The 288358-nt window shown below is 46.3% G+C and overlaps 8 protein-coding genes and 1 pseudogene across 10 annotated transcripts; 7 read left to right on the top strand and 2 right to left on the bottom strand.

Annotated features, from left to right (window-relative positions):
* The first annotated feature begins 29684 nt into the window (after positions 1-29684).
* LOC119385226 (gonadotropin-releasing hormone II receptor-like) lies at positions 29685-32899 on the top strand (annotated as a pseudogene).
* A 60839-nt stretch (positions 32900-93738) lies between these two features.
* Positions 93739-140832, top strand: LOC119388093 (photoreceptor-specific nuclear receptor). Of its 2 annotated transcripts, XR_007415498.1 has the most exons (10): positions 93739-93893; positions 123540-123691; positions 124943-125151; positions 126915-127018; positions 129499-129768; positions 133834-134117; positions 136804-137101; positions 137878-137983; positions 138626-138809; positions 139458-140832. XR_007415498.1 is itself a non-coding variant. In XM_049413821.1 (9 exons), exons 1-9 carry the CDS (start codon positions 93749-93751, stop codon positions 138756-138758), a joined length of 1701 nt encoding a protein of 566 aa, XP_049269778.1. In that variant the 5' UTR covers positions 93739-93748; the 3' UTR covers positions 138759-138811. The 2 variants fall into 2 exon arrangements, 1 of the variants encoding a protein (XP_049269778.1); XM_049413821.1 differs by lacking the exon at positions 139458-140832 and having other exon boundaries at positions 138626-138811.
* A 24854-nt stretch (positions 140833-165686) lies between these two features.
* On the top strand, positions 165687-170894 carry LOC119388089 (zinc transporter ZIP1). Its single transcript, XM_037655717.2, has 4 exons — positions 165687-166081; positions 166397-166602; positions 167446-167647; positions 168122-170894. Exons 2-4 carry the CDS (start codon positions 166481-166483, stop codon positions 168785-168787), a joined length of 990 nt encoding a protein of 329 aa, XP_037511645.1. The 5' UTR covers positions 165687-166081; positions 166397-166480; the 3' UTR covers positions 168788-170894.
* A 4207-nt stretch (positions 170895-175101) lies between these two features.
* LOC119388090 (zinc finger CCHC domain-containing protein 9) lies at positions 175102-190208 on the bottom strand. The gene is made up of 6 exons (XM_037655718.2): positions 190093-190208; positions 181100-181463; positions 178743-179623; positions 177450-177600; positions 176888-176977; positions 175102-175363 (listed from the first exon to the last, which is right to left on the bottom strand). Exons 3-6 carry the CDS (start codon positions 179043-179045, stop codon positions 175164-175166), a joined length of 744 nt encoding a protein of 247 aa, XP_037511646.1. The 5' UTR covers positions 179046-179623; positions 181100-181463; positions 190093-190208; the 3' UTR covers positions 175102-175163.
* Positions 184719-189549, bottom strand: LOC119388088 (myotubularin-related protein 10). Its single transcript, XM_037655716.2, has one exon. The coding sequence runs from the start codon at positions 189283-189285 to the stop codon at positions 187114-187116; it is 2172 nt and encodes a 723-aa protein (XP_037511644.1). The 5' UTR covers positions 189286-189549; the 3' UTR covers positions 184719-187113.
* Positions 190209-190618: 410 nt separating the features above from the next.
* LOC119388087 (integrator complex subunit 3) lies at positions 190619-225561 on the top strand. Its single transcript, XM_037655715.2, has 29 exons — positions 190619-190788; positions 191572-191655; positions 191750-191833; positions 194173-194286; positions 195268-195352; positions 196831-196897; positions 197332-197473; positions 198562-198691; positions 199161-199306; positions 200352-200583; positions 202011-202090; positions 202414-202505; positions 202601-202695; positions 203181-203303; positions 204295-204430; positions 204948-205005; positions 206263-206366; positions 206496-206540; positions 206636-206855; positions 207727-207786; positions 208006-208074; positions 208746-208821; positions 209249-209362; positions 209840-209888; positions 212538-212702; positions 220257-220348; positions 220837-220909; positions 221310-221505; positions 225056-225561. The coding sequence occupies exons 1-29, from the start codon at positions 190714-190716 to the stop codon at positions 225128-225130; spliced, it is 3081 nt and encodes a 1026-aa protein (XP_037511643.1). The 5' UTR covers positions 190619-190713; the 3' UTR covers positions 225131-225561.
* An 875-nt stretch (positions 225562-226436) lies between these two features.
* Positions 226437-245723, top strand: LOC119388086 (sorting nexin-2). Of its 2 annotated transcripts, none has more exons than XM_037655712.2 (9): positions 226437-226578; positions 227263-227284; positions 228525-228733; positions 234714-234960; positions 236093-236367; positions 240119-240212; positions 240767-240996; positions 244218-244490; positions 245200-245723. In XM_037655712.2, the coding sequence occupies exons 1-9, from the start codon at positions 226489-226491 to the stop codon at positions 245248-245250; spliced, it is 1491 nt and encodes a 496-aa protein (XP_037511640.1). In that variant the 5' UTR covers positions 226437-226488; the 3' UTR covers positions 245251-245723. The 2 variants fall into 2 exon arrangements, with proteins under 2 accessions (XP_037511640.1, XP_037511639.1); XM_037655711.2 differs by having other exon boundaries at positions 234711-234960.
* Positions 245724-249705: 3982 nt separating this feature from the next.
* On the top strand, positions 249706-257940 carry LOC119388085 (protein fem-1 homolog B). The gene is made up of 4 exons (XM_037655710.1): positions 249706-250913; positions 253591-253711; positions 255179-255405; positions 256134-257940. The coding sequence occupies exons 1-4, from the start codon at positions 249850-249852 to the stop codon at positions 256621-256623; spliced, it is 1902 nt and encodes a 633-aa protein (XP_037511638.1). The 5' UTR covers positions 249706-249849; the 3' UTR covers positions 256624-257940.
* A 2733-nt stretch (positions 257941-260673) lies between these two features.
* On the top strand, positions 260674-282673 carry LOC119388084 (ubiquitin-conjugating enzyme E2 Q2). The gene is made up of 8 exons (XM_037655709.2): positions 260674-261035; positions 262180-262284; positions 264782-264874; positions 266447-266562; positions 267385-267535; positions 267880-268263; positions 274895-274961; positions 282153-282673. Exons 1-8 carry the CDS (start codon positions 260874-260876, stop codon positions 282182-282184), a joined length of 1110 nt encoding a protein of 369 aa, XP_037511637.1. The 5' UTR covers positions 260674-260873; the 3' UTR covers positions 282185-282673.
* The last annotated feature ends 5685 nt before the right edge of the window (positions 282674-288358 follow it).

The following is a 288358-nucleotide window of genomic DNA, read 5'->3' as shown; positions in this document are numbered from 1 at the left end:
AAGATGCCAGAAAAAAACGCATTAATAAATGTGAAACATTACTTCTTCAGCCAGCACGAAGGATTGCTGATGAGTGGATCATCCCGCTTCCGGTGTGTCGCCACACACACACGAGCACACGTTTTGATGGCGTATGTAATCTGTCTTTGCGTAGTCCTTATGTTCCGATACATGGCGCAGTAGAAGCATAAAAACGTCGCAGAGTACGATATGGACCATAGAAGCAATAGCCTAAAGCCAAAAGCGACAAAGCAATCAGATTTTTCTAAGTTAAAAGATTTATAAAAAAACAAAATGACAAAGCGATAGGGAGAGCGTACTTTCGGAAAGGACTTGTGCCTACAGATGAACACAAGCGGGTGCCCGCAGCGCTTACAGGTACATTGGGCGCTGTGCAAACGATGTCGCGGTTCAGTGGATAGTTTGCGTGCCCCTCTGAAACGAGAGCACAAATAACACCCGCGACAAGCAAGACCATATACAAATGCAGCTTTTCAAAGCCGGCATTTATAGTGCCTATTTGAATTAGAACAATGCCAATTATCAAACGTTCCACTAGCAGGGATAAATATGACTTGCCGATGCGTGTATAAAAAATGTCTTACTGAGGATTAATGCGAACAAAAAAAAGTTACCACATGATGTTCGCAATTCGATGCAAAGAGCGAGTGAAATTTTGCAACTGTGAACATTTTTCTTTCATTCGTTCATGTGTCAAAGCGCTCCTGCGGATCTCAAATATTCGTGTTGCAATTATCGTCGAAGGAAGGTTTTATCATGATTTCTCATTGGCTGGAGCATCGCGTTTTCTTTCCTTACTTTTTTTTACATAACCCAGCCTCTCTCCTCGCTTCTAACTTGTCAGAATAAATGACGTGTACAAACTTCCCATAAAATAGCGTACTACTTCGCAAATTGTTTTGACTTCTCTCTTTGACTTATTGAGGTGCCACTAGCAATGTCTATATGCTTGTTCATGTGTTAAACCATGGAGGCCTTTCAGATTTTTTTAAATCCTTGTTCCCACTTTATTTTTTTGCCTAGATAGGAAAGTTTATCTTCAGTAAGTGTGAATAAAAAGTTATTTGGTTTTCACATATGTGTGATACTCATGTCGCCGCTTTTTGTCACACCTCTTTCCTTAATTTTTTTTTATTCCCATGGGCTATCTGTTTCACGCTGTCAGAGTGATTTAAATATTTTCGACAATTATATTTACCTTAATAATTTATTGTCTTATATGAATGGAGAGGGCTGAAACTAACAATGCGTGCCACATTGTGAGAAATAGTTTGCGCGCAGTACGCTCACAATTGCTCCTTGAGGATGAATAATGGTGACGTCAAGAGCAAAACGTTTTCAATGGATGAAAGATTTACTTTTTCACATTGTTTCTACGGCCGAGAAATTTTCGCGCATTGTTTTTCGAGGACGCAGTTAAGAGAGATTTCACTTAAATGTCGGTATCTGTTTGTCATTGGGCGAACAAAGCAATCGAGTGGCACTTGCAGAACTTGGCAGCTTGTCATTCAAGAAGCGTCATTTTTTTTCTCTCTTTAAGTAAGAAGCCGAAGTGTGGGATGCTTTAAGAACCCAACCTTCACGCACTTAATTGCATACCATTCATAAGCTGACAAAAAGACAATGGAAAACGTTGAGTCTATATTCAGCATTTTTTAAAGGCGTTGTTCTCGTTGCCCGACATTTTTTCCCCAGACTGCACTTCGAGATGAAAAATGCATTCTTTTGTTCTGAGTTTATATTCTCGCCACAAGTGAATTTCTGTTTTGCAGGCTCAGACTTTTATGGCCACCATCTATCCTCCACTGCTTTTAAAATTGCGCATGACTTCACTAATGTGTGTTGTTGTCGTCGTCGTCGTTGTCTAGCGTGCAAATATTTTCGAGTCGGGGTACATAAACTTTTTCACAGGCCTACCAGGTCTAGTGATTGATCGATTGATTGATTGACAGCATGCTAGGACGCTTTTGGTTACCTCACTACCTGCTTTAGCAACGACAAAAAAAAACCCTTTGTTAACTATCCTTGCCTAATTAGCGTTAAAAAACATTATTTCACTATAGCAGTTTGTATAGCTGACGCCAACCGACAGCGATGTTGGGCAAATCAAACCGAAGACAACCAATCAACGTCAGCGATTGGTACGTGCGGTCTTTTCAAGCATTTCGGGGCAATTCGTCTGTGCAGAATAGCTCTAGCACCGAGAAGTCCATATTGTCCGAACGCTCAATTTCGACAATTACTGCTTCTCAAACTGAACGACTTCATCTGTAGAACATCTGTCTCTCGAAATTTACTGCTGCCAACGAGCCACGCGCGATCGAACATGCCCGTTCCTCCTTCCTCTTTGGGAGTCCAATAATCCAATGACTTCATGCAAACGAGCGTTCCTGCGTTAGCCCCCGTCCGGGCACGTCCGCGTCGTCATTGCTCACTGCGTCCGTTTTTTTCTACTGACGTCAATCAGAGGGTGTCTGCATAAAAGAAAAAAAAAGACGCCGACTTACCAGGTCGGGTTTCCATGACCACGAAACGAGCATGGCTTCCTGCCTTCGTTAATTTGGCTTTCTGCGAGACGGAAAGAGGACGCAGAACAGTTTAACATAGGATGAGCTGAGATAGGACTATATGTATGTTAAACGATCCGTGACGACGCTTTAAAGGAAGTTATGGTTAAGCTGGATTGCATAACTGACTCTCAGAACAACAACAACAATAATAATAATTGTTGAGGTTTTATGTCCCGAGAGAGAAAAAGACAAAGGAAAGGCAGGCATGTTAACCAGGTTGTACCCGGTTTGTTACCCTACGCGGGGGGAGGGGGAGAAAAGGATATAGAAAGGAAGAAGTGGAGGGCCCCAGAAATATCGACCACCTGGGGTTCTTTAATGTACACCTTAATCTAAGCACGCGGGCCTCTAGCATTTTGCCTCCATCTAAGATATAAAGCAGCATCTTATCTTATCCAGGAAACCTTAGAATAGATGCAGGGCTGGCAGTTTTCATATTTATCGTGTAAACAGCTTTGAAATTGACTTCTCGCAGGCAATCCTTGAACCTGTAGAGCTTAGCGGATAGCACAAAGTCCCAGCACTCGTTTCCGAGGTTTTCAAGCAAGTCGTGGGCCCCGCATTCAATTCACTTAGAGCACGCGAATATTACGGATGGAGTGGAAAGAAACTTACAAGGAGGTGAAGGAAATGCACGACTAAACAAATTCTTCTCAGAGGTCACGCCGAGGAGCTTATAGGCTTTGCATAATTTCGTGCAACTTGCACGGGCGGCGTTTTTTTTTAATATTTATATATTAGAAACGTCTTTCTTGAAGCTTTTTCTAGCGTTTCTACACGTATTTCGAATAAAAAAAACCTATTCCTACGAATACTAAAATATATGTAAATTCTCTCTCAAACTACGTCGAAGGTTTGTTGTAGTTGCATAGCGCAGATTTTTGTTGCTGTACCGGCCCCATTCCTTCAGAAGCGACGGGGCAGGGTATGAACGCCCTAAAGCGGCACGTTTTGACATCGCAATAATATGGCTGACAAATTGAGCTGTGAAGCTTAAACTTGTTGCCTGACGTTTATTAATATAGATAGAAATCGAGCAAAAGATACTTCTTGATGTCTTTCTCTCACTGTAGCGAAGGACGGATAAAGAAAGAATTTCATGGTGAGACTTGTGGCGCACAAAAAACACGGACAAAGAAAGTGACGACTGGACGATGCGCTTTCTGCCGCCTTGTCCAGTCGTTGTCCGTGTTTTTTGTGCGCCACAAGTTTCCCCATGTATCACCACCAACAAGCCCATTCTTACGTCCTTTCAAGGATTTCATCATAGCACGAACGCCACAAACTAGCGCAAATCTGTCACGATTTCGTGCTACTTTCAGTGTTGCTTGCTCGCTTCGAAACCATGCGAATATGATCGATGACGACTCTCGGAAATGCGGAATGCATAAAGGCAATGCTCTGAATTCATTAAGTGCCAGCCAGATATGCCGAAGCATATCTGGTTGATCTCATTTTTGTAATTTTCTTTGCCGCTTCGAGTTATTGCACTTAGCGGCAGCGTTGACTGTGCGTGGTATAATATGCGTTGAATGATCTAGAACCAAGCACACAACCCTAAAGCCTGAATATTAACGAATTTTTGCTAATGAAATGCTAATGATGTCTGAGGTGATTCTTATGCGGAAGCGTTACGGTTTTAAAACGAAAGCTCTGCGACGTGTTACGGCGATTTATAACTAGATTTTTGGCATATACAAGTCTTTTACAGACTGCCAACCACTATCAGCTGATAGCAAACAAGAAAAATAGACAATGACAGCATTCGTAACGTGCATTTACGGTTAACCCGCAAGTTTTGCAAAGGATATGTTTGCATTTACTATAGGCAGGAACCTGAACTCATGCTAACCGCGCTGGCGGGTTCATATTATAATGAACAATTAAGTGGAGCTCGGTTATGAGTGCTACGCACAAGGACGGTCGCGCATGCGTTGAGTCTTTCTCAGCATGGAAAGAGACAAACCAGACATCGCTGACGACGCCATAATTAAATGAGGCGAACTTATGATGCAACATTCGCATATCGCGTCAGTTCATTGCTGAGAGCAAAGTAAGGTTTCACGAGGAATAGATCCATGCAAGCCACCACCGGAAAACGCACTCCCTTACAGGAAGTGACAGCGGCCCCCGCTTATCTTCTTTGGATTTAACTTAGAGCTTGAGCGTTTTTCTTCCATTTATCGGCAAGTAATAGCAAATAGGCCGTCTGAAGGTTTCCTGATGATATTGCGGCACCAGACGCCAAGTGCAGCACAACGACAAGAAGCCGAACAAGGACAATCGATCTATCATCCAGTTGAGGAAGCATACGGATTCTGCTTAGATTTGGCGTTTCCATGACGGTGAGTTCCATTTCACCATGCGCCGCTGTTTCCTACGGTGAACACTCTCGTAGCTTCTAACATACAATAGTTTCATTATATAGACGCCTGGCCAGAAAACACGAGTGGGGGAAGAAACTTGTTTAAAAAAAAAAATAAGGGCCCGCTGTTCTCAAAAGCCACTGGGAGTGCTAAAGCGCTCGTCTGCTTTCGAGGGAGAAAACGTTAAAATGTTCAAGAAAAGGGTAAAAACATTATGGCATAATAACTGGAAGAAAAACAAAAACAGCGAGGCGGAAGTGCAATTTGGTTGCTAGGAGAGAGGAGACATACAGAAGCAAAAATATGCGATGCGATGAAGGTCAAGAAACAAATCATATACCAAAAAGAAAGAAACAAATTATAGGTAGTGATTCCGCAGAAAAATGATGTAGCGGGATATAAAAAGGCTGTTGGAATGAGAAGTAGGTTCGCCAAGCCGTGACGTATACAATGGGAACGTGAAGATAAGTTGTACGCATTGGCTTCTAAAGCATAAAGGCTAACATTATTTCTCCTGTATAATCGGGTGCCGAAATAGCAAACGTATTCAATACTATAGCTATATTACTCTGAATATCGTATATTAGGTGGCTGCTGTGATCAGCCAGCAAACGTGGTACGGCCGTGCTTTTTTTTTTATCAGCGTTCTCACGCAGGCATCATCAGCGCATTCGAAGTTGGGTCAATTGTCGAAAATTTACACTCACCCTACCCCACCCACGTAAAATCAGACTTAAAGACGTTTTAAGTACGTGTTAATTTATTAGAGGATTTCGACACACGTTACGCACTTGTCTTTTGTCTCTTACGTATCGTGCTTGCTTGACCCATAAAGTTCCAAAAATGATATTACTTGTTTGTCCCTATGACCGATTACAGCTTTCACCTTAAAGGTGAGTAAGCAATGTGACAAATGAAATACCCTCTACACACCCGTAATAGGGCTCGTATACTCAATAAATAATTTGACTTTTCCGCTTGCTGGCTTCATCTACAGTAATCACATATCCAACAACACAAATGTATGGCATCTTCTCTTACACGAGCAATGCTAGCATGAAAACTAGCATACAGAAATAAAGTTATTTAATTAAACATGAATATATGCTGTTATTCGTCGTTAGTCAAAATTGAATGTCGTTCCTTTTCTTTTTCTTTTTTCTTTTTTTGCAACACAGAGCAGAGAATATTTTCGGTGCTCCCAGTACAAAACATGGCGCATTGCATACAAACGGAATTTTATTCAGCATGCGAGACCAAACGCTGACTCCAACTGTTTACGGACGCGCAATAAAGCGTCCACATAAACACCTCTTTACGAGCTCTATAAACTTTAAATAACAACCGCCTACGCGGTTCCCTAGATAGAGCGGTAAATGTTCTAATAAAATGCGTGCTCTGACCTCCGCGATGCTCTACGCTTCTGCAGGCATCGAATGCCACGATAAAAGATTACTTCGCTGCTGCTCATAACAGCGGCGTAGAGGCTAAACAAATAGCTCGAGGCAGTAGTGCAAACAAGGGTTGCGGACGATGAATAAAGTACGATGACGTCTTGATAGAATCCAGATTCGTAATGCGTTCTATACGCCGTACTTCAACGGCCTCTGAATGAACTAAATAACTGCAGTGTAGTACGTGTTCTAACAAGCGACATGACCTCCGATGCTTTGTTGTGGCCGTTAGTTTTGTTTAACATTACTCAGGCTGCATAAATACTTCGATCGCGACCTCCAAGCGCACTTGCAAACGCTTGCTGAGTAGAAAAGCGCAAAGACAACCGTTGTGAGCTGTGCATATATTGACGTACTCGCTATAAAACACGCTTCGCACTTGTATCTAGTGCGTGTGCACATATGATGCGACCAATTCAATGCTTTTAGCGAACGAACACTGCACATTTAAATTTGATTGCGCCAGTCAAGATGTCCATCTGTCTTTATAGTGCTTTTTCTTTAATTTTAAGCGAAGCTCTGCCAATACAATCGAATTTTGGGCGCTTTTAGCTGGAAATCCAAAATTGGGTGCTTTTAGCTCATGCCAAGCTTATAATAAACCGACTGTGTACTTCGTAACCTAGTCTAAACGAAGACCTCATTATATATATCAGAAAGAAAGCGATTTTATGACGTTTCGCTCGAAGTCCGGACTTCATCAGAATGATGAAGGCCTGAGCCCGGCTGAAACATCATTAAATCGCTTCATACGCGCGTCTATAATAATGAATAATTGTTGGGGTTTAACGCCCCAAAACCAGGATATCATTATGAAGGTCGCCGTAGCGGAGGGCTCCCGTAATTTGGACCACCTGGAGTTTTTTAACGTGCACCCAAATCTAAGCGTTTTGGCTTCCGTCATTTCGCCTATATATATATATATGCGCGTAGTACAGTGTGACATGTATGCCATGTTTTTTTTTTTAATCTCTTCACAGCTTCCATAAAGCCATGCGCTTCAAAGGACACAATAGCTGCTCTAGTGACACTTTATCCCGAATTCCAGTGATCCTCGAGTAATTGCATTATTATATGCCGGCTTCATTCTTTTCCTTGTGAAAGTTGTTTTTTCTTGTGTAGGAAAATACGTTCACTCAAAAAGTTTCAGATCGCTGCCGGCTGAGAAATAGCGCGAACGCACCCGAAAGAAAAGAAAGACGGCCTAGGCATGCGCGTTGTTTGACCCTTGCGCTCTTCACGCCATCATGGCCGTTAAAGTTGTCCCCAGGAGTCTCATCTCACGGTCGGCCGGTCAGGGAAACGTTATCGGGAGCGAGCAGTTTAAGCTACGCTGCAAGCTCGAAATGAATCCCTGCGGGCTTATGGACAAACGTGCGGATAGTCGGGCTTGTTGGTTGCACATGCCTCAAGGAACGACAAGACATACAGAAGCTGCGCACGTGCGTCTTATTCTATGACTGTTTCTTACGCTGCTCTTTGACTTATGGACGAGTCTCGCTTCGCTGGGCCTTTCGTTCGGGTATCAAGATCGGCCAAGAAGCAACGGGGTGAGCGGCACTTGGCCTGATAACTGGCTGCATAAGACGCCGACTCGTCTCAACGGTAAAAAAATATAAAGTGTTAGGTTCCCCTCCCTGTTTTCTCTGTGGTCCCATAAGTACGGCAGCTGCTGCGAAATATGCGTAGCTTTTTTGTTTTGTTTTTTGCCCGATTGCCTCTAAACGAACCTTCCGCGTTGCGGTTTTCGGTGGTTGCCATCGTTATAGCGAACGAACACTCATATGTCCCCTTCCTGTGGCAACCTCGCCTTCTTATTATGTGTTGGTTTGTGCTACTTCCACTGATTTCCGTACTGCATCACTACCACCACGTTTACACTTGAGCTGCTGCTACTACTACATTTATGAGTCTTCCTCTATTTTCTATTCATCTACTACTACTGCTGCTGTAGCTAACTATGTTTAGTGGAGCCAGACTTTTTGATCCTTTTGTCGATTAAGCCTATTATGCTCTCAACTTGCTTTACTCTTCATTAGGACCCACTCTTTCGCTTCGCCGATGGTGGTTTTACCCATTTGCATTAAAGAAAGCTAGGAATGTGAATGTACTAGTATTCAGGTACCACTAGTATTGTATGCACTGGACAGCTTACTTAAGTTCACTTTTCGGTGTTAATAACAACTAGGTGCCAGCATACGGCGTTAGACCCTTAAAAGCCTCTATTCATTCGTTCACATTCACCTATACTCGATCAACCACCAGTTCTTGCTCTCTGGGAGACGCTGTCATCCTTTTGTAACTTATGCTTACGCTTGTCATTTTTCTCTGCATTGCTGTTTTCACATTCTTTAATTCCTATACAGTTTCTAATCTTTCTTGTTTGTAGAGATACTGGTAATAAACTAAGAAGGTCTAGATTTCGCCTTCTTTACGTGGATAGGTGTTGGATAGTTGTGCGGTTCCACGTATGAGTTCATGGTTAGATCGAATGAAGGGTACTTGTTGTGCCGTGCGGATATATCAGCGTTGAGTGCAGGTAATACGTACTTGTGGAGACGCCAGAGAGGTCAGGCACAAGTCCCTTGACGTTCGACATGGCTGGTCTTTGCGTTTTCTTATTACGGTATGCGATAAGTGCCTGCAAATGTGGGGAAACAACTGCGCGCAATTATTGAGGTACGTAGGTTGTCTTCTCCACACAAACACCGTTATTGCCACAGTGCACGCTTTACAGGAGAATAATTTTGTATATGTTTTCGCAGAGCAGTAACTAAGCAAGCTTATCAAATAAGATACGCTACCGCCTATACAAGGCATGGAGGAAAAAAAAAGATTTACGAGCGCGTCTAGCGTCCACAAACTAACCTCCTCCGAAAGCGCTCCCTCCTCGAGCTTGATGCTCGCAGTAGAATTCCCAGCATGCTCCTGTCTCGTTTCGCTTGGCCTTTCGTTTGTTTTGTTTTGTTTTTCTTAGGCGAAAGCCTTAGATGCTTTATCAAACGCGAAAATTGACGATCGGCGTCGGCGTCCCGCGGCGTCGGTGCCAACACGAGTGATGCAAAAAAGCATCATCACGCGATCATGTCACCATGTAACGTCATGACGTATATATATATATATATATATATATATATATATATATATATATATATATATATATATATATATATATATATATATATATATATATATATATATATATATATATATATATATATATATAGGGTCACGAATGCAAGACAGCGTCAGCACAGAAACAGACCGAGCGCGCAACACACGAACGTCATCGTCTTCACTCTCCCGGGGAGTAATGGGCACTAGACGCAGCAGCGTCATGGCGTGATTTCTGGCGACACTGGTCTTGCACAGTAAATGAACGAGCCAGTTGACGGCATTCTTCTGCGTAAGCAGCAGCTTCAGAAATGGGTTTGGCTTCAGGAATGTCCGGTTGGTAGGGCAGAATGGCGTCCATGGAGCATGAAGGTTCACGTCCATACAGGAGAAAGAAGGGAGAGAAGCCGGTGGTAGTTTGGGCTGCAGAGTTATAAGCATATGTGACGAAAGGGAGTACTCGATCCCAGTTGGTATGATCGTCCGAGGCGTACATCGGAAGCATATCGGCAAGGGTACGATTGAAGCGTTCCGTCATGCCGTTAGTTTGAGGATGGTATGCGGAAGCGGTGCGGTGTACAATGTGGCATTCTTTTAGAAGGACCTCGATTGCGTTTGAGAGGAAGACGCGGCCACGGTCGCTTAGCAATTCACGTGGTGCACCATGTCGCAGAATGAGGTGACGAAGAACGAACCAGGCGACATCTTTCGCTGTGGCAGCTGGTAGCGCAGATGTTTCTGCGTACTGTGTGAGTTGGTCTATGGCAACTATGATCCAGCAGTTGCCGTCAGGAGTGTTCGGGAGTGGGCCGAAAAGATCGATTCCGACGTGGTCAAATGGTCGGGCAGGACAGGGTAATGGTTGTATCGTCGCAATTGCCTAACCGATGGCCGCAGGTGGCTCCTCGTTATTCCTCGTGATTTGCGTACGGACATTTGTAGTGCCTTCCACGACGACCCCCAATGCGGTCATGCTGGCACATTCAAGACGTACTCCCGTCTGCGCCTGAGGTACTACTGGCGAGGCATGTATCGATACTTTCGCCGGTATGTTCAGTCATGCCCTGCGTGTCAAGGCCGTAAGCTACCTACCCAGCACCTCCACCAAATGCAACAGGCGAGTTCTTCTGAAGAGGCACGGCACGGCGCCTGGCACAAGGGTCACGAATGCAAGACAGCGTCAGCACAGAAACGGACCGAGCGCGTAACACACGAACGTCATCGTCTTCACTCGGTACTATATATATATATATATATATATATATATATATATATATATATATATATATATATATATATATATATATATATATATATATACGATAGATGGGTAAAAAGAAGGACTCACGTTTGAAATGTGGTTTTATTAACGTTTCGGCTGGTTAATAGAACTACATTTCGTACGTGAGTCCTTCTTTTCATCTACATATATATATATATATATATATATATATATATATATATATACACACTGATGATAGTCATACTAATCTCTTGGAGCGGTGGAAGTCAGTAATTATTTTTGCAGTTGTTTAGCACGGATAATGTTTACTAATTATGTCGTGCTATGATTATCCACGGAGAATTACGACAGGTCCAATATTGAAAAAGGGAATGACTTCCTTTCCAAAAGTTCCGGTTCAAGCCTCAGCGTCATCGAGCGTGGAAGAATCAGGGACTCTAGATGCCTCGATTGATAATGTGGAAGATAGATATACGTCTCAGCCCTTGATCAGTTGCGGTGCTTAGAAGGCGAGAACAGTATCTCATCTAAAAGCATCAAGTGGATCTGCGAGTTTCCGGAAGTATCGTAGAAGTTCCTGAAATATTATAGATGATCCGCTGAATACCTTTTTTTTCACTTTTAAGAATGTTTGAGCACTCCTTTCCAATCTTAAATCTTTATAACCCTCAGGGATATGAGAGATGACAGCCGACAGTCCGGATATTGCTTCCAGTCCCTTCGACAGCTTCTCCGTGCAATCTAGTTCCGGAAACTGAACAACAGCTGTATAAAAAACAATGGAGTTCTGAATAATCGAGTTTACGAGAAAAGAGGAAGCATTTTGTGAAAATTCTTAGACCGGCTTTACCGGAACCGAGTTTAGTATTTGGTATGAAACGCGGCTCCATGTTTCATGAACTCGCACATCGCACAGATGTTTCCAGTTCAGCAGATAGCTGAGGTTGAACTGCGGTCGTGTGTAATGCGTCGTTTCCCTTAGTTTTCGAAGTGCCTGCCGTGCAATTCGCTGTAGGAAACGCCAGAGGCGTGAAGCAAGCAGTCGTACGGGATGCAGTCATCCAAAAATGAGTGTCGCTAGTAATAATAATAATATCTGGGGTTTAACGTCCCAAAACCACGATATGATTATGAGAGACGCCGTAGTGGAGGGCTCCGGAAATTTCGACCACCTGGGGTTCTTTAACGTGCACCTAAATCTAAGTACACGGGCCTCAAACATTTTCGCCTCCATCGAAAATGCAGCCGCCGCGGCCGGGATTCGATCCCGCGACCTTCGGGTCAGTAGTCGAGCGCCATAACCACTAGACCACCGTGGCGGGGCAAATGAGTGTCGCTAGATAAATGCACAATATTTTGTCATTGCTCTGACAAATCAGGCTAGCAATAAGTTGTTACAGTACTACTAGAAGGATTAATATTGCTCTTTGGGCTTGCTGGCCAACAAGGAAACATACCGTAGTGAAACTTTTCGTATGCCATTCCAGTTATTAACGCGACAGCGTTAAAGAGCTCGTTTCGCAGAAATTCCGGCGTCGGTGTCATCGCTGGATTCGGCGTCGTTGGTTGTGAGCGAAAAATCATCATGTCCGTGACCGAAAAATCGAGAAAGTTGCAAATAAAATAAATAATAGAAAACTTCAGTTCGAGTGAGAACCGAACCCCGGCCGTCTGCGTGGCAAGCAGGTGTTCTATCACAGAGTCATGCTATCGCTCGAAACTACTTTGGAAAAAAAAACACTATATGAATGTCATGTAGTGGAAGGAGTCTCCTCAACGCATGTAATATTGCGTGACAGAAGCGTAGAATCGTGCCAGGCGTCAAAACATGTGAATTGCGCGCCGAGTGGGTGTTTTAAAAGTCCACCCGCAACAAAGCGCTCAGACATACTTAAACATCATCAGCTGCAAAAGCATCACCAAAGTGAGCAACTGCGTAGGTTCGCGTGTTGCCTTGCGGGCGCGTAGTGGGCCCTTCGCTGATCGCAAAAGGAAGAATTATAGCGTAGTGGGCACTTAACAACTGTACTTGCAGTAGACATTCTAGGATAGTTTGAAACGGTCACTGTTACGCACATAGTCGTTCGTTTCTTTACGGCACGGCTGAGGCTAGCAATCGAGAAGGCGATGCGCACGGGGCCCGATTACGCTATCGCGTTCTACTCTTGAATGCGATGCTCAAGCGTCCTCCAAGTTTTCCACGTAGTTCACCTTACTTCTTACAAAATACAAACCGACTTTATTTTTTTATGTTTTTGTTCTATATTTTCGTTAGTACTCTACGGAAACATATAGAGCTGGTCAGCAGCGTACAGAACGTCTCAGTAGGCTAGCAGTTTTACCACTTTTATTTAAAAAATACTATAAGAACGCAGAAAGTTATGAGCGTGGGGTTGTCTTATTTTTTAAATGTCTGCATACCACCATCAGCAAAAAATATATATATGTTATTTAATTGCCTGACTTTTACACGTCAGAACCACGATATGACTATGAGGCATGCTGCAGTGGGGGACTGTGGATAGTTCGAAATCACCTGGGATACTAAAGAATGCACCTAAATCTAAGCACACGGATGTTCTTTGGATTTCGCCCCCATGCAAATGCAACCGCCTTGGCCGGAAATCGAACCCGTAACTTCGAACTTAACGACGCGACACCTTACGTGGAAAGAAAATGTGTGTTTCGGCTGTAATGCAAGATATCTGACTACCGCAGCGAACGTTATTCCGATGATCGTCTGGTGGAAGGGGAAGAACCCGGAAGGTGTTGGTGATAAGGAATAAATCAAACACATTGATAAAATGTCCTCGTAAAGACTCACAGGGTACTTTATGCATTCGCACAGGGTCCTTTATGCACTCGAAGGCGAAAGACATCTTCTTCTCAGTCGATGTGTTGATCCTTCCCCCCCCCCCCCCCCCCCCTCCGAAAGCTTTCTGCACCTAACGCGATTTTGCGCTGCCTCCGTGATCGCCCCACCTTTGACCGAGCGACGATGTCGTGCGATCTCGTCATCAGGAGTCGTCATGGTGACGTCTCAAATTTTTGCGATCTGTGATGTCATGACGACGTCAAATGGTGACGCCATCACGTGGTGACGATTTTTTGCATCACATGTGTTGACGCCGACGACGCGGCTGGTAAATTTTCGCGTTTGATGAGGCATCTAAGGATTTCGCCTTAAAAGATTTCGGAGGCTCTAGGCGCTCGACTTCGTGCGAAGAAGTTCCACGAATAGTTCGCGTGCCACGAAGCGGCGCTCATTTCTGGGCATTTATTGAGCCAGTATTGGAACTAAAGAGAGGAAGCGTAAAGCGGCGTAAATTTATTCCTTTCATTTCTGTTTTTGTGTTGGGAAAAAGTGCAGGTGTTCGATTCGGAGATATTCCTGCGCACGTACCGGTGCCCCCTTTCGTAAGCCTTTCCTAAGGCTCCCGCTCCTAAGGTTTGCATTCCCCGCGCTGAGACCTCGAGAAAAACTGTTCCGGGGTTCGCTTTACTTAATAATCTCGGCTTCAATTACGTTGATCTGAACAAGGCATGCGTAACTTGTTAGAATGAAGTAAAAAATATGGGAGGTAGGCCTTGAGCATGTCGTTGCCTTATATCTGGTATAATTAGGGCCACAATTGTGGAAAAAATAACCTAAAATAAAAAAATTGTGTGTGCAGGTTGTTTACGTGTATCCGAAGCCAGCACGCTGGCGATTGTGGCTCGCATTCTCGGAGCGCTAAATTAAAATTATTTTCATTTTTGCAGGTAGGCTGAGAGCTCCTACCAATATATCGGCTTTTTTTTATTGAAAGAAGCTTGATTAATGTGCATGCTTAAAATAAGCACAACTTACTTTGTGGAATAGTTAGCGACAAAATTTTTAGGGCTTTGCGGAATTATCCATTGATCTTCAGGCCGACGATACAATAGAAATAATGCATATATATTCAGAAATATTAGGGAGGTAACTCCGGTGGGTCAGAAGATGGTGTAGAGTTGTGCATACCTCCCAGAAAAAATTGCTAACCTTTGTCACTTCTGTTCGTTTTTTCAGAAATAACAAGGGATCAGACTAACAATCGTGCGCGGTTCAAAATATTTGACTTCAGATGGGTCTCCCGCATGTAGTATTCTTCCATTGTCTATAAAAAAAGCAGTTCCCAAGATAACAAAAAGAAAAACAAACGGAAAAGTCGTGTGAGCTTTGTAAACAAGTCGGCAGAATACTTCTGAGACTAGCAGTAATAAAACATTTTAGCACTCATGAATGAAAAAAGAAAAGAAAAAGCAGGCAACGCGTCAGGTATTAGGTTATTTTCGAGAATAACAACAAATCGCAGAGAATAAAGCGTCAAAGCAGGCCGCCTTGAATGCACAGGTGATTTCGGCGTCTGCAGTTTAGAGCAATCTATTTACTCGTCTTCACCGTGAGAGCTGGAGAAATTGTTCCTTTCGACTGAACAGGAGCAAACAAGGCGACACCGAGCGCATTGTAATTAAAATTTCCAGCCGCTCCGCCGATTCATCGCGCACGTTTTACGCGGCAAACGCAAAAGAAAATGTATCTCTGGCAAGCACCTCACTGCACACTGCAAAGAGGAATGTAATCAAGGACAAAATGTGTCTTCGCTTTCTCCCACCTATCCCAAACCACTTTCAGCTCCAGCTACGCGTTTGCCAGACGCAAACCACTCGGGACACGAACGGAAAGACGTATTTTACCGGATCTGTCACGTCAATGAAGTCCGAAGGAATGCTCTCGTTACAGTCCGCCTAGCTATGCCAATGCTAGCAATGCAACGAACATTTTGAGGACCGAGCACCTCCACCAGAAGCAAATGACCGAGAAAAAGTTCCGCACAGGAACGAGAAACGCCCAATAAAGAAGAAAAAGGAAAGCGCAAAAAAAATCATTCCGGCCGTGTTTGCAGAGTGCACCTAACTTTCAGCACCGAGTATGCGGTCGCAGCAGATTGTGGTCGAAACACTTCCCTACAAAAGGCAGAACGATGATCGTCAATAAAAGACCAAAGCGGGGAACTTGCGCGGCAGTCGTTGTGATTGTGTTCGAGGCCGTCAGCAGAGGCCGAGCACGGTATTGGCGTAACCGCGTTTTGCACCGGAGTTACCAGACTCCATACACATACATCTACATTCCAAGGAGCCAGAAAGAGAGACAGAGGGAACAGAAGCTGGTATTTTCAGTATTTTCATGGCCTGCTACTTCAGATGAGGTGCTTGAGATGTCGTGAAAAGAAAACAAGCAGAAGAGAAGATCCCCCCAAAAAAGATAAATAACAAGAACACTGCCTCGCGAGTCGTAGCCTGCGGTGACGTGGTCTCTTCTTCGGGAGGCATGATGTCGGGTTAGATGTAACAACCGCTGCGGAGCTGCGTGGCAAAGTGCGGGGATCGCTAACATCACCAGTATGTTACGTGTTGTGGAACACTGGCAAGGGAGGCCATCTGCGGGATGTATTTACAACAGCGTTACTGACATTGAAGAAGATGGAGACCAGCTACTACTCGACGCTCGGACCTCCTTTTCGCGTTCTTGTGCCCCGATCTCTTGCTCGGTATGTCTTTGGTATAATGCTGTAGGGCAACAATATCAAGCACATACGAACAAAAATATTAAAGAATGTCCATCACACATGACTGGTGTAAGTACAGCAGTAGCAGCTTCGGGGACCATTTTGCTTTTTACTTGTATCCGAGGACCATAGAACATGTCTAATCTTTATTTGTGCAAACAACTAACGGCACATTCGGCTGGGCGCCACCGCACTCTGACTCAGATTGCAACAATGCGGAGCCCGCTCTTGATCCGAGCTAGAGAACGCGCGTCCGAGCCGAACGTGCAGCCGCTGGCTAGACCAATCGGAGGCCGGAATAGGAAACACGTCACCGCGTCTTCTGTTGCAAATAGACGAGGTGTGGGAGTCCAGTGATCAGACCTCGGTCGCGCTCCGAGGTCAAAGCGAGAGCGCCTCAGAGCGTTCTGAGTTGGAGCGTATTGCTCTGAAAGAACCGGCCGAACGTACTCCGAGCACTCGATTTCGACCAGTCGAAGGTGACGCGCGTCGCCACAGCGCCCTGGAGCCAGTCGAATGTACCATAAGTAAGTTAGTGCCATTACCGCTCTAGGAAAGTGGCAGCTAGCATACATGGAACGCTAAAATAAGAAATATTTGCGCTTTTTTTTAATTCGGGAAATAATGAACGATTGCAGGCCTCGCATGCGTTAGTTTTCTGCTACTCTTGTCTCATTTTACTATACTGTATGACGCCTGAAATGTAGAAAGATGTCGGTGACGACGCCCCACTACTGTACATAGCAGGTGCGAGTGTCAAACGAAAACGAACACGTGAAACAGAAAGAGATCTAAAAAGAAAGGTAGAAAATAGAGAGAAATAAAGGACATAAAGACAAAAAAGACAGATAGAGAGAAAGAAAGAGATAAATAAAGAGAAACAAAGAAAGAGAGAAAGAAGCAGAGAGAGAGATACAAATAAAGATAGAGAGAGAGAGAAACATACAAAAAGAAACAGACGTGATAAAGCTATAGAAAAAAACAGAGAGCAAGACAGAAAGAGAAAGAAAGAAAGAAAGAAAGAAAGAAAGAGAGAAAGAAAGAAAGAAAGAAAGGGAAGAAAGAGAAATAAAGACAGAAAGAGCAAGAAAGAGAAAGAAATAGATAGATAGAGAAGGAAAATAATTGATAGAAACAGTCAGAAAGAAACAGGCACAAAACGAGATAACAGAAACACAGAGATAGAGAAAGAAAAAGGAAAGAAGGAAGGCCAACCCCAGCTGCGCGCTCTTCCTTCAGTCTTGGCAACACTAGTGCGAAGCTGGCATAATTTTTGTTTTCGTTTTTCTTCGCTATGCTAAGCGACAACGAGTAACTAACACCTGAAAGGCACCAACCACTCCTCTAGTTCATTACGTCAATTAAAAAAAACTCACAGGGTCCCTTAGGCATTCGCATAAGACGACTCGAAGATAAAAACCATCTTCTTCTCAGTCGATGTATTGATTCTCCTCCGTCCACCTCCGAAATCTTTCTGCACCTCACCTGGTTTTGCATAGCCTCCGTGATCGGGCCACCTTTAAAAGGGCCTGGAACACTTTTCCAAGTAACCATCGATTGGCTTTACTAAAGGAGTCTATTGCCTCACGAATCGACCGCCGCAAAAATTCTTAACACGAAAGTGTTTTATGCCGGGGTCCACGAAGACTTCACTGACATATTTCCGTCACGGATATGACGTTGTAAAACGTACACTAACAGATGATAAAGAAAAAACTAGAAGAAAAAGTTCCTTCGCTGGGAATCGCACCCCCGACTCCTCCCTTCAAAGCGCGCGGCGCTAAGGGACTCGACCACAGAGCGTGCGTTCTTCAGCACACTAACTGCGAGCTATTTATATACACCATTTAGCGCTGGCGGTACTCAGAGCTCGGTGACACTTCAGCGTGTTCTCGTTATCACCAGCTAGATGGCGCGAAGAGCGCGCTTTAAAGGTCGTCGCCCCGTTCGTTGCGATGCGCGCGCGCCTCCTCTAGTACTTTGCCCTACAGGGCGCGGTCGCCCATGTGCGCGCGCTTACCTCGTGATGGGGGCGGTTTGTACGACTTGTGCGTTCTCCGCAAATATTGCGTTGAAGTTGCAGAGCGCACGAAGGTCACTTCGCTCGCTGCAGCGGCCGCGCTTGCGAAAGTAGCGCGCTGCTTAAACACAAAAAAGTAACAACTGTGACAGTTGTTAGTTCGCACTCGTCCTGAGTATACTTGGGCGCTCGTTTCGTGCGTCCTTCTTTGTTGTTTGACGGTGCTATAGCTGCCAAACACCAATAGGCGTTGTACAAGCTCTCATATATCAATGCACAATAAACGCTCAACTACCTCTGTGAAGACACGTTTCACTTTCGTGTTATACTGATTCCTATGACGGAGGGTGAGAATTAATTGTAAGTTCCAGGCGGTGTGCTGCGCTATAATTTTCGGCTCACGTGTTCCTAGGAGCCCCGTCTACCAATCGACAGCGTTTTCTGACCATGCTGAAAAAGCTTTGCAGGGCCCCTTTAACCAAACGACGATGCCACGCGACGACGTCATCATGCGACGTTGTAGGGACGTCATGGTGAGGTCATAAATTTTGCCTTCTCTGACGTCATGTGGTGACATCATACCGTGATAAGGATTTTTTGTATCCCTCGTATTGACGCCGACGGTCAATTTTCGCGTTCGACGAGGCATCTATAGGATTTCGCCGGAAAATACACGTAAGGCGACGCACATGGATAAAGGTAATTAAGCCAATGTCGAGCACGCTCGCACAAGCGCGAGGACGTGTCTTACACCGGTAAACACGGCACATAACAAGGAAGCGGATGTTCTTCTCTGCGTAATCTTCAGCGATGGACTTCCTCATTGCGGTCTCACTGGTATTGTCACTGGGCCCCGGCAACACGGCAATCGTGCGTCGGAACGTCCAAGGACAACCGATGCGGCGCGAGCTATTGTGCCGTCCGTAATGAATGGAAGAAGAAATCGCGACCTCCGATGACGCTCGCTGACATCGAATGCGACGCGGCTCATCCCGACTTCGTGGCGTAGCCTTCCATTCCGTATCGATCATCACAACCACCCACGCGAAATCCATTGCGAATGAAGAGCCCTGTTCGTGCGCGTGGTCTAGTAATCGCAATCAGTCGAGCTGCCTGAATGTCGCTGAACATTTTCAGCCACTACGTGTGTAAGCATTTATGAAGGCTTTATATGTATCATGCGAACGTGACCTTGAACGAAAATCCAGCGTGAGCTGAATGACGCAAATAATGAAGACGAAGTGACCACGGAAGCTGCCGTTCACTTCGTCTTTGCGGCGTTCGCATGACATAAAAATATCAAAAAAGCAGCATTCGCGTGTTATAAAGTGCACTGTAAAATAGCCATACGAAATGGCTGATTCACCTTCGTGTCGGCTTAGGCGAATGAATAAAGGACTCTGCGAGTTGTGAGTTGGCTTTTTTTTTTGTACGTGTTTTACTTACAGTAGTCAAGATACATTTAGCTATAAAAATTATTGTCACTCGCTCTCAGGTGATCTATTTCGAAGCAGCGTAGTCCCAGGAAATCAGCTTGGCGCAGTTTACTTGTGGCGCAGAAAACGTGATCGGTATCGCGCGCGATCCGATTCACAAGACAATGCATATGCCCCCAGTCTCATAAACTGCATTATCTTACACGAAATTGTGCAGGTTCGAATCGAATGCAACTGCCACTCAGAGACTCTCTCTTGTCGGTATGTGTCTAATCATCGCAGCAATTTTTTAAACAATGCAAGCATAAAATTTGAGGAGTGTACAATAGTCAACTTGGAAGAAAGCTCTTGTTGTACGTGCTCGTCGTTGTGGCTGTTGATATTTTAATGCGAAAGCCTCAGATGCCTTTTAAGGCGAAAGCCTTGGAGGGCGACGAGGGGGGATCAATATACTGACTGAGAAGAAGATGGCCTTCGCCTTCGAGTCGTCTTAAGCGAATGCATGAGACCCTGTGAGTTTTTGTATTTGTAATCGTTGTCATTATTGCTGTTGCTTTCGTCGCCGTCATCGTTCGTGTCTTTGCCATAGCCGAAAGCAAACAAACGGCGCTGACAAGCGCTCGAATAACGACAGACAGTGCATGCATAGCTACTTATACTCTGCCATTCGAGACATCAGTCAAGGTCGCTCGTCTCGAAAGCTCGCGGCGTGTTTCCGAAACATATCGAATGCAACCACTGGCTTTGGGAGTGGTTCTTCATGGGTATCCTCGTGTGCTGAACACAAGAGAACGTCCAAGAAAAAGTACTGGTGCGGTAAAGAACGTCCAGACAACTACACAGGAAAAGAATCGACAAAAGAAGAGAAAAAAATGTAAATTCCTTAAGGGTACTAACGGTAACGCACCATATTTTTTCGTTATTTTTGAAGAAGTCGTATCAATTTTTTTTATGCTTCAATTCCGTGACGCTTTACATTTGACTTGCTCTTGGCCCCTTTAGACTTTTTGTTGTGCGCAACATTAATTAATTACTCCCAGGATTTTCAATGTTAGTCCGCTATTAGTTTCATGAGCCTAATATAGCCATCTCTAATGCCACGACATCACCGTTTCTTCACTCACAAATAAATGTAAATCAGCCCTCCTACGTATCAGCATCATTATTATTATTATTATTATTATTATTATTATTATTATTATTATTATTATTATTATTATTATTATTATTATTATTATTATTATTATTATTATTATTGACGTTTTTCATAGTCCACAATCATTGTTTTTATCCGAGTTTTGCACTGTCTTGACATAGTATGACACAATGTAAAAAGTCTTCCCTTCTCCGTCTTTCCGCATAGTTGTATATATGCAATCTAATTTTTTATTCCCCTTCAATATTTCTCGTGTTGTCTTATTTTACTCCTCCCCTTTTGTGTTCATTTCTCTTTGTCTACGTGTTTTTGCTCTTTTTATTTCTGAAGACTGTCTGTATTGTACTGTTTATTTTTATTGTTTTTTTTTGCGTGCGCCTGCACAAAGACCTTACGGTTGTTCCTGGGCACGTTAAATAATTGATTGATTGATTGATTGATTGATTGATTGATTGATTGATTGATTGATTGATTGATTGATTGATTGATTGATTGATTGATTGATTGATTGATTGATTGATTGATTGATTGATTGATTGATTGTTACACCGAAGCGTGCACATCTGGGCCGAGCGGCACCTCGGGGGACTTTTTTTCTTTGTTTGGATGAGGAAACACGGGTAGGTTGCGTTAGATCGGGAAATCGATATCGAATGAGCAAACAAACAAGAAAAAAATTGGCCGCGTATCTGCGTGCTTCGCTGCAAATGTCGTCTAAAGACGATAGAAGAGGCGCTGCGTGAGATATGGACGCCATCTGACAATACGTCGGGAAACATGAGTGCTGTGTTGCGGGCTGGTAGTCCCGGCGCAGCGGCAGGCGAAGACCGGCGGTGACCAACGCGACCGGTGGGGACGCCGGCCAGCCCGAACACGCTGTTTGGCGCGATGCGCCGAAGGAGAAGAAACGTCCGCACTCAACGAGTACTCTCCACAAACTCTCTTGTTTTCACGTCGCCTGGGTAAAACAGGAATGCCAGAGCGGCGCCCCCTGTCATTCGTACAATGCAATACTGAACCGAAACCGAAACACAACATGAGCTTGTGCAGAGGGCACGGAGGAAGACAAGTTTCAGCGCAGTCGCATTTTCAGCGCAGCTTAAGAAACTAGGGTCTTTAAAATTGCGTATCTATGTATTTTCTATTAAAGGAACACACCACCTAATACTTACCTAATGATGTTGCGCCTCAGATATGCGTAATATTTACTTTTTGATCGACAACGTTCACAAGTATGAACAGCCGTACCAGTTCAAGATAGGTGGGCGGTAAGCAAGTCGTTCAACTTTGGCCGGGTGGCTGAATCGGGTGACGTGCCGACAAACAGAAAGACAGACAGACAGAAAGACAGACCAAAATTTCTGCGTTTAAGTTCCCCAAGAAGTCTTTAAAAAAAGATAATCAAACGCACTATGCACATATGCCATCGCCAGCATCCAAGGGACATCTACGGCACTGCGACGCCGATATTGGTGCCACGTGTTACGAAGAGCGTACCAACGGCTCCACAAAAGCGTAGCTATTCACCAGTCTGCGGTGGAAGTGAACTAATAAAAAAAATTAGAAAAACGGAACGAGTAAGGCGGGAGCACTAGAGGGGCAACAAAATAAAACACGTTGGAAGCCGAATGCTCTTCCATACCGTACACAGGGCACGCGAGCACACAAACGACACACGGACGCCGGTGCGCTAATGCAGGTTCCGCGCTGTAATACTACACTAGATGCTCTCTGGATGGCCCATTGATGGTGGGTAATGGATTTCGTGAAAAGCGCATCGCGTCGCCATAACGCGGAATTGAGAGCACGCTCTTGGCGATGTTGACACGCTTGGACGTAGATGTATAGAGCCTATAGACGTTAGTGCGACACGAAGAGATGTCCGCGGGGCTGTTGCTGCCTCTGGCATCTCTGTAAGACCGGCCGCGCGAGTCAAACTGATATCCAGGAAGCATCGGGACGTAAAATACGCCGTGGGAACATAGATGCGCAGCTAACGGGGATGCTTCGGCGAGTTGGTACCGACATACTTGAAATAAAAACAACGCAAAAGACGGAGTGCCAGTACGAGAAGGACGCAGTCAACAGCGCTGAACAGGTAAAGCGCGCATGGCAGAGATAAACACGAGGACGGTGGGGATTGATTCAAGACGGTGGCAAAATAAATCTACTGTGAATGTTTAGCTAATTTTCGTTTTAGTGCGAGATGAGACCTGTAACTACCCAAGTTTAAATAGGAAAAACTTAAACACACATCTTCTCCGTCATAAAAGTATACACCTCAGAAGCGTAAAAAACTAAGGCTGCAATCGGTGAACTGAAACTGCAGTACGTGCCAGAAAAAAATATTTTGAACGTTTATGTAAGTGAGAATGTCTTAAGTATTTACATAATAATTTTTATTTGTTTTGCAAATAACGCCCCTCTGGTAGTAATCTACATCATTCGAGTGATGCTACGTGCCACTACAAATGTAAAAGCAAAGAAATACATTGTTAACGCTTTTATTATTGCATGCGATAGCTTTATAGACGGTGCTCATACGCATTGTACACTCTAAGAAAAAAAAGAGTATGCGTGACTCTTTTCGGAGAGTTCTGACTTGCCACGTATAGGACTCTCTTTAAATAGTCACGGTGACTCTCTTGGTGGGTCAGGGTCGGCGCGCTCTAGGAAAGTTCCCTGACCCTCTAGCCAGAGTGGCAGGACTCTTATACGAAGGATCACATTACCACTTATAGGGAGTCAGACTACTCTTGCCGGTAACACTCCCACGGGAGTCAAGTGACCCACACCGAAGCGTCAAGCGACTCCACAACTATTTTAAGCTACTCATTTGATCCTTGCTCTACTTTTGCGCGACTACTGTTGAAAATAGTGGAGTATTCATTTTAAGCAAGTCCAATAATACTTGCCGTTCTGCCCAGCGACTGTAAAAAAAGAATAGTTCAGTTTTAGCATTATTTTAATAAAACTCGTCAAAACAACACATATTTTCCAGCAAAGTTATATAGAAAGCGCGAAAAGATGGTCTGTGATTTCCAATTAAGAAGTTTGGGTATTCCTCATTTACATGCTTCTATGAGTATAGCCAACTAAAATGTGTGACTGTGATGTGCACAGTGTCATATGGTGCTAAATAAACAGCAGAAATCGCCATCATGTTTCCATATTTATTCCTTGTGATTAAGAATAAATCAAAAAGTGGTGACGGCTTGAGGCATCAGATTTGTGGCTTGCTAGGTTGTCGCTCCTGTCCAGCGTGAGCACCATGAAAAACGGTATCTGAAAAGCAGAACGTGATATTATGATGAGAAAATGAAATTGCAGTAAAGGTTTGCAAAACCTACACAATAAGTGGTTCACACAGACATAATAAAGGCTAACAACAAAACAACAAAGCACATCCTCCGGCAGCCAGGGGCATGCCGTGAGCGGTTAGTGATCGCATGTTTTACAAACGTAACCCATCCTTAAATACTCAGATAAACAGATGCGAGTACTAGGGCCCGAACAACACCCAGCGCGTGCGTACGCCGTCTACGTCGAGATCAGACATGTCATATGCTAGAATTAGCGCACATAACTCCCACAATCACGTACACTCACTCGATTCTGTTATAGCGCCCAACGACATCGCAGTGTATGCAAACCACGAAAACAGCAAACAGAAACGAAGGAAAAAAGTGCACGGCGGCGGCCGCAACAACGGGCGCCGTCGAAAGTCTCTAGCTTTTTCGCCTTACCGGCGAGGCGTGTCCGACTTGAATGACTACCGCGTACGTCCTGGAAGCCACCGTACTATATTTGCACCTCAAACTACCGTCTTTAAGCCAACAAAAAACCATTATATATAGTGCGTCTGAGCGTTATGTACACAGGCTTTTTTTTTTTTCACGTTCCCACGCGCGGAAGCACGCTGCACACTCAAGGTCGATGGAACTGTTATTATGAAGTAGACTAAAGTGCCTCTCAAAACGACATCTTGCACCTTCAGTAGTGCAGACACAACGTGCGATCGCAAGAAATGACCCTCGATAATTGTTTGCATCGCTCACTTTATGGGAGCTTGTACAGCAACGCGCATAACGGTGGTAACTCGTTAACTGACAGCTTTAGTTGGGCATCCGCAACAGCCCCGCGGACGCAGGCTGCTGTTGGAAATGGCTGGCGGATAACTTCAGCAAGGCTGCTGCGGACGCCCAGCTAAAGCTCTATAATTAGTACCTACGAAAGCAGTACACTCACCGTTAACTGGCGCCCGTTGTCGGTGTCCGCAGCTCCATGAATATTCCGCCCTCCAAGCGTCACTTCGTGCACGGAGCTGGCGTCAACACCATCAACACCACCGAAGACGCGCAACCAACACAACCACGCAACGCATTCCAGTAGACCAGGAGACTGACACTGACTGAGACGACTGAGAGAGGAGAGCGGCGCACCACCCCGGCGCCAACCCCCTCTGCGTGGCCGAGCAAGGCGCCACAACGGCGCCAAAGGGCAAGCGCGCGATATGTATGGCGTATACGGCGGCTCTTCCGTATACCGAAGCCAATCGAAACGCGCTTCAGGAGGGTCCAGTGACTCCTTCCCAAATGCGAACTTTTTTTCTCAGCCTGTACCTTCCAAAAGGGGTCAGATGGACACCCGAAGGGAGTCACGGTTCCATGACCCTCTTTTGACTCTCTTTTTTCTTAGAGTGTAGGTATCATCAGCACTGTGTGTGTGATGTGACATGTGTCTATCCTTCTCTCTCTCTCTCTCTCTTTTACTCCTCTATTTCCCCTCCCAATGTGTAGGGTAGCAAACTGGACGCATAGTCTAGTTAACCTCCCCGCCTTTCCTACATTCCTTCTCTCTCTCTCTCGTGACGAAACGCATCGGAAAGCGTACTTGTCTTGGAGCACTGAAACGGCAACACTCGCAAAAAAAGATCATATTATTCGCCCTTTGTCGCAACAAAGGGTTCTCTGACACTGGCCGAGTCCGTCGTCAGCACAGAAGGCTTTGAAAGCGCTATTGCATTTCTTGCGGACAACTGGCCTTAAAGACAGACTTCAAACAGTGTCGTATTCTCCTTTGCTTTGTTTTCCCGTTCTTGCTCTTTTTTTTTGTAACATCTCTCTTCTATCATCTATTATCCCCATTACCCCTTGGCCCAGCACAGGGTAGCCAGCCGGTCTAAGAACTGGCTACCTCCCTGTCTTTCCGCTTGTTTCGTCCTTCCTCCTTCTTGTGACCAAAAATATGGGCCGTTAGAGAAGGCAGCGCAGTCCTAACACATCGTCTCAATTTAATATTTGTTGAGAGGGAATAATGCGACAAGCTGCCTGAACAAGTGATGAAACGATAAAATGAAAGATATAAACAAATACAGGCGTCGTATTTATGAACGTCGCTTCGCGCGCATCGGACACTCAGCAATGTAATGAAATAATTATACTGTCGTAACAACGCCCATCGGTTAGCTGCTCGTGCCTTCTTTTATCGAAATACTGATATATGATCCGCCAAAAAAAACAACAACTTACTACTGCTATCACAAGCTCAAATTTCCGAAGCCCTTCACTACGGCGTCTCTCATAATCATATCATGGTTTCGGGACGTTAAACCCCAGATATTATTAGTTAGGCATCCAAAACTAGTCCAGGTATCTCCACTACGGTCCGTTACCATTACAGCTTCCGCGCAGCTCCATGGCGTCAAAGCACGTAGGTGAATCATCAAGTTAGGGAAGAACATCGAGAAGGCTCAAACAACGCGCCGCTCTCCAATGTGTTGCGGTCGGGGCGCCTCTGAGTAGGAGACGCGTACCCCCGCTGACGAGCGGAACGCTCTCAGCGACTTCTGAAGGAAAAAAATTGTAGCGCAAAGCAACACACGGACAAACAGAGAGGACGGGACTGGCGCCAGTCCCGTCCTCTCTGTTTGTCCGTGTGTTGCTTTGCGCTACAATTTTTTTCCTTCAGAAGTCATGAACCAACTAGCCCAACAAAACGTATTGCTCTCAGCGACTCGACGTCCGGAGGCACCGAAGGCCATCTCAGTGCACGATTTCACCGATCACGCTCTTCCGATAGCTTCTCTCGCCGTTTCCGCTGATGGCGATGAGATGACGGTGCCCAGCGAACTGAAAACCTTATCAGCACAGTTCTATGCAGCGTGGTAATAGGCGCGAGATGAAGGGCGCTTATACCGATGTACTGAAATTATGCTTCCTGAAATAGCCTCATGTACCATCCTATTGAAAAGAGTGTCTCATGTTTTTCTTTCTTTCTTTCTTTCTTTCTTTCTGTGGCGCACGCGCGCGCGCGCGCGCGTGTGTGTGTGTGTGTGTGTGTGTGTGTGTGTGTGTGTGTGTGTGTGTGTGTGTGTGTGTGTGTGTGTGTGTGTGTGTGTGTGTGTGTGTGTGTGTGTGTGTGTGTGTGTGTGTGTACTGCTGATGTAAGGGAAATGTAAAGATGGACCATTTCTCGTGTCCATAGTAATACATGTGTTCAAAATTATTCAAGAACCGACCCCCCTCCCCCATCTTTTAATGTCTCCTCAGTTTCTGATATTCCCAGCCCTAAACGTTGAACTGTTTCAATAAAAGAGTGACAGGCGGATACCGTTGGTGAGGCAGTAGCGACAACGCAAATGAGCAACAACGCAAGACACAAAGATTGAACACTAATGACGATTTCAAGGATCGGATGCCAAAGGAGTGAAGTTAGCAGGCTGCATTACCACCCTCATGCTCCGGCGGCGACTGCACCGTGGTCTCTAGTGCAGAAAACACATTATTTTAATGCTGTCATTTGGAAGGCATCTCACGGCGATGCGGGCGAGATTAATGATAATTTCGCTCCCCCGTCTGCTAAGCTCCCACGCGAACCCTCAACACAAATCTTGATGTGACTTTCTTGCTTAGAGAAAAAGAAAGACGCTAGAGCGTTGCAAGGAACATGCTCTGATGAGGGAAGGCAGTGTTAAAGGCATGCACGAATGAGCGACTGTAAGTAGACGCTGTGCGCCGGCAACTTCAGTCTTGAACTGCCGAGCAAGGGGACACTTGGCACGGTCATTAGGATCGGGACCTAATGGCTCCTTTCATTACGCGGCTTAATTTTTCCCGCCAGAAGTTCTCAACTTGAGCGTGACGAGCGTACGAGGTGTTTTTCTTACTCTTTTTATGAGCTGGATGCAGAAAGAGGTTTTTAGCGATGTACATACAAAAAATCGCACTCACAACACACTATCTTTATGAGCGGAGATACAAATTGGTCATTAATTGGGCAAATAATTAAGAGAGGAACATTGCCTCCTACGATGTGTTTACTATTCGTAAAGGAGCCGAAATAACCGTGCATGCTTATTTTAATTATTCGCCTCCGGACACCTTGCGCGCAAGAGTTTTTTTTTCTTTTTATCACGGCGGAGCTGTTTAAGCCGGTCGTAATTGGTCGGCTGAATCCAAGAACTATCATCATCATGAACCGGCACACGCTCTGTTCGTCCTCTTCTTCATCTTGGTCCTCTTTTTCAACTTCTGCTTCGCTCCCAGAACACGTAAGCCTATTTGTCCGGCGTGATGATAGAAGGCGAGAGAACGACTACAGAGATAGAAAGAGAGAAAGAAAGGGAAGAGAGAAACGTATAGAAGGTGAGAAGTCGAGTGCAGAGAGAAAGAGAAAAGGAAAAACAAATAAAAAGATAAAAAGACAGAGAAAGAAATAAAGAGAGAGAGAAACAGATACAAAGAAACGTACACAAAAAAATTTAGAAAGAAGAGAGAAAACAAGCATAGCCATGTACAGTACAGTATAGCAAGGTGGTGGGAAAGGAAAGTGAGGGTGAGGAGGAGGGAAAGGGGGAGGGCACCAGCTCCGCCGCTTCCTCGGTCTTCGATACACCAGTGCGTAGCTGCCCCAGCTTTTTATTTTTCTTTTTATTAGAGTGTATTTGTGTCGTGGTAACCGATTGTCCTCTCAGTGTACACCACGAGTCCGTTCATACAAGACTGAAGGTGCCGTCCCAAGCCCCCAACTCTGCGGGTTTCAGCACGAGGAACTCCCTGATGAACGAATGCTTTTTAATTATTATTATTATTCCGACTAGGATGTCTTGGAGTTGAATTGGACAACTATAGGTTTTAAGAGTAGCACACTGTCACACCTGTTGCTCAAATGTCGTCCACAAACCGGAGGGGAAAGCGTGTGACGGCAAAGTAATGGTCTCAGGGCTGTAGCCAGAGAATGGCACACTGGACGTGTGCAACCTTTATCGTGAGACTAGGTCAGCAAAAAAAGTGGAGCTCCCTCGGGCTCACTCAAAAATATATTTTGTGTTTAGAGCTCACTCGGACTCAGACTCACCAAAATTTTTCTCAACCGAACTCACTCGGACTCAGACTCGGTAAACTTTTTCTCAACCGGACTCCCTCGGACTCAAGCTCACCGAAATATTACTCACCCGGACCCACCCAGACTCAGACTCACGGCTCGATCTAAGTCAGAGTGAGCCGATTCATGAGTGAGTTTGCCGACCTATGCTCGTGAGCCTACATAAGCAATAACATCATCCTCTACATATCGTATTTCTGAGGCACGCAAGCACCGCCAACTTCGTTTATTCAAGCGATGCTTTCTTTGTCTACCTATATCGATCGCAAATATGGCAGTGTGTTCACCAGCACATTCTTAAGCTTCCCTTTTTTCTCCCGCTCTTTTTCAGAAAGTTCGCTCTCCTCATGCGGTGAAGCCACGAATAAAGCTGAGGAGATTGTCGGCATGAGGCTCACTGCCGCACGAAACAACTAAGGGCAATGCCGAATAGCAATCCGAACGCTCCAAGCTACGCCGACTCACTGGAAAATGCCTCGACCAACTTCTCCCTCCAACTCACCGGTCGTGTCGGCGGCGGCAATGAAGACTCGATCACGGTCTTTGGGCCCCAGTATCACGGTCAGGTGCGCATCACAAAATCCTCATCATGATCGCCTTCTCGGTCACGGGAAACAGCGTCGTCTGCTGGCGGCTACTACGGAATCATCGGCGTCGTCGCTACCAGAAGGCGCACGTCCTGTTCCTGAACTTGGCCGTGGCCGACCTTCTGGTCACCACGGTCACGATGACCTCGCAGACGGTCTGGGAGATCATGGGTCGCGCCTGGATCGCCGGCGACGCCTTCTGTCGCGTCTTCAAGGTGCTGCAGACGTTCGCGCTCGCCTCGTCCACCTACGTGATCGTGGCCATCGCCCTGGACAGACACTTCGCCATCGTGCACCCGCTCGCCAGCTGCCCGACGCCTTCTAGCCTCGCCGCGGCCGCCTGGGTCGCGTCGCTGCTGCCATCGCTGCCCAACCTGTACGTGTTCCGGCTAGTTGATGCGGGCTCCGGGATCAGCTACTGCGCGTCTCTCTTCTATACTCACAAGACGGTCTCGCCGCTTGCTCGCCAGCTGTACATGACCTCGGTGTTCTTGGCTGTGTTCGTGCTACCACTCATCCTGCTCGTTGCCCTGTACGGCCGAATACTTGCCGAGATTTGGCACCAGAGCTCGGCCCTCAAGAACGGCCACCAGACCACCTCGTCTCTTCCGAAGGCTAAGGTGCTGTAGCTATGTTGCTCGCTCGTCCATCGCACATTTTTTCTCATCTATATATATTTTTCTGGTTGCTTAAAGAGAGAACCTAGTACAAGATATCTTGCTCAATTGGTGAGTAAGGTCATCAAATGTTAAACAATCTAATATAAAAGACTAATAATCTGCCCCGCCACGGTGGTCTAGTGGTTATGGCACTCGACTGCTGACCCGACCGAGGTCGCGGGATCGAATCCCGGCCGCAGCGGCTGCATTTTCGGTGGAGGTGAAAATGTTTGAGGCCCGTGTACTTAGATTTAGGTGCACGTTAAAGAACCCCAGGTGGTCGAAATTTCCGCAGCCTTCCACTACGGCGTCTCTCATAATCATATCGTGATTTTGGGACGTTAAACCTCAGATATTATTATTAAAAGACTAATAATCTAGTACGATGTGAGTTGGTATGTACGTACCTCAACTTTGCAGCAACCGTCACCAAGTCTGCGCTACATGCATGTTTGACAACCTGTACTCAAATGCCACTGGCGTAGACTCGGCGTCAGTGGCACGATAAGGCTACAAAAGTGGTCTGCGCATGATTGGATTGTAACAACTTTATTTACGTCCTGCAGGACGATTAGAGGAAATTACCAGCAAGCCGGCCCTTCTTTTTTCACACAGTGGTAGCAGCAAAACATTTACGTAACGTTGTTTGCTGGACGAGTAGGAGCACGATGAGAGTATGATGATTCCGGCAGTGTAAAGAAAAGAGAGCACTAGTAAAAGGTGTGTGTGTAGGACAAACACTATGCTTTAACGCTGTCAACCGTTATACGATTTTGCACGCTGTGCCATAGTCCGCAATTCCAGAAGCATAGATTATGTCCGCATGTGCGATTCCTTCCACTGTTCGTCTGTTTTTGTCCATTGTTTTTTAGGTCAAGACTGTAAAGCTGACGGCAGCCATCTTCGCGGCCTTCCTGGTGACCAACGTGCCGTACATGATTCAGGAGCTGGCCCTGGCCTTTGCCGGTTCCAGCGTGTCCCTGGATCGAAACGTGGTGGCCCTGTTCGGCGTCATCTCGGCATCCAACAGCGCCATCAACCCGTTCATCTTCCTCTTCTTTCAAAAGAAGAGCAGCAGCTCAAAGAGGAGGAGGCGCTTCATCATGCCTTTCCGCAAGGACACCGTCGCCGAGGGCAAGAACGGGGCAAGCTGTTCCAGTTGTAGGAACAGCGGCGGCGGTCCCGATCGCTACACCAGCTCGACAAAGAGCCAATCGACCGTCTACACCTTATCTTCAAGGGACGCAAACCGGAGGTCGCCCTCCTCGGAACAGCGTGCCGATCCGAACACGTAGCCGGCGCTCGAGTGACTGTCGTGAAGTCACCTGATGCGTTCACAAACTAAAGGCTCGTTCTCACCTGCGACTAGACCAGTCCAGCAACCAAGTTAGCCGCAAAGCGACTGGTCGCAAACGGTCGCAAATGGCCGCTTTGGTCGCAAAGCCACTGCTTTGGCTCTGTCGCTCCTTGGTCGTTTCTTCAGTCGCGCAACTGCAGTAGCAAACCTCTGAACCAGTTGGATGCACAGAAAGACAACGTCAGCTTATTTTAATGGCAATACCAACAGACGTGGAATATGCGAGGCGACGGGTATAAATCGCACGCAGGTGTGAACGCCGGTCGCCTTGAATCACCTTTGGGTCGCCAGTCGCAAATAACCGCTCGACCGGTGCATGTCGCAGGTGTAAATTAGCCTTAAGCATCTCAAGCATTAAGCCACAGTTGTTAGTGGTAGGTTTTTCTCCCAGACATTTACGGGCACCACGAAGCAACCAAAAAAAAAAAAAAAGAGAGAGAGAGAAAGATATCTACCGGCTTTTCATGACGCACTGTAACTATTCTGTGAGAAGCCCTCGTACTCACTTGCTCACTAGCGGTGCGGGAAATACAGCAGCCCTAATGTATGAGATCAGAAAGAAAGGAAAAAAAGAAAAAAAAAACGCAAGATATCGAAAACTGCAGTGTGCCAAACTTTTCACACTGAGCGCCCGCAGCTCACTGCTCGTACCTGAATTATCGCGCGTTATCGCCAACAAGTATGGTGCGCTGCAGTACATTTCATACATGGAATGCTGCGAATGCTACAATGAAGTACCTTACCGATCCCACTTGCGGCCTAAAAATAGCACGTCGGGCGTGAAATCGTCAGGCGTGACTAAAGCGTAGTACGCCGCACGCTGAAAGCCCAAAGCGGAACAGTGTTCAGGCGTAATCTTGCGTCCTCCGATTAGCTGTAATACATGAAGCAATTTTTCCGTATAAAATAACTGCACTGCGAAATACCTAAAGTAAGTAATGACCGCGCTTCTTGAGTAGCCTTCGCAGCATTGCCTGCTACGTGCGAAACGGAGTGCATCGGTAGTATTCTGCAACGATCCGTTAGGTGCACAGTTATTGCAGCGCACACTGATTGAGTACAGCTGGACTGTCAGCGGTAATGAGTGGGGCAGGTTCGCCAGCTCTCGAGATCTTATAAAATCAGCGCGCACTGAAACGAACAGCCAACTTAACACTTCCAGAACGCCAATACAGGTCTCGCTGGATTCTTTCAAGTCTAAAGCGCAGATAATTTTTAATGGGATCATTGTTACCGCAATGTTGACAACGTCTACACATACTATACAGATTATATATGACACGTATGCTTGCGCGTCATTTTAGACTAACGTCGGAGAAGAGCTGACCAATTTCGTCCTACACGAGCTTCGCCTCTTGCCTTCGGAATGTTGCTGCCCGAACCACTATACACGTGTCAGTGACATGTTTGTTCTTTCCTGTATTAAGAATGGGATGTGCGAATCCATTCTCACCGTTTCAAGTGCGACGCCCGCATATCAGACATCAGAACATATAACTATTGTGCCGTGTTTGAGTGCTGCCTGCGAACAGCAGCGAATGGTTGTTTGTTGGAAAAATCAAATAAAGACCTCCTTGTTGATATTGTGTCATTGAAGAGCCTAAATTCATTCTTGCTTTTTTTTTCTGTTGTGAAATGACTTTTTGATGCATAATTTAAATATAACCAAACAACAATTCTCACACATACTGTGTCGTCATAGATAAATGGTGAGGGAATAACCACATGGCGATGTGACCAGTTTGAAACTTGTACTTAGCAATATGAACAGTTCAAGGGCCTCCACAAACGCTAGAAATGACTTATGTAAAGCTCCATTGAAATTTTGTGCATGTTGTGCATGTTGTGTATAGTTAATTCTGCCTAACTTACTGCACGCATATTCTACGCTTTTTAACAGCGAAGCTGTTTAGCAAATCGTTCCTTGTGAGTCGATCGCAGAAAACTATCATCATCTTAACTGGTATGTGCCACTGTGAGGCTACCTGAAAACGAGTACAGAGAGAGAGAGAGAGAAAGAAAGAAAGAAAGAAAGAAAGAAAGAAAGAAGAAAGAAGAAAGAAAGAAAGAAGAAAGAAGAAAGAAAGAGAAAGAAAGGAAGAAAGAAAGAAAGAAAGAAAGAAAGAAAGAAAGAAGAAAGAAAGAAAAGAAAAGAAAGAGAGAAAGAAAGAAAGAGAAAGAAAGAAAGAGAAAGAAAGAAAGAAGAAAAGAAAGAAAGAAAGAAAGAAAGAAAGAAAGAAAGAAGAAAGAAAGAGAAAGAAAGAAAGAGAGAAAGAAAGAAAGAGAAAGAAAGAAAGAAAGAAAGAAAGAAAGAAAGAAAGAAAGAAAGAAAGAAAGAAAGAAAGAAAGAAAGAAGAAAGAAGAGGAAGCAAGCATTGCGTCGTCTAGCGACCAGATACCGCATTACCTGGCTAAGCCGCGCATGCGCAGTAGCTAAGCCACGCCCACCGACGGAGACATCACGCGCGACCTCCGCTCTATAGTGCATAGCCTGGCTGCGTACTCCCGAGGGGGAAGCCGCGCATCTCGAAGATATAGACGTGTCGGTCGACGGGGAGAATGGGCGGTGACGGGTCCGTGCTTCGTTGTGCCAAGCTTTGCGCGACTTAGCGCAAACTGCGCGCAATTTATATCCTTTTTTTTCATAGAGCAGCGAAATGCGTTCATTTGACGTGTTTAAGCCATTGTGAGGATTGTCTTGCTTTCTTTTTTTTTTTCGCCTACATATACATCTTTGCCAGTATTCACAAAAACGTGTTATACGTCTGAGCTGCTCATAGCAGAAAATTTCACCCAATTATGATTATGAACATATCATAAGCAAAGGTTGGCGGCTAGTGGAAAAGGTCACTTTCGAACCTAAACATTTGTGAAGCGGGCTCCTTAATGCCATAAAGTGATGACAAAGAAGGTAGAAGCAGCGCGGGCTTGCGCATGAACTCGTGCATGCGCTCTTCCTCGTGCTAGCGGCATCGGTCGATCGAGGCACAAGTGGACCCGAAACTGTGCGGCTGACCTGAACAGCGACTTCTCTCCATTCCACACTGCTCGAAGGCACTGAAAGGTACGTTCTTCTTCGTCCCCTCCACTACTACTTTCGGTTCGATTACATCATGTAGAGGTGAAAAAGGCGTTCCGCTACATCTTCAAACACCGTCAAGGTTATTCGCTGCTTCCGGTCAATATCTAAAGGCTTTAATTCCTAACTCTCTATTGTTACCCGCCGCGGTGGTCTAGTGGTTATGGGGCTCAATTACTAGCCCGAAGGTCGCGGAATCGAATCCCGGCTGCGGCGGCCGCATTTCGATGGCCGCGAAGTACTAGAAGCTCGTGTACTATGCGATTTTAGTGCACGTTGGAGAAACCCAGGTGGTCGATATTTCCAGAGCCCGCCACTACGGCGTATCTATAATAATGTGGTGGTTTTGGGACGTAAAACCACTGCAATTATCACTAACTCTTTATTGTCGCCTTGTAAATACCAAACAATATAGCTGCAGGGTTCACGCAATGCACTTCGCTGAAGAAAGTTTTTTTTTTTGTCGCGTCTTAAACTCTCGTCATATTTCTGCAGCCGGCTAATTCGGTAAATTTCAGTCGCAATGCCTGAAGCTAGATTCACAAGACGGTATATAGAAAGCAGCTGATTCAGGCAACAAACAAGCCTGACACGGCTGAGTGCCGCAGATTCACGCCGAACACGAAGACGTCGCCGACGAGCTGTCTCTACGACTTGGCATACCGCCCGGCGGTGCCTTCAACTAGGGAGCGCTGGCGTACATGAAGTCTAAGGCCGTCCCGACCCGTCACTTGTAGCAATACTTCACGAGACTAGAGCCAGACACGTTCGCCGTCAACGGGCCGCATCGGTCTGGCACTATGCCAACGGTGCTAAGAAAACGCGCCAGAAAGCGTCTTCCTTATTTGAAAACGGCGCGTCCGTACTCTGACGTAAAATATCGCCAGTGAAAGTATTGCCGAATGTCATCGCCCGAGAATGCCACTTCTAGTCGATTAAGTAGAGACGTACACTGCCAAGGCTCTGCCCCGTCGCGATTGTGTGCATGCCGATTAGGCGATTAGTTCCGTGATGTGGATACAGTGTACATACAACGCGCGTCTTTTCTTACACCCGTTAACATATCGGTGTTTTACCAAAGCGCTGCCACACTATCTTCACCAGCCGCCAAACGCCGAACAGCGCTAGATAAAGCGGGTGAACTGGCGGCCCGTAATCTTCAAGCGATAAGTCAACGCAGCGATGATGCAATGGACGGCAAAAGAGATGGCCTTCCGTTCAGTATACTCTCTCCACCACATTTGCACCACATCGATAACATGATATTCTGCGATACGTGCTACAGCCAATGTCACGCCTCCGACCGAAATTTACGGCGACCGGAGTTGCCTTATAAAGCTGCGCTGTAAACTTTTAGCATGGCTCATAAATATTTCCATTTATCTGTGCCGACAATAAATCTGAGATCTTCCGTTACGGCATGTTCCACGGTCCAAATGCAGTCTTGTGACGCTTTAACCATGCACACTAATTGGTCGATCGGTTGGCCTGCCGGCCTATGAATTAAACAGATTGAGGTGTTACATCCGAATACTTCCGCGCAATGTGGCCGTTCGGCATTGCGAAAGCTGTATGCTATCAGTTGATAAGATCGGTGCGTACGGCCACTATGCTGACTGCCTGCGCCCCTATTCACGTGTCCATGATGTAGCGCCTGTGCGCCGGCTATACAAAGCCGGCAACTATCTGTATCGTGGTCTGATGCTTTGTGCCTTGTATTGAGACGCCGCTGATGCGTCCAATAAAGCAGTAAGCCTGGTTTCCGTCCTTTGTCAAGTTACAACATGCGGTTTCAAAGACGAGACAGTGGTCTCTTCCACGCTTTCACGACCCTTCCTACATGCGCTATCTCCTTCCCGCCACTTATTTCATGAAACATGTGGACAATAGCGCTTTTCAGCTGCACGTTGTTATCTCCTATTGCACAGTCGAAAACGCACAGAACGAAGTGAAATCAGTTGATCGCGGACGATAGTCACGCGAGATAAGGCGGTCGTGCGACTGAATGGCAATGCAGTGTAGGAGACCATTCACAGCTGATTTTCCTCGTATATGGACCAATCGAGAGCTTATTTCCCCATGACGTCACGTGAATAGACTGCTGGCGTCACAAATTGTGCCGAAAAGACGGGAAACCCAATGAGAGAATAACGCTCTTTTTTATGCATTTTCAGGCGTTGTTTAGAAGACCTGTAATGCACAAACTCCACGCCGCGTGACTTTATGCGATGCAAGGTAGAGGACTGGGGAAATGGAGCTTTTTTTTCGTTCCTCGCGATAAAGGCGCGACTCCAGCCGAAAGCATCGAATGTGCCATTAAACGCCCTTGACTTTACAATAAAACATTTGTGCAGCGAGGCCTCAATCTGGCATCGTTATCAATCATGTTTTCGCAGAGATACCTCGACCAAGCGCAACGATAAGTGGCGTCACGACTGACCAGAAGGGGACGATTCGTTTTGTCGCCGGAAGACGGCAGGACTCGGTTCGCTCAGTGATGTCCAATCAGCCGGAAAAAACCGCTCTTACCGGCGTTACAGAGGATAAAGCGGCGCTGGATTACGGGCGGCAGTCGCTGCCGTCAGTCGACCACTTGCCTCCCAACCATGGCCTGCCCGCGTTGAAAAATCCTGATAATCCGCCTGCACTCGAAGGCCAGCTCCCCAAAGGGGAGCAACAGGACAAAGCATCGCCGTCCATTTCAAGCAGCGCCAAGCATTCAGTCGAGAAGGCCAGTACACCGAAGAGAGAGGGAGGCACTCCACGTTCGACGAGAAGTAGCAAGGACACGCAAGGCTCCGCGAAAGGTGGCTCCGCGAAGGGTGGCTCCGCGAAGGGCAGCGCCGTGGGCCCATCGGGCTCCACGATGGGCAGCAAGGGCGGACAAGGTAAGGAGCACGGTAGAATGATGCCGTTGTCCCTACGTGAGTACAATATTCCTTTATTTCGCGCTCAAAAATTCTCATAATCCGCCTGCAGTCGAAGGCCATCTCTCCCAAGGGGTGCAACAGGACAAAGCATCGCCGTCCATTTCAAGCAGCGCCAAGCATTCCGGCGAGAAGCCCACGACACCGAAGAGAAACGAAGGCACCCCCCGTTCGACGAGAAGCAGCAAGGACACACAAGGCTCCGCGAAGGGTAGCGCCGCGGGCACATCAGGCTCCACGATGGGCAGCAAGGGCGGACAAGGTAAGGAGCACGGTAGAATGATGTCGTTGTCCCTACGTGAGTACAATATTTCTTTATTTTGCGCTCAAAAATCCTCATAATCCGCCTGCAGTAGAAGGCCATCTCCCCCAAGGGGTGCAACAGGACAAAGCATCGCCGTCTATTTCAAGCAGCGCCAAGCATTCCGGCGAGAAGCTCACGACACCGAAGAGAAACGAAGGCACCCCCCGTTCGACGAGAAGCAGCAAGGACACACAAGGGGGCTCCGCGAAGGCTAGCGCCGCATCCGGCTCCACGATGGGCAGCAAGGGCGGGCACGGTAATGAGCACGGTAGCATGATGTCGTTGTCCCCACGTGACTACAATATTTTTTTTTATTTCGTAACAATAACATTCTGCAACTTCCCATAAACACGCCACAGTGGTCTAGGACAGGGGTCTCAAACCTTTGGCTAGCGGCACGCGGCTTCACACAGAATAAAGTTTTGTGAATTTGCTAAATGGTATTCGTAGTATTTTCTCGCCTATTGCGATTAATACTAACGTTTTGTTCAGGTAAGCTACAGCGATGAGACTGGCCGCAACCATTTTTTTTTCTTCAGGCACCTCATGCGGTCACTACGAGTTGAAACATGACCGTGGAACGAAAACTATATATCTCAGAATCGGCATCCAGATTTTAGTCATTATGGAGATCAGTGTGGATATGTTTTTTTTTTCGAAACCTGACGTCATTTACCCTTCAGATTGAATGAGATATGGGAAAGGAGTTCCTACAAATGGAAATGTTAGATGACATTTTGTTCAAGCTTCCCCCCCCCCTCCCCCTCGCTCCATTCATCTTCACTGCAACGACCCGACACTCATGGGAATGATGATGAGAGATTCTTTTATTAAGCAAAGGGAGGACTGAAGGCCACTGATGACTCGTGGGAATAAACTTCGTGACTGCGGCCCGCTGGCTTAGCTGCGTCTGAAAACCCTGGTCCAGTGGTTATGGTGCTCGACTGCTGACCCGAAGGTCGCGTGATCGAATCCAGGCCGTGGCGGCCGCATTTCCATGGAGGCGAAATGCTTGAGGCCCGTGTATTTAGGTGCACGTTAAAGAACACCAGATGGTCCAAATTTCTGGAGCCCCCCACTATGGCGTCCCTCATAATCGTGTCGCGGTTTTGGGACTTGGAACCCCAACAATTATTATGCTTCCCACTTTTCTAAATCGTCGAGCTCTCAATACATAATCGCAATAGCAGGCACGTATTAAACCATGAAATTTCAGTCTCTCTAGATGGCACAGCGTGCACAACGATGGGACATACAATTCGTCTGCACGAAAACGTCAAATAAAAAAGGACCAGTCGAAATAAGCCACTAAAAGTTCTTATTGTGCAGATTACACTAATTTGATTAACAGTATGGAATATCAACATTTTGCTTTGTCTTTTCTTAATCTTGCTTTTAAATGAATAAGCAGTTGTGTATAGCTGAAACTGAAGGTAAGTTATCACTAAAAATTTGTGAACGTGCTTTGTGAACGTGTGTGCGTGTGCGTGTGTGTGTGTGTGTGTGTGTGTGTGTGTGTGTGTGTGTGTGTGTGTGTGTGTGTGTGTGTGTGTGTGTGTGTGTGTGTGAGTGAGTGAGTGAGTGAGTGAGTGAGTGAGTGAGTGAGTGAGTGAGTGAGTGAGTGAGTGAGTGAGTGAGTGAGTGAGTGAGTGAGTGAGTGAGTGAGTGAGTGAGTGAGTGAGTGAGTGAGTGAGTGAGTGAGTGAGTGAGTGAGTGAGTGAGTGAGTGAGTGAGTGAGTGAGTGAGTGAGTGAGTGAGTGAGTGAGTGAGTGAGTGAGTGAGTGAGTGAGTGCGCGCGTCATTTTCTCTGGACTGACCACTAGCAGCCTCGGCTATCAGTCTAATAATCCTGCATTTTCCTTTATTATAGGCTCCCTAAAGGGCGGCAAGATCGCGACAGGATCTACGAGGGGCAGCAAAGGTGCAATGGACTCCATAAAAGGCACCAAGGGCACCAAGTCCGAGACTGACTCGAGAAACGCCGTTGAAAGCGATAAGGACAAGTCGCGCTCGGACAGCAAGGAGACTCGGGAGGCGCCCTTGAAATCCCCGATGGCTGTAACTTTCGATGAGGTCCCTTTGGACAAGCACGAGCCGGCGCCGACGCCTCCGCCCCCCGCCAAGCCCGATCGTAGCAACCTGGTCATCACCGGGGTGGCCGTGGTGTTCGTGGCGATCGTTTTCCTTCTCATCCTCATTATGCTCACGAGAGGAGGCCTAGAGAGAAAAAGCAGCGTCACCACGGCGACTTGCACGTCTGAGCATTGCGTGAGAGTCGCCAAGCTGCTGCTCGAGAGTATCGCGCCGGACGTGAATCCCTGCGAAAACTTCTACCTGCACATCTGTGGAGGCTGGAAGTATGCAGTAAGTGATTTCCTCGGTTTCTCGAAAATTCTTGGCACGAGACGTGCCAGCATGCTATGCTACTCGCATTGTTCAAAAAGCACAACAAAAAATATTTGCAGAGGTATGCTTATTCCAGCATTTGAAACACCAGAGACAATGAAAAAAAAAATCTCCCATGCATTCGCTTAAGACAACTCGAAGGCGAAAGCCATCTTCTTTTCCTTTTTCTTCTCAGTTGATGTGAAATTTTGGTCATCTGTGACGCCATGATGATGTCATGTTGTGATATCATCGCATTATGATGATTTTTTGCATCACTCGTGTTGACGCCGCCAAGACACGCCTACGCGGACGGCCAGTTTTCGCGTTTATTGAGGCGTCTAAGGCTTTCGCCTTAATATTGGCATCGCTGTCTACAGAGGTATGTACCCCTCCATCATAGAACCCGTAAAATGCAGCGTCAGAAATTAAATTACGGATTACAGTTAAAACATACGCAATGAAGTTACCCATTCTAAAGAGGCATTTTAAAACACTTGATAAATATTTTCGGGACTCCCACCCAGATGGCATTGCTGGATGATGTTTCACTGTGATTTTGTAAATGTCCCACCGTCACAAGTCAGCCTTCGCTGATTCTTTCAACCGATGGCTTTAGCCGCAGCAAAACCTTTCTGGCACTTCGCCGTAAATCTTTTTGTCCAATATTCATGACCCCTTTATTTTGCAAGCCACGGATCGTTCGTTTTTTTTTGTTTTTTTTTTGAAATCGCAAATCAAAACTTTTCATACTTTTAAATGTAAGCAATCGTGTATCTCGTTGGCGCCGTGTATGTCTTTTTTTGTAATTTATTTTGCTCGTGTCTTGCGTTACGTTGAATATCCTAATCAAATGGCCCAACCTGTCTCTTTGCTGCTTGGGCCTATAAAGTGTTCACTAAACAATGAGCTTATCTTGAGCAAGTGGATGCGCTGAGTCGTCTGGAATAAAGGAGGGAAAATAGTACCGAAACACCAATTCGACGGTGCCCTTTTCTGGTACTCCGCGTTGTAATGGCTATTTCATGATAGTTTTCGCAATTCAAGCTCCTGAAATTTGGACAATAGAAACTTTAGAGAGTAGTTCAACAAATCTGTTCACCTGACACAGGGTAAAAGTGCCGAACACGAGGACAGAATAATAATTTCTGAGGTTTGACGTCCCAAAACCACGATATGATTATGAGGGACGCCGTAGTGGAGGGCTCCGGCAATTTCGACCACCTGGGCTTCTTTAACGTGCACCTAAATCTAAGTACACGGGCCTCAAACATTTTCGGCTCCGTCGAAAGTGCAGCCGCCGCGGCCGAAATTCGATCCCGCGACCTTCGGGTCCTGCATTCGAGCACCATAACCACTAGACCACCGTGGCAGGGCACGTGGACTGAGAAGAGGAGGCCTTATACACACAAGCGCTGTGTGCAGCGCTCGTGTGTGTAAAGCCTCTTCTCTGGCCTCGTCTTCCGCGCTTTTAACCTGTGTCATGTCGCACCACCAAGCCGAGACTGTAACCTTAGCATTTTCTCTAAAATGAGCATGCTCAAGGGTTCAAAAAAAGCCAACAGCGATCTATGTACTTGCAGGGGAGCCTAGGCGAAGTCCTGTTCCAAAAGCTTGTCGACGATGTCACCTTTCTGATCCGGACCGTGAACGTGCCCGCCACAGGACAGTCGCCTTCCGAAAAAGCCGCGTTGGCCTACAAGGCGTGCGAGGACATCGTCGCCAAGAACAACACCAACCTCACCACACTCTTGCAGATCCTCGAGGAAGCCGGCCTTTACTCGCCACCCGGCTGGACGGGGTCGGTCGACGCTCTGAACGCGACCTTCTACCTGCACTTCACGTGGCGCATCGCCGCGCCAATGAAATTCACGTACGTTCGCCAGACGGACCAGGGAATCACCCTGCGCATGGCTCCCAGCGAGTCGCTGAAGGCGTACGCCCGCAGGAGGAAGAAACCTGGCTACTACGACGACCTAAGAAAGGATTACGAGATGTTCCAGACAACGTTCGAGCAAAACAAGCTTCCCAACTTGACGTACGACGACTGGAAGAAAATTGACGAGACCGTCATCGCGGATTCCGAGGATGCATTGCAAGAGGCAAACTCAATTATTAATTTCGCTGGTTGGAACGAAAGCACCATCCAGAACGCGATTCGAGGGGTCTCGAGGCAACAGTGGGCGAGCATCCTGGACACGTACCTGAACCGCAGTGATGCACTAAGGTTTTACGTGGACTCCCTGTTCCTGTTTAAGAAATTCATGGAAATGCCGCATGATGTAGGTAACGCGGTGGCGCAAGCGTATTATAGGTGGTACATGGCGGAAGTCCTGACGAGAAGAGTGTACGCGCCCTGGATCGTCAAAGATTTCCCATCCTTCGACGACGCGCTGAAATACCACAGAGGCTACTGCTTCGCCATCGTAGAGCAGAGTGCCAGCTTCGCCCTTCTGGCGCCCTACGTTCAGCATGCCTTCCACAAAGCCGTCAAGGACGACATCAAACGACTGCTGCAAATGGTGCGCGGAGCTTACAACGACGTCTTCGCCGAGGGCGTCGAAATGCGCTCGGGGGTCGACATGCTGCCCACGTACACCAACGGTACCGGACACCTTTTCGACCGCCTGACGCTTTCGGACGAAAAGTATCTGAAGGAGAGCTACGCTGACTACGAAGACATGACCTCGGATCCGCTCCAGAACTGGAGACGCCTCATGATTGGCCGCAGTAGGACCCTCTGGACTCGCGTCTCGATGGGAGTAGCCGGCGTGCTTCCGGCGGAAATGCTGTATTACGAAATCGACGGCGTCTCCAACGACATCATCCTTCGGCCGGACGTGGCCGTTGTGCCGGCCTACGACAGTGGCGCGCCCCTGTTGCTCAAGCTCGCCAGCCTGGGCTCACTCATGGCGTCCGCCATGGCCAAGGTGCTGTACGGTACGCAGGAAACAACGGCGCGTTGGCACGCCACCGCCCATTGCATCTTCAGAAAGCAGGAGCCCGGCAATGCCACAGGAGGCAAGATAGTCGTTCTGCAGCGCGTTATAGCCCTAGCGGTCACCGTCTTAGCGGCCATGAAAGCAACCAAAGACGACGAACCGTTGACCCTCCCTGGCATTCCCGACATCTCAGGCATGCAGCTCCTATTCGCTCTTTGGTGTTACCAGCAGTGTGGTGAGAAAGAAGGCGAACGCCTGTGCAACGAACCTCTCAAGGAAATCGGTGTGTTCGCGAACGTATTTCAATGCGGAGCTAATACTATGATGAGAAGGGACCACGCTTGCTCGGTGGCCTGGTTTAAACCGCTGAAGCTAGCTAACGCGACGTCGGCAGGAACCACTGTGTCGGATACGCAACCTGACAATAGCACGAACACGGGAGATTCCACGCTGCCGAGAGACACCCCGTTATTGCTAAGAGTACGTTAACAGCAGTGCTAACTTATATTGTGCGCGCACGAAGTCGTTTTATTGCACTTTTATACTGTAATTAGACCGTTAACTATAGAAACGAAAAGCTTTTTTCGTTCAGTTACCAAAAATTCTGACGTACCATTTTTTTTTTCTTGTAGACGTTATATGTACAGAAGTATTTCGCTTTCGCAAGTCTTTAATCGTTAGCACTGTTGCTTTCTGTAGCACCAGCCTGGAAGACTGTCATGGCATAATGTTTGCGTACGTAAAACAGGCTGTTTGAAGCATTACGACCGTTTTGACATCGGTTACTTTCCCATTTATGAATTTCATACAGACCAAACCAACGCGCGCCCTGTACTAGTAAGACTTTCTGAAGGCGTTGCTACAATATACAGGTGTACCACTACGCTTGAAACGTATACGTGTAACATGGTGACTTGCGTCCGCAACTTGGTGGAACGTTATGCGAAAAATTGTGCATCCGTATGCCGCTCCTCCTCCTGGCACGTGTTCACACGAAGGCTTCGAACCACCACGTAACGCTTCGTTCAAAGCGAAAAATACGGCATAAATTGCTACTGGCCGATTGCTTCGCATGAAATTGATTTCTACAATGCATGGAATTTGTCTTATTTAGCATTTGAATCAGCGCAAGTGTGGCGACTTGAGCGCTCTTTTAAAACATTGCTTGCGATACTTGAGCGACTGTAATGCATCAACAATAGCGGTTCCATGGCACTCGATTGGTGAATGGTGAGTGAATAAACAAATATTGCACACATTACCCGTCCCAAGAGCTTAGAACCTAAAGTGTAGCGCTTCTAGGTTCGAGGACGCCGGTTCGATTCCCGGTCACGGCGTCCCCATTTCGATGGGGCTAATGGAGAAACGCCCGCATGAGCACTTGGTTAAGGACGAACCTCAGGTGGTTTAAAATTATCGCGGCGTCCTTACATTACGACGTGCCTCATTATCGTATCGCGATATTGGCACGTAAAAGCCAGAACATGCATTGCGTAAAAAAATTCGGCAGATACCACGCGTTGTGGGAATCGGTTTCATGCGAAGCAGTCAGTGAGTACTTCTATGCTGTATTTTATGGCTTTGGGCCAAGCGTTACGAGGTGGATCGACGTGTTTTTGTAAGTGTAGTAGCTGTGTGCACATCGTGGGCTTACCAGGCACGTCGACAACACTGGCGTTTAAAGGGTAACGTATGGTGTGACGTCACGTCAGCCCTCACGTTAGAGTACATACGTCAGTATTATCGAAACTACGTGCCCTTTATGGTGCAGTCATGTGAATATCATACGTAACTTTCATTAATGTATTCCTCCGGGGTCAAGCAATGATTCAATATAGCTTGGTAAATCGTAGGCATACAAATGTAATGTTTATTAGACTGCTATAAAAGCGGAGCAAACACTGGAACCACAGACGTCAATCTGATATGACGCCGTATCGTAGGAGCACATATGTAATGTTTATTGCTCTCGTGTAAAATTAGATAGCTAACACCACAACCACAATTGACGTTGCACCGACATTGCGGCTGCATAGGCTGTTTTTCCAAACTGGTTTATAGACCTGGCGTGGCTCTGTGGTAGAATACCTGATTGCCCCACAGAATGCTTGGGTTCAATTCCTGCTGGGATCCTACTTTTTATTCTTTCCGTTCGTTGGGTCAACGCTGCCGATGTCGGTTTTTCTTAACGCCCTCGCATTTAAATTACCAATGTCTGTTCACGCCGTTCCTTGGTAGATATAAAGTGTCACTCACCTGTGGCGCATACCCGTACACCGCGGCCCTTGGTAAACGGGTATGCGCCCCACGTGTCTGGAGGAAAGGGTTTCACGACGTACGCGACAGGATTTTCATGTTACTCAGGTCATGACCCGACAGTCATATTCGTCAAATCCTCTTTCCCTCCCATGCCAATTTTGGTCTACCCCAAGTTAAGGAGGTGATCATGAGAGCACCCAGACGTAGGCAGATAGATAGATAGATAGATAGATAGATAGATAGATAGATAGATAGATAGAAACGCTCAAAGTACCAAAGGTTCGCTAAGAAATGCTTCGCATTTAACAACCGGCAATTCCCATGTAAACAAGCGGCCATCCCGTTCTCTCCGCGTCTCACACCAGCTGTCGGATACAAGTGGGAGTCACGGGGCGGCATGCCGATTTAATTTTGGCGGTCACACCCTCGCCTTATGATGATGATGATGATGACTTTGTGGCCAACCCTTCGCAACGGGTGGACGTGGAAACCACGCCCTAGCCAAACATGAAGCTCTACTTATTACCTGTTTTTCAGTAAAACGGTAGGGGAAAAAAAAGAGGAAAAAAAAGAGAGAAAAAAAAAAGGAAAAAAAAGGGGGGGGGGGGGAAGGGGCAGAAACAGGAGCCGCCGAGGGATGGCGCTCTGACGCGCCATCCCTCGGCGAACGAGCGAACTCTGCCTGCGTCACTCGCAGCATAAAATCTAGGTGGCGTGTGCCGTCTGGAATCGGTGGTTCCAGACGGCACACGCCACCCTTGCCTTGGGATATATTGAAGGAAGTGGGCATAGGTGATGACTGTGTACAGCTTTTGAGAGAAATATACCGAGAAAATACAGTTTGTATAGAATGGGAAGGAATAAGTAGCAAGGACAGCGTTGAAATTAGCAAGGGGCTGAGACAGGGATGCCCTTTGTCCCCGCTGTTATTCATGCTGTACATGGCGAGGATGGAAAAAGCGCTAGAAGGTAGCAACATTGGATTTAATTTGTCACACAAACAGGTCGGAGTGATGGTTGAGCAGAAGCTTCCAGGTCTATTTTATGCTGATGATATTGTCTTATTTGCGGACAGTCAAGATGATATACAGCGACTGGCAGATATATGCGGAAGGGAGTGTGAGGCTCTAGGACTAGGATTTAGTGCAACAAAATGTGGATTGATGATATTCAATGATCACGGAGACCATACGGTCTTAATACAGGGCCAAAAAATACCGAGGGTAAGCGAGTACAAGTACCTCGGAGTATGGGTAAATGAGGGGGATAGATATATGGAGGTACAAGAGAAAGCATCGGTAGCAAAGGGAAAGAGGAATGCTGCAATTATGAAGCACAGAGCTTTATGGGGATACAATAGGTACGAGGTGCTTCGAGGGCTGTGGAAGGGTGTGATGGTTCCGGGGCTTACATTTGGGAACTCAGTGGTGTGCATGAAATCAGAGGTACAATCAGGAATGGATGTAAATCAAAGGACGGTGGGCCGCCTCGCCTTGGGCGCTCACGGGAAGACGACAAATGAGGCTGTAAAGGGTGATATGGGATGGACAGGCTTTGAAGTGAGGGAAGCTCAGAGCAAAATGAGATTCGAAGAGAGGCTGAGGAAAATGAAGAACAGTAGATGGGCAGAGAAGGTTTTCAGGTATTTGTATAGAAAAAGCGTTGACACGCAGTGGAGAAAAAGAACTAGGAGGCTCACCAGTAAATATACGGCTAGCAGTGCGGGCGATATGGCAACAAGAAGCATTAAGCGGAAGGTCAGAGAGGCGGAGAGGACTTATTGGATGGCAGCGATGGAAAAGAAGCCGGCTCTGAGTAACTACCGAAAGGGAAAAAACGAAATAAGGAGGGAAAGGTTTTATGATAATTCAAGGGGAAGCGCTTTACTGTTTGAAGCAAGGTCGGGCTGCCTTAGAACGCGTAGTTATAAAGCGAGATTCAGTAACGAAGAAGAACAATGTACATGCTGCGGGGGAACTAAGGAAACGATGGAACATGTACTGATTGAATGTGGCGATATTCACCCAGGTATACGTGTGGGCACGAGTCTACATGAAGCCTTGGGTTTTGAGGACAACAATGGAAAGCTGCACACGTCCGCGATAGAAATAAGTAAGAGACGGTTAGAGTATTGGTGGCAGAAAAGTAGAGATAAAGAACAAAAATAAATAATGGGGGAAAAATAAGGTCATTCTGCCTTAAGAGGCAGAGAGATGGACCGTGAATTTATATTGTTTTGGTATAATAGCATAGATTTAATCAATGTAGATAAGGTATTAGGCCAACATGAAACAAGGAAGTTTTTTTTTTCTTTTTTTTTTTCTTCGAGCCTGGTGGCAGACATGTCACCGCCCCGTTTTAAAGGGGACGCTCATAGCATCCATCCATCGGTGGTGGCGCGTTATTCCACCTTCCGAATACGCACATCCAAGAGCAATGCATTGAATCGCGGGCACACCACTGTGTATGGCAGCCTATTTGACATAGCTGTGTCCTGCTACAGAAGCGCGAAATCTCAAGTTGTCGATCTCAATCAATCTCAATCTCGATTTCTGAGTTGAGTTCTCAATCTCAGTTGAGTAATGTCAATCTCAGGGCGCGCGATATCCAAGTCTTGAGGTGCGTGCATTGTATATATAATGCATTCCCCTTGACAGCGCGTTCGAATCGAAAGTTTCAGAAATCGCAGTAACGTAAGAAAGGCTGAAGTATGACAGAGAGGTGTGGCCCGAAGAAATACTTTGCAACCGTCTGCGTGTACTGTACATGACATCAGTAACAGACGGATATGCGTGGAGGTTTCGAAAAAATTCTGGCGTGGAACCTTTCACATGGTCTTAGCAGCAGAGATGTAGCCAGCATTTGCCTAGAATTTACCTCAAAAACATGGCCTTCTCGCGTGATACCCGATCAGCGATAAGGTGCTTTTGTTTTGTTGACCCTAAAAGCTCACATAAATACAAAATAAGAAAGATATTCCCGACAAAAGTAATATATCTGGATGAGTATTGGTAACTTGATCTCTGCTAAAATTTGCCGATACTTTGAAGCGTCTTAAGGAAGCCAGTAACAATAAGACACCTGTTGAGCAGTATCTGTCCGGGAAAATTACCGACATTAAATTCTACGGCATGTGAGGCAAACGGTGCTTTTTCTTCGCTGTACGCTCATGTTTTATTGTGCCTGGAGGTCTGGCTTCTTTTTCCAGACGCAGTTTCCACTCCAGCAAAAACTTTTCTGCGCTGTTCCCAACTTTGTTAAAGCTTCCTTCGTATTGATCGAGCGGCTGTCGCCACCCCTCGCCAAACCGGAGAACTTCATGCGTATTCCTTCTACGCCTGCTTCATAGATGGATAAACAATCAGGCACTGTGGTTGCCATGGTTAGAGTGACCTAGAATAGGGGGAGTGTCCAAAGCGCCGCGCGAATACATGGGAGGAGCGAGGGCCTTTTGCGGTGAACTTCCGCGCCGCGGCGCTGCCGTGCCAGACCCGTGGGCTTTCTCCGCGGCGGAAGCCGCGTCAAAGCGGCGAGCGTCTGCTACGCGCGTGATATTTTGGCCGCTATTAGCTAAAATTGCGGAGATTTGGGCAATTGCGGAGATTTGGGCAATTGCGTCACTGCAACATAATACTGCAGCGACTCATCACGCAGAGAACGCGTTTGTTAGTTTGTGTGTTGTGAAACGGGGTTTTTGTATGTATCCTTTCAGCTGGTTTGTCACCGCATTGGTCCACACTTCCGCGGCTGTTTGAGGAACGCATCCTGCGCGCACTTCATCGTGAGAAAAGGCGCTTAAATTACTTTCGTGTGGAATGACGAACGTAAACTTGCTGCAGGAGAGAATAAACTGGAGATAACCAGGAGAACGTAGCACATATACACGTAGTAACTAGCTCATGCATGCTAACGCGTTTGCACCCTTCATATCCTATCTTTTATTTCGTGCATTCGATTGGTTTTACAAGGCTGCCTCCGGCGCTCTGCTGTTTCAAGCCATTTCATGCGAAGCCGAATGTGTCAGTCGGCGTGGCCGCGGTACCAAAAGTAAAAAATTACTCGCGTCTCGTTCACGTGGTATACACGAAAATTGGCACGGAGGGGCACGAATGTACGTATGCCCAACACGACCGATAGGTCATGGCATCACTAACCTGACATGCTTGCCGTTTGCGTAACGACTAACAATAATAATATGGTGTGCGGCGCGCAAACCCGCTTTCTGTAGCCAGAAATAATTCTGACGATGTGTGGTCTGACAATTTGTTTCCCGTCAGGCTATAAAAAACGTGGTGGTCACCGATATCGATGTCAACATGTAAGACTTACCCATACATTTTGAAAAACTGACCGCATAGGTAAAATGTATGCGAAAAAATTACATAAAAAAAAACATGGTCCCTTATGCATTCGCCTGAGATGACTCGAAAACGAAAGCCATCTTTTTCGTCAGTCGATGCATTGAACCTCCCTCGCCCATTTCCTCCGTGATCGCCCCCCGATCACGGAGGCAATGCAAAGCGACCATGTCACGTGGTGGCGTCATGATATAACGTCACGTTGAATGACGTCACACTGCGTCACAAGTTCTGTCGACGTCATCGCGTGATGATTTTGTGCATCACTCGTGTTGGCTACGCGGGATGCCGACGGTCAATTTTCGTGTTTGATGAGGCTTTAGCCTTTAAAAAAGACAAACCAAAGAAAATGAGACGATAACAGTGCAACATCGTGTATGCCTCACCTCATGTTACGAGCGATCGCCCGAAAACAAACGTGATTCTCAGTTCAGAGCAGCTGATTGCACGCGTCTGGGAGACAAAAGAGGCTTGCTTTACCCGTTTGGTCATCTCTTTATATTTATTAAAGAGATGACAAGACTCGCTATTTAAGTACACCGGAGCTTCAGCACGAATTGTCGTGGACGCTATATTGAGGTCATCAGGAAAAAGCGGGAAATTGCGGTCGGGTGCCCTGTTGGCGCGCACTCAACTGCCGCGGAAACAATTGTATTTTATGTAACTACGCGTCCACATCTTTTGTAAAGTCTCTGAACCGGGCGAACGCTGACCTCCGAGAACCGTGAAAACATCTGATGTTGAGAATGAGTTGTTTGAAACTGTTTTCATTTCGTATGGTGAAGGCTTGAAGCAATGCATGCATCTCGCGCGAACGTTCCATACTAACGTTCAGCGATATATATATATATATATATATATATATATATATATATATATATATATATATATATATATATATATATATATATATATATATATATATATATATATTATCGCGTGTTGCATTTTTTCCGGCGAGGTACATAAGGGATCTCTGCATTTGAACAATTTTCTGAAGTGATTGAGATACTACACGTCTATTTATCAATTTCTTACCGTAATTTTGGTTCAGGCAGCTTATACAGCAAGAATGGGGGCATTTGTAACTTTGTTTCATGATATCTGGATATTTGTAAAGCATTTTCTATATTACGCCTTTTATGCAAAAACTTGTGGAATAAGGTTAGTTTACCTGGCATTGCTTTCCTTTCAAATGTTTGCGCACGGTGAGCCTTGTTGTACGCTACCTCAGAAGAAAAAACAAGCCAACAGCATTGCGGTTGTATGGCCATCTCTACTCTTTTTTTTTCTTTTTTTGTTTCCCTTGCGTATTCCCGGTGTGCTCCGTCCATAATAAAGAGGTAGTGGAGGCTAATAAATTGTCGAATAAAGCGGTGTCCATATGGCTAGCAAACCAGTGGCGACCACGAGTAAAAAGCTCGTAGTGTGAAGCGGTCACTGCGCGCAAGTATTTCAGCTGACTGCGCGTGCAATTTAATCTTTTTATTACTCCTAATTCGTGCATGCGTGATGCTATTGCCCGATTACTCGTGCGAATAAGGTTTTTTTTTCGTTCTTTGCTTGTGCGTGTCCGTTTTGCACGTTTTTACACACGCACCAACGTTCTCGAACTTTGTGACCGGAACAGACCACGCTGATGCCACTTGACACGTGATTTTTTGCATTCTGTTGTTGCCCCAGCACCAACACAACGGTTAAAGATGGATAAGCTCCATTCCGCACAGCATTATAAAAGTTAAGTAGACTTCAAGTGCCCTGTGTGGAACCGCGGCGCAAAAAACTACAGCGCGTAGCAGACGCCCCTCGCTTTCCGCGCGCTTCCCGAGCGCGCAAAGCCCACGGGTCCGGCGCAGCAGCGGCGCGGCGCGGGAGTTCACGCCAAAAGGCCCACGCGGGAGCCGGCGCTTTGGACACTCCCCCTATTCTAGGTCACTCTAGCCATGGTATTCGGGCGCTATTTAGTGCGGCAAGTGGCGCGATATTTAAAACTGCAGATAAACACCCGCTATACACCACCGACTGCGAATATGTAGCAACCATCTGCAGCGAAGATGTGTGCAAATAGAAGCACCGGAAAGTGTCATATGTGTGTTTTCCCAGTGCGGTGGAAGGGCGAGATCATTCACAAAATTTATATTTGGTGGGACAGTGCGGCATGTTAAGAGCGCTGTGCTGTACATGGATATCCTTAAACGCGTGGATTAAGCAGAGGGCTGAAGAATATTGCTAGATTCCCGCTTCTTTTTCAAACTTATTTTGCCTGTTTCGGAAAATTTCGTAAAACGCTTATTAATTTTCCTTGGTAGAGCAACGTTGCGTGTGATGTACGACATCCTATTTTTGTGCGGGGTAAATGCACCCTTCTAAAAACGCTTAGAGTGCACTTTCGAAGGATTAGAAGCGTGGAACAAACAACGGAATAAAATGATGCTTCATGTCCTGAGAAAGCTAAACATGCCACACACTTGACCTTTGCTACACAAGTGCCGTATGACTATGCCATATGACTAGGCCACACAAATGGCCATAGTCATATGTTCAACAAGACAGTACGAATTGACCAGCCCAACAGCAACACTCGCCGTCATTGCTACGAGCGACGCTGGCTAACACTCCCGGGATCACACAAACACAAATGCCCAATAAAGTCGATGGGAAAGCGACCGCCGCTGTAGCTCAATTGGCGGAGCATCAGACGCGCGATCCGAAGGTTGTAGGTTCGGTGCCTACCTGCGGAACGTTGATTTTTCTTCTACTTTAGTACTTTTCTATTTATGTCACAATTACTACAATACAGTTAAAACAAGTAATGTCTCCTGTACCTTCTCTAGCTTCATTGCCTGCTGGTTTTATTAGATTGTGTCGAACAAAAAGAAACGAGCCCTCGATCAATCCCACTCTTTTTTTAGCCCAACAAGTACTTCTGAGTTAAAATAGTGAAATGAACGCGCACGCACGCGCGCACACACGCACACACGCACGCACACACACACGCACGCGCACAGAAGCGCGCACGTGTAGCTTCGGCCACGGAGCGCTATAAAGCGCGGCCGCGATTCAGCGTTAGGCATACACCGGGAAAACATAAGTAACAACGTGAAAAATGTTCGGAAAGTTGGATTTGAACTCTGGCCCTCTAGTACCGAAGTTCGATGCTCTATACCATGGAAGAAGAAAAAATTCTCTAAACACTCAGGGCGCGTGCCTCGTTGGTCGAAATGAAGCAAGCGCTTGGATCGTTTCCGCAACGCTGACGGGGTCACAAAAGTGGGCGAAGATGAGCATTTTAAGAGGCACTTCATCGTCGATAACACTATACGCATTGACTCGGACGAAAAAATTACATTGATCATTTCCGAATTTTTTTTCAAGAACCTCATCATAATCGAAATCACTATGCAACAGCATTAACTCAACCAGAGCCAGAAATCCGGAAAAATCGACGTTCAAAAATAATATAATCGTTCGGGTTCTACGTCCCAAACCAACTATATGATTATGAAAGACGCCGTAGCGGAGGGTTCCGGAAACTTCGTCCATCTGGGGTTCTTTAACGTGAACTTAAATCTAAGCACACGGGCTATAGCATTTTGCCTCCATCGAAATGCGGCCACCGCTGCCGGCATTCGATCTCGCGACCTTCGGGTCTGCAGTCGAGCACCATAACCACTAGACCAACACGGCCAGTCACATTCAAGAATTACACCTGCAACAATGTAACACAGTTGCATACCACTCTTCTCTATAACGCCACAATGGTGCTGAGAGTACTTCATATAAATAAATAAATAAATAAATAAATAAATAAATAAATAAATAAATAAATAAATAAATAAATAAATAAATAAATAAATAAATAAATCGAAACACTTACATGTGCGACCTAAATATTGTCTTTATTTACGCGCACATAAAACGCATTGTTCTACTATTTTTCTGTTCCTTCTTGTACAATCTAAATATTATATTTTATTAGAAAGTATATTGGTGAGTTTGAATGTTTGTGAGAATTGCATAAAACCATGACATAAAATAATGCAGTCGGCTCAGGTGAATGGTCACTTCAGTTCATTCATTCATTCATTCATTCATTCATTCATTCATTCATTCATTCATTCATTCATATTTAAACCTTGACCGCGTCAGCAGTACTGCGAGAAATACTGTTCAATTTAAGATCTATTATGGACACAACATTATCTTTACACGCCAATGGCACACATATCGGGAGCTGTCAATTTATGGTTAAGTAAAGAAATAAACTAGCCAAACTAATCGTCGCTACAACTGCATGCAGTACGCACTCGCGGAGTAAGAGAGAATTTCGGCACGTGGGCTGACCCGAGTTCATTTGCGAGCAGTATATACGTACCGGTCTGTGCTACGGCGCCGTAATGACGTTGGGGACACAAAAACGAGACACCGGGCAAGGTCTCACACAGAAGAAAGGTCACTCGGAAATAACGAGTTCGCTTCCCGCATAAAGTGGGGCCCGCTGTAAACCAATTGCTGAACCCAGCACCCGACAAGAGCACTGCGCGAAACAGGGCTGCGAAAATACGCGAGACGTAATGATCTTCAGAGGCTGGAACCATCCGGGCCACTGTGAGGGGTAGACGGAGAAGGAACGAAGGGACGACTCCCGTTAAGAAAGAACAGTCGTAAATGAGAAAATTTCAGGGAAAAAAAGTGCAGTGAAGCAAAGAAAAGTGTGTTTCAAAGAAATAATGAACTGTTGGAAGAAAGACTCACGGGGTCCCTAATGCATTCGCCTAAGAGGAATCGAAGGCGAAAGCCATCTGGTGCGCCATAATTCATCGTCATTTTGCAAAGTAGCGAAGTACCCACTGCGCGTCTGTAAAGCCATTGCCTTACAGACGCGTGCGTCCACGTAGCTGCACACTGCGTTGATGTTGCGGCTGATGATGATGTTGATTGTGATGATGATGAATAATGACTGAAACCCTGTGTAATGGGTTGGCAACCTTGACGACCCACTCTTATGCAATTCACATTGTGTGACGCCCATTGATTTCATATGCTCGATAAAAATTACGCAGAAGCGTATTTACCACGGCTGACACGGAACTATGGCAGCAGTGGTATGTGTTGTCGTCACCTCTCTTTGTCCTTGTCTGTGCGCGCTCAAGTATCGGTTATGGCAGCAGTTACACATCGACACTACAAGTACAGGTACTACGGCCACAGTCCTCATCGCTCCACCACCAGAAGCGCTAACACTGCTCTCTCAGAGGGGTGACGCGAGAGTGCGCCGGCCGTTAGAGCGTGCAGCGTATAGTCGCGACAATGCGAATCTTCTGCTGCCCTTAGAGGAGGTGCACCGCACACAATCGAATGAAAAGCGCAGCGCAGAAGAGAGAAAGAGATGGCCTCGTGTTGGATGTGTTCATTAGCAATCGCGCGCCGGCCGAAAGGTGGAAGAACGTGGCGGGTCTGGGCGGTAGCCGAATCTCTGACAGCCAGTGCCGTCAACTGCAGGGCAGACCTAACCAACTGGAAGCGGCGGCAATTACTCCTAACGAAGTTGGCACTCCTCCCGCAAACGTACTGCACGTATAGTACACGGTGCGCGCCGCGGCTGCAGGCTTCTCCCGTCGTGGAGCAGTTGTCGCCGGTGCTCGGGTCAGGCCGGGAGAGGAGCTGCACGCCGCACTACAGTAGCGGGACGGCGCTGGGGAAACGGCAGCGGCGGTGGCCATTAGCGCATTAGGCGGGTCCCGCCGTACGCTGCTCGGCTCTCTTTTATTGAATGTGTCACGTATCGAGAGACCGGCCAGTCGGCCGCTTTTGCGTTGCAGGCGCTGCGTGCGTGCGTCGCACCTCCGACAGTCCCAGATGGAGAACAGCAAGAGAAGGAAAAAAAAAGAGAGAGGGGGAAGGATGGTGTTGGTCGTGCAACCAAAGAGGTCGCACGACGAAAGCACGCCGCGACGGGACTGTCACGTGTCGCCTAGCTGCTCTCGCTCCCGTGGCGAAGTTTTGGAAGAGGTCGCGTGCGCTCGTTTTGGCGCACGCGCTTCTGCGTTTACAACACCCCCCTCCACTTCCCCCCCCCCTCTTATTCCTCATACGCGAAAGCATATTCTGATTTCCCACTTCGTATTTTTTTAGATGCGAAGTATCTTAAGGCGGAGCTCAATCCGGTGGTGGTGGTGGTGGTGGTGGTGGTGGTGGTGGTGTGCGGCGTGACCACCCTTACTGCGCATGCTCATACCCTATCCACACACCTCCTCTCCACTCACCCTCTCCCCTTCCCCTCTCCACGCTCCCTCTCCACTTTCCCTCTCCCCTCCCCCTTTCCACTGTTCCTCTGAAACGCGGGCTAGACATGACGAAATTCTCTCCAGCGCAACGCCGCGATGAGCTCGAGCGCATGCGCGTCCCCTCCCCTTCTCTCTCCTCTCCTGCGCTGCCCCCCTCTCGCCCGCCTGTCGACCGCGTTCCCCGCTCGCCCTGTGAGAATTAACGGCCAGGCTAGATGGAAGATACGACGCGCGTAGCGTCCCTCTTCGCGTTCCACGACGCGAGGTCGGTAGCATGCCCAACGAACGCCAACGGAACGCGATCGTGCAAGTGCTCCGGCTTCGCATCGCCTCATGGTCCCCTTTAGCGGGAGATGGTGTAATTTTCTTTTTTTTTTCTCTTCAAGTTCACTCTCTCGCCGTTCTGCGCAGCCGTAGTTCATACGTTCGCGTACCTTCGTAGTTGCATGACCTTCGTTTAACCATCCCAATATTGACCCCTCTTCTTTTTTGACTCCTTACTTGGTATCGACTCCTATGTTGACGCGGTATTTGAAAGACGTACCAAGCAGGAGAGAAGCTGGAGGAGCGAAAGAGTATACGTCAAACAGCGGCGGCACTATTGCAGCTGTACTATTAGTATAAGAAAAGTAGATAGCAGTAACAAGCCCTAGTAGTGGGTAGTGTAAGAGTAGTAGTAGTAGTAGTAGTAGTAGTAGTAGTAGTACTAGTAGTAGTAGTAATAATAATAATAATAATAATAATAATAATAATAATAATAATAATAATAATAATAATAATAATAATAATAATAGTAGTAGTAGTAATAGTAGTACGTAATAGTAGCGAGAGTAACAAATAGGATTTTTGTGGTTTACCAGGCCGTCGCGGTTATAACGAGTAAGGGACAGTTCAGTTATCGTTTATGAATATCTATTATCCCCGTAATGTAACTGAAAATTTCTATTTCGACGTTACATGTTTCGCTCAGAATTGGCGCAGCAAGCATGTCTTTCCTTGCATGTGTGACTGGGAGAAAGTGTGTCCGTAAAAATGCAGCAGCTGCGGTGGTACGGGATAGAATACAACTGTATGTCATTCTCGCAACCATATTTTAAAACGTTCGTTCTTATGTTTTACATTTCGTGAAGCAAATCGATAGGCACCTCATCCATCGTTGACCTGGTGCGTACAGGGCCCGTTATTTGTCTAAGGAGCGGAAATATTGTATTACTTGATGTTCCAAGCTGCCGATAGATGCTACAGCTATAGCGTGAAGGCGACCGTTATGCGGCTGCAGTTCATTACATATAAACGTGATTTGGGAACCCGGAAGGTCAGGGCCCGCATCCCTCCTGAGCAATATGGTGACACGTACAGAATGCGGGATGTTTCAGGACAGTCTGGAGAGACATCGCAAGACGCCGGTCTCGGGTGATTTGACGGTTCTGACACCCGCCTCTTTCGAATTTCCCTTTGTTTCGCGGCCTCTCCCTCGCCAACAAAAGGGACCTTTCCCCGCAGGAGCTCGTCGCTAACAGCGAAGCCCTTGCGTTCCAACGCAACACCGCCATCCGGCAGGACAACTGCGGCATGAGAACGCGTTTCCCTGAGAAAGCGAATCACGTGCGCAGTCCTCTTTGGCTACCGATTGCGGAATTGATTCTCCTACGGAGCGCTGATACGCCGGCGAAACACAGAGCCACCACTCGGTCCGGCAGCAGCGTTCGGCAGTGCCGCCCAAACTATTCTGTAGATACCTCCCAGATTGAGTCCGCGTTTGTTTCTCTTTCCTCCGATGCGGGATTTGCACTGCCTGCCGTCTTTATGCGTTCATAGTAATACGCGCGCATACACACCGGCTTCCCCAGTCTTCTATACTGCTTATTTATGTGTACTTGGATTGCAGCTCGCAGGCTGGGCACGAACGACGGCAACTGCCGGTGGGGAGGCAGGCATTCGTATACTTGCAACTCTCGAAACAGCTGTTTTGCTCGATTTCTCCGAGGAGGAATCTCAGCCCACGAACGTCCCGTGAAAGGAAGTTGCAATGCGGCGGAAGAAGTAGAGAAAAAGGAAGGAGCGAGATGGGAACCAAATATACAGGACGTGTTTCGCTTCAATTAGGTACAATGGCTTTCTGCCCGGACGGCGCTAAGGGATTTAGCTGAAACAACGACCGCTTGGAAGCGGGCGTGCGTCGCAGTTTGCCCCCGAAGGAGGCTTGCACGCGGGTCGTAAAATGTCGAGCGGGCCAGATTGGTGCCCCCGAGGGGTCTTCTCGGACTTGAGCACTGGATGCCCGTCCGGTCCTGCAGGGTCGCTCTGTTTTTTGGAGCTGGAGCAACTCTGCCAGGTTTTTATGGGGCCGCGCGCGCGCGCTTCGTACAATTTCTGTCAGAGCTCCTGGAGCGTCTCACAGACCCTGGCCCAGAAATATCGCGTGTGCCAGCATGTAACCCGTAGGTGCGCACCTACGGCCTTTTGTCTACGATTCACCACTTCGACTAGCAAACATCCGAGCAGGCCTTCCCAGCGTTGATTAAGGAGCCGTCCTTCCTCTCTTCGGGAACGTCGAAATGCTGTGAGCGCAAAAGAAGAATCGTGCCCGCAGCCTGCTCTCTTGAGAAGAAAGCTTCCTTACATGTATACATCATGCTTGATAATGTCGATATGAAACTGTCTGCCTCAATTACATTGCTTTTGAACTGGACCTTTATAGCTGTAGATGATATGTCTTCGTTTCACGTATACCGCTTTAGAATGGCTACAGCGACTCGTTAGGTGTATGCAAACTTGACACCATAGGCCCAAGCAGGCTGATAAGGCTGTCAGCAGTGATATCGCATCCTGAAGCATGTTAGCTGCTCCAAATTAATTAGGAGTCATCCCAATTGAGTTCATTAAGGTCGAATCGGTGTTTATGCGCCAACTTGAAATAATCACTGAATTCGCCAGCCAGCCAACAAATAGCAGACCACCTGTTGACACTGAAGGTAGATCATTGTAAGGAAAGAATTACAAAAGGGCAATGACGGCGAAGACAGCGGATTAATACAGCTAATGTTAAGCAGGCTTTGACGGCAGTGTTGCGTAAGCTTCTGCGCGATATTTTTATTTTATCCAAAATATCGCGCTGAAGCTTACGCAATATGTTTGCAGTGTTTTTGTGTCTATGTAGCATTTGTTTCTTGGAAAATGACAGTTTTGCTGAGAGTGCGGAAGCTAGGAAACAATTTGCAAGTGTCCAGCGTCTCCTGAGTGTTCATCTTGATGAACTTTCTCGGTGAGCATCTTGGTGAACATAAGCACCAACCTGTCCTCATATACATTTACCTTTTTTTAAAAAGCTTCTGTGCTTTCTCACCATACTTTTTTTTTTCAACACTATAAAGGCGCATTGGCACCAACATATGCTGAACTGTTTTCATCGCTGATATGCCGCTCACCATGCGATGTCACGATTTTCCAAGTTTCAATTTCGAAACGTGCGCTAAGAAAAATTACCTGGCAGTGATGTGGCGGTTTCGGAGCGACATCAACAGGTTTACTTTCGAGAGGACAAAATGATTACAAACTGTCGTTCCTGTATTTAAAAAAAGCAAGAAATAAATTTACTTGAGGTGCACACATTCTCGACTGCCGTGAGTGGGATCTATATGTCACATTACTCAGCCACGTCACAAAGAGTTTCACGCTCGTATTAAGCCGGAATGCGATACGAATGATGTGGCACTTCTCATCCGTTTACGCCTTGGAGGAGGAGCCCGCAATCGGCGATCAGGCCGGAAGCGCTGACTCTTTATTTGTCGAACATACAGGGAGCTTGTGTTGGATATTTGCGTCTAAGATGTGTTTTAAACTTACGGGTTCTCCGCGGTGATTGTAACATTCTCCCGAATCCAGCCTTAGGTCTAAGTTGGCCGCGTGAGACGTTGAAAGGGCAGATTGTGCGAGATCTGCAAGTTACAGCGTCTAATGCACCTCAAGAAAGCAAGATGTGGGCAGGATCAGCATAGAGGGACACTAAAGTGAAACAGTTAATCAATTTATACTTATAAATTATACTCTGAAAATTCTACTGTTCTTAATTTCACCGTGATAGGTTGATTAATAGGGGAGAAAATCAAGGTCAAAGTTTCATGTTTTCATTTCACGCCGAAATCTCCACACGTGACGTCACGAATTTCAAAGCGGTTTTTTTTTTCGTATTTTGGCCACGTTGGCTACATGAAATTTCCTGAAACTTGGTGCGTTAAGCGTCTGGGCCCATCAGAGGCCAATGAAATCTATGAAGTCACAGCGACTGATGCGGGAAATTGAAGGTGTGGTCGCCACTCGCACTTTGTTTTTGCACGCTTTCTCGCTTACCTGCTCAATAAAGTTTTTCCTACTCCTCACGGCAAGCGTAGTGATTTTGGGATTGCGAAAGAGTGATTTACTAATACGAGAAAAATAGTTATTTCCTTAGCGTCCCTGATAGTATGCCTTACAATACACAGAACCTCCACCAATTCATAGTATGCGTTTAACGGTGTGGGTGGGGTAAGCATTTATGGAATCAAGAGCGCAACGGCTAAACAGTCAGCAACAAAGCGGAGCTAGCCCCAGAAACAACCACAACAACCGCCTTCTCCATTTCTCTACTGGTACCCGTATTTGTCACTACAACCCTCTTAAAAAAAAAAAAAGAACTGCGAAGAATATTTGAGGTGAAGCCCTCTCTTCAAAATATACTTAGTCGTTCTTCACACTACCGCCTGCTAAGGAGCAAGCACGGTAGTGATTGTGAGTAAGGAGACTAGTTGAAGCGCTAAGTGCGCCGCCAGCGAGCTTTTATGTTCGTCGTTAGTCGCCGTTCCACTCTGGCAAGAAATCCCTGGCAGAAAAACCCAGCCTATCGTTTCCAACTCTCAGCGACAGTTTAGCCAATGGTGAGAGGAATTACACGACCCTGGAGTACTTCCATAAAACCGGGCTGGTCCGCAATTGGTCGAGGTTGCTGCTGTAGTCTCGATGGCCTCAAATGGCGATCTGCGCAGTTGTGTGGCTTATGGTTTCGCGAACGCGTCATGTTCCTTTCTATTACTTGCTCGAAAAATGCATTGGACATTGAGCAGGGCGAAAACATATAGTACTCGCAGTTAAAGTAGCAATAAACTTCATGACGAATGAAAGTACCGGTAAGGCGGTATTCGGGAAATTGAACAATGCCTTTTAATGACAGTGAGGCTAACGTCATGAAAGCTCTCTTGCGGCTGTTACGCGTCGTTTTTTACTCCAGAAGCAACAGAGAAAGCGCTCGTGAAAGGACATAATAATAATAATAATAATAATAATTGTTGGGGTTTTACGTCCCAAAACTACAATATGATTATGAGGGACGCTGTAGTAGAAGGTTGCGGAAATTTAGATTATCTGGTGTTCTTTAACGGGCACCCAAATCTAAGTACACGGGCCTCCAGCATTTCGCCTTCACCGAAATGCGGCCGCCGCGGCCGGGATTCGATCCCGCGACCTTCGGGTCAGCAGTCGAGCGCCATAAGCACTAGACCACCATGGAGGGTATGGTACAAAGACGTTTGGCCAACCGTGCATTAAACTATTTTTTCATTGACGCGTAAAAGGAACTTATAGCCTATATAGAGAAGATTCAGAAGATCAGAAGATTGCTCTCGAAGCTTGCCAGCAATAATCCCGAAATCTCATAAGCTTTAAAAATAAGTAAACTTGTGTAGTTTTCAAGCTTTCAGCGCTTGCTTTTAGCAGCGTTCAAAAGGGAACGGGTCGCAATCTGTGAAACGTTGAAAGGAATTCATTTTTGCATCTATCGGTGCACGAACATAGCGCGCGTTGCTGTTATTAGAAATTTGTGACAGAAAGCGACGAAGTTGAAGTTGAAGCGCTGCTGGAGTTTCTACGAGAAGCGTGCCACCCCCCTTCGTGGGTTGTCTGATCGGGGTTCTCCAGGACCAAATAAAGTTCATTTCATCATCAAGCGTGCCTTGTTGAACGACTATGACTCTCCCGTGTGTATGTGTGTGTTTCTACCTATCCCCCTCTCTCCCTCCCTTCCTACCTCTCATTCTTTTCTTTCATACTTTTCAAGGCTCCCCTTACCCCTTGCCTAGTGAAGGGTAGCAAACCTGATATTTATCTTCCTGTTAACACCCTTGCCTTTCCGCATTACATTTATCTATATGACACATCGTACATCAATAACCTTTTAAACGAATATCAGACTTTTATCATCTATTCCCCTCACTACCACCTCTTAGTTTCTCCATCTTGAGCCGCGTTCTGTAAACGGAAGTAATATTTTATTACAGACGCTACGACGCTTACAACGAAGAAAACGTCGCCGAAGCTTCAAATGCCAGTGACAAATGACAAGCAAAAGCGCGAACTAAAGGCTTGCCGCGTTGTCAATGACGTGGCTTCAGTATTATATATACACGCATGGTGCACACACGCACCCACACACACACACACACACACAAAAAGAAAGAATAAAAGTGGGAAGGCGGGGCCGAAGAGTGAGAGCGTATAAGACACGCGAAATGTGGAAACGGGCTAGGCCTTTTTATTATAACGTTTTTGCCCTCCTGCGATATCTCCTCGCGCGGGACGCGCCATGACAGATGAGGGTTGCAGGGATGGCCGCCGCGAGCATTGGCGAGTGATTACATCTCGGTTGAAGCGGTGGCGGCAAGGAGCGGCCGAGAAGGATGCTCCTAGGAAGGAGCCGCCTCCATCCGCTATAGCCTCGCGGGCACGTCAAGGATTCCGAGACGTCGGAGCCGGGAAATTAATCGAGCCGTCGGCCGCCCTGATGGATGGGCCACAGCGCAAGACCCCGCTGCGGGGCAAACGTGGACGTCGCACGACGCGCCTTGGCGTCTTCGGCGGGGCTAAGACGTGCCCCCCCCCCCCTAGTGAAGTTTATACCCTAGAAGCGTTCATCAAACTGAAAGACAACGAAACTCAGCGTCTCTTTTGAGCAAATGTGAAGGTAAACGGGGATTACGAATTTGTTTATTCATCTGGTCTCGTATATTGTTCTTGTTTAGAGAGAGAGAGAGAGAGAGAACTATAGAAAGGAAAGCCAGTAGCTTGACCAAATGCGACTTTAGGGGTTAGAAATAGAAAAGAGAGATTTCAAAAAATTGGTGGACAACTCTGCGATTGGATTGAGATTTAATGAAGACAAGCGTGGCGTTATAATGGCAGACAGCCAGTATTAGCCGTCATCCAGTCGACATTGGTTATATATAATTCAGCCAACATTAGGTAGTGCTAAAGATTGCTGGTAGTATGCAACAAATAAGCTAGTTGAAGTCACGGGACTTGGTGATATCACGACAGCACCGGCGTTCATGTCGCTCACGCTCCTGAAGTGTGCGTATCACTGCTATTGCGATAAAAAATCAGGCAGTACGAACTCGGGTTTGTTGCCTGCATGTATACTGATGGGCTCCGGCACATATTACGACGCACATAGTTTTTTTTCTCTTGATGTCTTTATTCGGCATGCACCTCATTTGCCACTCCCGTGATGTCAAGAATCTGGCAATGAATGGCGGACACGTGCATGAAAGAGTGCGACAGCGCATAAAATTAAATGAGTAAACAACTCAATCATTTGACTGAAATTGAGGGAATGACAGTGCTGCTGGTTTCAGCCTGCATGGTTACGTCGCCTTTTCTGTCGAGTTGACTTACTTATGGCCAGCCTGTGGTTACATATGTGGCATTAGCCAACACTCGCCACAAGTTAGCCGCCACATATCATTATTCGGCCAACATATGGCAACACTAACCGGCATTGGCATAAGGTAAGCCAACACTACCCAACACTGGGCGACATTACGCATGTGTTAACCAGTAATCATAAAATTCGAGTAAATACAGTAGGCCAGGGTGGTGGTGGTGGCGGTGATGATGCTGCCACAAGTGGGGTTAGCCTTGCATACCTGGCCGGCAATTGCTCCGGCTGAGCGACACTTTCCATGTAGTATGTCTCACCATACACCACTTAAACCTGTCTCTCGTAGAAAACGTATAGCAGCCACTTCCTTGCGAATCACCCGCACACCTGCCTGAAATACAATGTCTTCGCAGCAACCGTGGGGAAACCCTCTTTTCTTCGTGGTGTCCATTAGTGTCTCCCTTTCGGAGCAAAAGCGCTTACAGGACCAGGTGTATTGGTGTGTATCCCCAGGTTCATTGCACTCAGTGCACCACGTGGAAGGAGCGCCCCTTACTTCAAACAACCATGCAGGAGCGTAGGCCGATCGTGTTCTTACTCTATACAGCAGCGTTGACTCGGCGCGACTAAGTCCTCTTGTGACACAGGGCTGATGGGGCGAATTTCACAAAGAGCGAAAATGGCATCGAATTGCCTCTTTTGGTATAGTTGCCGATTCCTAGGAGCTCTGACAGTCGGTTGTCTTGACACAACCACTCAACATTAACAAAGCGCGGAAGTGTGCGCTATGATCTCTGATATAAACTATGGCCATTGGCGTCGCGAAGTTAACGCTGCAAGAACGAAGAACATGTAACCAAGTTGAATAAACGAAGGGGCCTCCCTAAGCGACAGAACGCGCGGAGTACACGGGAGTGAGGCTTGCGGAGGAGCAATTGTGACATGACCACCGCCACAAAGGACGTTGCGCACGATTACGCCATTTGTATACCGCCGCCTGGGAACCTAATCAAAAGCCGCAGAGACTGGACACGCCGTTATGCGCTCACTCCAGCATCAAGCAGCAAACGCAACGGCAGCGCGCATAACGGAGCGCGGCAGCGATGCAGTTCTGCAACGACGCGTGTTGCGCGAGCGTGAAGGATCACGTAACCCGCTTGCCGCCACGCAACAAACAGCACCACATCTGTAACCGCAGGCAGGCCATAGTAAGTCAACTCGACAAAAATGGTGACGTAATCATGCAGGCCGAAACCAGCTTGATCTAAACCTATACATCACAGCTACACTTCGTAAGATGGGCGATCGAGCCAACGATCATCATACGATCAAGCCAACGAAAATCGGATCAGAGCGATTCATATATGCTTGGCACAAGGTTCTCCCTTGGGGGGGGAGCCAAGTTTCACACGTACGTCGAGTCCGATCGAAGCTTCGCAATGGATGCAAAAATAAAAATAAAGCGATTACGTGCTACTCACGACGGCCTGCCTTTGGTCGCCGGCTTTACTGCAATAAAGGTGGGAAGCAGACAATTCTGGAAATGCAACATGAGGATCGAGTCCGCGGCCGCCATTATCCCCAAGAACTGCAAAAACAGGCCCGTTAAAATCCCTGTATTTTAACAGGTCCGACTAAATAAAGGTGTGGGGCCGACTTGGCGCCCCCCTTAGGTGACCAAGAGGGGGGGAGGGGGGCGACCCCCTGTGCGCACGCCTACGTTTACAGACAGTCATCCATCCCACTTGGCAGCTTTCTACTCCGATTGACGGTGAACTGCCGCAAATATTTCGTTTGTGCTATTGAAACACGACACGTACTACGAGTGCGAGTACAGCAGTGTCTGAAAGGGACATACATGCAAACGTCTTCGACAGAAATCTGTCTTGTCGGGAGGAATATTATCGAGGATAAAGTGGCACGTACCAGCGGAGCCTTAAGGTACTGTGTACATTTCGAGACCGATCTGGTCTCTTCCTCACGTGCAGTGGCACGTGCTCTAGCTGCAGCACTGAGTGCTATTAGCACGGATTCAAACACGCTCGATAAGTCCTAGCTTTCGGTTACACTTCAATGAATGCCGAATATGCCCGCATGAAAGGTACACGCCGCCGCATGCACGCTATTGTTCGATTTAGACGACGATCCGATATATGTAGTACAGCTGGCGACAACGGGTACAGCTTGAACGGGTATAGCAGGCGCCAACGTGCGCGCTTTCGCACGTTTCACGTATTCACCGCATTCAAGGTACAAGCGTATACGAGGACTCCTATTCAAGTAAACGGTCGCCTGCAGTTAGTGCATAGTGAACGAGGCGGAACAGGCGCGAACAATTAGCGCTCGCGGAACCACGAAATGACGCAATTGCTCGGCCGAGGCAAGAAAGACGATGCCCGTTATTCGTCACCTACACCAGGATGCATTACGTCCCGTTTCACTTTTACTTGCTTTTGTGACGAAGGGAGGATCGCGCGTGCGTGACATAACGGCCTTCCTATTGATGAACGAAACCGTTTTACGCAACTCCTCTTGACGACTCGCAGAGTGCAGATGACGGACGTTTTGAGGAGCGTCACCGTATGCCGAACGAAACGAATAAAAGCTCCAAGTTCGGTTCCTTGTGTTCGCTGAGGCAAGTCCTGAAAGTGGAGTTGTTGAACCGTCAGCAGTATAACGTTGATCTGTCCGTTCAAGATTTCCTGACGGTCTTTTTTCTTACTTCTACACTCATTGCGTTGGAGCCTTTTAGAATGACCCGTAATCGCTCGCTTTTCTTGCGATGCGAAAAAATGGCAAGATGCTCGCGGCAGGGGGTGACATAAAGGTCTTACGCAAACGACATCGCCGGTGGGTGACCGGTACGAGAATGTCTGTCGCAAGCTGTACTTACGTGATAGTATGTGGACACGCGTTGCACAGTTTAGCTTTTAAAGTGAACTTCGACACAAGAAGTATCAACATTGAACGTGATTTCAATATGGCTGACTGGGCTAGTTGGTGATTCATTCTGCTTTTCAAGCAAGCAGAGTGATTTCAATGTTGACGTTGCGCTGAAAAAAAAAATGTTCGAAGTAAAATATTAATTTGGAGGCGGAATATCGGCAACAAAAATACATCCGAAGAACGGATGAAAAACCCTGATGAATAATATGACGCAATAGTTCATCCTCAGTTAACCGTCACGACGTCTTTGTATCCCAGTAACACGGTGCACTTTCGAGCGCGAGCGAGCATGAAGAAGATCGAATTTATTGATCGCATTTAATTCCTCTGTGCAACATTCGGAAGAGAAAAAAAATAGTCCCGTCTTCGGTAGAAGACTTCCAGAAACGCACCGTGCGTTCAGCTGCAACAGTGACTCAGCAATATAGAGCCACACCATCACGCTTCGCTTAACGTAGTGGAATTCCTGTTGAGCAGCTGTATGCGTAGCGAGCGTAAACCGTCCTTATCTAAAGCCGTTCATCGTTCCAAAGAATCACTGTCTTTACCTGCTTCGGTTAAAAGGAAACAAAAATTAATAAAACACTAAAATCTAGCTGGCTTCCCTCTCTGCTACAGACTCGAAGTACGGAATTTTAATTTACTTACAACGCAGTGGGAATAGATGGTGTGTCCAACACCTCAGTTCAGTTGTCACAGTTTACTTATCACCACGGCAGTAGCGAATTTTGGCAGCCGACAGAAAATGAGCGGACTATATGCTGCTGTCTAAAGAACCAGGTTACGCGCAACATGTACGCAGATAAACCAAGCCTTCATCCCGAATTAGACCTATTATGCGCTCTAGAAAGTTTCTCCATATGTGAGCGTAAACTGTACATTATGCAACGAGAAACACACTCGATGGTATTCTTATCGTGGTGCTTTGATTGCCTGCTTTCAGACGTTTTATCTAAAGAGCGACGGATAAAAACATGGCAGTAGCGCAAAACTTAAACATTTATTCTAGAAGCGCGCAAGAGTATCTAGAAAACAAGAATATCCTCGCACGTATAACAACATGTATGACCGTTGATCTTGTTTTCGGCATCGCAGTGCTCGCTTCTATGCTGCATCATCAAGGTCGGTGAAAATATTGAAAAAAGTAGCAATATCCGTTCGCTCGATTATTGCATCATCACAAAACATTCGCTGTCGTCACCGCAGATTATCGCAATCACGAGCTATCATCACGCCAGAAAATGCAAGTCAGCGCTACCTGTCAGTGGTTGTTTCTTTACTGAATATTTTATACTCTCCTATAGTGCCACATATTATACGTTCTATTCGCACGTTCGTTCAAATTCGATATATTGACCGATTCCTCCAACTGCGTCATAAACTCTGCAAGCCTATTCATGTGTGTCACATTCGGTCACCGTCGAAAGCCATCCTCTACTCGTAACATCAGTTGTTCACGCGTTCTGCTGCCTAGTCACAGCGTTGTAATGCACAGTGACGCGAATTATGCGAGTTACCACACCTAGCAGTTATCCGTCCTTCTTCTTCCGCAAGCTCTACGTCATAACGCGAACACTCGCTGCTGGCGATTATCTCACCCGCAGGTTGTAAAATGAGTGCCACAATTTTATGTCATCTATCTTTCACGTAGTACTTGTGTAATTTTCCGACCTCGGGAGACCGCCAGCGCGATCGTCATACTACATACGTCAGAGGTGCCACTCCTATGAAGGCGTGTATACGTGCACGTCACCGTCCCAATGTCAACAAGTACTTCGTCATAGGCTCGGTCGACGGCATACGTGACGCAGGTGGAGCTGGCTGACGTACGAAAGCGTGTTTGAAAGAGGTGACGTCGTTTGCATAATTTGGTTGGCGAACGACGGCTCTCCCGTGTTCCCAGGCGCGCACCCTGCTTCTCCCTTTCATCGCCCCAGCTTTGCCCGGCCGCCACTTGTGTAACCAGCGCGAGTAGCGGTGGGCCTCGTGTGGCGCGTGGAAAACATGTTCGTAACACCTCGTGCGCGTCCCCGTGGATTCAAAGAGCGCGTTCGCACACCCTGCCCGCCTTATTTCTTTGTTGAAGGCATACGCGCGGTATATGACAAGCGCTGCAATTATGGCGCGCTTTAGATACGTTCGGTAATGTAGGAGTCACCAGCGCGGCAGCGACGGGGAAAGAAATCTTCCGGTATAAGGAAAGCCTGTCGGCATGACTGCCACGCTGAATCGCTTTTTCGGATGATACAGCATATACCTCGATGCTGTCTCTTTTATTGACTAAAAATGCACAACTCTCCCATGCGTGACATAAGGGTGTGTCAAAAGAGACCTGTGACGAGGTCCCGTCGCTCCACTTTCTCAAGTTTCACTACACAATCTCTCCTGTGGTGCTCAAAAATTTTAAGCGTCTCTAGTTTTCGCTCGTTAATTGTCCCCAGGCCATCTACACATATCACCTGGGCTTGTGCTATGATGTACGGCTTGGTTCTCAGAGCCGTATTTACCAACTTCTGTGCTTTCCTTATTGAAATTGCCGACAACCGCACGTGCGACATTTGCCACTGTTACGAGATACTCGTACGCATAATTAATGTCGAACCCCGCTACAGCACAGACAAACAAATAACGTGAACAGTGCTGGATCAACGAAACAAGGCTCCACTAGTTATATACGAACAGAGTTCTAGAGTAATGATTAAAAAAACAACCTGTTGGCTATGCTGGCAATATTCGCATGTCTTCGTGGTACACATTAAAAGCACCGCGTATATTTCAAGAAGTTACGATGTGCCTCTTTACCTTACACCCTTCCCTCGTTTAGGGTAGCCAACCACAACTATACCTCTGGTTAACCTGCATGCCTTTCTAAGCACAATTTCTCACTTCCCGCCGCAGGTCCGAATGTTGCCGCAGCATGGCGGGCCGTCAGCCTCTCTCTCTCTCTCTCTCTGGCATGGCCCTTCAATCCCGTCCTTTGCGTGCCTGCAGGGCTCAGCTGCCGGCAGGACGCGAAGCCACCCTCCGACAGACGCACGCATCAAAATGCGTCCCCGAGCGATTGATTCTGGTCACGCGGGGCCGATTAAAAGGCCAAACTCTGCAATCCGGTAATCCCGATCGAGTTAGAATTCCCCTCCCTCTATCCTTCTTTCCCATCATCTCTCAGCCGCATCGCGCCTCAGCTATCCCCTTGTCGTCCCTTCTTCCACCCCGCACAAGTGGCGCTCCCGACCACCACCAGAAAGAACAGCACTTGCCCGCCCCTCCTGCCACTCCACGCCGGTGCGGTGGTAGCTCTGATGCTGTAACTCGCTGTGCCAACGCGGAAGCCATGCGACGAAGCCGAAGCGCGGGCTGCGGGAAGCCAGCGAAGCTCTTCGTCGGGGACAGAGAAGGGGGGATGCGGCCAAGCGAGTCCAGCGTCCTCACTCTGGTGTCTTGACACTGGAATAGCACCACATTTATTTTCACTTTCAGGGCTTTTTTCCTGCTCACCTCGGAAGCCTGAAGTTTTTTTTCTAGTGGTCTACTCTGCCGTATCGGAGGAGGGAACACGGAATGCTTGCATGCCGGTCTGGCTATACGAGACAGTCGCTGCGTGTTTGAAGTCAAGAGCAGCCATAATGTCGTGCTTGTCAAAATGTGAAATGTGTTGTTCTAAGCAGCATTATCACTGCCAGAGAGTAACATCGTCATTGTGTTTATAAATTAACATTTTTCTTTATGTACACCTAATAAATATCGTATGACTCAAGAAAAGAGAACTATATAATAATAGGACTAAAATTTGTAGCTCTCTGCTAAAGCATTTTCAGTTAGAGAAACGTTTTCGACGCACCTGTCAGGAACGCGACCTGTGTGCCATTGTGCGTCTGTGTATATAAAAACCTAAACGTACCGTGTATCAAGCGACTCTCGCTCGTTTAGAGCACGTCACATCCTCGCACACGTCACTAGACTTTTTTTCGATGTACGACTCTCCAGAGGCATATCTTTATTTTGACGTCGTGAACGCCGGTACCTTAATCTAAAAAAGCACCGCGCTAGCACTTTCCATCGCAACCACATCGGCTCGCACTGACGGGTGCCGCAGACACCAAAGAACTCACATCGTCCACTCCGTGTACGCGTGCGCCGTCAGGAACGCGAAGGAAAGCTAGCCAGGGGATGGAGGGTGGTCTGGAAGAACAAGGGGTCAATCAATTAGCGTGGTAGCGCCCACGCCGGTTTCAGTCGCCCCGGTCCTACCGCTGGAGACAGCGGGGCATAGCAGACCGTGCATGGGGAAAATGAAAACGAGGGGGTGTTACGGGAATGGTGGTAGTCGGTGGCGACCTCTGGGGGCTTTTTGAATGGGATGCAAATAGCGCGGATTAGGCAGGGTTCAGGGCGCGCGCGCGCCGAGGATTATGTGTCCTCCGGGCGAGTATCCCTTCCGTTCAAAGGCGCGCTCGCGGTCCGAACCGGGGGTCTCATCGGCGAGAGTGCCCGCGTGAGCCGCGCTTTGCCGTGCGCGAGAGACGAGCTCTGCGGGAGTCTGCGAGTGCGACGGCGAGAGGCGTTTTGGCTTCGCTTCTGCAGGGAAGCATCCCCGTTGTATAGCGTGCTCGCTCAGCTTTCGACGCTCTGGTCCAGCCGTCCTGTCGCGTCGCGCTGTGATGTGAGAGGTTGGAAGAGAGAGGAAGTAGAGAGGGAGAGAGAGCGATGGGGTGGAGGGGGACAGGCCGCGTCGGTGTTAACTTCTCTCGAGATGAGGCCGGTTCGGCGCACGCTCTGAGCCGGCAGGCTTAAATCGAGAATTTGCGCCGCCGCGTGGCCATCTGCGACGCGGTGCCGTCTCTGTACACGCATGCGCGGTGCGAATGTCAAGTTCTATATGGAGAGTGCAGTCGGCACGTGCATGGTACCGGCGACCGCTCCAGAACGTCTCATCCTCTTTTTTTTTTTTTCTTCATCCTCCACCACAAGATTTTTTAAAACTTCGTTCTCAATACATCCCGTTCCGTTTTCCTCTTATCAAGCATCTCGACGATCGTCTCTTTATTTTCTTCCTCAACCATCTGGTGTTCTTTTTTATTCTATTCCCTCTTCGTTCGTGACAAGAGTGCCAAGAAATAAGACCCTGTAGCTTTTGCCCCAGACGGATTTCAACCGCGTTAAGGGGCTCTCCACTTCTTTTAGCGAAAGTGGTTGATTTTCGTTTTGTTTTTACTCTAAAGCGCGATACATCTTTCAAGATGAAATGAAAATGTACTGACTTCCCAACTCGAAGGGTCGTTTTATCTCCCGCGCCTTAATTTTAATTCTTTTTTTAACCTTATTGGACATTTCCGAAATCCGTGATTAGCTGTAATGCTTCTAGTTGGATAACAAAGCGCAAAATCTGGTAAACTATAAAACAAGCTGTTGAAAGCGGCAGCGTGATGGAAGAAAGCGCAGTCAAAAGAAAATATTTTGGCGAACGTAATCCAAAAGGGTCAGTCGCTGCTAATTACGCAACAGTTGCTCCAACCCGCTGGAAAGCTTCCTTGAAGCGCTGATTCGTTGAAACTATTGACTTTCTTGTTTTAACATGTCGCACATACTACACCCTCTGATATATCCTGTGTCTTGTGACACTTGGTGAAGGTATAACATTTCTTCGCAGACAAAGTGTACATGTGGCGTTTATTTTTCGTTTTTTGGGGGGAAGGGGGAGGGGAGGGGAGGCTCTAAAAGAACCAAATACAGAAACCGAAACTGGGCTAAATTTCACGGGAATGCAAAGCGCGCCTAAGCATATTTCACATTTAAAGCAATGGTAATCAAAATGAGGCAATTCCTCATTGTAACGTATACTCAAAAAGGCAGTTTCGAATAAAAAATGAGCCTAATCCTGCACCTGTTTGAATCAAACTAAGCCAGATCCATTAAACAAGCGCTGCGCCAAAAATCGTGACTAAAACAACCAACGTGGCCGCATTCAATCTGTTTCATTTGTGTCCTAGTTGCTTTCCTATCGTGCTTTCGTTCCACAATTATAGTTTGCAGGTCCGACCGTATTGTCAGTAGCCAAAAACTGCGTTTTCCTCAGTTTCCGTTACAGTGGACTTGGCTCTTTTATAAAAATAAAAAAACGCCACTTATGAATTATATTATCTCTACAGAGAAATTGGAAACGAAAAAAAGCTGTGAACTATGCATGCGACTGACGTTAAACGCGTGTAAATTTGGGTATCGTGTTTCATGTGAACACGGCAATATTTAGACTAAAAGATACAATCCGGAGGAAAATGTTGTATTTGACCTATAGCTTACGCCATATTATTAATTCCACATAACTTTTAATTAGCGCATTGTTTGCCACGACGTGTTAATTACCACCCATGTATTCCCTATTTTCCTCAACAATAAAAAGCTGCCAATAGTTGCACACAGCGGTCTACACATGTCTGCACGTACACTGTCACAGCTATAAGAGGGCACTGAAATGCGATAGTAGTGTCACTTTTTTTTATTAATTACACTTTTGTATTTAGAAGTTGGAAGCCTCACGTATATATCAAAGTTGTACGTAACGCTTTACAAGTAATCGATTACTCGTAATCAATTACATTTTCATGGAAATTTGTAATATAATCGATTACATTTTCGAAACTGTAAGGTTCTGGGTAATTCCATTACATTTCCTTGGAATTGTTTACCGGTAATCAATTACTTTTTTTTTTTCGAAATCAAGTTGTAACCAGTTTTCTACGGTATAGTTCTCGTTCCGAAAAATATGCGACCGCTCTGTAGGCACTCCCCCACCCCCATCCTATCAGGTGGGAGGCCCTTACAGTGCCTATTTTTTCACCTTTTCCTTGGCCTTATCTGCAACACCTTACCCGAGGACCAGCAAGAGCGAAGCGCGACGTTTCATATAGGACATGGACACTAACACTGAAGCACTGCGCAACTACGAGCTGGTGCGCAAGGTGTTTCTACGTTGTAATACCACCCTTCCCTCCAACACTTGCATTGAGACAGCGTTCCTCTTAACGAGGAAACGTGGAAGAATCACCGATGACAAGTTTGAAAAACAACTCCCGTTGAATGTTAACAACCTGTAACACTATATCACAGAAGCCACAGTAAGCCTTCCAGCCTTCACGCAACGCTCCAGCCTTCTCTCTACCATGCAAGCCACAGTAGTTCGTTGTAGTTTGAGTAAACTTGCATTGTTGTGTCACGGCAATAAAATTTAAACGAAAGTAACGCAAAAGTAACCGATTACATTTGTGCAACTGCTCAGTTACTTTTCAGGCCCTGTAATTGACCATTGTAATCAATTAAGCTTTAAAGGAAGTAACTGTAATTGTAATCGGTTACTTATTTTCTGTAACGTGCACAAGTCTGGTAGGTATAGAAAGCGATAGAATACAAAAAAAAGCATAACACAGGTGACGAGCCGCATTGAAGTTCCCGCCACCAACTTGCATGTACTACTTTATATACGAGCATCGGCTCGGGACGGGTTAATTGTTACTTCATAAAGTAGGACGACGTTTCTCTTCTGTTCTGTTTTTAACTGGCTCATTTTCTGGAAACAAAACGGACCAACATAACAAGTTTCAAGAAATTACCTCCAGCAAGACAGCACAAGTACGAGAAGTCACATTGAAATCAGCGACTTCGCAATGAGGAGTGTTCTAACTCGAAATTCAACAAAGCTTGGTCTTTACTTTTTCCCCTATATAATCTGTATTAAGCGAAAACAAAGTATTGAAATGAAGCTTAATCACCTTCACCATATTGAGTCTGTGGCAGTTTTGTGCTTTCATCGCTTCTTCACATTTATATTCCAATTACTACAAATAACACTCCCTATACTTTCCTTGGCATTATTGTCTGTTAGTTCTCATTAATATTGTGGCTAACAAACAAAAACCAGCCCTTAAAAGTCACCTTCTTTCCTTCATGTATAGTGTAACCGACACATACGGGTCAAGCACATTTATCGCCCATTTCATTTTTCCATTTCCTTCACTCTCTCTCTCTCTCATCCTTCTGTTCCCCTTTCCTATTCACCCAGCGTAGGGTAGCCAAGTGGACATGTTTCTGATTAACCCTCCTCCAGTCGAAGGTAGCAGGTGCAACATGGTTGTCCTCGCTTGTACTTTCTCCCCCCCCCCCCCTTTAGCGTGTAAGCAACTGTCTGTAAAGCTTTCCTTAACACGTGACGTGGCATACTCCTTGGTCTCGCAGCTGCGCTACCAGTCGTTGCGTCACAGCTCCGACGCTTTGACGAATTGGCTGTCCTGCAGTAACAAGCAGCGGCGGCGTCTCCGGCCGGGCCATGCGAGAGGTCCTGCGCACTATGTTGGGATCCGGTGGTCGCTGCAGATTCGAATTAGTAGGCAGTTCTCGGCGCGCGCACAATAGCCTCCTTCGGCGGAAAAACAATGGCCGCCAACGGCGTCCGCGTCAAGCAGCCAGCGGCCGCTGACGGATGGGGCGACGGGTGACGTCGACGCAGCTGGTGACCTTGCGTTTGTCTTTGCTCGAAGAGTCCGTTTGTTTCGAAGGGCTTTTGTTACCCGTGAAAGCCTGATCGGCCATGCGCGGTCTTTTGAAATGACGGAGGAGATGGTATGAGCTGTGTCGTCCGCCGCCGCGCCAGACTGCCGCCGCTTTTTTCACGTGTCTGCGGAGTTGTCCGTCTGCGCGAGCCTTTTGAAGTGACGCTCGAAATAAGGACGGCGCGTATTGTTGACAGCGCTGGAGACTCCCAGTCGCGAGCGGCGAGGTTTGAATGGCAGCATCTGCAGGAAGATCTGTCGCCGAGCGCTTGCCTCTATACATTATTCCGTTTGTTGCCGAGTAGAAAAATTACATCCGCTTTTTTTTTTCGTTCTTTTTTTTTTCTCTCGGTGTTTACGGCGAAGCACGTGGAACAAGAGATGAAAGCATTGTTCAGATGCATAGCGCCATAACATGCAGAGGTGTGCGCAGGCGCTTAAAAATAACCGACCTTTCGAAAGTTATTTTGTTCTCTTTTTTTTAGATCTCAGCGAGATGCAGATGTGCGTAATATATCGGGAAGAGCGAAATAAAACGATCATTTAAGGAGGCAAGTGAAATTTTTAGTTTTGCGCGCGAAATATAGGATACGATAATGAGGCACGCCGTACTGAATCGAATGAACTTTCACGACCCGCGGTACATTAACGTGCACCTAATGCTCAGGCCGCCGTGGCCGGTAATCAAACCGGCGCCCTCTAGCTAAGCACCGCAACAACACGCTAGCCGTTGAGCTACCACAGCGGGCGTCGTCATTTTTTGCGCGATTATGCAGACCGTGGGTTGTATTCAACGTATTAAGGCGAAAGTCTCACATGCCTCATCAAACGCGAAAATTGACCGTCGGCGTCCCGCGGCGTGGGGCACAGCGCGAGTGATGCAAAAAATCGTCAAAACGTGAATATGTCACCGTACAACGTCATCATGACGTCACAGATCGCTAAAATTTGTTACGTCATCGTGACGTAATTAAATTTGTTACGTCACATGATGCCGCCATCACATGACGCCGCAGCTTGGTGAAAGGTGGGCCGATCACGGAGGCAGTACAAAACCAGGTGACGTGCCTCCGATCCTGGAGGCAGTGCAAAACCACGCTAGTTGGACAAAGCTTCGGAAGGTGACGGGGCAGAATCAACACATCTGATTTTAAACACATCAAGGGTGCCTCGAAGCGCGCTTTCTTTCTTGATGCGCGCATCGAGGCACGCTAAAAACATCGACTGAGAGGAAAAAGAAGATGGCTTCCGCCTTCGAGTCGTGTTAGGTGAATGCACAAGGGACCCTGTGAGTTTTATTATTGAAGGACTTGTGGCAGTGCATTCTGATTTAATACACACGAAGCGGCAGTGACGTTGCATGATGTCTCGTGGTTTTAGGCGAAGTAACACTGACAAATATACAAAACACATACAGCACGACTTGTAAAAGAAAAGCTGCGTGTACTTCTACAATTCTCTAGATCAGTTTTCTTCATCAGATGCGAAGTTTGGCCGCCCGAAGAAGCTGTTATATCTCGAAAGATTGATTAGCCCCCTTTTTCTTCGCCTCTTTCCTACAAAAAAAATAATAATTAATAAATACATAAAGGTAACAAAACGACCACTTATACATAGTTTTGCCAAGTCGTTTGTTTTCTAGTGTTTTAGCTGATCTTGAAGACACCATGCGCCAACAAGCATAACGCAGAAAAACTCATCCGAAGTTATTTTCTTACCACTGCTATAGAAGCTATACTGAAGTTAGAACTAGATGGAAGGAAGTGTTTGTTCGCAGGTGTTGAACTTTTTGCCGATGCAATTGTGTGATTCGATATAGTTTACGAAGCCACTAACTTCCACACGCGAATGAAGTGCACAGTCATATAACCTTACCAAAGAAACATTGAATGAACCCTAGTTTGGCCCAGATTTGTAAATCGATCTTTGATACATAAAGCAGAAACCTGTCAGCCCGCATATGTAATGCGGCGATATATGTTTGCTTTTACTCTCGCAAAACCTGTCCCAATGCTCCGTGGACGCCAACAGCGTGCTCACACGCAGGCAACACGTACGCACAAACGGCGTTGATATTTTGGCCCCCCACCAGCCTGCGGTGACTTTCGTATTAATATCAGCTCCCCTCGGCTTGACTTGCGGGCTCAAGCCACCGTCAGCATTAGAGCGCTGCGCTGCGGGATGCTGGTGGATTATGCCTAATCTCACTGACGCGCGGCTTAATACGAGCCGGCTCATCCGCCGCTAAATGCCGCCGAAACACCCACCGCAGACGACACCAAACGACGGGGGAGCGCCAGATGGCGCTTCGACGCTACCGGTGAGTAATTTGCATAATGCCGGTGTAGCACGGCCTTGGCTTCGTGATTGCTATACCATGGCTAAATTATATCTGTGGCAGGGTACCAGCTACTCTAAGCAACAACACGATGCGTGATAGTGGAAGTTCGAAGCGAATTGCTTCGTAGAAAGCGTATGGATGAAACAGAGGGACATTAACCAAGGTAAAGAGTAAATACAAAAACTTCTTAACAGCGAAGCTGTTTAGGGCAACCGTAATCTGTGTGGCCTATCAGGTATGTGCCAAAGGAAGTGGGTAAATCCCACTACTCACCACTGATGCACTAAAAATGAAGAAGGCAACAGTTAGCCCAACAATAGGGAACGGGAAAGGACGGATCGGGCGGCTGCGAGAAGAGCCCGAAGCAATGGAAGGCCAATGCCAACGACGACGTGCCCGTAGATCCATGAGAGGTGCGAACGCTTGGTTTCAGCGCGAGTTTCTGTCACTGGAGTTTGGACATCTGTGTCGTGTCTGTGACTGTGTGGGGTTTAATTCGAACCTCTCTGCGCTGACGATCAACGTAGAAACAACCTAGCATCACCTAGCTAAAGCTTAGCAAAGACCTAGAGGCAACCTACAAACAACCTAGAAACAACCTAGCTGAAGCTTAGCAACGACCTAGAAGCAACCTATAAACAACCCTCATCACCTAGCTGAGGTCTACAAACAACCTAGAGGCAACCAGATTACTCTCCAGTATCGTCTAGTTTCGCTGTTTCAAGGCTTGCGCGGCTTAGTGCAAGCTTCGCCCCCCCCCCCTTTTTTTTTACTTTACGAAAACGAAAAACCCGACGTTTCGGTTCCCACTCGGACCCTACTTCAGGGATTACTGGAGGGGCGCCAGAATTCAGGGTTTATATAGCCTTCTTTTTTTCAGGCCGTGGGGTCACGTCTGTTCCCCGTGATGTGCCGAACTCCGTTAAAGTAGACGCTCGGTAGCGCATCGAACTTCGGCAAATCATTGAGAACAGGCGTAACACCACGGCCTGAAGAAAAGAAGGCTATATAAACACTGATTTCTGGTGCCCCCCAGTCACACCTGAAGTAGGATCCGAGTGGGAACCGAAACGTCGGGGGTTTTCTTTTTTTTTTTCGTTTCGTAAAGTAAAAAGTTTTTACTCTTTATCTTGGTTGGTGTCCTTCTGTTTCAACCATAAGTTCCTTCCCAACCAGACCGAATTATATCAAATTTTCACCTTTAAATCCTAGAAAGCCGTACGGCAGGGAGAAGATTTATAAAAGCAAGGCTTAGTGTCTACCTGGATCTGCAGAACAAAAGTATGATAAGCAAGATGTTGCCTTGTAGATCCTTTCCATTTATATACCACGCTTCACGTTCATGATTTATCGTCCATATTTTGATGGAAGTATGCGTGCACCATTCGTTCGTTCAATGTTCCATTTGTGAATCTCCAATTTCACGGGCGCTTTGCAAGGCATCTGGATAAAAGAGGAGAAAGAAAGGAGCGACCTTATTGAAGTGGAAAAAATTGTTATAATTAGCCATCTTCGCGCTTTCTTTTATTTTCTTTTTGACGTTGCTCTATAACAAAAAAAAAAATAAATACACTTTTGGCAAAGCCAAGCGCAAATGTAAAGTTGTGTAAATATTAGGCAGTGATATCGCGCTTCGTTTCTTTTACGCTCTGCAACCAAACTGTAAGATCGCAACATATTCGGCACGACTTTGTGCAGCAATTTAGACATATGACAAGCCACGAGCGCTGCCATCCAATGAAAATAATTAATTACGCTGGCAGTCTTGTTTAGAACATGTTCTCCGCGTTATGCGGATGCAACTGGCTACAACAGCGAAGAGTTACCGGCATTGCTCTGGCATATCGATTTGCTCGCATGATAAACCAAAACTGCCAAGTACTGATTAATGCCGACTCGTGCTGGCTAATTATGGCTGAATGATGACTAATGTCGGATAATGGTGACTGGCGTTTTCTTAAAATGACTAATTGATTGCTAAATGACTACATGATTGCTAAGAGATCAGAGTGCGTCAGGGGACAAACGGGGTTAAGGACATCTTAATCAAAATTTAGAGCTTAAGGTATGGGCATGGGCAGGGCATGTAGCACGTAGGCAAGATAACCGCTGGTCATTAAGAGTGACCGACTGGATTCCAAGAGAAGGCAAGCGCGCGATGGGGAGCTAGAAGGTTAGGTGGGCAGAGGAGATCAAGAGGAGATTGCACCCGTCCGTGTCTGTTTCGTCCGTTGTCTAAGAAAATTTGCGCAAGATGTGTTGATCATATAGATTAAGAAGTTTGCGGAGATAACGTGGTCGCAGCAAGCACAGAACCGGGGTAATTGGAGAAACATGGGAGAGGGTTTTTCCGTGCAGTAAGCGTAGTCAGGCTGACAATGATGATGATTATGCTAATGTTGGATAAGAGATGGTTACCTCAGCTAATGTTCGCCAATATTAGCTATTTTCTGTTACACCAGCAACACTGCATAAACGCATCACAAGCAAATATTTTGTATGGTATATTACGTGTCGGTGTCCGCAAGAACTCGCATTTACACATAGAATAGAACCTAAGCTGGCTCTGTCTGACGTCTATCTTTCTTAACACACGCTCCGGTTTATGCTTAAAGTATTGGCTCGGATTTTGTCAGTTTTTTACGAGAATGTACTAGTGCTTTATTATTACTTCACTACTATTCCACTTCTAGAAATGAATCTTTAAAAAATGTTGTCATTTTCTTTCACTCTGGCCTATCATACTCTCAAAACCATCAGGAGTTCAATATATTTGTACAGCGCACCACCTTTTAACTTTTTGCCCATTACGACGTTACTGGACCTACTAAGGCCTACTAAGGTGCACCAGCGGCAGAATTTATAATCGGCAAACTCTGAGAGCAACAGCACTGCTGAATAGTCATAGGCGTGTGCAAGGGGGAGGGAGGATCATCTGAGAGGGGAGGGGGCGAAGTCTGGGAGGGGGGGGCGCTGCAATGAACCTTCGCTCCCCCCCTACCCCCTGATGAGGAATCCTGCGCACGCCTATGTGAATAGTGTATAGCGCACGTGTTTGGGGGCCCTTAAAACATTAAAATGTGAAAGCTGAAGGAATGAGCAGCCTCATCCTAATACTACGATATAGATTCAGGGTCTTCTTTCAGCATGAACCGGCTTGTTCGTTAGGGAAATAGTTCGATAAGGGGGAAGAAAAGGAAATCTGTGAAATTGGAAATGTCGACGGGTATATATATGAGCAGAAGATAGGGACGTCAGCGCCAAGTCCTCGAAGCCGAAGATATGAAGAACACCATCGCAGCTGTGAATCGACAGTAACGTGGCGGCTCCCGATTCAGAAATAAAGAAGTAATAGCACCCCCATATTCCACGTGCCCTCAATGTAAGAAGAACGCTTGCCATCTGGGTAAAAGAGCACAGCGAGAAAGATGCAGAAAAGGGGGAAAAAAAGTGCCTCAGAACAGGCGAAGAAGAAACGGCATGCATAAACTGCGCGTTCGAATTAATTTCTCCTCAGCGAAGCGTAAAGTGGAGTGGCTGTTGAGGGGTGGTGGTGCAGGGGAGGACTTGGAGGAGCGTTCGGAAATATAGGGAAAGGAGAAAGGGGGGAAGGGGAACGGTACGCTATACGGAACTGATGATGGGAGGGGTGACAGAAAGGGTGAGACGTAAATTTGCGGGAGAGAGAAAAAAGCAACTGTAAGAATGCAAGAATGGTGGAGCGTGAGGAAGGACGGCAGGCACTTCCAGCGAAGAAGGAATGCCCCGCACAACCCAGTTTCCCTTTCTCCCCACCGCGAACGCGCATACATCCCACGGGAGCCATCATGGCCGCCACGCTGTGGCGCATGCGCGCTCCAGCACGCCTGTGCAGGGTCGGTGGGCGGCGGGAAGGCTCTTGGCCCCGGCGCCCTTTCGAAGCTCAGGTGGCAGAGCGCGGCTCGGATTAACGGTACGGATCAAGCGCCTCATCGGAAGCTGAACCGACCCGCCGCTCCCGGCGCTGGTGCCTTGTGCGCGCGCCGATTGCCGGAGCCACGCGTAACACCAGCCCCTTCCCTCTCTCACACTGATATGCAAATTGCATCGCTCGCACGAGCAGCGGTGGAGTGGCGGCGGCGGCAGAAGAAGAAAAAGCAGCGACTTCGACGGCTGTCGTGACGGTTGCAGCAGCAAGACCGTGGCGTTTTCGAAGGCTGCTCCACGCGCTTTTCTTCCTCTTCGAGGGCATCAAGCCTTCTCGCTCTTTTCCTATCAATAACTCTCCGGCAGCCCTCGTTTCCAGAGCAATAGTTTTTAATGACTGTTAATCATCGTCATCATAATCACCAATTTTATTCATGAAGGATGCCCGAGGCGCTATAAACCGTGACACTGCACTGTCATCATTTCATTGCAGTGCTGCTGCTGCTGCTGCTGACGATCATCCTCTGCTTGATGGCGCTCACGCACTAAGGGGGATGGTCCAAGAACTGGACGGCAGGATGTTTAAGATAAGGACCCATGAAGCTGAGGGAAACTGCAAGTTCAGATTAAAAATAAAACGTAGGAGTGAAAATGCTAAGCGAGCAAGTGATCAGACTTTACCACATGCAATTTATGAAAGAGATAACAGGTCACGTGGTGGTAAGCATCTGGATAAGAAGTTTATATAAGATAGCGTCGACACGTTGAAATATGGCCGTCGTCGTTATCGTTTCCTTCGTGTTCCTTGTCATTGCCGTCGGGCCACACAGCTGCCTTCGACCCGAAGTGTTCTTTCGAGCGAACGTATGCATTCTTCGGAGATCTGTATCCGTTAATTCATCAACCACAGTCGCTGTTGCGCTTTTGTGCCTTCTACATGTTGTGCAGAAGCCAAATCGCGCCGTCATACAAGTTCTGATGGACCGCGGCGTTTCCGCGGGGAATGGGCGGCGGACAAAAACTGTCTTCAATTCTTCGCTCGCACGCTTGGGGTGAAATATTGACTCTACAGGTTGACATACACGCGCTGACGACTCTGGTTACACCGGACCAACTCTGCCATCAAAGAAGCGCAAGAACAAGCAGCCATACGCCACTTTTTTTATAGAAAAAAAAAAGTAAGAATAACCGCTTGTATCGGCCAGTCTTAGTGAGCGCGTAGCGTTTTACGATCAAAACATTCTGAATGCACCTGCCATGGTGATTGGTTGAGCATGCGCACAGAGAGGCACCGGTTGTAGATTGAGCCCACGTGCCATGTTCGTTCTTTCACGGACAATTCTTCCCTCTTTGCTCACCTACTGTAATTTTTCTTTTCCTTTCTTTAGCAGTATTTACGCGTGCATAAACAACGAGAATATGACAGCGAGATCAGTGAGAAAAAAGGACACAGGCATAAGTTTTGCTACGTGGACTGGCGTGCCTATAGCCTTGTATTTTTGTTTAAGGCACAAAATGCTGTGCTGACTCAGCTGCAAGAAAGCGCGTGGTTCTTTTCTTTCCATTGACAAGGTTTGGCACGTGATTTCTTTACGGCTTCTTCTATAGTCGATATTCACAGGTATACGTATTCGGAAGCCGTATCTTGAGGGTGCCTTCATATAGTTTTGACTTGAGAAAGAAATGACACCAGCTGTATATACCTACAAAAACTTCAAATTTATAGAGCACATAGGCTAAGAAAACGAACTAAAATAAGGAATAAATATCAAGGAAATGTCACTCGCATTCGAACAATGACCGGGAAACTGTAACGAGGCAACTGATGTTCACGTTCACCGTAGGAGATGTTCGCAATGAAGAATATTTCGCACATAAGAAATAAGCTACAACATCTTGAGGGGCTAGTCGGTGCATTCTAGCAAACGATTGTGAACTGCGCGAAATTAGAAATAGGACAACACGAAAGAAGACGCACAAGGAAAAGGAGATATCGCTCTATATATTTTTGTGTGTTTTCTTTCGTGTTGTCCTTTTCCTATAATTTCGCACAGTTCACAATCGTTTACTGGCAATAAGTTAGACTGAGCTCTTTTTCATTCGCATCATTTTTCTTGAGTTTTTTTCATTTAGATATCTCAGCGGTCTCGTTGAAGCGATGGCTGCTGAGAAAGCACGCAGTAACTTCTGTATCCACGCATTAATTACAAAACAAAATTATTTAATACTAATTAGGCGTTTCGTGGCGAACTAGTCAGTGTGTATGAAATCTTAGTTCATACGTTACATTTATAACTGTCACTGGCTCGTGGCGCGTTATTCAATCGATTTCCTCCGGAATGGTACCAGAGTATATCCGGAGTTGAAGTGGAACTTACAAACTGAATTATTGAAATAGTATGATTTTAACTTATATAGCTAGTTCGAAGAATGCTAACGTTCAAACAGCACGACCTGCGACACGATGTCATTTATAAACTGCGCAAGATGCCGGCATTTAAAACGAAGTATTATTTGCCTATACCCTTGATCTTTTATAGAAAAACGTAAATAAACTCCTTACGAAATAGAACACTTCTACAGCACTGAATGCTGAGCGACGAAGCAGTGCCAACGAGTGCTCCTCTGTCCTGCGGAGTCAAACAATAAGTCACAAAAGAAACCTGTACGTAATGTACAGGGGTGATCAAACGTTCCCAGGTCGCTTTCCCATGAAATCCTATGGCAACGCGGCTTCGGAACTTTTGACCACCGCTGAACGTGTAAAGCTGGCTGAAATGAAGTTTCATGATAAGAAGTGATATGAAGGTATGAAGTTAAAATGTATACTTTCTTACGGAATAGAGAACTATAATTGCAAAGACTTGTTTGATTTTCATGTATTGTCTTTTAATTCTTGGTCAAACTCTATAACGGGCATGTGTTACCATGCCGCTCGGAGCATAGATGTCCTAGCGTTAATTTTCGTTATTGTTCGCGCGCACCGCTCTCATGGCCATTGTTTCTTCAAAAAGCATCATGCATCGCCTTCGCATGAATAGAATCTTTCACAAACAGCTCCTAGGAAATATGCCAGAGCGATCTAAACTTTTGTAGCGTAAAAGGACGCACCGCGGCTGCATTATCAATGGTACCATCCGGCCCTTCGTAGAAGTGAACTGCAGGGATCGATAATATATCATGGCCCAGTATTTATCGATGTTTAGCTACGGTTGCTGAACGCATAGTCATCTCATAGTCATAGCTGAATCATCAAATTATAGTGGCGTTACGCGTGCACTGTGTAACAGACAACCAATGTTGTGATACGTCCGCTGCTGATTGAGCGTCTCTCATTACGTCGAATATAGCTCACAGTAAACATCACCCCTCCCCCCGCTTTGTTACTGCAGACTGAATAACAATCAACGCGTATATACTATACATTTGTTCCACCCGCTCTCCCATTTTCCATTCTCGCCGCCTAACCAACTCCCCCCACACACACACTCTCACATTGAGCTGTCACAGAAAAGAAAACAAGAAAACACTCCCACGACAAAGTACTCATGCAGTGTTGCGTCGTCGTTTTCAGCGTTGGAGTACCGCAGCAAGCTGTCGCTCATTTGAATTGCGATCCATGTCATCTGCATCACATCTGCTATCCTCTAATTCGTGTCCTGCTGTGCATACATGTATGTATGTATGTATGTATGTATGTATGTATGTATGTATGTATGTATGTATGTATGTATGTATGTATGTATGTATGTATGTATGTATGTATGTATGTATGTATGTATGTATGTATGTATGTATGTACGCACGCACGCACGCACGCACGCACGCTTGCGTGCATGCCTGGGCACTCAGCCATGATCGGCGCGGGAGCAACCAAGTCGCGCGACTGCTGTTACCTGTCGACACGCGTCTCTCGACGCGCTGCAGCGTTGCGTCGCACCTAGCTCGACGCGTGCCGGAGCGGAAATTGAACGCGTTTCGGTGACGGCGCCCCGCGGTGCGCTCGTGGGACGACTTCGGAAAAGCCCGTCGGCGTCACGCTGCGGCTCCCACAGCGCGACGTCACTGACACCCGCCTCTGCGAAGCATCGGTCTTCTGCGCTGAAGCGCGAGCTCGCAGTCCTGTGGGGGTCAGCCCGGCACGCGGCCAGACACTACGGGAACATCGTTGGGACGCTCACGCTGTTAAGCGTTTCGGAAAGTGATTGGGAAATGATCGCTACAGGCAGGACAGCGACAGAAAGCGAAGCGCGAGGTAAAAACGGTGCACTACCGGTGCGAATTTTAAGAAGCGCCGTAAAAAGGAGTAGTCACAAACGCGTGTATTTCGTGTATATGTGTTAAAGGAATTTGTGCCGGACAAAGGTTTGGGGCCCCTTGGGCGCTTTCGCAATCTCTTTATAGACGAATTTACGTAAGGCACATGGGTGCCGTCACCTTGGGCTATTGAAGGAATGTTTTCTTATTTTTGTGTATCACGACGTGGATTAATGAGGTCATGAAACGTCGAATGCACCAACACAACCGTTTTTATGCGTACGCGTATACAGTAGCATTGTTGGTTTAGTTGTTGAAGATACAAAACAGCAATGTTACAGCCTCATATGGGGCACCTAAACCCGTCCGTAAAATGGTCTATATCCTTGCGAGGCGCATAACTGCCTACTTACATTTATTATCAATTATTCAATTGTAACTTTACTACATACATTACTTCTCTTTTTATGTTCTGCCCACCGAAAGAGCAGCCCTCTCAGCCGCATTAGGTCAGTTGGACAACCAGCCTCTGATAGAAAACAAAATTCTATGGTACATACCTACCCGGATTTCAACGCGAGCCTCTATGAGGGCGTTGCTGAGGCTTCTTAGGAAAACCTGACTGAACGACGCGTTGTGACAGTTCAGTGACTATGTTGGTGTGTTGCTTTTAGGCAGTACTATTGTCACGATTTTGAAGTGTCGTTGCGGACTCTCATCTCATCTTTCATTTTTTCATCTTTCCATTTTGCGTACCTAATGAAATCTGCGCAAGCTGTTAATTGACATGCTAAGAAATCTATGCGCATGCCCTTCCTTTAGCGATCCCTGATGAGATCGACAGTATAAATTAATTATTTGTTATTTAAATAACCCTCGCTCGACATACTCCTAGCTCACCGCATTGCAAACGACGAAAAGTCGAGTGAGTGATTAATCAATCAATCAATCAATCAATCAATCAACTCAGTCGTGCCTCGGGCGAATGAGCCGTGAACATGAACCGTCAGCTTATCGCTTATCAGAGACGGCGGTGCTTCCTTGCCGCGTGCCGCCCTCAAGAATGCTGACTCACTGGGAAACCGATGCCGCGGACGTTCATTTAGCCACGGTCCGCGCACCGGTTGTATCGCTCGAAGCATGGTTGAGAGCGCTGCGATACGGTAGCACATGAGCTAAATCACGTGTTTTTATTTCATATTTCGCGGGCTTTCATTAAACGCCGTAAAAAATCACCACGCAGCCTGTACGTTCGAGAAGTTCGATTGCTCGTTTTGGAATGCCCACTACAACGTAACAACGAGCACATCGCCCTAAAGTGAATATTAAAAGTTTTGCATAATTGATTTGAGCTAATTAACTCGTTACACGCAACATAAAAACACCCTAAAAGCGCCAGATGACGGCAATCCGTATGTCATTGGTTTCATCCAGTTTCGAATAAGCCCTTTTATTTTTAAATCATTGGCTCTTATATGAAGCACCCTGTATACTAAGAAAACGTAAACACGCTCAATAATAATGTAATAATTTGCTAAGGTTTCACGTACCAAAACCGCGATATGATATGAGGGACGCCGTATAGTGGAGGGCTCCGGAAATTACGACCCCATGGGGTTCTCTAACGTGCACCTAAATCTAAGTACACGGGCCTCAAGCATTTTGGCCTCCATCGAAAATGCGGCCGTCGCAACCGGGATTTGATCCCGCGGCCTTTGGGTCAGTAGTCGAGTACCATTCGAGTACCATAACCACAAGACCACCGTGGCAGGTCAGTCATAAAAATGCTTGCGTAGAAGAATATATCCGAATCTGTTACGCGGTTTCCTCGAGGAATATGAGCTTAATAATAATTGTTGTGGTTTTACGTCCCAAAAGCACGATATGATTACGAGGTAAACAGTCGTGAAGGGCTGCGGAAATTTTGACCATCCGGTGTTCTTTAACGTGCACCTAAATCTAAGCACACGGGCCTCAAGCAGGATATTAACTTAGTGAATGTGATCGATGCGAGATAATATGAAAGGACAGGCTGTATCAAGCGAGATTTCAGGAGGCGATTGTGATGGCACATTTTTTCTAAATTTAAGAGGAACAGGAGAGAATTTTTCTGCGCATAGCAAGGTAAGGCAGATTAAGGCGAGCGATTCTGAATGGCTTCGATCTTTTCGACAGGTATTACCTTGCGGGAGTCTCATACTGACGAAGCGTACCTTAACTGCAGGGCGAACTTAAATAACAGTTTCTTTAATGACAATGGTGCAAAAAAAAAAAAGGTTTCATTTTACGTAACCGAGCATGCGATTGGATTTGGACATTCACCCGCCAAGTAGGTATAGTGGTTATGGCGCTCGACTGCTGTCCCGAAGGTCGCGGGATCGATTCCCGGGCGCGGCGGCTGCACTTCCATGAAGGCGAAATGATATAGGCCCGTGTACTCAGAGCCGTGCACGTTAAAGAACCCCTGGTGGTCGAAATTTCCGGAGCCCTCCGCCACGTCGTCCCTCATAATCATATGGTGGTTTTGGAACGTAAAACCCCAACAATTATTATATTATTTGTACATTACGTAATCTATGTTACCAGACCATGACCAAGAATTAGTAATGTGTGACCAAGATGCACACGGGGTCGTACAGCTTCTAGCATTCTAAGAATATGAGTAGTTAACGTTAGTCAGTGCTACAGGAAACATTCAGCATTTGACATTAAAAAATGTTCAATTACCGTTATTAATGCTTTTATTCGACGTCGGTATCAGCAGTAATTTCGCAGCAGGTTGCGCAGTCTTCAGCAAAAAGACAAACTGCCGAACATGTATTATCAAATAAATAATTTTATATAGATTAAGAAAAGTACTGGGCCTGGAAAAAGGCCCCGAGCTATACACGAACACGTCATACATCAGGAGAATTGTTTCTTTGGTTGAGACAAACTGTACGCAGTTAGAAATCAAGCATCATTATTAATTACATTCTCAGCTGCAGCGTAATTCGCATTACTGCACCTCAATTGATTTACTGCACTGTACACACTATTTTTCTTTGCGAATTTACCTCGCGCTTCCTTTAATGTTAACGGTTCAATTTCGCAATTTTATTCTGAGTTTTAATGCGTGTTTTTTTTTTCTTGCTCTTAAGATTTCCTGCATGTAAGGTTATCAAGCTCGTGTGATGCTGAGCCATTTTTTTGCTCGCTGAATTTAAAAGTGAGTTCGCGTTTGAATTTGCTTAGCATAACGTACCGTGAAGAAACATTCGGCAGATCCTACGCCTTGTGGGAATCGGTTTCATGCGGAGCAATGAGCGTGAAGTTGTCTATGCTGCATTTTTGTCTTTGAGCCAAGCGTTACGAGGTGGATCGACGTGTTTTTGTAAGCGTAGTAGTTGTGTGCACATCGTGGCTTTACCAGGCCCGTCGACTACACTGGCGTTAAAGGGTAACTTTTGGTCCTACGTAACGTCAGCACTCACTTTACAGTACAGACGTTGGTATTATCGAAACGAAGTGCACTTTACGGTGCGATGACTTGAATATAACACGCAACTTTCGTTAACTGTATTCCACCGGGGTCGAGCAACGCTTGAATATAGCTTGCTGAATCATAGGAATACAAACGTAATATTTATTATTAGACTTCCATAAAAGTGGAGCCAACACTGGAACCACAATTGACGTTAACCCGGCATAACGCCTGTATCATAGGAGTACATATGCAATGTTTACTTGTTTTGTTATAAAATTAGATAGCCGGCACCACAACCACAAATGACGTTGCACCGACATTACGCCTGCATAGGGTCATTTTCCAAGGCAGTTTCAAGACGTGGAGGTGGCTCTTTGGTAGAGTACCAGACTGCCACGAAGAATGCTTGGGTTCGATTCCTGCTGGGATCCTGATTTTCCTTATTTGCATTCGTCGGGTCAATGCTGCCGATGTCGGTCTTTTCTTTAAGCTTTTGCATTTAAATTACTAATATCTGTTCTCGGTGTTCCTGGTAAGATATAAAATGCCAATCAGCTGTGGCGGGTTGTCCGTTGTTCAGGTTGTTGTGCCACACGCCACTGCGCCACTGTATGTGCCACACATGTCTAGAGGAAAGGGTTTGACGACGTACGCGACAGGATTTTCACGTTATTCATGTCATGACCAGACAGTCATATTCGTCAAACCCTCTTACCCTCCCATGCCAATTTTGTTCTATACCAAGCTAAGGAGGCGATCACGAGAGCACCCAGATAGATAGATAGATAGATAGATAGATAGATAGATAGATAGATAGATAGATAGATAGATAGATAGATAGATAGATAGATAGATAGATAGATAGATAGATAGATAGATAGATAGATAGATAGATAGATAGATAGATAGATAGATAGATAGATAGATAGATAGATAGATAGATAGATAGATAGATAGATAGATAGATAGATAGATAGATAGATAGATAGATAGATAGATAGATAGATAGAAACGCTCAAAGTGTCTTGGATTTTCTAAGAAATGCTTCGCATTTAATAGCACACGCGTTTGTTCGAGCACTCGCGCCACTATATAGGTTCCGAACAGAGCGAAAGCATAACTGGCCAAACCGCGTGACGCATCAGGATTGGGATGAAAAAAAGAAAGAAGCGTGAAGAAGTACAGCGTGAGACGCCCGACTTCTGTTTACGTACACGCATAGTTACAATCCCCAACTCATAACGTTGCGGATTGCGTCGAGCTGCTCCCGCGAGTCGGGCTTTGCCTCTGCAAGACTGGGCTTGCAGGGAAGGCGACAGATTGTGGCAAGGGGTAGGCCAACAAGAAAAGAAGGGAATGGCGGTGCGTGGAAAGAGCGGGAGGGTGCGGCAGCCAGGCGAACAGAGTCACAACAAGGTTTGGCGGCGGGAGTAGTTTGGTGTCGTGCCAACGTTTTTCGCGACGCGGCAGGCTCTTGGCAGAAGGAGAAAAAGGCGCGCCCGGACGTCGTGCCAGCATTGATCGATCGTGCCGCGAGAAGCCACTTTGGGCGGGACCTCAACTAAGCCCCGCCTCCGTCTCCTCTCACTCTCTCCCTCTTTTTATTCCAGTTTGCTTGCTTCCTTTAACTTCTTTTCCTTCAATTGGCCACGCCTCTGATGCAGACGCCCTCTTGTTCTGTGTTCTTTTAAAAGTCGAGGGAGAGGGTGAGACCCCGTTGGGAGGCTTTCTGACCACTTGACTCAGAAAGTGCGTTTTCTTGACTCTGACTGCTCGGCAGGGTCATGCGTTTTCTCTCTCAACCTACGCTTCTTTTTGCAAGTCATTCCTTCTGCCTCCTTCGCTTTTTCGTTTGTGTTCACAGTTCGCGTTAACGCCGTTACGCGACCCCTTCGGGAATTCTGTTCACCCGCTCGCGGGTTTCCAGGCAAGCAGGCATGGCGTTCTTCGCTCGCTTCGGGTTGTCCGTTGTGCAAGCCCGCAGCACTCTCTGAAACATTCGCGGTGGCTTTTACGCCATCGGCTGGAATTTAACGCGCGCCAGGCGGAATTCTGGGAAGGGCCCGTCGCATTAGGTTAGGCTTCGCCAAATGCGAAATGGAGTGGTAAAGCGAAGCGGCTGTTTCAAGATTGCGATGCGGGAGTCGCTGCGTGCATGCACGTGCAGGAAACACAATGGACGCTTATTAACGTAGAATCGGCTACGAGTTTTGTTGCGGTGGTGACCTTTTATTTGGATCCTTAGAATGCAGGCATGATGTAATTGGACAACAAAAGCCTGTCCCCTCCTTTGCTTTTGCGTATACGTGTGTGTGCATGTGTGCAGAATTATGCAGTTATTGTCGTTAAGATAAATGAGCGCTGTGCAGTATTCCGTGCTTATAATTAGTTGAGCTTACGCGTTGATAACGTCCAAACAGCAGAAAGATGAATAATGGGATAGTTTGATACTTCGATGTTTGTATGATATTTCTATATACGTGTTGTATATGCGACTTTTTTTCTTTACTGAGCGGCGTCTTTTCTTTTTGGTTTTTTTACAAAGATTATTTTCGTCCAGCATAATACTGCTTTCCTTTTTTTTTTTTTTTAGAATGATGCGAAACCTTCTATGTTGCCAGGCTAGGTCACACATCATGAGAAATTATAAAATAAAAACAAAATAGGAAAAACGATTCATGACAAAGTTCGAAAATGTAGGTATATTCCCTCCCGTAAAAGAGTTATTACAAACACTTTTGAGAGCAGCTTGGCGTCCTGAACTATACACATGATCGAAGAAAGTCACACAACTGGATTGAGCTAAACATCACATATGATGCCACCAAAAAAATTCAATTGCGAGCGCAATAAACGAATTAGACACATATATTTGCGCAATTATCTCTTGCCACCGCGGGCTTGGATTTACCCTCATTGTTCTGTTTCATTCCTTCTTAGAATATAGCAATAAAATAATATGCAGTGAACTCCAAATAAGAACCACTATAAGGAACGGCTACAGTGAAAAAGACCATATATAGCGCTATAGAAGACGAACGCAGAAGCTCAATTTAGGTGAGCCGGGTAAAAGAAATTTGTCCCCTAGAATCCGTATGGGTCCCATGTGTCACGTGTCCCAGAATACGTCAGCATGCTTGGCCTGCTTAGCTTAATTGCTGCATGCTCGTTTTGTCGCGCTGTACTTAGATTATTGTGACCACACCGTCCTTCAGCATATAGGTATAGTCGTTATCACCACACTAATATATATACATATACACGACGCGCAGCTTTCTCGCTATATATACTATATATGAAAGTCGCGCAACAATAGCCAGTTTTAGAATAGGGTACGCAGAGATAGCGTTCGTTGGGTACGATGCGCTATTTCCATCCCTTAACGAGGGTACCTAAGAGGATAGCGTACAACGCATGCGCAGTGGCGACAAACGTTAACGCAAAGCTTTGCGTACCCTATTTTACAACTCTCTAATCGCGCGTATCTTGTGAAGTGAAACCAAAGACGTGCAAAAACCCAAGATACACTCCGAACCTTCGCTCAGAATAAGCGAGAACATAACGGGAGAAGAGTGCGCGACAAGATGAAACAAGTGAAGGACAACTTGGAGAAGCGAAGGATTCGGAAACGACTAAAATCGGGAGAGAAAAGAAAGAGTTTCGGCGAGCAAGTAGAGACGAGAGTCGCAAACGTCGGTACAATCAGATACACGCGGCTCGCCCAGCGGGGGACAAACAATGGCGAAGGCGTAACACGCGACAGCGCCGGAATCGCGCCGCCGCCGCACATCTGGGCGACAGTGATTGGGAGAGAGCGTGGTGGGGGTTTGGAGAGCGAAGAGCTGCCGCCACATCGGGAGAGCACGGACGGGCGAGGGCGAGATGCCTCTCGGCTGACACGCGAGGAAGGAGAGCAGGCTCGGAGTCCCAACCGGAGTTTAGAGAGGGAAGGAGAAGAGCCCAGGGCTGAAGGCGAGAGTGACGGTGGAAAGAGGTCTGTCGCGGCGGCATGGGAGAAGGAAAAGTCGCGTTTGCCGGAGGGAAGACGGCGTGTTTTGGGAGGTGGTGGAGGAGGGCAAGGAGGGTGGGGGTGAGCGAGGTGATGGGGAGGCTGAGGCAGCAAACGCGTGGCTTTTGGCGAGGCGCACGGCGCAGGAAATCAGCGTCTCGGCTCTCGATGGATGCGGCCGCGACCAGGACCCACAGCCCGCCGTCGCGGAGCAGCCTCGCGTCGTCCGACGAGCACGGTCAGTGGGCACGCGATGCCGCGCAATCGCACTCTTTCCCGCATGCGACCACTGCAGTCCTTATTGAAGGATGTCCATCACTTAGCGACAAGTTATGACTATATCAAAACGAATTCCTAATGTAATCCTTAATGCTGCTCATTCATCCAAGGTGCATGGCTATAGCGGTTCCGCGCATGGCTACCGCCACCTGTCGCAATGGTCTGCAATGGTTTAATTTTTTAGTTCACAGGCTCAAACAAATGAACTACAGCTCTATGAAGTTTAATTTATCGGATTCCTTTTTTATTAGTATCATTAATATCAGCGATGATGCATCATTAGTATGCCGAAATCGCAACTAAAACAATGCACGACAAGTCTTCAAGCGCTGCTATAATTCTGCTGAGGTTGCCTACAGCGCCGCATTAGTTTTCAAAGCACTCGTCCTAAATGCATGCATACTGGACAGCTATCGCCCTTATACGTCGGTGCTGTCCGGACTTCTCGCCAAAACTTGCTCGTTTTTCGCGCGTACTTCATAAGCATTACAAACCTTTAGTTGCTTCAGGTGGGACGACTTCCTTGTAGGTATACATGCAACCACTGTGAGTTCCACTGCATATCTTGATTACACATGATCTATATAATCTTATGTTTCAGTTGCTTGTTTTCTCGTGTAATGACGCAACCCATTTCGCGGGACTCACTGAACGGGAAGAAATACTTTTATTGACCCACCTTTAAGGGGTGGCAGCCTGCCAGGCCATGCCTGTCAGGAATAGTGTTAACAAAGCACACACGTGGCCCTCTTATAACATATTCTGGGAGGTTTTCGGTGCATCCATTCTCTTGGACGTTCATCGGCGTGCTGATGAACATCATGCGGAAGCGAGAGAATGCCGCTTCACGAGAAAGGTTGTTCACATCATCTGAGGCATGCGCTACAGGCTGTGCGACAAAAGTGAAACCACTGAACGCCGCTTTATTCTTGCCTCGTGATGCATTTCACTTCTTGAAGGAGTAGGAAGAAAAACAACTTACTCGTGTAATAGAATTCGTTCATCATCATAAGCCACTGCGAGAAGAAGGCTTCTCCCAGCGGTCTCCGATTTGCCCTGTCTCGCGCGAGCTGTTTAAATTTCATGCCTGCGAACTTCTTTTCATCACCCCACCTATAACCTTCTGCAGCCCTCGGCTGTGTTTCCCATCTCTTGGTATCCATTCCGTCGCCCTCAATGACCAACAGTTATTTTTCATACACGCCTTACGTGACCCGTCCGGGTACACTTTTTTTTTCTCTTAATCCCAACAGGGATTTCAGCTACCCTTCTTCACTCTTTGATCCAATCATCTCTCTTAATGTTACGCCAACCATTTCTCTGGGCTCATCACTGACAAAGCGCGAGCCGTTATGTCTTGTTCATATCACTCGGCATTTCAATTGCTGCACAAAGCGAGTACATGAATATGCCCTACAGAAGCACCGAGCCACCACATTCTACATTCTTATTCTCAGAGAAAACTGTTATGAGTGTTAGCTGTGACTTCTCAGCCGTTGCCCCGATGGACGTCGCCATTGAACTTGTACATCTCTTGGTCGGAGTAATCTGTTGTCGCTGTTTTGTTGTTGTTGTTATTTATTTCCTCCTTAAGCCTGTACGAAACTTTCTCAGTAAGTCAATGGCCTAATTGTCAAGTCCTCTGGCAATTTAGCTATGCAGATACGTTGACACAACAGAATAAAGAAAGGACCTGTGCCGCAGAGAATGGAGTATGCAAATATATATGAATTTGTGCATTGTGAATTCGCGTTCAAGTTGAAGCAAATGTACAGGTTTTTCTACGCGTAGCTTTGTAAATATATGCATAGATATATAGAGTAGGTCTACAAATTCCGTGTGAAAGCAGACAACCCATTCGGACCCACCTTGAACCCAATAAAACACGGTCAGTGTAAACACGGTCAGTAAAAGAAGCACGGAGTACAAGTAAGAAGGAAGGAGAAGATTAGTGAATGGAATATTAATAAGACAGTAAACAAATATTTAAGTGTATATGATCTTTAAACCCACTGTAGTAACAGCGCAGACACCATGGACGTCGATCGCCATGTAACGCGTATCTTGGTCAGTTCCCGTTCAAAGAGGTCCCGCTGAATTTTTCTTTTGTTTTTGTTTTTACTGTCCATAGCTCACCGTATTGCTTGACGACTAACGACAGACAGCGCTTGCCACTACCCTACGCAAATGTAATAAAGCACAACTGTGGATTTGACGAGCATATCATTCTTAAAGAAGAAAAATAATGTTTATAGGAGACATCCTGTAGTGACCAAAAATAAGTTCACGTCTTTTTGTACAGCCACCAAAAGGTGTGCTCACCTACCTCCATAAAACGTAGAAGCCTTGCCTTCGTGCAGCGGATTACGCGAAATCCTTATGTCAGCCATTTCAATGCAACGCGCATTTTCATGGTGCATTGATGCGCACCGGGGCTCGTATTCACAAAACTTCGCAAGATCTTTCGTAACAATTGTTCCTCATTGGCTCATTCGCCCATCTGCCACTTATGACAGGCATATCAGCAGAATAATGAACTAGACAATCACTGCGACGAAGGTCAATAACAGCAGTTGTGCTTACGGGCAGCTTATTGCATATATAGCGGCCTCGAATCTGGCAGCCTTTAAGCAATGATGTAGAACAGGATGATTTATTGGCGAGTTGCCTAACGTAATCGATTGCGCTCTAAGCGTAGTCTGCCGCTCAGTCAAGGCATATTCCAATAGCGACCGCGGTGGCCCAGTGGTTACGGTGCTAGGCTGCCGACCCGAAATACGCGGGTTCGATCTCGTCCGTGGCAGTCGTATTTCGCGGAGTTTAAATGCTATAGGCCCGTGCACTTTGCGATTTCAGTGCACGTTAAAGAACCACAGGTGGTCGAAATTATCCGGAGCCCTCCACTACGGCGTCTCTCATAGCCCGAGTCGCGTCGGGACGTTAAATCCCATAAAAGCCAACCAACCAAAAAGAAGGCATACTCCACAACCACCTCCATGACGGTGAATCAGGATTCTTAACACGCGCTCCAAGTGCTATACGTCTAGCATACGAATACACAAGAGGTGTGGACGGTGTGACAAATATCGTCGTGTATCTCAATCGGTAGTACATCGAAAACGTAATGACGTGGATTCGGCTGCCCCCGGCTCAAAGTCGACTTTTCGTCTACTTTTATAAATCCCTTTCATTGTCACTTCCGCAATTCAATTCAACTAGTATGCATCAATAACACTGCCTCTAACCCTGTTCCCGAATCCCTGGAGTCCCCCAGGACTCTGTATTGGGCCCCCTATTGTTTCTGGTGTACATAAATGATCTGCCATTAGAAATTTCTTGTTCAATTCGTATGTTCGCTGTCGATTGCGTTATTTACCAAGCATGTAACAAACACTAACGACCAGGCTGCGCTGCAGAGCAGTGTGAATAATATATTCTAACCTGGCGCGATCGTTGGCTAATGGTTCTAAATCAAACTAAATAGAAAGCAGTGCCATTCATTCGTACTTTTAACCCCCTCCTTTTTCCGCGCAAGATTGCTAACACTGGCACTGAGAATGTCAATACCTTTAAATATCTCGGCGTTACTATTTCTCAAGATCCCAGCTGGCTTCCGCATCTGTTCAACATCATCTCACTTTGTAACGAAACCCCAGGCTTCCTCAGACGTTATCTATGAAACTCCCCTCCTCATGTTAAACGCATTTCCTACACGTCTACAATAACGCCCGAAACTGGACTACCCGTCCACAGTCTGGAACTCTAATCAAATTTGTCTTAGAAATGCACTAGAGATGGTGCAGGATGGCGCCACTAGGTTCATTTACTCACAGTATTCATACAATATAAGCGTACTTTCATTAAAGGCAGAAACAGGTCTGCCCCCGCCTCACCCCCGTTCCTATCGCCGTCGCATTGCTAGCCTATTCCTATTTCACAAAGCATATCATAGTTATCTCAATCAGACACGTTACATCTTACCACCAGCCCGTTTCGTACAGGACATTCCCTATGTGTTGCTCGCCCCCAAACGCGTACGCTCACCTTTTCCTCTTCTTTTTTCCCGCGCACCATTGTAGACTGGAAAGGCCTTTCCTGCGTCATCGTCGCCATCACCAACCCACATGCCTTCACTGACGCTGTAAGAGCTCACTACTCATCCTGAACGGTCAACGCGTCATCTTTTAACAGCGAAGCGGTTCTTGGTCGAGCCTTTCGTGTCCGGGATCCGTGGTAACGCTTGTGGGCATCATAAACGGGTACGCGCCACAGACATTTGGTAAACCCCACTACTGGTTCCTAAAAATGAAGGCAACGGTTAGCCCAACAAACGGGTGTGTGCCAGAGAAAACTGTGCGGCCTATCAGAAAACTATCATCAACACAAACGCGCATGTGCCACCGAAATTGGGTAAATCCTACTACACACAACCAGGCCCGTAGCACACCATGTGTCATCAAAATATCGGAGGGGGGGGGGGTGCTCCCCCCCCCCCCCCCCTGGATACGGTCCTGCACACAACTTCCGCTAAAAAGGAAGGAGGCAACAGTTAGCCCAACAAATGGTGTGCGCGTGACCACAGTCACACCACTGTCACGTGATACTTTGTGGTTATAAAAGGTGGTGGCTACAATGCCACCTCAAAGCTTAACAAAGAGTGTTTAATAAAGAGCATTGATACCACATACCGGAGTATCTTGAGCGAAGGCTTCTCTGTAAACCTGTGTATAAGAGTGGTATGGTCAAGATGCAATAGAACTATACTACCACTTCAAAGCTTAACAAAGAGTGTTAAATAAAGAGCAGTGATAGAACGTATCTGAAACACTTGCAAAACACAGCAATGCCTGACGAAGGCAACGCCACCAGCGTCTCTGTTTCATCGGTGTCCGCGAAGCGGATCTGGCTTTTTGTACACCCAGCCCTTATGTAGTACCCCCCTCCCCCTCTCCCATTCCCAGTAGGGTCCTTAAGGTAATAAAATGAAATTAGTGAAATGAAATTTAAAGGAGCAGTCAAATGCGTCTTTTCTTTGCTGGGCTTCTTAGCATATTGGCTTGATACCATAAAAGAACGAGCCCCTTTGTTCCCCTTATTCCTTGTTTTGTGAATGCAAGCCAGTTTAGTCTTCCCTGTTTCTAATCTCATCTTAGCCCCAGTTCACTTTTCTGCACTTATTCGTGGCTGTGTTTGCCTAAGCAAACTTACTGGTGCAATCCCCACCAGGCAGTTCTGTGTTTATTACGCCTTTTGGGGTGCGTGCCCACGTGCTGACACTTCCTGCAATGGTTTTACTCTACGCAAAATGCGACAGGCTGTGCAATAACAATGACCTCATGGTACCGTAACCGTCCCCGTCTTTTCTATGGGTATTTATTATTGATCTTATTTTATACTCAATTCCCGAGTATATGAATTAGGTCGTGTCGATGTAAGCTGAAATTCAATCGGAGTTTCGCCACACGTTCATATACCGTGCAGCTTACGTCATGGCCGCGCTGCAACGCGCACGCATCAGACGTTTCATAATGATCAAGTGGCGGCTGTCATGCTGCCACAGATCACATAGCAAAAGAAAAACAACATACACACGAAAGCCACCGTTCTGCTTTGATTTCTAACCGAGGTTTCGCAACGAGTGAGTCACATGCCGTAAGCGTTCTTACGGAAGCGTCCTTCCACGAGTCCATCTGTCAGATGGCAAGATGCATCGGGTAATTCCGTAATGCTGCACCGTTTATGTAAATACACACCTTTCGCCCGGTTTTCCTTTCGCGCCCTATTATACTTGATTATGTAGCGTCTCACGAGAACGCTTAGGAGACACCTTCGTAGCTGCGGGACTCTCCCGGATGAAGTGCATGTCAACGTGAAGCGCAGAATCGCACTAAACAGCGTAGGTAATTACTGAAACAACTGTAGAATGAAATGTGTTGTCTTAATATAACGGGGCACTGAAATTCTTGGGAGTGATGATTGCTGAACTCTGAGTTAAGACCGCGGAGTTGTCAAGAAAATAATTAATGACAGCGAATTGCAATAACATCATGGCAGACCGTTATGGCAATTGAAAGGAGCATATACAATTCAATTAATCAAGTAAACGTACCGCTCGCACTCACCCCAAATCCAAATGAGTTCTCAAACCAAGTAACTGCATCACTGTTCTCAGATCAGCGGTTTTTATGTATGTTATAAATGTTCAATAATAATAATAATAATAATAATAATAATAATAATAATAATAATAATAATAATAATAATAATAATAATAATAATAATAATAATAATAATAATAATAATAATAATAATGTAACATGCAGAATGATGCAACGAAAAAAAATCACATCTGACGAACAAATTTGTTTCGCAACAAATTGACCTATGGTCTAGAAATAGCTCTAATTTCGACCGATCCTGTAAAACGAGGCATTGAATCTGAAGGCAGTCTGATTTAATGTGATGGCCATAGAGCAGAATGAGTGACGTGTGTATCTCAATGTCCGGCGCAGCATTCCGATTGCGCTTCACGATGTCGAATTGCTTTCAGTAAGCTTCACCTCAACATAGATGTGCAATGCAGTAAACCATATTGGCAAAAAAAAAAAAAGAAAGCGCTGTGCAGGGAAGTGTATCTGCGGCACAAAGAGTTTGTCGCCATGTTGCATCAAGCTCGCAGTAAGCCACCTGGCACTCGATATTTCACCGAGTGGTTCGAGCACGAGGTGTCGCAGTGGAGGTCCGCATGCGTAGCCAAGGAGTGGCATACCAAGAATGTGACAACCTCCCGAAATTTCTGTTTGCCATAACATGCCGAGAATAAATTGAGATTCCATGACACCTGCCATGGCAATCCACTTAAAGGGCCTCTGAACAACCCCTGAAAATACGAAGAACGAACGCATGCTTCTCCCCTCGTGTTTCCCACCATTTTGGCGCAATTCGTGACGCCAGCAGTCTGTTCACGTGACATCATGAGAAAATAAGCTCTCGATTGGTCCCTATACGAGGGATATCAGTTGTGAATAATCTCCTGCCCTGCCTTGCCATGCATTCACACGCCCGTTCTGCCTTGTCTCGCACGACTATCGTGCGCGATGAACTGATTTCACTTCGTTTTGTGCGTTTATTTCGACTGCGAAAGCGGGATAACAGCGTGTAGAAGAAAATCGCGAAATTCTGATAGGCTCAACGCTTATAGCGCTGACATTGTGCACGTGTTTTATGAAGGAATAAGTGGTGAAGAGGAGATAGCGCTTGTATAGGAATAGTAGATGAAGGCGAGAAAGAAACCACTCTCTCGACTTTGAACTCGGAGTGATTTACGAGTTCTTTAAATAGAAACTTTTATTTATCAATGCTTGGTAATGCTTTGTAAACGGGCGCTTTGTAATTATCAAAGCACCCGTCCAGGAATAATAAATCATGAATAGATTTCGCTGCGCCTGCCGTTCGTGTAGTTTCCTTAACTATTTGTGTTAAGTCATGGGTAAAGGAATATGAGTGCGTCAGTTTCCGGGAGATCTTGTAAACCTATACGAAAAAATAATCCCAGTCGATATGTGGTATAATGAAATTCCTCAAAAGAACAATACGACCATTTCGCGTTGCTTGTTCATCTAAACAACTCACGATATCTTTTAGGTATACCAAGCTTAACACGCTCTGTAAATTGCCCTCAAAAGGACTAAAGCATTGTCAGTCCTAACGCTGTGGTCTTGGATATCTTTCAAACGTACACATTCAACATCCTCTTTGACAACTATATATCAAAACCACCTCTTCAGGATTCACAGCCATTCCGCATTATCTTATAACCAGGCGGTATTAGCTCATCGTCAGGACATAGCCACTTCTCAGTAACTGTGTGAAAACGTGTGGGTCATATAGTAGTATAGAATGTATGCGGATCGTCCATTTTTGTTTACCAGGCTACTAGCGTTTGAATTGACGAGCCGGAACCTGCCTTTCCTGTTTTGTGAACACCTTCATTGATGGCTTCTTCGCGCTGGTGGATGCGGACCGCGCTTAAGCTTCACTCGGTGGCTTTTTTGGTTAGTCCCAAAAAAAAGCATCTTCATTAAAAAATAACTTGTCACAGTCAGCATGCGCGCGCTGTCCCTTTTGCCTTTCCTTCATAGCAGAGTGCGAAGGAAATTTACGTTTTCCCCAATGTATTCTTTTGAAAAGGTATCCGAAACTGGAATGCCAGTTTCTTAAATATTCTTATAACCTTTGTAAATCTGTGCCATTTTGCTGTAATCGTATAATCTAAAAGAAACAGGGTGAGGCCTCGCGGTCTGCTTTTTGTTTTCAATTCTACGTGAGCGCTTGACAGTGCTTAGAATGATGTGCAGCTTCTTTTCCAACACATATTTTAGTAATTTATGGCGTAAGTCTTCTGGTGTTCTCCTCTGGTATTCTAAGTACCATTAAGTTGTTCCGCCGGCTCCTATCTTCGAAGCTAACGAGCCTTTGTATAGCTCCGTCCCATTCCTTTACTGTTTTTGCCAGCAAGATAGCTTTTTTTTTTTTTCGGGCTCTTCGAGGATTTGTAAAGGCTGTCTTCGACCTGTTTAAGCCGCGTACACATCCCCTGTAGAATTTTCTTAACTATCTTCTAGCTGTCGCATAATTCTTTCAGAAGTTCTTGTGTTGTTTTTGGCCCTGGGTTTTACCCAACGTGTCCGGAAAGCATAAGACACAAACTTGCAAAACAACAAATATAGCACCTTTGGGCGAGGCATCAATAAAGCTGTTGCCGCTCTTAGAACCGTACAGAAGGAGAACAGCTGACCTGTTCAACGTGTACCCAAATCTAAGCACACGGGTCTCTATAGCATTTCACCTCCATCGAAATGCGAACGCCGTGGCCGAGATCGAACCCGCGTCGTATGGGTCAGTAGCCGAGCACACAGCTGTACCCCCGCGGCGGCTGCTATAGTAAGCAAGTTATAAAGCACAGCGGCCCTCAGCGCCTCTATTAGGCTCACGTCGAAGCAGTCGTTTCATCCGTGCCGAACACGTGTAACCCGCCGCAGCAGCCTGTTCGTGCACGATCGACAAGTGGGCGATCACGGCACTCAACAAACACATGCATACAGTAACGAGAAAGAAAAATGTCAACAAGAAAGAAAAACGGGTACAGAAATGCGACACGAAATAAAAGCGGCACGTAAGGGATGCTCCGACACAGCCGTCCTTCTCCCAAGCAGTTGTGTAACGCACGTTCCCACATAAGCACTCGCGCACGAACGCATGCACAGCGTGCATGCGGACGCCGCCACGAGCGCGCTGCATTAACGCCTTTCCATTTGACGCGCCTATTGTTGCAACAAAGCCAGCTTCCAAGGGAGAGGGAACAGAAAATTAAGTGCAGCGCTGTATAAGTTACACTACATATCAGCGGGATAAACGAATAACACTATCTCTGTAGATATATACGAATCGTTCCAAGTTGGGGCTGCGTTAGTCGTCACGTTAACTTTAGCGATTAGCGAGCGCCGGTGTATGGCATATAGATATATATTTTTTTTCTTTTTAAAGGAGGGAGCTAATAGGAAGGGGGGGGGGGGGCAAAGGGAAGGGAAGGGTGGATGCACTTGACAATCGAGGTGGGGTGGCGTCGCGCGGCATGCGGGTGGTGTCGCACGTGTTTGAATACCGTGGGTATACGAGTACACACATTCTTGATTGTCATATATTTTATGGTGATGAGAAAGGGAGGAAGGGGGGTGCTCATCTTTGGGCAGCCGCCTTCACCGTTGTTGCCTTTTGATGAGCAGCTACAGCGTTTGGAACTTAATTCTTTCCCGACAGCAGCGCCGTAAAACACAATCTATATATATAACGAGTGACGGAAGTATTTTCCAGTTGCACGTGCAGCGATTTCGGCATCGGTGCGTCGTTTATCTTGTACACGTGTCTCGCAGCTATACTGCAAGCACTGAGATCGTGCTAGTTGGTACCGTTCCGCAGCTTCTGTAAGCGCGGAAGAGACGTGACACGGAGGACAAGCGCCTGTCCTGTGTTCTTCGTCCGTGTCACGTGTGTTTCGCGCTTACAGAAGCTATCGCTGCAATAGGCAGGCACTGATGTGTAAGAACACAGGAACTCACGCGATGCTTGCACCGCGCATTGCCATACCGGGGCTAAACAAAAGGTTGATGATGCCATGCGTCTGCCGTTATTCTCAAGCTTTCGTGGCTCCTCCTGGCCGGCACTGCACCACTTCTCACAATACCTAATGGTTCATCGTATCAAGTGACTCGTTGACCGAGCATAGTACTGTATAGATTCACAGTACTGTAGATGCCAGTTGAAGCTTTCACATACCCTGCCGGATAACAGACTCGGGCACTGCGGACGCACTCCGCTATAATATAATTGTACCGGCACTGCCCCCCCCCCCTGTGTTACTCAGCTGTCCTCATCATATTACTGAGCATATGGAAATAATAGCGGTTTCGTATGTGCCTCAGGACGCGTCAAATTGTCAACGGTACACACATCGCCTATGTATACAGGAACTGCTGTATACATGCCTATGCAGCATTTAAGGGGGGGGGGCAGAATTCGCGCCCCCCCTTGAGTGATCTGGGGGGGGGGGGGTGCGCTGAGTTTGCCTCATACTTTTACTTAGTCGGACCTGTCCCGTCATTGTTTAAGGAACACGGTTACGGCAACGCAGGTTTTTGACGATAATGGACTTTGAGCCCCCTTAGGTGATTAGGGGGGGGGGTCACCCCCACTGCCTCCTCTCCCTTCCCGTGCGCGCGCCTGTCGTGTTTACAACGGACACCCCGAGCACACCACACAGGTCTGATTTCGCTGCTAATGCTGCACGTTATTGGCACCGCGCTTTCTTACGCATTCACCCGCATCAACTGCAGCTTGTCGCTGTCGCGTGGCGACGCGTGTAGGCGCCCTTGTGAGCGGCAGCAGCGAGCAGGCGTCGCGTGTCTGCCCGTCTCAATGGGCGACTAACGAGCGAGCGTCGCGCCACGATTCAGGGCGCCTCTGCCGCGTCAAAGGCCCCGCCGATGCGTCGTGCGCCCGCGCTAAAGGTGCGAGCAGGGGCCGACTGAACAACGCGGTGACGCCCGGGGAGCGATGTCATTTGGCTCGACTCGGCCTTGTTAGCGGCCTTTTCGTTTGGGACAACTTTACAGTGATTCCGGCGTTGAGAAGCCGACGCTTTCGTGTCACGCGTGGCGTCGTTAAGTGGCTGCCCCCTTTTTAAAAGGGGATGCACTCGTATCCTCTTCCACGCTCGTCTATTCTTTACTATTTAGAAACGATGAACTGTGTTGAACGCGAATTAAGGCACGTGCAAGGAAGCGAGGCGAAAAATTGACGTTGACATTTCTTAGAGGTGTTGCATGCGCGGCGCCATGCCAGCCTTACAAAGTAAGTCGACAAGTTTAGCTGTTCGCGATTGATGTATTTCACTGAGCGGCCATAAATTTTGGACAGCATGCCACTCGTGTTATCAATGCGCCCATCACCATTCATATGGCATTCATCATTCAATAACTATTACTAGGTGCTTACAATTGAACGTTACATCGCATCAATGAGTGAAGCATAAAAATAGCGCATGCGATAATAACCCATAGAATTGACCACGTTTTCGGAGGGAAAAAAAATTGAAGCTGGGAATCCCCACCAAGGTATTGTCAGGTAGCGAGCAAGCATTTTTAATTACATCAATTAACCAACATATGACAACGCTCGTCTTCATCAGCCAACACTAGCCGATGATATCAGCCATATAGTAGAGATAATGTAAGCCAGCACTATCGGCGCAATCCGTCGTCTAGCCACAATTATCCACAATTGCCGCTATTATGCATCATTTATGCAACGCTAGCTGTCATTAACCATTAACCATTAATCATTGTGGTAGTGCATAGGAATAAATGCGGCAGGCCACGCGCTGGTAGACATTAGAATAACTGCGCTAGATGGGATGCTTGCAATATGCCAGTAATTACGGTATATACCAGACGTCAGCCATTCACCGCTCTGCATTATCCCCAGGATTGGCACACTTAAATAGTCCAACACGTAACATATTATCTTATAATAGACGAACAGGTGCATATATGAACGTAAGGAGGAACTCGTAGTAGACCAGCTAATGCATGCCCTCCTCGCTCAGCTAAAGCTACCATATATCACATCACGTGGGCATGTCAGGCCTTTACTGCGTTACCCCTCATACAACATCCTACAGTGGGGCGATGGGAAGAGCTGCTGGACAGCGAGAACCTGGAAGATCAGCTGAGTCTGACTGACCGGGCCCGCAGAACCCTAAACTGAGACCCCCCGCCCACCGCAAGCCAAGTATAGCCGGAGTATAGCCAAGCCAAGCCAAGTATAGCCAAGTATACTGTAAATGAGGTTTCAACACCACTTCCACCTACACATTAAAAGTATATAATGTAGCTTTGATATAAGTGAATGGGACGAATAAATAAAGTATAGCGGTGATCATAGAGTTTCATAATAGTGCACTAGAGGCATATCTTGCGCTAGTGCCTACGGGAGCTGCAACGCATGACGCTTCAGACAGCATGGAAATGATGGGTATAGTAGATGGATTTGCCTATGCTTCGTTCTTTCGACTCCGTGCGGCCTGCAGCCACTTCGTCGCAAGACGAAGCTCAGCAAAAGTTAAGCAGTCCTAATTCACCAGCTTGAACCCTTTAAGGCTCAAAAATTCATATCAGCTCACGAGGTTCACAACGAGGCATTCTTTTATACGAAACAAAAGCCAAAGCACAACAATAAACAAAGACACAAGTGGGTTCAAAGTCGCAAGCACGGAGACATAGGCAAATCCATGCACCTACTATACCCATCATTCCCATGGTGGCTGGACGATCGCAGCGCCAGAGTTCCCTCTAGCAAATATTGTGGGAAACTCTATGGATGTGATAAGTGAATAGGAGGCAAAGGGTCATGGCATATACGTGTGCTTGGCACTATTTGTTGTAAGTTCACAGCGAACAGCCACCTGATAAGGATTGACAGGGCATGCTTGGGCACGCATTCAAATGCACTCAAACAGCGCGCAATGCTTCTGCTGCAATCCTGTTGCTGATTTAGGGGCCTTTTTTACACGAGGTTGCGTCACAGGCGGCTCAAAGCACCGAGACGTGAAAGGCAGCTCGCGAAATAGCAACGACCACAACGATATACGTGTATCGAGTTCCATAGTTACAGCCTAATTATTAATTATTACAAATTATTAATTTACTTTGAGAATTCCTGCTCATGAAAGAGCTTACCACGCATGGCTTTCACGTCCGCTATAATAATAATAAATCTCGGCGAGGGAAAGTTATCAGCTTGCGTAAGATCCGTTATAATTAATAGTTCGAGACAATAAGTGAACGAAGTGGTTGGAATACACGTAAGACGCGCAACTTGCTTGGCGAGCCGCGCATATATATACGCCGTTTCTTCCGTGTTTCATCGGTATATATACGCAGCCGCCAAGCTTGGCATCAACACAAACACAGCGTGTCGCGCTGTCGCGCCTTTATTCGGGACCCCCTGCAGAGTCGCGCTCGTCGCGTCGCCTTGAGGTCAGACCCACAATAGAGCCATTAACGGAGAAAGCACTCATGCAGCCCAGCGGACTTCAGCCGCAGTCCGCGCCAGGGTTTCGTGGTTGATTGTTTGCTTTGCCCCCTCCATCATCTCGATTCTGATTTTTAGCCCAAGTATTCCTTGGTGAGGCGTCACATTAATATGGGTGCAAGCATTCGCTTGCTCAACGCCTGTGTGTCGCAGTTTACCACGTTTTTACGATCACTGCGTGCGTACAAATATCTATGCTGTAGCGAAGCCTTGGAACTTAGTAATGGAACATATTTAATATAGGTTTGCGTCAACCACCCCCACACAATTAATAAATAGCCTACATAGCGTTGGTCTTCCGGGGACGTTTATAGGGGCCCCGACATGATTGTATTGCTTTGACGGAATAATAACTTAACAAATATAAAAAAGCAACAAGTAGACGCACCTTGCGCCACGCATGCGTCCACTTTCTGTTCTTTTATGTTCGTTCATTAGTTCTTGCGTACGAGTAATACTAAGCGCAAAACAATCATGAACGGCCACCAACTAGCCCCGTGCATTACTTCATATATATACACCTGCCTACACAGCGGAACCGTCGCCGCTCCTCCTATCCCGTGCTTCCCTATACGTCACATGACTGCTGTTCGTCCTTATGCTCTCTCCATCACATTCATGCCGCTCCTGTTACCACCAATACACGATGGAAATCTTTGGCGAGTTGGTGCACTATGCACCCCTGAGTAATAGAATACATACAGAGCTAAACGTCCGGATAGAAAGCAGGGGAATTGGAGGACTATACCCTTTCTTCCTGTGGTGATCAGCAATACATGCTCCCCCCTCCCCGGTCCCCCTCCCCGGTCCCCTCTCCCCCGATCCCCCCTCCCCCCGTTCCTCCGCGTTTCGAACAGATATGCACAAGCAGCCCATGAGAGCTGAGTGGAGGAGGAAGGTTGGGGGAGGGGGGGGGGGGTATACGTTGAGCAAGATTAATTGTTTACACTATTGAATATGATACGCGTATCTCTCTCTCTATATATATATATATATATTGTTCTCTTTTCCGTTGTTAAGTGCTGTTATAGTCAAGCTCTACGTTTCCTTTCATCTAGTTCCACAGCACACGCGCCGTGTTATCAACAAGTAAATTATATTTCCATCTCTCATTCGAATCAAACACCTTCCACATTTTCTAATTAACACCTCAGTAAAGAACAAGCGCCACGGTATACACGCCTCATTTCCGCGTCATTGAACAAGCGCTTCACAATTCAACGTGAATTACAGCGTGTGTATCGTTATATAGCTCACGTATTTATAAACTATATAACCTCGCGACGCGTCGCGATGCGTGCACGCAGGTAGGTCTGTGTACGCACTATACAATCTAGAGAACGCCGTATATCAAGCTCTATAAATGGCGCACACATACACATGACCGCGCGGTAAATAACCCGCAACGATTGCTGTATATATAGAACCACGAGAGGTTTCGCGCGAATTCTTCACAGAGGTAACTCGCACGCGTGTTCGGTGCGGCTGTCTGCGAGTTGCGCGGAGGCCAGTGTTGGTGATCGACAATTGGCACCGTTCTTTTTTTTCTTTTTCGGCTGCATCTCTTTCGTTTCTACGCGTCCTTTGGCGCCGTCGTTGCTGCTGCGCGCGTCACGTGGCAGCGTATACTTCTAAGGTATAATTTACTTCCGCGCGATTTCATTTTAACAGCGGTCTGCGACAAAGGTCGCTACGTCTCGCGAACCTTCGGGAGCGAGCCCGAAATCACCGAACCGTGAAGAGGAACAAACGTTTGAACCCTCTCCATTCAGGCAAACGCCAAGCCAGTTCAAGTGTGGATTCCCAGAACAAGAGTCGTATACATAAATGTTTTTACACGAAAACGTTTCGATTCTGCGAGCCCGTGAGTAGAAAATAATAACAATAAAGAAGCGAGCGAGAGAGAGAGCACGCAATTATAAGGGGGTGGGCCGTATACAGCAGCAGTATCTGGCGCTCTTGCCCAACAAAAAAAGTCTCGGCGTCTCGCGCTCCACAGGTATACATAAATTAGGAACGAACTTGAAGGGTATGCGTTTTATTGACGAAGTTGAAAAACGTTCCACCGCTGGCGTGTTTCTCGATTTCGGACAACCAAGGACTGATGCCTTCGGAAAAAGAGGAAAATATACGATACGTAACCGTAAGAGTGTCGAGAAAGAAAAGGTAGAGGAGGGGGGAATGACGACAAGAAAAGATGTTGTAATACTGTCACAGATGCATGCTGTTCGCGTGTTCTGTCGCGTGCTGCGTCGATCCGATGCCTGCGAGGCAGCGTGTTTCAGACCACCGAAACCGCGGGCAAGTGCGCGCTGCGGAGATGCGGAGAATAATGCAGCCGAAACGGGCGCTTTTGAAACGCGAAAGATTGATCGCTCCTTTCTTCCGCGACATGCTACACGTCGTTGCGGCGTCACAATGCAAGCTGCCGAAGAAGCGGTCTCTCGCGTGATGCCGAAGCGGCGACAAACGAAGGCATAGCTCCGCGCATGCACTGAGCTGCTATAACTTCGCGTGTATCTGAGCGGGAAAAAAGGACTGCTGAGAAAAGAAACGTAGGCATGGGTGCACCTGCCATGCGCGCATTGTCTGCTTGCCGCCAGAAGCGTTTACGTTTCCCACCGCATTGAGTGGCGTACATCGAATAAATCATTGCTGTAACATCAAAACTTGGAAATCTGTTTACGCAATCTTGGGGGGGGGGGGGCGTGAAGCGTCGTTCCTGTGGTCAGGTTCGAAGGGGGCGTTTGTCCCTCCCCCCCCCCCCCTGCCCTTCCGGAATTAACCCCTCTGCTCGCCGCCATACATCACATATTGATGGCAGCCATCAGCTAATCAACAATATAACACAAAGAACAGAACAAGCGCAGTCTTCATATACTTTTGCAGGGCCGGCAACGCATATGCCGCCGAAGCTTCCATGCTATAATCGGTTGTTAGATTGAATGGATCAGAGACGCCATTGTGAACAGTTTCGCGATAATTTGGCCACGTGGCCTTCATTAACGTGCATGCAGGACATGCACGTGGGTACGTCCCCGGTGGAGCAACCGCTTAATGAAACAGAGCGAAGATGACGCGCAGCGAACAAGAAAAAAGCGGGACGAGCACTGGCAAGTGCATCAGCAGTCTTAGATAACATCATCGTTCGAGAAACTTGCGTTGCCTGACACAGCTCGCTACAGTTAGGTGAGTTGAGGGAAGCACGTGTTCTTGCCTGTACTTCTTCATCAGTTTGTGTGTATGTATATGAACCTGTTTTCTGCGTATATATTTAGCTTAGCGTCAGCGCTCGTTCCGTTTCCCTTTTTTGATCCGTGTGTGCCGTCAGATCGCGCAGTTACGTTTTACTATCGTATGTGATTACTACATAAACGGAACTACGATATGCAGTCGTTGAAGTATAAATAATATTTATTTATTCATATCGGGGATCTTACGTAGCAAAACCCACGATATGATTATGAGGCACGCCGTGGTGGAGTGCTCCGGCAATTTCGACCATCTGGTATTCTTTAATGTCCATTGGCATCGCACAGTACACGGGCCTCCATTTCGCCTTCATCGAAATGCGACCGCCGCGGCCGAGATCGGACCCGGGACCTTCGGGTCAGCAGCCGAGCACCTTAACCGACTTTACCATCGCGGTGGACAGAACATTCAAATATATCTAATATCATGGATTAGTATAGACTTCGCCTGGGTTAACTTCGTACGTTTAACTCCTTTATTGGATTTTACTTAGTGTGCGCACGTGTCCCCGAGTGCTAGCTTGCACGCACGTCCAGTCGGTTCACACGAAAGCGCGCAGCTAAAAGGCATTTGAAGCAGCCAAGAGAGAGAGCGCCGCCTTCGGTGCCATAAGTCCATCTCCCCACATTGTGCGTCCGTCGAGAACGGCACGCGTCGCAGAACACGGACAGATGGCATATACGTACAGGCAGGCACGTTTGGAGGGGCACGCACGCACTTGGCCTCCGAGAGAGGATAATGCTGCTCGTCACTTATCCTCCTTGTATATCAATGCCCCGACCGCTTGTCACGCATACGATACGGCGCAGAGTCACGGGCCGGGGGGTCCACGAGGCGTAGGCGAAACTCAAAGAGGAAGAGACCGCCTCGACGCAACGACATCTTTGTGTCGGCGTTTCCTTTGGCGGCCGCTATTGCTCCTCACATCGACTCTTTGCGACCGCGGCAAGCCAGTTATACAAGTCAGTCAAGTACATGCACCTCGCGGCAAGGAAATATATAGGCTACGTCTGATTCCTGAACGACAGCCCGACGCGCTTCTTCGGTGTATAAAGGAAAGCGCGTGTGCTTTGGGTCCGACGTTCGTCTCATGCGCCGCACGCTCGAGTTAGGAATGAATTACAAGAAGGAGATAAAGAGAATGCAACTTTGGGCTGTAAAGCTAGGGAGAGATGACGGGAAAAGCTAAAGGACTTGTGCTGCGCAGTATGGGATATATATATATGTGCCTCGAGTCGATGCCGTCTTTGTAATGGGATGAAGAGGACCATCTCGCCATTCAATTATCGCCTTCCACTCACGGTGTCGGATAAGCCGATCTCGTACTTCACATGACACCGCGCAGCTGTGATGCGCGCAGTCCGTGTCAACTTTCCAGATTTGCGAGGGATTTAGCGTAATCTCTCATGCTTTAAAGGCTGAATAACATGGCTGAGGAGAGGCTGTACAGCAAAGCTGCATGTCTGAACACATACATACATACATACATACATACATACATACATACATACATACATACATACATACATACATACATACATACATACATACATACATACATACATACATACATACATACATACATACATACATACATACATACATACATACATACATACATACGACGCAAATATGGCAGCAGGTGGTGGTGGTGGTGATCACAATGGTAATGATGAACTGATGACCATTTTTTTATATATTATATAGCCTCAGTTTAGATGCTGAGGTGCGGAACGGGTCACATGCACGCCGCTGTGGGGCGCTCGTGCGCCCCAGCCATGAATCAAAATCTTCTTCTCTGAATAAGGAATAAGCTAAGTTCAGAGAAGATATATCTGACAGATTTAAATGGCAAGCATTAAATAACGAGCTTGGTGACATGTGCCAACGCCCCGTTTCATATATGGAATGCTCAATTCATCAGCGGCATTGTCATATATCTAAATTGATATAGTGGTGGTGATCTTTCACAAATATGTATGCATATAACCTTACAATTCAGTTAGAAGTTGTCCGACCTTCGCGAGTAGCGGACATACCATGCTGTTTCTTGAAAGACAGCGCTTTTGAGAAAAAAAAAAAAAAGAGCATTTTAGATGGTAATATTGAACGAGGTACACCGGCGCATACGTCCGATGTGCTATTCAGTCGCGTGTAAACGACCTCATGCGCAAGATAAATTTTGTGGGTAGAGGAAAAGACATTGGCTGGCAGCCTTTTTTTCTTTGGAGCATTCACATGCGGAATTTTAAGAAATGTGTACATAATGTGTACGCGCACCACGTGTAGGTCTATATGCACGCAGGTTGCGTACGTGTATTATAAACTTCCAGGTCGTACCCGTCGTATTTGTACGGGATTTCGTTTCACGTTTGCTGTGGGCCCTCGTGAGACATATCGAGGTATACGTATACACACATATGGCGCGGAACGAGGCGACATCACGGCGTCGCGTTTTCGTGGCGACAATCGCCAGTAAATGCAGCGCTGATTTCGACTGGTGGCAGTATTTCACTTTCGCCACTCATGACAGCTGACGCGACAGACTTTTGTTCTCGACATACGCACACGGCGACTCTGCTGTTCTATACCTGCATCTGCACATATGCACGCACGCGCGCTGCCGCTACGCGATGTAGGCTGAATGCACGTGTCGTTTCAAGAACAAGCGGTCGCCCGGGTCAGATTGAAAGAAGGGACGGCTGCAAAACAAAGGCCAAGAAACGAACCCATTCGAAGCACGGCCGCGTATGAGGTCCCCCGTCTAATTGCACCCTCGGCAGCCAAGGCGTTGAGAATGATGCAGCCGTCTCTCGATCACACGGCAGTTTGTTCGTGCCGTCAACGCGTGCACGGCAATTGTATCGCAAGATGCTGGTGAAAGTATGTCGATACAGTTGCGTCTTTAGTATGTCGTACATACACGTGTTCCTGTGCGTTGTTGAAACAAGCCAGAGAATGGAATGGCGTGACGTATCGAATATTATTATATACAAAACTATTCGAATACTGACACTTCCCAGTTAAGCAATATAAAGACAGAAACGGCGAACAAGAAAAAAAAAGAAGCAAAAAATGAGCAACGACGGAATTCAATACCTTCATGTTACACAACTGCCGGCCCGTAATATGGTTAAATTAACGAGTGTAGCGCAACAGAGTTATGAGGACCAGTATATCGGTCCTCCTATAGCCTGTATAGGTGGGTGACATGCATGGACGTGGGCGAACGTTCATCCACGTCTTCGATTGCTGTGCTGCCAGAATTGCCTATGCCCTCGGACATCCCTCGGACACTGAACTTCTGGCAGACACATATCGTGCACTCGTAATTAAGGCTGGACTCTGATTACACCGTCACCTTGATACACACGCTAAAGGCCATATTATAAACACTTGAGAGGGCAGGTGTTGTGCACATATATGCCGGGTATACAGCGCGCGCATGTGTAACGTATCGTGTATAAATCATGCGCACGTGCCGTCTATGGTTGTTCGCTGCACGGCGTTCATTTTGTTATCACGCTGGTCACTATACCCACAATAACTTCATAGGTGTACGACTGAAGCTGTTACGTAAGTCGTTTTTTTATTTGTTTAGTTATTCTTTTATATAGACGAGTGCACCAAGCGCTATTAAGAAATGTTTCACGGTATCATGAAGGAAGGAAGGAACACAAAAAGGGAGAAGGCAGGGAGGTTAACCAGACAGCAGTCCGGTTGGCTACACTACGCCGGGGGAAAGGGAAGGGGAGTGTAAAGATGGGAGAGACAGAGAGAGAGAGGGGGGAGCGAGCGTAGATAAAACCATATAAGTAAACAGCGGTTGGAATAAAAGAAGTATCTTTTTTTTTTTTTTTGTAAGGGCATTTTATCGTTGGCCAGTCTGCTTCGTTAATAACATGTCAGTGATCGAGATGAGTTAGCATTTCTTCTAACGAAGTACCATATAGCTTGTACAAAAGCATCCTGTCGCATTGCGTCTTCCACTCTTCTACGAAAGGTAACGAGATTCCAAACGAATGATAAGGTCGTACAAAACTGCATTGCGCACTGTCATCGTATTTCCTTCTTTTTACATTCCATATCCAGAAATTCTCGGGCTCCCAACTATAGCGACGTTCCTCTCACGCACCTCCAAAGGAATGATCAAGTGCGAGCTAGCTCACAAGAGCAAGAGAGGGGAGGGCTTCGCCCCCCTTTTTAGTCCCACGTTTCGTCATCATCCCAAGGTGGCAGCACCAGAAGAGTCCCCGCTCTGCTCGGTATCTAAAGGTTAGCGCCAGCGGCCTACGCTTCGTCGTCCACCGCAGCTGCATGCGAATGCGACGTGCAGCCCTCGGGCAATGCATCAAATTCGAACGGCGTTCTCTCGTGCTTGCGCCTGCAGTCCTCGCGCGCTATGGGGGATTGATAGACAGCACGTCGAGATGGTGTTTTGAAAGGCCAAGGGTTGTGTCGGCCCTCACCTCCCTTCTCCTCCAGGCTTCCAATCTCGACTCCCCAACTTCCCTCACGGCTTCCCTTTTGCCTCCCGCGGGAAAATCGAGCAGCCGAGGAGCCAAAAAACAGCGCGCCGCGAGTCGGTCAGAGAAAAAAAAAACACAAAACAAAGAAACGATGGTGTCGGGGCACGACGACGGGAGAGATTGCACTTCCGTGCGTGCAGGCGGCATCGCAACTACCACCCTCCTTGCGCCTTCTTGAATGCAGCGGGGAAGGTGCAGCGTCTGCATCTCCTGGATGATGGTGGTTGTCGTGTGAGCGGTGTGGTGTGGGAAGCAGAGCACCCTCTCCTCCTCTCCCTCACGTCGCGTCATTCCCCGACCCAGGAGCAAGACAAATGGGGCGGAGCGCGACGGTGCCCGGCGCGAACTGTGATTGGCGGCGGGCCGGAAAGACCGGAGCAGCTCTTTGGCGCCGACACTGGGGACCCCCGACGGGCGGTGGGAGAGAGGAGGTTAACTTAGCCACGCCCTTCGTCTGCCCTCTCCCTCCTTCGCGGCTTTATGGGTCATGGGTGGTGGTAGTTCTGGCGGCGATGGTGAGTGGTGGTGGGTGCCGCCATCAGGCTTTTTCTCTCCGACTGCAGTGGAAGTCAAGCTCGTTGTTGTGCGGAGAAGACGTCTCGACAGGCCACGGCGCTGCCGTTTCCAAAGCGAGTGCTGTAACGCCAGCTAGCTTCTTTACTTGCGTGCAGTGTTAGCCGTGCTAGGTTGAGCTGCATTGGGTGGGAGGTGGTTTAAGCGAAGTCATGGGACAGGTGCCGCTGTGAGCCGGATGTTGTTAGTTGCCTATTTTATTTGCTCCGAGTTTGGAGTATAATTGGAGCTTCCTCGGTAAAAAAATAAACGGGGAGCCGCGCTTGTGAACAGGTCTTTGGTGACCATCATTTGCTGTCGTAAAATACGCGAAGTGGTGTACTTAAACAAAATCTAGCGCAAGTCTTGGGGATTGGTGGTTGCGGTAACGAAGGCATCGTTCTTTCGAACGCCGTTTTGCTTTCTCTCTCTCTCTCTCTTTTGTTTTTCACGCATCCCGTGAAAAAGCAACTACTGTGTAACTGTCGCCCTCTAGACGAATGAAATGTTGAACGAATGCTTTTCATTAAACAGAGCAGCGACAGGCTACTTATTGTTTCCATAATCACAAGAAGGTATGTACTAATCCACCAGGGCCGGCCCAGTTTGACACAAGCAGTTTGCTGAGCTCAAGGGAAAAAAAAAAAGAAAAGCTTCAAAGGAGGCCGCTTACTAACTCTACAGTGGCGTGTATAGTTGCCTACAACACATGAACTGAGACTAGCAATGCATTGTGACTTTCGATACCAAAATGTAATTTTCTTCTAACGTTGGTTGCAATGAGGATCATCAAACAGCAGTTGTTCAACAGCGCTCGGCAGTTACATTTCACTGTCCGGAACTCATCGTACACTGTAAACGAAAATGTACCCAGCTGGGAGGTCTTGGGGGATGATGCTCCCGCCTAACTCCGGTGACCTCTCCCCAACTCGAACACATCGGAATTTGCCGGAGTATATACGTTCATTCACCGCCGTTCTCCTCCCGCGGCCGATGGATGGGAGGAAAAGGGCGCCCATTCCCTGAATATACTCCGGTGCACGTGCCGCAAATACGTCGGCGGCATCGCTCAGCGACGTTCATTGGCTGCTGGAGGAGTGACGTAGGCAGCCTCGCCGGCCGACCGGTTTCCACCAACACTCCTAGACAGGTTTTCAGGCCTGCGAGCAAGAATTTGACGACAAGGCGCCGGCCGTCCAACCCATCCGACGAGTTCGCTTGCCTTGCATTCCAATCCCCTGTCTCCTCAGTGACCCTGCCTGAAGCGCGTGTGTCCCCGTCGTAGTGCAGCGAGGATTGTCCGAAGCCTTCGGCCGCGTTCGGAAAAAGGAAATCGTTCCGTGCACCTTGCGGACATTACAAGCGACTACAGGCGTCAACGAAGTCATCTCATCGATAGCCGCAAGTTGCGGGACCCTAATGGCGTGATGGTACCGTGCAGCAAACGACACATGGTGATCTCGCGAGTGGCGAACAAGCGGACGGTCGCGGGTGCGGCGCAAACCTGGTGAGTGAGCTCTTGTTAAATTATCTCTGTCATTTTTGTCGAAAAGTGCTAAAATTGGGTACTGTTATGTTGATAACAAAGGAGGTTACCAAGACTAGGTTGGCGTTACAGGCTGGCAATAAAAAATCCAGCAGAAATTTCGAAAACGCGTTGTTTGGACCAGATGTTTTTTTTTAAGAAATATGGATATCTGCGGTAACTTTAGACACAGCACTGTAATATTTGGAGCGTGGAGTGACCAGCGATATGCATTGATGGAAAACATCATATAGTTGTGGGTTAATTCAATAAAGAGTTGTTAAGTGTTATAAGTAAACCTAATTGGTAAAGAGATATTGTTGGCCTGGTTAGTATAAATAAAAGGTAATTTTTGTCCGCTTTCGATATTAATATACGCCAGGTCGGGGTCTATCATTAAGTGTTAATATTCTTGATCTTTCTTATAAACGGAACTAATAGGACATGAAAAACTGAAACCAGTATTAATTTTTTATATATTTAGCGAATTGAGCTAGAGAAATGTGTTTGGTACAGATTTTTAGAACGCATATACGTGCTCATTTTGGCGAAAAAAATTATTTCATATGATAAGTGGCATCCGAAATATCAATGTAGGAATGTAATTGACACTTCGGAGAATGTGGTCCGTCCATAAAAGAAAGGGAGAGAGGGGTGTCGAGACCAGTCTGTGGGTGACGGAGAATGCGAAAGGAAGGCAGGGCTCGCTTGGCGCAGAAACGGGTTGGGGGTGGAGGCGCGGACTAATGGCATGTGAGTGCCAGAAAGGAACAGGCGCTAGCTGCGGGGACGCGGTGCTGGATGTTGGCTGCGCTTCATTGTGCTCTCGTCGCTTTGGTCCTGCGCTGCCGAAAGGCCCCGGGAACCAAGCCCGAGCAGACAGGCTGAACTGCAGGCGGCACAAACAGCTATGCAAATAGGGATAAAGCTGGGGAGTAGATCCAGTTCCATCGGCTCCCGTCTGCAATCGCCGTCGCCGACGGCCTTGTTCGCGCACCGGCCGCCAACGACGGCCCTCGTTGCATCAAGCTACATGAAATACATAGACTGAAGATAGCTGTTGAAATATTAGAATCCGCGACGCATCGAAAAGAAAATGAAAGCAAAACGGGAACAGGAGTTTGCACGATGTACACCGGAGGAACAACATGTGCGATCGGCGAAGCATTGCGTAAAGAAAGCCGAAGATCGAATAAGAGACGTAGGGTATCCTTTTCAAATGTTGGGAGACAATGCTAACATGTAGACAGAATAACAAGGTATTAAATATTCGGCAGATCCCACGCCTTGTGGGAATCGGTTTCATGCGAAGCAGTGAGCGAGGCTGCATTTTTTTGTGTGTGTGTTGGGCCAAGCGTTACGAGGTGGATCGACGTGTTTTTCTAAGTGCAGTAGTTGTGTACACATCGTCGTCTTACCAGGCAATAACTATTTTAAAAAATGTCCGTTACGAAAAGTTTCATGACAGAGCGGGCGCAGCAAAGTAAGAAAGAAAGGTACAACGCCAACTTGCCTCGAAGCCTGTTTTGGAAAGCAGAATAGAGGAACGCTTTTCTTATGGAGCGGTCGTATAATAAAAACTGGAAGCGCCTAATATGCGGGAAGTAGGACGATAAGAACAGATTGAAATGCAACTGTAATAGTAATGATATTTTATAAAATTAGCAAGTTAATCGGGAGAGGCATTCGTGATACTTTCGTCGACAGTACTGAAATTCGCTCATTTTAGTGAAAAATAAAGTTTTGAAAGACTGAGCAGAAGTAGAGGTATCGATTTATAATTGTATGGAAAAGTTTCGCGCGTTTTGCACTTTGTTCGCGGCGCGGAGGTGTGTTTTTATCATAGAGCGGCTGGCTGACACCAGAGTACGTGGGATGTGCTTCTTTATGTTGACTTCTTTGTGATATTGTGTACTTTGTGTGGTCCGTTTAATTAGTGCTGCTCTGTCAAACTTTGTCGTTAATTTTAGTATTGACTATGCTGTAAGAACCTGGGTGTTCTCATGGACTGCCCCCCTGTATGTAATTTAATGAGTATCTGTGGCTTCAGTGTCCTCAGTTTCGTGTTTGTGGCATGACTTAGTTCTCATGTACTACTTTTTTGCTAAATTATGCAGGAAGAAATCAGCTGAATCCTTGCGTCGTCAATGAATCTGATGGATGGTCCGTCGTGGATGGTTTCCGGCGACTACGCTTCCTTCGTTTGTTGTGCATTCTTTTGTAGCATTCTGGGCTTCATTTCGACACGCTGCGCTTAAAACTTGAGCGCTGTTGGTTTCACGTGATCTGACTTCTGCTTTGTTTTTTGGTGGCCTTTTGCATATTTGTTTCTTGTATTGCTTTCCCAAATGCTGGCTCATGAACAGAAAACTGCAGCTTATTGTGAATAAATGAAATAATAAGAACTCACGTGTTCTCTTGACTTTCATCTGCTACAGGTCTGTGGATAAAAGTACACAGTGACTCTGCAGTGTTTTGATGAGAATTCCCTTATGTAACCAACGCGTCACACGATCAGCATAGAGTGAAGAAACTGTAGCAGCGAAGCAAAGAGAAGAATACTCCCGATGCATCTCACTGAAATTCCGTCCGGACGGAGTAAGGAGATTCGTAAAATAACTCCGGAGGTGACACGAAAAAACTCCGGATAGCCGGAGTGAAACAACGGCGAAAAATACTCCGAAGGTGCCACGCAGTCACTCCGGCCAGCCGGAGTGAAAGAACGGCAAAAAATATTCCGGAGGTGCCGCGCAAAAACTCCGGCCAGCCGGAGTAAAAGAACAGTGAAATATACTCCGAAGATGCCACGCAATAACTCCGGCCAGCCGGAGTGAAGGAGCGGCAGAAACACTCCGGAGGCGCCACGCAATAACTCCGGCCAGCCGGAGTAAATGCTTTACTCCGGAAGTCCGGAGTATAAAAAACTCCGAATGGGGGGGTCGCTAGAGGACAAGCATTTTACTCCCACCTGGGAGTAATTTTTTTTTACAGTGTACCCTGTTCTATGCAACCATAGCATAGCATAGTTTTAGAATGGGGCACGCGAAGCTTTGCGTTAGCGTTCGTCGCCACTGCGCACGCGTCGTGCGCTGTCCTCTTGGGTACACCCACGTTAAGTTACAGAAACAGCGTATCGTACCCAACGAGCGCTAACCTTCATTGTGTGCGCTATTCTAAAACTGACTAATGCCATAGCTTTCCCATCGCGCGTGTGGTGCGTGCACCGCGCAATGCACCCAAGAGAAGGAACCTGCAGGCGCGACTCGTGGCTCGATCGAGTCAGGGAGCGAGCGCCGGATCGATATACTGAGTCCCTCGCCCCCGGCTTCTTTCTCTCGGCGCCCAACCCGGGTACGTGGCTCGATCTTCCCCGGCGAGAAGCAAGCAGCAGCCATTCCTTCCCGCCATGATGCTCCCGCAAACGCCGACGACCGGAAAGCGCCCATTTTTCAGCCGGCGCTCACACTCGCTCCTTCTCAAGGAGCTGACCGTTGCTTGCTGCAGCGCTGTGTGGATAAGGCTCGGACGTTTGTTTCCTCGTACTGACTGTGGGCTAGAGTGGATTTGCTCGCTCTCTGACAGAGCTCTTTTCCTTTATGGCTGCTCTTGTTGTCTTCGGGTCGGCCATATATATAACCGTCTGTCGTGCCGGCAACTCTGCAGCAGAGCTTTGCTGTCTCTCTGCACTCTATAAGAAACAAATGAACATGTGTTACTCTATTCGGTGAGTTCTGACTTGTTGCGTATACTTCTACTACACTCTTTAAAGATACACATGAACTATCTTTTGGGTCTCACGACTTTCCGACGAGAGCATAATGATCTCCAAAGAGAGTTCACGTGTCTCTAATTTAGTCTCTAACGAGGCAAGTCAGGATTCACAAAAAGCAGTGAAAGAACTCTTTTCTTTTTTTAAGATTTTATACTTATAGCATAATCTGCAAGAGCGCATTCAGCCCCGAGCGAATGGAGCAGAAGTGCAACAATATGTTGTTTTTTCAGCCGCATGGCTTTGATACGTGACTTTTTATTAATGCTTCCAGCTAGCGTTTTTAGCTGTATGCGGACATTTCCTATCAAGTTTTACCGGTGGTGGTGGTGGTGGTGCATGGTGGTACATGGTGGTGCATGGTGGTGGTGCCGAGTTTATTTATTGGCCGGTGCTTGTGCAGCTCAGCGAATACGAACATTACTGTGGTTCGATGTGGTGGCGTAATTATGCGAGTGAACAATCTTATTACCTGCTATACCTGTTTGTTTCACGCAAAATGCATCTCTGCCTGAAATGTGCGCAGCAAAAGAAAAAAAAGCGTTCATGTTCCAATAGTGATAGCATCAGCCTTCTGTGCTGTGGGGTTCAAAGCCAATCATCTGCTTTTTTCTTTCTTTCTTTTTGAACAGTCATGCGACAGTATACATGTAGCCGTAAACAAAGTTGAATTAGAATATCCTAAAAATGCTCACCGTATTTGAAAAACGATAAATTTGATTACATCGCCGCAAGATAAATAACGAGCACAGCCCATTCTGCCAAACAATGTTTTTGCCCAACACAGAGCCGATAATGCCGTTCCTGAAAGGAGGAGCACCGCGCGCGTGCTGTTCCTTCTTTAATTTCTGCAGACCTCATATATGCGTTACGCAAGGAGACAGCTTGCCTCGATCGAGCGTCCTTTGTTGAGTAGCGCAGACCGAGTCACTATATAATATCGACCCGCAGCCACGCTGCAGCATTGTCCCGCGAGAAATCAGGGAATAAAGGCGACGCCGTCCAGCATGCGGTATATAACCTTGGAGCGAGGCCTTTTCTGCCCGTATACATCCGCATCGGTGCATCGTGTCCCCGCATATAGGCTTAAGAAATCGCCGCGCATCACGTTGCATGCGATGCGGCGCCAGCTACGGAGAATGCATGATGCGCCCGTCTTATTATACAATCCTTTCAAAGCGAACCATTCACAGTCGAGAAAAGAAACTTATATGCGACGAAAACCCCCCATTGCGAGCAGCGAAGAGCAGCTTTCAGCGAAGCTCTGCCATAGCACGGTGCCCTGCTTGAGGCAAAAGCGTGATTACGTGTTCGAAATAGAGAAAGAAAGCATGCCTTTTCATGATGCGTTCGGAGTAAAGCACAAAAATGATCACATGGTTCTCACGTGCCCATCAAGGCGAAGGCGAGAAATGTTCATTTGCCACCAAGTGAATGCACTGGTAATCATATAGGCGTGAGCCCAGTGGGGGGAAGGGGGGGGGGACACCCCTTCTTCACCCCTCTATAATCCTCTGAGGATGGCGCCAAGTTTGCCTCATACCTTTAATATGTCGGACCTGTCCCTCCCTTCATTGTGTGAAGTGCCCCGCCACGGTGGTCTGTAGTGGTTATGGCGCTCGACTGCTGACCCGCAGGTCGCGGGATCGCATCCTGGCCGCGGCGGCTGCATTTTCGATGGAGGCGAAAATGTTTGATGCCCGTGTACTTAGGTTTAGGTGCACGTTAAAGAACCCCAGGTGGTCGAAATTTCCGGAGCCCTCCACTATACGGCGTCTCTCATAATCCTATCGTGGTTTTGGGACGTTAAACCCCATATATTATTATATTCATTGTGTGAAGTGTAGGGTTACGGCCATGCAGGTATTTTGACGACAATGGCAGCCGAGGACCCTTGATGTTGTACTTTAAAAGCTGTTTACTTCGAACCTTTACCTCTGGAAAGCCGGGGACCAAAGTCAGGAAGTTCTGAGAGTCGCGTCATTCCTTCATTTTCATTTCTGCAACCATTGCAAAGCTTATTTTCTTTCGGACTCGACCAATTATGGGGGGGGGGGGGGGGGGGGCAGGTTTACCTTGTACAAGTATAGTTCTGAACAGGTTACATGCTTTCGTTCTCTCTCTCTTTCTTACCACTTATTTAGTATATACTTCCTTTCTTTCTTTTCTGTTGTTTCTCTGTCAAGTTCATTCGTCCATTCCGTCAGAAGCCTCTACATGCTGCATTTTCCACCTTCCCCTGAGCCGTGTGTAACTTTGCATAAGAAAAAAGAAACATACAAGGCCTAATTCATTCGCACTCGTTGTCTCCTTTATTAAACCGTGCAGAGTCTAGCCCATCACCGGTTACCCGTCCGTGTCCATCGGGCGACCCGTCGCCGTGCGGCGCCCGCCTCTCGCTGTGCGCCTCCCCAGCTACCGTATCCGTGCACGGATACCTGCAGGGAGCAGCCGCCGCGGCACGACAGCTTGGAATCACGGTGAGTGCACGCACGGCACGATATATGCCGCGTTCTATGCGCGGTAACGAAGTCTCTATCAAATATATGCCCTTGTATTCCACCGTTCCGTGCCATTTTTGTATAGAGAAGTTGAAAGCGTTGTTATCAAATATTCGTCAATAAACTCTTGCGCATGTTAGAAGTGGATATACCCTGGTGGTGGTAAAACCTTTATCAAAATTTATCTAAAAGGGGATTGGGTGGGTGAGACGTTAAACCGAAGTTTTCTGGCCGTATACATGTATAGAGACAGAACAGGGAAGCGGAGATCTGGGTAGAAGTCACCGCGAGGAGGTCAGAACTACCCAGCAGAGTCCACTGCCGAGCCGATGTCTCCCTGCCGAGAAATGAGGCAGATCACGCCACGACCCGGTATGCGCCTTCACCCGTCTCTATTAGAGATCGCATGGTTACGTACCACGAGATCACTACACTCTTTAAGGCTCTCCGGATTGTAAATATATACCCGCCAGCCCACCCATCCCTCACGAAAAGGCAAGAGGTACGTATACGTGCCTTGGCGGTTCCTCCAAGCTGTAACGTGTACGCCAATCCAATATACACGTCTAATCTCTCCTCTCGTAAATCTTACACAGAGAAAGCAAACCTACAACACGTACGGATCTATACGGCGTGCCCGCGCGTAAAAACACTCATAACGAAGAACAGTGGGAGGCGCGCTGCAGTCCTGATGCTGCAGCTCCGCAGCTATAGCGACGGTCCACGGCACCCAGGCTGGCGTCTCAACGAACACTCGTGTCATTGGTGTTTTGTCTGGGAGAGTTCAATACAGCTTCAACGCAACCTTTGCGCATGAGACTGGATTTTTGCTGTAGTCACCCGGTCCCGTTGTGGGCGCGGCCCGCAGACGAGGCCTCGGGGCCATCGCTTCCTCAGGACCAAATAAAGTTATTTAGATAGATAGATAGTCACATGGTTTCGCCTTTGTCGTTGTCTTGTTCAAGAAACAGTCACGTGTTCGACTTGCACGTTTGCCCTCTGCCTCCGAATTTGCGCTAATTTCCTACAAAAACTTCACGCTCACCGGTGTAACGGGGGACGTTAGATTTAGGGTTAGAAATACCGATTACTCAGTACTTATACGAACACCAGGTCCTCTTGACTGAGTCTGAGGCGACCAGCCGGAGAATCTGTTACTCCGCTGGCTCGTATTGTTTACCTCCGAAGGGAGAGATCGAAACCATGCCAACCTTGCAACATCCGGCGCAGGTTGACGGAGGAGATCCCCCTCCGTCTCTCCGCGGCCAGGCGTCTTCATCGGACGAGTCACGGTCGGGCGGCTCACGACGCGGTTCCTCTCCGGGACTCACGTGCGTCGTGTGCGGCGACACGTCGAGCGGAAAGCACTACGGCATACTCGCCTGCAACGGCTGCAGCGGCTTCTTCAAGCGAAGCGTCCGCAGGAAGCTCATCTACAGGCAAGCTGGCGAATTTATATACTCATCATCTTCGTATATATATAAGTACAAACGCTAATTGGTATTGACAACTTTACGGGTCGTGGTAGATTCATTACACGGAGCGGCGCAATGCGACAGGGACCGAGAGAGAAGACACAAACACAGCGTGGCAGATATTCCTTCCTATTTCGACACCAATCATACAGACACCGCAGGAGGCTGTGCTCTGTAGCTCACTGCCGCGGTATCGCAGCTCGTGAATGCGTCGCGCCAACATGTTGTCCTCACGTACACTGTTAGAACACCTTTGTACAGCTACCTGACGAAAACACAAAAGGTGTGGCTTCGAAAACTCCAAATTTTGTACAGTTCAATTAATTCGTGCATCATTATATACTCAAGAATAACCCAGACTCCTAATTTTTTAGGTGAGGACGGACCTTTACCATTAAGACTATATATGTGTCTGAAACCCGGCGAAAATAGCCCCGATAAGGCAGCCAACAAGTGAGGAGGAAGCAGCCTTGTCCGGCTCTGATGCCGAGAGCCTGCAGCTGCAGCTCAGTCGCTTTCGCCAACAGAGTGCCGGACAAGGCCCCTCTCAAAGCGCACCTCCACGATAAGTTACCAATAAAGTATTTCACCAGGAGATAAAGAGCAACGCTGTGCCTATAGCTACTGTTTTTTTTATTTCTTCGCCTTTAGGGCGAAACTCAGTATATGGGAACGATGAGTAACTAAGTGGGTTTCTAAGAAAATCGTGAAGTTAAAAGTAGATGAGCACTGGTAATTCTTGGAGGCATTCCATGAGATAATCTAAAATTCGCTTTCTAAAACAGGAAAAAAAAAGCACACGTTCTTAGTTCTTGCTTCTCAGGGCTGCAGTAACGTCATACATAGCTCTGAATTATTGCAGTAAAGCATTTACAGGCTGGTGATCATACCGGTGCTCGTAATTATAGCACGCGTGTGTAATTACACACGCGCAGAACAAAATCTGCTATGGCATACAGTAGCTTTTTCCCACGCTTAGCACGCTTCACCGTATAACATAGTATGACGTCGAACACAACTTTGCGTGCGCTGCAGCATGATGCTATCGTGAGTTCCTCGTCGAGATAAAGATAACATGTCAAACCTTAAATAACCAAGACCACACACAAACCGGCGGCGTCCCGTACCCTTACATCAGTTTGTATATAGGGGAGGGTCCCGCGGCAAGCTGTCGTGGTTCTTCAAGGCCAGAAATTTTTTAGAACCGTTGTCATTTGTTATTTTCATTTCGGGTGGCTGTTTATGGGAGATTTATGGCCACGCCCGTACAATCGGGAGGACTGGTCGGACGTCGGGAGTCTTCCGGGCGAATCGGGAGAGTTAGCATGGTGTTACACGAACGCGAGTAGAGACTGAGAGTAAACATGTCTTATATAAGGGGAAGGATAAGAGCTCTCTATAAAATGAATCAGAATGCGCTCCAGGCAGGCTCGTAGCCAGGGGGGGGGGCAGCCTCCCCCCCCCCCCGAAATTTTTATTATACATGGTGTTTTACCGAAAATAAATAATGAAAATAGGCGTTTTTCTCAAATAGTCAAGGCTTTCAGCAATTCCCCCCCCCCCCCCCCCCCCGAAAAAAATTCCTGGCTACGGGCCTGGCTTTAGGAATGCAGATATTATACTTTCGCATAAAGCAGATGCCAGAACTCGCTTTGGCTTTGTGCAGTCGTCGGTCCCGCAACGCACATGCGTGCATATATGTGTGACGCCGGTGGTGTGAAACGCAGGTGTCAAGCCGGTACCGGTAGGTGCCTAGTGGACAAGGCGCACCGGAACCAGTGCCAGGCTTGCCGCCTCAAGAAGTGCCTCCAGATGGGCATGAACAAGGACGGTGAGCATGCGTCGGGAATGCTTTGAACTCACACCCTCACATTCTACCATTATGTGCGAGAGAACGGCAAATGCACAGTCTATAGACGCAAAAGACTCCCACGGTCCCTTATGCATACGCCTGACACGACTCGGAGGAGAAAGCCACCCTCTTCGTCTCTTTTTCTTCTAAGTCGATTCCATACTGATCCTTTTTGTACTGATAGGTCATCAGTAGGAGGGGGCCGAGAAGAATGGCGGGGAGAGGAGGGGGCTGCCGTGAATTTGCTGAAATTTGAGTCGCCGATCTGCTCCTTTGCGACGGCACGTGAACACGTATATGGGTAAACACTGACAGTGAGTATCAAGAGATCAAGCTCTGCTGCTTAATAATAATTTGTAGGGGTGTGCGAATAGTGACATTTAGAACCGAATCGAATACAAATCGAATAGTGATCATACCGAATCGAATTCGAATACGTATAGAATACTATTCGAATAGCTTTCTAATAGTAAAGCAATCGTTTTCAAGACGGGCCTAAAATTCTACAGCTTTTTATGATGGTGATGATGATGAAAGAACTTTATAAAGTCCAGCGAAGTTGATTTTCAAACAAATATTCTCCAATTTTAACAAAGTAACATTACTGTTACATTTAACCAATAAAGACACCACTATTACGTAAACTGAGGTAAGCTCGCATCTTTTTAACTGTAGGGTGAATATAACAGTCATACTTCAGTATTCGAGCTGGTACTTTGTCACCAGCTTTCAAATAACACTAAGACCTGAAAGTTAAATATTTCATGAATGAACATCATCAATCTGATGACAATGATAATGGACTGAGGAAACATTCGCTTTGGCGACACTGAAGTTTAAAGCTAAAATTCCTTAATCCAGTGATGCATGCATGCATGCATCTTGGTAATTCACTAATTAAAAAACAACAAAAATGATCCTTTGCTCTTCCAACGTGTTGTTCATTTGGGGTTTTCCCGTCGGTGCTGATTATTCGAAAAGTATTCGAAAAATATTCGGTAGTTCGAATACGCGCTATTCGATTCGAGTACCGAATCAAATAGAACGTTAAAGTTTTCGAATATTCGCACAACCCTAATAATTTGCGAATGGCGGACTATAATATTAAATTTAAACGCCGGTCACATTCGGAGCGGTTAAAAGAAACAGGTTTTCTATGTATGCACTCATCCTGCTCTGTGTAAACAGCGAGCCAACAAATACCGACTGAGAGTTTTATATGCGTCGATTGCTGCCACCTATATGCCGCAGTGCTGCAGCACATAACGGTGCACACTTCACTCTCTGGAGCACACGCCGCAGCGTTGACAGAAGAGCGTTTGCAGAGTGCTTCATGACACATTCAGCAGCGCGGTCGCGTTTAACGAGGTTAGAGGTCGATGGGGCTCCGAGCCCCGTCTCTCGAAAGGGCGCTGGAGTGCAGAACACGGGAGTCAGGGCGGAAGCGGTAGGTGGTTAATTCGAGGGTCTCGGTGCCCTGATTGAATTCGCGCCACCGGTCCCGATGCGTTGGGAGCACATGGGGGGAGCGCACGTTCTGTGGCGTCTGGCGGCGTGCTTGCATGGAGAGAATGTGTATAGTGGGAGCCGAGGCTTTTAAGGCGAGTTAGTTCGGGACCTATTGACGCCAATACGGTACCCGCGCTGCCCCAGCTGAAGCGTAGAGCGTACACGCTGCAGGCGGCTTTAACTGAATGGGGGAGTGCCTAATAGAGGTGTGGAAGGTGTCTCATACCGCAATAGTGTGTAGCGAGTCCCTGATCTGATTTTCGTCCGCTAACATTTTCCCTCGCACACGGTCCAGCCGAGTGCGGCGACCCTCATGACGACGCTTTCGGGACGATTGTGCATGCATTCATATAGTTGAAACAAATTAAATGTATTTTATACAACTCTGGGCAATCCAGCGGGCCGAGGAAGCCGCTAGGAGGCAAGACCTTCTAGCCGACACCTAGGCGGGAGCCCAGCCCACAAACACGTCGGATACGAAATAAAGTTTCTTCCATTCCATTCCATGCGTGTGTATGGCACATCGCGGTCGTCAGGATTTTCTAGGACTGTACCGCGGCAACAAGCTGCGCTTATTATATACAGTTATCCTTGTCTGCTTTAAGAGCTGCAAAATTAATTTCGTAACGTTAATCAATGACTCCTAATATCACACTATAAAAATAACCATGAAGCAGCAGTATAGCAAACCAGTGGTATACCTTGATAGGTCTATAGCTGGAAGTTATGCCTTGTATTTGAAAATCACCTTGCGATGTCCCTGCCCGATATTTGAAATATATTTGATCATGCATGAAGTGAAGAGACATAGCCGTCACCTATACGCGTCATAACACGGGGACAAAGGCTTCTTATTTATTTTCACTTCAACAGAGATATATAGAATTCATAAGAAAAGGCAGCGACAACACTGTCAAGTACGATGCTGACATCTCGCTCTCCTCCTTCAGCGGTGCAGAACGAGCGGCAGCCGCGCAACACGGCCACCATCCGGCCCGAGTCGCTGGCCGACTCCGAGCGGCTGCTTCGCGAGGGCGCCGCAGTGGGCGTGTTCCCGCACGCGCCCAGTGCCGCGGCGGCCGCCGCAGCCGCTGCAGCCGCCGCTGCTCGCTACCTGGCACTGGACAGGGCCGCCTCACAGCAGCAGCAGCAGTCGCGCGAGCTGCAGCACCACCGGCCTGCCAAGTACGAACGCCGGGACGACGCTCCCACCAAGGAAGGTGAGTGGCCCCACGCATAGGCGTACTCACAGGGGGGAGGGAGATGCGGCAGCCTCCCCCCCCCCCCCTTTACCTTGTACTTGCACTGCGCTCTGATCGTAAGGGCCTTATTGTAGTGGAAGTGGGTTGGTGAGAGTGACGGGGGGGGGGGGGGACGCTGCGGTGAAACATCCCCATATCGTCCCTCCTAATGGAGAACCTTGCGCACGCCTATGGTGTACTAGCACGCCCATGGCGCCACGGAAGCATGACCTCCGAGATAAAGTGGCTCACAACATCGCGCGTCATGCACTCCTCGAAGCCTTGTCCTAAACATTTACTGCAATCAAGCTTCGAGAGGCCAGGAAAACTCACGTTATCTTAACTGCTGTCACAATAATCATCACATCAGGCAAACTGAAGTAAGCTATATAGTAGTTTCTGAGCGCGAGCACCCGCGCGTTTCATCAAATTGTAACCATCTCTGTAAAGTTTCAACTATGTGTCCAGTATGTTCAAGAAAATATGATAGTTCATATAAAATAAAAACAAATGATTTACTGCAAGCATATACTGTACTACATGACCGCGTTGGCTGTGCGCGCGGTATCTGCTGAGGCGATGCCATCTAGACATGCGCCTTCGCCTGCCACCCTGGCTCTCACGCGTCAAAAAGTAACTTTATAAGCATGCGTTTCTTATGTGTTTGGCGGTCGCATTTGCGAACGCTTTCGTCAATGCAATTGCCAACAGATACACATGCTATTCTGGCTAGTATAGTGTATATGCCGAACCTGCAGATTTTGTTTCGCTGTCCATCTTTAACAGTTAACTAAGGGCGGGCGAATATTCGGACGTTTCGAATATTCGAACGAATATTGAAGTATTCGAATTCGCTTCGATAAGAATTTATTTTATTCGAAATCTCGTATTCGAAATGAACGAATATATGTGTGTTTGACATAACCTCCTGTAAAGGTAATTTCAATGCAGCATTGATTGCTGTACAGTGAAACCACCGTGCCAGGAGAAGTCTGAACTGCCGCGAAGCCACACTTTAAGGTTAAGTGTACATATTTTTTTTTTTTAAATTTAACAGCGTGTTATATGGGCGTATATGCGCTAAGTACAGTAATTTTTAACTTGTAACGTATTGTACCACTTATAACTCGCACCCTACTGCTATTCAAATTTCGATACCCCCCCATTCAAGGTTTCTTCCACTTCATTTCAAACCAAAAAAGCGACATTCACTCATACCTAGTTCCAATTCTTAAAAATATTGTGCAAGGGTCATAAAGAAAATGCTCAATTTTTCTTAATAATATGTGGTGAGTACTATTCCAACTATTCGATTCGAAATTATTCTACCAAATCACTGTTCGCTTCGGATTCGCTTCGAACCTCAAATTTACTATTCGTCCATCCCTACAGTTAACGACATATCATCTGGGTATCTCACCAGCTTGGCACGTGCGTGATCGCCTTCCGCTGTTCCAAGTGCTCTCGTAAGGCTGTAGTGCTCCTGGCAATTACACGTTTTGGAATATCATCATCTCACTATCAGGCCCGTAGCCAGGAATTTTTTCAGGGGAAGGGGAGTGGGGGGGGGGGGCACTGACCTTGGCTATTTCAGAAAAAAACCTATTTTTATTATTTATTTTCGGTAAAACACCCCCGTTCATCAAAAACTCGGTGGGGGAGGCGGGCCCCTAGGGCAACGCCCCCCCCCCCCCTCCCTTGCTACGGGCCTGCTCACTATATCATGTTTGTATACTCAGCTCTCGAATCACTGTTTGCAGCAATCACGATTGATGCAAATAATGATAATCATAGATCCGGGCCGGAGTAGAACCCAGGCCTTCTGCGTGGCAAGCAGGTGTTCTAGCAAAGAGCCGTACCAGTGCTGGAATGTTTCGGGGAAAAAAAAACCCTATAGAGGTGTTATATAGTGCGAGGAGTCGCGTTATAACATGCAATATTGCGTGGCAGAAGCGTATAGAATCGTACCAATGTCACGCAATGTGAGTTGCGCAACCACTGGCTCGTTTATGAAGGATAACCCACTACACTGCTCTCGGGCACAAGAAATCATTATCAGAAACAGCATCAACAAAGCTTGTATCTGCGTATACGTGCACGTATTGCCTTAAGGACGGGTACTTCGCTAATTCACAGAATGATAAATTACGGCGCAGTGGGCACTTCGCAACTTTACTTGCAGTAGGCATTCTAGGATCGTTTAAAGCAGCCAACGTTGCGCGTACAGACCAGTGTTGCGGAATGGGCGCCTCCATTCTATTCCAATTCCATTCCGAGGACTTAGAACTTGACGCAATTCCATTCCTTTCAGTTCCTCGGAATGAAAAAAACTTAGCCCATTCCCACTCCGGGAATGGCCGGGCAGTTCAATTCCATTCGTGTAATTCCTCGACGTATAGGAAAGGCACCTTGATAGCTTTCTCGAGTTAAGAGTGAACGCCCTATAAAGATGATGTCATCAGATGCATTAAGAACTGCACTTCTAAGATTCTAATTAGGCACGCCCAAGTAATTAAAACACAGAGTCGAAAATACTTCCAAGGACTATGTACACGGCACATACCTCTACACCCAACTTGGTTTTGGGAGATGACTTACAAATATTTGCGATGTGATTGGAACTTATTACGTTACATATGTGGAACGTATTTCCCGTATTAGGAAACGTCAATGAATAAGGCAATGATAAAAGTCAGTTTCACCGAAAGGTCGAAGCAATGAACGCGATAGCAACAAATTGGAATGTTATTGGATGCATTACGAACTGCATTAAGATGCATTAAGAACTGCAACGCCGCCGAGGCAAAAAAAAAAAAAAAATCACAAGTCGTAATGGGGCGGTATGCCGCCGCTGTAGTTCCGCACGACGGATACCAACGGCATAGAACCGCGGTTACGCGAAGAATACAGACAAACTTCGGAGCAACACAGTCTATATAAGGACAAAATTGTAGTAGGCGCGTTGCTTATAAATGTACCGTGCTTGTAATAAGCCAAGCCATTTTTAAAATACTGTTTTATTGTTAAATTCGAGGCTCTGACTTACTAATGTTTGAAGTTTCAAAAATAGCGCATAGATGAAACCATGCTCTGTTTTCGGAAAAACACGTAATTCCATTCCCATTGCATTCCGTGCAAAATGCGCTTAATTCCATTCCTCCAAGCGTCGTCCCCATTCCATTCCGGGGTCGCGAAAATGTGTAATGATTCCGGAGTCATTCCACTTCCGGAGTGGCAACTTCGCCACACTGGTACAGACGTTCCTTCCCTCACGGCACGGCTGAGGTGACCACCGAGAAGCGAAACCTGGTTAGGGAAAGAGAAGGCGATGCAAACGGAGCCCAATCGCACTATCGAGTTATCTGCTCTTGAAGGCAAAGCCCAAGCGTACTCCAAGTTTTTATTTATAGATTTTTACGCCACTTACAGAGACGTTCTTTAGGTCTGTTTGCAGTCATTCTACGTACAGACCACTTGTCAAAACATCATCGTGCGCTAAAAATGTCATGTGTCCTCAGGCATTTCACTCTTTAATGCGATACAGCATTAGGTGCGTACAGCGAGCGTCAAAAACTCACAGGGATCCTAATGCTTTCGCATAAGATGACTCGAAGGCAAAAGCCATCTTCCTGTTCTTCTTAGTCGATGTATTGGTCCTCCCCCGCCCCTCTTTGAAAGCTTTGTATACCTAACGTGGCTTTATACAGCCTCCAGGATTAGAGGCGTTCCAAGCTTTCTCCACGTACCTCACCTGGTTTTGCACTGCCTCCGTGATCGGCCCCCCTTTGACCAAGCGACGATGTCAAGTGGTGACGTCATAGTGCCCTCATGATGACGTCAGAGAAGTTTGGCAATCTGTGGCGTCATGATGACTTATATGGTGACGTCATCACGTGATGATTTTTTGCATCACTCGTGCTGACGCCGCCGACGCCAACGGTCAATTTGCGCGTTTGATGAGGTATCTAAGGCTTTCGCCGTAATGCAGACGGCCCACATTGTGAATGAATGTGACTGATTGATGGCTGTGTGTCACGTCCGCAGAGGACACGTCCGAGTCGGGTGGTTGTCGGGACGACATCGGCAACGGCGGCGGGCTCAGTGACACGTCCGTGACCACGGCGACCGGTCGGCGTTCTCCGGTGGGGTTGCTGCCTCCACCGCTGCTGTGCCAGCAGCAGCAGCAGCCCATGCCGGGCTACGGCGAGTTCCCGCTCTACCCAGTGGCGCAGGAGAGCGTCTACGAAACGTCGGCGCGCCTCCTCTTCATGGCGGTCAAGTGGGCCAAGAACCTGCCGTCCTTCTCCAACCTGCCCTTCAGAGACCAGGTATGTGCACGCATGTACTACACGCGAAGCTTGACAGTTTCTGCTCAATAACTCAATATATATCAAAACCAGACAGGCCACTTGTGCCTCCGCGCTTCAAAAGCCATGTTAAAATGCCCAGGGTTCTCCATCAGGGGGAGCTAAGTTTCATCGCAGAACACCTTACCCCCCCTCACCTTTTATTGGACGAGACCGAAGGAAAACAAGCTTCTTAATGGATGCGAAAATGAAAATGGAGCAATGACGCGTGCTTCTCACAACGGCCTGCCTTTGGTCCCCGGCTTTCCGGAAGTAACGATGGAAACTAGGCAAATTGTTCTTGGAATGCCACATCAGGAGTCTTTGGCCGCCATTATCGTAGAAAACCTGCATAGACATAACCTAGCTGCCTGCACATTAAACAACGTCGAGACAGGTCCGGCTGAGTAAAGATATGGGGCTGACTTGGTACCCCCCTCAGATAATAAGAGGGGGAGGACGCCCCCAGTACACATGCAATTAACATGGTGTGACGCCTGGTACGATCCTATGTTTCTGCAACGCTCTATGTTGTACCATTTAACGTGACTCCTTGCCCGGCATGACGACTGTGTAGGGTCTTATTCTAAAGCGGTTTGAAGTACTGGCGTGCCTCTGTGGTAGAATACTTGAATGCCACGCAGAATACCCGGGTTCGATTCCGGCTTAAATACTGATTTGTATTAAATTCACTTAGATCACGTGGGTTTAAGAAAGGAGAAGTGGAATTCGCTTCTACGTAGCCCCGCTCTAAACAAGCAAATCCTGGCTGTCCGACATGCCCGCGACCGGGCCGGTGTCTAGACCTGCCGGTTCCGACGTGGGACTAGCCGGGGGCTCGACGATCTCGCGTCCTTACCGGACCTCCAATAAAGTTATTACACTCACGGGGGCTTTTGTACCACGAGCCACGTTTTTCAAGGCTAGCGTCTGATAGGCACTTATAAGGCTTTCGCCTTACAATCTCTGGGGTTTTCCGTGCCAAAACCACGATATGATTGTGAGGTAGGCTGTAGTGGCATTTGATGTGACGCGTCTACGTAACCTATGAAGTAACGTCCATATTATACTGCAAATAATAACGGCGCACACCGAGAAGCCTTTCCACTGTTTCGTTTTCTTTGAAGGGTGAAAACGTTCCTCTTTTTTTTTAAATTAAACTTTCAATGTACATGACCATGAGGCCTGACGCCGACAAGTTGAAGCCGAAGCTTTCGTTGCTTACCTCCATGGTTTGTCGTGCCGTTGTCGTGGTAAGATCGTCGGCATCTGTCTCTAAGGGCGTATACTGTCGTGAGGCATACCACACCGGGCACGTACTCGGATATGCGATCAACTTTGCGACGTTTCGCGTGATTCGGCACCGTATGCCCGCCCGTCGGAGCAGCGTGATTCCACATCCTATGAAGTGCAACATCGGAACTTCCGGTTGAGAAGAAACGTTATGTATCACGTAATTGGTGCAGCCGCACGTCGCTGTCGAATCTTGTTCTGGCAATGTAGTGATGCTGGCAAAATAGTTAAAACTGCGAAACGGCATGACGTACAGGCTGCTGGCACCCCCACATCGACACGGGCCAAGCACTGACACCGGCTAAGTATAGCAGTATTGATGCTCGGCCAGTAAGAAACTTCAATTTAATTCCAATTTTACGATGGTATGACGTCAAAGGTGACGTTTTTGCTCAACCGGAAGTTACGCTTTTTAGGGCGAATGCCGCAAACGTCCTCGAAACCGCGCCGCCTCTCGGCTACGCCAGTGCAACTTACCTTATAGCATTGCAATGTATACGCCACAAGCGTGGCTGATGAATCTTATCGGGGGCACATTCACCGTCGAAAACCGCTGCGCGTTATTCCTTATCGACATTCGGTAGGCATTTTGTGAGTGCTGGGTCATCAATGCTTCCCTTACTGCGATATACCGGGCGTGGAATTTGCGTGATTATTTAAAAGAAAATAAATGCGTTCATGCTTAGGAATCGGTAAAGTATCTTCTGCGAGCGGCCTTAGAGTCGCACTTTCGGAATATAGGACCTTTTGTCAAGTATACGTGTGGCAAAGGTAAAAAAGAAGTAACATTGTCCTTGAGCCTTGCTAAACATAAGACATCGATATACAGACGAAATTCATATTCACTTCTAACGTCAGTTTCACATAACGATTCATAAAATCCCCACCCGGGAAAAATTTTTCGTCAACTGCGAATTCTTTCATTCTGTGAAATCGCACGATTTTATTCGTATAATTCCGTGTGACAAGCGGATAGATGATAATTTTCTGTTGCATTTATTTTTTTCTTCCAGCTTGCGGGATTTCGCAGCTAGAATTGGTTTGTCATGTCCAAATTAGTCGTACATAAATTTCACTGGCACCCGCCGCGGTGTTCTAGTGGTTATGGTGCTCGGCTGCTGACCCGAAGGTAGCGGGATAGAATCTCGGCCTCGGCGGACGTATTTTGATGGAGGCGAAATGCTAGAGGCCCGTGTATTTAGACTTCTGTGCATGATAAAGAACACCAGATGGTCGAAATTTCCGAAGCCCTCCGCTACGGCGTCCCTCATAATACTATATATGGTGAATTGGGGACGTATAAGGCCCCCAACAGTTATTGATAGATTTCACTGGCAGTCGTTGTGACAGCATCGAGTGCTCCCGTCCTGCGCAGGTGATCATCCTGGAGGAGACCTGGTCCGAGTTGTTCTTGCTGTGTGCCATCCAGTGGTGCCTGCCCCTGGAGGCGAGCCCGCTGTTCAGCCCGGCCGAGCACGCCGCGCTCGCGCTGCACAACAACGGCACCCCGGGTGGCGGTCAGCAAGGCCAGCAGCAAGGACAGAACCACAACACCAAGGCGGCCCCGCTGACCGATGTGCGCATCCTACAGGAAGTGCTGGCACGCTTCCGGGCCATCGGCGTCGACCCCGCGGAATTCGCCTGCCTCAAGGCCATCCTACTCTTCAAGGCCGGTCAGTGTCCGCGGCCCCACCCATCGGTCATCCGTGGGATGTTTTATGCGCGACCCCATTTCATATCCGCCTCGGTCCCAAGAAACTCATGGGAGTGTATAGTTTAGGGATGAGCCATCACTATCCTTGAGCAAGGCTTTTCGAAAAGTTAGCTATTGAGCTAATTCTATCAAATCACTGACACACACTCATTTGAGCACCGACATTCACAGGGAGCACTACGTCACTGTTAAAAAATTACATATTTTGACTGACAGTATGTACGTGGAAAAAAGCACTTCTTTTTTTTTTCATAAATACTGTAAAACCCAGCTTAAATAAAATGATGCGCTTTCGTTTAAAATTTTGCAGGTATTCTACACGTAATAATACATATTCACATCTGTTTTTGACAAAGCGGGCAGAACGCTAAGAAATACGGCTAGCACCCTAGTAAAATTACGGAATGGTGCTTGGGTTTGAAGGTTTGCGGCCATCTTGCCAGGCTAAAACCATATACAACACTAAAGGAAAGTTGTGTAACGACATTCATTTCATTTTCTTAGAGGGACAACTTTCAAGCAGCGAAATATCGCTTGCTGTCCGCTGCTATTCCAATGCAGTGACAGCATGCTTACCCATGTAGCACTTTCAGCTCTATCAGTTATCGCTTATTTGTGCGCCGAATTATCGGACAGCTTGGAGTGCCTATGAGCGCACCATTACTGAGAGCTTCGGCTCTAAACTGTTTTCAGACTTCATCTAACCCTGCACATCGTTACCGCACTCTTCCTCAGATTCCCGAGGCCTGAAGGACGCGCACCAAGTGGAAGCCCTGCAGGACCAGGCGCAACTCATGCTGCAGCAGCACGTCAAGACACAGCACCCGACGCACCCTGTGAGGTGAGAGATCGATGTGACCTTGCTCAGTTATGTGAACATCGCTGCCAAACGCGGCGCGCCACAAAATAAAACGTAAACTAACACGATCCCGTGCTCCTCCCCGAGCCTTTCCGGTGTCCCCAGCGCCGGTCGTGACGTCACCTGGGCGATCAGGCTTGTCATCTGGAACAGACGCTGCCATTGGTGGAACAAGAACTTGTTTGCCTGCTAGCAGGTAGTCGCGCTCCCTGCTCCTCGTCGTCGTGTTGCTCGGCGGTGCCACCAGCCATCCGGCTCATTACATCAATCATGAGTGAGAGCGCGCCCATTCGTGCGGGCTTGTATGCATCCGGCTTTGAAATGTCCGCAGACTACCAAAGCTGTACACGACTCTAGTAGGTGTTATACCATCCGAAGAACGGAGCGTAGCGAAGGAACGAGTCAAACGAGCGAGGGCCGCGTATAACTCCATTATTAGGCGCAATTTCGAAAAATTCTCGCGGTATACGTGTTCGTTACACCACGTGCACTACTGCAACACCACAACTAAATTTCGACTTCTGGGTGCCTAGGCGCGTTATCATACCCGAACAAATTGTCACAGCTTCTGTCATGTGATGCAAAAAGAAAATAAAAACAAAAAGAAATCTGACAATCACGCAGGTTTGGTCGGCTGCTGCTGATGCTGCCCTCTCTGCGATACGTGCCTGCAGAACGAGTCGAGGCCCTCTACTTCCAGCGCACCATTGGCAACACGCCCATGGAGAAGCTGCTCTGTGACATGTTCAAGTGCTGATCGCCAAGCACGCCACTGCACCGCGCCAATTCCGAGCGCGGTCACCTGCAGGTGAGTGTAATAACGAAAAAGGCTGGCACTCTTTGAAGCAGCTCACGTATTTCTAACTGGTTTACTTCGTTATTAAGTAACTCATTCATTTCGTGAGTGAGTGAGTGAGTGAGTGAGTGAGTGAGTGAGTGAGTGAGTGAGTGAGTGAGTGAGTGAGTGAGTGAGTGAGTGAGTGAGTGAGTGAGTGAGTGAGTGAGTGAGTGAGTGAGTGAGTGAGTGAGTGAGTGAGTGAGTGAGTGAGTGAGTGAGTGAGTGAGTGCATGGGATGCAGCGAACAAACCAGTACAAGTTGAGTGAAGAAACCTCTTTTTATATAATTCAGGAAATAAGTGAGAAAACACTCAGTTTTGTGCTGCCTGTGGTACCACAGCGTTATTTAATGTCTGGCCAATAAGCATCGTTACTATAAGCAGGACGATGCGACGTCTCAGGTGGCTTTAGTCTAACCCTTGGAATGTTAAGCATCATTATTTGCTCAAGACCACTGCGGTGGAAGTAAAACGTGCTCCCTCCTCTCTCCATATATATGGCTACGCACCAGCATGGTAGTTTAGGAAACCGGTCGTTTATCCTCGTAGTTCATTTCCTCTCCGTTTGTTCTTTATCATCTCTTTCTAAGCGAATGACACCTCTTCACTTTCTACGCAGGCTGACGTGAATGTCCAGAGTTCCGGAAGGTCTGCTGCTCCACCGCGGAAAAGCGACAGGCCTGCGCCATCCTTCCTGTCCGCGTCTGGTCGTTCACCCACGGTTAGCGCAAGGTGTCAACCATATAGACGCACGCGGGATCCTGTACAGATCGTCCTTCATCTCTCCCCTGTGATTGCTACCTAGTCAAACATGTCTGCGGGTGGTTTCACGGACGTACTCGCACAGTACAAAGACCAAAGTGCATCCATCGCATTAACCCTTCCCCCCCCCCCTCCTCCTCCGCCTCCTCCTCCTCCAGCACTTGTTTTCTGGGCCACGTATGCCTCTCTTCCACGCCCTTTCCCTCTTTCCCAGTGCCACCAAGAAGACAATATGTGCCAAAGGGAACTGTTCATATGACGGAGTCACGGCGACCTCAGTCGCTAGCGACGTTCTTCTACCATGTTTTTCAGTCGGGAGAGAAACGACTGACTGACGCTATCGGAAAGTGTGGTTTCGTGTCAACAGATGGTCAACACATCAACCAAGTGTTCGCAGGTTCGCGCCGTAGGGCCTAGTGGATTAGAATGCGTACAGTCCCCAGGCGTCGCACAAACCCCGCACGACCGGGCGCCTGGGCGGGGGCCGCCTTTTTCGTTTATTAACCGGTGAAAGTTCGGCGGCCGGATTCGAACCACCGACCTTCTGAAGCCGAGGCCAACCCATAACGTCCCGGATAATAAATGCTCTTACAGCTGCTCCGTAGAAAAGAAAGAAGGGACACCCTCTCTGCCACCGTGGTCCCAAGTGCATGTAGTGTTTCTTTCGTTGACATCCCTGCAATAACTAAGACGAAACGCAATATTTTCATTAATCATTCGTTTTCATTGGTGCCAAGACTCACGTAACTCTATTCGTAACACTCTGTCAATCTGGGGAAAAAATTATAATTATGTTTGATACGTAGTCTCTCTTGTGGCTTGTTTGATTTGAAAAGTTGTTATACAACGCACTGCTTAACTGCAGATAAGAATCCGACCAACAGCGTGTATTTTGATAGGTGGTGGAGACTTACTGAACGCCTCTGTTATTGTGTATCAGATTCGGCTATCTGTGATTTAAATGGTTTTGCTGACATGTATCTCGATGGAGGTGGTTTAGTACTTCTGCTTTCTGTATTATCACCCGACGCTTCCCTTGCATGGGCTATGACGGTGAATCATGCCGTGTTACAGTATTACAGTCTCGTCAACGCTTCTTCGTTGCTTTCACTTTTTCTTGGTTGATCCTTCACCATGGCACGGAAAACGCCTACCGCAATCTGTTCTTACATAGTGTTCATTTTACAAAATCGTTGGCAGCTTGCCGATTAAAAGATTGTGTTCCAGAACAAGATTCTTCGAGTTTGGAGTCGCCGTTAATACAAGTACAGTGGACTCTCTCAAGACGAACTCGTTGAAGTTAAGCTTTCAGATATTCGGAACAAAAATTGAACATTTGGTCCTTTTTCCTATCCTGGCCAGTGCAAGAAGAATCCGCTTAATGCAATCTTCTATACATGCTGAACTTCAACAGAGCCACCCCTGACTCCTCGTTAACCTCAGCGAGAAGCCCGCATCGGCGAACTTGGAGGCTGCTGCACTGCTGACAAGCGAAAATTGAAACGACGCTTTTGTAGAGTAAAAGCTGTGCCAGCGTCGACAGGGACGTGGACACGATAAATAAACAATTTGAGCATGCTTTCGAGTTGGTATATACTAGCACCACTTGTAAACTATTAGTTGTATTTGCATGCTGATAATTGAGGAGAGGATACTGTTCGTTAGCTATAAGAACCAGCAACCAGCGCTGTTACCACGTGATGCATCTGACAGTGTCCTGAATACAACAGTGAGAGTGAACAGTGAGAGGGCTGAAACGTTTTTCATCAAGTAAAGTGGAAGGTCGGGTTTTGCGACAGCGCACTTTTATAAATGATATGGCAAGCAACTAATAACCTAAGCGTGCAATAAAGGTAGGCTTAGTATGAAGCTATGCCTACAAATGCTATAAACACTTACCCTTTGCCATCCGGCCTTTTGGCATTAACGCTGTTTAGTAATTGTCGTGGACATATGAGCACAGCAGTAGCATTGCCGCTTGATCTTTCACCAAAGAGGAGGGGGGGGGGGGGGATTGAGCGGCAGTGGCAGTATTATGTGGAGCTTTGTGGATTGCTTCCGTTAAAGGGACACTAAAGAGAAACAATGAATCGGTTTAGATCGATAAATTGTGCTCTGAGAACTCTAATGCCGTTAATTTCGCCGTCATAGGTTTATTAATAGAGGAGAAAATCAAGTTCAAAGTTTCATTTTTAAATTTCGCGCCGAAAGCTTCCCGCAGTGACGTCATGGATTTCAAAGTGTATTTATCGTATTTCGGCGCCATTGGCTCGACAAAATTACCCCAAACTTTGTATGTTAAGTCTATGGCCCCCTCAGAGGACAATGTACTTCATTTTTACCGAATACGAACTATGTAGTCCCTAGTAGGCGCCTTCAAAACATGTGACGTCACGGCAAATGGTGCGGAAACTTCAAGGTGGCGTCGCCACCCACATTTTGTTTTTCGCTATTTTATCGCTTACGAAAGCTCTGCTCGCCGTAACAATGGTACCGTTATAATCGTAATAAGATAATCTACCATCGAAGATCAACTTCCGGTTTCTCTTTAGTGTCCCTTTAAGGTGACCTTCTGATAATACATTGTCGTGGTCTCTTCGAGTCCGTCTTATCGGCAGTCTACTTTATTCCCCGCCATTTAAACGTGGCAGAACGACATATCTTGGATTACGTTGCAAATGCATGAAGAGGTACGAGCATGCAGTTTAAAATTCCGTGGTTTCGGAGCACCGGAACAAAGACGACTTCCAAGGCACCGCCTATAAGGGCCCCCAAGGCCATCCAACAAAATCTAACGAACTTAAGTCGTTTAGATTGCTTTAGAGAGTAACCGACTCAGACGGCTGGGTGTACACAAAGCGCAGGGTTTGCGACACAGCGACTCAAAACCAAGACTCTGTACATTTTTCAGTGTACGCATGGCAACTATAACATACAGTCACCAATTTCGGTTAACGATATTTGCAATACCATATTGATTCATGCACGCGCGTGTGGAGTGCATCCTAAGATTTCGTTCAGACAAACTGCATGTATTCTTCTACGCGATTTTCCCAGAGGAGCCATAATCTGCGCGACCTGTAAAGCTGGAACAAAATAGTAAAGGTGTGTTGTACCCCAAGGTGGTTTTATTATTAAATTGTAAATGTTACATACAGGATCTATACTGTGGATGAGGGAAGCCGTGATGCGCGCATGCCATGTTATTTTGACACGTATGGTGTTCTTTACGCACACATAACGAGAAAAGATGCCCAATATTTGTTGCTTTCACGAGTCGGTTCACTAATACAACCGACGTCACATACCAGCGCACATACACATTCCAGTTCGGATTATTGTAGATACGTCAACCCCGATCTTACGAGCGTAGCGATGTGGGCTTGCTGGTGCATAATGGAAAGGCAGTTTCTTAGCGCTGGTGTGGACGAGGACAAATAACTACATTACATAATCAGCGTCCATGTGTCTAGTGTCTCTTCCTATTTGTCCTCGTCCACACCAGCGCTAAGAAACTGCCTTCCCGATCTTACCTCAATATTCTCAAACACGTATATAGCATCCCAGTTCAGAAAAGGCTTTGGAAAGCGGTGGCAAAGCCTGAGAAAACATAATTCAGCAGATCCCACGCGCTGTGCATGGAAATCGGTTTTATGCGGAGCAGTCGGCGAGTAATTGTCTGTGCTGCATTTCTGACTTTCAGCTAAGCGTTACGAGGTGGATCGACGCGTTTTTGTAAATGGACGAGTCGTGTGCCCATCGTGGGCTTACCAGGCATGTCGACAACACTGACGCTTAAAGGGTAACTTATGGTCTGACGTAACGGCAGCACTCACTTTAGAGCACATACGTAAGTATTATAGAAACTAAGTGCACTTTGCGGTGCGATGATGTGAATATCATACGCAATTTTAACGCGATAGCGTTAAAGAGCTCGTATCGCAGAAATTGCGCTGTCGGCGTCGGGGCCGTTGGTTGTGAGCGAAAAATCATCATCATGTCCGTGACCGAAAAATCGAAAAAGCTGCAAATAAAATAAATAATAAAAATATTGGGTCCGAATGAGAATCGAACCCAGGCCGTCTGCGCGGCAAGCAGGTGTTCTACCACACAGCCACGCCTCTGCTTGGAGCTGCACTGAAAGTAACTTTCATGCTTCCCAAAAATACGCGTCCTGTATACAGGTGTCACAGTACGAGATGTAATATCGCAGTAATATTGCGTGGTACAAGTGTACATTGCCATAGGGCGTCACACCATGCCAATATCATAACGACTTCGTGGTTTAAAGACAGCCACCCATTACAAAAGGCGCACACATTAGTGCGCGTATTCCCTTAAGACCACGTAGTGGGTGCATCGCAACTTCGAAGAAGTTTCTCGCGCATAATTGCTCCTGGTTTAAAGCATGCTACCCATTACATAAGGCACACGCCTTAGTGGGCGCATTCTGTTAAACCCTCGTAGTGTTCGAACTGCGCAGTAGGAACAGAATATCGCTATCGCGTTCAGCTCTTAAAGGCGAAGCTTAAGCGTCCCCCAATTTTTCTTAGCGTTTATTCCTCCGGGGTCTAGCAACGCTTGAATATAGCTTGCTGCATCATAGGACTACAAATGTAATATTTATTAGACTACTATAAAAGCGGAGCCAACACTGGAGACACAACTGACGTTAATCCGACATAACGCCTGTATCGTAGGAGTACATATGTAATGTTTATTGCTTTGTTATAACATTACATAACCAGCACTGCAACCACAATTGACGTTGTACTGATATAACCCATACATAGGGTCTTGTTCCAAAGTATCAAGTCTCGGCGTGGCTCTGTGGTACAATACCTGACTGCCACGTAGAATGCTTGGGTTCGACTCCTGCTGGGATTCTGATTTTTATTCTTTGCAAACGGTGCGCTGTCGGTTTTTCTTACACGCTGTCGCATTTAAATTACGATTGTCTGTTCACGCCGTTCCTGGGTAGATATAAACTGTTAATCACCTGTGGCGCATACCCGTACAGCGCGGCCCGCGGTAAATGGGTATGTGCCACACGTGTCTGGAGGAAAGTGTTTGACGACGTAAGCGACGGCATTTTCATGTTATTCATATCATGACCAGACAGTCATATTCGTCAAATCCTCTTACCCTCCCAGGCCGATTTTGGTCTACACGAAGTTAACAAGACGATCACAAGAGCACCCAGACGTATGCGGATAGATAGATAGATAGATAGATAGATAGATAGATAGATAGATAGATAGATAGATAGATAGATAGATAGATAGATAGATAGATAGATAGATAGATAGATAGATAGATAGATAGATAGATAGATAGATAGATAGATATATAGATAGATGGAAACGCTCAAAGTGCCTGGCGTTCGCTAAGAAATGCTTCGCATTTAAAATACACGCACCAACACGTACGTACTTACCGCTTGCTTGGAGCCGGAAAACTCAACGTACACATGGTAACGATGTAGTGCTTTAAGTCGCAAATAACTTTGCAGTTAACACACGAGGTTACAATGGCACGTGCGCAGCGGTTATAAAATATAGTCTGCGTTCTCAGTTTTTTTCCCATATGAGGTGAAAAAGTGCCAGAGCAGAACAATATTGGTCCTGCTTTATACAGTTCAACACACACACACAAAAAAATAAATAAAACATGCTAAGTTCCTTGCGACTGCGTTGTGTTTTCCCGCTTCGTTACGTTCTCCGAGGGATGTGGAGTGTCGTCCGGCACAGCGGTACTTCGTAATTGCGTGTTAAACCATTTCGCCGTACACGTTTTCGCTCTTCTCATCGCAGTGTTCGCATTGCACCGAAAAGCATCGGCAAACACACCGATTTCCTTGAGAGGCTCGTTGCATAAGCGACTTCCTTCTCTCTCACCGCACTGCTGATAGCACCAAACAGCGTACAGGAGCTGCAAGCCAGTAAGGTCGGGCAGTCCAGGAATGGTCAACGGCTTGTCGTCTTTGGTCGCCTTCATGGCCGCAGAGACGGTGACCGCTAGGGCAATGACACGCTGCAAAATCACCATCTTCCCGTCTGCTGACTCCGTGTCGTTACTGTGATCCTGCTCGTTGAACATGCAGTCAGCGGCCACGCGCCAACGCGACGTGTTTTCCAGCGTCACGCACAGAACCTTGGCCATGGCGGACGCCATGAGCGAGCCCAGACTGGCGAGCTTTAGCACCACGGGCGCGCCGCTGTCGTAGGCCGGCAAGACGGCTACGTCCGGCCGAAGAATTATGTCGTTGGACACGCCATTGATTCGGTAATAGAGCAGGTCCGATGGCAGGGCGCCGGCCGTTCCCATCGACACGTGACTCCAGAGAGAAGTGCTCCGGCCGGTCATGAGTCGCTTCCAGTTCAAGAGCGGATCCGGCGTCATGTCCTCGTAAGTAGCGTAGTTCTCCTGCAGAGAGGGTTCCTGCGAGAGCGACAGGAGGTCGAAGACGTGTCCCGTATCGTTTGCGTAGGTACGCAGCATCTTGACGTTGGAGCGGAGCTGGTCGCCTTCGGCGAACAATTCGTCGTACGATCCGCGCACCATTTTTAATAGTTCTCTTATATCATTCTTCACGTTTGCGGTGAACATCTTTGCGACGTACGGCGCGAAAAAAGCGTAGCTGGCCGTTTGCTCCAATATGGCGAAGCAGAAGCGGTATTGGCTCTTCAGCGCTTCCGCGTACGTTGGAAACTCTCTGATGATCCAAGGTGCGTACAGCCTCCTCGTCAGGATTTCTACCACGTACCACCTATAATAGGCTTGCGCGTCTGTGTTGCTGAAATCGTGAGGCAGCTGCATGAATTTCCTGAAAATTGAGACGGAATCAACGTAAAACCTGAGGGAATCACTGCGGTTGAAGTACGTGTTGAGAATGCTCGTCCACTGTTGCTGTGAGACACCTCGAATCGCGCCCTGTATGGTAGTCTCGTTCCAACCGGCAAACTCGTTTGACGAGTTGTGTGAGTCCCAACTTATTACCCAAGCCGCGACAATGTTGTCGTCCATAGTCTTCCACTTCTCGTACTTCAGGCGAGGAAGTTTGTTTTGCTCGAATGTTGCCTGGAACATCTCGTAATCCTTTTTAAGCTCGTCGTAGAAGCCAGGTTTCTGCCTCCTGAGGCCATACTCCTTCAGCGACTCGCTGGGAGCCATGCGCAGGGTGATTCCCCGGTGCGCGGGCCGGACGTACGTGAATTTCACAGGAGCGGCGATGCGCCACCTGAAGTGCAGGTAGAACGTCGCGTTCAGAGCGTCTACTGGCCCCGTCCAGCCAGGTGGCGAGTAAAAGCCGGCTTCCTCGAGGATCTGCACGAGTGTGGTGAGGTTGGTGTTGTTCTTGGCGACGATGTCCTCGCACGCCTTGTAGGCCAGCGCGGCCTTCTGTACCGGTGACTGTCCCGACGGGGGCACATCTACGGCCCGACTAAGCTCGGCAACGTCACCGACGAGTTTTTCGAAAAGCACGTCACCCTGGCTTCCCTGCAAATGAACCACAGTGCAGTAAAAATTATTGCGCGAACTATAACGAGCAGGCGATTATCGTACCCAACTGATGAAGCGTTACCCAGTGTATATTTTGCAAGTATACGGAGACGCACAGCCAGTTTACCAACGAAGGTGGCGCCCACGTATGCTTCTATAGCGGTGGTGACAACATACGGGAATCATAAAGAGTGCCAGAAAAAACTAAGAAGCGTCTCAATCCTCTAGCGATGAGAATTCTCATCTTTATTCACATCGCGCACGGTTGCAACACGACCAATTACAGGTTTACTTAATGACCGTTGTACGTCGACAAAAGAGAGACTGCAGCGACGCGATGGCCGTGGAACAAAACAAGATCGACGCGTGTTTCATTTTCTGTCACTTTGTCGTTTCCACATCTCTTCAACAAAGCCAGAGAAATTCGCGTCGAGGACATAGCTTTCACAACCATAACGCAAACGGTCGATCACGGAAGTACGATGAAGGAGCTCGTGTGTGCAATTTTGTTCGCATACAACCGATGAGCTCAGTACAAAATGACATAAGAATACACCGAGCGCATTGTGTATAACGATCAACGCCGTCATAGAAAGCGGGTAACATCTCCACAAGTGTTCGTTCCCACAAGTGAAATTTCCGTGTACTTGCATAGGTTGATGCTGATGATGCTCGGCAATAAGGTATAGTTACCAGCGAAGTACAATCTAAACACCTGCTTCAGTGACCGGCATCATGACAAGGTTAGATAAAATTAACTTCACGATGTGCCACATGTCCGCTCACGCATTGCAGAATCGTGCTTTAATCCCAATTCGTCCAATGAGACTTAATTTCCTATGAAACGCAGCCTTTTTTTTCTCCGAGAAAGTGACAACTAAAATAGCCGTCACATCACGAGCCGCGAGTGAAATCGCGGTGCGGTATGCGACTTACCGCGAACTTCCAGCCTCCGCAGATGTGCTGGTAGAAGTTGTCGCAGGGTTTCACGTCCGGCGAGAGGCTGTCGAGCAGTAGTCTGGCAACCTCCATGCAATGCGGAGTCTCGCAAATCCCCGTGGTGACGCCGCCCTTAGGGGCACCAGAACCTCGCAGGAGCATCATGATGACCAGCAACCCGATGACCACCACGAATACCGCCACTCCGATGATGACTAGCTTGCTCCGATGCGGCTCGGGCGGTGGAGCGGTCTGTAGAATCTGCTCGGCCGGACGGAACGACGCCTCGTCGATAGCTTCCAACATCGGAACCACCTCCTTGCTACTCAAGCGCGGTGTGTCATCACTTTTCGCTGCGCGCCCTGCACCCTTGCTGCCCTTTGCGGAGCCTGGCGTACTTGTGCTGCCCTTTGTAGAGCCTGGCGCACTCTTGCTGCTTTTTGTGGAGCCTGACGGCGCACTCTTGCTGTCTTTTGTAGAGCCTGGCGCGCTCTTCCTATCTTTTGTAGAGCCTGGCGCACTCTTGCTGTCCTTTGCGGAGCCTTGTGCACTCTTGTTGTCCTTTGCGGAGCCTTGTGCACTCTTGCTGTCCTTTGCGGAGCCTTGTGCACTCTTGCTGTCCTTTGCGGAGCCTTGTGCACTCTTGTTGTCCTTTGCGGAGCCTTGTGCACTCTTGCTGTCCTTTGCGGAGCCTTGTGCACTCTTGCTGTCCTTTGCGGAGCCTTGTGCACTCTTGCTGTTCTTTGCGGAGCCTTGTGCAATCTTGCTGTCCTTTGCGGAGCCTTGTGCCCTCTTGTCGCTTTTCAACGACCGTTGCGCGGCCGCACCTTCTTTCGGCGGCGTCGCTGTCTTGCCAGGAGCCGGAAGTGCTGCCGCCGCAGAGCTCTTTGTGTGTGCCAAAGGGGCCAACGATTTGTCCAGTTCCTCCAAGGGGTGCCGCTTCGCCACGACGAGTTGGTCCTGATCCGCAGTCGGCCAGGGACGATCGCCTTCGCTTGCCGGAGGCAAGTGCTCGATCGCCGGTGTCTCCACAGACTGATGTCGAGACTCCAAAGCGGGTCTCTCCTCCGTCGGATTGGGCAGCGCGGGTTTTTCCTGCTTTTCAGGGGTTTTGCCTCCCGATGGCCGCGGGACGGGCGGCCCTTTTTCGTCATTGAACTTCTGTGGGCCACCTTGATGAAGGACCTCAGTCATGGTAGCGCTGCAAAAAAAATGAATTCATAAAAACTTCAGCCGTGTACTTTATTTCTTTCCTTATCGCCTCATTTACTAAAATCTTAAATTCTGTGTTCATATATATGTTTATTGTGATGCAAAGTATGAAGCCGCTGCGTGTAGCGAGAACGGTTGAAATTTCACACAGAAGACAAAGCGTTATTCTGTTCGAAGGGGCCGCACACACGTACGAATGCCCAGCACTGCAACACGCACTACTTAGAAGAAGCCCACACTTTTTCAAGTAATCATCAAACGACCTCACTATCGGAGTTTATTTCCTCACGAATCGATTGTCGCAAAAGCGTTTTTTAAACGGGGATTTGCGGCACGCTTTAAGCGCGCTCTCTCTCTCTCTCTCCTTTCGTCCTAATGGGCACGCTGGAAGCTACGCAGGAAGGGGGGGGGGGATGACAAAGGGGCAAGAAGCTACGGCAAAGTACGTCATGACCTTGAGCACTTTTCTTCCGGCGTGATCACGAGCCTGCTAGATCACTTATATATTGCGCAATTCTATAGTACCACAGAGCGCGGCGCGGGTACGTGATGGCCCCCCGTGGCTGCCGCGGTAACTATGCAGCGCACGAATGCTCAAATTAGCCTATATATGGCCGTGTCTGCCCGCCTATAACGTAGTCGGGCCAGTCTATGACGGAACTTGCTGAGAAAAATGAGCGATTTCTAGCTGTCTTTGAAAGATCATTCTAGATTCCTTGCCGTGTGCCATGCTATATTTGGCTCATGTGTTCAAACTTCCCACTACCAATGTTCGAAAAACGTTGCAGCCTGCAAGGCCCCTTTAAATGTCACCGGCGACACGTAGGAAGGAGTCAAATGAGGAAAGAGCACAAATGAGGAAATATCGCGCTGTTGAAACCAAAATGTATCGGCCTAACAAGTGACAGCCGCGTCATATAGGCTTATTGCTAGGCGATTCAGCGGGCCTGAAGCACAGAAAAGGCCGCAATAGATCATGAGAGAAGGCAGGGAAGGAACTTCGATGGCGGATGCTTGCCAAGGCTAACGGTAAAGTATTTGCGGACGAACGGATGAATGCTATGAGCATAGGCGTGCGCAGGGTTCCCCATCAGGGGGGGCAAAGGTTCATTGCAGCGCCCCTCCCCCCCAACATACTAAGTCAATGTATGGGGCAGATTTTGAGCCCCCCCCCCTTCTTAGGTGACTAGAAGGGTCAATGTATGGGGCAGATTTTGCGCCCCCCCCCTCTTAGGTAATTGAGGGGGGCGGGCGCCCCCCCCCCCTTCCCTGTGCGCACGCCTATGGCTATGAGCACCCCTTTAGTATGGGAAGGTGGCCTGTGCGAGTCACCACGCTCTATTTTTAATTCCTAATGTCTCGTTTGCCTTAACTGAATAATTCTTAACCATATCCTAATTTTCTCCGTTTTACGGTATAGTAACGTTGGTCCTCATGCTATTTTGTTTTTTTTTCCTTCTCACTTACTTTTCCAGCACCAATCTGCCAACCGTCTTTTACTGATCTCTATCGCTGATCTCTATCGCGGACATGTTCATTTTTCCCGTGCTCTCTCTAAAACTCAAGGCGAGGCTATAGTTTCAAAACATACAACCGCACATGGATATATTTACATTCAATTAGAACATTTTCAGCCGTTTCCCTATAGCTTTCCCGTATAGCATGTGTAAGCCTCTCCTTCATAGGCGTGTGCCGGATTTTCCATCAGGAATGGGGGAGGAGGGCAAGTGTCAACAACCCCCCCCCCCCCTCCCCCCACGTTGGTTGAGTCCGAAATACAACTTTGCCATGGATACAAAAATGAAAGTGATGCAGTGACATGCTTCTCAAAGCGGCCTGTCTTTTGTTCCCGGGTTTTCGGGGGTAAATGTGGGAAGCCGAGTTCCTGGAATTTAACATATCAGGGGTGCCCGGCTGCTATTATCGTCAGAAACTTTCATAGCAATTGCACTGGACTTTAATACAACGACGAGACTGGTCCGACTGGGTAAATGTATAGGGCAGACTTGGCGCTTTAGGGAGCAAAGCATGGACCTCGCTCCCAACGGCATGAGAAAATCGAACACGGCTCCTATTTCCCAGTACTGAAGGCCCAAAGTAAGGAACCATGCCTGAACGCACAAAGCAAACGAGAGCGGCTGTACAGCCTAGTAATTATAGCGTATAGCCCGACGGAGAGGGTTGCATGCGACTTGGGAGAAGGAGTCACTTTTTCCGTGGACTCGTGGAAGGCATTGGATACAGGAGGCAAGTGCGCACACGTACCTTTAAAAGCCTTGGACGTTGAAAGCGTTGAAAGTCGCTTCGCTGGTCGGGTACTCAGTCGCAGCTCGCTCGGTCAATCTCGAACAATCCGCTTCCGCGTCGACCGATGCCACTAGCACGAGAACGAGCATGAACGTCTTGTCTTGTCTTGTCGCCTAGATCTTGGCACATACCCACAAGGGGGATTGGCCACACTGTACTTTATAATGTAAATGGTTTACACAACGCTGGCTAAAAAATAAAAAGGAGAGAAATTAGATAAGAACTATAATAACATTCCTTAAAGAAAAAAAAAAAGGTGAAAGGGGCAGAAGCTTTCGATAAACCATAATATAAAAACAAATTAGCAAAAATAAAGAAGGGGATCAAAGAATTGGATGTAACTTGCGGTACCACTAGCAGCGTATCCTTCCAGTTGCCTGAATGAATTTATGTAGCGTTGACAGAATAACACTGCGGCCCGCACCCAACTGATTGGCTCCAAACGATAAAAGGGTGGGTGTATCAACTGCCAATCCGAGCATGCCAATCGGTCTCTCAAGAATTAGTCGGCGCAGTGAGGCGAAACGGCGGCATGTGAGAAGAAAGTGATCTATTGTTTCCGGTTCATTACAAACTGCACATAGGTTAGTTAATGAAAATCCTGATTTGTGGAGATAATAATTTAACCGAGGAACTCTACAGCGAAAGCTTGTTAGGGTCACTTCACATTGACGGGAAAGGCAGTTTGCGGTGTTCCATGTGAATTGCAAGTGCCGAAATTCTTCAGATTGTAGGAGCGATGTTTCATTGATTTTTAAGATTAATAGGCGTTTGAATCGTTCAGCAGTAATAAAAGAAAACTGTGGAGCTACTAGTACCACCGGGAAATTTAACGATGCCGAAGCGAGCGAGTCAGCGGTTTCATTTAGTGCAATTCCAGCATGCCCGGGGACCCAAAGAAACCGAACTTCTGATAGGCTACGCGGTACAAGAGACCAAAATATCCTGAGAAGAGGAGACTGCTTTGCGGACGTTAAATGTGTACAAACAGATAAAGCATCCGAAATAATAATAGCTTTTGATTGCTGAGAATTTAGTTTCCGAAGAGCCAATGTAATAGCCAGGAATTCTGCAAGATAAATTGGCGTGAAGTCAGGCAAACGGAGCGCAAAAGACCAATTAAGCTGATGAGAAAAAATGCCTACTCCAGCCTTCTGAAGATTTTGCGTTGCATCCGTCGAAATTACCACATAATGAGGAAAATGACTGAGATGGTCTTGAAGGAGGCCCTCCAGAACATGCTTTGGAAGTAATTTAGCATTTTTTGGAAAAATGTCATCGAAAATTAAGTCAACTGGCATCGAACATAGGGTTTGGGGAGTTAAATGCTGAAGGGAAACGTGAAGATTAGACAACAGAGACTCGACGAAAATGACTTGGGGTCTTTGATAACGAGGCCACGGGCGCCTAAAGAAAGAATCTGGAGATTTGATGAAAAGTGTCTGTGAACGGGAGAGGGGCGCATCGTAGAGTTTTAAAAATGTTTGCACGGTCAGCTGTCGAAATCTTGCATCAAGCGGAATGATTCGAGCTTCCAAATAAAGCACGCTGTTCGCAACACATCTAGGTAGTCCGAGACACAGCCGCAGAGCTTGCCTTTCTAACAATATAAGAGGTCTTAATTTGTATTCTGCACTTCCGGAAAACAGAACGCAACCAAACTCCAGAATTGGGCGTACATAAAGTTTGTATATTATAAGTAACGTCTCCCTGCGCATCCCTGAATTCTTATTGCAAAACCGGCGTAGCAATCCTAAGGCGCTTTCTGCTTTACGGGTGTTTGATTCTATTTGTTGCTGCCAATTTAACTTTTCCACATAAAGAATGCCTAGATATTTTAGTGCCGCTACTTGTGGAATCGGTTCATTTCGATAATGCAGTGAAAGAAATACGGGAACGGATAGCGGAAATACAAGCAGAGCACATTTGCTAACATTAAGCGAAAAAGACAGCCCGTCAAGCCATACCTCAAGCTCACTCAAGTACGACTGTAAGATTTGATACAGAGTATTGATATCTCGGGATGACGAGAAAAAAGCAATATCATCAGCGTAGACGTAAAGAGGAACATTTTTATGAACTGGAATTGATGATAATAAGATATTAAATAAAAGAGGTGACAAAACTGATCCTTGCGGAACACCTCTTGTTTGCTTATATGAGGCAGAAGTAATTCCCTCGTGGCAACAAAAGAATTGTCTCTCAAAAAGAAACTCCTGAACCCAAGATATAATGTACTTAGGCACATCACAGTCCACTAATCTTGAGATCAATATACTGTGTTCCACGCTATCGTAGGCTTTTGCAATATCTAATGTGACTAATGCAGAAAGCTCACCAGATACTTTTGCAAGGCGAATTCGGCTTTCCAAATCAACATGAGCCGACCATATAGAGCACCCCTGTCTAAATCCTACTTGCCTTGGCGAAAGGATACCCTGACGATTGATGAAATCACTGAGCCTGCTATGAAGAATTTTTTCAATTATTTTAACTAAATTTGAAGTAAGCGAAATTGGCCGAATGTTATCCAGTACATATCCGAGGCTTTGATTTTTTCGCAGCAACACAACTTTAGCAATTTTCCATGCGCTTGGAATCCATGTGTGCTGTAAGGAGCAGTTAACAATATTCAAAAGCTCAACGGGGTGGGAATTAAATATCAGTTTAATCATAGAGTTTGTAATCTGATCCGGACCGGGAGCCGCTTGGTTTACAGTTAGTATGACATCTGCCAATTCCTCCATAGTGACTTCCCGAAAGTCCGAGGTTGAGCTTTTGAATGCCAAAGGTCTCAAGCATAACGAAGCAAAACGCGCTTCAAGTCCTTTCGCGATATCCTCTAACAAATCGGTTGCCTCTTTAGGCGACAGCACTACTGAATGCGAATACGCTGGTACCTGTGTAGATTTTTTGTTCCGTAAAAATCTGTACAGAGCAGATCTTTTATCAGGTTTCGATAAATGCGAATGTAAGTCTGATTTGTGTTTATCTTTAGCTGTAGCGACTGTACGCTTAAACAATGCTGCGTGGAATTTATAGTCAACCCAATTTTTCGGCGTATGGTTGTGGCGTAAACGTTTCCAAGCAGCTTTACGTCGCCTATACGCAAGCGTGCAGTCTTCATTCCACCAAGCCGAACTTGACGGTGTGCTGCCATATTTAACAGAAAACTCTGCCGGCTGAACAGAGTCACTTAGACTCGCTACTACTGAAGCAGCTCGTTGCTGTCCGACACGTCCTCCCAATGACGAAAGCGCAGAATTTAAAACAGTTTTATAAATTTTATAGTTTATGAATCGTTGTTGCCGGATACCAGAGGTGAGGTGTGGTAGCATTATTTCATAGGTAATCGGTACATGATCACTACTCGTCCCATTATCAAACGTTTCCCACGATGAAATTATAAACTGGCCACACGAAAAAGTCAGATCTAATGTTGATGAGCTTATCCCGCGTAGAAAGGTAACTTGCCCAGAGTTATGGCAACGAAAATTATTATCCTGTAACCAATTCCACAATCGTTTGCCGCAACCATCTGTTTTAAACCCCCAAGAAGTGTGATGCGAGTTAAAATCCCCTGCCAATAAAATTGAATTTGAAGGAGAATTCTTGATGACACATTCTAGGTGATCTGTGCGTCTTACTCCATTTGGAAAGTACGCATTGATCACTGTAATCCTGTAGGAGTCAGGTAACAAACAATCTATTGCTAACAGTTCACAATCCGGACAAATATGTTCAAAAGTTACAGTAACATTATGACACATTTTTGAAGAGATTAGGGCCAACAATCCACCTCCTCTACCTGGCCGATCCAGTCTAAAAGTTCGAAAATTATTCAGAGTAAATTTTTGGTTTACTGAAAGCCAAGACTCTTGAAGTAAAATTATATTAGGATTTGTTTGCTGTATGATATAAATAAGATCTGTGTAAGCGGAAGATACGGAACGACAATTCCACTGGAGAACTTTTACAGGCGCTATGGTGGACTTAATATAGTTGACTCAACCGCAGAACGCAAAACGTCCTGCTCGTTGTTGCTATCAGTAGTACCTTTTTTAGGTTTCGACATTGGCGAACTGGTTGGAGACAATGGAGCACTGCGTCGTTTATGAGTGATATTACCAAGCCTCATGTCACCAAATGACCCACTGGGCCCCGCAGGGGCCGGTGACTGAGAGCTGACGAGCTTTTCTGGGGGAATATCTTCTTGACACCGATTGTTTTGTTCATTGTCGAGGTGCCCAGCTTCACCCTGAACCGTGGTAGTGTGTGCACCGAAGGAGGGAATAAGGCTGTTTAACCTGGCGGCGAGCATCTCGGTCAGACCTTCAGCAAAGGTGTTGAAAAGCCGTTCCACAATCATCGGCATGGCTTTATCTATCGCTGCCGACACTGCGGAAGCGACCGTCGCTTCAATGGACCCACACTGGCGTGCCGTAGCAGCGGCGTACCCCACTTCGCGCTCTTTAATGAAGGATGTTGCCTCAGACCGAGAACAACGGCGTTTCTCCACAATATCTAGAATTTGTGTTTCACGTTCACGAGCTGGGCAGCTATTGTCCGTGGCTGTATGAGCTCCATCACATAGGCAACACCTGCAGTTGTCTACCTGACAATCTGCTGCGGCATGTGCCCCACCGCATTTCGCACATCTCAATGAGGACCTGCAAGCGTTGGCACTATGTCCAAATCGCCAGCAGTTACGGCACTGCAGTGGGCGAGGTGTCAATGCCTCTACACGGAACAGATAAGGCCAGGCCTTCAGCTCAGTGGGGCGTGTGAGACCGGCAAAGGTAACGATGACGCTTTCAGTAGGGACTCGCGTATCACCTACAGGTCTGGTGCATCTGTAGACAGATATCACTCCAGCCGGAGAGACCATCTTTAAGAATGCTTCAGGACTAATGTTAGTTGGAACACCGCGAACAATGCCCTTCACGCAAGCAAGATGAGGGGGGATAAAAGCGCGAACAGCAATGAACGCAAATCTCGTGGAGGCCAGTAAGTCCGTTAAGCATTGAAGATTTGAAGACCTACATAGTATGCCAGTCTTGCCGAAGCGCCTCACCTCCGAGATGTCCAGAAAATGCCCGGTTATGTTGCGAAGCTCTTCTTGAAACACCTCCGTTTCACTCAACCGAATGGTTCCACCATCAGTGGGCACAAGCGCGACAGGCAAACTGCTTACGCCGTTCTTGAGGAAACACTCCAGTGGTACCGAGTCAGCAGGGCGACTGGCCGACCAGGGCGAGCCCTGGCCGGGACCGGAGACCGGCATTGATGGCTCCTGAAAAATCAGCAAAAAAAATCTACCGCAGATAAAGAACCAAAGGTGATAAGTGTGGCCAAACCCCTCTCACAGGACGTGCAATCGAAGGCTCGAACCGCTGACTGAGCGCAAGCCGTCGCTGGCTTGCGCTCGATGATCGATCGTCTCACGACCAGCACGCGGACGAGCACGCGGACTTCTACCTCGTTTGTGAGAGGCTATCATGCGACTGTGTCTATTATGCGACTGTCCAGATAATATATATGACGATGATGATGATTCCTTAATACTGTGGGCCCGCACCAGCTATGGCGGATGGGACACGAACCAGGCGGTATTCTGAGAAAAAAAAAAGATATGTAGTACTTGAGTTCTTTACCCCTTCCTCTCCCTTTTTCTTCTTTTTTTTTTCTTCTTGTTTTTCTTCTCGTGACCTCTTCAATACAGTTAGCATTCTTCGGGTACTTCGCACGCTCTTCAATATTTGTCCGGATCTTACCGTTTTCCTTTCTCACCATCTTGGGTCAATCCATGCATGGGTATGTGCCACTGCATGCCGCTCTACTTCTCAGCTTGACTTGCTGTCCAATGGATTGTCGAATACGCTTACAACCTTAGAAAAGGGCGGAAGACGCAGTGGAAAGCAAGGGTCTAGGTCAGTGGTTCTCAAATGGGGATCCGCCATAGGCGTGCGCACAGGGGGGCACACCTAATCACCTAAGAGAGGGGGCGCAAAATCTGCCCCGTACATTGACCCTTCTAGTCACCTAAGAGGAAGGGGGGGGGGCGCAAAATCTGCCCCATACATTGACTTAGTAGGGTGGGGGGGCACTGCGATGAACCTCCCCCCCCCCTGATGGGGAACCCTGCGCACGCCTATGGGGTCCGCGAAACCCATCTTGGAAAACAAAGTTTTCTAGAGTTTTCGGAGCCCCGCCACGGTGGTCTAGTGGTTATGGCACTCGACTGCTCACCCGAAGGTCGCGGGATCGAATCCCGACCACGGCGGCTGCATTTTCGATGGAGGCGAAAATGTTTCAGGCCCGTGTACTTAGATTTAGGTGCACGTTAAAGAACCCCAGGTGGTCGAAATTTCCGGAGCCCTCCACTACGGCGTCTCTCATAATCATATCGTAGTTTTGGGACGTTAAACCCCGATATTATTATCTGGAGTTTTTGGACGCACACTATGTCCGGTGACAGCTGCTCCTTCTGACTTCTGGTATGCTTCACCGCATAACGGCATTGTATTGTGGCGGAGCTCAGTTATACTTCCCCTTCTTTATGAGATGGCTGCAAAGCTTTTGTTGCAATTTTCTACAACATATGCACGCGATCATAGTTTTTATAGACAGGTTGAATGTGGCTGCAGGTCGCACAACTTATTGAGAAGCTGTTGAGATTGAATTAGCGTTGCACTTTAGTTTGACCTTTCTTCGCCAGGGAGAAATAAAAGGCACCTGTTTCACGCTCCATGTTGTGTTAATTTGTGACCTACCCCCCCCCCCCCCCTTTTTTTTTCTCACTGCAAGGGGTCCCTCATCTGTTCCACCGGTCTACAAGGGGTCCCGAAACATCCATGGCTGAGAACCAGTCCTCTAGATGTTTTGCGAGGCAGCTACACGTGTTCAAAGAAGGACGCCCCTATTTATATGCGTAAACACATGTACTACATAGACCCAGGGTGCCCTGCCAATAATCACAGCGAAACTCTATTCATCCAATAAACACCTAGTGGAAGTACTCAGTGTATCGCCACCTCCAATTCAGAAGCACAGTCCTTTCGAAGCTACCACCCAATAAGCGTCCCGGCACAACAGAAGATGTGGGCCACTCCCCGCGAACGTAATAAATGGTATGACCCAGCACATCAAAAACGTGCGGCAAGATATATGTGCCCGCCAGAATAGGTCCGAAATGGGGTTTTATGGTTCGTATGGAACTCGTAACTTTATTTCTCTGACGCCAATATGGGCAGCACTGGATATGTGGCACTAGATGAAGTTACTTATACAAATAATCACAACATATTAAATACATCATCATACATGTAGATACTGTCATATGAGCATTTACATGTCATACCATTACCATCGCATCTGCCGGAAAGACGGGCGGTGACTTTCTCCTCTGTTTGAGCCGCGTTTATTGGCTGCGCTCGCACGCTTTCACTCGCACACAGAACATGTGACGCTCGGGGCGATGCTATTGATTTGGACTTTATACGGAACATCACAGCGGCACTGAAGGCGACGGCGAAAATGCGCTGGAAGTGACCTTATAATCGCCATCGCAAGAAAGGCTACCAAAGTAGCTTACTCTAGCCAAAGCATGGAGGACCATGCCCATGTTGCCAGATCACTTCTTGGTGCTGTCCCTAGAAATTTCCTAGCGAGATGTACCTAGCTTAGTCACGTGGCCTTACGCGCGTACGAGACATTCTGGCTTCACAGATCGTGCGATTGAATCACGGAAAAGCGGGCGGCTTGTGTTTGTGCGCGCGCGCATGTGGGTGCACGCTTTCTGCTTTGTTTCTTGGAAAGGAAAGGGCCACTTTCTTTTGACTGAGTGGCGCATGTTTTTAAATTAAAGACAGGGAAGGGGGGATTTAAATGTTGTGATCTTGCGCGCGAAGCAGTTTCATGTACGTACACACGCACGTGCTTGTGTTTCGATTTTCAGATCAGATTAGATAACTTTATTGAGTGCCCTGCGAATTGGTAGGATGGGCCTGGATCCTGCCTAGGCTTCGGCCAAGGTTTGCTGGCCCTTGGCGGCTTGCAGGGGCGTGCCAGGGGGTGGGTGGGGGGTTCAACCCTTCCTCCCCCGAAAGTTTTCAATTTTGCTTGCGTATATATACACGCACACGTAGAAACGCACGCACGAGCATACATAAAGTGTAAATGAACACCCCCCCCCCCCGGAAAAAATTTCTGGCTACGCCCCTGGCGTCTCCCTCGGCTCGCTGGACCGCGGCCTCACGAGATAAATAATGCACTCTGTGAACACGGGCATGGCTGCACAGTGAATCAGATTTTATTTTTGTGTTAACTTTCCTGGCATATCAGCAGGGCCGGATTAACAGTGCTGAGGGCCCGATTCAGAATTTAAATACGAAACTTTCACCTTGATTTTTCTCCTCTCTTGATAAAGCTATGATGGTGAAATTAACGACATTAGAGTTCTTAGAGTACAATTTATCAATCTAAACCGATTCGTTATTTTACTTTAGTGTCCCTTTAAGACGAAAGGGAGAAATACACACGCATAGAAGTGCAGTCTAACTGTCGTATGTGTTTCTTCCATTCGTTTTAACCTCTAGTGCACTTTACCCTAGTGTCAATAGACAACATCTTTCCTCAAAAATGAGGAAGCTCGTTCGGGAAAAATAGATTCCTCTACCTGATTCATTAGTTCGGCAGCGCACGCTTTAGTTGAATGCGCCTGAGCAGTCCCGAAATAGACAGGTGGGTCTTTTTCGGAAACTGTTCGCACATACTTATAAATACGGCAACAATTGTCTGACTATTTTGTGATTTCAAGCAGCAACACAAATTTAAGCTCTCCTAAGGCAGCGTTTCCATACCAACAATGACATTATGTATATTGTATATGCCGACTGATCCCCGGCAAATAATTTAAATGGTTTATTATTCAAATGTTTTCATCATTCTGGGAGCTAAATCTTTTAGAAAATGCAGTGCCTATAGAAAATGAGATCGATGGTGAACTTGCACAAAAATGTTTTTTGATAATACTCTAGAATGAACAGTCATAGATATTTTCAATTAGGCACAGGTCGTTCGGTTTTAAAAATGTAGTACGTTTACATTCTTGCAGGCAATATCCCCTTTTATAAGCGAGGGAAATACATTCCTGCACACGCCTTTTCTGCTATTAAATTGCGGAATAAAGTAGCATTTTTACAAGAATTTTCTACTTCGACACAGTGTAGAAAATAGGTTATGCGTTTCGCAGAAATTCAACCTTTAAGTGGGACGCGTATACGTGTTAACATGTTTGCCCTTTGTATAGACCTTTTAAGAAAAGAAAGAAAGGTGTGTACGTTTCTACAAGCGTTTTCGTGCCTTTTGCCGGGGCATTGTGTTGTTGAGATCTTCATCATTGACTCTCTTAAGAATCTCCGTGTCCACGCTCAGCTGCTAGCAAATCGCTGAGGCGGCTGCCAGTCATCGTTGATCGAAGCCTGTTCTTGATCAATTTCAGCTTGCCAAATGCTCGTTCGCCAGTGCAATTTGTGAGCATTAGGCCCAAAAATGTTCTGACAGCAACACGAACATCTGGGACGGAACTTCAAGCTTTTAACGGATTAGAAGTTTCAGCATGTCTGCCACGTTGCTCAGAAATGAAATAAACTGTTCAAGCTCATCGGGAAATGGAGAAAAAAGGATACTTTTTCACGAGGTCCATTGCCTCCCGGCGCCTCTGCGCTAGGGAAAAGCAGTTCCAATCTGTAATAAGAGGAAACTGCGAGCAGACTTCGATGTAATTAAGCACTCAAACGAGCTGTGAGAGCGTGCTAGGAGATTGTCAATCATGACGAAGAAGGCTGCGCAACTTGGCCAAATGATCTTGCGGCTCTGACGGGCTCGTGCCTTCAGTGCTGTATACTCGGGTAGAATGTTTTTGCTTTCTCTGGGTGCGTGCTTTGTACGAAGCATTGTGCGATGCTTCCTTCGCAAGCTTTTCAATTTCATCGAACCTCTCAATTTAGCCGGATACATAACCACATAACGATTTCATCAGGCATCCTATGACATCCTATGACAGTGTTGGGCTCTAAAGTGCCTTGCTGGTGGCGTTGAAGCGCTGCAAAACTGTATCCCAGAACGAGGCCATCAGCGCGGTTTCCAACATTGTCATTTCCTTCAGCAAAAAAAAAAAAAATTTGCCTCGTGCTTCATTTTCTCTCGTTCACCATGATCTTCGGATAGTTCGATCGAGGCGGATTTGATTTCTTTCAGGGGCGTAGCCAGGGGGGGGGGGTTCAAACCCCTCCCGAAATTTTTCAGTTTTGCTTGCGTATATATACACGCACACATACAAACGCACACACGAACATACATAAAGTAAGGTTGAACACCCCCCCCCCCCCCGAAAAAAATTTCTGGCTACGCCCCTGATTTCTTTAGAACCTGCTACGAGAGCCCTCGTTGAATCCGGTCGCACTGACCACCACGTGTCTGAGATTTGCTATGGGATTACCGCTGTCTCGTTTTGTTTGAAGTGAGGCTGGAGTATAGATGAAGCCCAGCGGTTAGTAGACGCTGCAAAGAAAACGCATAGACGCTGCACAAGCCCGAAAAAACTAACGTTCGCGAAACGAAGGCACGGAATTCTTGCGTAGTTCGGTCGCGTATGCCGCAAGCGCCGTAAAACGTCCTGACCTTGGCCTGCGAAACCCTCGGTCATTAGCTTTGCATGTAAAAATTTGTTCACGCTGGGCAGTAGCCACTGCCGCAAAGAACCACTCGTTCAGAAACTTCCATCACTTCGGCACGTAGGTAAAACGCTCCTGTGAACGGGCGCCCGAAGATTTTTGAGCCTGGAGCACCCGTGGCGATGAAGCACAACATTACCGTTGTCAGTTGAGCCATATTGCGCGACCATGGGGAAAGAAAACTAGCCACCGTACCCCCCTCTGTTATGAGGTTTGGAGTGGCGCTGCTGACTGGAATGGCGGCTCTTCTATTCACATGCTTGCGCACCCATAAAAACTGAAACAAAAGCCACTCTCGAACAAGTGCGTAATAAAACTGTCGGCACGCCTGATTTTTTCGTTGTCTTGCCGTAACTGGCGGTACACATTTCGTATAAATATACGTACTATTCGATTCGATATTCGATATTTTTGGTCGCTATTCGGCACTATTCGATTCGAGGTTGAGTTGAGTTGAGTTGAATAAACTTTATTTGCCCAACGGTTGATATTGTGCCCGGGGCTAGGCTGCCAGGGATCCACCATTCGAGGAACATCTTTCGAGGTCCTCGGTGAAATTTCACTATTCGCACACCCCTCCTTTTTTTCAAATCAGCCTACATGCCGGAGTATATTTGCCAGTCCCATTGCTCGAGTTGTCGTATATGACTGGCCACGACAGACTTGGAAGTATTAACTCGGAGATTTTTCAAGAATTCGAGAGTTGGCTTCGCGAGTAGTAGATAGTAAACAACTTTATTAGGAAAGCCGTCGGTTTCCTAAGCGGAGATGGCTGTCAGGCCGTGCCTGGTTGCCACCTCGTCAGCGCGTTTGATGGCCCGGAGCTGGGCGTCCAGGCTTGTGGTCGTGAGGGTTCTCTCCCAGGCCTCACTTGACGGTGACTGTCCTAGGAGGTCTGGTGGGGGAGGGTCCTTGCTGCATCCCCAGATGATGTGGGCCAGGGTCGCGGTCTGTGTCTTGCAAAGGGTGCAAGTAGATGTGAAGAGGGCTGGGTAGATGTGTTGGTAGATGTACGGGGAAGGGAATGAATGGGTTTGTAGCCGGCGCCAAGTGATTTGTTGAGCTTTGTTTAGTTGCGGGTGCGGGGGTGGTTTGGTTTGCCTTGTTAGCTTGTAGTGCTGCGTGATTTCGTGAAAGGTGAGGAGTGGTTCGTTCGCTTCTCCATCGTGGTCCGAAGTCTGGCCCACCGCTCGGCATACGAGTCCTCGAGCTTGTCGGATTTTCCCTTTTGTGACGGGATTGAATAAAAACCAGAGAAATTAACCGATCTTCAGGCTCATCGTCAGCGACGTAGCGAATGAGTAATGATCACTGTAAGTTGATCCCTGTCACTCTAACCAGGTGTAGAATCAACCGGAAGAGAGAAGTACTTGTCATTTGCAATCTCACAAGTGATTTTTTTCAGTCCCAAGAACTTCAGTTCCAAGAGCTTCCCCCACCTCTTCCACAATGGCTGAGGAACGTTAGGATGTCTGGCTACGTTCAACGTTCCCGAAGTTCTTTATACGGGCAGCAAGAAAGGATCAAACTTATTTTGGGCGAGCATTGTGTTGGGCGAGTGCAACGTTTTTACCTCAGATTGAAGAACTGTGACTTCAGATTTATGCACATATGCAACTAACAGCCTTTTCGAAGCGTTCATTATTGAAATAAATAATCTATGTTTCAACAAGAAGAAAGCAGGAGGCTTGACGTTTTCGAGCCAAACCACGAAGTCTGCCATTTTTTCCAGCCCTCGGGGGGCTCCCTAAGCCCGGAGGGCCCGGTTCATTTGAACCCTTTTAACCAACGTACACCACCTATAGTCTAGGTGATGTTGCTTGAACCCTGAATATAATCCGTCCCTGCGTATGCGCATAGGTCTACGAGTTTGTTTTGGGCGATGAAATTTAACAAATCATCAAAACCAGATAGCATGACATATATTTATATAGGCTGCTGTTCGAGTCTTGTTTTATAGTCCCAGTCGAACCAGTTTTTCCCAAAAGGCAGGTTGGAAAAGCACTAGAGCTTAGTTCCAATATATCGCGCTTTAGAGTGCGGCAATCGAGCTCAGCCACCACGTACGCAATTGAGCATCGAGGCAAAGCCAGCCTCTGACGCTCACGTGGAACGCGGCATACATGCACCAAAAGGCGCGCCGGTACAAAGCAGATTGCTTATTTCCTCATCAGATTAAGCTAGTACAGTTAATAGTTCCCTAACAGGCGAAAATTTTGGGTGGGCAGCCGCCTACAGCAACCAAGGTCATGCAACGTGAGCAATAATGCATATCTAAGGCAGGGATTCCAAATTTAACATGTGTTGCAATTTTGGGAAGAACGGAAAGAGCGGCAAGCGGAGCTGCATATATTTTGATCCCTGCTGTGCCAGCCACACGGGCCAGTACGGAGAGGACATTCTTGACGCTGAAGTTTGTTTGATCAGGACAGCGGTTTGGCACATATATCACTCGATGGCGTGCTGCTTCTGAGATTATGCTCGCTCTCTTGACGTAAAGCCTGCTCAGAGAACTTGTAATTCACAAAAATAAATACCGCGTTTTTATCGTTATTTTAATTTCAAGTTATTTGTATGCAAATAAAAATCATTACTGAACACTTCTTTCCCGTTCCGGAACAGAAACAGAACGGAACTTTTTCGGTGGAACGAAACTAAATCTAAAACGAAAAACATTTCGTTCAACACCCTTCCGCTCACAGCATGGCGTTTAGTTTTTTTCGCATTACGCCACTGTGTAGCGGTGAAGCTTACCAAAGCAAATTCATCATTGTGGAGCGCAATGAAACCGCTATGCGCGCGCCTTCATATTTTGACGCGCACCTCGCTTGTTCCCCGCCATGCTTGCACTGCCCCTCAAATGCAATGCACTATTTCTTTACCATGTTTACATATGCATATGCTGCAAGATCACTGATCTGTTTTAGTCAGCTTTACCGCAGTGTAGCGGTGTTATGCTGCAAAGCATGCGCAGTGTATTACAGTACTGATTGTTGTGCAGTGAAGCCCACCAGCAGAGAAAATCGGCACTGTTGGGCGGGACTTCGTTGTGTTCCTAATAAAAGAAGCGTACACACGTCTCAAATCACGGTACGAGTACCGACACGTCTAATAAATGCGTGGACAGTCCTTCAGATTAAACTGTTTCGACATACCACGAAAACGCTTATTTGAGTCTTAACAATCTCTGTCAATTTAAATGAACACTCGCGAGGTCGCAAAACAAAGGACACACACACACAATCTTAAGACAAGCAGTCAAATGCCTCCAAGTTTCACCAGTTCCGCTTGTTCCCATGGCTTGTTTCACTTGTCGACAGACTAGGGAATTTCTGGGTACACTAAGGCGCTAGTTTTGCTCAGTGACACAGGGTAGCAACCATAATGCATCGGGCGACGTTTGCGTGAATGAGAGGCGAGAAAACACCGTCCGTTCGCCCGTCCCTTGCGTCACGCTGCTAGCATGTTTACGAAATTATTCGTTTTCACCGTTTATCGACCAGCTGTGGTGACATGAACCGTTTCGAAGAATACAAGCCTGCAACGAAGAAGCGACAGCGTTGTTAGTGCGTCTCAGGATGCCATGCGACGATGTGCATCGCTGTTTTTAGTCAGTAACCGCGACTGGCAGCGCGTGAAGAAACGTCTTGTGCTCGGCCTTAACACAAGTTCCATATTGCGGTACAACACAGCTAACAACCAGCCGTGTGCTACTCCTGTCCCAGGCGGCGTGACACATAGAGCATGCTAACGTCGTCATTTGCCGTGAGCTGTACCGCACAGAGTGAGTCATCTGGTTATTTTGTGATGTCCGCACCTCTTGTAGTTATGAGCAAGCGTTTGTGCACTGAGTAAGCGATTCGACGCTCTGCCACTTATGCATGATATTATTTTTTACAATATGATTGAGCCCACCGAGCGTAGACGTAGTGCAAGATTGCACACGGCTCTAATGAATGTAACATTTACAGGTCGCGCGCTTCTGTGACACAGTATGCATTGTTCCCCCGCCGTTTTACCTTAGGCAGTAACGTGTGCACAAACGTGTTGCCGAGACATGTGCGTGGGGCGTTTCATAAGACGTCTTCTTTCACTACAGGTGGTTGGATCTCGCCTCCTGGCTCTAATTAACGCCTCACGCAAGACGTGGTATTGGCTCCCGCCACTAGCTCTCTCAGTTAACATGGAGCTCCGCCCTCTCAAATATCTCATGGTCGCCGTGTTTTTTGTCTTCACGGCGACTCTGGTGTTCCTGCCTCTCAGTCTCTCGGACAAAATTCGTCACGTGCGAGACCCAAGGCGGAGGTGAGTCACAAGACGGGTCGCGCAATGCGCGTGCTCTTGCTCAACTCGTGCGATCGTGTGTTAAGTACGGTTACCGTGCGCCGAGACCACGCGAACTACAGCATATGAGTGTGAGCACTCGCAGAGCGTTGTAAATTTTTTCAGCTTGCACTGATGCTTCTCCGCAAGCGCTTCTACGAAACAAAGCTCGTATTTATGGAAAGAGCCAGATTTTTTAATTAGACTCTCCTTGCACTTGTAACTTTCACGCGTACCTTCAACATGGCTTGAACCATGTTTGTCAGCTCGATCAGATTATGCATCATCCAATGAAGAATGAAGCTAGATAGGACACGTTCTAATATGCTTCATTCCTTTTGCCGTGGCTGAGCACTCTAAAGATACAGCTACTGAAGAGACTGTTTCCAATGTATCAGGTTGGGCTGCTTGCAGTTCTGTTAGCGCCATACAGGAACTATGACATAGTGCTTACTGTTTCACTTGCCTCGTATGAAAAGGTCAGTTATTTGAGAGGATACGTCTTAACATAGTATCACATAGTAACACTGCAAAACTGTACCTTAGTGTGAAGTCTGAGAGTAAATGAGTGAGCAGTTTAGCTGAAAGAATTGCATACATCTGACTTGTGCCACATTCAGTATATGCGTAAACAGAGTGTTCGTTCTGTTGACGGGAATATACTTGGCCAAAGAGAAGACCCCACACATAGTGCTCACATCTGTCCATCTCCCCTTGTTCTGTTGTTTCTTCTCTCAAGTATGTTCATAGGTATTAGACCTACTAGTTAGTTGCAGTGTCAGAAGTGCATACAGCAGCAGCACCTTTCCTTCCCTCTACTTTCAGACATGCCTACCAGACGGTTGTCTCACTAACAAGCTGCTTCGGCGGTGGCGTTTTCCTTGCTACATGTCTACTGCATCTGCTTCCTGAGGCACGCAGCCAGTTTAGTAAAGGCATTGTGAACCATTGGGAAAATGCACCTGACTTCCCGTTTGTCGAGTTTCTCTGCATCGGGGGCCTGCTGCTTGTCCTTGTTATTGAGCAGGTGAGTGACCAAGCCTTGTTTCATTGTTTCTTTACAGCAGCACTGCTCTAATAAAAGTAGGAATGTAAAATGCTTAAATATAGCTAACTGTGTTTTAAGTTTAAACAAGCAAATATTGCGATATTTTATTTATTAATTTATTTGCAGAATTCAATTTACAGCCAGAAGGAGTCGGTGATGGCAAACTTGTCAGAAAGTCCAAGCCAGTGTATGAGGGCACAGCTACTAGCATGCGTGGACTCCGTTGCAAGGAGAGCTTGGCAAACGCACGCCAGAAGGATTTCTTATTATTATAGCTGATTACTTAGTAAGATATGTCTCTATGCTAATTGAAAAGCGTGTGTTTGTGGCTGTAAGCACTGTTAACCAAAGTGGCCCATGATTCAACCTCAACACAGCAAACATGTTGAAAAAAAGTGTGCAATGCCACGCGCACTTCACACGTCTCGTAAGTGATCAAACTGCTTTTTGTAGGTGACACTGTTCTGGAAGGAAACTCATGCTGCAAGGCTCACTTACTCTGCCCCGTCTCCATTCGGCCGGGACACGCCTGTGGTGAACTATGGCAGCCTCCAGCAGTCGGACTCGCATGGCGACGGGCATGTGCGCGGTGTGGCTGATGACATAGAAGATGCAGAGGAGGAAGAGGGTAATATGGAATCCATCCATGGAGACCCCAACTCCCACTCCAGCCTCCGGTCCATAGTGCTCGTGATGTCCCTCTCACTGCACTCAATTTTCGAAGGTATCGCTATAGGCCTACAGCCAAATGTGCAGCTGCTGTTACAGATCCTGGCGGCCGTATCCATACACAAGAGCATCTTGGCCGTTACCTTAGGACTCAACTTGGCGCACAGCCGGCTCGGACACTGCAGCATTGTCACGAGTGCACTCGCCTTTTCACTCATGGCTCCCCTTGGCATGGTGCTTGCCATACTCCTCATGCAAGGTGACTCTGGTGAAGCAGCCCTGTTGAATGGCATTCTTCAAGGCTTGGCATGTGGGACATTCCTCTATGTGACCTTCTTTGAGGTGCTGCCCCACGAAATGAGCCACACGCATAACAGGCTGCCAAAAGTGCTGTGCATGGTAGTGGGTGTTGGTGCCATCACCATGCTGCTCTTGTCTCTTCCTCACTGATCACATATCTTATACTTGCCGTCTGCCGATGATGCTTGTGCTTGCCAAAGCTGTGCCTGTCCTTGCTTGGCTCTTTGCAGGCGACAGTAGTTCCTTTTGTTATGTTGTTTAGACAGAACCTGCGCAGCACATTTGAAAGTGCTGTTTCTATTGATTGGTACTATTCTTAGTGAATGGCCCTGACCTATCGCTGAATGCATAAGCTACTATCAACAAGATATTTGAACTTATGTCAGCTAATATATATGCAACATGAACACAGTGAAGTAAGTGGACCGGAAACTAATGCTGTACTGCATAGTGTGCTACTCTATTCCAAGTTCAGCAATGCGACTGCCTCTGAATTCACATCTCCATTTTAATATTCAGATGCCATGCACATATGTCTTAATAACATGAATATGAATAGTAAGAAGCATTCATCGCCACTTTGAATGTCATGTGCAGGTTATCTCTTATAACCACCATATTAAGATGCCTTTTACAGTTTTCACCCAAGTAAGTCTAGTATGCTGGTAGCATTAGACATCATTTGTGTTGTGAAAAATAGCCATTTCGGACAAAAAAGAAATGTTGATTTTCTCATGTTCTTATTTTTCTTTTCAGTCAGATATTGAGCGAATGTTTATAAATTGTGCATAATATCTCCACATGTCAAAAAGTTGCAGAAAATGTACCAATTATTGCGTATGCCTGTGGTTTCAATCCAGACCAGACAACTTACGATTTGAATCGAGAGTTGATGGAGCATATTTATCGTTTGTATGTACATTCCGTTTCCAGCGTACATGACATACAAGCGCAGCTGTGTTACAATACTGTGTTATGTTTATGTTCTATTCTCCAGTACAACTGTGCAAGCTTGGTTGAGAGGAAAACAGATGGAGCATGTAGCTGTCTTTCAAGGCACATTACTAAAAGCAAGCTTGAAGTTTTAAACAAATGCTATTGTGCCTTGATACTCGAGTATGCGAGGATTGTATATATTCTTTCGGCTGTGATAAAGATGGTAGAGTGATCTATTGAATGTGGTTATGGTAACACAATTGCAGTACTTTGTGCTGTTAAGCGTAATCACGCCCAGTGTCCAATGTTTCTTTTACAATGTGAGAGATGTTTGATGGCCTTTGCAAACAATTTGTTTTTCTATTATGACCACACAGTAATGCCTGCGTATATTCAAAATAGGATTGATGCAGCTAGTTTGGTTTACAGTCGTAATGAATTTTTTTCCCTACACCTTTTGACGTTGCTGTACGAGTGATTGGACCTGGTGCTGAAACCATGTAAAATTCACTTGTTTGTGTGACAACAGCTCCAAGTTCCTGCTTTTTGGGCTTGCATATACACAGTGAAGAGTCAGCAGGTGCAACTAGTCAGCCACACATATGTCACAACCTGCGGGAATCAGTACCTGCATTCCATAGGTAGGAAGGAACTAGTGTACAATAGTCATGGTAGCGGTTGCCTCAACAGCTTTCGTGCAACTGTGCTTTTCCCATTTAATTAGCATTACATACATGGTACATGCAAGATTAACTGCTTTGTGTATATGAAATTTAAAATGATATTGACACTGCCATTCAATGCAGCTAGTTTTAATAGTGGAACCGACAACATTGGTACCTCTAACTTTAAATGTGATTTAATTTCCTGTCACATTCACAGTTACATTGACTGAACAGATTTAAAAATATGCAGTAATGGCACAGTTTCTGGATTTTCTTCTAGTTCCACCATTGCCTGTCCTCATAGCTATCTATGCAGGACAGAGTCTACATCAGAACTTAGATAAAGGTTAAGTTGCTTCGCATGTGCTTATGGCAGGGCTTGTTAAGGACAGTCCTGCGTTCTGCGCAGCTTTTGAGAGCAGCCTTTGTAATAACCAAGTTGAAAAGCGAATCTCATCGGCACAGTTGCTATGCTTAAGCTTTGTTGGCATCTGCAGCTTATTATCTTATCTGCAGTGCTGCTTTCTTAGTCAGTTATGTTAGTTTCTGCTCTTGCACTGCTCCAAGCATGGATTTGTTTTTGATACTGAACATGGTATGCACCTTTTACAATTTATGGGCAGTGTTTTACCAGTGAATAAACAGCTGTTTTTTTTCTTCCTTTCATTGCTCCTGGGTTTTTTTTTTACTCGGCAAGACAAGTGAGTAAGCAGTTATAACGTCCTTTAGTAAATCCCATGAAAAACTATAGCACTGTACAACGCATATATTGAACTATTATGCACTGCCGTGGTCATTATATTGAATGCTGCGCCCCAGAAGATGCACTTTTCCCAATTGTCCAGCTATCACTTCCTACATCTTGGGAAATATAGATGCCGATGAAATAGACCCAACCAGGGGATGGTATGCTGGGCATGTGCCCCCCCACCCCTTCCCCCGATCTTCATCCATGAAAAAACATATCCTGGTTATGCCACTAGAAATGGCTCTAATTTTGATCGATACTGTCAAACGAGGCATTTAACCTGAAGGCAGTCTGATTAAATGTGATGGCCATAGCGGAGAATGAGCAATGTGTGTGTCTCATGATGGCTTGTGCAGTGTTTTGATTATGCTTCACGATGTCAAATTGGTTTCAGTAAGCTTCACCACAACACAGCCATGTAATGCAGTAAATCGTATTGGCAAAAAGAAAAAAAAACTGTGCAGGAAAGTGTATCTGCAGAACAAAGAGTGCATTGCCATCTTGCATAAAGATCACAGTAAGCCACCTGGCACTCGATATTTCACCGAGTGATTCCGGGCATGAGGTGCTAGAGTTGATATGTGTCTGCATAGCCAAGTAGGGGCACACCGGGCATCTGACGCCCACCCAAAATGTGTCAGCCATAATTTACCAATTGAGATTCGACGACACCTGCCATGGCCAGCCAACACTTATGCTCAAGGAAGTGCGCCAGTCAAAGAATTTTAATTCCTAGCTATGCCACCGACAGGCATATACTTTATATATATGATTTCCATGCAACGATATATTGAGGTTCTTTTTTGGCAATCCTTTCACATTCAATATATGCGGGATCAATTGTACTGCGGCGATCATCTAAGCCAAACATGGTGGTTGCTACGTGCCACAAGGAATCGAAAAATTCAGGAAGAGCCCCTCTCTTGGCTTTTCTGGTCCCTTCTTTATGCACCATGATGTCATGCACATAATGTTGTGACAAAAGCTATCATTTGGTCAATCAGTCAATGTGACAGGAGCCAGCTGTGTGTTGCAAGAAGGGAGGCTCGCCCATTATGCGCCAATAGTTCTCTTCCAGAGTTTTTATCAGTTGCCATCGCATGAAGCATGATGATAAATAGACAGTGCAGGACCCATTCTGGTGAGCAGATGCAGCGCATAGCTTTTGCTGCACTCCACAGTGAGAGTAGGCAGCAATGAGGGTGGCAAAGCCAGGAAGAGGATAACAACAACAACTGTTTCATTCTTTTCTTTCTTTTTTTCTTTTTTTTTCAAATTGGAGTTTATCATATGTACATAAACAGGCCTACATTATACAATCCGCATCAGGACACCCCAAGGCAAGAAACTGTCCGATGAACCTCCTATTATTAGTCCATGCATAAGAGTATTAGAACAGCGATAATGGCATGAACAAAAATGAAATATATGATTTAATGGCATTTGCTTCGATATTACAGCATCACTTAAAAAATTTGTGCCACTGTATGGTCTGTAGAGTGGCACAGAGTTGCTACTATACAGCAAATTTTCGGACTCGTGGTTCGGTTCGGACTCGTGGACTGTTAAAGGCTTCGGTACCTCCAAATATGTGGCATGCATCTTGACATGGTCATGCTGCCGCTTTCAGAAGAGACATCCCAAAAGTACTGTCCATCAATAATCAAAGACAACCATTGGTGATTGAAAGCACATATGTATATGCCCGAAAACATACTATATAGCAAATCAGTAGAGATGGGCGAATATTCGGGCGTTTGGAATATTCGAATTTAAGTATTCGAATTCATTTCGATACGAATTTAGATTATTCAAAATTTCGAAGTATTCGAAATGAACAAATATATGTATGTTTGACCGCACATAACCCCCTGTAAAGATGGTTTCACTGCAGCGTCTGGTTGCTATGCCGTGAAACCACCTATCTAGAAGAAATCTGCACTGCTGCGAAGCCACACTTCAAGGTTAAGTGTACATATTTTTTTTAGTTTAAAAGCGTGTTATATGGGTTTATATGCGCTAAGTACAGTAATTTTTAAATTGTACCCTATTGTACCACTTATAGCTTGCACCCTACTGCTATTCAAATTTTGATACTATTCAGGGTTTCTTCCACTTAATTTCAAAACAAAAAAGTGACATTCACTCATACCTAGTTCAAATTCTTATGACGAAAATGCTCATTTTTCTTAATAATATGTGGTGAGTACTATACGAACTATTCGATTCGAAATTATTCGGCCACATCACTATTCGCTTCGGATTCGCTTCGAACGTCAAATTTACTATTCGCCCATCCCTTCAAATCAGTTTTGTGGAATCCCGTTCAGCCCGAACACATCGGTAATAATCTGCTTTGTTGAGGTACGTTCTGACCCGTCTATATATATGTGCTTGTGTGGTTGTATGTGTGCGTGCATATACGTATACAAACTGAAAATTTGGGAAAATGAAGGCGAAGCTCCACCAATCCCTCCTTTGGCTATGTCTATGCATCAAAGTTCCTTAGTAGTCAATTTCATACCCAACCTTAACATAAAGGTGATTGTAGTTCAACAACATGTGGATATTTGTGCAGGGATATGCAGACTCTCACACTGTAGCACATCCACCATTGTGCCAATGTTCAAAACAAAACAAAAAAAAGTGTAGGAGATCTGTACCCTAGTAGACACTTTGGCCCATGTAACAATGTCGAAGCAGGCTGCACACACAGCAAAAGCTTGCCACTGCTCCATAAGTAAATACGTAATTCACAGCCTCATTAAGACGTTTATTTTCAGACACATGAAATGAATTTCAGAGTTTTATGTAGGGGTGTGCGAATATTCGAGTTTGGGATTCGAATCGAATAATTCGATTAGACTTTTGAATAGCTAGTATTTGAAGTTTCGAATAATTCAACAGGATGAATATCTAAAACGCGACAAAGGCCAATGGTGCAACTTGGTTGGGGTGGGGTGGCTAAAACTAACGCTAATGTCGCCGTTAGTTAAACTTTCACCGACATCCTGGTTCAAAAGCGAGCGCATGTTGATCTTAAAGGAGATTACGTCATTTCCGCACGTAGAAAAACACACAAGAAAACTGTCAAGTCCTTCACAATATCGCTCCAGAAACGAAGGCACGGACTTGTTGCGTAGTTCGGTCGCATATGCCCGCAAGCGCCGTAAAACGACCTGGCTTTGGCCTGCGAAACCCTCGGTGATTGGCTTCGCATGTGAAAATGTGTTCACGGTGGGCAGTCTCCACTGCATCATCGCACCACTAGTTCAGAAACTCCTATCGTTCCGGCGCGCAGTTAAAACGCTGCTGTGAACGGGCGCCTGAAGACTTTTGGACCCAGAGCACACGTGGCGATGAAGCACAACATTACCGTTGTCAGAGGAGCCGTATTGCACAACCATAGCGAAAGAAAACTAGCTACCGTGTAGGAGGTTAGGAGTGGCGCTGTTGACTGGAACGGCGGCTCTTCTATCAACATGCCCATAAAAGCTGAAACAAAAGCCACTCCTGAACAAGTGTGTAATGAAGCTGTCAGCAGGCCGCAGCGTCCCTGATTTTTCCTTTGTCTTGCCATAACTGGCGGTACACATTTCGTGTAACTATTCGATATTTGATTCTATATTCGATATTTTTGGCCACTATTCGGCACTATTCGATTCGAGATGAAATTTCACTATATTCGCACACCCCTAGTTTTATGCATATCAATTAAATTATCATCAGAAGTTTTTCAGTGCATTTTATGAATAATCTTGTACAGTACACAAGCATGCCAATAAATCTGAGTAATAATCCGTATGTCTCAAAAACGCTACAAGAAGAAATGAATGGCAGAATTCAAATGTTAAATTAATAACCGCTGCATAACAATTCACTCTGATTGTTGAGTAGCATAAGCCCTATTATGAGTAACCAAAGCACTTTCAGCCATTCCCATGATCACTGAAATGTCAGCCTTGGATGTATAAGTGGGCTAGTTTGTTATTCTTGCTTCTCCAGCAATAAACCGACAGTTACAACACAGTACTTGTGTTTGCCAGTTCCTGAGCACCGCTGTTTCAATATGCACTGCCATCTCTCATTGTAAAACGTCAGATTTTTCAGCAATCTCGCCAGGAAATGCGATGCGTTATTACAAGGTTATGCGGCTACTTCTGCAGACCACATAGTTTCAGAAGCTAACCACCTTCTCCTTCTTTAGCTGGATGCTCTGGTGTAAGGGCACAATGTTCTCAGCGTCGGCACTCTGGCCGATGCTCACAATGTCGGCAGCCACCTCGCTTTCCTCGCTGGTTTTGATCTTATTCTTCTCCATCTCGGGACACTCCTTTTTAAAATGGTCGATAGCTCCACAGAAGTTGCAGTGACCTCCTGCAGCACAGGAAATTTAAAAAAAGGAAAGTGTCATTCAGTCAGGCGTACTAAACGATCCTCGCACAATTTTGTGAGTGTGCATGTCGAAGCTAACAATTAAACAACAAAATGCGTCTTTGCAAGATCAGTGTATCTACAAGTTCCTCATAGTGTCGAGACTATGAGGAACTTGTGTTAAGGAAAAGGAAGTAAACTGCACGTGCATTGTCGTTGGCAAATGCAGCAGCATAAAATTGATGACAAAGCAGTAAGAGCCATGAATTGGTATTACAAGTCTTCCATGGCCGTGGGGTATATGTGCATTTCAGTCCTGTGACTGCTGCGGCCACAATAACCCCACAAGCTTCTTAATCCCATCTGCCCACCTCACTTTCTGCCTACCCCTACAGCGCTTGCGTTCTCTTGGAATCAAGTCTGTTACTCTTCATGACCAGCAGTTATCTTGGCTTCTAACTACACACCCTGCCTATGCCTATTTCTTCTTGATTTCAACCAAGGATGACATTAACATGCTTTTGTTCCCTGACCCACACTGCTCTCTTCTTGTCCCTTAAGGTTACACCTATCATTTTCCTTTCTATGGCTCGCTGCATCAGTTATCAGAAGTGATTGGGAGCCTCTACCACCTAGTTTTTTTTTTGCCAACCTTGCACAACAGCAATTACACAAAACTGTGCTAACAACCTATGATAATGAACCTCACCTGGAGGCAAACCGTATGCACAATTATCACTGCTTCTTACACGAACTGCCAGCATAATTGGTTGAAGCCATTTCGCATAGTACTCTCATTCAGCTTGCACTAAACATTTGCATGCATCAATGATCAGTACTGTGTATCAGAGACAGGGAGCACTCTTACTGCCGTCCATAATATACCATGAATTTTCTAAGCAGGCTTGCATGTCTGTCTGAGTACTGGCCTACAGTTTAGAAACCATTGCTTTTCTTCTTATGCTACAGTTGAAAATTGAGTCAGTAAAAATAGGTATATAAATACATTTCTTTTTAAACGTATGCCAACCAAAAGAGTACTGGTTTTAAAGAGTCTACACTTCGTTGTGTTTTCTAGTATTTTCATAGCATAAGTTCTTGAACCCTGAAAACAATGTGGCTAGCATACTTGTATACTTTTCAAGTATTATCATTTACAATTTTCTTTAGGTTCTTTCACATGAGCCCTTTTGTCTGTGCAACTACCACAATTATAATTTCAGGGCAATTCCTCAGCTCCTGGCACACGCAGGTAATTTGTGTGCAAGACAGATCATCACTGTACCCTGAACAGTGTAGGCAGAAATTTTTTTCAGGAGGGGAGGCACCTCCTTGATCTGAAGTGGGGGCCGGGCAGGCAGATGTTGTCGAGAGTCATTTTGTGCTCTGTATACCATGGCAAAAAAAATTTCGGGAGGGGGGTGGTGGCACAGGCCCGGTGCCCCACCCCATGGCTACGCTACTGGTGTGTGGCTGTTCTATGTTCTAGAATTTAAAAATGAAGAAAAAAGATTTGAAATGACATACCTTTAGGGTACACTCCTTTATCATTACGCGGGCACTTGCGACTCAGATGCCCTTGTTGCTTGCAGATGAAACACTTAGCATATGGGAACTCTGTTTAAAAAGAATAACAAAAATTTACTATTAGGGCTGTGGCGTTTATAACACAGCACATTTGTAGTCTGCATTACCCCGGGTATAAAATGTCACCGCTCCTCCCAATTCTCCCCCCAATTTTTGCATTATATTCATGCACATAAGGTAGGCACTATCTTCAGCAAATTATGACTGACTTTGTTTAAACAAGCACAATTAGATGTGATGAACCTATCTTACTGGTGAATACTATAAGGACATTAGTTTCATATTGCATGCTTGCTGGCAGTAGAGAAAGGTTGGCAGAATAACCATTCTGCAAAGTACACCGACAAGGGTACTTATTGCAGTGGTGATGCGTTGTGCAATATACTGCATCATGCAACAGAACAAACACTATAATAACCAAAAGTAACCGGTAAGGTGTAAACCATTATTTGATTCCGCTGTACTGTGGCTGCTCCCTTGTGATGGGAGACACAATACTTGCCATTGTCTTTGCTTGTCTGAACTGTGCATGCAGATGAGAAGTGCTCCGTAGATCCACACTTGAAGCAAATCCCAATGGGTTCGCTGGAATCTTGAAGCATCTGAGGACAGTCGGACACTCTGTGGCCGGGCTGACGACACTTGAAGCATAGCTGTACCATTAAAACAAAATTAATATGCGGTTACTATAGGGCGAGACAAGAACTTTTGATAATAAAAGTGATTTTTATGCTTGAGAAATCACATAAATCTGTGGCTTTCAACCAGAAAAAGTGTTCATAATACAGGTGAGCAGGTCTGCAAACTGGTACTCTACACGGTGAACTTTATAGTGTCCAATCAGTAGTATGTGTAATCTTTAACTCCGCTCGACCTACTGGAACTAGCATGCTGTTGTTAACTTAATATTTAAATGTCTGGAACTGAAATGCAGCTGTTGATTAGGGCTGCTAAGGTGTGTGGTCTGGGAGGGCGAATAAGCACACACTTGCTCTGGAAAAACTGGTAGCCCGATGGCCGTGCATTCTGTATCAAGCAACCTATGGTTATAAGTGAGATCAGGCGTATATTTATGCCACCCATATGGGATTCAAGGTAATTCTGCCTGAATAGGGCATGTTTGTCGCCAATGCTTAAAACGTCTTCTGGGTGCTTCAACAGCAAGTTAGATGGGAAGCTCTGTAAGTTTGGGAAATCTCAGCGTCACAGCATTTGCACTGGTGCCCTGTGGCATTTCAGAGACATGCCAAACTGGTACACAAACAAAAATCAGATACATACTAACTCTTACAGATTTCAGACGTAAATGTAGCACTTTGCAGTGAGTTCAGGCTTATTACCATGTTTGTGGGCATTACTTATTTGTTTTGTTTACAATGAACTTAAATTGGCTCAATACTGCATTCATTGAAAGTCGACACTTGATCCCTTCTTGTTCTTTTTTCCGTATACCTCAACCGTGTGCTGCTTCCTCCACCATGAATCTGTACCAACATGCGCACTCTTATGTTCTCTTAAACTGGGCGTTGCCTACGGTAGGATGCTGCTCAGAACTAATTAGTTTTATCTGAGCACAACAGTGGTGCCATCTGGTACTGCTACGATGAACACACAGTATTCACTGTCGCCATTACAGGTGGTGCCAACATTCTACTGCAGCAAAATTGCCATTTAAGTGGAAACACGCTCTAGATTCCCATCAGATCCCCCTCCTTAGAGAGACGGGAATGATTTGTTCTTGGCACAAAAACGATCCCTCTACGTGAGAGCAACACACTGACAGCGGAATCCTCACCTTGGCCAGCTGCCTGCGGAACAGCAGCTCTTCCTTTCGACGCATCTTGCGCACAGCCTCCTTGATCTGCTCGCCGGGAAGGCCCTTCTTGCGCATCGCCTTTTTCATCAGGTAGATGCGCCGTTCCACCTTTTCTGGCAGAAGCAGCAGGCCCTTGGCCTCGCGCTCCTGCCGCATCCACTGCAATCGCTTGGCCTTGCCACTGCCACCACCATCCACGTGCAGACCTGTCCTAGGGACCTTAGACACAGGCTGCTCTTCCTCTCCCTCACTGTTGCCATCCTCCTTTATCTTCATCAACATGCAAAGCTTCCTCGTTTGTGACTGCTGCTCTCCCTTTCTGGCCTAGGCCTTTCCTCTTTCCAGCTCTACCTGACCTTTCAAGACAGAGCTGCCCTCCTTTCCTTCATCTTCGGCCGGAAATGGAACCTCTTCTTTGAATGATGGGAGAAGCTTCTTGGCAATCACCTTCTTTCTTCTTGCTTTTGATACTTGAGCTGAAGACTGTGCTTCCTTTTCATCAATGTATTTCTTAGTCACAGTGGAGGGTGAAAGTTTGTTCTTTGAGGCTGGCACAGCAATCTCAGCAGCAGAAATGTTTGCTTTAGGCAAACATGCTTTCTTTTTTAGACTCTGTGATCCTTCTTTCACAACCTTTCTGGGAAGTGTGCTACCTGTACTGCTTGCAGCAGTTTACTGTACTAGAACGTGGCGCAGGCGCTATGGCAAGTCTTTTTTTAGAAGTTGCCCCCATTGTCTTTTGTGCAACTGGAATGTCTGCATCGGTCTTTCTGTGCTTGAGCATCAACTTCTTGAGTGCTTCTGCTTCATCGTCGTGCACTTGCAACTTCTTTTCTTTTGGGAGCATTTTTGCCTTTAGCCTGCATTTAAAAAAATTCCACACAGGGAGAACAGGAGTTACAATTTTTCTAGATGTTTAAACACGAACTAAGCCGACTGCGGGTGTCTTTAATAAAGGAAACTTTCCCAGGACCAATGCACACATCAGATGCATTTAGTATTCCATTGTCACACTGAAATTTTTACTGCACATTTCAATTCCAATCTTGGTGCACTGATGAGAGGGAAATTCAGTTTTTTATGCACCCACAGCTGTAACCAATAATCTCATGACCCCAGTATGATTTAAAGGGGTGGTGCCATCAAATTTCGAGGCTATAACAAGCCCGTTGTGGGTTTCCTCTGTATGCAAGGACACTCCACACGAAGGGTCGGACACAGCAAAAGTTCAGAATATATTTTAATTCACTTCCAAAATATACCTAAATGCCCATTCTCCCGATCGAAGCTCATCGCTAGCGCGCCAACACTGACGTAGCTCTCTAGGAAGGGCAACGAAAGTTGTAGTGACGTCACACCAGATCTGCTTTAGTGACGTGAGTGACCTCCAGACCTCTGCCACCTCCGCAACGTACGTACCGGCTGTAGTGAACTAGAATATATTCTAGTTCACTATAGTACCGGCAAAGCATCCGTTGCTACATCACTCGCTGAGTTTCGATCGCTTCCTGGCTAAGTGCGTCACAGCCTTGTGTGGTCACGTGACCGAGCCCTCTACACTTCTACGTCGCTGCCCAACCTCTGCACCCAGAAACCGAAACCGAAAGTTGTCCACATCAAAAGGCGATATTAAATTATTTAGCGAGAATACATGAATCTTGGTGCGTGCATCATGCTTTCTGGAGCTATAAGAAACGCTTACAGCAAAGAACGCGCAAGCCACAAACTTGGTGGCACCACCCCTTTAAATACAAACATCTTCGATAGAGTTCTGTCTGGTTAGGTGAAAGTATCCTAGATGCCAAACTGGCACCAGCCACACTTCTGCAAATTCCAGCTTTCTTTAAAACTTGTTATAACAAATGCCTTAGAAAGTCTGTGGTACTCTCAGACTCAAGCCCAATTGTGTAGGCTGTCATTTTTTCCAAGTGAAGCAACCAAGTGAGCTACACAACTTTTTTTCTAGTCATAACAATGAGCATGCGTATGATTAGGGTGCTAAAGGCTGTCTAGTAAACCTGAACAGGCTTCCTTTATAGTTATGTGTTTTCAAAATGAGTTGAAACTTGTTTCTAAGAAATTCTCCAAAAGTATGAAGTTCCAGAGAACTCAATTTCTTTAATCAAAATGCAAATGTTTATTCAGTTTAAGTGACGATTCATGCCAAAATGTTCACACTACAGCCCAACTTTTTGTCACTGTGGTCATCTCAAAAGCTCTTTTAGATCACCTTGTTATGAAGCCAGACGTGTTTGCATAACCAAATCTTTGAACTACATGAACCAATGAGCAAAAACTGCATCAGTGTGTGTCATAGGGTGACAAAAAAGCTTCACCTGCAAGTTGCTGTAATTTTCAACGACGTGTTGTGAAGGCTTGTTACTTGACACTGCTGCTGCTTTCTTTTGATGGAACACATCACCAGCTGCACCTCCACAGTGAGTACTGGCCTCAGCAACAACACTGTCCGTGCTTGACAGCTTCTTCTTGACAGCAGGCTTGCTATTTTCGGGTAGCTTCTTTTCAGTGTTCAACAATTTGGTATTAGCCGCAGTGTCATCAGGACGTGCGAAACGTGGTTTCGTAGTCTGTTGCCGCTGGGCTACAAACTCTGACCACGTGGTAGCCTCGCCTGGCTGCCGTTCATGCTTGAGGACACTTTTGCTACGTGCCCAGCGGGTCATCTTCACCTAGACGTTGCTGCAAGGCAGAGAAATAAAACCCAAGTGAGAGCGTTGACAGAAAGAGAAAAACAAGAATAGGCAAGGAGGTTAGCTGGAAAGACGTCTGGTTCACTAGTCTGCACAGGCAGTGGGGAATAGAAAGCAGTAAAATTGAAAGCAAACCGGTAGTTCCCACGCATGACTAGCATAACTGAATGTATTTTCACTACTTTTAAAGTAATAGAGGCAACAGGACAGAAAGAACATTGTTTAGAAAGGCAGAGAGGTTAACCAGAAGTAGCTCTGCTTGGCATTTCAGCACGAGGGAAAGGGGCAAGGGAACGTAAAGAGAACCACATTCTAATGCAGAGTGCACACGCACATACAATCTAGGTTTATCATGCAGCACCACTGTCCAAGCATGTCATGTCAGCCTACAGAACTCAAGAACAAGAGCAGCACAGCACGAAAGAAAATAAAAGTGAAAAAGAGGCGACATTCTTTTAGGTCTGATGGTCCCATATGCCGCCAATTTCCCACATGGTAGGTGGGAAATTTTCACAGGGAGGGAGCAACCATGTGCACACCCTATTCTGCTAGCCACCAAGCTTGCTTGCTCCTATTCTAGTGTTAAGTACTTGGCGGAAGCACCGGTCTACCTCCCACAACAGCAGTGGAAATTCAACTATATCAGACTGCTTTGATAGTAGAAGGGGTGCGGTATTTTTATCTCTAAGGGCGCCCTGTCAAGACAAGAACCCCTTGTTCGGTACAGGGCACCAGGCAAAAGACATCTCGACCTATTCGAAGATGCTAATGAGTTCCCAGCTAAAGTCAGCTACGAAACTGGTATGTCCCGCATTGGAGGTGGATGCTCAACCGTTTCACTACCACTACAGTCAAACAAGGAGTGAAGCGGCCTTATTTTTAGATCTGCCAGTCCTATGCCACCAGTTTCCCGCAGTGTTGGTGTCCTCCCAAGCATTCTTGGGTGGAGCACAGTACAGACAGACAGTACACATGAAAGAAAACAGGACAAACGCTGGTCTAACAACTGAAAGTTATTTGAACGAAACCAATATATACAGTAAACATTCACGTGTATTGTCTGCCTGTGCGCTGCCCAGGAATGGATAAGTCCAACTTACCCACCTTTCAACTATCCCCCGAAGCAACTAAGAAACTTCCTTCTGCAGAGTGCTGAGCTGTAAGCACACCAGCCTGGAGTGGGCTTTTACCTATTTTGCTGGTAAGCGCCCGTTCACAGCAATTATCTGCCTACGACAGCAGTAGCTGATGCTCGACCATTTTACCACGGCTGAATTACATTTTCTAAATAAAAAGGATTGCTTCCCCCATTCAATTTACACAGGAATCAAGCTCTTCAGTTCCATGTGGTCGGAGATTACAAATATTTAACACTTTTTATTGGACCAAACGGAATGCAGAAGATGCATGCCTGTGATTGTGGTCTACTACAAGATAGTCATATGTGCCATAAGAATAACTACATACTCTGCCATGATATTAACATGTACTGGAGCCAGCATCACCAAGAATTGTATTCAGCCTCACGAAGTGGTATTGAATACGGCAGCCGTCCAATGGTGTTGTCTGACATAAGAGGAAGTGCATGCACAAAAAGCCACACGTTATCAATTTACTTATCAGCTGTGCTCTGAATCACACATACCACTCTATGGCGAAATGCTGGCACCACCCAGCTGTGAGTGTTTCACAGTCCTTAATACGCACTCTTGTGAGGACACTAGCACGGTTATACTTGCATACTGAACATTGGCAACGAGATCCTGTATGCAAAGGTCTCCGACAACTTACTTGGGGACTTCTAAAGTCCTCTAAAACTACAGGATGAACAGCTTTGTGCACCCAGTTCTCTGTGAACAAAGGCATCATGGCTGAGTATGATGCCTACAACATCTCATTAAGTGGAAGCATGCCACAGCCATTGAGTCAATGTTGTAGGCAGAGCTCCTCTATCTCATCTTAAATGATTGGGCATGCAGACACGGACACAAGAGAGAAGTCAAGACTCCTCTCTTGTGTCCGCGTCTGCATGCCCAATCTTTTAACATGGATATGTACCAACTAGCTCAGCTCTCTGTTATTCTAAGTCCCTCTACCTACTCCTGTCTAGCAGCACAGACAGCTCTTTCCTATTAATCTTCTTAACTGTCACCACAAGACTGGTTTAACGTCCCAAAACAACAATATGATTATGAGAGACACCGTAGTGGAAGGCTCCGGAAATTTCGACCACCTGGGGTTCTTTAACGTGCACCTAAATCTAAGTACACGGGCCTCAAACATTTTCACCTCCATCGAAAATGCAGCCACCGCAGCCGGGATTTGATCCCGACTGATCCTTACGTGTCATGGGCATTGCTGATGTAAATGTAATTGTAACCTTTATCCTTCCTTTCCATCACCAGAGTTCATGCAACGTGAAACTTGTTTGGAAAATTTTAGTAGCTTATCCAAGCACACATTGACATATCCCTCAGAGCTTGGGGGCTCGAGGTTCAATTTCTAGCATAATTATTAGTGTCTATTCGGTTGACAGACTACTGACATAGAAATAGTATTGTATCCATTTCTTTATTGGGTTTATGTAAAGTTTAATTATGCTATGGAGCCTCAGTTCATCAAGTGCATATCAGATATTTAAATTACGATACACTCTTAACTTAGACCACTTCAAAATGTACTACACCAAGTGCACTGTGAGTTTGGAAGTGAAAAGGGAGGCATTAAACATTGGCAAAACATATTGCGTCAGTTTCACTGTATCAGAAACATTTGGCAACATGTTCATTGCATGGCATTTAGCCACTTCTCGTTTATGATACAGCAAGATGATCATCTCCATTTCGTTTTCAGTCATGTGGGTAGACTCCTTTCTCAGAAGTCATGCAACACTCGGCATGAATTTTGAACAGTTCACTTAAAAATCAGTCTTTGGTGCTATCAAAATTTAGACCACGCATTTATAAAGTCAGCACCGACCCAAGAAAACATAAAAAAAAGTTAATGAGAAGTTGGCCAGGGACTTCGTGACAGTTTAGTCAGCATTTGCTTTGCCATACAAAAAAAAAAACACTCAGGAACACAGTATGTACATTTTGCCCCTGTTTTCAATGCTCAAGAGAATGAACAAGAAAGCAGGGGCAACGGCAAGGGAATATGCATTAACTAGGACGTTCATGCATCAGTTCTTGAAAACTTCATTCCTAAAATGTGCAGCAGCAAATGAACAGAAAGCAAGAGCATATATCTTATAATCTCTTTAATCAATTCCAAAGTTGGGCACACTACAGGCTGTACAGGTCTCGTACCAAAATGCCTGTGCCACGAAGTACTGTAGACATGCTCTTAAACAGCACGAAGAATTTGTGCCCTACAGCTATGCTTACAGGGATGTACGTCAGTGAATAACTGCACCCCGATAAGATAGAATGTAGGGCTCCCTTTGGGCAGTGCTTATTTACATGTATTCAGTACCCTTTTCTTTTATTTTTTTGCATACATAACGAGTGGTTTAATAAGCAAAGCTGCGGCCCCCTCCACACCTTTTAACTTTCTCAAGCAGTTTTAATACTTCCCACCAATCAGTATGGCACCTAATTTAGATTTGGCCGCATTTCATAGGTCCATTTCATAAATAGTTATACTTCCAATGTCCCAAGAGCCCAAACACTGATATACACAACATCTAAGCTATTATCACAAAACCATACTTTTCAAATGCAAAGGCCATCTTTGTCAAAATCTATACAAACATGTTAGACAACAAATTCAGGTGTCAATTGGTACCAAAAAAGCTGTAAAGCTGCAATATTAAGTCGCCAAACATGAAACAGCTAGAGTTACACCAAAATGATTCATATGGCCAGTGCTTTTGACCGTGCCTGCAAAGGCAAGATTGTAAAGCATCGACACAGTTCTAGAGTAACATCACAAATTGTGGCTGGAGTTTTATGTGGTTACTAAGACCACGAGAACACCCACACACAACCAATCTTGGTAGCTTACAGCTAAAAAAGCAAAGTACATGTGATTAGATTAGCTACACCTATCACACACTGTTCAAAATATTTAAGTGTTTCCACAGAGTTACCATATTACTATTATTGACACTGCCAAGTGCCACCTGCAAATACCGAGAAGAGATTACCAAAAATGCCCAGGTTTTTATCCGACAGCTGTAGGTACAGGACTCTAATGCCATGCAAGAGTGCTTAATTAGGCCAATAACTGTGCTGTGCTAAGTATTTCATCAAACTTACTGCGGCAACAAAATATACATGTTCCCCTTAATAGATATCTAAGCTGCTCGGCAGCATCAGCATTGCACCGCTTTAAGAAAACCAACACTCGCTGTGCAAGATGTCAAATGAAAAACTATTGTATTTTTTCGTTGCATCATAAGCCTCACATCTGCCTCCTTTATTAGACTTTATTAGTTGACAGCACAGCCAACCTGTTTAATACAGATACGACAAGATAGCGCATCTAATGAAGAATAATCTTCACGTTCACTGGACAAGACAGCACATCTTGCTTTCTCTCTCTCTTTTTTTTTTTCTACCATTGGTACATAGTCCAACCTACACCTTAAAAAATGCGTCCTTGTTCTAGGCTAGGGACAATGCCATTTGTGTTTTTAAGATGATGCATACAAAACGTACACGCTGTCACTGAATGTAGTTTGGCCCCAGGGCTCTGAGAATGAAAAGCAAGGGCAACAAGATATACTACTCGTAGAGAATAAAAACATGGAAAACCAGCACATCATGGCTGGTTCAAGCACCGAGAGGACATGTTCACCTACTTTTATGGCATGTCTCACAGAAATAGTTACCTCGTAAACTTAATATCAACATAGTACTGCAGGACTGCATAACAGTACTTTCAATACTGGCAATACTAATTACGAAAAAGAAAGTGGGTTCTTCAAGGCAAAAAAAAAAAAAAGAGAAGCTGCAGTCTCAGCTTTCTTGAAAATAAAATCCGCACAGCCTTAGGAACAGGTTCAAACAAAAAATACATTCTCTATACATATTAACAGCCATAACATATGACCACTAATAAACAAGCAGGAGCTTAAACAATTTGTACAATAAGTTACCGGTACGTTCATTCTAAGCTGAACAATGTGCCCTCTGCCTAGCACACGTTCAAGGAGCCAGGAGCCACTAAAACATTGCAAAAAATGAAAGAACTTCCACAAACAATACAGCACCATGGCCTCCAGTGGGAACAATTAACAGAACAAAATCCCTGCCTGGCACAGAATCATGTAACATCACATGATGTAAACAAGGCACTGACAGTTGGCTGCTGAAATGTTTGGTTAGCTGCTATTAAAACCCACTGCAAGTGAAAGAAAGCTTCCACAGAAAAGAAGTATCAAAACTTTTCACAGCTGTACGAGAACCTAATATAACCAATTGTTGGCATCTCATGCTGTGAACGTTTCCAATTTAAGTATTTGACAGCAGCCAAAGAAGCAATCTTGAAATGCCCCGAGATGGCTTGGCCGGTGCCCTGACAGCAGCTATGTGCCTGCTATGCAGTGCGATAAACCAAACCAAACATAGCACTCCACAGAACACGTTCATCAACTTAAAAGAAGACCCTTTCGAAGGAAAACTACGGTCACTAGTTTAGTCATCCAAGTCTCCGTAGTCATCATCTGGAAGAGGTGCTACCGAAGGTACGTGGCAGCTTCCCCAATCTACAGGACCCGGAGGTGCAAACGGAAATGAAGAAGTCACAAGGTGATGATTGTCTATTGCTGCACCAGGACGCGCAGAACTACGCTGAATGGCAAAGAAGTACTCGTCCGAAGGCAGACGACGGTGCCGCAGCTGCACGGTCTCTCCGCCATCGCGATGTTCTTTCAGTAGTCGTATCTGAGTAGCCAAAAAGTTTATATCCCTGGCCACACGAACATTGTGGAGGAACAGAGTTGCCGGATCACCATTAACCACCTCCGCTTTTGGAATCCAGCGGTAGTAACATTGTGTCCACACTGACAGCGACTTCACCGTGGGGTCCAGGAGAAGCAGATCTTCACTAAATGACGGCGCACCTCGGTCACCAGCACCCTCTTGGGCTCTCACGTTGAGCAACTCCTTGGATCGCTGAAGCAGGTACAATGGATTTTTGAAGAGTTCCAGGTCTTGCGGAGAAAGGCGTGAGTGCGGGCCAGCCCAATCCCAGACATTGCGGAACGGTTGCGCCTTCAAGGCCTCCCATCGCTGTCGGTTGTTCCCAAAAAGAAATGTGTCATAGATGCCCACGTGCGTGCAGTCCCAGAGGTTAGTTAGATACGTCTCTGAGAACTCGAATGATGCGGGAAATTGAGACTGAAGCTGCCAGACGCAATCGAGAAAGAACAGAAAGACTGGTGCCGCATCTGGTGATGCACGTCCTTGACCGAGATGGTCCAGGCGTTCCGGAAAGGGGTGACCCGCGGCTACCCACTCTTTGTCAACCAAGGTCTGAAAGCCTGCCTGCGTTCTATAGTAAGGGTCCAGAAGAATCTGCACCAGGCTGACGACCACGCAAGTCATGTCGGCACCACTCTGTTCGCGCACCAAGACGTGTTTCCGACGTTCCGCTATTACCTTGGCGGCGGTGAGCGCAACCTTAAGGCAACCTGACACGCATTCCAACCAACGGGTCGACTCGAGCGCCGCGTAGAAACGGGCCTCTTGTTCGAGAAACTCTGCTTCATCAGCCGGCATGCAGAGCGCCTGAAGCTTGTGGTAGCTGGAACCGACTTCGCGCACGATCGGGCACTCCAGATCCAAATTCACCAAGTGGACGTCGGCGCCCAGGCACTGGACGAGCAGTTGAAGCCGCTCGGTGTCCGCCGACTCGGAGCCCGTGTCGGAGGCGGCACCTCGCACCAGTGCGGCGCCGCTCGGGTGGCTCCAGCACCAGGCAACCACGCGCTTGTCGCTGAAGTGTTGCGCCAGGCGTTCTAGCTTGCAGTCGACGAGACGGCGCGGGACCGCGAAGCGGCCGGGAAGCGCGGCCGACAGCCGATACCGCTCGTTCAGCTCGGTCACCCTCCACAACTTGGAGGCGGCGCAACGTCGCAGCTCGGTGTCCCACTCGCGGGCGCTCTCGAAAGGCGGCTCGCGCTGGCCGATCGAGCCACCGCGCAGGCTGAACAGCTTGTCCAGGCTGGAGACGAAAGCGTGGCGCGACAGGAACTGCAGCACCTTGGCGCTGCACTGGTCGCTCTGACAGAACTTGAAGGAGAAGGTGAAAATGCGCATGTCCTTGCAGTGGACCTGCAGCACCTCGACGGACTGCGCAGCGGCCGCCTGGGGAGACAGCCGCTTGCGGCGGCCCCCGGAGAGCAGAAACAGGGCTTCCACGTTCAGGAGACCGATGTCGTTTTCGCCCAATACGCGGTTCGCGCAAAGCGCTCGCGGCTTGTGCTCGCCGCTCGCGTCCATCGTGACGAAGCTCAGCTTGAAGTTTGTGCAGAAAAGCACGCCAGACACGCCGTTACGCAGGTCGCTAAACGTGTTAAACTTCAGCACGTTGTCCACCTCGGTCACCACCACCTCGCCGTCGCACAACGCGGGCTTCAGTGTTACCAGCGGTATGAGATCCGGTGGAGGAGGCGCTGCGTCGGGTGGGCGTGCAGACGACCGCTCGCCGACACCGAGGTCCACGTACGAGACGAACGAACTGCCGACGCGCTTCAGCCTCGTTTCGGAGCCCATGGCTTCTTGTTCCGGCGAAGCGTCGCTCACCTGGAGCACATTGCGCCGGGTGCCCAGCTTGAATGGGAAGGAGTCTGTCGATATCTGCATCCTGTTGTCAACGTCGCCGGAGGCGTGCGATACACAGCGCTACACCGGGGCAACATCTAAGCCTACTCGTCGGTGGTTGCGTGTTACCGGTCCACGCGTCCTTTTCCCCGGTGCGACAGGAAAGGGCGCTCGGGCTTACAGGGCATCGGGATCCATGATCCAGCCCGAAACCCGCCAAGCCCGTGGTCGTAGCGATGCACTTTGCCGGAACCGCCAAAGGGACACAGAAACGGCTCGTAGACGCGCGTGACCCATCAGCCAAGGCGCGGCTGGAATCAGTGGGCTGGAACGCCAGTGCCACCTATTTGTCACATTTCAATCCAACTCTATCCAATCCACTACATTGTGATCATCATCATCATCACAGCCTAAACCGCGAGACCCGCGATTTCAAACAGAGCTTGTTTACTTGCACTTGAAGACGCCTGCGTGTCGCTGACACATATACGCCGATTGCCACCAGCGTAAACAGCCAGCTCACTTGTCATGCCGGCAAGACGATAGTCCGACAGGTAATGACGGCACATTTCCGACTACACGAAATTTGCGAGCTCGGATTCGAACAGTGGCTGTGAAGGCGGGCGACAGCGTTTACAGAGCACAGAGTTCGCATACCACGCCTTGTCAGTGTAGATTTCGCAGATACTAAAGTAACGCTTCCATTTACACTGTTCTAAACATCCACTGAACGTGGCTCACACACGCGGGTTCTGTCTGAGCAGCGTTGTACTGGCATTGTGTGACTGAGGCCACTAAAATACATTAATAAATACACATAGGCTACTCGCCAGCCCATCGGCGGCTTACCTGTGTCGATCGCTGGCAAGCGCTGTTGTAGCTTTAATGTGCAGCGAATTTTCAAACCATATACTGCTTTCTGCTGCTCTTCGCATCCATGTTTTCGACTGAGTGATTACCTCATGGATTACCTCGTGGTTGCAACATCGACATCGCCACCATTAAACACAACGCTAATAAAATTTGATTTGAACAATTTTTTAAAAGAGTAATCTTGCTTTGCATTATAAATGAAGCACCATGACATATATTCTCAAGTTCGTTCAAATTGGTGTATTTGTTTGTTAAATTCTATGTGCGCTGTAAGGTTAATAGCAATTACAAGCATATACTGAGTCGTTATTGACGTTACAATTTGTACATTTTGCGTAAAACATAAATACTATCGCATGATGAGGCACATGTGGCCCAGAAAGCTGCTGGCAAATATGTTCCTATTTGTCGCAGCGGATGAAGCCATAGATTCGCTAGCGATTTCTCCCGCAAATAAAAAACGCAAGGCTAGAAAGTAGTTCGCGAGCTGCTCTCTTCGGTCGAAACGTGTTATTCCGCGAATATGGCGCTGCCCTTATAGAGGGTAGGGTTTTGCGGTCGGCTGGATGACTCCAGTCCAAGGATTTCGCGTATAGGATGGATTCAAATAAAGGGACGCCATCGAGGATATTCGCTCTTTCTCCGATAGAAGCTAAAGAAGAAATAGACGAGGTAACGGGGCTGGAATAGGCGCAATTTAAAAAGCATGTCTCCCACTTCCCCTGCATACGTGCACAAAGGCGCGAATTTTCGGTTCTATTCGCACGGTGTCGCCACTGTCGTATTTGGGTTTCACTTTTTTACGTTGCACACTAGTCAACGATTTAATTTAACTAAACTTTATCGTGATCATTCCCGGCGATAGTTGCACGAATGCTTTGGAAGCGGGCTTCGTGCCGAGCGAGCTTGCATGATCGCCGGCATTATCGTACTAACGTTTGCCCGAGTCTCAAACTTTCACTTGCGCGCAATGTGCTCGGGAGTGTGCGTTCGTTACAGATTTTTGCGCGTGTTGTCGCGGTGACACTTTTCATTGGGTGTGTGCGAATGTCGAGTTAAATAGATCGTCATCACTCCCATAGCATACCTGTTGGAACCACTGCTCAAAAGTTACGGCCGTTTTATTCGTGACCGCAGCAGAGCCGGCACTTTGCCTTGCTGCGCGTGCTAGTCACGCTGTTCTTCCTCAATTTCGCTTTCTCCTACCCATCCCTGGCTTGCACACCGATAAAACTGTGCTCAAATAAAGGTTCTAACCCCGAGTCAAAGGTCACAAGTTTCAGTGCTCATCGCGTATGAATCTTGTCAGTATTCCGAATCGTGCTTGAGGCGGTGTGCCAAGCGATGTATCCATTAGAAATACCTTGCAAATAACTCTTACCGCTTACGTGCAACTGTGGTTTTTGAATGCTAGTTGATACAGCAGTCTCAACGTCGCATTATCGTTCTTTTCAGAAACTCGAGAGGAGCTACACGTATTTACAGTCTCTCATCAGTGGCGTCTCTGAGAAAGAGGCGCACGATGCTTTGAACGCAGCAGTAAGAAACACTTTGGCATCTGTTTTCCGCGCTGAATGTTTGCCCCGTGTGATCATGAATGCCTTGCTGAAACACGTTCCGTCCTCCATTAAAGGTGTGCAAAGGAGCACAGGTTCACGATGACATCTGTTGCGGATTTCTTTATGGCATCCTTATCGACCCCACCAACGCAGCGAGAGTAAGTGAATCTCCAGATTAGCGTCATTCTTAAAGAGCTGTAGTTGACATGTTTCCGTGTACTTCCACCTTGCTGCAGTTTATTAGGAAGTTTGGTTTCACGGCTGTACACACTGAACCCTGTTCAAATATTGCTTGCATTTTACCAGTTTTACCTTGTGCTTTAGCTAACTCCTCTAATTTGCAAGACATCGACAAAACACTCCAATTATCTAGAAGATTCGAAGTTGTACTTCAGCATCACTTTCGTGCTGCACCAGGAAGTAGCCAATGAAACTTTATCAGCAAACTGCATCAGTTCTTTGCACATCCTTAAATTTCATTTATGCAGTTGTTATAACATACATAATTGTAGTGTTTGTGGCTGTAAAGATATGCAACACCATATGAGTGCTCAGATAATGATACTTTTGTTGTTGCGTTGGTGTCTTCTACAGACTGTGACAAATCAGTATTTTGAAAATGTTACTCAGCCTGCAAACCTTGCATGCATTAACTTCTTTGTTGAAGTCAGAGCTTTATTCTCTTTTTTTTCTTTGATATTCCACATGCTGTGCTAATGCATGGACATTAATGTGTCCGATTCGCTAAACATTTTTTTTCACGTATGTTTCATGCTAAAGTAATTCTATTCAGAAATGTTTTTTTCTTCATGTGGAGCCATAAGTGCTAACGTTGAGATTTGACCCACATATTATGGCCAAATGAGTTATGAGAATGCACTGTGCCTCAAAGAGCATTACGCTTTAGTCCATTAAGCATATCGTTGTGAAAATGTGTGGATGTCTTTAAACTTAAAGGAGTACTGATATGAATTTTAAATATTTTCGGGTTGTTGCTGTATATAAAAACACGGGTGTCGAGAACCCTAAAAATAGTGTCATAGTGCTTGGGAACGCATTGAATATATTTTTAATACTGCTACCTTAAAACGACAATTTCGGTTTCACTATCGAGGGGGCGGCTTTGCAGTGACGTGTCAACACAAGTCTGACGTCACGGGAAGACTGCAACTCGTGACATACTAACAGCAGCTGTCGGTTTGCTGTCAGTCACATGTGGTTCATGTAAACAAAGATGAGTAAATTGTCGTGTAGAGAGACTGACACTGATTTCTGCAATGTAGGCTGCATGCAGGATGCAGATTTCGCCAATACAGTGAACTGTGTTGACTTGTTGTGATAATGTCCATTGCGGTGGGGCTGGCTTGCAGATGCTAGGCGACGAAACTTTAAAATCAAAGTAAAATATTTTATACTTGTTGTCTGTCTCGAATGTGGAGAGCGTTGATAGTGCACACCATGGAAACGAAAAATGTCCCTTTTGGGGTGCCTCAAAATCGTGTAAGTACTCCTTCAAGGGCATAAGAGGTGCTGTTTTTTTTTTGTGTGTTGGTGTGGCACGGGTTGAATACATGTGCTCTGTTCTGCATATCGTTAAAGCACCGCAAGCGCTCTTTATCGTTGCATGTTCTACCTTAGTGTCCAACGTCACGAGATCTGCCGTGACAATCACCATCAGGTTTGCACCACTTGGCCAAGATTCACGCTCCACACACATCACCAAGCGAACGTCACGTACCGTGCTCTAGTCTCTTATGCTAAATAATGAACTTCACAAGGAGCGGCAGGTCATTGCCGTTCCCGTCCTCCATTCTTTAAAGAGACACTAAAGTGAAACAATGAATTGGTTTAGATTGTCAAATATTACTCTGAAAACTCTAATGTCGTTAATTTTACCACCATAGCTTCAATAATAGAAGAGAAAATTTAGGTCAACGTCTCATTAATAAATTTCGCACCAAGAACTCCGTGCATGACATCACAGATTTCAAAGTGTATTTTTCATATTTTGGCGACATTGGCTTGATGAAATTTCCTGAAACTTGGTATGTTAAATCTCTGGCCCCCTCAGAGGACAATGTACTTGATTTTTACCGATTAAGAACTACGTAGGCGCTTGTAGACGTCATTAAAATGTATGATGTCACGGCGATTGGTGCGGGAAGTTCAAGGTGGCTTCGCCACCCGCTTTTTCTTTTTGCACATTGCCTCATTCATCAAGCATCTTTGCGCTGCAAGTGTGGTGATTTTGGTTTTACGAAAAAGTAATTTACTGATACGAAAGAAATCTCTTTTCTCTTTGCTGTCCCTTTAACAGTGGAATCAAGTCTGGCATTTTAATAATAATAATAATATCTGGGGTTTAACGTCCCAAAACGTCGGTTTAACAGTGGAACCAAGTCGAGCATTTTAAGTACGATCTATCAGTTTAGGCATTTTTACTTTGTCAGGTTGACAAAGAAGTTCATGTGCTTTGACCCCTCGCTCTTTTGCGCAGTACTACCGTGACGTGACATTCACCACACGCGATGGCCTGCAGAATTTCGTCAACACCATAAGCCTTCTCATTCTGGAAAAGTACACCAAGCTTCTAGACTCCTGCCGATCTCAGGTGAGCATTTATGGCACGCCCTGCACTTTTGTCGATAGTTGGGTTTTAAACAGAAAACTGTCTCTTTAAAAGTGTTGGGGACACATCAATATGGAAGGAACTGGCCAACATGCTGGTCTGTGACCAACATTTCTCCTTTGTGACTTCTCATGTACTTGTTTACTTAACCAGTTTTCTTTTCCAAAGATTTGCTTTCTTAGGCTCGTTGAACTTTGAACTGCCACTTCGAGCAGAACTGGATATGGGGTGTGTTGCAACACTCGAATGCCATACAGATTGCTTTTGTTGCCCTCTTTTTCTTTTGTCATGTTTTGTACTTGATATCTGAAGTGTGCCATAAAGTTTCCACAAGGCCAACATCATATGCGAAGTTGGTGGTACAACTAGGAAAGAGTTTCCTGAGTTTCAGTTTACAGCTTTTGATTCTTCATTTCGAAGAAACAGCCAATACCTTTCTGGTACTTATTATTTTTATGCACACCAAGATGGAAAATTATTAAATTTGGCATGTTATGGTTTAAACTTTATGACCTTGCTTTCTTGTATAGTCAGCAACAAGTGAAAACAAGCGACAACTTGAACAGCAGCATCAAAATAACAAATTGCTACCGGGATGGTGTTAAAAACACAGCCATCGTTTTTATTTGTTTGTTTATTTTTGCAAAAACCAAAATTGCATTGGCAAAGTTGACAAAACCCTTTTTTTTTACCCATCAAATAATACAACTCTTTAATTTTGTAGAGCTTGTGCTTGAAAAATTACACATTCAGGGCTGAGGAGTCACGAACCTCACATCTCTCTCCTGTGATTTCATTGCGGTATGACTAAGTATCCACCAGTTTACTTTGTGCTAACCAGAATATGTAAAGCTTGGCAGCTACACTTTCATATCGTGACCAATACTTACGTTTATCTACCAGTTTGTTCCATATGATGCGTGTGATGTTTAACAAGGCATCCATTCCTTACCTTTTCCTCAGATAATATGGCTAATAAAGGAGCTCATCAAGAACTCAGTGCCTGGAGTCGACAATCTTTGTCACGGTCTTCTCAGGCAGATTGCAGGTACGCTCTTCCATTCCCTGATGAAGGAAAAATTTGCCAAGCTGTTGTTCTTAATCTGCATCATAGTGCATGTTTGTCCATATCATAGCTAGTAGTACAGAAAGCTCTTTGCATCATTGATTAACAGCAGCCACATTCTCGGTCAGTGGCTTTCGAGCAACTCAGTTTCAGTGCGCATTCATTGGGTGAGCTAGCGGACAGTGCCTGTTGCTGCGATGAAAAATTGCATTATATAATACTTCGCCAGAAGTAAAACTATCGTCAAAACTGAACGACCAATATTACAGCCCCAGCTCTCAGATTCTGCGGCTTAAGTCGGACACAATTTGTAAAGTAGCACAGAAGCTTTAATTAATTGCCGCCAGAGAAGTACTACATAGCCATATTTCTTACAGAACACACCAAGGAGCTTGGTGCTTGTGTTTAGTCACAGATGTAGGCTGCAAGAATGAAGCGTGCACTCTGTCTTAATGAGACTCCCACCAGCACTTTAGTGTTTGCACCATCAACTTTAGGAGGGAAAGCATAACTGCAACTTTTCAATAACAAATCAAACATTGGCCTTTTGGATTCAGCCCTCAAATCAAGTAATCACTGTTTAAAAATTTGAATATTTTTCTAATAGCTGGCGAATACTTGACATCATTGACTATATGATCAGAAATGAAATTGAGGCAAGAATGTGATAACTTTCATCTAATCCACGGTGGACGTAACATACTGGAGCATGCTGTTTCACTTAAAACAACGCTTTAGCCAGCTAAGCACGATCGCTCATGATAAAATGTTGTTTAGACATGTCATTCTACAGCGGGTATTGTTTGGTCTGTGTCCTCTTGCAAGCGTTAAATCTTACGTAACTTTAATTGCAACATGCTTGATACGATTGTGGCACTATCTTCTGAGGCCATTCAAAATAGACAAAGTGTCTTCTTCGATTAGCCATTTTTGCAGACATTGCGTGCATTTCTAGTTTGTTCAAGAAAATATCAGTAGACTTTAATTGGCATACAAGGTTACCTCTATAAACATTGTGTCATGATGCATGACTATGCATATGCTCTAAAGAGCCGGTGTTTTCAAACAAATTGCTTAGTTCCTAACTCTCCTTTTGTGCTTGTGATAAAGTATGCTTTATAAAGTGCAGTGAAGTCGCATAATTTATTATAATAATACCAGTGTGCGAATATTGTTTGATATTAATTTTTAATGGCTATATTAATGGCTGTATGTTATTTGTAGACTACTCTAAAGTTACTTGATATTTGATTCAATTTGATTGTGGCCTTATTAAATTCATAGCCAATTCTATCTCAACCTATCATTCGCACATTGTTAATCAATTTTATTATCACTGTGCTCATGTCAACACCATTCTACTGGAGGCAACTCATCTTTTAAAAGGACTTTTTGTCAATTTTTCATTTATGCTGTACGTGTTGCTTCCTATTACCCACTCATTTTTTTTTTCTTTACAGGCGGCGATGTGACGCCAAAAAACATATGGCTTGCAGAAGCCATGCTCGATATTTTCATCGAAAACAGGTGAGTTTTTTCTCCTTTAATATATACATTTTTATTTTACCATTATATATTGTATGCATTATTTTAAATTTAGGCACTTTTTCAGCATCTAAGTTTCATTGCGATGTTGACGCAGGTTTTTGAGTTGAGTATTCTAGGTATTGGCTATAGTTTATAGAGGCAATTCGTGCCAATTAAGGATTTATTGTTAACTGTTCTTGCTTACCCCTGGGCAAGTTTCTAATTTGAGTCAGAAACAAATGTAGCCTATCTTTACTGTAGTATTATACAACCCTCTTTCTCCCCCCCCCCCCCCTCATCACCTTCTCTCACTTAAACCAAAAACATACAAATGTGCCTACATTACTGTGTAAGCAGGTAGTGGCCAGTATCATTGATGCTTGCCATGGATGAATGTGCATGAATGTGTGTTGCACTCGCTTCATCTGTTGCAGTGCGTGGCTAGGCTCTCAGCCCATTGTGATCGCCACGGCTGTGTACACTTACCTGCGGCTCATCGTGGACCACGGAAACCCACCATTTCTTACTCTGCGGCAGCGAGAAGTGGACTTCTGCATTTCCATGCTGCGAGAAAAGGTCCACTTGCTCAGTTACTCTTAGCTGCAGACAGAAGCTGTTCTCTCTCTTCTTTCTCATCCGTTTCCGTCGCTGTTTTTAAAATCCCTCGTGGTCACAAGGATTCACATAATTTACAGTTGTTCCAGCCAGCAACTGTTCATGCACTTTGGATACTGCTCAAGAAGGAGCATATATGTGAGCAAACACATAGTGCGGGATTAATTGCAGAAAATGCTGGTTACTTGTTATGCTGTTGTGCAGTATGCCGTCTATAGCCAGTATCACTTTGTGGGTGATCGCACCAGAAGCTGTTTTCTCGGGTGTTTTCATAATTGCTTCTTTTTATACTGCCATTTGAGGGCATTTTTTTTTATCACGTGAATGAGGAATACGTTCCTTCTTGGCACTAAGTTGCCTTTGGATGAACTTGTCTTGAGTGCTTTCCGTAAAATGTTTACCGAAAGATATGTTGCTGTCTTGTCATTGCATAGCATCATGAAATGTGAAATGTGTGTACTAATATCGTATAAGTTGGTAGTGCTTTCCCCACAGTAGGCAGCAATTGTAATGCCGCCGAACTGTATGACTAGCCGCCCACCACTGCCCACCTCTAGGAATTCAAGTTTGCAGTACTCAAAGGAGACTTTGTGGTGCCCTGGAATACAGTCGACATCCGACCTTTCAGACTCCATAGGGAGCATCAAATTGTTTCAAAAACCAAGTAGTACAAGAAAACTAATCCATGCTTTCTTACTTCTTCTTTTTTTTTTTTTTTTTTTTTTTTTTTTTTTTTTTTTTGTCAGTAAAAGTGATCGTGGAACGCATTAACCGGCTGGCACAGCGCAACAAGCCACTGCGGCGCAGTCACAGAATACATTAAGCTTTATATGGGCTGCATCAGGGATTCGTCACAACTACATTTTAACCATGAGTACGTTTAAAACGGGTACATATTAATGATGTTTTACTGACAGGACAATGACGGCGATCGTGTGCATAATTGTATACCGTGGCAGTGGTCCCTTCGAAGTCTTGTTATGTTTCGGTGAGTAGCACCTTTTCCCTGCAGCGTAGTAACTAGCTGTTGTGTGCGTCATCTGGTGCAGTTTACGGAGTGTGGCATCATCGGGCGGGACCTGATCCGGCTACTCCAGAATGTGGCTCGGATACCCGAGTTCGAGAAGTTGTGGCGGGACCTGCTTTTCAACCCAGCTTCACTTTCGCCAACACTCACAGGTGCTTGCTTGTTTTTTGTCATGCTTTGTTTTAAAAAAGCTTTGCGTCTTATACAGCAGCATACTGCTTTTGAAAGAGTAAAATGATACAGAGACATTAAATATTCTGTTTGTGTAGACTGAAAAGGAGGAGGTATGAGATCACATGTGTTACATTCATATCGAGCTTTTATTTCGGAAACTGGGTTACCCATTACTGAAGAGCTACGCTTTCCGGGAACTCTAACTTGTTGCCTGCTTCACTAATAGTAGTGATAGGTAACCTGTGTCTGATTTGGCTTCTTTTGAAAGAAATGCCTCAGGTTATATGTCAAAGGGTCCTTCATGTCTGAGAAACTTGGGTGCACATTTGTGCCTGTACCAAGGGGCTAATAGCAAAAGTGTATGCTCCACTGTTAGAAGTACATGCCTACAACACGCTTATGCGTAGAATTAGAATTTGTGAACCGTCTGATTTCCTTTGTTTGCAGGAGTTCAGCAGCTGCTCATGCAGCGGACATCACGGAGGTTTCTTCAGTGCCGGCTAACGCCAGACATGGAGCGCAAGATCACGTTTCTTACATCACAGGTCAAGTTTGGGAACCAAAAGCGTTACCAGGAATGGTTTCAGAAACAGGTGAGCAAAGGACACTGTTATGCTTCCTGACTGTGTAGAGCACCCCGGTTACTCTGGACATGCGTTTGTGGCAGCCTGTAGCACCATATTGGTTGCTACTAGGAGCAGCAATTCTAACATTTTTATCCAGGACTTACTTAACTGCACACCGAATGTAAGGGAGTCGACATTTTTCTGTACAGCCTAAAGACATCTCAAAAACAGCAGTGCGAGTTAGAGGACATATATTTGTCTGTCATCAAGCATTTATAACTACAATAAAAATTGTAACTGTAATCATTACTTTATTATATCATGTCAGGACACTGGTGTTGGAGGGAAGGAAGAAGCGCTGGCATAATAAACAGCTTGGAAGAGCTGTTGCTAGCCTTATCTTCATAGCATCAGGCAACATATTTTCAAAAAAGCCACAGTATACGCTATAGGTATATATAAATTGCAATGGAAAGAAACACTGCCAGCCATTCTGCATGTCCATCACTAAAACATACTCAAGAAACTTGCATGCTGTATACACATGCGCAGTAAGTGTTGTGGCACTTGTTATTGTTTTTTTCAGCTTGTCTATTTTTAAAAAATGTGCATGCTAGCTATCATATGCAGTAAAGGAGAAAGCATTTGTTTTAACTTTGGTAACTATTTCAATTATCACCGCTGACACGGGGATGACTGAAGCTGAAGTATGTAGCTGCAGCAGCTAGGGCGATTCATTGCAGTGGGAATCTCAAAAAAAGTGGAGTATTATTTTGCAAGCATGAAAACAGAATTTTTAGGCTCTTCATGGTGACAGTACAGTGCTCCTGGGTGAAGTTGGCCAAAAGAAATTTGAGCACCTCCTGAGGAAATGGTGCTTAGCTGGTTGCAGCCTAAATCAAATGGCAAAGCACAAAGCAAAGAAGGTAGAGGAAGATGGCATGTGGGAGGTGCTGTGACATGTGGCTTTCATTCCTTTCACTGTGTTCTGTCGTTTATCTGGCTTAGGCTGCACACTTTGGTGAAAGTTGGGACAGGTTTTTCTCACCATTTTATGGTTTGCCACACACAGTACCTGAGCACACCCGAGAGCCAGTCACTTCGCTGCGACCTCATTCGCTTCATCTGTGGTGTGATTCATCCATCAAATGAGCTGCTCTGCTCCGACATCATCCCCCGGTGGGCCGTGATTGGCTGGCTGCTCACAACGTGCACCTCCAACGTGGCTGCTTCCAATGCCAAGCTGGCCCTGTTCTACGACTGGCTCTTCTTCTCACCTGACAGGGATAACATCATGAATATAGGTGAGGGAACGTTGCATTGCAATCTCTTAGTTTAACATGAGTGGCGGCAAGAGCACGCTTTTTGGCAAGCCTGTGGGGGAGACACATAGTGCACCTGTGGGCAGAGTTGTGTAGTTCCAGAGGTGCGTATCACCGATGAAACTACTGGATTTAGTGCTTGTAAAGATGCTGTGCAGTCAATGCACAGGCCTGATCTAGCATTCCAGATGTTCACTTGAATGCATGCGAAATGGTTATGGTTGTCCAAATACATGCTCAAAACTCTTAGCATAATAGTAGTAGTCCATAAACTTTGCCTAACATTTATGCCGAAAACAGTGGTGTATCACTGTTAATGACTTCTCGTTTGAAAGCATGCCAACCCTTCAAGGCTGGAGCCTACAAACAAACACATATCCCAATATACACACACTCGGTAAAATGCGGCCATCTTAATACGCTGACTGCTACCCTTGGTGCGGCAGCACACCAACACTCATTTACATCACTTAGAATTGCCAACAAAGACCAGCAGAAGGCAACTCACCCCTCATCACACACAACCAATTCGAAAGGTCGTGGGAGGTGCGAATCACCCGGCAGGACCTGGGAAGCCAGCTGGCAACCTTGGACCAGGCCAAGTGAGCCGCTCGAGCCAGTGGGGCCCTGGAATAGGGGCTCCACCCACGGCAACCTCAAGTTTGCCGCTTGAATGAAATGTTTATTCCATCTCCTCCAGAGACAGTGTGTATGTATAGGCAATTTATGAAGCTCCCATGTGTTTTCAACAAGTGTGCACTATGCAAGAATCATGTGCGAGGGTTTTCTGTGTGCATAGCAGAAATGTTCCCTTAAAAGCTAGATACAGTTCATCATGGCATCAGTGTTTCTTGCAAGCTCATTTAAAACGAGAAAGAAGAGGAAAAGCCATTCTGGCCAGACAATTTTTTACTCTTCAGCACTTCCGTGATTTGTTTCTGAAGCAGTAACACACTTTTAGCCTCGACATCTTGATCTGTGCACTATGTGAAGTTTGACTTGTCCAAAATTTACTCTTGTTGGGCAAGCATGGCCTGTCTTCAAGTTTCTCTCTGCACTTACGTAAATTGACAATTTCACGGTGCAAAGATAGTTGTATGCATAACTGTTAGGGCCAATTGGTGCGTGCAACTTTTCCGATAAGCCAAGGACGCTCTGTGCTGAATGGAAGTAGTGTAATTACAGAAACTACTTGCTGTTGTTTGGACTACATATTACTCGATGGTAATTGAAAATGCTGACAAGTAATCATGCTTCTCACAGTGTCCCGGCTTGTAGTTCATGTTTGTCAGTACACATTGGTAGTTGTCACACATAAATAACAAAACCAAGTTTCAATCTCAATGAACCAAACTTTTGTGAAGAAGTGGTGAGCGTGTTTTAAAAACTCTCTTTCACCTGATTTGCAGAGCCTGCCATTCTGGTCATGTACCATTCTATGCGTCCCCACCCAGCCATTACAGCCACGCTATTAGATTTTCTCTGCAGGGTGAGTGTGAATGTTTTTCTTTCTTTCTGTGTCAAGGCAGAGCATTAGTGTAGCAAATTCATAATGTTTGTATTATGACCAAGATAGGGACCATAAGAAGAAGCGGACGACAAGAAAGAAGCAGACAAGATAGATGCTGCTTGGCATTGTCTGCTTCTTTTCTTTTTTTTCGGTCACTTCAACCGCTCAATGTGAAATTATGAAAATTTTGAAAAGGCAGTGGTTGGAAAGGTTTTGTAACTATAGTGTCTCTGCTTAGCATGTTGCAGTCATCTCTGGTTTTCGTGCCCTGCATCTTCTTATGTGACGTTTTATATTGACAGATTATGCCGAATTTCTGCAAGAGCTTGGCGGCTCAGGTTAAACAGGGCATTTACACATCACTGCGACAAATCTTGGAGAAACGGGTTCTTGCGTAAGTCAGTCAACTTTCTTTGGCTACAAACCTTAATTGCCTTGTAGTGCAGAAGACTCAAGTCAATTGCTCCTACGTACAATGTCGTATTGCAGGTCATTGTCCCCTCTGTTTGACAACCCTAAGCTCGACAAGGAGCTCCGAACAATGATCAGGGAGCAGTTTGCAGAGTTTTGTTCTCCAGTTGAAGGTGAGTGAGTTGGTGGATAACGTTTGCAGGTTAGGATTGTACCAGAGTTCCTGATCATAAGTTATCAAATGACCCCAGCATGGTAGTTCAGGGAATTGAGGACCGAACCGCTGAAGAGGGCTTCCAAATTTGTGACATTGGCAAACGGACTGGTGCTTACTGTAATTGCGACAGCTGATCGGGCTTATATTATTATACGGACCATAGAGTGACCAGTGAAGGCTTGCAAGGTATTGCTTCATAAAATTTAATTATGTTGAGCTAAAGCTTTTGTTTTCTAAAAATTGTAGAGGAGGCAGAATCTGTACATGAACTTTATATTATATGCAGGCATGAAGAAAGCCTAAAAAGCTTCACTAACAGCATTGGGCAGCTGAAACCTTTTCACGGGCTCTCGTGTGATAAGGCAAACATTAGCACGTGCATTAGGTGTAGATACAGCTGGTTGTTGAATTGACTCAGCATTGACTGTTTCTTGTATTTAGGAAAAGTGGAGGAAACAGTGCCCATGCCTCCAGGAGCAATGATCCTCGACGGCAACCACAACTCTGTGATGAATTGCGAGAACGAAGCTCAGTTCAGCGAAGACGAAGATGACATTCCACTCGGTGAGTACGCACGTTTGGCTCATGGAGTAGCATAGGCAGGAGCATTAACTCACGTGGTAGTCAATCAATTCAAGCTTTGTTTAGCAACATTTTTAAGACCTTGAAATTTAGTGCTACACCCGTAGCATTGTGCTGTGCTCTCTCGCAACGCTGATGGTAATGCGAGAGCTCTGGCAAAGAAATTTCAACAGCAAACTTTGATAAAATCCGTATTAAATCATTTCAACCAAGTTTGTCAATGTTGGCATAGTTCACTGAGCCAAGAGGCACTGTTCTTATGTGCTAGTAACATTTCCTTGTTGCCTTGCATACAGTGGCATGAATGTGCAGTGTGGACAGCTAGCGTAAAAGAAAATAGCACATTAGTGGGTCTACGTAGGGAAGAGACTCGCAGCAAAGTGCTAAGCACGACACCCAAGCACAGTACTTGTGGACAACTTTCTATGGCAGTCGAGGGAAATTTATAAAGACAAAGTGCTCACAAATGAGAGCACTTCTAACAAAAGTTTTACTTCTTCACCTGCAGGCTTGGCAAAAGAAAACATCTACACTTTGTTTACAACAGCAACAAAAGACAACTATTGAGTGTTAGATTTGACTTGCTTTTCCACTTTTATCTTCTGTGTCTGGGCAAATGCAAAGTCGTCGCGAGAGGAAGCTGCACTGATTCGATACTCTGTTCCAAGAAATCATGAACGCAGTCATAATGCTGCTGGATTACTTTGTTTGGTGACACATGGGCAGAAGCTCAGCCCCTGTAGCTTTCCCTCCATTACCAAATGTGGTTGTTCACGAGTCCACTTGGGCATGCCAAATTCGTTGCCAGATAGGCAAGTCATTTCTGCTGTCTGTCTTCTTCCACGTATCTCCCTTCATTTACAAGTGGACTTGCCTTTCTCCCGATAGCAAAACAGAAAGAGACTTGTATGTGCTGTTTTCGTTGAAAAATGTATAAAATGCTGTTTCACAACTGTGGCGGATTTCCACCTAGGCAAGCTACGTTCTAAGGACATCAAGTTCCAGCCCATCCGGGAGCCCAGCAAAGCAGAGCAGATGGACATCTCGGAACACCTTAACCAACTCAGTGGGGACATCCGGAAAAAAGTTCTGGACCTACAGAAGGAAAAGTGTGTCCTATGCGCATATTTCTTGACAGTTAATACATAAAAAGTACTGGCACCTTGTAGCTAGCTTGGATAGATGAATAATGTTATCTCTAGAGTGTGCCACTGTTTATGTGGACATCTTTTTTTGCTGTTTCATAGATGCACTGAGTTAATATTGTGATATTCAGGGTGCCAAAGATGTTTGCACGGCTACTTTTTTGCTTCCCATATGCATAATTTGAAACAGCACATTGTCCAGTGAAGTCATAGTGCCTACTGGATAAATGGACCTTAACAGGTCTTCCAGGAGCCTGTAAAACAAGTTTGTCATTCAATGTGCGTGCTTTGACTGAGAGAAATGTGCAGTTATAGCTTTGACAACAAGTGCAACTTTTATGTGAAGGTCCTACTGTAATAAGAAACGATTTGATTTCGAAGATAATTGGTTGAAATTTTATTGACAATGTGCACTGCTATGTCTGCACTGTCTGTGCTGCACTTATCAACTAATTGGTTTTTATTACCTCGTTTTCTACAGGAACAGTGAAATTCAGTGCGAAATTGTTGAAGGTCTCCTGCAAGATATTCTACGGGAGGTAAGTTATTTCTCGTTTCTCATCATGATCCACAGACACACACACACCCTCTCTCATGATAGTCTGACGCACTGTTCAGCTTAGGTGAATACATAAAGTGCATAAGCAACTTTGAACTTTTAGTTTTTAGGCTTGTCCTCAACTTAGCTAAATTTATGCTGATACTTCAGTAATGTGCTCACTATGTTTAACATTCTATTCTTCACAAATTATAAGCGCATTCCAGAAGTAATAGTCATCATCATCATCATATTTGGCCCGTTCATGTCCTCTGCAGGACAAAGGCCTCTCACAATGATCTCCAATTTAAACAATCCTGCAAGAGCTGATTCCATTTTACTATTCCTGCAAACTTCTCAATCACACCACTCCACCTAACTCACTGCCACGCTAATCTGAATTCCCCATCCCTGAGTATCCATTGCATTGCTCTCACTGACAGTGAACTGTCTTTTCTATGCATTACTTGGCCCATTCACGTCCATTTTCTTTCCTCTCAATAGCAACAACAATATCGGGCCACTTCTGTTTGTTCTCTAGACCACACTGCTGTCTTCCTGTCCCCTAATTTTACACCTTTAACTTTCCGTTCCATTGCATGCTGTGCTGTCCTTAACTTTTTCTTGGGTTTCTTTGCAATTCTCGAAGTTTCAGCCGCATATGTTAGTATACTGGTAATGTGCAATGATTGTACATGTTTTGCTTTAATGACAACAGTGAATTGCCTGTCAAGACTTTGGAATCTCTGCTGTATATGCTCTAAGCCCGTCCCTCTTCTTCAATGGACTTCTTTGTCACGAGCAGGCCCCCCTGTTTGTAATTGACCTAGATATACGTGCTCTTGCACAGTTTCTAAAGGCTGGCTGCTCAGTGTGACCTCTTGTTCTTTTGCCAGGCTATTGAGCATTATGTTTTGTCTTAGCATATTCGTCTTTAGCCCTACATTAATACTTTCTTGGTTTATGTCTTCATTTTTTGCAATTCATTGCCATCATTGCTGAAGAGCACAGTGTCACCTGCAAAAGTGTAGGTTGCCAAGATATTCTCCGTCAATACCTTGTGTGCTGTTGGCACCCATGAATGAAACTTTCGTGTTTAAAATGGGTGTTGTTAGTTTGTAAAGTTTGCACCGTTTTCAGTAATCAGAACTCGCTCAAGCAGTTGAAGAATTCCTCGGGAGTAAGTACTCTGAGAAGGAAAACTTGTTTCTGAATGACTGCAGCAGACTTTTTGATGCATTTCTGTTGTTTTCTGTAGGAGGATTTTGACCAGGACACTGCAACTTCACTTGGCACCTGCCTTGCCCAGATATTGGACGGTGAATTCACGAGGAAGCTCTTTCCACAAGAACTGGACGATGAGTGAGTTTTGCATTAATTGATCATTATAAAATTCGTAATGCAGACATTACATTATCAAATGGTGCATTACATAATATAGGTATGCTTAGGAGAGGTTGCCAAAAGTAATTTAATTTCCACTTCGTGCAGGTCTATCGAGGAGTCTTTAGGGACACCGCTGTTTGTCATATTCAGGTGAGATTTTTTTATTCATTTTCTACCATTGGCCTGTTTATGGAGTAGTGTCATGGGAGAGACTTAATTATGAGGCTGACATTTCGTTTCACCAGAAACCTCTGCCAGACACCAGAGGAAGACCCCAGTAGGCAAGCCCAGCTGATGCTGCTCTGGGAACTAGGACAGCACCAGCCTCGGCTTGGCTATCGGCTGCTGTACTTTCTTCGGGCCTCAGGCAGTGCCAATTCAGGCACTGTGTCAGGCTACACGTCGTACCGGGACTACGCCCGAAGTCATAACGCCTTGTCCACCTGCCTCCTGCATGACCTCAAGGTTTGTTCTTGCGCCCTGGTTGGCACTCCTACGTGTGTGAGCTAGCTCAGCTTGAAATGTGCATGACTCGTGACATATTGTTTATGACTTTTCAAAACTGTCATCATTGTCATCACCCTTTTCTAAGTTTAGTGCTGGATAAAGAGCTGTCAGAATAAAGATGTCTAGTTCTGCGTCAGCGGGCTCTCCTGACATAAATTTCTTGTTCTCATATTCATACCACCTCTTTTGGGTCTAGTTACCTTTTTATCAATGAAGATGGACTTCGTTTTATTCTAATAGATCTTAAGACTAAACTGAGCAAGTTTCAAGAACTAATGCTGAGCTACAACTGTCCAAGTAAGACAAAATACAAAACTTGGAAATTTGCAACATCGCACTGATATACCGCCACTTGGGTTTCGGTGCAAAACTCAAGAACCAGAACTTTGACATACGTGTTATCTCCAGATAATAAACCTTTTGCTGTGACATCAATGAAAATAGAGTTTTTAAATAATACTTTATCAGTATAAACTGATTTAGTCTTTCTCTTTAGTGTTTCCTTGAAGATGGATGCCAAAAAATGTAATCAGTAACATGTCCCTCTCAGCAGCAGTCGTATTTTCTCAAGAACTGCATGCAAGCTTGTGCGGCCAGGGGACAACAACCTTGCAGTTTTTTCTGAGATTTAAATGGTGTACATACCTCTTTGGTTTTGTAGTTGTTGTTGTTAATTATGCTTCAGGCGTGTTCTGGTATTCGTCAACGCGCTGTAGATCTTTACACCATACGCTTGCTGTATGCGCATCCCTGATATAGACTATTTGTAGAAATAACTAGTTAAAGTGTTAATTCTCGCTGTTTCTTGCTGTCGGTCTTCTTGTTACAGCTCTGCCAAGATGATGATGTCCGACTTTTTTGCTACCTGGTTCCTGAAATATACACACAGGTATGTTGGGTACCAATTCCCTTGAGCTTTGTTAAAATGTTTGTATGACAAAAGTTTTTATGGGGTCCTCTGCCACTTAAATGAAAACTTTGGTGCAATAGATGAACGGTATGCATTATTGTAAGGCATACAGTCAGTGTTTAAAGCAGCACCGTTCCGACAAGTTATTGATCATGCTTCATATTTTAATTGTGAACTCACTTTTTTTTATATATATAGTTCCCGAATGTTGCCATCGGTAATGCGGACATCCTCAACCTCATTGTGTCCTGCATCGACGCACTGCAGGTAAAGTGCCAAATCATGTAGGTTACTTGTCTGAAGCATTAACAATTTAAAAGTTAAAATTTTCAGAAGTTGTAGTATGTGCAGACATGGGCACCAGTCGCTTCCGAAACCATTTACCTACTAGTATTTCTTTACCATGTGACATTATCATGTGACATAAACATTTGCTTGACTGCAAGTGAAAACAAATCTCATTACAGCTATAGCATTAAAGTTAATGTCTGCTGCACACATTCCCACTGGCAGTCCTGCCTAGCTTAGTAAACACATTTGCAGCAAAAATAATGGCATAACTTTGATCTTTGATTCCTATTATGGTTTCTGTGCTAGGCTGGCATCCTGAGGCACAACCACAATCTGCCTAAAGTTAAGGTGTAATCGAGCTATGGTTTGCGCTTTTAGCATTTGCACACCACTTCCTAGCCTGAAAATTTGAAGGAAAAAAAACTGCTTTCATAAAGTGAGTAGCAATAGGCCTGACTCAAGTAATGTTTACATCATGTAAACTTATTTTTTCTAAAGTGCAGGCCTTACATGAATATATGCAATACATTGCACAATCGTATTGTCACTGCAGATATATATGTTGCTAAAGGTTCATTAGTTCTGTTGCTCGAAAAGGTTTCATGAATATTGCATTTCTGAGTAGGTGACATTGCTTCCTGTTGCAGCTTCAAGACCTGGTCTGCCACATACTCCAAGGCAACATGGTGATGTTCCGAAAGGATTCCTTCATCTCAATACTGAGTAAGAAAGCTTTGCTTATGTTGTCATTTTGCGATAGTGTTTCTTTTAATGCTTATTTGAACTAGTTTAGTTATGTGAAGATTGTCTATCGGTATCATGCGGCTTTACTGTTATTGCCTAAACCTTATCCACTTTTATCTCAGAACTGTATTGTAATGCAAACAGCAGTTTTGCCTGTGGCAGAATTGTGGACACTCACATGCAGCTTATTGTGGAGGCATACAGTTTATAACAGTATTGGCTAGATTGCAGAGTTGGAGTGAGCTAGTTGCACAGGTAAAGCAGGTTATGGCATTTATGAGAACATGCTAATTGCGTGGGAGCTCGCTACTACTTCCACGACGTTATTAGAGGTGTGCACTACATTGTGTCATAGTGACTGCATTGTACCTCATTAATGAGCATGCGCTTTTTGCTCCTGTGACAGATGCAAGCCTTGAATGGGAAACGTTTGAGCAGTTTTGCCTGTGGCAGTTGATAGCAGCACACAACATACCGGTTGACTACGTTCTCCCCATCTTGCCCAAGTTGGAGTTTCAAGGTGAGAAATGGGTGAACTTATTGCCAGATGTTGGAAGCTTGTAACTGGAGCAGAAAAAGTGACGTAGATGTGAAGCGTACTCCAAGGGTTGTAGACATCAACCTGTTTCTACATAAGCAAAAAAAGAAAAAAAAGGAAGGGCTACGCATATTGTGTGTCTATTTGTATGCAGTGTATTTTTCTGCATGGCTTACTATTTTGCATAACTCAGCGTGCCTGACAATGGCATGGGCTGTATAGTACCAGAAAGATCTTCAAATGCTGTTAGTTGTGCTCTTTGATCATTCTGTGTGCTTGTAGACTGTATTGGTTCATTTAGTATCATCATCAGCATTCTACTTTTTCAACACATGAGCTGTGTATCTGCACACAATGCAGTACTTGTCGGTTTGCGGTATAGTACTGTGGATGATGTCTCCCATTATATAAATGAAAAAGTATTGTTCATTCATATTCATTACTGTGTACCATTTTCAGCCCATGCTGAAGCCTTGACAAGCATACTGTTGCTCCTGAAGCAAGAAAGGTAAATATTTTTAAATGCATTCTTAAATGGTTTTGCTCGAGGGTTCTACAATAATGTTGATTTGAAGAAATAGCTTATAAAAGAGTGGATGTTTCATTCGATACATCTCTAATGCTAAGTAAAGACTAGATGAGACATTTATACAGTTAAATTTCGATATAATGAAGTCAGTAAAGTCTGCAATTTACTTCGTTACATCAAAACATAGTTAAATTGAAATGTGGCCGTTTATGCAATGTATGGTCACCAAGGGCTTCTTTTTGGCATAGGAGGTGCTGGAAGAATATTTGAGTAATACGGCAGTGCAAAAAAAAAAAGAAAACGTTTCACTAAGGGAAAAAAATCAATTTAGTTGAAACTGATGTCCAACGACCATGACTTGATGCTGTACCGGTGAAGTCTTCTTCGCAGCAGCCGTATGTCACGCATAAAGCCGAAAGAAATGCAGGTCCAACACGCTGTTGCACTATGGGTTAAGCGAAGCTGTTGTGCTTAGTCTAAAGCTGTGGCTCATCATCAAAACCTCAGTTGCTGCCCAAGGAAATTTGTTTTTTGATCAAGAGATACGGCGACCACAACTTGATACTGCGCCAGCGAGGACCCCTTCACAGCGGCCAAAGGCCATGCATGAACCTGAAAGAAATGCAGGCCAAGTACACTGTAGTAATATGGAATAAGCGAAGCTATCATGCCTGTTTGCTGCCAGGGCTTGTCGTCAAAACCTCGCGTGTTGCCCGAAGTAGTGCGACGCCGATACTATCATGTTTACCAAACCAAACCACTTGCTTTCCACTCACTTTGATGAACGCACAACGTTGATAAGTCGCATGCCACAAAACCAAAAGATCTGCAGTCTAAAATTGCATAAAATTAAGGCTTACGACCTGAATCACTCAACCATGTTACCACTGGCCCCAGTCTTCCCCTACGGCAGCACTGAAACTTCATTATATTGAAACTGTGGATAAACATGTTTTGTTATACAGTCAAACCTCGTTAATACGTACCCGCTTTAAACGTACTAACGGTTAAAACGTAGTTGCGACGAATCCCCGACCGAGTCCCATAGAGCCCAATGCATTCGCTGACCGCTTAAGCCGTAGTGGTTCGCCCTATGCCTACCGGTTAGTGCGTACCCTGCGTACCGCGATAACTTTCTGTGCCATAAAATTTTACTGCGCCGCTCAACTTCCCGACGCCAGAATGTGCCGCCAAAGGTCTTCCGCCTTTTTGAGAAGAGCGCAGATCAGTCGATCCCCGATTCCGACTTCCGCGCGATTGCGGTGACGCCTTTGCGGGTAAGCATCGGGAAAGAACGAAGGCGAGGTGGCGGCCACCGACGAACGCGCCGACATGACTTATCGCCGACAACCTTATCACAATAAGTATCTTCAGCTATCTGCTCGGGCACGCGTGCGGCGCAGCGCTACTTTTTAAGCCTACTGCACGCTTTTATTAGGCGACAACCTGAACGCGCTGGGCCGCCGATCGCTGCCGCTTCGTTGTGCGCGGCCGTCTTCAAGGCTGAAGTTGAATTAATGGCACAAATGCTCGGGCAGGGTCGAAGAACTTCAGCCGTGTACCAACTAGCCTGACAGCAAACGCTACTAAGCCGTCATCAGGCGCGCAGCGCTTTGTAGAAGCGAAAGCAGATCGCTGTTGCGTAGTTAGCGTTGCGGGTCGCGGGCGCCGAGAAACCTCGCTGCATTTACGCTATCACACTAACGCACGTGTACGATACAGCAAGCGTAGCGCGGTTGTAACCATACTGCACGCTTTTTATTAGGCGACCACCCAACGCGCCTCCGTCCGCTGCCAGGACCGCTAGAGCATCGCGGAGTGCGCATCGCTTGCATGAAGCTCGTCATCGCTGCGTTAACCGAACAAGCTACTCGCCGCATCTGTGCACGATCTGGAGCGAAGTGGGTACGAACAACATTCCCACGATAAATGCGCGCGTGCGGCACGGCAAGCGGCCCGGTAGTGACGGCGTGAGCCGAGTAGGCGACGCGCTGCACGCAACTAGCCGGGAGACGATCGGCTCCACGCGGCCGTACCGCGTTTCACTGGAACTGTGTCAGTTTTCGTTTAGTGGCAGATCGCGGTTAGACGCACACACATATACCGCGGAAATCAGACACTGTCCGTTCTGTCGCTATGTCGGTCACTGCGTTGACCGTGTATCCCGGACCCTGCAATAGTTTCGAAATGCTCTTCGACGTCGCCACTACGCGTTATCGGGCGGTCGTGCGAGTGTGCCAGGATCTTTTCTCCACTTTGGCAAAAAGGAAGAAAAGGCTTTGCGGTGGGTACTTTAGGCAATATTTGCTGTGGCACTCTATTTATTTGCTGGCGGCGATGGCGTACGCTAGGAGATGCAAATTTGTACTTGGTGTTTAATGCGTACTACCGTTTAGTGCGTAGTTATGCCGCGTTCCCGGCAGGTACGTATTAACGAGGTTTCACTGTACTGAGGTTCAAAATACAAGGTGTTCCATGGGCATGAAGTTATGAAAAGTGAAATACTTTATACCGAGGATTTCATTATATTGAAGTTCATTGTATCAAGGCTTAACTGCATTCCTACACAATCTGTGGCATGACGGGAAAGTGGTTCCCACATACTGATACTCTCTTTTCCTCTCAAAGGCCCTCAATGGAGCTTCTCAAACACATTTTGTGCCGAGACGTCAAGAGCAACGACCTCTTTGTTGTCTCCATACTGAAGTACTGGACCCAGGAGCACGAGGTGCAGCTCTCGGAACTTGTGGGATCTCTCTTTGCCAAGACAGGCTCAGCTGCCAAGCGGAAACGGTACGTTGTCTAACATTTTTGTCGTTGGGATACCAATTATACCAAACACTCTACCTGAAGGTCGCGGGATCAAATCCCGGCCGCAGTGGCCGCATTTTGATGGAGGTAAAATGCTAGAGGGCCGTGTACTTGGATTTAGGTGCACGTTAAAGAACGCCAGATGGTCAAAATATCTGGAGCTCTCCACTACGGTGTCCCTCATAATCATATCAGGGTTTTCGGGCGTAAAACCCCAACAAATATTATTATTATCCGAACACTCTTGACATGGTTGTGCTGGAGCCAGTGCAAGCCTTACGACGTGCAGTACAGTCAAACCCATTTATAGCGATCTCTGATAAGTTATGCAGTTAAACCTGGATATAACGAAATTGACAAAATTCCCCCCAAAATTCATTACAAACAGGTTTTCGCTATATGCAACTTCAGCCCGAAAATTCGGAAAATAAACGCACGAATTAAACAAAAGAGGAACTGAAGACAGAGCTCTCCCTAAACATTTATTTAGCGGCAAAAAAAAAACTACATTATTTTTAGGCATGGCGGTGCCCTGCGTTATGGGTTGAAAACGTTACATCGTCAAAGTGGGATGCTGCGCTACGCAGTACGGATTTCAGGACGCAGCTATGGGCAATCCAACGGGCCCACGACGTGGCGGACAGGTTAGGCCTATCTGTCCCGACGTCGGAGCGGCCCGCTACGTGCTAGTTCACGCCCCGACGGACCTAAATAAAAGTTTTTCCATACCATGTGCGGATATTTGAGCACTTCGAATATTCGAATGAATATTACACTATTCAAATTTGCTTTGAAACGAATTTAAATTATTCTAAATTTCGAAGTATTCGGAGTGAACGAATAGACATATATAAACTGCATGTAGCCCCCTGTAAAGGTGGTTTCACTGCAGGGGAGGGGTGCTGTACCGTGGATGCATCTATCCAGGGGAAATCCACACTGCTGCGGAGCCCCACTTCAAGGTTAAATAAACATATTACCCTCACATCGACTCATAACTTTTTAACTTTAAAAGTCTGTTATACTGGCTTATATGCTCTAAGTATAGTAAATTTTAAAACGTAATGTATTTTACAGACTATCACTTGCATTCTACCGCAAGTCAAATCCTGCTACTATTCAAAGTTGCTTCCGCTTCCCTTTGAACCAAAAAGAATGACATTTGCACATGCCTTGTTTTAATTTTTTTTAAAATATTGTGCAAGTTAGTGGGTGTGGAGATAGGTCTAGCACAAAGCTTACCCTACGAGGCGACCGTGAAGGGACGCGACGTGAAGACGCTACGGCCGGGTTCGTCGATTCTCCGGCACGGCGCAGAAAAGGCACTCGAGGCAGGAGGTCAACAAACAACAACGGGGGTTTATTAACCCAAGATGCAGCACAGTACGACAGTCACGGGCTTGCAGGCCGTAAGGGGAACTCCGCAAGACCGATCGAGTACGCTTGCCAGCGGCGCTAAGACTACCACACAAAGGGCAGTGGTCGAGCACACGAACGAGAAGCCACCTGCTAGAGCAACGCGTCAACCTCTCATGCTAGCCTGAGAGCATCTGCCGCCACGAGCGAATCGTCGGGCGCATTTTAGCTCGTAGGAGAGGAGGATGTCACCAGCGGCCCAATGGGGAATGGCACTGTGTTGTGGCGTAGGCCCGCGCAGCGCGGGCGGAGCCAACGCTTGGCTCGCCCAGACAAAGAGGCGCCCTGGCCGCCATCTTGGCGATTGCCGGTGCCTAAGTGCGCCCGGGCTACGCGGCCAGCACGCGCACGGCAGCTGGGGAACGAGGCGCCAGGTAGGAGGACGCTCTCGATCCCCACATTCCCCCCTCCTAAGACCGAGGCCAGCCTGTGAAAGAGGCTGTCCGAGGCCAAGTGGCAAGGTCAGCTCAGCCGCAAGGGGGCTGGCCAACGGGGCAAAGTCCAACAGGGGGGGTGTCGTCTTCCCGGAGGTACAAGTCCATAGGTCGGCCATGGCCACACAAAAGTTCCACCGAAAGTTCCACCACAAGGGAGAGCCCACTGCCGTAAGAAGGTCCGCAGCCCAGGAGGAAAGTTCCACCAAATGTTCCACCACAAGGGAGAGCGGTCGAGCACACGAACGAGAAGCCGCCTGCTAGAGCAGCGCGTCAACCTCTCGTGCTAGCCTGAGAGCATCTGCCGCCACGAGCGAATCGTCGGGCGCATCTTAGCTCGTAGGAGAGGAGGATGTCACCAGCGGCCCAATGGGGAATGGCGCTGCGTTGTGGCGTAGGCCCGCGCAGCGCGCCAGCGTAGCGTGTCCGGACATGCCAGCGCGGGACGGAGCCGACGCTTGGCTCGCCCAGACAAAGAGGCGCCCTGGCCGCCATCTTGGCGATCGCCGGTGCCTAAGTGCGCCCGGGCTACGCGGCCGGCACGCGCGCGGCAGCTGGGGAACAAGGCGCCAGGTAGGAGGACGCTCTCGATCCCCACATGGGTCATAACAAATATGCTCATTTTTCTTTATAATATGTGATATATACTATTCGAATTCGATTTGAAATTATTTGACGGAATCACTATTCGCTTCGAATTCTCTTTGAACCTAAAATTTACTATTCGCACATGCCGAGTTATTTTGCTCTATTGCTTGTTTGTGAGGGATGGCAGTACTGGACGTTTGTAGGACATCAATACAACGCTGCTCCGTCTTCGTCTAGCCATTGGCCTCTGAGATTGGCTCCGGCAACGCGACGGTGCGTTGCCGGAGCTAGTAGCGGAGAGCAGGGTCTAGCGAACCCAGGGCGCGGCACAAGACGGCAGAGCTCACGTCGAGTCAACCTCTGAAGATCCTTCGTTGTCACCATGGTCTCGGACAGTTTCCACCGGCACCTAATCTGATATCTCCTTGGTTGTGATGGCGCAGTCCTCCGAAAAGAGACAGAAAAATCATAAAGCTGCACGTTGTCAGGGGCTGCTCCATGCGCACACAATGAAACTACACACACGCACATGATGTCGAAGATGAAGAGCGAACGGCACAGATACCACGGCATATTTGGAAAAGCACTCTTCATATCTCCATGTGCGGCGCGAACTTGAAGCGTGACTTGGCGTTACGTCACAGAGCAAGGATTTTTTTTTTTTTTTAGTGGCATCACCTGGTGTCACGTTAACAAAGTGCAGTTAAAGACTTCTGCAACAACTGAAGAGTGGCGCTGCCAACGCAAAAGCCTTTTTAGAAAGTCGGCGCGGTTAGCGTGGCGCACCCACGAGCAACTGGATGAGGCTTGAAGGGAGGGAAGGGCATGCCGGTGCATGCGACCATGGCAGCAAGAACGCTGGCTCGAGGAGCGCAAGCCCGTCTCGCGAGGTGGGCATTTTGGCTACGAAGCGAATTTGCCTCGCCATGTGCGACGTCGCCGCTTCGTGCTTTGTTGGCTGGGTAACTGCAGAAGATGCCTGCAGCTTCTGCTCGCGCCAATATGACAAAATTCAGGCAATATCCCTAGGTTGTCAGCGACGAAAATTCGTTATATCAAAAATTCGTTATATCAGGGGCGTCTCCCATTGCCACTTGGTTACATAGAGGTCGCAAATATATGTGCATCTATGGAGTAATGGTGGGGAATAGAAAAGCTTCGTAATGTCGAGGAATTAATTGTATGGAGGTGCGTTATAGGCAGGTTTAACTGTAGCACAAAAGTGCCTTCATACTGATATTCTTTAAAGTGTGCACAGTAGGCTTCTGTCAATTTTATTCCCATTAATTCAGTTTTTCAGTTACATTTCACCTATGACAAATGTTTCTGAGCAGTGCCCATACATCTATTATTTCTATCCTGAAATTGGCCTTCATTAGATAATTTTGAACCTGTAAAGTCAGTACACATGCACCAGACCGTAAAGGCAGTCGTGCCGAGTCTGTGGATGCATCTGTCTTGACAGCATTTAAGTTCATTGTACGCGTCAACACAGGTCATCTCTTGTCGAAAACAGTATTTCAGGTGTCTCCCAAGAAGATTTTTAAGCGAAAATGGTTACTCACTAGGAGTTATTGCTGTGTTTGCCCAATTCTAATGTGCGCCTTTTTTTTTCTCTCTCTTCAGGAAGGTAAGTGCAGAAATTGCTTGTGTAGGGAAATTAGACGCAAAAACAAAGCCAAAATCTCATTCGTGGCATTCCCAATCGCCTGCACTTGCACACTTTCATTGGCAATAAGGATCTTAATTTTCCATCGCTATATCCTTTTAACGAAAGGAATCAGGCGCAAAAGAGACGAACACAAGAAGTGACATGGACGAACGCCTACTGTCAACTGATTTTATTCGAAGAAAACGGGAATACATATAGGCTCACATTTCGACAGCGCTAATCACATGGTGTTCTTAAAAGCGATAAAACTATACGTGATAACGTGTCTTCAACAAAAAAGGACATATGATCAATGACACGTGGTGTATAGGCCAAAGCAACATGAATATGAAAGAGCAACAATTGAATAAATGATAACAACAACAAAAAGTGCAAACAGATCACACAGAACCACCCATAAAAAACATTTTTCCTCTTCCAGACATGCGCGGTCGGTATGTACCACCTAATGCGAGAAGTTACTTTAACCCAGTGCTTCTAAAAAGGAGATTTCGCATTTGTACAGTAGAACCCCGCTGTTACGTTCCTCACTGCTGCGTTTTCCCGGCTGTTACGTCGTTTTCCGCCGGTCCCGGCATAGCTCCCATAGGATACAATGTATTGGGAACCCTGCTGTTACGTCGTAACTGTCGGACCGTTCCCGTATGACACGTCGCGAAGTGTGCCCGGAGCCGACCGAGTGACTACGAAAGAGAGCGGCCATGGTGCATTTTCACGCAGCTTGGCCTCGTTTGACCGTAATATTAGCCGCATGAAAGGCGCAAGCAACAGAATCTTTCAATTGATGCAAACAAAAGCATGGCCTTCGAGATTCAAATTGCAAAGATGGCGTCTATGACGTAACTGCTCGCGAAAGCAAGGCCTTCGAGATTGGCATTTACTATTGACAAAAGCATAGCCTCTGAGATTTGCATTGCACAAACATGGCGTGTATGACGTAATTGCTTGCGAAAGCAAGGCCTTCGAGATTGGCATTCACTTCTGCCATCGCGTTGGCGTAGACTCATCATCATCGTTATTTATCGGAGAACGGGAGGAGTTCGAGCTGGTTGGAGCTCGCATGGTCGTGCGTGCGGTTCGCGGTCGGACTCGCCGCGCCGGTTGTGATTGCGTGTGCTTAGTTCTTTCATACCTACAGCTGTTGGTGTTAAAAAAATCACATACGTTGATTACATTTCTGTGGATAAGGCCGTCCTACGCTCCGCGTTTCTATCCATCGACTACATCGCGGCTGAGCGCGCCAATTTTCGTGCTGCTCGTAAGAATTGAAATAAAATTCTGTACCACTAAATATTTTGCCGTTTTTCCTGTTTTTCGGCTCTTACGTTTCCCGTCTCTTACGTTTATTTCCTACGGTCCCTTCAAAAACGTATCAGCGGGGTTCTACTGTATAACACTTTTGATGGTTCGCTGACGCAGTTAAGGCCCTTTCCTTTGATACAGAAGGCTTCTTTCAGCTGTGTAGCCCCAGTGCTAAGCAGTATCTTCCTCTCTGCAGTTGATGGAATTTTAGATAAGATGTTTGACAAAAGGAAGGTACTTAAGGTATTTAGGTACGTTGACGATTTTTTAATAGTGTTAAACAAACAGGATCCATCAGAACATCCAGGCACTGTAGAAGAAATTCTGGAAGTGTTCAGAGAAAATAGTCACGGGTTGGAATACACTTACAAACTACCAGAAAGCAAGTGAGGGAGTGAATAAACATTATTACATGATCCGGCATGTTTGTGGTCCGGGCTAGACCGCACAGGTAGATACCTGGAGACCTTGTCTCCCTATAGCCTCCCTGGCCTGCTGGATAGCCCATCTTTGGTCTTCGACCTCCGAGCTGAGCAGCACTAGCCGCCACCGCTCCCGGAGGGCCTCAGGAGAACTTGGTGATAGGTTGGGGCATTCCCACAGTATATGTTCATACAAAGCCCTTTCTGTTGTGCAATGTTACAATTTTTAGACCTGGAACTAACCTTAGGAAAAGAAGAGGTGCACTGGATGTACAACCCCCGAGCACAAAAAGAGCTCTTGTCTTATCAGTCAGCGCACTCAAAGACCGTTAAAAGAGGCATCGTCACAGTGGCATTGGAGTCCGCTATCAAAAAATCATGTCAACATTGCATGCAAAGCAGCTTCCAACACCAGATTGAACGACTACAAAGGGCAGGCTATCCTCACACAGTGCTCACAGCAATAGTGGAGTCCTTGCTCCATAAAATTAAAGGCAAACAAACAAGAATACACACATCAGAAGAATGCAGGAGTGTGAGACCAGTAGTACTACCCTACTCTCACCGCGAAGCTCACAACCTGAAGAAAGTCGCAAATAAGTACAATGTTCCGGTAGTGTTTTCAGCCCCTTTTAAACTTGCTTCCATGTGCCCTCGGATTAACAACAGGAAAGAAAACAAAAAGAACTGCGGAACCTAGCACGCAAGACCATTTGTCACGTGCAAGGAAAATGTGGTGTATCAGATCCCACTGTCATGCCATAAGATTTACATAGGACAAACGGGGTGTTGTCTAAATGAGTGGTTGAGAGAACACGAACGTTCACTTGACAAATGTACTGGGTCCAATTTAGCAATACATTGTAAAGCCTGCGGGTGCGTTCCTCGTCTAAAGGAAACTGGTTTTGGGTAGGAGTCGAGACAAAGTTGCACGCGAGCTGAAAGAAGCCTTCTGTATCAAAGGAAAGGGCGTTAACTGCGTCAGTGAACCATCAAAATTGTTATACGAATGCGAAATCTCCTTTTTAGAAGCACTGGGTTAAAGTAACTTCTCGCATTAGGTGGTATACCGACCGCGCATGTCTGGAAGAGGAAAAATGTTTTTTGTTTTTTTTATGGGTGGTTCTGTGTGATGTGTTTGCATTTTTTTGTTGCTGTTATCATTTTATTCAATTGTTGCTCTTTCATATTCATGTTGCTTTGGCCTATACACCACGTGTCATTGATCATATGTCCTTTTTTGTTAAAGACACGTCATCACGTATAGTTTTATCGCTTTTAAGAACACCATGTGATTAGCGCTGTCGAAATGTGAGCCTATATGTATTCCCGTTTTCTTCGAATAAAATCAGTTGTCAGTAGGCGTTCGTCCATGTCACTTCTTGTGTTCGTCTCTTTTGCGCCTGATTCCTTTCGTTAAACATGCACCAACTAGCCCAGCAAAAAGTTGTACTGCTATATCCTTATTCATTAAGGTGTGACTAAACTCTAAAACTTTGCAATAGCTCTCAGTGTGTGCCCTTCAAGTGAAACTGCATCTTTCATTTTCTTCCTTGTCTGCTTTGCCACATACATCAGGAGCACGTTCCTGTCTGTTACCATAACTTGTTGCTTGTCTACGGCTGTATCTATTTCTAACAGTGTCAACAGCCGGGATGAAAGTCTACCCTCTTTAACTAATTGTGGTTCCATTCTTTTGCAGGCAACCCTTGGCCGGCAAGAACCAAGGACCAGCACCGGAGCAGACACTAGCCCATCTAGACCAACTGAGGCAGCACTGCAAGCAAACATCATGTAAGATAGTGGCTTTGCTAACAAGACAGATGTCGTATTGCTAGTGCTAGTAAGAGTTGTACAATTAAAGCTAGTTCTGTAGCTCCACTTTTTACTGTGACTACTTTAAACAGGTGCAAATTTTTGTGACTCCGCTGCATTAGCTCGAATTGTAGGGCTTGTTTGGTAGGGCCTTGCTTGCACTGACTCGTGTCTGGAGCAGTACGATGTTTTTGGCCTGTGAAGAAGCACCACCTGTACTAGCATGCAACAAAAACACTTTTTTCTTTAGAGGTACAGGCTTACTAAGACTGTGGATAAGCTTTAGTGCTTGTGTGAATAGCCATAATGTGTGTGAGTTACTCGTATGAACATAGAAGTATGTAGCAATCCATACTAACTGCATTGGCAGGGTGTAGAGAGCACAGTCATGCCTATTTCATTTTCGTTTATCTCAGATGGAGCGCTGCACTTGATGCATCCTTATCTATGTTTGTTTTCCTCCCCAGTCTTTGGTCAGGGAGCCATTCAGTCGGCTCTCTCACAAGTACAGGCTACATCCACTGAAGCACAAAAAACGAAGTGAGTAAACTTGACCGAAGTTCTTACGAGGTGTCTTCTGTGCTTTTTGGCTCATATTTTCATAACTGAGCATGCCAACGGACATTTCAGCATCAACTAAAGATGAGTGATTTTGCAGTCTCTGCTCTCATTGTCACCATGTAAAATTGGGAGCAATGAGTAGAAGAGAAACTGGTGTAGTAAGCAAAATATCCATGGTGTAAACTAACATTTGTTTTATCAGTTGTAAGTGTTTATGGCTTCTCAGTATATATTCTGTACCACTTACTAGTTAATTAAGGACAAGTACAGTGCAGCTATAAGAGATTACAAAACCTTGGCGCTGCCCTGTGGAAGAGCAAGTTTTTGTGAATGATCTGTATCTAACTTTTGTACTGTATTGTGCCCTCATCAATTTCAGGTACAGTGACCTTTTCGCTTTGGCGGATGACGCGGAAGAAATCAAAGCTCCACCTCCGCCTTCCAAAAGTTCATCATCGAGAGGGACTCGAGGGGGAAAGGCTAGCAATGCTAGTTCCTCTTCCTCACAGAAGGCAGCCGCTTCGAGAGTGAAGCCCGTTCTGGCAGACTCTGACTCTAGCACTGACAGCAGTGAAGTAAGTTTCACCTTTGTGTTTGCAGTGGGTGAGCTGAATTTGAAGGCCTGCACAAAACTGTGCCAGTATGTCCAGGTTTGTTCAAGAAACTCTTTTTTTCGTCTTCTTACCATCAGTCATCACTCTAGTAATCTTTCTGCCTTTCCTATAAATAAAATCTATATATCTCCCCTATGTTTCAAGTAGTTTTGTATTAATAGACAGGTTTTACTTACAGTCAACTGCCGATTTTTCGGACTCCCTAGGGACCGCGAAATCGTCCGAAAAATTGGGCAGTCCGAAAAAGACAAATTCATGCTTTTTTATTCTGCTCAAGTGGTCAAATCGCCACAGCCACGTCCGAAATAGCTTTAATGCCTCCCAGTGCAATTATTAGGCATTTTGGTGCGTGCCCAGGCTCTCGCAAATACATTCGGTACCTTCCGCGAACCCCGCTTAACTACGTACGTGCCAACCGCCACCTTTGCATCTCGTGATCAGCGCCGCTGATAACAGCAAAGTGCGGAATAGATTACGGCTATCTCGCATGAAGCGTTTGTAAACAATGACGCGGAACACAAAGACTGTGGCGGAAGAGTGGACACTCGTCCGGCTTTTCCCGATGCGTGTGCGCATGTAAATATGCACACACACATCGCCGAATCGCCGCCGATACGCAGCATTTGCTGCCGTGTGAAGCCGATCGTTTCTAGTTGTGTGCAGCACATCGCCAAATAAGCTGACGCCGTCACTTTACTGTTGCTGTATCGCAAGCACGCATTTATCATGAAAGGGTTCGTGATGCGCAATTAGTTCCTGACCGCACACGGGCGGGGCAATGGCGAGCTGGTTTCGTCCGTGAAGGCAACGCCTCTACGTGGCGCACTTAGCGGTCTCGCACAAAGAGGCAGCAGGAATGGCGGCACGGCGCATTTGGGTTCTCGCCTATTAAATGCATGCAGTACACATGCAACTGCGCTAGGCCACGTGCACTACCGAGCAGTTAACTAAAGATGCTTATCGTAAGGGTTGTCAGCGATTAAGCCGTACTGGCGCGTTTGCCAACTGCCGTCATCACGCCTCTGTGCATTTCTGCTGCTTATCCGTAACATCGCTGTAGGGCTCCGCGAACGCGGCCCCTTTGAATTTCTCGTCTGCTTCACCCCATAACGCTTCGGCATTGCGGCAAAGCTGACTTTCGGACTCTGCTACTGTCTCGAACAGCTCGACTCGCGAAAGCGCTGGTTCAAACCTACGAGATAATAGACGCGGCAGAGGTGGGGGCTTCAAATAATGCCTTTCGGACCTGCAATTTGGGCAGAAAGTCCGAAAAATCGGACGCGGAATAGCTTCAGCGTCCGAAATTTTGGACGTTCTAATACATTGACGTCTATGGGGCTGGTGACGGTGCCGCGAAAGCGTCCGAATTTTCGAGCATGTCCGGAAAATCGGGCGTCCGAAAAATCGGCAGTTGACTGTAATTTATAAAGGCATCTCAGGCCTGTTGATTCACACTCAGCATTCAAGCCACAAATACATTGTTGACACTTTATTCATTCTAAAAAGACAGAGCGTGCAAACACGGACACAAGAAAGAAGTCAGGACACCACAAACGCCGACACTCTAGTACACTAGCTAGTTCTATTTGATCTCATTTCATTTCATTTTATTATTTGAAACACCCTTCCAAATGAATGGGTATAGCACAAAGGGTGGGTTAAAACAATAGGTAAGTGACATTGAATTTAAACGTAGCAGTTCAAACAAAAAAAGATATACTGTATATTGCCGATTATAAGTCGACCCCCCAACTTGCAACCCCTTCTAGGGGAAAAAAAGTTGACTCTGAACACAGCCTCATGCTGCGGCCATAGCTCACCAATAAGTTTTTCAGAAGAGGGAGTGACACAAAGAAACATTTATTTGCCCGTGAAACATTGCTTACGACTTGTCGTCGCTTGAGAGAAGGACGCAATCATAGTCATTGCCATCGTGTGAGCCACTGCTGCTGCTCGCCGTCGGAACGAGTGCTGGTGGTACTGAGATGCCGCACATGGAAAACGCCGCACGGACCATGTCGGTTGGCACTCCATACCAGGCATTGTTGACCCATTGCGCCACTTCACTCAAAGAAGCGCGCCTCCTCAGCAGCAGGGTATCATCCAGATTTCGGTCCGCGAAAGGAACGGCGTGTAGCAGCGCACGCGAAGATCTTGGTCCTTTGTTTTCTCCATTCTCTCATGCACTTTTCCGACACATCAAACTTGCGCCCTGCTTCAGCATTGCTTTCCGACTCTGCGTAGAGGATTGCTTGCCTCTTGAAAGCAGCGCTGTACTGTTGCTGGCGTAGCGGTGGCATCTTGGTGTCTGTTTGGCAGTGTCGCAAATCGCGCACACCACTGCTCGCAAGCGAAGCGAAATGCAGAAATGGCAGACAGGCGTGAGTGCAAAAAGACGCAAAGACGCTTGTGGGCGCATGTGACTGGTCATGTGGTTTAGTTCCCTGCGAAGTGTTGACAGCCCACACGGCGCTGCCAGCTTTTCTGTGGAACGCCGATGGTTTGTCAACGAATCGTTTCTATTGTATGAAAACAAAACTGCAGGGTGCATCGCAAGATAAATTCCTCTTTATTCATAGAGCATCGTTCGCCCTCTATCAAAGGTTTTAATTGCTGCTTTCGAGACCGTGTTTCCCAAGCAGTTCACATTAATGCCGCGCGGCGGTGATTTTTAAAGGCGCTCCGTAGTTTCGCCTCGCGTGGTTCCGCTATGGTTTCGCCATAGTTTTGCGATCGTCGTGGCAGATCGCAAAAATGTCTGGCTCCGGAAGCGGTGCACGCACATTGGGAGATAGCTGTTGCCGCGACTCCGCTGCCTCTGCGGATGATGTTATCGATGCGTCGAATAGCAGGAATTCCGAGGACGATGACCTTTCGTCGGACCCCACAGATAAGTCGACTTTACGATTCCGCGTATAGGTCGACTCCGATTGTAGGTCGACCCCCGAACTTTGGAAGGTCATTTTATGAAAAAAACATCGACTTATAATCGGCAATATACGGTAGTTTACATGTGTGCACTTCAGTATGCTGTACTATTTACTCAGGTACTTTGCACATTTTCTTGCTGATGTTTTAGGGCTTCAAATTTTATAAACACACCTTCTGTAATGTCTGTTAAGGTCATAGTATTCAAGATATAACATTTACTTCATTCTAACTGAACAACCTGCCAATTTAGAACAGAAAAATTGTCTGATCTAAAGTGGCAGCTGGTCAAGATAAGTGACATTAACTGACACAGTGATTAACACCCATCTGTTAAGGTCATAGTATGCAGGATATCACATTTATTTCATTCTAACTGAACAACCTGCCAATTTAGAACCGAAAAATTGTCTAATCTAAAGTGGCAGCTGAACAGGTAGTTTGAAGATGCTTATCATGGCGAGGTTGTTGGCAATACATCATGTCATACTGGCGCATTCATAAATGGCTGCCTTCTTGATATGATTTAGAGGCAATCTCAAATGAAATTTTCATCACTTTGTGGCCTCTATTGCTTTTCTAGGATGAAGAAGCGGCCAAGCCCAAGCCACCACGCAAAAAGAAGAAAACAGCCCTTGTTACATCAGACAGTGACTGAAACATTGAAAGAGCTTCATCCAAGTCCTTTCTCCCTTTTATAAATATGTACACATCACAGTCACCTGACAGCTGAGCAAAGAGAGGAATATGCCATAGTGCCAGGCAGAAAGTGCCAGAGACGATGACCTCATCGAAACAGACCTGTGTACAGTGTGAAATGACTGATATGGTTAACGCGACTGATGGACTCATGCGCTCAACATTCGGTGCCACTGCACTGTTTCTGGGTGATAAATGTGACGCTGTGAACTGCTATCACCGTGCTATGAGGTGTTTCGGACAAACTACATCTGACTTTTTTTTTTCTTTTTGTAAAGTAAGGATGGTGAAACACAGCATTCAGTGTAAATAGCACAGTGTACAGCCACGTGACCTAGCACTAATAGGTGCAGGACAGTCCGTCGTTAGCTGTTTTAAAAGAAATAAATAAATCTTACAAACTATTTATAACATAATATTGTCTCATGTCTTCTTCAATTTTTGGTAAAAAATTTGGTTCTTTTATTTGTGTCAAATGATTCAAACCATTTCTTGCCTTTAAAAAGCAGTTGTGTTGTTGGTGTGGTGTGAATGAATGTGACATGAATCACTTGCATTAATTAGACTTATTTCCTCAATTATCACATGTGATGCTTGTAATACTCCATTCTTCAACTGGTAGAGCTTTGCAATCGGCAAAATTCACGTTTGAATATAGTTTCAAAAACGAAATAAGTTCTGTATGAAGGGTAATGTACCAGAATTGTTTTTATAGAATTGTAGTGGTGGGCAGATTTCATGTTTTTATGTTTAGAAATAAGACTAGCCCATCTTTTGGACTAGCTTGTCATTTGTAAGCTATGTAAATATATGTTGCCTTGGAAGTTTGAAATAGCATTTATATCTGCATTGTCACAAATGAAACGATTCTCGGCTGATGATGATTATGTTATGAGCATGATAACAATAATATATGGGGTGTAACGTTCCAAAACCACGATATGATTATGAGGGACACCGTAGTGGAGAGTTCCGGAAATTTCGACCACCTGGGTTTTTTTAACGTGCGCCTAAAGCTAAGTTCACGGGCCTCAAACATTTTCGCCTCCATCGAAAATGCAGCTGCCGCGGCCGGGATTCGATCCCGCGACCTTCGCGTCAGTAGTCGAGTGCCATAACCACTAGACCACCGTAGCGGGGCTATGTTATGCATAGAGTTTGATGTTATGAGCATGGGGTTGATGGAGTGGTAAGACAGGTAGCGCGATTTTGGGTGGTATGTGGCGCCGCGGTGAGTTGTGTGAGTTGATCTAGTAGCTACAACAGGTCGGCGAGTGCAGCGCCAGCGCCGCCGCAATTGGAATCTTGACGTGAGACATGGCGGACCTCAAGGAGCCACCTCCATTACTCAGCGAAGGCGACTTAAATTCTAAGGAAGAGGATGACATGTTCACGTCTGCCGTTGAGGTGCGTTAAATTGCATGCCGTCATCCAGCCTCGCGTTATCGTGTGTTCGTCTATAATGCGTTGTCCATAGTACGCAGGACGAGCGGCCACTAGGGAGGGGTGGTGGTGTCGACTGCGCATAGTAAATATAACGCGTTGGTTTCATTTTCACTGCTGACCAATGTTGATAGCTTCCCTGTTGATAAGCCCTTGTCGTTTGTGAGGCGCCCTTCTTGTTCAGCGTGTGCTGTGCATGTTGACAATATGATAGAATTTGCACTTGTTTCGCTGTGACGTCGCCGCTACCGCCTGCGGCTTTTCCACCATGCCCAGGACATACACACCTCGTGTTTTATTTTTGCAGCGGTATCTGCGTGAATGCGGACGTCACCGAAACGGCCCCAGCCTATGTTTTCTATCGCCTCGAACCTTCGCGCCACATGCCACTATTTTGTCGTTAGATTAGGGGCCGATTTCGACCGCCAACTGGTAGCGATAGTAGGGGTGGGAGTCGCCGAGAACCGCCCCTTCGTGAGACGTTAGCTGCACTCTTCCTGAAACCGATTCCACGTTTTTTGCATGCGTGTCGTAGCATGTTGATGTTAGATGATTACTTTACTTCAGCGGAATACCAACGGATGCCTACACGTACGTATATGTGCATGGCTTTAATCGCCTTTTTCGTTTTTTTTTTTTCTTTTACAGCACCACAAGAATCTGAGGGAAGGTGAGTGACGACCCAGAATTATCGTTAGCACGTCTCGATACTCACTAAACCGGCGCTAACTGCCCAGGGACGACTTGCCACTTAAGCATTTAGCTTGGTATACGAGAAGCCTTCTCGTTAACTTACTGTGATCAACTTGTATATGTGCACTAACGTGCCCGTCTACAACTCGCACTTGTTACTTCAGGTCAGTGCCTGTGTAAATTCGTTTTTATCACCACCGGCCAAGTATCGTGGTACATCCAGTGTTTATATAGTTGTCAACGTTAGTTTTGCCCTACATTCCGCTGTTTTATTAACCTTTCGGCATGCCCTCTTCAAACACTTTTTAAACTGGCGGCAGTAGTAGCTTCCACATTTAAAATTTGCGAGTAGTATTCCTTGGAAGTCGCTTGCCGTGAATGACACTAATTTTTTTTCCCCTCGTACCGTCATGACTGATGTGCGAACAGCAAATACTTCAACTTAGGTGGATATGCTTTAATATATTTGGTAATTAAAAGTTGTTAGTAGCTGCAGCTACTTGGTATCATTGTCAACCTAGGTACTAGGCTTTTGCCATGTGCCTCTAGAAATTAATTGTTGCAATCGCTTAATTGCGACCCTACGAGCCAAATGGTTACCCTTCCTTTTTTAAATTACTACTAATTTTTGTGTCCGTGCCTACAACACAACAAATCGTATTGCAGCTTTTACTGCATGCTTTGCATGTTGCAGCATTCCAAGCAAGTGTCAAGTTATGAAAGGCCAATATGTTGTTTCACATGGTCATAGTGTTATTACAAGGAGCTTGTGCTTTGCACTTTGATAAATATTGCATCGTTGCTCATTATTATACTTGAGACACTCTATAGCCTTCTCGGGAGTTGCAAACTCCCTATTAGTGTTACTGCGAAACCAGAATGTGTGAAATTTCCAACTGTGAAAAATTCCCACAATAAAAGTCCAACTGTTCATGGATTGTTTCTGCTTTGCCTGTATGGTCATCCTGGTGCATTGAAATGAACTGAAGTGCCAGGTACATACAAAAATCTTTGCCTCAAGGGTATGTTTGTGTGCAGTACTGTTATTGCCATGCTGCACTATCATCCTGGATCGTGCTTAAGTCACCCTGTTAGTAATCTCCAGTTATGCACCTTCATGGCAGGCGTGCTAGAGCATGCTATACCTACATTTGTGTTTGCGGTAAATTTGGGAGGCTGCAATTGCACAAGTTTACATTGTTCTTCCTGTTCCTTAGGTATAATGGAGGGGCCTGAAGAAGTGGAGGTGAATCTGGACGACGACGAGCCGCCCACACAGACCCCTCTGCTGGGTTCTGCCAAACTTGAGTTCCGAGCGACTGAGGACGAAGTGCAGCGAAGCAATCCAGAGCCGAATCCCCCAAGGCAGGCCACCACGCTTTTCTCCCCAGACGTCAGCACACTGAAACCAGTCAAGGAGAAAGAGGTGCCTCTTCGTTTACGATCTAGCAGAATGTTTTTGTTGGCCGATATGCAGTTAGTTCTGGGTATAGGTGATGGCACTAAAGAGAAGTCCGAATAATCACGCACATCAAATAATTTAACACCCGAGGCATTGGTGGCTGTATTTGACATTTCTGCTATGAAAATGCATATCTTGAACCACATAATAGGAAAATGTTCTTTGCCATAATGTTATGTCAAATCCCACATTTTTGCTTTTATTATATACAAGGAGCTCCCCAATACAATAAAGCACAACTAACCAAGTCTTAAATTTATTATATGTATAAAGGCGTTTATTGACGGCACTAGTCGACGAAGCACAACGGCGACAGTCAAGACAGAGCGCGAGGAGCGTGCTGTCAGAGAAAGGGACGACCCACTAGAGAGCGCCCGAGAGGGCGACCCATTACATAGACTTCCAACGCTTCGCTACAATTACCCCGGGTACGAAAAAGGGAGCCGCCTGGCGACCTAACTGCTTGTCACTATGAGCGGGTCATGATAGAGCTTCAGGCGCTCCACGTTGACAATGTCGCGCCCTCGACGGCGCATGTCCGAAGATGGTTCAATGGGCTCGATCAGGTAGTTGACCGGGGATGTGCGTTCGACGACACGGTAGGGGCCGTCGTACTTGGGCAGCAGTTTGGAAGAGAGGCCAGGTGCAGTGGTAGGGACTGAGAGCCATACGAGTGCTCCAGGGCGGAACGTGGGCGCAGAAGTGGTGCTGTCACCGCGAATGCTCTTTTGCCGCTCTTGGTCATGCGTAGTAAACGTCTTGGCAAGCTCCCGACACTCCTCAGCAAGTCTGGCTGTGGCAGAAATAGGCGCACACTCAGACGGATCCGGCTTGTATGGAAGGATTGTGTCGATTGTGTGCGACGGGTGTCTGCCGTACAATAAGAAAAAGGGGGAGAAACCAGTAGTGCTCTGAGGGGCGGTATTATAGGCGTAGGTGACGAAAGGCAGAATGGCATCCCAATTGGTGTGATCGGCGGCGACGTACATCGAGAGCATGTCGCCGAGCGTGCGGTTAAAGCGTTCGGTGAGGCCATTCGTCTGCGGGTGGTAAGCAGTAGTTTTCCGGTGAACAACGTTGCACTCTTTCAGGATGGCTTCGACGACTTCCGACAAGAAGACACGACCTCGATCGCTGAGCAGCTCCTGGGGTGGACCGTGGCGCAGCATGAATCGGTGCAGCAGGAAGGAAGCAACATCGCGCGCTGTAGCCGCTGGGAGGGCGGCAGTTTCGGCGTATCGCGTAAGGTAGTCAACAGCGACGATGGCCCAGCGATTACCAGCCGACGTTAGAGGAAGTGGTCCATACAAGTCTATGCCAACGCGCCCGAACGGACGGTCAGGGCAAGGCAGAGGTTGCAGAACTGCCGGCGACAGGTGCGTTGATGTTTTGCGGCGCTGACAATCGATGCAGGAGCGAACGAACTTCTGCACGTAGCGGTACATCCCTCGCCAAAAGTACCGTTGGCGAATGCGGTGGTAGGTTTTCGATACCCCAGAGTGTGCGCACTGCGGATCAGAGTGGAACGATTCGCATATGTCAGAACGCAGACTGCGGGGTATTACGAGTAGCCACTGGCGGCCGTCGCCGTAATTGCGTCGGTGGAGGAGGTCGTCGCGAACGGCGAAGTGGTGGGCTTGACGACGCAACGCGCGAGTGGATGGTGTTGTCGATGGATCAGTCAGCAAGGCTATCAATGAGGCGATCCAGTGATCCTTGCGCTGTTCAGTAGCGATGGTGTGAATGTCGATAGAAGAAACGGCATTGTGAGACACTGAGCTATGGGTATTGTCGTCAGGCAAGGGGGAGCGCGAGAGTGCGTCGGCGTCAGCATGCTGGCGTCCATTGCGGTACAGCACGCGGATATCGTAGTCCTGTAGGCGAAGTGCCCAGCGGGCGAGGCGACCTGAGGGATCCTTCAGTGACGACAACCAGCATAGTGCATGATGGTCGGTGATCACATCAAATGGGCGACCATACAAATAAGGTCGGAATTTCGTAAGGGCCCAGATGATCGCCAGGCATTCCTTTTCGGTGACGGTGTAATTCGCCTCGGCTTTAGTAAGCGTACGACTTGCATACGCCACGACATATTCAGGGAACCCTGGTTTGCGCTGCGCAAGGACAGCGCCAAGGCCAACACCACTAGCGTCTGTGTGTACCTCTGTAGGAGCCGTAGGGTCGTAGTGGCGTAGTATGGGAGGCGACGTCAACAAACGGCGGAGCTTTTCGAAAGCGTCGTCGCACTCGGACGACCATGAATGGAGGGGCCCGTTACTTCCGAGGAGCTTCGTCAGAGGCGATATGATAGTCGCGAAATTTCGAATGAAGCGCCGAAAGTAGGAACACAGTCCTACGAAACTGCGCAGTTCTTTGACGGACGTAGGTTTTGGGAACTCGGTCACGGCGCGAAGTTTGCCTGGATCGGGGAGAATTCCGTCCTTGGACACGACGTAGCCGAGGATTGTCAGCTGCCGGGCTGCAAATCGGCACTTCTTTAGGTTCAGTTGCAGACCGGCGTCGCTCAAACGCGTCAAAACATGCCGTAGGCGTTGAAGATGGGTGGAAAAGTCCGGAGCAAAAACGACGACGTCGTCGAGGTAGCACAAGCACGTGTGCCATTTCAGGTTGCGCAGAACGGTATCCATCATGCGCTCAAAGGTGGCGGGCGCATTACACAGCCCAAACGGCATGACGTTGAATTCGTACAGGCCGTCGGGCGTGAAAGGCGGTCTTCGGTCGAGCGTCGTCAGCCATAGGTACTTGCCAGTACCCTGAGCGCAAATCGAGAGATGAAAAGAATTCAGCGCCTTGCAGGCTGTCAATCGCATCGTCTATTCGCGGCAGTGGATACACGTCCTTACGAGTGATCTTGTTGAGTCGTCTGTAGTCAACACAGAACCGCACAGAACCGTCCTTCTTCGCAACAAGAACGACAGGAGACGCCCAGGGGCTGTTGGAGGGTCGAATAACATCGCGTCGAAGCATGTCGTCGACTTGCTCGGTGATTACACGGCGTTCTGTGGGAGATACGCGATATGGACGTTGCCGCAGTGGCAGGTGGGCGCCAGTATCGATGCCGTGCGTAACGGCCGAGGTGCGGCCGAGAGGCGTTTGAGCGACATCGAAAGAAGAGCGAAATTCTTCCAACAGGTCCAGAAGCTGGAAACGCTGGACCTGCGTAAGGTTGTCAGCTATGGTGGAACCAAACACGTCAGCGGGTGATGAACCAGACATCGAAACAGCACTGAGCGTACTGGAACTGCGGCCGTGCGTGTCATCGGGTTCGTCCATAACTTGTGCGTCTTCGAGGGGTTCCACGCTGCCGAGACATTCCCCTCGCACCAACGTAACACTGTACGGGGAGGGGTTGATTACAAAAATAGAGGTGCTTCCCTGAGTGATTTGAACGGTCGCGAAAGGCACCAGCAAGCCTTTCCTCGTGCAAATACGGTCATATGGCGAGAGGAGTGCAACGGTGTCGGATAGACTGGCGCAGTAGACGGACACCGCCGTTGACGAGTTTGCAGGCAATTTGATGTCGTCTTTGACGAGTACCTTGCTCGCAGCCGATGGACTGTCTTCCGGCGTCAAATTAGAGAATGGTGACAGCTCTATTTCGGCTGGTGCGCAATGAATGACGGCATCGTGGCGGGAGAGAAAATCCCATCCGAGGATGACGTCGTGAGAGCAGGCAGGAATTATGATCAGTTCGACGGCGTACATAGCGTCCTTAATCATGACGCGGGCTGTGCACACCGCTGTAGGGTGAATACGTTGGGCGCTGGCTGTACGGAGGGAGAGCCCGGGAAGTGGCGTCGTCACTTTGCGCAGTATTCGGCTAAGCTTTGCGTCCATAACGGATACAGCGGCTCCAGTGTCGATAAGGGCAGATGCACGAACACCGTCTACAAACACGTCTATCACGTTCGATGGGCTTCGCTGAGGGCTTTCACAGTTCGATCGCGTCGCAGCCCTTGCCTCGTGGACTGCGACGACTAGTTTTCCTGGTCGCGTGGGACCAGACGTGGCCGCATCGGGGACAGTGAGCGGCGTCGTGGTGACGGTGAACGGCGGGTAGAGGGCGCTGGGCGAGATGGCGGTGACATAGGCTGCGGTGAATCGTAATACGGGCGGCTCGACTGGGTTGGCATGGTTGAGGCGACTGGAGGCGACTGCACGCGATTGCAATAGCGGGCGACGTGACCGGCGCAACCGCACGCAAAGCAGATGGGGCGGTTGTCGGAAGTGCGCCATCGGTTCGCCGGGGTGGGTCCCATCCATGGCCCAAGACGCGGTGGACGGGGCGGCGGCTGATAGGACTGCATGGTGGGCTGCAGTCGTGGCCTAGGAATGACGTCGGCGTACGCAGCCGGCACACTCGCCTGGAAGGCCTGTGGTCTGGCGACGACTTCGGCGTAAGGATGTGGGGCAGACACAGGGATCGCTGGGGGTGGCCTGGCTACAACTTGCGCGTAACTGAGTGGCGCAAGCGCCGGAGGTGGCTGGTGGTATTCCGGCATGACCTCCGCGATTTCCTGTTGAATAGCGCGGCGTAAGGGAGGCAGCAATGTGGTCGACGGCTGTTCAACATGCTGCGACTGAGGCAAGGTCAGTAGAGAAAGCTGGCGGGCAATTTCCTCGCGTACAAAAGACTTGACCTCGGCGAGCAAGCCCGAGTGATCAGAAATGGCCGACAAGCCAGCGAGGTCGGCGTCGCGTGATGGAGGTCGACGGGTCAGCAACCGCTGCCGGCGCAGCTCCTCGTAGCTTTGACAGAGCGTGATCACCTCTGTCACAGTACGAGGGTTCTTGGCGAGCAGCATGGTGAAGGCATCGTCGTCGATGCCTTTCATAACGTGTCGGATCTTGTCAGACTCGGACATGGTTACGTCGGCCTTCTTGCACAAGTCGAGGACGTCTTCGATGTAGCTGGTAAACGACTCGCCGGTCTGCTGAGCTCGTTCACGTAAACGCTGTTCGGCTTGCAGTTTACGTACGGCAGGTCGGCCAAACACGTTGATGATGGCGGTCTTGAAATCGGACCACGTGAGGAAATCGGTTGCATGGTTGTTGTACCACAGGCTGGCCACACCCGCGAGGTAGAAAACCAGGTTGCTCAGCTTTCCTGCCTCGTCCCATTTGTTGGGTACGCTCACGCGCTCGTATATCGCGAGCCAGTCCTCCACGTCAGTGCCATCCGCGCCGGTGAATATAGGAGGGTCGCGGATGCGGGGGGAACCGGAGCATGGTGTCGGTGCAGGGGGAAGCGTTTGCTGGGCGGCGTCTTGAGGCATGGTAGAGGGCACGGTACGGGATCGAAGCGCCAGGGGCATCGAACGGACCGAAGCTGGTTGGACGGCGCAGCACTCTCCACCAAATTATAAAGGCGTTTATTGACGGCACTAGTCGACGAAGCACAACGGCGACAGTCAAGACAGAGCGCGGACTCTGAGCGCGAGGAGCGTGCTGTTGTTAAATTTGTGTTGTTGTTAAATTTGTGCTGTTGTTAAATTTGTGTTTCTTATATAAGTCGAAAGGTACTCTAATTTACATATACAAAGAGAAATTTCATCAAAATGAGCCTTTATGATCGTACAGATGACTTAGTAACTGAAAGAAAACATTAACACATGCATGCACATGTTACAGGCAGGTTCTCATGCTTATGAATTGTGTGGTATAAGCAAGCACAGTGTTTGGTATATTCAAATAAGCAAACAGTGCGTCAAGCAAACCAGTGTACATCACCGTTTTTGGATATGGTAGTTACCCATGCTCTTTAAGAGCAGTGTTGACTGCTTTCATAGTAGGAATGTGAAGCTGATATGATTGGGTTATGTTACTATAGAGCACAAAGGGTTAGAAGCCATTGTACATGCATCAGTTCTTGCATTGAGGTACTTGCCAATCGACATTGCTTCTCCTCGTGCATCCACAGCAGCTGAAGGCCTCCGAGGGGGAGGAGTTTGTGGAGATCAGCGTGCGGGAGCCACAGAAAGTGGGCGAGGGCATGGCAGCCTACGTCACCTATCGAGTGGTGACACGGACAAATGCACCATACTACCGCAAGACCCAGTTTTCAGTGAACCGGCGCTTCAGTGACTTTCTTGGCTTGCACGAAAAGCTGGTGGAGAAGCATTTGCACATGGGGCGCATCGTCCCACCTGCTCCTGAAAAGAGTGTTCTAGGTGAGTTCAAGCACAGTGGAAAACTGAAACGTGCATGTATCTGGTGTGCTTAGACCCCACTGCTTGTTTATGAAGGCTAGATGACCAAATCTTAGCTGAGGCTAGATTACCAAATCTCTTGTGGTTTAGGTGTGGATCCAATCATCTACAGTTAGTGTGCTTGCTATCCAGTAGAGAAAGCGACTACATTTTGTGTATCATTGTATTGTTCAGTGACTGGGTAGTGAATCAGATACAGTGCCTTCTTTGCTGCACAAATATTCCTTGCTGAAGAATTTATTATTTAAATAATCTGTACAGGCGCACTTCAGTGTTGCACTCGCTTCATGGTGTACGTTTCAACATGCATCGACAGGTAGTGGGAAAAGGCTGAAGTTATGTAAGGTCAGTGTGTGGGGGAACGTTCTGGTCTGTTGCGCTCACAAGCCTTCCAGCTTGCTAATTGCCTAAAGCTGTTGAAGTGAAGTATGTGCCATAGTGCTCAAATGACATTTCAGATTTTTCATTTTTTTGGTAAATGAAGCATATGCTCTCAACCTAGGACAAAAATTCTATGTATACCACTTGCTTTGTCACTACAAAGTTCTTAGGGTATGGATACTTCATGATGTCACAATAAATCAGTTCTCTTCATTTCCATGATTGCTGCAAAGTGCCGCGCAGAGGAAAGCCTGAAGAACAATGCACAACACTCATTTATTGTTCTTGTTGCCACATTCTGTTCTGTCCCATCAATGACACACAAGTTCAGTATTTTGGGGCGACTTTATTATCAAATTTAAGTATGGTAAAAATGTCTTCTAACCTTCACATTTATCATTATTTTAAGTGTGAGAAGCTTCTGCTCCACAAGGTCTAAGGTATATCTGAGTACTTCTGGAAACTCTGAAGAATTGTCTTATTTTTTTTGTGTGAGTTCTTCATGCTTGTAAATTGTTTGCCATATGCAAGCACGGTGTCAAACTTATTTAGGCGAGCAAACAGTGCAATAAGCAGACCAGTGTTTATCCTAGCCCACTTTAGAATTTGCAAGTGGCACCTGTGTAGTTTGCGTGCTATTACTGGCAGTCGATGTTTACTGCTTTATCCCAGCTCGGTTGCACACTTCATTGCTTTTCTTTGTACTTATTAGGTATGACCAAGATCAAGATGTCAAAAGATGAGCAGGTCACTTCAGAAGACTTTGTAGAGCGTCGAAGGGCCGCATTGGAGCGTTTCTTGCAACGAACAGCTGCGCACCCTTCGCTCAGAGTCGATCCAGATTTCAGAGAGTTCCTGGAGCTGGAAACAGAACTGCCTCGAGCCACCAACACGTCATCTTTAAGTGGAGCTGGCATGTTCCGGCTCATCTCACGCATGGGAGACTCCGTATCGAAGATCACCACCAAGATGGACGAGGCAGACCCGGTATGGTAGTTTTATACTGTGCACTTTCTATGCATAAGCACTGTGTGGCTAGCTCCCTGAAAAATCAGCGCGTCTGCCTTGATGACGTGGGCCCATCGTGGAGATAGTTCAGTTTGGTACTAACATGTTTGGCCTTTTTAATAGGAGTGTGCACATATACACAGGCAAGATGTAGCGAGTCATGTGAAGCAGTGCTGTGTATCACGAATATTTAACAGCCGGTTAAAGAATGATTGAAAAATAAATTACTCCTAACTTGCATGGAACTTGTGGAGCAGTGCATTAGCATTATATGCACAAGACACTTTTATACTAATCAACAGCCCGCCACCTTGGCATGTGCAAGGCACCAAAAACAAAACTGTGTATTTGGAGAACACAATGCTTACGTAAATTTTTATATATATACCCCACCTTGTGTGCAAGTTCATGTACAAATTTTTTATGTATACTGTAATTGTGTGCAGTGTAATAAGCACTATCACACCACTTTGAACTAGTACATATTTAGCATTTTACATGGTTGCGCCCAGGCTTCTAAGGTGTGTTAATTATAAACAGCTTCTGTTACATACATGCAAGCCTTGTATCAGTAATAATTTGCTTGTGCTTTTCTTTTGAATCTGTTTCATGCTTTCTGCAGTAAGTTTAGTTCTCTTGTAAACAATATGGGGCTAGCTTTCAGAACTTTCTTTACATTAGCAGACGAGATGCATGCGTCAGAAACTTGTTGCTACGGCTCATGCCTCTGACCTTATTTTATGTGAAGGCTGCCATAGCCAGAGGGTGAGAAAAATTATGTAATATATATAACATTGATGGTGCAATCTTGCTTTTTACTTCAGCTTTTCATAAGTGCTAGCCAAACATAGTGACATCCTGACATTTCAAACGCTGATAATTTTAACAAGACATTTTCATTTCATCCGATGGTACATTAGTTAAACTAAAATTAGTGGACTCTGAGCATGTTTGAATTCACACTGTGAAAGCTGTGGTGAATATGATCTCTGCCACATTCAACCAGGTGGTTGTTGGTTCATGGCCCCTTTAAGATGGAACAAACCTGTCTAATCAAGAACATTCAGGTTACAAACTATAGCTATCCTAGACTGTCTAGGCAGTATAAACTGTATGCAGCAGTAAATAGTATAAACTGTCTCGGACATATTGTTTTGGGGCTATAGCCCAGTCACATGGACAGTTTGTCATTGAAAGATCTTATACGTACTGCATTTTAGACTTGTTATCAATGTAAAACATTTGAGTACACATAGAATTATTGAAGTCAAACATGCTTCATAATCTTTGCTTTGCATTGCTTGATCCATACTGATACAGGTTTTACGGAAAGGAAGTGTATTGTGGCAGCAGTTGAAGACTGCGTAGTTAGTGTGTGACACACTTTCACAGCTGAATTCTGCGTTGTATCGCCTTTATCTAAATCTGCTATGTAAAACCAGCTAATTAAGCACCTGGTGCACATTCTCAGTTTATGAAATGGACTCCACGATTTTGCAGTTGCAGCTTTATCTTTTTAAAAATAAATATTGGAGCCAGAACTCTAGATATTTGTGCTCCTTGGAATCTCCTGCCTCTGTCCACTCTTGTGTCTGTACCAGGCGTCTTGTTGCCTTTTTCAATGCTGCCAGGTCTTGCTGGCCGAGCCTTCATTTGCTGTCCAGGTAAAAGAAATAACCCATTTCAAAGTGCACAAATATGCCAGCACGTTATTTTTCAGTTGTCTTTTGTACTACGTTCTTGCACTATACCGCCTGCACATTTGTATATGTTTCGAGGTCTGTTTGCCTCTTTTTCTTTTGAAGGATGCTTTTTCTATCATTTTCTTGACTTCAAGATTTTTTTTAGTGGTGTACAGAAAGCTGCCTTAGTGACTGCCTATGACACATGGCATAAGTTCTTGCGAAGTACGGTGCTGTAAATGGAATGAATATGCACAGACTGGTGCAGTCGTAGAGACTGGCGTATACGTAGAACAGTGCTTAGTCAATTAACTGGCTACTGGAGATAACTTCCGTATTTGTGGCAACTTCCCATTGCTCTGCAGCCAACTTTAGCCATGTACGTTTGCTCGCACATTGGTGGCGTTTTGAAAGCACCGAAGAGGCTACTACAGTAGAACCCCGCTGTTACGTTCCTCACTGCTGCGTTTTCCCGGCTGTTACGTCGTTTTCCGCCGGTCCCGGCATAGCTCCCATAGGATACAATGTATTGGGAACCCCGCTGTTACGTCGTAACTGTCGGACCGTTCCCGTATGATACGTCGCGAAGTGCGCCCGGAGCCGACCGAGTGACTACCAAAGAGAGCGGCCATGGCGCATTTTCACGCAGCTTGGCCTTGTTTGACCGTAATATTAGCCGCATGAGAGGCGCAAGCAACAGAATCTTTCAATTGATGCAAACAAAAGCATGGCCTTCGAGATTCAAATTGCAAAGATGGCGTCTATGACGTAACTGCTCGCGAAAGCAAGGCCTTCGAGATTGGAATTTACTATTGACAAAAGCATAGCCTCTGAGATTTGCATTGCACAAACATGGCGTGTATGACGTAATTGCTTGCGAAAGCAAGGCCTTCGAGATTGGCATTCACTTCTGCCATCGCGTTGGCGTAGACTCATCATCATCGTTATTTGTCGGAGAACGGGAGGAGTTCGGTTGGAGCTCGCATGGTCGTGCGTGCGGTTCGCGGTCGGACTCGCCGCGCCGGTCGTGATTGCGTGTGCTTAGTTTTTTCATGCCTACAGCTGTTGGTGTTAAAAAAATCACATACGTTGATTACATTTCTGTGGATAAGGCCGTCCTAAGCTCCGCGTTTCTATCCATCGACTAGATCGCGGCTGAGCGCGCCAATTTTCGTGCTGCTCGTAAGAATTGAAATAAAATTCTGTACCACTAAATATTTTGCCGTTTTTCCTGTTTTTCGGCTCTCACGTTTCCCGTCTCTTACGTTTATTTCCTACGGTCCCTTCAAAAACGTATCAGCGGGGTTCTACTGTAGTTGCTGCTCTAGAAAAGTGCATGAAAGCTGTCCTGTTTAGTTGTTTCATTTAAGCATTGGAACACATAACTCTGCCACTAACTATGCGATTCTTTTTGTTTTGTTAATGATTATTTCATTCTCACTCTGCCTGTACTAGACACAAGCAGTGCCAAAGGGCTCTAGGGAACCTCAAGTGTCTTTCATTTGTGCCATTTCTGTCCTTATCTGTACCATATACTGTACACGTACATATATATGCTCATGTTAGGAATGTCACTTCTTCTCGTAGGTTCAATATTTCTGCCTGATGTCTATGTATACAGTCTCTTTTAGTCATTACAGTGCTGAAAAAGGCACAGAATAGGAACTCTGAATGTGTCCCTTGGTTCTTGCAGAACGGTTCAGCTAGCTTTCGGCTTGGTTGAAATTAGCCACTTGCAAGCGTTTCAGTTGGGTCCTCAGATTTCCTGTCCCTCGTAGCTATGGACCACAACCAGAACAGTATATAATAAATGTTGCCCATTCCTGAATGCACTCCTAAAATTCTCATGCGCAATTGCTTGCTCAACTGCCTTGGGTCTACAGTGCTTTTCCAAACGTATCAGTTCTGGTGTGGCATACGAGCATGTGTGTTATGCCACTTGTTCACTTTTTTGTTTGTATGCTCTCCTTTTCCTTTTCTAATGGCACCGGATGAGCTTCTTGAGAAGAAATATGACTTACTGTTAAATGTTTGTGTCTCATTCACAGTGGTTTGAGGAAAAGCAACAGCAGATTGACAACCTTGACATTCAACTGAAGCGGTTGCACGCCAGTGTGGAAAACATGGTGCAGCAACGCCGAGGTAGTGCTTTGTTTTGTTTTGTTTTTGGTTTTCACCATTGTGATTTTCTCTTATAATTAGTTTCAGAGTAGTACATATGCTACTGCTATAGTCCTTAGACATTTGTGGTGCAATTCAACATTGCATTAAAGAAAATGCACAGTAGAATTATGATCATGCATCCTTTGTTGTGCAATGCAGTGCGATGGTGGTGCAGTGCACTTGGCTACGGAGCAGTATCTGTAGGGCAGAGGATCAAATCCTCACCGCGGCCACTTTAGTGAGACGAAGATGACGTAATTTCTTTGCCATTTTCCTGCCACAGCATCCTGATGGTGGCGTCCCGGATTGAGCCATGTAATGCTCTCACATTAAGACTATGTAATGGTTAACTGTGTGGTTTTAGGCCTCTTATTCAGTTTGCCCTATATTTATAGAAGGACATGGCAGTTTGCAAGATTGTAACCATGTGTAAAATTTAGTCAACTTCTTTTTATCGTAGGTAGACTTCTTTGTTTACAACAAGTTTTAGGTCATTGAAACTTTATGACGACTCGCTGTGCATTGATATGCAGAGCTGTCACAGAGCACGGGTGCATTTGCCAAGAGTGCAGCCATGCTGGGCAACTGTGAAGAGCACACAGGCCTATCGCGTGCGCTGTCCAAGCTGGCCGAAGTCGGTGAGCGGGTGGAGCAGCTGCAAGGGCGCCAGGCCAACCACGACTTTTACTGTCTGGCGGAGCTGGTCAAGGATTACTTGTCCCTGGTTGGGGCGATCAAGGATGTCTTCCACCAGAGAGTAAAGGCAAGTCGTCATCATCAGCCTATCCAAATGAAGAAGCCTTCTTTCCTCTTCGCCCAGGTCTTTCATGTTGTCTATTGTTTGTTGGTCTGTGTACTTGCATAGGCCTTCAAACAAGACAAAAGTTCAAGGTAAGATCCAAGCTGGATCAGAGTTTGTTAAGCAAGGAATTTGCCTGAGTAGGCTTTGTAATACATACAACACAATGTTTTGACAGAATAGAGGCTGTAGCTGCCATGGTGGATCAGAGGTTACGGTGCTTGGCTGCTGACCCAAAATACACGAGTTTGATTGTAGCGGTCACGTTTCGATGGCAGCAAAATGTTACAAAACCCCATGTGGTTGAAATTATACGACGTCCCTCATAGCCCGATTCGCTTTTGCATGTTAAATCCTACAAACCAACCAAGAAGAGAGCCTGTGTGAAATTCTGTTTTGCATAACCAAAAGGTAAATTGCAAAATAAAGGTTGCATAGGTATCGTTGGCTCATAGCCATTTTTGAAGCACACTAACCTCTTATGACAAAGCTTTAATTTTTGTTCCGACTCCAATAGTGCTTATTCGGAGGCGTGTAAAATGCACAAACAACATTTTTAGACAACTCTTGGAGCTGGGGCAACTCTACCACCCATTCAAACACATGCAAAGCACATAAATTCTTTTAAGAGACAAAACGTGGAAGAATATTAATGTAATTTCTTGCATTTGAGAAATCAAATTAAGTAAGGGTGTGCGAATGCTCAAGTTTCGAATCCGAATCTAATAATTCCTAATCGGAATAATTCGATTAGACTTTACAATAATTCGACAGGATGAATATCTAGAAGGCGACAAAGGCCAATGGTGCAACTTGGTTAGGGTGTGGTGGCTAAAACTAACGCTAACGTCGTTACAGTAGGCATTTCGTTAAAACTTTCACCGACATCCTGATTCAAAAGCGAACGCATAGTTTATTTTAAAGTTACTTATGTCATTTCCGCACAAAAAAAAAAACGCATAAGACAACTGTCAAACCCTTCACAACATCGCTTCCAAAACAAAGGCATGGACTTATTGCGTATTTCAGTTGCGTATGCCGCAAGTGCCACGAAAGGTCCCGCAAGTGCCACAAAAGGTCCCGACTTTGGCCCACGAGACCTTCGGTAATTGACATCACATGTGAAAATTTGTTCACATTGTGCTGTCGCCACTGCCGCACCGCACCATTCATAGAGAAACTCGCGTCATTCCGGGGCGCATTGAAAACGGGCACCCGAAGAATTTTGGGCCCAGAGCACTCAATGACGCTGCAGCACAACATCACCGTTGTCAGAGAAGCCATATCGCACGATCACAGGGGAACAACAAAACTAGCTACCGTACTGCCCTCTGTTAGCCGTTAGGGTGCTATAAGAGTGCAACTGCTGACTGGAATGATGGCTCATCTATCAACATGCCTGCACGCCCATAAAAGCTGAAAGAAATACCCCCCCCCCTCCCGAACCAGCGCGTAATAAAGCTGTCACCACGCCATCGCCATAGTGTAGTGACATTTCATTTCATTACTTTTTTTTTTCTTTTAGTTTTCAATCAAATCTTTTTATTCAGTATTCGATATTTTTGGCCACTATTTGGCACCATTCGATTCGAGATGAAATTTCACTATTCGCACACCCTTAAAATTAAGGTCAAGTAATAGTAGGAAGCACGATTTCGACTTTGGGCCTGCAACAGCTTGCGAAAATAAGCTTGCAAAAAAATTAAGCACGAAGTTTACATGTCCGTAAACATGCAACTAAAACAGATAGCTCGGTTCTGTAAACTGCAGCTGTTAAAGCAGGGGTCGGCAACCTTTTGAGGCGGGGGTCAGAGTAGCATGGCCGAGTTGCATCGCCACATAATACTGCCCTGTGGGCCGCAGGTTGCTGACCCCTGTATTAGAGCATCTAAAATTTACAAACTGGTTAAAATAATTTACGGCTTATGTGCAGTTGGAAGTTTTACAAGAGCTTCATAAAAATTTTGTGTGCATTTGACGTGACTGTAGTGCACGCAATACATCAATTTTGTCTGGCTAAGGTGCATCATAAAGTGCGGCTTACAGAAATGTGACATCATTTTTCATTGCTTAACTACATATTTATAAAGTTAATAGTTTAATTTTGTGAGGTATTGGGACTTTCAGCAATCTTTATTTAAGAATTTACTGCTTACGTAAAACAGCCACTTTCCAGCCAATCTTTTTTAACTCTCTCCTTTACATACAACAGATTTCATCAAATTCTATGTAAAATTTGACAAAGAAAAACTATTTCTATTTCCATGCATTTTAGATGGGAACTCTCAAAGTCAAGCTTTTTCTAAATGGAATAGAACATGGTGTTCAGTGAGCTTATCGACATTCCAAAGTTTTATATATTTGCATTACCATACTCGTGGGCAATTCAACATGTGCGTCTTTTTGGTTGATCCTCCACAATTGGTGTGCGTCCCTGTGACACAAAATGTGTAAGACTTCTATAGCGAGAGGATCATGACTGTAATTGCAATCATATCACACATGTGACGAGAATATGGTGTAGTATATTCTACAATGTACGTGAGCAGATTTCACAGGAATGTGCAACAAGTCTAGTAGTATATATAAATCGTCAATATGCTTGATCTACAGATCACATTTTGAAAGCTTATGATTGTACTCGTTGTTGTCATACTGTGAGTGCTGTTTTGTTTTGCTAGGCACAAGTTCACAGGCTAGTGTTCAGTCCTTAACTAGCACTTTTCTTCATCACAACAGTAGAACTCAGGATTGGCTTCTTTCATTACTTATATGGCTAGCCAAGCCTATTGCATTGAAAAATATAGAACATTAATTTATCCTACTGTGCACATTTATCAATGTGCAGTTCCTATCTTAGCACAAGGTTTAGCACTAGAATAGCAGTCACAATAATGCGATGTGACATTTACAAATGCGTTATTGCCTGCTCAGTTCTGTTACAGGTATCCAAGTGTGATGTATTTGTTCTGTGTTGCAACTAGCTTGAACCAACTTGCTCAGCAGGAGGCCTCCTTTAAACACAGTGGAGAGACAAAGGAAATGTGTGTGATGTGCTAATGTATGTTTCATTAGTTTATTACGTCATAACAGCTGTAACTCTCGTCTCACTTAGGGGAAGCTGTGGTTAACTCTACAAACAGGGCATGCCAATGATGCTGTAACTGGTGCACCATCTGTTCCAGGTGTACCAGACATGGCAGCACGCGCAGCAGATGCTAGCCCGCAAGCGGGAGGCCAAGGCCAAGCTTGAACTGGCAGCCAAAAGCGAGAAGATTCCCCAGGCACGCCAAGAGGTGCTGGAGTGGGAAGCCAAGGTGGAGCGTGGGCAGGAGGAGTTTGACAACGTGTCACGTGTGATCCGCACCGAGATGGACCGCTTCGAGCTCAACCGCATCGCCGACTTCCGCAACTCAGTTGTACGCTACTTTGAGTTCCTCCTCGACACCCAACAACAGGTGGGAACTTGCGTCTTAATGGCACTGCTGCTTGATTTGTGCCCTTCTCTGGCAACAAATGAAACGGTGAAGTGGGCTTTGCTGTCTTGTCCAAGGTTGAGCCCTTCTCAAACCTGCAAGTGTCAACTAACGAGCCAATCAGCATGTTCTGTTAAGCTTTTGGGAGTTGTTTTTCTAGCGTAGCACATTGTCCTGATGAAATTGAACGAGGCTGCTGTGAAGCTCTCATGGCCTTGTGTGGAGGAGCGTGACTGTGGAACTCTTTTTCACTCTTGCTTTTGTGTCTGGTTCCTTGCTCCAAAAGTCGAACTTTCATTTCTTGAGCAGCATCAGTAAATTATTTTTCTAAAATATTAGAAAAGCTCGTTGTGATGGCATTTGCTTTGACCCATTCAATGTCAGGTTTCTTTGGAGGTAACACACACGAAGTGCCAGGTTTTCTTCATAGGTGTTGTAAAATGAACAATAGTTCCTGTCTGCATATATGTATAGCAAGGGAACTCGCTACACGAAAGCAACAGATGAAAGAAGTACAACAGAGCGCGGAGCCATCCTAAAGAAAGCGTGCTGACCGAAAGAGCATTGTTTTCACTAGAAAGCAGGTGCAAATAGCCAACATGATGAAACGATGAAAGAACCTCTGAAGTGCCCATTGAGAACCTCAGAAGTAGGTATGTGCGAGTGACACTTTTTTGTTTTTCTGTTACAGCTGATCAAGTATTGGGAGACCTTCTTGCCTGAAGCAAAGGCCATTGCGTGATTGCCAGGACAACAGGGTGCTGACCTCACATTCCAATACGTGGTTCTTCATGGTGCTCAAAGCACAGTACTCCTCTTGGAGCTGTACATTCTTTTTCTTTTCTTGTGAGGAACACGAAAAACCTGCTGAATTTGGAGTGTTCACTGGTTTGACCGCACTGTATTCTGCACACACCTAGTGTGTATGTGCGCACGTGTCATTTACGTGAAATGTTGGATGCTGCAGGAAACGGGACACTGTGAACACATGTGCAGGAGAGCTTGAAAAAAACAAGTCTCGGGTTAGCTGCACAAGCGGGTAATATAGTGTTGCTTGACGTTGCATTGTGCACTCCACATGCACGAGCTTTTCACTGCTCTATAAACAGAAAAGTGGGCTTTATTAAAGATTATATAACCAGCCATTAAAGAATTTGTTTGTTACTGGAAGTTTTGTAATTTATTACCCCAGAAATAAAGATGATTCACGCGCCATGAGAGTGTGCACTGTGATGAATTGAGAGGACAACCTGGCTGTTATTTGAAAGTTCGTTCCCCTTGTGTGTTGAAAGCAATGCCACGCGAGTTCATCAGAACTGCGCTACTCAGTTTATTTTGTGGTCCGAGTGTAGGACCATCATTGTCCTGTGAGACAGTATTATCAGACCAATGGCAGAAAAACAAGATGTAGAGTGCTGTGAGAATTCAAGTGTGCATTTAATTTTACGCCAGTTCAAGCACTTGCCAATTTGTTAACTTGTGCTTTATAAGACTGCATCAAAGAAAAAAAATTGCTGCTGTAGCTAGAAATTCTGATAGCATGAATAAATTCTTTAACCCTTTCGGCCCTGGCGGTGTCAATTGACACCATCACACATTTTCCCTAGCACCTCTGAAATGAAACCAAAATTGCCCCTTCTTGGAGGAGTACTTCTTCAGTGATCCCCACTGCAATTGACACCAAAATGGTGACATGCTTGCGGAGCTGGGAGCCTCAAAGAAGAAAAAGGTTGACCGAAGTCATGGGTGACGCCGAGGCGAGTCGGCTGAGGCGGGTAAGCGCTATTTTGGGGCCGACGTGCCGAAGCTGTTTGAGTATCACACTGAAAAATGAGGCGTGGTTCACATTTTGTGTACTCTAGTGAATAGCAGGGAAAAAGATGCCATTTTTCTCTTAACTGCTGAGCCCTGATGACCTAATTTGATGTCATGTCTGTAAATCCATTATTACTTGCACCACTTGCTCAATTTTTAGTTGTCTTCTGAGGTCATAACTATTAGGAAAACGCACAAAAAAAGCCCCCAACCAAAATAAAAAATCCAGGGCTGAAAGGGTTAATATGGGTGCTCAAATGCGAAAATTCAGTATAGCAAAATATTTGCAGATTTCTAAAATAATGGTTCTATGGCATCTGCTTGGTGTGAGGGAGGATTTTACATTGGGTACATTTGTCCGATGTTGCAATATATCTCTACGGTTCACCACAGCACTCAAAACTGGCGGTGCGCCTAGTTTGATATGAAGAAAAATGCATAAAAGAAATGCTTGATGCAGTGTACATGCATTGTATTTGTGTCTTACGCGTAATTGCAATATCGGAAGACTGGAAATTATGTTCAGTTGAATTTACTTACTCCATTTGTTGCCCATTGCCGAAGCCAGAGAATGAAAGGGTTAAAACCTCTCGCCACAAAGTGTCTCTCTCTCTTTCTTAGGCACACGCACACAGTGAGGTATCAGAACCCCAACTGTACGCGCCCTCCAAAATATCGTAATACAGTGTCGCCGCTGTTGTTACACCCTCGCATACAGTTCTTTTATCACTGAAGGAAAGAAGTGGAAATTTTAAGGGCTCGTTTCTTTCTTTGTTATACACAATATTAATAAGCACTAACAGACAATAATGCCAAGAAAAGTATAGGGGATGTTATTAGTAGTAAATGTAATGTAAATGCGAAGAAAGAAAAGTAGACGAAAAGATAACTTGTCGCGGGCAGGGACCGAACCTGCGACCTTCGGATAACGCGTCCGATGCTCTACCGGATATACTTTCCTTGGCATTATTATCTGTTCGTGCTCATTAATATTTTACCACTAAGGACACACGAAAATATGGTTCATTCGCAACTTGTATATGAAGTAATGAAGCACTACGATATTCGCATACACGTAAACCTTGACGTAAACTGACGCTACCTTTAAACAACCCGCAAGCAAAACGCTTTGTTTGATGATGATGATGATGATGAATTGTGGTCCTGCCCTTTGTAATGGGTAGGCAGCTGTCAAGTGCCTTAACCAAAAAAAAAAGGAAGAAAGAAAAAAAAAATGTGATAGACACACACATAACGAAATGTCACGTTTGCAACAGCCAGCCAGTGTCTCCTTTCAGACCGGCTACATTGACATTGTCTGAACGTCTACATTGTCTGCGCGTCGGCATTGTTTGCGCGTTCTGCGCCACCACTCCACCAATCTCTGTTTTGTAACGTCGACGGCTCTGGCCACCGCTGTGTTCGCCGTATCTCCTCGGAATCCCAGTGCCAGCGGGAAAGTGGTGCCCTCTCCGTGACCCGGGCACAGGTCAGCGCAGCGGAGGACGAGGTGTTCTGTGGTCTCCTCCTCAGCGCCGCATATTCGGCATATGGCCCGGGCCACGTCCACAGATGTGTCGAACCTGCGACGGTATGCCAATGTACGCAGAGCTCCTGCACGTGCCTCAAAAAGGAGTGCACTGCCACCGCTGTTATCATAAAGGGGCTCCGTGCCAATGTCAGCCTTGTGAGTGCGGTATGTGAGCAGTGTGGATTTATTTTCCATGGCACGCCGCCACTGCTCCGTCTCCTCCTCACACACCTGCGTCTTCACGGCATGGGCCCACTTGTACATCTTGTCCTCAATCACAGGTTTTGCAGAGAAGCCAAACTTTCTTTTCAGGTTGCCCAGGCGCCTGCACCACTGCGTTTGTGTGCCGGTTAGGCTCGCATATCTGAACAGTCGCCTGGGCCACCGTTCGTCGTCCATGAGTCGCAGGCGTCCTTCGTATGTAGCCTTACTTCTCGCCTCGCGCGCCTCAAATGAGGACCATCCCAGGTCACCCTGAATGGCCTCTATGGCGACACGCCCGTGGCATCCAAGGGCCATGCGGCCCACCTCCCGTTGGCCACGCTCCAGCCACTGCCTGGTTGTCCCACTGAGGCACAGTATGGCATTGGCAAATGTGAGGCCTGGGACGTGAACAGCCTTCCACAAGTCGCGGATGAGGAGGAAACGGTTGCATCCCCATAGGCTTTTCCGGCGCAGCACGTTTGCTGCTCTCTGCGAAGTCTTGCGCAGATTTTCTTCATGCAACCCCAACAAGTCACCAGAGGTGCTCAATACCACCCCGAGGTACCGATATTCAGTGGCCCATTGTATCTGATCTCCTCCTGGCAGGTATATGTCGGCAGTAGGGTAGGAGCCTGACAACTGTAGCGCAGCAGACTTCTTTGCATTGAAGGCCAGGTCCAGGTGGTACAGATGGGTCGCAGCGAGGGTGACCAGTTGTTGCAGGTCCGTTGGGCTTTCGGCTAGCAAGACCAGGTCGTCAGCATAAACTAAACCTGGCAGCTTCCAAGTCACAGACATTCCATCGTACAGGTGGGTGAATGAAAAGCCGATACTGGATGCTAGGAGCTTATGTTCCAGTCCAGAGACATAAATCATGTATAGCAGGGGTGAGAGAGGGCAGCCCTGCTTAAGACCCCGTGTTACCATTACTGGTCTGGACTGGGCTCCGTCAAAGCACGCTATAACCGAATTATCTTTGTACAGCCGTCGCATAAGGCCGACCCACACTTCTGACATTCCGACATCTGCCATCCGTTGGAATAGGTCATAGGTGGGATTCATGTGGGACACTGTCGTATGCCTTAGCTACGTCAAGAAAGCAACCATACAGGTTTCTGGACTCCTTGCGAGCCATTGCTATGGTTTGCATCAGCACAAAGAGGTTGTCTTCCAGCCGTCGGTCAGCTCGGAACCCGTTCTGCAAGTCTGTGAGCACGTTGTTGTTCTCTGCCCAACCACTCATCCAGGCCTTCAATACCTGTGCAAAGACATCGTAGTGAGATTGTCGCGTCACCTACCGGTGGGCTGAACGAATATTTTGTTATGCAAATGGCATAGAGTTAATATACTGACTATATTAACTCTATGGCAAATGGCATCGGTGATGGCACTGCGTAGTTTGTTCAAAGTCTCTTGGTGGCGTGAGCGTATGCATAATTCGACAGTCCCGCGTGTAGACGGGTATTGAATTAGTTGAGTGTCAACATCACCGTGCTTCAATGGCATGCATGAGCAAATTTTTATAAAGTAAACGTTTTCACAGCTTGCGTGTCAATTAGTGCTCATTTTTTCGAGTGTTCTGTAGTGGCGCGTCGGTCGCATGCTGCTCCCCCTTCCCTACTCCCTCTTCTTTTTGTTTACGTCACATACGCGATCGTGGGATGGTTTGCTCTGTCGAAACATGGGAAGCCGTCCGTGAAATAATGACTATTCGACATTGTTAGGCGCCGTTCTGAAGAAGTACGTCGTAGCACGGCAGTACCGGCAGCCTAGTTTGCCGCAAACAAAACGATGGATGACGAATCGAAGGAGACTCTGCGCTCCAAGATTTACTGTGCCGCTCGCGAGGGTCTCCCAGTGACTCTGTTCGCCCTGCTGGCCAGTGTGCCAAAATGCGATTACCGTGATTACCTAAGCTCTCTGGTGGTGGACAAGGAACAAAAATGCACTCCGCTGCTCATCGCAGCTCGCAACGGACATCGGCCGGTGGTGCAGACGTTGCTGGAAAACTTCGGTTCCGCGGTGGGACTGGAACAGGAGGGCACCGTCCAATTCGACGGATACGTCATCGAGGGCGCAACTCCCCTATGGTGCGCGGCCGGTGCAGGACACCTGGACATCGTCCGCTTACTCGTGCTGCGCGGTGCCGACGTGAACCACCCGACGCGCACGATATCGACGCCGTTGCGAGCGGCCAGCTTCGATGGGCGGCTGGACATCGTTCGCTTCCTCGTGGAGCACGGTGCCGACATCCACATTCCCAATAAGTACAACAACACTTGTCTCATGATCGCCGCCTACAAGGGCCACTTGGACGTTGTGCGCTACTTGCTTTCGCGCGGTGCCGACACTAACACGCAGGCGCTATGCGGTGCGACAGCGCTGCAGTTCGCTGCCGAGCACGGGCACTTGGACATAGTGCGCGAGCTGTTGGAATGCAACGCCCGCATTCTGGCCAACGGCATCGGCATGACGCCTTTGCTTGCCGCCGCAGAGCGCACGAAGGCCGAAGTGGTGGAGTACCTCGTCAAGCAGCCGTGGTGCACGCGCCGCGAGAAGATCGACGCACTCGAACTGCTAGGCGCGTCTTTCGCGAACGACAAGGACAACTACAGCCTGGAGCGAGCTTTCCGCTACCTCGAGCTGGCTATGAGGGAGCGGGAGCGCGAGCCCCGGCTTCAAAAAGAGTGCGGCCCGGTTGTGGCAGCGTACGACTCGCGCGTCGAGTGCGCTACGCTCGACGAACTGTACAGTATCAGGGACGACCCGCATGCCCTGCACATGGAGTCTCTGGTGATCCGTGAGCGCATCCTGGGACAGCACAACCCGGAGCTGCCACACCACGTTGTCTATAGGTGCGACGACGTAGTAGCCTGGGTTTCTAATAGCCCTCTTAGTAAGATGTTGATCATCGAAACACCAGCCATTATCTGTTTTGTTCTATGCCTAACATGTTACATTGTATGGCCTGCTTTTGCCAGTGCCCGCTAACTATCTCTACCCTTGCTGCTTGTTTTGCCATGCACTATGTGTAAATGAACGTGCTATGGGTAGGGACATTACGTGGCAGCAGCTACGCACATACTTTAGGTGATATAGCATTCAACATACATGGATTATGTAAATTAACAGCTGCAGCTAAATTTGGGGATGGGTGCATTTTCTTCTCATCATGCATTGCTGTAGAGTAGCAACAGAATGGCTTGGATGTCATTATCGGGCAGTAGGAAAGCATACTATGCTGTAATTGTGGCTGCAGTGAGTACCACTGATACAGTGAATATCTGCACCTACTTGCTTCCTGATAAGAAACTTACACATGCAGTCATGTTGTCTTAAACTCACTAATGGTCAAACATGCTGATTATCTATGAAGCATTGAACATTTTAGAAATGTACGCTGCATCATGGGCCAAAAGTACGGGTACGTTCGGTTTTGTAACTGCTGCATAGATGCTGCAATTACTTGCTTCCTGATAAGAAACTTACACATGCAGTCATGTTGTCTTAAACTCACCAATGGTCAAACACTGATTATCTATGAAGCATTGAACATTTTAGAAATGTACGCTGCATCATGGGCCAAAAGTACGGGTACTTTCGGTTTTGTAACTATGAATAGGGGGAGAATCAAGCAGGCTCTCTAGGTTCAATAGTATGTGGTGCAACTGTCAACATGGACCAGGGAATGAACCGCCATCTGCATCCGTGTGCATTATTATTACCCTTCATGCTGAAGAATCTTGCCTTTCGCACATGGGTTGCTCCCAAATGTGTTATGCAATTTATTGGTGCAGTTTGCTTTTGCTTAATAAATATTAGACAATTGTAAAAACCAACAAAGCTAAATTTTAAAGAAAGGGAGAGCTTTTTGCCCATAAGGCGGAGGTGGATAAGGCAGCCCTCAATTCTAACTTGTTTGAGGGGTGTCATTATTCTACTAGTATAGCAGCACGTCTACGTTACCCTCTCCCATGTATACCAACTACCGAGCAAATATAACAGTAGTGAAGAAAGGAAGAGAGAACAAAAAAGGGGGACATGTACCATAGATGCTGCATAATTATGGCGCTGTGCCAGCTTGGGTCATGACAGCTTAAGTCTTATGCAACGTCCATGAAAATTAGTGTTGTATATTTATTTCGTGTAATCCCAGGTCAGCATAGTTAGAAGAAACTACTATATCATATGTTGCAACTACCACATTCAAAGGTTGTAGGTTTGGTCCCTGCCGACGGCAATTAGTTTTTCGTTCGCTTTAATGCAATTTCCATTTGTGTCATAATTGCTGCACTACTGTTAAAAGCTACAAATAATGTCCCCTATGCCTTCCTTGGTTTCATTAGCTCGTGCCTATCAAAGCCAATTGGCATTATATGCCCCCTCATATACCGAACAATGGATGCTTTCTGGTGCGTTGCTGACACAGTGTTATTTCCATAACACGTGCGCTGTACTGCAGCTTTTTTTTTTGCCCCGGTGGAAGCTAGAGGCGGCGAATGCATGGCTGCCGCTCCAGTGGCAAACGAACGTCAATGGCTCATGCAAATGAATGATGAGCGTGAACTGCTCATTCAGCCGTGTCCTTCCCTTCTGGTGAATGGGTGCACAAACAGGATGCAAAGTAGCCGTAACCCCCTTAGCTACAGGGTGCAGGAAATTGCCTTATTTGTTCCAGTGGGCACTTGTAGAAAGTGCGTCATTAGGTAGTTCTCTCGTTTTTTTTCTTTGCCATTGTTGTGAGCTTTTTGCTGATAATACGATAGAGATTGTTATTAGTTTTCCTCTCTATGTGTTCTTGATGATGTTAGCAGCCTCTGTTTGATACATTTTGTATTTTAACGCTGTACCATTTCTCCTACATAATGCCCTTGTTATTTATTTAGAGTACATCACAGTCCTTAGGTGAGGCATTGCATGAGAATGTTACACTTGTGAAATAATATACATGTACAAGGAGTGAACAACCGGTAGGTAGGGCAAGAACATACAGGAACAAGCACTTATTGTGAAATGGGTTGTATTGAGCAAAAACAATATCTGATGTGTTTGTAATTATTGTAGGCTCTTGCTGCAAATCCTATTTTTTGTGTACTGTTTTTTAAAGGTGCCACTTATTGATTATTCTGAGGCACCTCTTACATAGTTTCACACTGTAAGGCGATGAACCTCCAAAGGTAAAGCATCGTTACCAGAATTCGTACAACGCAAATAGTGTGAGAGAAGTCGTGGCACTAAGATTCTTCTAGAATTTAGTTTTTATCCAAGTGATCACCTTTAGATAATTGACCTTGTATTGTTAGGAGCGAAATGCTGTAGTATTTGCTTCTAGATCACAGTTGCTTAACTGTGCCTGTTTGCTTCTAGATCACAGGTTGCTTCTAGATCACAGTTGCTTAACTGTGCCTGTTTGCTTCTAGATCACAGTTGCTTAACTGTGCCTGTTTTCTCAAGTGTGTGGTTCCCTGTTATTCTGGTTGCCATTGGTTGTTAGTAGTAAGACTTTCACTTTTCTTTACCCATGATATGCAGGGGTGCAGTGTTTGCTGACAGTGCAGCATTCGATCGCTGCTTGCAACTATGGCTGCATGCTCTTCGACTGCGATCAGCTGCCAGGCTTCCTCTGCGCAAGGACTTACTGCGATTTGCCCAAGTAAGTGGAGAGGTCCTTTTATACCAAATGCTGCTTCAGTATAAGAGAGGAAGATGTAGATTGCTCTTTTAAAAATAATGCTGGGTGATGCTAATATTTCACAGCATGGCTGCATTTCACAGTTCATTTCGCTTATTAATATTGTGCTCGAATGTAGTACTGCTTGCCCATTTTATCTGGAATAAGCCTGAATTACATGCATACTGCGGCAGTGATGGAGGAGCGGTGGTGCCGTATGTCAACTTCATGGATAAACATGAAATCAAGTGCTTCTCACTGCTAGTATGACAGCTGGTGCCACTGCTTCGCTACTTAAGAAAGTTGCATCTTCGTCCAGCATAATGGCAGGCAACACATAATTCTGATGTGTTCAAAACATGCAATCGGCGCAACTGATTCATGTAGACAAGCAAACTGTAGTATATTGCATTTTTGCCATCTCCAGTGCAGTCTGAGCTATCCTTAATATGTTAATGAAAACTGCCAAGAATTCTCCATAAAAAGATGTAAGCTACACTTATTGTAAACATGCAAGAGAAGTACTCTGGGTGTTCACTATCTACAGATATGCTATGCTGAGCAAAAGCATCATATGTGTATGGATTGAGGGATATTGCAATAATGCCGATTTCTTTCACTTCCTACTAGTGCAGCTCGAATTTGAGGACTTCACTATGAACTTAGCATTGCAAGCTTTCCAGTGTACCTGAGCTCATATTTGGGCAAGTTGGTTGAGCGACTGGACATGGCACCGATCAACTCTTGTCTTGTTGCTTCTTCCAAATTTTGTACTTGTTTTGCACAGTTATCAAAGACTAAGATTTCGACTGGACTCCTCAGTTTTTACATCTCATTTGTGAATAAATTTAGTTTCTTCCACACTGTCATGGACCATGTACCTTTGCTCACAGGTGTACACACAAATTGGGTTCTTGAGCTACTTGCCGTGGTAGCATAGAAGTTAAGGTGCCGCTGTACTAAACTCGAGGATGCGAGTTCAATTCCCGACTGTAGTAGCCACATTCCGATGGCGGCAAAATGCAAAAACTCCTGTGGACTTGCTAGATTTAAGTGCATGTTAAAGAACTCCGGGTGGTCAAATTTATTCCGGAGTCCCCCATAGCGGTGTGCCTCATAGTCAGATCGTAGCTTTGGCAAGTGAAACCCCAGATTTTAATAAATTTAAATTTGTATTCTTGAGTTAGCAGGGTTGCAGCTTGGGTTAGTTGTTTTTTTATACTTGAGGAGTGTGCTTGTCTTCATCATCGCTTGTCCGTTTTCGCTACACCACTCCTCGACTAGTACCCACCCCTCCCTTTCTTTACTGATTTTTTTTTTGTACTGTTTTGTTCTTTGCTGTTAACTGACCTGAAACTTCCTTCTCATGCTTACAGGACTTCCCATCATGCATGTCATTGACTGCATTGCTAAAGGCTCATTAGCATGTGGTGTGTCACCTGTGTCCAGGTTTTTAGCCAGATGCTGCACATTGGAGTTGAAGTGCCACCTGGTGCAGTCGCCCAGATTTTGTCGGCTTCCATTCACGAACTGGAGTCCGGTTCCGATGAGGACAATGATGCCAATATGCTGACTTCCCTGTACTTGTTGGTGGTAGTGGGCAAGCTCCGCTTCACTTCGGCTAGTCAGGAGCACGAGCTCATGAGGCTCATCTACCGCCTTGTTCAGTTGGGCCGGTGAGTACCTGAAAAAAAATTATTGCAAGCTTCTTAATGTCAGCATTTTAGTGGTTGACGATGCTCTTTACTCAGGATCGTAATTTACCTCAGATTACCTGTAAAACTGCTTAAGTAGCATACTGTGAAATAGCGTCTTCTGTGGTTGGAAGCACTCAGTCTGGTAAAATTAACCACTTTTTTTTTGTTTTCAGCTTGGTCCTTCTTTTTGGGCTTTCCCATCATCCATAGTTGGTTCCGAGCATTTAGTTCAAACCTATTACTCAGCAAGGCACCCATGCTTCTGAGGAACTTGCTGCACGGAGCTCTTTATTGTAATTGTTATAATAATTATCCTTAGGTGAGCTTTATCTGCTAAAACAAGTGTGACTTGTTTTAGCGGAGGCTGGTAACCAATTTTTTTGGTATACCTATTTTCTTTAGTTTAATGCAAAGATTTTTTGGACAGTGTTCGAACGTACAGTCATGTCACGGAAAAGGCCTTGGAATGTTTTTATCAGTTTCTTATCTTGTTGGTGCTAGATTTATCTCGATTTCCCTCTGTGAGATTGTGTGAAACTCCATCGTATCTTCAAGATTGCACAAACCTGCTTCTTTGATTTGCACAATAAAACAGTGGCTGTGCCTGATCTAGCCTTTAGTTCATGCACAACTCGGTAGCACCACCAAAATGATGTGAGCCAACTTGTTCTTGACGTTCAAAAATCTGTTACCGCATGTTTTGACAGGGTGACTAGGGACGGGTGCACGCTGCTGCACCTGTGCGTGAGTGCTGATACACCAGTGGACGATTTCCACACCAAGAACATCTGCCACTTCCCATGCACCGACACAACTAGGCTGCTGCTCCGTTGTGGTGCCGACCCGAACGCAGTTGATGCCAGGCGCAACACACCCCTGCATGCCATCGTCACGTACCAAAAGCCAATCAGTGACTTTCTCACACTGCACTCCATCATTGTGGCCTTGATTGAGGCAGGAGTGCACGCGGATGCAACTAACGCGCGCGGAGAGACGGCGGCAGAAGCGGCAACAACGGGTGTTGCAGAGGTGATTCTGCGCACTCAGACCCAAGTGACTTTGCGCTGCCTGGCTGCACGTGCCGTGGCCAAGTATGGACTGAGCTATCGGGCGGGCGAGATCCCACGATCTCTCGTCCACTTTGTGGAAATGCATGGCGGCCGAACACGGCCCCTGCCACGACCTGGTGCTGACTGAGAATTGAGACACGTGATTTCAAAGTTTAAAAAAAAATTAATATACACTGTACTTTGAGGTAAACTTATCAACATCTTGTTCGTAAACCAGAGCTTCTGTCGCTACTTTCATGATATTAAATTTTGTGTTTTGCCACCACTCATTACCTTCCTGTTCCGTTTCCCCTGAGGCAGGGGCGTAGCCACAAATTTTTTTCGGTGGTGTGCACTTCCTTGATCTGAAGTGGGGTTAGGGCAGGCAGATGTGATTGAGTGTCTTTTCGGGCTCTGTATGCCATGGCAAAAGAAATTTCAGGGGGGGGGGGGTCATGGGCCTGGTGCACCACCCCTGGCTACGCTACTGCCCCGAGGGGATTCTTCACGATAAAGTGGTCTAGGTTGTTTGTATATTCCAGGTGGTAAATGAGGCTTGTTGAATGAGCAGCTGTGTGGTGTAGCCTTGCTACTAAAAGCCTAGTTTTTTGCGGTGATAACTCTTACTTATTTAGACAGTGGCGCAAATATGCAACATGATGCCGAACTGTTACCTGGTGGGAAGATCAGTTTGACCTAGCTTGGCTGACCAGATAATTATCAAAACTGGTATACCGCTACAAACACGTGTTTCAATTCAGCTAAATCGCCTTCTTGATCTGTTCTCAAGCTGCAAATGTATTTTAGTACTCAGAACTTTTAATATATAAGTAAAAACACTGTGATGCTTACATAAAAGACAGCCCTTCATAGGCTCTTGTTTATTCTCGTATAATATACATGTTATATTTTCCTGTGATTGTTAGGAGTATCACGCACTCTATGGAGAGAAAAACTCTGGTGGCTTAAATGAAAGAGGCACAAAGCAAGGGGGTAATTACCTCTTTTCTGTGCATAATATAGAGATATCACATTTTATGCTTGCTGCTTTTTGTTGTAATTCCTGTCCATTTCATATATTAAACCAGTGCTGCAGTGTATTTATTCCCTCACAGTTGAACAATGAAGAAATATTATTTTTTCAGTGTGTTATTTATTTATTCTATATTTCTGAATATAAGCCACATGTTGCTGGCCAACCAAATGGGAGTTCAACTTTCCTTTAGAAGTTCTTTGACATGTGATGAATTTTTGACATGTCCTTGTAGTTTTGTGTAAGAGCATAGGAGATGCAATCTGTATTTCTGTCCTATCAAATTTTCATGTTGATTGTGAAGTTCATTTGGCATTGTGCTATCTATGCTTGTGTTGCAGTATGTAATGTGTGTAATTAAATGCCAGATGCTTCTTACCTGTTTACAGTGTTTTCAAAATATTTATTGCTGCAATTAAAGAGTGAAATCTCGCATTTTGATATGGTTATGCACCTTAGTGTTTTGAAAAAGCTAACACCTTATTTGCATGATGCATTCTCACCCCAAGGAGTGATGGTGCTGCCTGTTAGTGTAGCTTAGAGTTTTGCACCAGGAATATAAATACCATTGGAATGCATGCCATTCTGTTCACTGCATCCACTACCATGTCCTGAGCCAGCCAACACAATTGCCTGTAACCGTTTAAACACCATTTAAACACATGACACTCTAAACATTATTGATCATCGTCCTTTTTCTTTTGGTACTTGCATTTTTAACTTCCATCCTAACTTTTGCAGTACAGTTTATCCCAGCTAGAACAAATGCATTAATTCCCTCCAAAATATATCAGGATATCAGTAGTTCATCATATTTGGGGTTAATGTATCCTTAGTAGGAAGGACTATGTTGTAGCATAGCTCGTGCAGACCCTGATGATCTGTATTGATGATGCAATGATCTACATTGATAACCCAATGAATGAGCCAAAGTTGATCGACCATAGGAGGCTGGTGCATTATTCGTGGCATACCTGCCACACCAACTAAGATGTTATGTGAACCCTCCCACCCCCTTTTTTTTGAAGCCATAAATCAAGCGAGCTTCTTAGTTACTCTTTCTTTTGTGTATATTTGTTTTTAGATCCACATTACAAGAGTTGCATTGACAGTGTTACACAGCATTGCAGTTAGTGTATTGCATTTGATACATTGTTCATACAGAATTTAAGGTGCTGCAGTTTTTAAAGATTAGACGACTTTCCAGCCATATAGAAATGTACCTGAAAATAGAGATCACTCAGTGCATGACCAAACCTGTGTTGGCATGCATTTACTAAATACCTGTTCCACATGCCATCCTTAGTTGAACTAAAATTAAGCTTGCCCATCCATTGCACTCGTCGCTTTTGTAGGGCGGCAAACACTCTTCTCTTTCAAAATTGCATTTTTTCAAGCAAAACATTTTTTGCAGCTCTCGCCAGGTTGACGATCATTCATCCTTGCTTAGACTCCTCCAATTCTGACATGCAGCACCATATTGTCGGTCATTACAGCTCTACACTACATGCCTAGAGTCCCGTATCTTGATGGGTTTGCGGCAATTTCCATGACAAAGTAAAGGAGATGCGATTCTCTATAAATAAAAACTACTTCAATTGCATGAAAATGGCATTTTTGGTTTTTGATAGAAATGTGTAGAATACTGGTGAAAACTTGCAAATAGCCTCCCAGACATCTGATCGTTGGTGTGTGGTGGTATTAAATGTGGACTCCTTGCAAGATGTCAAACCATTGCAATTAAGGAATTTGGGGCCTCTTTGCCATTAACCTTGCTAGTGTGGTGTGGATATCACTCCTTTGTGGCCTTAACTTGTTCAGTGGTGGAGCTTCTTTAAATTGTATTGTGACAGGCGTTATAAGTATGAACAGCACAGTCTGAAGTTACCAGACTTGCAAGACAGAAGGGACATTTCAAACACTAGAAGAAACACAACTGCATTGAACAAAAAAGAATGGAGCCTAAACAGACTTGTGTACTTCAAGGTGATGTATCACATGCCTTTCAGTGTTTAGTGATGTGGGCAGAGTGCATTGAGAATGAACATTCTTTTTGTTCCTGCATGCGCTGTTTTGATTATGTACTACCCATGCCATTTGCCATTCTATCTAGAACAATATACAAGATGCTGGACATAAAGATATCTGCCTATTCCCTCGGCCTGTTTGTGTATTGAAATCTGTTAATCGGCAGTGAAACTTGTCTGATAAAAATAATAAAATATGAATTTGCGGTGGTGTCTGAATTGTTTACCAGCACCAATGGAATTCCAACTATATTGACGCAGAGTGTAAGTGCCGCATAGCCATGTGAACTGGCTGCACGTTGCCGTTATGCCAAAAATATTTATTTCGTTTAGCCTACACATAGTAGTGAGGGCACTTCACTGAAGAACTCTTTAAACGAGCCTCTCTGTGAACAAAGAAATCTGCAACTAATGAGTTCTTATTGAACCTCAAAAAAGTAAAGCAGTAATTTAAAATTTTGAAGGCTTCATTTAATACAACACTGACGGCACAAGACAAATCTATCACAGTAAACAAAACCGGTTTGTTAACTGAATACGAACAACCACATGTACGACGCCTTTCGAACCACATCATAACTGGTTAATATATTGTTTAGTTGGCACCTACATATTACACGGTTTCCTCGGGCGTTATGTGGATGTGCAATATGAATTGCATTAGTGGGCATATTCATTCTATTATAGGAAGGCATGAGATGAGGTAATGTCACGAAATACTAGATTTGTCTCGTCTTTACGCCAGAAATCGCCATTTGGTTCGCATTGATATCGCAATCGAGGGATCTAGGTCATCGTATTTGCAAAAGGAACTTGCTATTTTTTAGTCGGTCACGGTGTTACCACTCGTAAGCTATGATACCGAGAACGTTCCCTACATATAAATTACTAGTTGTACTCCCACTGTTTTAGCAACAACTTCCAATACGTCAGTTTCGCTTCGACACAAATGAACGCCGATAAGCAACGTCGACAACAACACGACGCGAGTCTTGCGGAAAGAGCGAAATCGAAAGTGCACACGCAACTGATGGAATGCCGGAACAAAGGGCACATGTGCTAGAAAACGAAATCCAAGTGTGCAAACCCCCGCGCCCTCAACGCCTCTCCATCTCGTTTGTTTCATGTTGTTCTCGCCGTTCTTCACACGGTCAGTGGGGAAACTGGGTTTGAGAGTGCCCCGTGCGCTGCTGTGCGCAGGCGCATTCTGTGATTTTACTAGTGTCCGCCATATTGTGTAAGTGAGGGGTAGAATGTGTCAAAAGTCAGTCCCGTAAAGTTCCCGTCTTCAAATTCGCGATCCAGCTACAGACGTTGTCATGTTCTTGAGGTGATAAAATGGCCTGCCTAAACAGTCTCAAGCAAGATATCCGGGCATTGGAAGCATCGTTCCCGAAGAACCACGAACGATTCCAAGTTGTGGCTGCGTCAGTGGATGAACTCACTTGCAGATTTATCGGCCGCAATGGGAAGAAAATTGAAATACACGCCAACATCACAGTGAGTACTACTGCGAGCGAAGAATCGTGTGGTTGTTGCGGGCAGTAGTTTGAGACGTTTCTGTGTGACGTAACCGGCCACTTTCGCTAACAGCTGAGTGGCTTTTTTTTCTAACTAGGCCAAGACCTTGAACAAGAGTATTGTTTACGAGCGAAATCCTGCGTCTAGCAGTGCGCGTTCTTTTGACACTTTCCTCAGCCTTAAGAATGGTGCTATTGTGCCGTTGCATGCTCCAAAGAGTGAACTGGAGCTCGCATCGTATGGTGACAGAAGTATGCGTTCGAAATACGGAGTGCGCTCGAGATCTGTGTATTGTTGCCATCGCTGGCGCGCCACAAACGCTCTCTCGTTTTTGGGCACGCAGCAAGAGCTGCGCTAATGCCTCGTGCAACAGCTTTCGACGCTAATAAACATGTTTGTGCAAACGCAGGCCTAGATGAAGCGTCCGATTCACTGTAGTCGTAAAGGCCGGTTTGGGGGAAACCTATGCCTTCACGCGAACCATGGCTACGACGCCCGCAACATAACAGGCCTGCTGGAGGCACGAGCTTGCGGGCGTATCCCACATTTCGGGGGACGTATGTCGTTTAGTAAGCACCGTGTTGTCGCTTTCAACCAGCCTTTTTTTTTTTTTTTTCACGGTGAAGTGGTATTGAAGGCGGAAAAAGAAGTGTGGAAATACGAGCGCGTAGATGACCGAGCCAACAGAAAAAGAAAAAAAAAATCCTGCCAGCCGATGCCTGCTGGACGCTTCCGTGCGAGGAGCGTCGCCCGAACGACGACTTTCATGGAACGTCGCAGTAGGAGTGTTGACTCTCTTTCGGTTTTCTTTGTTCACTGCTCCTATCGCCGTTGGTCTGCGCGGACCTTTGTTTGAGCGGTCGCGTTTGTTCCTGCGTGCAGTACTTAACGTATAATGAGCGTGTCAGACGAGCGTGTTTCTGACCAACGGCGTACGAGAAAGGAAAAAAAAAAACGATTCTGTCGTGTGCGCAGCGTGGTGCTGATAAGTTTAAAGAATCATTCACGTCAGCATTTGTGACGCGGTAACATTATAAGGAACCAGAATTGATAAGAAAAAAAAAATGTACGAGGTCTCTCATCAAGCCGCTTCCTTGACCATTGTGTAACGTAACAATTGCAGGAGACGTACCCCTCAACACCACCGGTCTGGTTCTCAGATACTGAGGACCCAAGCATTACGAACATTGTTGAACTTCTTACGAACACAGCAGGTCGAGACAACCAGGTTAGTATTCTGTTTTGTCGGTAGTTTCTCGCTGTAATACGTTGGATTTGTGCCAATTTATGCATTTGGCCGCGCAAGGGGACAGGCTAAGACAAACTGTCGAATTTCAATTTGTTTGCTATCTCTGCTTGCAGTAAGGTGATTTACTATGCATTTCTGCACCAAAGAGTTGCCAGGCTCTTTGCTGCAGGGAAGCTAAGCACCACATCAAGGGCTCATATAATAATGTCAGTGGGGTGAACCACCTCTGGAGTGTTGAAATGAAAATGGTCTGTAAGAGAAATATTATAGGGAATTTGGACTACCACTTATTAGAAAAGTGGCATGAAAGTGTTGCTTTCAGGGGTGAATTCCATACTTTCATATGTGCACTTGTTTAATTTTTATTCAGTTAATTTTACATTCTCATCCACATTCTGTACAGAAGAAGCAACTCTTGAGCCTTAGAAGCATTGCATTACATACATAATTTTGTCTATGCCCATTTGCTGGAGAGCAGAACACAGTATAGCGAGAGTTCTGTAGCATTACTGAAAATGGTGTGCTTGACACAGATTATTTTGTGGGGAGCATGCTGTTTTTGCATTGTACACAAACGCGAGGAAAAGGCAGCATCCAAATTTGAACTGGTAGAGAACAAACATGCATGGCTTGAAGCAGCTTGCTACCATGTCCCATTATCATCTGCTGTTGGCCTTAACTATTGCTGTCAATATTGTTATCAACAGAATCAGTGCTCATCAACAAGAAGGCCTCCTTGGTCGTCTTAAACATGCTAGAGAAACATCTGTTCGCACAGTGAAATAGAGCGAGGGCATGTGGCATTTTGTTTCCAATTACCTTTGCGGTGATGCCACTCCTCATGAAAAGGTGAAAAGGAGTCAGCGTTGTGTAATAAAAATGCAAAACCTATGTCAGTGATGATTTTCAGCTCTAAGCTGCAAAATACTTGCTGATTTCTGAGTACTGGAATGTAAAACAGTGCAGTTGTCATGCATGACTTTGTTAAGGGCACACGCTGAGAAATGGATGCAATAGAATTAACGTTAGGTTAGGTTACAAAGTGTTACTGCAGTTCCTCTATTCTGCACTTTTTCTTACAAGCATTTTAGTGTCAGCTGCAGCACTGTATTGGCTTACATTGCATGAATTCTGTGCATTGTGGCACATAATGGTGTGCATAGTATTCGTGTATGTATGAAATGAAAGCATGTATTCGTGTTGCATTTATAGCCTAAAACCGTAGCAGTGTGTATGGAGCTTGCATCTCTTCACTCACTGTATTGAACTCTTGAGTTTGTAGCAGTGCATTTGAAAGTGCATTCTAGAGTTATCACTAACGAGTCGACCAGCTACTTTGCATGGGACGGATAATGTTCAGAATACTTTTACTCTGGTGGAGGAAATTTCCTGACAAAAAAAAAAAGGAACCGAATGTGTTGCTGCTGTTACTACAGCCAAACTGTGGTATGCTGCCCCAAATAAATTAGTCCCTGCAGACATCTTTATGATCAAGTGCTGCACTTAACTTTTCAATCCAATCTAGGGCATGCACAAGTTGTGAGCAAAGTGGTGAGCATGCTTTGGTTTGCTTTACAGATTGGAAGAGCATGGTTTTGTTATGGCAGATAGTGCACTGGTTGTTTGGCAGATTGTTGAACTATGAATGTTTCTTCAAACCTGCATCTACTTCCTCTGTTAACATCTTTGGCAGTATTCAGGTAGAGGCCAAGCTCAGGACAAAAATTTATTTATTCTTCACTTTGTTGTCACCTTTCAAGTAATTTTGACCACCCATACGTCTTTCAAAATACATAGTTTTGATTGCACCTATCCTGACAATGAACGTTTTTACTTAAACTTTTTGGGTGTTTAGAGTGCGCTTGCGCAACGATGTAGTACTTTGCTTTTCACCACTATGTCAACTGATAAATAGGTGTGTTTTTCAGAAAATAAACTTTCATTTGAAGTAGCATTTGTCTTGTCTGGCTTCCCTTCTTGTTTCCTTGTGTTCTTCCACTTCAAGTCGAGTGTGGAGTGTTTGACAACACTTCTTTTTTTATTTTTATGGATACTGAATCAGTGTAACTGCTTTCACGTGCATTGCTTTCACATATGCTTAAATACAGAACAGCAAAGTAGAAAATGGGCAAGTTTTCATACCCTGTTGCTGCGGAATCTCGCAAGGTGGCAGAAGGGTTGAGAAAGGGAATCTCTTTCTTTTCATACCCTAGTGTTGAACCATGTCTTGTCTTGCCGTTTTAAATTATTATTGTTTGCTTTTTGCCAGCTTGAATTTGTGTGGATGAGAATGCAAGAAACTTTAGGTCATTTTTACGAGTTCACGGTTCACCTCTGCAGCTTTTACTTGTGACAGAAAGTCAAATGGCTGTTCCTTCAATGATATATATCCTTTAGGAGCATTTTCTCATGAAAGCAGTAGAATTCCGAAAGACATGATCTTAATTGCTGCTTTTTTGTCTGTACCTATTTGCAGCTTCTTCAACAGGTGAAGATATTAGTCACTGAACTCTGCAAAGTCCACAGCTTGCCAGAACCAGCAGAGTTGGAGACAGTGGATTACTTCCAGGTGAGGTAGCCTGCATGATTCTGCAAGTACTGTTATTTCCATGTTTAGACGTGGGCATCGATTCCTTAAAAAAATTGCTAGTGGAAGCTCGTCACAAGTGCATGTGGGAGTTAACAGTAATGCAGTTCAGCTAACGTGGGAGTTATCGGTATTGCATGGATGTGCATTAACTTTGGCTTTGTTGCTTCAAAGAGCGTCATGGTTTTGTAAATTTATTCTTCTGATCAAGACATCATAAATGCAACGACTTTCAGCGATTAAACAAATGGGCCATGGGCTACACATGGCTGCTTATACTTCCTAGCATATATGCATATACAACCTCCTGCTGGAGGTCATCTGCTGCTGTTGCCATGGTAAAAGGGACTCATGTAAGGACGAGCTGATATGGCTGACGACTTCATACGCACGGTCTACTGTGTGCTTAGTGTTGTAGTTCAGTTATACAAAATTTTGGAGGCATGGCACAGTGTAAATAGTGAAACAAGTGGCAACAAACATTTCCTTTGGGACAAACATGTGCTCTCCACTGCTCCTCATGTTCTCTGCAATATGGCAGCAAGTGCTTCTAGTCATTTAGTACATACGCTTGGGCTAATAGGTACTGTAAAGCTTGCAGTATAGCACGAAGAGGCATGCAGGATGACAGAGCTTTGACCTCTCCATTGTCCTGCATGCCTCCTTGCTTTATACCACGTTGTGCAGAGAAATATGTTCATGCCTGTCTTTGGGTGCAGGACACCACATTTGTTTAGTCAATAAGTGTGTTTGCTGTGATTTATATGGCCCCTAATACTACAAACATTACATCATGTAGTTGTCTGATACTTCATTATCACTGTCCTTGCTTTGACACTTGGTTGGTTGGTTGGTTGGTTGGTTGGTTGGTTGGTTGGTTGGTTGGTTGGTTGGTTGGTTGGTTGGTTGATTGGTTTGTGGGGTTTTAAGTACCAAAGTGAATCAGGCTATGAAGGACATCATAGTGAAAAGCTCTGGATAATTTCAACCAGCTGGGTTTCTTTAACGCACATCTAAATCTAAGTACACAGGTGCACTTGCATTTAGTGTCCACCAAAATGTGACCGCCATGGCCGGCTATCGAACCTGCACCCTCGAGCTTAGCAGTTCAACACCCTGCCTCCTAAACTACCACGGCGGGTGCTTTGTTTTTTGGGTAGAACTGTAACTTTTGATCGCTTTTGTAGCAATGATGTATAACATACAGCACACCATTTTCCTGTAGCAATGGAATTTATTCAAGCGGCAGAATCTTTTTGCTGTGTTCGTAGTCTACTTCTTGATGCAGTAGTTTCATAAGTTTAATCGCGTGTATGGTGAAGAGCATTCACGTCAAATTGCATTGGCTTCAGGTTGTGTGGGCATAAGTGTGTGCTTTTTGTGCGAATTAAAATATTGGAGCTTAGGGCTGCATTAATACCTCAACACGTGTAGATATTTTTTTCTGCTTCAACTGCAGCCATGTAAAGGAGGGCTAGGTAATTGTGTCGTGCTTAATTAACCAAGTCCAGAACTGAGGATGTGATGTACAATGCACTTCTTTCCTATATGCAGCAATCTGGTGCTGGCAACTTACCAGACTTGCTACAAGCACCTCAACAGCACTCGGAGGAAGAGGATGAGACAGATGTTGATGATGACATGCCAATGGAGATAGATGATGACACGGGGTCAGTGCATCTTTTAGCTGCATTCAAATGTTTCCTTTTTTTTTCTTTTTCTTCTTCTTGTAAGCATATGTGTAAGTGTGTGCAAGCTATTTGAGGTGTCACTAAAAAATGAATTAGTTCTATGCGCTTTATGAAACAGTAAAGTCGATCCTAGATATAAAATTAGTTGCCATATCAAACAGTCGTAACAATTGCTTGGAAATTCCATGCATAAATAAAGCGCTGCACCACACGTAGTATATAAAAATTCTGTTCACCTCCACATTCAATATCTCAAGCGCTGCACCGCAATGTGTCCCTACACGTACGCTTCCCATAAAGGGTGGCATGTGAGACCAGCATCGTTGGTAATATTTATGCCTATAAAACGGCACTGTTTTCAGAAATGCAGTCAAATGGTGCATTGAATAGGGCATGCATTGCATGGCATGGAGGAAAATTAGCAAGGTGCACGTCATAAAGTGTGTCTTAAATTATGGATCGCTCCCACAACAGTGGTTTGATTCGCATCCTATGGTGGTGTTTGCTTTTCCCATCCGAAAAATATGGTGCAAATTGTTTTTATAAGAGGGCACCTGAGCTCTAAGATAAGTCAGTCTATTAAAAGGATTAGTGAGTGCATTACCTTGTAGATGGCCATGTGGATGTTATTTTTTGTGTGTGTGTGTGTGTGTGTGTGTGTGTGTGTGTGTAAGGTCTCAGGTTGTGTGGACACCTTGTAAGCTGACTCGCTGTTATGAAAATGATCTCTGAGTATATCAGCAAGGACTGGCTCCTTTGTACCAAGAGTTGTTAGTGACCCTGTGCATGCTGTGGGTGCAGGTCCTCGGAGAAGAGCAAGGAGGATGACTTGAGTGTGGAGAACCATGCAACACTAGAGCGGCTGCGGCAGAACCAGCGGCAAGACTACTTGCGCGGTTCCGTCTCGGGCTCGGTGCAGGCCACCGACAGGCTCATGAAAGAGCTTCGAGAGGTGGGCATTACTGAGAGGTTTTTTGTGCGGCCAAGTGTATGTTGGCGTTTGGAGTTGTTAATTTACGTAGGAACAAACTCGTGTCGTTTTGTCCTCTATAGCACGTTTATATAGCTGCAGATGTCAGCCTCCACGTATGGCTGGCCGAGAAACAGAAAAAACATATTTCAGCCTCAAGGGCTTTGAATCTTTGCAGATCGAAAGTCCAAATATTTTTAAAATATTGCCTCATAGCCATTCTCTTTTTCTTTTTCCTTATTTACAATGTGCTCATTACTGTCAGCACAGTGGAAAAACATGGCAGTGGCTACACATTTCTAAGATGTCTCTGTTTTGTGTCTCAGGTGTACCGGTCGGAAAGCTACCGGCGGGGCGTCTTCTGTGTCGAGCTGGTGAATGACAGCCTGTATGAGTGGAATGTGATGCTACGCATTGTGGACTCTGACTCGCCACTGCACAGTGACCTGACCCTACTGAAGGAGAAGGAAGGCAAGGACCACATCTTGCTCAACATACTGTTCAAAGAGAACTACCCCTTTGAGCCACCCTTCATCCGTGTCGTCAACCCCATGATCACGGGTGGCTACGTGCTAGGCGGCGGTGCCATCTGCATGGAGCTGCTGACGCGGCAAGGCTGGAGCAGCGCCTACACCGTCGAGGCCATCATCCTTCAAATAGCGGCCACCCTGGTCAAGGGCAAAGCTCGCATCCAGTTCAGTGGCAACAAGGTGAGCCCACATGCAGTTGTGCAGCTTGTTTAAACCAAAGGCTGCATGATGTGCTGTTACTAATCTATCATCAGCTGGCTATGGAGGTGGACTTTATCCACTGAGTTGTGCATCAAAGGTGTGAAAAAACAGCCAAGGTAAAGCGATGCATGGGTACAAAGGCGGGATTTTCATATTGCTTTACTTTTAGCATAGAATTATTCCTTGTATTGTAGAACAATTTCTAACACTGTAATGTTACAGTGAGAGAATACAGTCGAACACGGATATATCGAACTCGAAGGGGATCGCGAATTAGTTCGATATATGAAAAATTTGATATAAAAAAAATACAGGTCCCAAGACCTTACCAGTGGCGGACGATCACCTACAATCGGCGCATTCAAGAATGACAATTACTTCCGCACACACGATGCAAGAAAATGTTTTGTTTGCGTGAAAAAAAATCTCTTATCTTGGCCTGCTTCTTTGTCTTCGAAATGAAGTTGAAGATGCTGGCCTCGATCTTATTGAGGCTGTCCAGGTGCGACAGCCCGGTTCCCTCCATGTCACCACAACAATGGCGAATCAAGTCTAGCGCTGCCGCCACTTCAGCGGCAGAGTACGCGCGTGTAGCTGCCGCCTCGTCCGGACGATCTTGGTCGCCCTGGGCATCCTGGGTCCCTGCGACCGCGGCTACAATGTCCTCGTCAGCGAGGCTCGCAACAGCCTGAACATTGCAGTCCTCTTCCACAAATTCATCCGCAGACACTTCGGGTGGTACAGCAGCCGGGAAGAGCGACGACAACTTGCGAAACACGTCGTCTATGCGCTCGTCGTCGCAGTCTTCACCGGTTTCCGCAAGTTCAGCCGTCACGAAGCCTGCCTTCCGGAAGCAGTTGGCCACAGTGTCCGTCATCATTTGAATGGCACCAAGCAGGTCAACCTTCAGCTCGGTGCCCATGCGAAGGTTGACCAGCAGCCTATCAAGGAGTCTCCTCCTGTAGCCCACCTTGAAGGACTTGATGATGCCCTGGTCGGTCAGTTGCAGCTTCGCTGTCGTGTTGGCCGGCAGGAACTTCAGCTCAATGTTTTTGAGCTCGCAGGTGGTGTGGCAGGCCGAGTAGTTGTCCACAAGAAAGCAAGCGCGACGCCCCGACTTGCCCAGCTCAACGTCCCACGCTTGCAGCCATTTTGTGAACAGCTGACGCGTCATCCACATCTTCTTGTTCTATGCGTAGCGAACGGGGAGCTGCTTAGAGTTCTTAAAACAACGCGGTGCCTTTGCTTCTCGATCACAAAGGGCTGGAGCTTCCGAGACCCATCGATGTTGGCTGCCAGCAGAATGCTCATGCGGACTTTACTCATTTTGCCGCCGTGACACGTGCTACCCCGGACGTCGAGAGTCTTGCTCGGCAGCATTTGCCAAAATACAGTTAAACCTGGATATAATGAAATTAGAAAAAGTTTTCGCGAATTTTCGTTACATTCAGGTTTTCGTTACATGCAGCTTTCGAGTAAAGACTAGAGAAACTATCGCGAAAACCAAGCGAAGACGCGGCGGGTGCCAGTTCAGTGCCACTCACCTCAAATATTTATTTAGCACAAAAAAAACTGCGTTATTTTGGCTTATGTCTTTCGCGTCAAAGATGAAGTCACGCGGTGGTTCAGAGAAACCAACTCATCCAATGCTGCCTCGTCATCCTGTGAGCCAACGTGACGGCGCAGAATGTCCAGCGCGTCCAAGACCTCCTTCGTGGTAGGCAACGGCGATGTATCTGCCTCTGACGAACCTTCACCATCACCGCGATCTTGGGTAGTTTCTACAAGTGCCACATCCGAGATTTCTTCGGTAGATACAGCTTCACTGTCAGCGTACAAAAAGTCGTCAAGTGCAACGTCGTCGGCCACTCTACCATTCACACGAAGTGCATCCCATGCTTCACTGACGTCGGGTGGATTTGAAGGTTCCTGGGGCTCTTCTTTGTCAACTCCAGCCTCTGTAACCACTGACACCCGGGCTTTCATGAAGCAATTTGCGACTGTGTCAGCTTTTACTTCCTGCCAGGAAGCAGCAAGCATCTCGATGGCTTGGTAAATGTCTATCTTTGTCAGCCGTTCAAAGCGTATATCCAAGAGGATCTTCTGAATGACGCGATGACGATAGTAGCACTTAAAGCTGTTGATGATCCCTTTGCCTAACGGCTGTATTAGGGACGTGCAGTTGGCAGGGAAGTACTGCAGCTCAATGTTCGATAGCTGAAGGCCTTTGATGTGGTGCGCGGAGCAGTTGTCAAGCAATAGACATATTTGGCGACCCTGACGCTTGACATCTTCGTTGAATGCCTTCAGCCATTCAGTAAAGGTTTCTCGGCTCATCCAGGCCTTCGAATTGGCCACGTACTTGACTGGCATCCGCTTCGTGCCTTTAAAACACCTTGGCCGGGCATTTTTTCCTATAACTAATGGGATTCTTTTGTCGCTGCCGTCACTGTTTGCACAAAGCATGACCGTGACGCGTAGTTTGCTCTGCTTTCCGCCTTGACGATCGTGCCCTTTAAGCTCCAGCGTGCGATTCGGCAACATCTGGTAGAACAACGCCGTTTCATCAGCGTTGTACGTACAAGTCCGCCGCCTCATAGCGGTCCAAGATGCCAGGCAGCTTCTCGGCCACCCACGAGGCAGAGGCATCGCTGTCAGCAGATGCGGACTCGTCGCTAATCACTCTACCGACGACACCGTGCCGGCTCTTGAACCCTTGCAGCCAGCAGTTACTTGCCTTGAAATCGTCATGGCCAAGAATAGACGCAAAATCCTTCGTTTTCTGCTGCAGGATTGCGCCACTTATGGGCACGTTGCGTGCCCGTATGTCCAGAAACCAGGTGAAGACGGCCTTGTCCACATCAGCATACATCGACTTCTTCAGTCTTTTCTTCGAGCCCGTGCCCGACTCCGCTGCCTCGCGGAGGCTGTCCTTCGCACTCAATATCGTCGACAGGGAGCTGGCTGGGATATTAAATCGCGCAGCAACGTCCTTCTTTTTCTCACCCACGGAAACCGCATTTACAATCGCAAACTTTTCTTCAAAAGACAAAACCTTGCGCTTTCTCAGCACGGAGCTCATTGTCACAGCTAGAGCAGCTGAGAGGCCTAACAAGAAGGGACACGACCTACCCACCTCACTGCTTCGTTCACCCGTTCAGCACAGTAGCGCCACCAGACGTCGCAACTCGCAAGCAAAAGCTGCATAGCGTGGCCTTCGAGATGGCGCGCCGCATTACCATCTCAAAGGCTTTGCAACAAGGAAATTCCGTTTGCCGCTAAGTGGCGCAAGCTATTTTAGCGACGTTTCTATCATCATCGCGTCACGCACTTGCCTGCTGCAATGGTATGCGTTCTACCCGCAGCCGCCCTCGTGTATTATTAATTTTCGTATTATAAAACTTACGCGTTGTACATACAAGATTTTAGTAATGTTACGACTCAAAATAATATATGATCAGTGCCTTAAATTCGTTACATTCAGGTGAATTACTGCAACACCTTTGTTACATGGAGGTCACAAATACATGGGCTTCTATGGGGATGGTATTGGGGATTGAAAAAAATTCGTTACATCCAGGTTTAACTGTAGACCGGTCTCGTCAGGTGAAAACTTCGCGGAGATTTCTGGCCACTCCTTCGTCATCCACTGCTGGATGTCCTGGCTGCTTACGGCTTCACTTTCGCCAGGAATGATTTTGCCGACGATGTTGTAGCGTTGCGTAAATCGGTGAAGCCACCTGATGTTGTAGGCGAAATTGTCTTCACCGAGTGCAGCGGCAAACCATTTGGCCTTAGCCATCAGCATTGGCCCATCCACAGGATTGTTCTTCGTGCGCACCTCAAAGAACCAGGCATAGAGTGCCTGTTCTACTTTCCCGTGGGCAGGAGCGCGCACACAACAGGCTCTCGACGTTCGCTGCTCTGCTGCCTTTGCCTCGATATCTGCCTTGTTCTTCAACAAGGTGCTCAGCGTGCTTCGTGGTATCCCGATGTCATCTGCCACTGCCGAACTTTTTTCGCCTGGCTCAACACGCTGTATGGCTTTCAACTTCGTCGCAAAGTCAAGGTTCTTGCGCTTCTTGACGCTGGTCATTGCTCCACGAGAAGTCAAAAATTCAAGCAGTCCGCAGGCATGCAAAAAAGGAATGCGGTGGTATGCGACAACTCACGGGAGTGGACTCTGCCAACAAAGCGCTCGCGATCAGTCGCAATGGCTACCCGGGTGCCCGGGCTACCTGCGAGGGCAGCAGCGATGTACGAAAGGCGCGAGCTGTGGTTGGCTGAGCAAATACGAAAGGCACGGGCTGTGGTTGGCTGATAAAAACTCACAAAACAGCAACAAAAAAAGAAGAAAGAAATGGCAAAAAGAGGAGGCCGCCGGCTACTTCGTTCCTGCTCTCCGAGCCGACGGTACCGTGGAGAAAGCATGAGAAAGAGAAAGAGAGAGAAAGAAACATGGTTGATCCCTCCGTCATAGGAATCGGAATGACACGAAGGTAAAGCGTGCCCTTACAGAAGTAACTGAATGTTTACTGTGCATTGATATAAGAGAATTTGTCAAAAATACTTCTTTTCAACATGCCCCAAGAAAACTTCATTACAAAAGTGGCAGCTCACAGTAAGATTTTCACAGTTACAGTATTTAGTGCTGTGGTCTAGTGCACTTGTTTTTGACTCAAGAAAATTGGTCCAGAAATTGCTCAGGTGGTGCCATCTGACACGAAATCAAGGTTTAAACTACCTTTGCAACAATCTGTTGTCATTAAAGGCTCCCTCACCGGGTTTGGGCATTGGAAACAAACAAGCGCAGTGTGTAGATTGCGTGGTGCGGATCATATCTGCAAGTTATGAAACTAATGTGATGTGAGAGCTGTTGAAGTTTAAGAGAATGCTGCATGCCGTTCTGTTCGTGAGAACCGCACTTCGAGAGGGAACAAAAGCATGCCTACGTCACAGGCACTCCTCGGAACTTCCACGGCTAGCATAGGATCCTGTGTGTACATGTGCACATCCTGACAGGCCATGAAACATTGCTGACCATGACACGACTTCAACGCTTCACCAGTGGAGTGCACAATGCCTCCACAAGTGCACCGAGAGGCAAAATAGAAAGAAGAGGAAAAAAAGGCAGGAGGGCTCGCTGCAAAAGCATAACATGCTCCTTGTTCTCTGGCACTTCTAAAGACTCAAGGGAGCTTTGCCACTTAAGTCTTTGCTAGCCAAAGCAGAGGGGTAGAGTAGGCTGTGGCAGTGAATAAAGCTTGCCTCCTGGTATCATAGTAACAGGACAGTTAAAATTTTTTCCGACACATCCATTAATGAACTGACATAAAAACTTCTTTCAGTAAAAGGTGGCATCTTAGTGATTAACCGAAAATTTGCGATAAGGTTAACGGTGTCATCGCCATTGGCAACACAACATGGCAATCATGGACGGTGACAGAATGGGTTCACGCGTAACATGGCAGTGACTACATGCCACTTTCAGTCGAATTTTGAGTGTACATTCATACACTGTTGTTTTACTTTATGCTAGTGACAAGTCACATCGTACAGTCTCTGTATTATTCAGTGTCAGCCACAAAGCATTATGTTTGCTTGTGGCTCCTGTCTACCACTTTTGACTGCCAGATTTGGCACCATTTGTCAACTGATGCTATATGGGGTTACTTTTATTCAATGGTGGCTCTAGTCCTACATGCGGAATGGGTAAAGGGAAAGAGTTCAAGTATGGCTCACTACGAAATACTTGCGTACAAGGCTTCGCAACTAATTATGCATCTTGTTTTGCATTCTTCGAAATGCCTGAAATAAGCCTTCTGGGTTAGGTTTCCAGTACACCTTGCAATATCTTGCCTTGAGCTATTTCACTTGCCCCAGCTTAAACCAGTTCGCTCATCAGCTGGTTATATTTACAGTACTGCACATTGCTGCAATTTACTTGATTTGACACATTGTAAGAAAGCGTGCTAAGATAAATAAGCTGGTTAGGTTTGTAGCGTAGATAACCTTCCAACTTTTCATGGAATTTACAAATTTGGTGTTGTTCTATGATTTTGTGAATGTTGCATTACATTTTATGAAAAATTATGATCACAGAAATGTTTTATTTGTTCGTCTCTGAGCCTTCCATTGGAGGTCTTCTGATGGTGCACGAGTGAAAAAGGAATTTGCTGTGGGCTAGGCAGGCTCAAGAAGCAGCCGAAATTGGCACCATAAAAGTCTGCGAAGATGTTGCTGTTACTTAAACGAAGTGTGTCGTTTCTATTCTCTGTACCGGCTCTCATTCTCCCAGTTTTGTTTATACAGTATGCTCTCGGTAAATGGAACCTGAAGGGACCAGGAAAATGTGCTCCATTTATATGAGGAAGAGTTCTGTTCATTGAGAGATGAACAGATGGGCAGAATTCAAGTATGAAACCAGTCATATTAAACCCGCTTGTTCCATTTAAGCGGCAGTTCCGTTTACTGAGAGTCTACTGTAGTTGTGTGCTTATGAAGTCCACAGGTTGGCAGGAATGAACCACTGTATAGATCGCTAGGAACTGTTTCATTTCCTGCGTCCTAAACCAGTGTGGTTGACACCAACTGCACCTCTTCTTTGCAGGCACAGTACAGCCTATCCCGTGCCCAGGCATCATTTAAGTCACTCGTTCAGATCCACGAGAAAAATGGTAGGATGAATTCATTATGCATGAAAGTTTTTCAGTATTACTTGCACACTTTCCCTGCTTCCTAACTTTTACATTTTTATGGATATGTTCGCCATTGTCTGCATGGCATGCACTGTGAACACAGCAACGGTGATCGGACTTTTATAGAAAGAAAATGCTAACGATGATATACTATCTACTTACACAGTTTTTAGAGAGACTTTGCTTTTTTAATTTCTAAATCATCAAAATATTCTTCACCTTGAAGTTACCTTTAATGGAGGAACATTTGGGGTGAAATTTTTATCACCCAGCTGGTTCAAGAAGTCTCTTATCAAATTAGAGCGACAGTATTGCATACTTCTGAAATCAATAACTCGTGGAACGCAGTTGGCCAATGCCAGGTGTGCTCCAATGACTATAAATGGTGTTTCCGCTTACAGTTGTCTGCAACTGGTTTGCAAAGTGAAAAAGTTGTCAGTCTTGTAGTATATCTATGGACCCTTCTTCGAGACATACTGTAGAAGGTGTTTCTGTTGTAGCAATGTTTGACTATGTGCAGGTGCGAGGGGAGGAGTGTACAGTGAAACCTCAATATAACTCATATTTGCGGTGGAAAACATTGTTGTGTTGTGCAGTGATTCCACTCCTGCGCCAACTGCGCCAAAGTGCGCCAAATTGTATTTACTGCGCCATCCTGATAATATCGACGAAATTTGCGCCAAACTGCGCCAAAGTCTCGGGTTTGGGGGCGTCTATCACCGGCAATCGCACCGCCGGCACGTCAGAACATGTGCAGCTCGATCTTGGGGCTGCCAATAAAGTCGCAATCATGGACCAAGAATTATTCCGCTGAATAAATAGCGCTCGCGCGTGCGTTCCGAGTAAACCACGATGCCATGCACGGTGCCGACGCAGCGTCTGTTCTGCAAGTCGGCTCGACAGCAAAACGCGCTCTCCGCAGAGGCTCGTGACGTCTAGGCCTATCGGTAGCGAGAAAGTGCGACGGCGATTCATCGGCGGACGTCGTCTGTTTCAGAAACGCTGCTGATAGCTCGTTTCAAGCGTCGCACGGCACTTAAGGAAAGCAATGTTCAGTAATAACTACGCGAGTGCCGCTAAAATGTCTGTTACTTCTGTTTCCGGACATCGCGGAATGAATCTGGGATCGCTCGCAGTAGATATATGGGACAATATCGAATTTTCCTTGCTTCGCGTTTATGGAAGAGCACGCGAACGGTGGAAACGCGTTGAGACTTTTCCTCAGATATACTTTATCCATGGATCTTCATCCAGAACAGCTTTTTCGTAATTCCTTCCGCCAGCACGTCCGAGTTTGTAATCACTCTGCGGTAAATACCCCCTAAAAGGCCCTGGCCTCTCGAGCTCACGTCCTAGGGTTCCAATTCGAATTTTTTGCTTGCTTTTTTAAAAATGTCATCTCATTAGTAAAATCATATCTCCTGGTCGGAGCAGCCGCAAACGCGCAGCTGTCAGTAGCGGACCCGTCGCTGACGGCCCACAGTGAAGGGGCTACGCCATGTTACACGTCCGCCCCTCGCTTTCGGGGGTCAATAGCTAACGGTTAAAAAAACTCAGTTTCGCTTAAGGGCGAAGCAATGAATGCGATACCAACAAATTGTATTGTGAAACGAAGTAAGACTAGCAGCTAACTCTTTTGGATCCGATCTCGCGTAACTCAACAAAACGCTGGTTTAAGGGAATATGGCCCCTCCAGGAACCGAAGCGTTTTCTTGCTCTGCGTTCTCTAAACGCGAAGTAAGCGTTGAGAGCACAGCAAGTTTACGAGCCGTCTCCTGATGCCTCGAGATAGCGCGCGCGCAAGCGACTGCGCCCTTCGAACGATGCGGTTCCCCCCCCCCTTCCCCTCCCCTGGCGTCCCTTCATGCTCCTTACGAAAGACGGGCGGGGCGTTTCCTCTCTGTTTGATGAGCAATCGACGGCAGGCCCGCATGCGGGAAGATGTTATCTCATGCGCTGTCCGTGCGGCGGAGACAGACGGCCGGCTAGTTTAATCTCCGCTTCAGCCGCTTTCGTCGCCAGCGCTCGCGAGCTTTTACCCGCGGCTAGAATGCGCGTGGTGATGTTATTAATTTGTACTTTATACGGAAAATTACGGCAACGGCGACGGCAAAAATCCGCCGAGAGTGCCCATATAATTGCTATCGCAAGGGTCAATGTACGAGGCAGATTTTGCGCCCCCCCCCCTCTTAGGTGATTAGGGGGGCGCCCCCCCCCCCCCTCCTTGCCCCCCTGTGCGCGCGCCTATGCTCCTCAGATGATTTTTTCCATGAGATTTGCAATGAATCTAAATATTTCTAGCCTTCATAAGAGCCCCCATAATAATACTCAGGTGCTTGAATGTTAATGCAATATGCTTCTGTATTGCACTCCAGGATGTAAAATTCGCTGCTCCAAAGTGCTCCCAGATGCAAAATTATCTGCTCCAAAGTGCTCCAAGATGAAAATTTCGCCGCTCCAAAGTGCTCCAAAACGGAAATTTTGCTGCTCCAAAAATTGCTCCAAATCAGAAGTCCTCGGTAGCATCACTGGTTGTGTATTTCATAAAATCAAGGTTCTTGAACTGCAAAAATGCCTCACAGGATTCAGAATACCTTGTATTTTTCTCATGCAAAAATAACTCGCAGGATTCTAGAATAGTTCTACATCTCATTTGCAAGCACACCAAAGCGCGGCAGCTGAAAAAGTGTGCAGAGTAGCAAGACTGCTTGCCACTAAAGTTGGGAGTAAACTAAGTGCAGCGAAAATTCAGGCCTTGTATGGCCTTGCGATGTTGCGCTGTGGCAATGTTAAGGAGCATTTCCTCACATTGTGTACAGGTGTGTGCATATAACGTGTTAGGATTTTGATATATCGAAACCCCGGCACAGAGTTTGCTAAATTGTAAAACACATGTACAGTGAAACCTCATTAATACGTACCTGATGGGAGTGCATCATAATTAACTACACACTAAACGTCTGTACGTTCTAACCATGAAGTAAAACTTTGCATCTCCTGTCGTGCGCCGACACTGCCAACAAAGACAATAAGAGCAATTCCACAGCAAATATTGCCTAAGGTACCCACTGCCATAGAGTTTCCTACACTTACCTAGAGGGAAAAGTGGCGCTGCGAGCTGTTGGACGCATAGGAATGCCGGGATATGTGAGCTTCGAACTTGACTCGGATTCGTATCCGTCACGTAGAGCCCAGAAACCTCGAAGACGCGTCTGGCTTCAACGCGTTCCTTGCGTCGAAATGGTTGATTTCTTACTGAAGGAGCACGTAGTGAGCTATTTGTTTTTTATTATTGCGGAAAAACAAGTTTTACTTAACATTGGAAACTTCTGCGTCGATGTATAGGTTTACGAGGCGTAAAAAGTAACCAACGGCCGCTAAACTTGGCAGGCAGACGACAAAGGCAGCGTTCTCTCTGCCACTGTTCGTCGTCTGTTTCTTTCTTTCGCCGTTTGGTTATGCCATCAAGGTGAGTGGACGTTTATCTTAAAATATAATACGCGTAAATAACATCCGCTTATAAAAGTTTTGTTTTAGAGAAGCTTTATTTGCGCAGTCGTATCCGCTTTTGAGTCGAAGCCTCGCACAACACCAGCCAACACAAGCCTCGCAGGCACATATACCGTCATTCCCAGCGCTCCAACGGCGGCCCTTAAGAAATTCGCATAGACGGTGGCGCCAGATTTCCCTCTAGGTATTCTTGTAAGAAACTCTATGCCCACTGCTAAGCGTTTTCCTTCATTTTGCGGAAGCACTAATCCAGCACAACTGTCCGATAGTAAGCGGTGGAAACGGGAAGGAGTATTTGGAATCCATTGCCGGGTCCTGAACACACAGCGACATGGCAGATGGACACACGTATCAGCTGTCAGCAATACATGTGTGGGCTTCTGTGCCATGATCTGCTTATATGCGAAAACTGGCGCCGTCTTAATGAAACATGCAGCTGCTGCTTGAAGGCGATTGTCCCTGCCTAGTTGTGTGCAGCGCATTACCTACTTGGCTCATGCTGTCACTGTAGGGCCGCTTGCTGTATCATGCACACACGTCAGCCATGGGAGTGTACTTCATATCTCTCCACTCCAGGCCGTGCACAGATGTGGCGAGTAGCTTGTTGCGTAAACACGATGACAAAATTGGCCGCGTATCTGCGTGCTTCGCTGCAAATGTCGTCTAAAGACGATAGAAGAGGCGCTGCGTGAGATATGGACGCCATCTGGCAATACGTCGGGAAACATGAGTGCTGTATTGCGGGCTGGTAGTCCCGGCGCAGCAGCATGTGAAGACCGGCGGTGACCAACGCAACCGGCGGGGACGCCAGCCAGCCCAAACACACGGTTTGGCGCGAAGCACTGAAGCAGAAGAAACGTCCGCACTCAACGAGTACTCTCCACACACTCTTTTATTTACACGTCGCCTGGGTAAAACAGGAATGCCAGAGCAGCGCCCCATGGCATTCGTACAGTGCAATACAGAACCGAAACCGAAACACAACAATGAGGTCGTGCAGAGGGCACGGAGAAAGGGAAGTTTCAGCGCAGTCGCATTTTCAGCACAGGTTAAGAAACTAGGGTCTTTAGAATTATGTATGTATGCATTTTTTATTAAAGAAACACACCACCTAATACTTACCTAGTGACGTTGCGCCTCAGATATGCGTAATGTTTGCTTTTTGATCGACAATGTACACAAGTATGAACCTGGTCAGCCGTTCAAGATGGCTGGCCCTTGGGCAAGTGGTTCAACTTTGGCTGAGTGGCTGAATCGAGTGACGTGCCGACAGACAGAAAGACAGACCAAAATTTCTCCGTTTAAGTATCCCAAGAAAGACTATCATCTTTAATTCTCTACAAGGGACCTGCACTCTGCGATGCTCCAGTGGCTCCGCATGAGAAGGCAGCTGCCGACAGAGGCGCAGCATGTTTATGTTGCCTGATAAAAACGTACAGCACGCTTACAACAGCGCTACACTTGCTGTACCATACACACGCATTTGGCATGACAGTGTTAAGAGATAAAATTAGAAAATGAAACTAGTTTGTTCTATTATGGATTGTGAAGCTTCACTTTATCGAGGTTTGAGTTATTTTTCCTTGTGGTAGTATGTACAGTACGGTCCACTGTTAAAGGGAACACTCGAATGAGCACCCTTCATGTTGCTGGCCCACGAACGGCAAGTGGATGGGGGAGCTTCATTCGTGCATGGCACTGTTCCGTCAAAAGTAGTCGCAACTGTCAACCACCAGTAGTCTTATGCAAATCTAAGCCACTATGCTTTTGCAGGAGAGCGAAATCCGAATATGCCCTGTACGCAAGTGTTCCCTTTAATAGTGGATCCCTCTGTACAGTGCTCACAGCAGGGTGCGTACAGGTCCTTGAAATCCTTGAATACCCTTGAATTTGAAAAATGCGTTTTCAAGGCCCTTGAAAGTCCTGGAATTTTTTCCCGTCCTTGAAAATCCTTGAATTTCCTGAGCAGTGCACTATCATATCGACATTGCGACCTCCTTAATGTGGTAGATCGGCGTGTCGACCTGAAAAACTCCCTATTTCAGAAGCGCCAATGCGGCGCGAGCGCACATGGTTCCGTTTTGCAGAACCACACAAGAAAAAAAAGTCCCAGTTTTGCGGCGAGGGCGAAGCACTGATGCGATAGCAAGAAATTAGAACTTCATACGAAGAATGACAAGCAACTCGATACTTGCAGTGTGCCACTCAAGCACAAAGGACATACGAAAAGAACACACAGGACGAGCATGAATGAACAATTGTCACAGCCCGGAGACAGCATGATTTCTGAGGTGGGCGTAGCCGACACCTTCTCCGCACCGCTCTGCTCGCCACCAAGGCATCACCGAGGGCTATACATGCACCGGGGAAGCCACCGCGCTTTTGGTGCGGCGTGGATGACACAAGGAAAAAATGGTTTCACGCTACTATATGATCTTCCACTGACTTGGAAATGACAGCTTAATGTGTACAGCAGTAATGATCATGTTAGAAACCGCACAAAAACATACTGTGCATTTAACACAGTGTGCGCACAGCGGTGACTTCAAAATGTCCTCTGAGTTCCGCAGAACGCCATCATCGCATCTACACAAGCTAATCGCTCAAACACTTAGTTTAAGCAGCATGAGTGCATTACAAAGAAATAAGGTCCAGTGCACGCTGAAGAGGGGTGCTAACTGAACTGACCAAACTTGTCACTCAGCATCAGTCATGCTTTCTTCTCACGTTGCTGCTGCCGGATCTGGCACGGCCAGACAGACCTGCGGCGAAGGCGAAATCTGAGCTCGCATAGCTTTCCAGCCTATGCTTCGCACTCTTCTGATGGCGTCCTACGTTTCCCTTCCAAACTACATAAAAAAAGAAAAAACGCTCAAGCGCGTGCTTACGAGTTTCTTCCGTGCGCGGCGAGTGCGCAAACCTGCAAAATGGCAACCCCGCCGCTAGCGCTCCTCGCAGATGACGTCAAGTGCATACCTCCTATACATTTATTTATCTTTGTAGAAGTGAAATAACGTTACACTGAATGTTTTGAATATGTTTGGTGAACTTCACCAAGCTTATACTTTAGAAATCTCAACCGCTTTTGTAAGCGTTCATTGTGTGTTGTGGTCTTAAGAAGTTATCAAGACTAGGTGTTTTTGTAAAAATTCTGATATCCATTTATTTATTGTAAGTGCAATAAAATTAGTCATTTATGAAAATTTTAGAGTAAAAAAAATTCCAACTTTGCATGCCACATTGAGTCCCTGAAAAAGCTGCGACAGGTCCTGAAAAGCCCTTGAATATCCTTGATTTTTTTGCTTTGCAAACCTGTATGAACCCTGTCACAGATTGAAACACATCGGAACTTTTAGTATATTAGTATAATGACCGGTATGTGCAGTTGCTCGGGATAACTGCGTCGTGCCGCTAGCGTTAATGTTGGCCCTGATCTATGACCTGAACTGAAGACAGTGGAATGGAAAGAATGTGGCTTACCTAGCACTAAATCATCACATTTCGATTTATGAGCACTGCACTGGCATAAACATGCAGTAGAATTCAAGAGTGTACTCTCATTCCTTGCGCGGACATGTTCATCAACAGTGGTTATCACTCTTGTGTTATGACTGACACGCTTCGATTCAACATCTCCCCCCTCTCTGTGTGTGCTTTCAGGCTGGTTCACTCCACCGAAAGAAGACGGGTGAGCACGTGGGAGGCTGTCGGCTGTACATAAAGAAGTAATGGCGTCTCAGTGGTCGCTGTTCCTTTCTTTTCCCCCCCTTGTCAGTCTCATTATTTGGAAGCATAAAAGAGGGTGAACCGAAGAGCCTGTCCACAAACTGCTGGGTCGTTCAGATAGTGCCAGCTTCGTACAATCGTGACAGAAGCACACATTGCGACCAAGACTGCCGCAAGCCCTCCTTTGTTTTAAATTGTTTTGTGTAGAGTTGATGAAAGTTCCTGTTTGTTGCACACACACACAAACACATACACGAGAGAGACACACACAGTTGCATCGCTCCCCTCTCTTCCGTGCCCACCCAGCCCAGGGACTGCTTTGTCACACACTGTCCAACACTTACCCGACGAATTTCCTCCCCTGCCCATTGTAATTTTCTTTATTCATTGGTTTTCCTTTGCAGTTTTTTTTTTTTAGTGTGATAATAAAATAAGAAAAAGAAGGGAGAACCAAACTTCTGCATTGTTGTGTGAAATTTCTTATGTGTATACGTATGTGTTGTGATTGTGCATGGTGTAATGTGGAAGGTTTAATATTTTTATTGTTTTTATGTGGAGTGAGCGTGCTTCGCAGGGATACCAGAGCAAATTCTGGATATAAATGCATGGAACTCAAACTTATCAAGTGCAGACAAAAAAATATTGATAGTTGCCCCACCACGGTGGTCGTGGCTATGGCGCTCGACTGCTGACCTGAAGGTCGCGGGATCAAATCAGAGCCGCCGCGGGTGCATTTTCGATGGAGGCAAAAATGTTTGAGGCCCATGTGCTTAGATTTAGGTGCATGTTAAAGAACCCCAGGTGGTCGAAATTTCCGGGGCCCTCCACTACGGCGTCCCTCATAATCATATCGTGGTTTTGGGACGTTAAACCCCAGATATTATTAAAAATATTGATAGTTACTTTCCCAGTGCTTGCAGTAACTGCAGTGAAGTGTGGAGTAAAACGAATTTCACATATAGCTTCATAGTGTTGCACTCACCGAAATTCTGTATTTCTTTTCAGGAAAGAGAAGTAGCAGCAGTCCTTTGTAGTAACAGGACTGACGGCTTCATGCAAAACCTAGAGCTTCTCTTAGTACAGTTTTCTATAATCTACAGCCCATACTAGAGCACTGCACAGGCCATTTTTTGTTACTTAAAGGGACACTAAAGGCAAATATTAAGTCGACGTTGATTGTTGAAATAGCGGTCCAGAAACTTCGTAGCGCTGCTTTTGTGCCAAGGAAGTGCTTATTTTGAAATAAAATCACGTTTTTAGTGGTCCGCATCGCGTTAGCGCGCTTCAAATCTCCCGCCTGAAAATACGACTCATACGTCACTGCTGCCATGCCCAACGTTGCCCGCTTTTACTGCGCGGCCGCCGACACTAGTAGCAGCCGAGCGGAAGTAGCGGGACCCACAGTAGCAACAACGGGCGCTGCGGCAAAGACTTGCTCGGATGGGCACATTCAAAGCCGTCACCAAGTTGCGGTTGGTCTCGTAATCCTCAGTACGAAAGTGCAGCGAGCACACACGCAGAGGTTTTGACTGTTTAGCACACTGACGCAATGGCATGACACTAAGCCACTTCGAGCGTAAGGGTTCATTCCGCGGCACCCAGTGAAAAGACACACCGGTTTCCTTGCTGCAGCGCTGGCGTTGTGCACCATTCGGGCATCCGGCAGTATCACACGCATGCGGCATTTTGTCGAACTTCCTGTCAGAGCGACTTTCACGAGCGCGCAAAACACGCACGGCAGTACGCGATCCCGAAACTACCTCTGAGACGGGCGAGGCGCAGTTCAGCGAAAACGGAACCTTTGAACCACGCGCGCCGTTCCCCATGGCAACGCCACGGAGGTTTTGTTTTCCATGAATCAAGCGGAAACGAACAAACAGCATTTTATTACGTCTTTTGATGCTCGGAATGTTCTTTTTTTACTGCTGCTAGTTTGATTACTAGTGATTTATTGTAGGCCGACTTCCCTACGTCATCGGGATCACTTCGAAAATGTCCCACTCGTGGCGCTCATCATGTGATACATTTAGCTTAATTTCTCGATAAGTAGGGCACTGCTGTTGATAATATTGCCGTTTTAGAAGTTGTCATACATTGGGCTTTCACTCTGACATAAATTGTTATTTGCCTTTAGTGTCCCTTTAAGCACGACCCAATGATTTCGAACTTGGCCTGTTCCTGGCCCGGATCCAATGGATTCTGGCCCAGCCCAGTTCAAGCCATTTGATCTCTTTCCTAAAGAGGAAGCGTGGTCCAGATCTCGGTTGTCTTGAAGGTGCAAACCATACACAGATTTTTTGCAACGGTCACACTGCACCACGTTAAATTTCTTGCTGGAGTCACTGCTGCATAAAAGGAATGAAATTAGGTTTAATAAAACAGTGAAAAAAATCCTCTTTTCAATACTTGTGTTACAGTGCAATCAGAACAAACTAGCTACACTTTCCAAACTGTTGTGCAACAATATATAGCGACTGCATAGGCGGCACTGCTGCCATTTCATCTCAATTTTTAATCTGATGCAAGATTTTGCCCGATAAGCTTTGATCTGGAGTATTTTTACAGTATGGCAGGTTATCAATCTCACTGGGACAAATACTGAGTAAGTTGTATAGAAACAGGTACTCTTCCCCATTCCATTGCATAAAATTGCGGTTGAATAATTAAGAGATCGTTTGGTGTGAATGTTTTGTTTTCCATGAATCAAGCGGAAACGAACAAACAGCATTTTATTACGTCTTTTGATGCTCGGAATGTTCTTTTTTTACTGCTGCTAGTTTGATTACTAGTGATTTATTGTAGGCCGACTTCCCTACGTCATCGGGATCACTTCGAAAATGTCCCACTCGTGGCGCTCATCATGTGATACATTTAGCTTAATTTCTCGGTAAGTAGGGCACTGCTGTTGATAATATTGCCGTTTTAGAAGTTGTCATACATTGGGCTTTCACTCTGACATAAATTGTTATTTGCCTTTAGTGTCCCTTTAAGCACGACCCAATGATTTCGAACTTGGCCTGTTCCTGGCCCGGATCCAATGGATTCTGGCCTAGCCCAGTTCAAGCCATTTGATCTCTTTCCTAAAGAGGAAGCGTGGTCCAGATCTCGGTTGTCTTGAAGGTGCAAACCATACACAGATTTTTTGCAACGGTCACACTGCACCACGTTAAATTTCTTGCTGGAGTCACTGCTGCATAGAAGGAATGAAATTAGGTTTAATAAAACAGTGAAAAAAATCCTCTTTTCAATACTTGTGTTACAGTGCAATCAGAACAAACTAGCTACACTTTCCAAACTGTTGTGCAACAATATATAGCGACTGCATAGGCGGCACTGCTGCCATTTCATCTCAATTTTTAATCTGATGCAAGATTTTGCCCGATAAGCTTTGATCTGGAGTATTTTTACAGTATGGCAGGTTATCAATCTCACTGGGACAAATACTGAGTAAGTTGTATAGAAACAGGTACTCTTCCCCATTCCATTGCATAAAATTGTGGTTGAATAATTAGGAGATCGTTTGGTGTGAATGTTTTGTTTCTGCAATAAAAGAATTGCACACAGGCCATAAGACCATCAACAGCTTCTGGGAAGCTACCCGTTTCTGTGCAGCAGTGACTTAACCCTTTGTAGGTTTGCCTATATCTATGACACGGTGATATAAAACCAGGCTGTGGTATATTGATGTATAAGAAATAGTATAAAACAAATTTCATCAATTTCAAGCCAGTGGGAACACTGACATCAAATTTACGCATGTCAAGATTTTTGCATCCACGAGTAGTTTCGACCCCCTAGTAGCGATTCGCGACCCAAAATGCCACTGAGGGACGAACAACTATATGTTTTATTGATTTAGATCACCGGTATCTAGCACGATTCAAAATGTCCGGCAAGCCCGCCATATTTAGCGCCGGCAGCGCCACCTCCAGACCGCGCCCCAGCTGACCACTTGTCTACAGAAAGGAGTGACGTAAGGCTCAGCTAACATTTCGTCTGCTGGGCGCACACATTCAATACACATTCAGTCATGCCTTGTCACCAGCATCGCCGTCAAAAATGTCTACTAGTGTTGAAGACGACATTCTGGAACTTGGAATCGCCGTGATTCGCGACGTTGCGAATCATTCGCTTCGACGCTTTGCAAAACAGCGATTCATAAATGGAGGCCGTTCCAAGCAGCAACGAGGAGGTGCCCGGGGACGCACGCTTGGGCCATGCTCGCTGGTGTGTCTCAGTAAGCTGTATTAGAGAATTTTAGCGTGCACGGCATTCTGGTATACGCGAAGGGGTCTATGGAATATCGTAACAGGGTGATTCCACGTAAGATCGAACAAACGATGGCTGGTCGACCTCTGAAATTTATTTCAAAATTTTATATATTATTGCCTGATGAGTGGAAAGAAAAGATCAGCAATTTGTTTTGCCACCAAAAATTTTTTCGAAACACAGGAAATCAATAATGACGAAGAGGTGGAGTGGAGCATTCATCCGCTCTGCTGTTTCGGCCAAATTTCGTTATGAATTGCACAAAATATATTAAAGTTAAGTAGCTGAAATTTTTTAAACTAAATATATGCATATTTTTGCTTCTTCTCAGGTAATTTTAGTTTTTATGTGTAGTGTAGATGTTTTTATAAAAGACTTCAAAATTGGCCCAGGAAATGTTATTTTCTTTACTTTGAATGACTTTATCTCAAAAAAGCCTTGTAGCAGAGCGACAAAAATTCTGCATTACGTTCTTCGAATACTTATCTACCACACTGCCGAATCTTATATTTATATAACTTTTCAGTAAAGAGATACGATCGGGCTAAGTTCAAGAAAACACCGAACAACGGGAACTTCTGACGACAATTAAAAAAAACATTTTTATATTTCTTAAACTTTGTCCACTTATTCTCCTCCACATCAGCTTTAATAATCATTGAAAGCATATTGCATAATTTCGTTGCACTAATAGTTACGGCCCCTCCAATGAGACCCTTAGGCAAGGATTGGCAATTCCGACTTCTTGTCCAGCAAGGGTATAAAATGCAGGCAGGATTGAATTTCTTTCTATCAGATGGGCAGCAGTACCGAAAAAGGTGTCGGCGGCACTGAAGACGTTAATTTTGAAATTATTTGGTCACTGCAGCGGCCACGAGCGCGGGGCTACCAAGCAGGCGCGCACGCACCCGAGATGCTCGTTGTAAGAGACGGCGCATTGACAGCTCGTTTTCGCGTCCTCAGACCGATTGAGTTGATGACAAAAAATTGCATAGTGGCTGCTTCCCTACTTCACAAAAATTATGATGATTTATAGGGTAGTGGGTTCCTCGCAAGTGCACTTCTATTGGTTGCCAAGGGAGCCCATAAAGCGCCCATGATCCATTTCCTCGGGGTCTCAATAAAGTTAATTCCCTCTTTCTCACGTTAACGTATGTTATAAAGCGTGGCGGGAGAGTTAAATAACTACCGGGCGTCACACAATGCGAATTACGTAACTAGTGGGTCCTTTAAAGCTTCCAACCCATTACAAAGGGCTCAGACATAATTCTTCATCGTCATCAACTGTCGCACCAACAAAGTGCACATAATGCCTTACAGATGGTGCATGGCTTCTCCGCAGAATGACGAATAATGTCGTGGTGGGTGCTTCCCAACTTCGCAAAAATTACGATTTGTGGCGTAGTGGGTACGTTGCTAGTGCACTTTGTTGTGCAGGGCAGGAGCGCGGCGTAACCCACGGCGGGCCGACGGAGAGGCCGACCGACGGGAGGGCGCGTGGAGTGACGACGCGTAAACCCAGCTTCGGCGAGACTGATGGGAGACTGCTCTCCCGCGTTTATTGCAGGTGGTTTTAAGGAGGGGGAAGAAGGGCTATTGGTCAGCGAGGCACGGGTCACATGACCGGCATGGCCACGCCGGATTGGTGGTGGCAAAGAGGCATGGAAGAGACCCAGCCCCACCCAGTAGCATGAATAGAGACCCCTACCGCACTGGTGTTTTAGCATGTCACCAGGGGTTGCGCGACACAACACACTTGAATTAGTAGCAACAATAGAGTTTATAACGGGCTCTAGAAATGCCCTTCTTCCAACTGTGTTGTAACGATTCTCACCTAAATTGAAAGGATATAATAATAATATCTGAAGGAA

This window comes from Rhipicephalus sanguineus, chromosome 3 (assembly GCF_013339695.2).
Source record: "Rhipicephalus sanguineus isolate Rsan-2018 chromosome 3, BIME_Rsan_1.4, whole genome shotgun sequence".
In the NCBI taxonomy this organism is placed as follows: Eukaryota; Metazoa; Arthropoda; class Arachnida; order Ixodida; family Ixodidae; genus Rhipicephalus; species Rhipicephalus sanguineus.
The sequence above is the reverse complement of the archived record's forward strand: the minus strand, read 5'-3'. Positions and strand labels throughout refer to the sequence as shown.

Excerpts from the sequence above, each read along its gene's own strand:
- LOC119388093 (XM_049413821.1), top strand. The coding sequence starts at position 93,749 with ATGGGGAGGCTGAGGCAGCAAACGCGTGGCTTTTGGCGAGGCGCACGG. Across the intron at positions 93,894-123,539 it reads CGCGTCGTCCGACGAGCACG|AGTCTAGCCCATCACCGGTT; the intron begins GTCAGTGGGCAC and ends TAAACCGTGCAG. Across the intron at positions 134,118-136,803 it reads ACCTGCCCTTCAGAGACCAG|GTGATCATCCTGGAGGAGAC; the intron begins GTATGTGCACGC and ends CGTCCTGCGCAG.
- LOC119388089 (XM_037655717.2), top strand. The coding sequence starts at position 166,481 with ATGGAGCTCCGCCCTCTCAAATATCTCATGGTCGCCGTGTTTTTTGTC. Across the intron at positions 166,603-167,445 it reads GTGCGAGACCCAAGGCGGAG|ACATGCCTACCAGACGGTTG; the intron begins GTGAGTCACAAG and ends CTCTACTTTCAG. Across the intron at positions 167,648-168,121 it reads TTGTCCTTGTTATTGAGCAG|GTGACACTGTTCTGGAAGGA; the intron begins GTGAGTGACCAA and ends TGCTTTTTGTAG.
- LOC119388090 (XM_037655718.2), bottom strand. The coding sequence starts at position 179,045 with ATGTTGATGAAGATAAAGGAGGATGGCAACAGTGAGGGAGAGGAAGAG. Across the intron at positions 177,601-178,742 it reads TCCGCAGGCAGCTGGCCAAG|CTATGCTTCAAGTGTCGTCA; the intron begins GTGAGGATTCCG and ends TTAATGGTACAG. Across the intron at positions 175,364-176,887 it reads TAAAGGAGTGTACCCTAAAG|GAGGTCACTGCAACTTCTGT; the intron begins GTATGTCATTTC and ends CCTGTGCTGCAG.
- LOC119388088 (XM_037655716.2), bottom strand. The coding sequence starts at position 189,285 with ATGCAGATATCGACAGACTCCTTCCCATTCAAGCTGGGCACCCGGCGC.
- LOC119388087 (XM_037655715.2), top strand. The coding sequence starts at position 190,714 with ATGGATTCAAATAAAGGGACGCCATCGAGGATATTCGCTCTTTCTCCG. Across the intron at positions 194,287-195,267 it reads TAGACTCCTGCCGATCTCAG|ATAATATGGCTAATAAAGGA; the intron begins GTGAGCATTTAT and ends CCTTTTCCTCAG. Across the intron at positions 198,692-199,160 it reads ACTTTCGCCAACACTCACAG|GAGTTCAGCAGCTGCTCATG; the intron begins GTGCTTGCTTGT and ends CTTTGTTTGCAG.
- LOC119388086 (XM_037655711.2), top strand. The coding sequence starts at position 226,489 with ATGGCGGACCTCAAGGAGCCACCTCCATTACTCAGCGAAGGCGACTTA. Across the intron at positions 228,734-234,710 it reads AACCAGTCAAGGAGAAAGAG|CAGCTGAAGGCCTCCGAGGG; the intron begins GTGCCTCTTCGT and ends GTGCATCCACAG. Across the intron at positions 236,368-240,118 it reads AGATGGACGAGGCAGACCCG|TGGTTTGAGGAAAAGCAACA; the intron begins GTATGGTAGTTT and ends TCTCATTCACAG.
- LOC119388085 (XM_037655710.1), top strand. The coding sequence starts at position 249,850 with ATGGATGACGAATCGAAGGAGACTCTGCGCTCCAAGATTTACTGTGCC. Across the intron at positions 250,914-253,590 it reads CCACACCACGTTGTCTATAG|GGGTGCAGTGTTTGCTGACA; the intron begins GTGCGACGACGT and ends CATGATATGCAG. Across the intron at positions 253,712-255,178 it reads ACTTACTGCGATTTGCCCAA|GTTTTTAGCCAGATGCTGCA; the intron begins GTAAGTGGAGAG and ends ACCTGTGTCCAG.
- LOC119388084 (XM_037655709.2), top strand. The coding sequence starts at position 260,874 with ATGGCCTGCCTAAACAGTCTCAAGCAAGATATCCGGGCATTGGAAGCA. Across the intron at positions 261,036-262,179 it reads AAATACACGCCAACATCACA|GAGACGTACCCCTCAACACC; the intron begins GTGAGTACTACT and ends TAACAATTGCAG. Across the intron at positions 262,285-264,781 it reads CAGCAGGTCGAGACAACCAG|CTTCTTCAACAGGTGAAGAT; the intron begins GTTAGTATTCTG and ends ACCTATTTGCAG.